This window comes from Dendrobates tinctorius, unplaced genomic scaffold (assembly GCF_039654945.1).
Source record: "Dendrobates tinctorius isolate UK_male_01 unplaced genomic scaffold, ASM3965494v1 ptg000020l, whole genome shotgun sequence".
In the NCBI taxonomy this organism is placed as follows: Eukaryota; Metazoa; Chordata; class Amphibia; order Anura; family Dendrobatidae; genus Dendrobates; species Dendrobates tinctorius.
Genome location: NW_027361688.1, coordinates 10,723,056 through 11,011,413, shown reverse-complemented (window position 1 = coordinate 11,011,413; position 288,358 = coordinate 10,723,056). Strand labels below are relative to the sequence as shown.

Sequence of the window (288,358 nt, the reverse complement as noted above, 5' to 3'; positions counted from 1 at the left end):
GCCTGGTCTCCAGCACCTCTGCTCTCCGCTTCCCTCCACCAGCAGAGGTACAGACATACACACCGCCACAGTCCAATGCCCCGTCCTTGTTCTCCTGCAGCTGCCCGTCATCTGCGCACTACTCGCAGATCCCTGGGCACAGTACTTTGGGCATGCGCGGTCCCGGCTTTTTTAAGGGACAGTGCACGCCATCCTAAAGTGTCCCCAGTCAGTAGTTCGGGAGCACTTATTATTTAAGGCACCTCCATCAGGTGGGAGGTGCCTGTGCAATGTTGTAAGTGTGTGCTTAACATCCTTATTAGTTCTCAGGTCCCAGCGCTTCGCTCATATTCTTGAATACCAGTCTTCCAGCCGTGCCTGCCAGCCTGTCTAACAGTCGTGCCAGCCAACCTATCTACCAGCCGTGCCCGCCAGCCTGCCTATCCACCGACCCAGTCTGCACCTGCCAGTGCGTTGGCTGTTGGCATCAGAACGAATGCCCCCCAGATGCTATATTAGTTAGATATACTACAGGAGGCTCCTTTGTGTCCAGCATTATTTACTGGTTAAGATGGACATATGCTCCATTTAATCTTAACAATCTCTTCGATTCATGGTGAGTTTCCTACTGTCTCCTTTGCCAAAAATGTGCAGCTGCTTCTGTATTTGCCCTCTTTAGTGACACTGAACTCCGTCCTTTGAAGCGTCCTTTCCATTTTGTGCTAATAACCAGTAGTGCATACAGTAAAAGAAACTTCACAGAATATAAGAATATAGAAAGTTGAACCTTTTTTTGATGATAAATACATTTAATCATTTTTTTCACAAATTCCTGTGTGATGTCATATGTATGGTGGCATCCAAATTTTTTCTCTGCGAAACTGTCTCTATTACCCATTGCAACCAGTTAAAACTATGCTCATTGAGCCTGTTAAGAGGGCATCCTCTACCTCTAGAGGAAATATGTAATAATCATGATGGACAGATTTTCTGTAAGAGCGGTAAGAGTATGAATTCTTTACTGTACAAGCAGTGAAACTATGGATTTTTTTACTGTTAGAGCAGTGAGACTGGATTCTTTACTGTACAAGCAGTGAGACTATGGATTCTTTACTGTACAAGCAGTGAGACTGTTGTGAATTCTCTTACTTCTGGGTCAGGGTTCCCTCTGGTGGTTACTGGGGGTAGTGGAGCTGGCCGGATTGACAGAGGTCTGCCACCTGATGATGAGTGGAGATCTGGGGTTACTGATTGGAGTGTTTAAGTCAGCAGGCTTCCTTCAATCCCTGCTGGTGATTTTTGCTTTCCTGTGCACCCTGAATTGTGATGTCTCCTGCCCTGATCCTGCATTGTTCAGCTAAGTTGTTCATTTGCTAATCCTTTGCATCTGATCTGGTTTTGTCTCTCGGCTTGTTGTGAGGGTTCAGTTTGCTCCCTGCTGGGAGCTGTGCTGGACCCCGCTCCATATGTTACAGCTTGTGTCAGTTTGTTCAGTCCCCTGTTATATTAGTCTCTTTTGCTTTGCTGCCAGTTCATACCAGAATGCTGATATAGTGGGGGCGAGGTCGTGTGACCTCAGTGTTTTTGTACATCAGACGTGTTAGATTTTTTTTGTCTTTCCTTTCCTGTCGTCTCTAGTCAGTTTGGGCCCCATCATTTGCTCAGTCTATTTTTTGCCTGAGTTTGTGTTTCATCTTGTCTCGCCGTCAATATATGTTTGGGGGCTATCTATTCCTTTGGGGTCTACTCCGGGGCAGTTTAGATTTCACATTTCTTGCTTAAGGCTTAGTTAGCTCTCCGGCTATGCCAAGGCGTCTAGGGCATCGTAGGTATGCACCACGGCTACTGTTAGTTGTTTTCTTAGGATTAGGGGTCTGCAATCCGCTAAGTGACCAACCTTTCTGGTTTCCTGGTGGCCTAGCCTATTCCTGCCATCCTCCTCGGTGACCTGTTCATAACATGAGACTATGGATTCTTTACTGTATGAGCAGTGAGACTATGGATTCTTTACTGTACGAGCAGTGAGATTATGGATTCTTTACTGTACGAGCAGTGAGACTATGGATTCTTTACTGTACGAGCAGTGAGACTATGGATTCTTTACTGTACGAGCAGTGAGACTGGATTTTTTTACTGTACAAGCAGTGAGACTATGGGTTCTTTACTGTACGAGCAGTGAGACTATGGATTCTTTACTGTACGAGCAGTGAGACTATGGATTATTTACATAAAAAGCAGTGAGTCCTCCATTTTTTGTTGTCCTGTACCCTCATACATATGTTACCAGGAAGTAGTGAACAGGGGAGAGTTGGCTGTGACTTCTGAGTAATTGCTTATAAACATGGTAACACATCAATCTTCTTCTGAGCTGTATACAAGAAATAGATATTGTTAGCAAAGACTAAGTTGCTTCTTTTGCAAATATTGTTAAAAAAACAAGCTGTTTTGGAGCCACTAAAAATATTAAGGCTATGTGCCCACGTAGCGATTTAATCCGGACAATGAAAACCGGACTCCTTCCCAGAAATCGCGCTGTTTTTTCCGCGCGATTTCACCGCGATTATGTTCGCAATATTCACGTGCGATATTCAAGCGATTTGAAGCATCGCTTGGAAAGTGATTGACAGGTTGGTCACACTCGTCAAACATAGTGTTTGACAAGTGTGACCAGCTTTTTACTATTGAGGCTGCCTATGCGGCATCATTAGTAAAATATAGAATGTTAAAAATGATAAAAAAAATAAAAAATCGGGGTATATTTACCTTCCGACGTCCCGCGCAGTCTCAGCGACGCTCCCGTTCCCAGTAATGCCTTGCGAGACCTGTGATGACGTTGGTCTCGCGTTGCTATAGTGATCTCACGAGACCGCTAGAGTAACACGAGACTACGTCATCACAGGACCTTGCCGCAAGGCATTACTGGGAACGCTGAGGCCCGGGAATGCAGCGCGGGACGTCAGAAGGTAAATATACCCCAATTTTTTATTTTTTATTCTTTTTTTTTTTTACAGGGGTATGGTACCCAGGGCCTGGAGGACAGTCTCCTCTCCTCCACACCGTGGGTACCAACCGCACATGAGACGCTTATCTTCGCGCATGGTGGGCATAGCCACATTCGGGAAGTAAGCGGTTCTCATGCATTCCTATGGGTGCGGAATCGCGGCAATTCTTTGCGATTCCGCACAAAAGAATGAGCATGCTGCGATTTTTTCCGCGATGCGGTTCCGCCGCGGAAAAAAGCGCAGCATTAGCACAGCATGTGCGGAATGCCATAGGAATGCATGGGGGGCATTCTGTACACGATTTTTAAACGTTTTCGCACCGAAAATCGCATCGTGGGCACACAGCCTCATAGTAATTATGAGAAATTAAAAAACACAAACCGGTTGCAAAAATATACATATCCAGCTCCAAATCTATTTTTTTTCTTCGATTTTTCTATAACAAGCTGGACTCGTTTTTTGAGTCGGTTGTATACACGAGAAATGCAGTGCCATCTTGTTCCCCGAGCATAACTTAGTGGTGCCCATTTTTACCCGGATTTATGGCTTTGCACCAGGCTGTTGCGGTTACTTACTGGCACTGTGCAACATACAGCAGCATTTCCATGGATATCAGAATGCTTGCGCTTATACCGAGACCATAGCCTATGTATATCCTCTCTGCTCAGAGTAAGTTACACTCATGTACACTGTTGACCCCTGTGGTGTGAGATAAAGACCATTTTTTTGGTACAAGTTCATTATGAGAAAAGGTCTAAGAATCCCCCGGGATCACATACCCCAAGAGTTTATAATTGCAGGGATTTTCGCATTAAATGTTGCATTACAGGCAAGAGGTTTGAGGATTGGATTTCTCTCTGACCACTGAGGACTTCAATTCTGGGGGGGTTTTAGTGTGCTCCCCGGTGTCTAGTGATAATTACAGAAGCAAGTCTTGGCTTCCTCTCGAATTCTGATCACAATCTTCTGAAGGAGCTGTGGCTTTCTCTAATGACATGTCTGCTCTGTTGTGTTTTATAAGCTACTATCTATTGCAGGATGGGATTGACTGACCTAAATCAAACACACATGGCAGGTTTTAACTTCTCTCCCTGTATTTTATCAGATTTTACTATTCTTAAGAAAGCAGATGTAAAATATACCTATACAATAGACTTAGTAGGAGGCAAAATTGTCCATCTTAAATGAAGCACCCCTACAGGTTAGTTCTGCTACTCCACCCATGAACTTTGAAGGATCAAAATGAGCAAACCTTTAGATCCATGAAGTCCTGCCCCAGGGAACCCCAAAACCAGACCAGTAGTGGCCAGTTTTCGATTGGGTTGTTCGGCCACTCCACCTATGAACTTTGAAGGATCAAAATGACCAAACCTTTAGATCCATGAAGTCCTGCCCCAGGGAACCCCAAAACCAGACCAGTAGTGCCCAGTTTTCGATTGGGTTGTTCTGCCACTCCACCTATGAACTTTGAATAATCAAAAAGAGCAAACCTTTAGATCCATGAAGTCCTGCCCCAGGGAACCCCAAAACCAGACCAGTAGTGCCCAGTTTTCGATTGGGTTGTTCTGCCACTCCACCTATGAACTTTGAAGGATCAAAATGAACAAACCTTTAGATCCAAGAAGTCCTGTCCCAGGAAACCCCAAAACCACACCAGTAATGCCTAGTTTTTTATTAAGTTTACAAAAACGCCACATCTAAAATTGTCAAGATGGCTTCCAAAAATTCAGGACAGTCCAAGCAAAATTTAGTACTGTAGGAACTCTGTAGATTCAAGAGTTCTAGACATTTGGTAGACATCTATAAAGTATAGACTTTCCTCCTGGATTAGTGAACAAGTAAGGATAAGGTGGTTCCGTGATGGCATTGGAGACAGTCTTCTATGTGTATGTATGTATGTGTGTATATATATGTGTGTGTGTGTGTGTGTGTGTGTATATATGTATGTATATATATATAAATGTTGGTGCTATATAAACATTATTATTATTATTATTATTATTATACATCACTATTAAGGTAGATCAAAACAATATTATTAGGGCAAAGATGAAAAACGTACTGTCAGAACAATGTAGCTTCTAGAACTCTCAAATGTAGACGTTTCTCCTGGATTACTGAACCATTAAGAATAAGATGGTTAATTGATGGCATTGGAGACTGTCTGTCTTCTATATATACATCACGATTAAGGTAGGGAAAAACAATATTATTATGACAAAGATGAAAAATGTACTGTTGGAACTATGTAGTTTATAGATGTTTGCCAAACTTCTAGAACTCTCGAAAGTATAGACTTCTTTTCTCCTGGATCACTGAACCATTGATGAACCCTGAACCCTGCTGCCATCACTGAACCACCAGGTGCTTGACCGTCTTATCTTTAAAGCTGGTTATTACTGGGAACACAGCATTAATTTAAAGAAATTTTTCAGATCTAAGGGCAAATGTAAAATATTGGATCTTTGGAGAAAAAAAAAGGGGTCCAGGACCTCTCACCCCATTTGGTATTGGGTCTCGCCCCATTCGGTATTGGGTGGCACAAACTTGGACTCCACTTAACAAGGGAACTGTATTGTGTGTAAACAGGAGGGCAGGATACATTTAGATCATGGGGTATGTTAAGGGACATGAAGGAGGAAACAAACTGAGTGCCTAAACCTGGCACCAAAAGACAGACTATATTTTGAACTACAATGGACACTTTCTTCTATACGTTATATATATGACTTGTCAAGATGAATCCAAATAATATCACTATGACAAAGCTGAACAATACCATAAGAAGAGTTTCCATATGGTCCAGGAGAAGAGTTGCCTTAGGTCTGTAACTTTTCTTATGTGGTGGTACCTCGGGGGCGGTTCTAAATATCACATGACTTCTTTTTAACAGCTATGGACTCAGTGTTGCAGGATGATGTAATGTAGAACAGAGGCGCTGTACTTGTTCTTTATACAATAATATATCTGCCCTTGTCACATCTAAGAGTTTATTTTCACTCTTTTATCTCCAGGTATTAAGGATTTCCTTCTTGTGGGTTCTTAAGAGCAGATCTTAGAAGGAAAACACTTCAATCGGTTTACTTTTAAAAGTATTTCATCTTCTTTATTATGAGACATAAAGAAAAAGTTTCCTGAAAGACAGAGTGTGCAACGTGTCTAAGATGTTGGTTACTCGGGAAACTTTTTTAAATATTTGTAAAGATTTACCCGTCTTACTTCTGTCAACCGCAAGGTCGGAGATTAAATTAATGGAGCCCAGTGCAATCATTAATATCCGCCATATCTCCGGGCGTTCCTGAAGCCTGCAAAACATAAGTAGCAAGAAACTAAAAGGTAAGATAAAGCTCTATACGAGTATGACATATCATAAGAAGAAATTTCTAGTAATATAAATCTCTCTCTAAATCTACAGCGGCATGTAAAAGTTTGGGCACCCGTGGTCAAAATTACTGTTTTTGTGAACAGTTAAACAAGTTGAAGATGACACATTTCCTTTGTATTTTAGGCAAAAGCAATGTTCATCTTTTACATTTTAAAAATTGCAAAAAGGAAAATGGGCAGATGCAAAAGTTTGGGCACCCTGCATGGCTAGTACCTAGTAGCCACCCCCTTTTGAAAGTATCACAGTTTGTAAATACTTTTTGAACCCAGACAAGAGTCTTTCAGTTCTTGTTTTGAGGGTTTTTTTATCCATTCTTCCTGGTGAATTCATCCAGTTCTGTGAGATTCCTGGGTCGTGTTGCATCCTCTGCTATCTTGAGGTCTAGTCACAGATTTTCAATGATGATCAGATCAGGGGACTGTGAGGACCATTGTAAAACCTTCAGCTTGCGCCTTTTGAGGTAGTCTATTGTGGATTTTGACATGTGTTCAGGATCATTATCCATTTGTAGAAGCCATCCTCTTTTCACCTTCAGCTTTTTTACAGATGGTTTTATGTTCGCATCAAAAATTTATTGAAGTTTCATTGAATCCATTCTCTACCCGTGAAATGTTCCCCATGCCATTGGCTGGAACACAACCCCAAATCTTGATTGATCCGCCACCATGCTTAATGGTTGGCGAGATGTTATTTTCCTGAAATTCTGTGCTTTTTTTTTTTCTCCACACATCTTTGATCACTTTGGCCAAAGAGTTTTATTTTAACCTCATCAGTCCTCAGGACTTGTTTCCAAAATGCATCAAGCTTGTTTAGATGTTCTTTTGCATACTTCTGATGCTATATTTTATGATGAGGACACAGGAGAGGTTGTCTTCTGATGACTTTTCCATGCAGACCATATTTGTGCGGGTGTCTCTGGAGTTGTGGTACATTGTTTTATTGTTCAGAGTCTGCAAAGTCTTTCTGAAAGTGTTTTGCAGTCAAGCGGGGGTTCTTATTTGCCTCACTAGCAATAATCCCACAAGGAGCTTTCACTGAAATATTTTGGTCTTCCATACCTTATCTTGACCTCCACTGTTCCTGGTAACTGCCATTTCTTAATTACATTTCAAACTGAGGAAAGGGCAACTTGAAAACACTTTGCTATCTTCTTCTAGCCTTCTGCTTTGTGGTACTCCACCATTTTCATTTTCAGAGTGCTAGGCAGCTGCTTAGAAGCTGGGAAATTTACATCACCTGGTTGAACAAGCCATAATCCTAACAGGCTAATTAAGGTCTGATATCTAGATCAAAGTTATACGATTATCCAAGGGTTTGCAAACGTTTGCATTGACCCATTTTCCTTTTTGTAATTTTTAAAATGTAAAAGATGAAAATACATATTTTTTATTTTTGTCTTAAATACGGGAAATGTGCCCTCTTTAACTTTTAGTCCTTTTAGAGATCATTTCACCTTCAACTTATTAACAGTTCACAATAACAGTAATTGTGACCAGAAATGCCCATACTTTTACATGCCGCTGTATTACTAAGGTCACCAATGACCTCTTAACCGCCAAGAGCAAGCGACACAACTCTGTCCTCCTCCTCCTGGACCTGTCGGCTGCCTTTGACACAGTGGACAATTCCCTATTATTACAGACTCTCTCATCCCTCGGCATCACAGACTTGGCCCTATCCTGGATCTCATCATACCTAACAGACCGGACATTCAGCGTCTCCCACTCACACACCACCTCCTCACCTCGCCCCCTATCTGTCGGAGTCCCACAAGGTTCAGTCCTAGGACCCCTGCTCTTCTCCATTTACACCTTTGGCCTGGGACAGCTCATAGAATCTCATGGATTTCAGTATCATCTCTATGCTGATGACACACCGATCTACATCTCTGGACCAGATATCACCTCTCTACTAACCAGAATCCCTCAATGTCTGTCCACTATTTCATCCTTCTTCTCTGCTAGATTACTGAAACTTAACATGGACAAAACAGAATTCATCATCTTTCGCCCATCTCATGTGACCCCCCCCCCCAACAAACCTATCCATTACAGTAAATGGCTGTCCTCTCTCCCCAGTCCCACAAGCTCGCTGCCTCGGGGTAATCATTGACGCTGATCTCTCCTTCAAACCACATATCTAAGCCCTTTCCACTTCCTGCCGACTTCAACTCAAAAATATTTCATGAATCCGTTCATTCCTCAAACAAAAATCTGCAAAAACCCTAGTCCATGCCCTCATAATCTCTCGCCTTGACTACTGCAACCTCCTGCTCTGTGGCCTCCCCTCTAACACTCTCGCACCCCTCCAATCTATTCTAAACTCTGCTGCCCGACTAATCCACCTGTCCCCCCGCTATTCCCCAGCTTCTCCCCTCTGTCAATCCCTTCACTGGCTCCCCATTGCCCAGAGACTCCAGTACAAAACCCTAACCATGACATACAAAGCCATCCACAACCTGTCTCCTCCATACATCTGTGACCTCGTCTCCCGGTACTTTCCTGCACGCAACCTCCGATCCTCACAAGAGGGGAGTAGAGAAGGAGATCTTATCTCCTCTTCCCACAATCGCATACAAGATTTCTCTCGCGCATCACCCCTACTCTGGAACTCTCTACCACAACATATCAGATTCTCATCTACCATCGAAACCTTCAAAAAGAACCTGAAGACCCACCTCTTCCGACAAGCCTATAACTTGCAGTAACCACCGATCGACCAAACCGCTGCATGACCAGCTCTACCCTCGCCTACTGTATTTTCACCCATCCCTTATAGATTGTGAGCCTTCGCGGGAAGGGTCCTCTCTCCTTCTGTACCAGTTATGACTTGTATTGTTTAACATTATTGTACTTTTTTATGTATACCCCTCCCTACATGTAAAGCGCCATGGAATAAATGGCGCTATAACAATAAATAATATCGCTATATCTATTCATCTATTATCTCTATATCTATCTCTAACATGTAGATCGATCTAGTACTCTACAGAAAGCTTTTCATTTAATATACCGTAATATGATTTGCAGAAACCTCCAGTGTAAATATAAAAGTATATCATATATATTTATCCTCTATCTCATATCTGTTTTATCACACCTCCATTTGTTCTGCCAATTGTCTCCCTTTTGTTTTGCTGACTGTGTTCTGTTATTTTCTGTCAATGTTCTCCCTGATCTTCTCTCGGTCCCTTCTGCCGATGGTCTCTCGGTCCCTTCTGCCGATGGTGTCTCTCGGTCCCTTCTGCCGATGGTCTCTCGGTCCCGTCTGCCAATCGTTTTTATTTCACTTCTACCCATCGTCTCTCCATTCCTTTTTCCAATCGCCCCTTCATCTCTTCTGCCTATCTTCTTCCCAACTCTTCTGCCTATTTTCTTCCCAACGCTTCTGTCAATCATTTCTCCGTGCCATCTGCCGGTTTCCCTCTCCTTTTCTCGATTATTTCTAAGGACTTTACCACTTACTACATCACCAACAATGCCCTTGAAAGCAAGGTCACAAGCCCTGACCATAGGTGGTGTAAATTCTTAAAGCACATGCACTTAAAATAAAAAGAAAAAAACTATAAAAAAAAAACTATAACAAAACTATTAACAATGGGTTTGTTGCCCAGATTACTGATCCTAGTTATCCCTTAATACATCTGTGCCATTCAAGTTTCTGGGGAAAATGGATTATAACCCTGTTGCGAGCCAAAGTGGTGGTCATATTTACATTTTAACAAAGGGCATTGGCTTACAAAGTACAAAGGATAAAAAGGGGTCCACTAGGAGTACCTGGCAACCTTGGGTGTTCACCTCTTGGCCACCTTTTTAAACCTCCTTTCCAATTGTACGCTATGGCACTTTCTTATGATGGAGCATCCTAGTGTTTTTGGGAATGCTGCTTTCTGGAAAGTTTTGGAAGGTTTTTGTGTCCCCGCTCTGAATTGACACTTTTTCCAAGAACCTGGGATAACTCCCCTTTCCCTTTTAAATTTTCTGGTTGGCTTACATGCCGATTAATGCCTAGGACATAAGAATCAGATACTTGTTTGGCCTTGCCTCATTTTCTTGATCTTTGTATGGCCTCTAGATAGGGCAATCTAAAATATGGGATGTTTTCAACCTACTTTGGGCCCCAAAGCATCCACATGTTGGGGCTTTGATACATGTTTTAGGTACATGCAGAACCCGACATTCCTTATTTCACAACTTTATAAACTTCTATTTTCATTGAAACCTGCTTAACACTCGTCCCTACAGATTTACAATCCTCCTTTTACCGGAGTCTCATTTAGGGGCCACATGCAGGAGTCCTGATTTAACGTAATTAAACATCTGCAACCCAGATTAAGAAAAAAAAGGGGTCTGTAAGTGCAAAAGGTCAAGACTATTGTGAGTCAACAATCCTGGGGTGTAAATAAGTAATAAAAGACAAAGGAATGACCCCGCCAAGACATGTCCTGCATGAAGACCAGAGGAGCTCCGCAGGGAGCCCGAGACAATGCCAGTAGCTTTAGCAGCCATTGATGTGTATTCCCAGTGATATTTATTAGAGGACCTCGTTCTCGGCTCATGACATCCTTTGTGGCCCGGCCACCTGACATTCTCTCTCTTTTCAGAGCAGTTAACCTGGAATTAAAAAGCTTAACCATCAGGGTCAACTTTTTTTTTTTATCCATTGCTCAAAAAGACACTCCCTCCTCCCTCTCCAACCATGATATATTGTCCTCATTCATTCTACTAATTAGTTTAATCACCGTGGAAGTATCTCCGTACAAAGCCACCAACAACTCCGACGTATATCCACAGATCATAACTCGAGAACATCATGTGAAACCCACCAAAGTGCTGTCAAGATCCGTAGATTTTTCAACAAACGAGATCCATCCACTGGTGGCCATGTCATTACGGAGGGTCCCATGGATTTACAGAAATAAAAAAAAAAAGGACGAGAGGAATGTTATCCAACCGGGTAATTTGGCAATCTTCGTTGGGTATTTTTTTTTTTCACATGCTCCATTCACACAGCTGTGACCGTCTCGTGTCCCACTGGTGTTTGAACTTCTATAACTGATCTTTTCAAAAAAAATATTCCAACATATTTTTACTGTTTCCATTTTCAAGATATCTGCTTGAAGTCAATGAATGGAATAATTCTACTTGGTATCCAGAGGCCTAAAACTTGCCCAACAGGGAAGAAATCCTCTTTGAAGGACCCAGTGGCCACCAGACCAAAGCCCTACGAACCTCTTCTAATTAGTCTGTGCGGTACAACGCGGCCACTGGGCCATGGCCTTGCAAAACTTTTTTTGATCAACTCTAGAACTTTATGATTCAGATCTCCTCAAAACTAGGCACCTGGGGATTCACCATCCAAGGTCCTCTTGATTTTTGCAGCTTAAGTCGCCATTAGCCATTGGTCTGGATTGGCCGCTTCAATGGCAATGCAATATTATTTGATAGATATGGAAAACTGGTGCGTAAGAACCTACATTACACTGAATCCCCCTTTATTTAGCCAGAACAGCTCCCCCCTCTTGCCATGTAATACCACACATCACCAGTAGTGGAAATGCATAGCTGGAAGAAACGTTCTGTTGATCGCTGTCAATCCCGGGTTTCTTTCAGCTAATACTCAGGCTGACGTGAGGTTATATACATTTTTAGAAGTTGCTATTTAAGCGATTGTCTTCTAGAGTATTTGAAAAATGTGCCGAGCCTACAGATTTGCCAATCCTCGCAGCCAAATATCTATGACAGCTGTTTTCATAATGTTATTTTAAAGGTATTTTTACCCCCCTTGGATGACAAAAAGTGCCAACTCTTTCCTCCCCCTCCTCTCTTTGTGGACACCTTTTCTGGCCCGGACCCTGGAACCTCTCACATTGTACGGAGGCATATCTAAGCAGTTTGTCAACATGGGTGTTACTGACTTGGCACAAACGTTTCTTTACCGAAGGGATAAACACCAAACAGATAAGAAGGTGCGGTGCAAAGATGGCATGTCCCTGCAGAGACGTAACCCCGGTATACATAGCTGGGCCGTGGTGCACTGAACTGCAGCATAAACAGACACACAAAGCCTGGAGAAAAAAAAAAAGGATGATGAACTTGTAATGGTATATGGCACTGTTGTAACTCTCGGTCAAGGAGCCAGGGATTAGAAACCTTTTGTGATGCAGTGAAATTCCTCTGCGGGTAAACAGTACAGATCATCGCGTGGCTATCCGCATAGCAAAAGAAAAAAAAACTACACCATCATGCCCATTGTCACCGGACAATAGAATCTGAGTATTTCCCTTGGGTAACGATAATGAGTCATAGAGAAATGTACCGACGGTACAATACATGGCATGCCTTGTATGATCGGAATGAGTGGCATTACACTTGGGACTGCCAACCTAATGCCACCTTTCAAATGAAGATTAACAACCTGGCTTCATATCCCGAGTTTCACATAGGTGGCATCAGCTTTATGTGCTATGATCCAACATTCGCATGGGCACGCAGGGAATTTGCCCCCAAGGCCTCCATCAAACTTCATCTTCATGTTCTATACTTATATCCTGTGACAAAAATGGTGGAACCACTGTGCCGTGGTCCGAGGAGAACCTGGAGGTGCGTAACTAGGAGAGCACCTGACTTTTCACTAGAGCCCCTGATGGTGGGGTTAGGCTTGGCTTTTAATTAACACCAGGTGCTACTCGAGTGTAGACCACGGACACAATGAAGCTGACCCTCAAGGGACTGGTAGCAGGAATGGCCCAGAGGGAGGGATCGCAGATGTGGTCAGGCACTGAAGGAACACGAGGACCACAGGTACAGATAGGCACAGGGAGGTGCAGGCTGGTATACAGAAGCACTGGAATGGCTGAGAACTGGCGGGTACGGGCTGGACTGGCTGATGTACAAATGAGCACTGGCTGGGTTGCACTGGACCAGCTGATATACAGATGAGCACTGGCAGGTATGGGCTGGACTGGCTGATGTACAGATGAGCATCGGCAGGTGCGTACTGGACCAGCTGAAACTGAGCTAGACAAGCAAGTATGGGCAGACATTGTACAAGACAGGTAGACTGACTAACGGGTACTAGGGACCTGACAACCAGCAAGTGTGCTAAGGGCTATCTAACCACGTTTCTGAAGCACCTCCATGCCGGAGGAGGTGCCTTAATTAGTAGGTGTGCCCCAGCTATTGGTTAGGGACACTTTAGGAAAGCACGCTCCTTAAGCACAGTGCCCAGGGATCTGTGCTCATCCCGGGCATAACACATGGAGTAAGTGTGGGACAGGTGCCACGGTGGTGAATAAGCCGGCGTCTCTACCGGGGAACAGGGGCAGTATGCAAAGACGCCAGCACTAAACTTCCCCAGCAACATGCCTGTTGTCTTGGAGTCATACTTGATTCAGATCTTTCATTCACTCCCTACATCCCATCATTGGCTCGTTCATGTCATCTACACCTCAAAAAACATTTCTAGAATTCAACCTTTTCTTACTTTCTACTACAAAAACTGTGACTATTGCTCTTACTCATTATCATCTGGACTATTGCAACTCTCTACTAATCGGTCTCCCTCTTACTAAGCTCTCCCCTCTCCAATAATAATAATAATCTTTATATAGCGCCAACATATTCCGCAGCGCTTTACAGTTAAACAGTTTCAAACAAAACAGTCATAAGTAACAACGTTAACAATACAATAATTAAAGCGAAATAAGATGACCCTGCTCGTGGGAGCTTACAATCTACAATGAGGTGGGGGAGATACAAAGCACAGGTTTGTATTTACAATGATGTATTTACAATGATGGTCCAGTCATCTTCAGGGGGTGGGGGTTAGATGGAGATAGTGAATGGGCTACACACACACACACAAACATAACATGACTTTGATTACTGAATGTGATAGGCCGCTCTGAACAAATGTGTTTTGAGCGAGCGCCTAAAACTATGCAAATTGTGGATGGTCCTAATATCTTGGGGTAGAGCATTCCAGAGAATTGGCGCAGCACGGGAGAAGTCTTGGAGTCGGGAGTGGGAGGTACAGATTAGGGCAGAGGTTAGTCGAAAGTCATTTGCAGAGCGCAGCGGTCGGTTAGGCCGATAGACAGAAATGAGGGAGGAGATGTAAGGGGGTGTCGCACTGTGGAGAGCTTTGTGAGTGAGAACAAGTACTTTGAATTGTACCCTGTAATGAATTGGCAGCCAGTGTAATGACTGGAGAAGAGTGGACGCGTCTGAGTAACGATTAGCCAGATGGACCACCCTGGCAGCTGCATTAAGGATAGACTGGAGAGGGGAGAGTCGAGCGAGAGGGAGGCCAATTAATAGAGCATTACAGTAGTCCAGGCGGGAGTGGATCAGGGCGACAGTGAGAGTTTTTGTTGTTTCCATGGTGAGAAAAGGGCGGATTCTAGAGATGTTCTTTAGGTGTAAGCGGCACGAGCGGGCAAGAGATTGTATATGGGAGGTGAAGGAGAGATCGGAGTCAAACATAACACCCAGACAGCGCGCCTGCTGTCGGGATGTTATTATGGTGCCACCCACAGAGAGGGAAATGTCAGATTTAGGGAGGTTGGTAGATGGTGGGAGCAAAAGAAGTTCAGTTTTGGAGAGGTTGAGTTTCAGATAGAGAGCAGACATGATGTTGGAGACTGCAGACAGACAGTCAGTGGCGTTCTGTAGTGCAGCGGAGGTAAGGTCAGGGGATGATGTGTACAGTTGTGTGTCATCAGCATAAAGATGGTACTGAAAGCCAAATCTGCTGATGGTCTGTCCAATTGGGGCCGTGTAGAGAGAGAAGAGAAGGGGGCCAAGGACTGAGCCCTGAGGTACCCCAACAGCGAGAGGAAGAGGAGATGAAGTGGAGCCAGAAAACAGAACACTGAAGGAGCGGTCGGAAAGATAGGAGGAGAACCAGGAAAGAGCAGTGTCCTTAATGCCTAGTGACTGGAGCCTAGAGAGTAGGAGAGGATGGTCAACAGTGTCGAAAGCTGCAGAAAGGTCGTGAAGAATGAGCAGAGAGTGGTCACCATTACGTTTTGCTGTCAGAAGGTCATTGGTTACTTTGATGAGTGCAGTTTCTGTCGAATGTAGGGGGCGGAAACCGGACTGTGAAGGGTCTAGGAGGGAGCGAGTGGAGAGGTAACGGGTAAAGCGGGAGTATATCAGGCGCTCCAAGAGTTTAGAGATGAAGGGGAGATTGGAGACTGGTCTGTAGTTGTTTGTGCAGGATGGGTCGAGGGTGGGTTTCTTTAGTAATGGAGTAATGATAGAGTGTTTGAAGGAGGAGGGGAAGATGCCAGAGGAGAGGGAGAGATTAAAGATTGTAGTTAGGTGAGTTGTGACGACTGGAGAGAGAGACTGGAGGAGATGTGAGGGAATGGGGTCGGTTGTGCATGTAGTCGGACGAGAAGAGGAGAGGAGGCTGGAGACTTCTTCTGTGATGGGATCGAATGTGGAGAGTGAGCCAGGGGAAATGCAGGGAGGGATGGGAGTCACTGAATTTGGTGATTGGGAGCGGATTTCCTGACGGATATTGTCTATTTTCTCTATAAAGTGGGAGGCAAGGTCATCAGCGCAAATGTCTGTGATAGAGGCTTGTGCTTTTGGCCTGAGGAGGGAGTGAAAGGTGTCAAAAAGTTTCTTGGGGTTGTTGGATAGTGAGGAGATCAGGGTGGTGAAGTAGGTCTGTTTGGCGAGGTGAAGGGCAGAGTTATATGTCCTTAACATAAATTTGAAGTGTATGAAGTCTTCTGGTGTGCGTGTTTTCCTCCATAAGCGTTCAGCACACCTAGAGCATCGCTGGAGAAATCGGGTTTGCGATGTGAGCCAGGGCTGTTTCACTCTGTGTTTGGAGGTTCTGAGGGTGAGGGGAGCTACTTGGTCAAGGGTGCTTCTAAGAGTGTCATTGAAGTGATGTACAGCCAGATCAGGACAGGACAAAGAAGAGATTGGGGACAATGATGAGTGTAGGGAGTCTGAAAGTGTATGAGGGTTAATGGCTTGTAGATTTCTGACTGAATGGTAGGTAGGAGGGTGCTGGGGTGAGCGAGGATTTGTGAGTGTAAAGGAGAGAATGTTGTGGTCAGAGAGGGGAAGCGGTGAGTTATCTAGGTAGGAGATTGAGCAGAGCCGGGCGAAAACCAGGTCCAGGGTGTTACCGTCTTTGTGTGTTTCAGAGGTTGAGAGCTGAGAGAGGCCTAGAGAAGTGGTTAGTGATAGAAGCTGGGATCCAAATGTGGAAGTGGGGCTGTTAATGGGGATGTTGAAGTCTCCCAGGATAAGGGTTGGTAGTTCTGAGGACATGAAGTGCGGCAGCCAGGCAGAGAAATGGTCCAGGAAGTGGGTGGGTGAGCCTGGGGGCCGGTATATGACCGCTACTCTGAGGGAGAGGGGATGAAAGAGCCTGATGGTGTGGACTTCAAAAGAAGGGAATGAGAGTGATGGAACTGGGGGGATGACCTGGAAAGTGCATTGTGGGGACAGGAGTATGCCGACTCCACCACCAGGTCTGTTTGTCGGTCTCGGGGAATGGGAGAATTGTAAGCCACCATGGGAAATGGCAGCAGGAGAGAGTGTCAGAATCCTGAATCCAGGTTTCCGTGAGGGCCAACAGATTCAGAGAGTTTTTCAGAAAGTAATTGTGTAGGAAAGGAAGCTTGTTGCATACAGACCGTGGATTCCAAAGGGCACAATTGAAAGAAGGAGATGAAGGAGTGCAAATAATATTAGTAAGATTATTAAGGTTTCGATGTGAGGTAGGGTAGGGGTTGAGGTTGGGGGATGGTGGACCGGGGTTGGGGGAGATGTCCCCTGAAATCAGTAGGAGCAGGAAGATAAAGAGCAAGTAGTTTTTGTCCATCCAGAATGCTGCAGCCCGGATCATCACCAACCATTACACCGATGCCTCTTCCCTGTGCCGGTCGTTGCACTGGTTACCCATCCACTCCAGAGTTCAGTATAAACTTATCACTCGCCCACAAAACACTCCACGGTTCATCACCACCTTACATCTCCTGCCTTGTCTGTCTACCACCCTTCCCGTGCCCTCTGTTCTGCTAATGACCTAAAGTTAATAACCCCAATAATCCAAACCTCCCACTCCTGTTTCCAAGACTTCTCACATGCTGCGCCAATTCTTTGGAATGCACTAACTGAGACACTTAGATTAATCCCCAATACCCACAGTTTTAAGCGTGCCCTAAAATCGCATTTCTCCAAACTGGCCTACTGCCTCTACATACTTATCCCTGTGTTGCCCATACAAAATGTTCTTCAAAATCAGGACCCTCGTGTCATGTTCTCACACGCTTTGTGCATTTAATAGCCCACTGTGTCTGTACTTTTACACATACTGGTTGGTTACCAGTTTATGCCTCGTTACATGATCACCCGATTTATTACATTGATGATTTCGTGTCTCCTCTATTTCCTCATAGATTGTAAGCTTGCGAGCAGGGCCCTCATTCCTCTTAGTATCTGTTGTTTTATGATTGTTATTCTGTAATGTCTTTTATTGTCTGTACAAGTACCCTCTAAAATGTTAAGCGCTGCGGAATATGTCGGCGCTATAGAAATAAAATTACATCACTGCATCGGTTTTGGTTTTATTTAGGATTTATATAGCATTATTTGAGCACTTTGACATTGGCACTGTACGGCAGCTTTATGTTTTTGTTATTCTGTATGGTTTGGTTATTCGGTGAGCTTATGTTCCCACCTTCTGAAAAAATGTTACAGCTTGACCTTCAGAGCTTGTAGTCCCAAAATGTTTGCCAAAGGGCTTCAGCAGACTTTTAAGTCAACCCTATTTTCATCAGTCACATCCAGAGCTTCATTCATGATTTTGCTGACAGTAGAATCAGTCAGTTGTGACTATATCCTGTTCAAGTAGTAAGGTACCAGCTGCAACTTTCCAGAATTACAGTGGGGAAAAAAAATGATCAAGTCAGCCACCAATTGTGCAAGTTCTCGAAAAGATGAGAGGCCTGTAATTGACATAATAGACCACAACTATGAGAGTCAAAATGAGAAAACAAATCCAGAAAATCACTTTGTCTGATTTGGTCCAATCTATTTAGCAAATTATGGTGGAAAATAAGTATTTGGTCACCTAAAACATGCAAGATTTCTGGCTCTCACAGACCTGTAACTTCTTCTTTAAGAGGCTCCTCTGTCCTCCACTCATTACCTGTAGTAATGGCACCTGTTTGTACTTGTTATCACTATAAACGACACCTGTCCACAACCTCAAACAGTCACACTCCAAACTCCACTATGGTGAAGACCAAAGAGCTGTCGAAGGACACCAGAAACAAAATTGTGGCCCTTCACCAGGCTGGGAAGATGGAATCTGCAATAAGCAAGCAGCTTAGTGTGATGAAATCAACTGTGGGAGCAATAATAAGAAAATGGAAGACATACAAGACCACTGATAATCTCCCTCGATCTGGGGCTCCACACAAGATCTCACCCTGTGGGGTCAAAACGATCACAAGAGCGGTGAGCAAAAATCCCTAAACTACACGGTGGGGACCTACTGAATGACCTGCATAGAGCTGGGACCACAATAACAAAGGCTACCATCAGTAATGCACTACACCACCAGGGACTCAGATCCTGCAGTGCCAGATGTGTCCCCCCCGCTTAAACCTGTCTGGGCCTGTCTGAAGTTTGCTAGAGAGTATTTGGATAATCCAGAAGAGTTTTGGGAGAATGTCATATGGTCTGATGAAACCAAAGTAGAACTGTTTGGTAGAAACAAAAATTTGTTGTGTTTGGAGACAGAATGCTGAGTTGCATCCAAAGAACACCATACCTACTGTGAAGCATGGGGGCGGCAACATCATGCTTTGGGGCTGTTTCTCTGCAAAGGGACCATGATGACTGATCTGTGTACATGAAAGAATGGGGCCATGTATCATGAGATTTTGAGGGCAAACCTCCTTCCATCAGCAAGGGCACTGAACATGAAATGTGGATGGGTCTTTCAGCATTATAATGATCCCAAGCACACTGCCAGGGCAACGAAGGAGTGGATTCGTAAGAAACATATGAAGGTCCTGGAGTGGCCTAGCCAGTCTCCAGATCTCAACCCCATAGAAAACCTTTGGAGAGATTTGAAAGTCCGTGTTGCCCAGCGACAGGCCCAAAACATCACTGCTCTAGAGGAGATCTGCATGGAGGAATGGGCCAACATACCAACAGTGTGTGCCAACCCTGTGAAGACTTACAGAAAACCTCTTGTCATTGTCAGCAAAGGATATATTGCAAAATATTAAGATGAACTTTTGTTAATGACCAAATACTTGTTTTCAACCATAATTTGAAAAATAAATCTTACCAAATCAGACAAGGTGATTTTCTGGATTTGTTTTCTCATTTGTTTCTCATAATAATAATAATAGTAGTAATGATCTTTATTTTTATATAGATGTGGTTTAGTGACCAATGTGTCCGCTTGGGGGCGCTGTGTGGGTGTCCCAGGACAGGCGTATAAGCATTTTCAGTTTCCTGATAGGTGTAGGATGCTGAATGATCGTAATGTATCTCAAGGAGGGTGGCCTTGAGATGAAGACTTGTGTATGTGTTGATCAGCAGTGATACTGCTGAGGTTTCGTGACAAGGTGTTAGGGAGAGTTACCTACAAATCCACCCAGGGGTGTGTCTGAAACCGCCTGTAATAAAAGACTGAGTGTGTGAAGGACCTGTGATGAGGTCATAGCCATGTGACCCGGTGGGCGTGGCTACAGACCATATAAGGTGGCCAGGGTAGGTCACATGGGTGAATGCTGGGACCTGGTTGGTCCGTTGTGGAAGGTCCGGTCAGAGATGGGGCTGTCTTCCTGACAGCAAGTGAATGCTGTGTTATTGGCTGCACTTGCCTGATAGTTCTATGGAGGGAAAGGATGTCTGCAGAATGGAGAAGCAGGCATGAGAGAACCCTGACTGGTGAGATAACTGTGAGGCTGAAGAGCCTGCATACCCTGTGTGACCACAGGCTGGACAGAGTAAAAGCTCTGTCATGGACGCTAAGCTGTTTAGATGAACTTTATGTTGCTGCTGTGGTTTATGATGCCTGAATAAACTGCATGGACTGTTTTAGTTTTATGGAAAACCTGTGCCGGATGTGATTTATTGGCTGCCAAGCGAGTGTCCCCAACCTGAATGACAGCGCTACCTTACATAGTGCTAACATATTCCGCAGCGCTTTACAGTTTGCACACATTATCATCACTGTCCCCGATGGGGCTCACAATCTAAATTCCCTATCAGTATGTCTTTGTAATGTGGGAGGAAACCGGAGTGCCCGGAGGAAACCCACGCAAACATGGGGAGAACATACAAACTCCTTGCAGATGTTGTCCTTGGTGGGATTCGAACCCAGGACTCCAGCGCTGCAAGGCTGCAGTTCCACTGAGCCACCGTGCTGCTCATAGTTGTGGTTTACCTATGATGTCAATTTCCAGGCCTCTCTCATCTTTTTAAGTGGGAGAACTTGCACTATTGGTGACTGACTAAATACTTTTTTTTTTCCCCCCACTGTGCAGGTAACCTTTAGAGCTGTTCATCCTAGTCACATGTTTGCCCAAGGGTCTCAACAGATTCTATATTGACCTTATTTTTATTCAGTCACATCCAGATCCATATTCATGATTCTGCTGGTAGTAAAATAGAATCTATTGAGATCAGGTCCTGGGCAAGTTGGAAGTTACCAGTTGTAGTTTGACTGTTAGAAGTTCACCTACTGGTGACAGGAAGTCACAATTATTGTCAGCATGTTGCTCAAGTTTCTTGGGCCAAACGGTCACTGAGCACACAGAAGGGAAAAGTAATAAAATTCTTGCAGACCAGTAACCACATTCATTTCTTCATGTCACTGGCAGAAAGTGACAGCTGGAGCAGTTCTACAGGGGAAAGATCTCTACAAACCTAAACCTGATATTTTAGCTTTCTGGACCCATCAGAATGTGACCTAGAATGTGCGCAATCCCACCAACCTTTTTAAGCTTTCAAAGTGGTTGTCAAAACTTGGGGGGAAAAAAATGGTTTCTTTGAAAAGCAGAACCTGTAGAAGGAGGTCTGTAGAAGACTCCATATTGGGTTGGTTGTAGTCTATAACTATAAAGACACATAGGCCTGCATAGGAGCTGTGTACAGAAAAGAGTCATGAAAGTGTGCTTTATGACCATTTTTAACGTGTTTGTCCCTAAACGGTATTTTCTCCAGCGTTTTTGTCTTATTTTAGAAGCTGTTTAGAATTTTCCATCCTTCCAAAGAATGTCTGTAATGTGGCTTGTTTTCATCTAATGTATTAAGTCATCGTAAAAAATGGAAAAAGTTATGGCGGATGCCACCGAGCTCCTCTCGCGCTGCTCCAAATGGTGCCGTTTAGCTCCTATGTTATTACACGCACCACATCAAAATGCTGCTTTTGTGTGTTATTCACATTAGAGTCCCCAAAAACATTATGGTTACCGCGCCGCCTCGTTGCCAACTTAAAAAATATCACTAATAGAATCTTAACATATGCTGTAAGCTAAACAATCACATAAGTGAAGGCCGACGCGGAGACCACAGAAATTTGTACCAAACACACAGAATTCTTGAGCTCCAGTCAAGAATTGCATTCAGCAAATGACACAAACTGATGTAAACTATAAAATGTTTATTTGGGGGAACTGATGACACCATTCTTGGCTTCGAGGGGATATTTAAAGTAGATTTTGCTGAGGCTAACATTTTAGAGGTTTAGAAAATTTTCATCAAAAATTCAAAATTAATTTCTCTTCCCAGTTGGTCCAGGTCTCTATTCTAACCCCATTCAGGGTAAAAAAAAAAAGGCCCCTACTTGTTCTTCTTCCTACTCCACCGGTTTAATGGCATGACCCTTGGGCCAGTCTACTTTTCCTTATAGGCTTTGGTTCCTTTGCCAATAGGAAAGCTGGGGCCCATCTCCTTATGAACTCCTCTTTGTGGGTGTCGAATCCAAACCAAGTCTTGTTCTTCCATTACTTACAGATTATCATAGGGGAAAATTTGAGATTGATCGTCAGGAAGGGAGTTCAGTAAACTCCCAAGACCTACCCTGTGCCCAATCATTACACTGGTATTGTCGTATGAGTGATAGGGGGCTATAGACTCCCTTGGGCATGAGTGCCCCTTTGTAACTGCTGCCTTTGAACCATACTTGACAACTGTCTCAGAACATATGTGAGCCTCAAATATGTTCTGGGACAATTGTCAAGTATCCCTGGTTAGACCTCCAGGACTGTTAGAAAAATTGGAAAATTTAGGCAAAGCTAAACCCTGCCAAAGACTCCTTTGAACACCAAGTCCCTTGTACAACTGGAGCCTTTGAATTGTACTTGCCAACTCTCCTTGAACAGAGATCTCCAGAATAAGGGGAAACCTCCTGACCGCTTGGGGAAAAAAATAGCAAATTTCCTCGTCCCAACCAAAGACTCCCTTGGATACCACGGCCTCTCTGCAACTTCTTCCTTTGAACCAGATTTGCCAACTTTCTTGGAATAGAGTGAGGCTCCCAGAATAAGGGGAATACTCTCAGGCTTTTGGAAAATTCCTTAAATCTACTGGGCCAGCTGAACCATCCCATAGACTCCCTTAGGCACCAGGGCCCATCTGCAATTGCTGCCTTTGAACCTATTGCCAACTCTCCCAGAACAGAAGGAGGCTGAAAAAATATATTGAGTTTTCCCGTACTCTCAGAAAAGTCAGCCAGTCTCCCGAGCCCACTTAAACACTCCCAAAGACTCCCATGAACACCAGGGCCCATCTGAAACTTCTAATTTTGGTCCATACTTGCCTTTTCTCCATGATCAGAGACTCCCATAATAAGGGAATACCTCCCAGAAAAAAAAATCAACAAATATCCTGGGCCCATATAAACCATGTATAAAAAAAAAAAAAAAACTTCCTTGCTGCTTTTGCGCCATACTTTCTAACTCTCCCAAAACAGCGAGTGAGACTTCGTGAACTCTCATAAAAGTCTGAAGTCCTGGGCACAGGTAATCATACCAAAGATTCAATTGTGCATCAGGGCCTGTATGCAACTTTGACCCATACTTGCCAACTCTCCAAGAACAGAAGGAGGCTCCTAGAAGAGGGAGAGACAATCTGGATTCTCAGAAAATACAGAAAATCTATGTCCAGCCTAACACTCCGTAGGACACAAGGGATCTTCTCTAACTGCTACCTTTAAAGTCATACTTGTCAACTCTTCCAAAATGTGTAGAGGCTTCCATCATAAGGAGAGAAGTCCGGACTTTCAAAAAAAAAAAAAAATCTGCAAGTCTCCTGAGCCCCGCGTAACTTTCCGGAAACAGCCTTGGACACCAGGGTCCATCTGCATCTTCTGCCTTTTGAACCTTACATACCAACTCTCGCAAAACACCGGGAAGTTTCCAGATTAAGTAGAGACCGCCCAGTCTCTTAAAAAAAAAAAAAAAAAAATCAGCCAAACCCTCCTAAAGATGCTCTTGGACATCAAGGTCTGTGCAACTTCTGACTTGGAACCATACTTGCCAACTGTTGTGGAACAGAGTGAGGCATTTAAAAGCAGGTGAGATTTCCCAGACTCTCATAAGTCAGAAAATCTCCTTGACCTTGCTGAACCCTCCCAAAAAAGAGAGGGAAGAGAGGGAATGGGGTGTGCATAATGGTCGTGGCTTCTTTTAAAAGGGTGATGCTACGATCAAAAACTATCATAGTGCAGATGAATCCACCACCAAAATATTTTTCAAAAGTTGGCGCTTATGCTTTGAACCCTCTATAATCATGACCACACATTTGATTTGATGGCACCAGGTATTATTTTAAAGTGCCGATGACTCCCACCGAGGATCAGGGCTATCATCGCATCCATATTCAAGCTGTCATCATTGTAATCAGTGGGAACAAAGCAGCATCCACCAGCACACAATTGGTACTGGTCTCATCTTTTATTACAACATTTTCCTTAAATGGATAACCCTTTACATGCATTTGCGCTGTATGTATACGGTTTGGCTAATTCAACCCCATTGCCGCCAGTGATGACAGCCGTAGCTGTGGGCACATTCATCTAGCCATGACAGCGAGCCCACAGCTCATCGTGCCCTGGGCCTATGGCAAATATAATCTCTCCGGCACCTCTGACATCCCATCTGTCACTGTTATCTCCCCATCTGATTAAAGGTATTTTCTTCCCCACAATATTTTGAAAGGACACAAAATTCCACGAATCTCGTCTGTGATTGTTATGACTACAAAAGCGGTGACAAGAAAGCTACTTAAAGAGCTCGTCCAATAAAAATGTCAGCTATTTATTTGTTGAGGTGATGGGGGGTGGTTAACTGCTTCACTACCAGGACTCTCGGCTGGACATAAAGCGGGGGGGGGGGGGGGGGGCTGGAGTAAATTCTTTACAATGATTGAGTCCTTGGTCCTCATGCCTATAAGGGAAAGTTAACGTGCAAGAATTGGAGAATGTTTTCAACCAGTTTACCCATATGGAAGGAAATCTTGATGTCACATGACGATCTCTGCAACCCATGTTGCAAAAGTTGTCCCGGTGTCTTAACCTACATCAACCTCCGAGGCAAACCTACCGCTGCTTGTTGTAACATTGGAGACTGCACAGTTTGGACCAGCAGCTCAGCGATGATGCTGGTCCAAAATATCAATCATCAGGAGCCTATTACCCGCCTGCCAACAGGAAGCTTGGAGGCTCGAGATCGGCGTGCTCCTGAAGATGAGAAGAACCTTTTTAAATGAGGCTGAGCAATACCACCCTCAACCTGAGGACTGATATGTCGCTGTCTTTAGAAGAAAATGGCCATGTTTTACTAATTCTGCATAGTCCCTTTAATTTTCATTTAATAACCATAGATGGAAACAGGTTAGACTGGAAGTCTATGCCCCATCAAGCTCCCAAGGCCTGATTGTGGCTCTAGCTTAGGACTTAGTTCTACATTAGGTTTAGGAACCGTAAGTACGTGTGATGGCGCTCATGATGTATCGAGCAAAATTATGGAGTATCTTTTGATGACTTATAGGATATTTCCATCTTTTTTATGCCCTTTTAGATGCTGCTGCTTCTCAGGTGCGTGAAATAACATTGCATCTTCTCAAGCATCGGAGGTGTTATTGTACCAGTTTTAGAGATGTATGAAAGAAGAGATTTTATGAGCTTGAAAAGTGCCAACCACAATCCTGGGCTGCAATAAATCACTTCCTTTCTACCACTATCAGGATCCTGACAGCGCCGGCGTACAGCCTCCGTTGAGCTGGGACTCACCCGCACTGTAGGGACCCCTGGGGACTAGGACAGCCAGAAAGTATAGGTGCACAGGACCTGAGTGATGAAGTTTAGCAAGCCGGCACGGGACCTACGGTCTTGTGACTGCAAGGGGGCGGGGCTTAGCGTCCTGCTTTCAGAGAAGACAGAAAACTCAGTCAGGCAAAACGGAGGTCATTCACAGTACGGACAGCGAGGTACAGGAGGGATAAACAGATGGGAGGTCAGACAAAGTCAAAGGTCATACACAAGAGGGCGATGCGGCACCAAGGGGACGAGCAGAGAGAAGTCGGGTCACAACCAGAGAGTCGTACACGAGAGGTAGCGCAGTACAAGAGGGACAGGCAGAACTCGTAACAGGGGCAGAACCGGATCAAAACCAAACAAGAAAGCAAGATATCAGGCACAAGGCACACGTACGCACAAGGTCAACTAACTCAGCCGAGGGCAGGAGTATAACTGACACCGGACCTAGGTCCAGTGAGCATTAAATAGCCGCCCTCTGCCAGGGAGAGGCGGAACAATTATCCCCCAGTCAGACCAGGAGGGGCCAAAGCGAAACCCCGTCCTGGATCATGACAACCACCTAACTTGGCATTCTTTAATGTGGATTACTGCGCAAGGGCGATGGAGAGCTCCACACAGTCGGGTTAAAAGGCATAAAAAAGTGTGTTTTGCCATCCTTTAGGAAACTCTAAGGCAGGGGTGAGGAATCTTTTTTTTTTTTTTTCTGCCAATGGCCATTTGGATATTTATAACACTCTTCGGGGGCTGTACAAATTGCCTGCTAACTCCGCCCACAAAGTACGTGCTGGCACTGGTGTTGGGATGCATTGTTTCATTGCTAGCACCTCAGCATTCAGTAGTGAACAGTGCGTGCACGTGCTCACAGAGCTAAAAGAAATTAATGTGCCGACGGCTGACAAAATACAGCTCCTATCTCAAGCGCTGAGGTCCCCAGGAATCTTTCTAGGGGCTGGATAAAAGGATATCTAGAACACAAAACAGCCCATGGGCCTGAGGTTCGCCACCCTTGATCTTAGTTATAGAATCTAAAGCCCCCCTCATACACGACAGATAACTATAGGTCAACAGTTATCTCCTCCGACTCCTCCATGCTCAAGAGCACTCTTTTCATCTGAACACTCTTATGTTGTCTATAAAAGAGCCCACTACCAGACTTAAGGGGGTTTTACACATAGCGATATCGCTAGCAATATTGCTAAACCATCACCGATTTGGTGACGCAGCAGCGATATCGCTATGTGTGATACTTACCTCCGACGGCTCTCCCGCTGTCTGTCGCTGATCGCGCGGCTCCATTTCTCATCAGGCGCTTCCTGCTGGTGCCGACGAGCGACCCGTGGGTGCGGACGGGAGGACGTCAGGATCGCCTCGTCTGAAAGGTAAGTATCGTCCGCTGTATCGCTGCTACATCGCTGTGAGATCTGCCTGTCTGGCAGCTCACTAGCGACCATTTAGCGATGCACCAGCGATCCTGACCGGGTTGTATCGTTGCCGGGATTGCTGGTGTATCGCTAAATGTAAAGGGGCCTTTACTTCTCGAAAGAAAAAGATTCGTAGTCCAAAATTGGAAGGGTAGTAGAAACTAAAAGAAAAAGAGCGCAATAGGGTCTTACCCGAGAAACTGAGAATGTAAATTAATTCGTTATACTCACCTTATGTCGGAGAGTATCAGACATAAAGGAACAAAGGTCAGCTTGCTGCACATCCAAATGACCACGCCGTGGTCATAAATCATCAGATTCAAAGAAAAGAACTTTTATGGATTAAGCGTGCGCTGCCAGACCATCACTCCTCACAAGTGGTGTGCTTTATACATTTATTCCCAACGCGTTTCAAAGTTAACAACTTCTTCCTCAGGGTATGACATGTATACATGTCTATACATGTCATCCCCTGAGGAAGAAGTTGTTAACTTTGAAACGCGTTGGGAATAAATGTATAAAGCACACCACTTGTGAGGAGTGATGGTCTGGCAGCGCACGCTTAATCCATAAAAGTTCTTTTCTTTGAATCTGAAAATTGGAAGGGTGACATCAGTAAGGTTACCGCAGTTCATTGACTGTGAACTGCAAAAACCTTACTGACGTCAGCGCTGTTTGCTGCAGCTAGATTCAAACGTTACTGTCATTGTGTTCTGGCTTCTGTGCTGAGCGGTCACATTACTGATGTCACCGCTCAGCACTGTATCTGAATGTCGCAGAGTTGGGGATCGTCGTGGGATGGATTTACGGCTGACCCCTTTGGATTATTTTATTTTTGAAAGGTAATAAATGGGTAAAAGAGGGTAATTGTTGGTGAGTTCTTTTTACAATTAAAGGACTTTTTTTGTGTGTGTGTGTTTATTGCTTTTGACTACGGGATTATTACCGGGGTGTCTGATAGACAACTCTTCTTTACTAACATGGACTTGATGACATTACACCGCTGTGATCAACCCTGAAACCATTACTCTGCTTACCAACGCACCAGTGCAAATGGGAAGAGCTGCGGCTAAGCGTCAAAATTGGCGCATCTAAGGAATGGATTTCATGGGCGGCTGGGGGCTGGTGTTATTAGTCTGAGGGGGATAATATCCATAGCCCCTTCCCAGCCTATTAATATCAACCCCCAGCTGTCCGTTTATCCTTAGCTGGTTATTAAGAATAAGAGGGACCCCAGGTAATTTTTTTGGTGGTTTCTGCCCTTTTTAATAAACAGTAAAAGCTACACAGACAGCTGTGAGCTTATATTAATAGCCTAGGAAGCTTCATATTTATTTCCCCTTACCAGAATAATAACACCATAACTCCAGTCCCCCAGCTGTCTGTTTTCCCTGAGCTGGGTATTAAAAATAAAGGGGTACTCCGCAACATTTTTTTTCTTTTATTTCTTTCTTATTAAATACATGTTCAGTAAGTTATACATGCACTGCACTAGTTATATATGTAACTGACATATTTCTTACTACACACAGGCGCCGGCTGAATACTCATCAGGCGCACGTGATGAGAGTAGTAGTCATCAGTTGATGCCTGACCAGCTGTAACCTTTTCACTGCTGGTCACAGATGCTGGCACATATGCTGCCCTCTGTGTAACAATGTGGGAATCCACAACAGTCCACGATACCCAGCGGCTGTGACTGGCGTTAACTTCAGCAAGGTTACCGTCGGTTAGAGGCGGTGCTACCCACACTGTCATACAGATGACAGCGTAGGAACCTTTAGATGTTTGGGCCCCCCATTCACTTGAATGGGGATTAAGTTCGGGTACCATTCTGGTACCCGAACCAGACATTTTTATAAAGTTCGGTCGAACCCAATGGACTTGAACATCCACGGGTCCGCCCATCCCGAACTATCATACTTAGGGGAGAGACATAAACTGGGCCTAATTGGACACAAATGGGATTGAGGTATCATGAAAGAGAAACTGGGGAAGAGTCAGGACCCTACATAGAACTCTGGGAACCCAAATTGGGCTCCCCATAGGCTTTTTCACTGTCGTAAGACAATCTATTTGGCAGTGGCCCAATGAGGGTCACAAAATGCTCCCTCATCTAACCACTTAAGGACCCCAAACACAGACTAATATCAGCTGAACACACTGATATCTATGGCTTCAGCCATCACTCTAAAGTGTATGGGGGTACCAGCCAACATATTGTCAGATGTTGATCAGGCACGTCCAATTTCGGACTGCTGATTGTCTTGTTCTTGAGATGTCTGTGGCTTTCTCATAGAAATCACTTAGAACTCACAGGAGAGCTCAGCCAAACGATAGGTCGAAGCATTGTTTAGCCAATAGTCATCTGGTTTTGGCTGGCTTTAGATGACATGGTCACTGTTTGACATAAGATCTAAGGGGTTAAACTGCTGCAATCAGACCTAGCTCTTATCTCAGCAGCAAGGAAGGGCGCAGTCTCAGCGCCTAAGCCTGCTCAATCAATACAAATCGTCCCAACTTTGTTGGAAGCCAGGTTGGTGCATTAGGCACCAGGTTTCCTCAGCTCACGGGCTCCATGGCAGGTGCATTAGCCTCCTTTAGCAGTAAACAAGAGAACAGTAGTCATAAATAGCTGAGAGCAGCCATTCAAAGGCAAAAAAAAAACAATAAGTAAGACTAAAATTAGGATGTAAGAACATGCCAACCTCAGCTCAAGTAGTAGGCCAATGGTGACATCAGAGCAGGCTTCATGAAGACCCTTGGGTATTAAGACCCAGTGAGCATCATAATCAATCTCACTTTGGTATATTTATCCTGTTTGCTGTTGTCCCTAAGCCAAGGAGTTTCTGACATGATGCCACTGTCCTTTTCTAGTTGAGAGGTCCTAACGATGGCTCAAGCTAGGAGTAGTGGTTGACTGGTTCGGAATCTCTTGGATCCATATGCAAAATCTGTAATTGGCCCTTTTATTGCTGGTCACAAATCCAAGGACCCTAGTATAACTGCTACCCATACACCCCCTTGTAGTTACACCCGTGGACCGTGTCTGCTCATGTCTTTATGGCATTTGGAAAAGGGTAGACACCCCCAAACTGTTAAGTTGACCAGTAATGTTGGGTGCGAATAGAGTTGCCCTTTAAGGACATGACCCCTTCTAAAAAGGAAAATCTCCCAGTTTCATCACGAATTCCAGAATGAACATGAAAAAACCTGAAAGATTTCCTACTTCTAACCTGAGACACAACAGTCGTATATGTCTGGGGTGATCACCTAGATGGTTGGATATTCCATGCCAGCAACTTCCTGAAATACATCTTATCCGCCCGTATCGCTATATATCTGTGAGATAAAGTCGTAAGTGCAGACATAATATCTGCTCGATGTGCAGGCAGCAATGTTACCGTTTCTTGGTTTATTGTAGACATTCCGAAAAAGCATTTCAAGCATAAACCAAGAAGTTCAATGATTAATGGACATGTGTCTTCATTATATGATGGCGCATGGTTAAAAAGATGACATTTTTGTAGTTTTTCTGACTTGTTCAGTTCCGGCCAAGTTCTCCCAATAGTTGTGATGACTATGAGCAATCAAAGACCAAGACATAGGTTGGCTTAAGCAGGGGTTCCTATCTCCGTAAAGGGTTGTCCACTCCTGATTCCAGCCCAAAATTCTGAAAAAAAAGTATACTCACTTCGGCTCTTCCAGTGCTGACTGGATCTTCTGCCAGTCTGTTACCTCTTCTGGTACAACAGTTAAATGACTACTGCAGCCAATCACTAACTGCAGCGGCAACACAAAAAGAAACCAAATGGACCACCCCTATAATGATATCTAGGAGGACCTGAATCAGTCCTGAGAATGAAAAGTCTACAGTGCTACTTTGATGTTTCGATGAAAGGGATACGAAAAAATGAGCGCATATGCCTCAATAGAGTGGAAAAAATGGTAACCTAAATCATGTAAAAAATATTTATTTTATTCGAATCATTTAAAAATTAGGTTTACTTTGTACACAAATTTAAATATTAGTAGGCGTTCAGACTGGTGAAGACACAAAATATATGACAGCACAATAAGCAATTAGTAGATGTTAGTATGAGGGCAACTCAATATATACCGTACATATATGTACAGCTTGTTAGTCATAACATTAGTAATGATGAATAATTATGAACAACCCAGTGAAGGAAAGATAGAAAAAAGAATTGTACAGAGTAATGCAATGGTGCCATATGTGAGCCAGATGGCGCTCCAGCATCCTGTACGCAAACACACTGTAATGATAATGGAAGGTCCCATATAATAAATTACGCGTGCATTGCAGGGACGTCATGTGAGTCACATGGCATAAAGAAATAATGCTGTGGAACAGGTTGTAACATGAAGACCAAAAAAATGAATGCTCCCCCATAAAGTGTAATGTGCCTGTGGGCGTCAAAAAGCCCCGACGCGCGTTTTGCGCAGGCTTCCTCGGTAGGCCTGTGTTTTTGTGTGTGTGTGAGGTAGATTATATATACACATAGCACCTGTCTCCACAAGTGTGAGATAAGCAAAGCATTAGATGGGCGCATGTGGGCAGAGCCTCCGCCGCCAGCCACGTCACATCCAGCAGACCTCGGCAGCGGTACGTGTCAGAAAAAAAACATCCTGTGACATCAAGTGACACGTATTGCTCCGTACAGATGCCTTCAGTGATGGGGACAGGTAGGGGCATCAGCACGCATGCTCACCTATCATATTTGTAGTAAGAGAAAGGAGGTTAAATAAAAAGGTACACAGTATGCGTTACATGGTGGCCATATTAGAAGAGGGCACAAGTGTAGTAAAATAATTCTTGCAGAGAGAATGACCATGGTATAATCATTGTAAAATATGTAAGAAAAAAAAAAATATATATATATACCCTATCCATATGTAATGTGTATAAACATGCAAAGGATCGCCAAGCAGATCAATAATGATACCCATAGTTAAACAAAAGAAAAACTACATTACAAAAAACATGTTTATACACAAAAACAATAATAATGATTAATGACATGTGGAATATGTAGAGGCCACCGAACATGAGGCATGAATCCCAGAGATTTGATTAGTTGGGGACGGTCAGTATAGTCCATTTGACACCTTCAGATAATAAACTGCTAAATTAGATAAAAAGCAAAAAAACGCACCTTTTAAAAACACCATAAACAATGAATATAAAAGAGGAGAAATCTGATTACATAATCATGGAGATGGTGAAATGATAAGTTTTTGATTAAGACCTGATGGGGATCATGGTTCCTAGCTTTGATGGTCATCATAGCCTCTCTGACAATGTTGGAGCCGGAATCACCTGGTTGCACGGGCATCAATCATTTGTGAGAATTATGGCGCATGATAGAATTTTAGGTTTAGGGAAACCATGAAGAATATACTCTTTACGTGTACCTTCTAAGCAGTGAACAAGCAAAAGTCTTCAACGTTCCAAGTGTCCAAGATTTGGTGTTTACCCTATTGCCCATTGGTACCTGCTCCTGACAACCTCTTGGAAGGTTTCTCAAGGGTTGCAGGTGGCTCCACGTGCATAGGTTGGGGTATGTGTAATGAAAATAAGATCTGAAATCAGTGAAGCTTGGAAAGGGTTTGAAGCCACAAATGTCTCCCTCTTGGAAATCGATGAACGTCCAAGCTCCAGAACCTCCACCAAAGTCCTCTTGAATAGGTCAAAAAAATGGTTCTCTAGAAGAGTGAGTCGACATCAGCATCACTTTAAGCTTCTTTGTAAAGACATTAAATTTACGCACACACAAAAAAAAAACGTCCAGACCTCGACTGAGGACTAAATTTGAGCACACACAAAAAAAAAACGTCCAGACCTCGACTGAGGACTTTAGCAAATGGAAAAGCTTCAGTAGAAGCTGAAATTTTCGTTTTCAGACGCTACAAGTAAAAGACATCCACTGACTTTTCTTCTGGATTTACTGTGGAAGGGTGAGGACTATTTTTCACTTGAAGATGGCGATCAATCCATTCCATATTTGAAAAATAAGTAAGAAATTCCCAACGCAATTCGCGAATAATGAAAGATGAACCTAAACTTTGGGGAAAAGAAATTTAACCTCTACGTAAATTTTTTTTTGAACAATTGCTTTGTCTAGAGTCATTTGTACTAATATCTACCAGCTGGGTTACTTAAAAGAAAGCCTTTAAAAGAACCCTCATATCTAACGTTATCTACCCTGGGATCTTTGTAGGAGATGTTCACCACATTAAAGTCATGATTAGATCTTTAGATGTTCCAGTTCTATTGAAGAATCCATTCCGAGGAGCATCAAAGGGTAGAAAAAAAAACTTCTGAACAGGAAAAACGTGCGAGCACCAGTCACAAGGCGCGGAATACATAGGGGCGGGCTGTGAGAATTCCAAAACATGACCATTGTTGAGCGTCTTAGAGACTTTTCTCAAGGAAGGTGCTCAGGATAGAATATTGAATTGTACCTTGATCTCCCAGTGGAATAGGGAAGGATGTAAAACCAACGAGGTGGTATCCTAGTATCTGAGATCCTTCAGAATCTTTAAAAAGGGTGGTGCTGAGTTGGAAAAACATGTTATCCCATTCACTTAACAAGGCTAAGCTGTAGTCAAATTTATTTATTTTTATTATTTACATATTTTTTAAAAAATATATATATTTAGTGATGCACACTTTTCACCCATAGGGGGCATATTTTCTAGGACACTTTTACAGATAGCTAAGCATCCCTGGAAATTACCATTATTATTTGGCAACTAGGTCTAAAGTGAGATAAATAGTAGAGCCGGTGGTTGTAAAACGCTGAAATTCTAGCTGGAAGTCGGCTCTGCACTCGTGGAAGAAAGCAAGTCCTGACCTGAAGACCGAAGAAATGTTTTGACAGATTTGCAGGCCAGAAATATTTGTATAATGGAAATGGCAGACAATATTTCACTTTTCCCTCTGCATTTGGGATCCATGATGTGATGCAAAATTTATAAAAATAGAGTGTAAGAACAAAGAAAAACAAAAACATAGAAAACATAGTGGAAAAAAATATATATTTTATTTATTTTTTGTATAATTTATTATTATTTATTTATATAGCACCATTGGTTCCATGGTGCTGTACATGAGAAGGGGTTACATACAAATTACAGATATCACTTACAGTAAACAAACTTAACAATCACAGACTGATACAGAGGGGAGAGGACCCTGCCCTTTCGGGCTTACATGTTACAGGATGGTGGGGAAGGAGACAGTAGGTTGGTGAGTTGCAGCAGTTCCGGTGTTGGTTGAGGTGATATCACCGGTAGTGGTGAGAGAGAAAGAGGTAGCGGGGTCATTGCAGGCTGTAGGCTTTCCTGAAGAGATGGGTTTTCAGGTTCCGTCTGAAGGATCCAAATGTGGTTGATAGTCGGACTTGTTGGGGCACAGAATTCCAGAGAATAGGGGCTATTCGGGAGAAGTCTTGGAGGCAGTTGGATGAGGAGCGAATAAGTGTGGAGGAGAGAAGGAGGTCTTGGGAGGACCGGAGATTACGTGAGGGAAGGTATCGGGAGATTAGTTCAGAGACATGTGGAGGAGACAGGTTATAGATGGCCTTGTAGGTCAGTATTAGTAAATTGAACTGGATACGCTGAGGGAATGGGAGCCAGTGAAGAGATTTGTAGAGGGGAGAAGCGTAGGAGTAGCGAGGAGAGAGATGAATTAGTCGGGCGGCAGAGTTAAGGATGGACTGCAGAGGTGCGAGGGTGTTAGCAGGAAGACCACAGAAAAGGATGTTGCAGTAGTCGAGGCGGGAGATGATGAGGGCATGCACAAGCATTTTAGTAGATTGAGGGTTGAGGAAAGGACGTATTCTGGAAATATTTTTGAGCTGGAGGCGACAGGAGGTAGAAAAAGCTTGGATGTGCAGTTTGAAGGACAGGGCAGAGTCAAAGGTTACTCCAAGGCAGCGGACTTCTGATACGGGGGAGAGTGTGATATTAATTGTTATAGCTAGGTCGGGTAAGGAAGATCTGTGAGATGGAGGAAAGATGATGAGTTCAGATTTGTCTACATTGAGTTTGAGGAAGCGAGAGGAGAAGGAGGAGGATATGGCTGATAGACACTCTGGGATTCTGGACAGCAGAGAGGTGACGTCTTGGCCAGAGAGGTAGATCTGAGTGTCATCAGCATAAAGGTGGTAGTGGAATCTGTGGGACTTTATGAGTTGCCCCAGACCAAGTGTATAGCTTGAGAAGAGTAGGGGTCCTAAAACAGAGCCTTGGGGGACTCCAACAGAGAGAGGGTGGGATGAGGAGGTGGTGTGGGAGTGGGAGATGCTGAATGTGCGGTTGGAAAGGTATGAGGAGATCCAGGATAGGGCAAGGCCTTTGATGCCGAAGGAGGAGAGGATCTGTAGTAGGAGGCAGTGGTCAACTGTGTCAAATGCAGAGGACAGGTCTAGAAGCCGGAGTATAGAGTATTGTCCATTTGATTTGGCTGTAAGTAGGTCGTTAGTAATTTTGGTCAGGGCTGTCTCAATGGAGTGATGGGGGCGGAAACCAGATTGTAGATTGTCAAAGAGCAAGTTAGATGATAGGTGGGAGGAAAGTTCTTCCATGGAGGCCATATTTGTCCAGGTGTCTCTGAACAATAGAACAATGTACCACAACTCCAGAGTCTGCTAAATCTTTCTGAAGGTGTTTTGCAGTCAAGATGGTCTGATTTGCCTCTCTAGCAATCTTACAAACAGCTCTCTCTGAAATTTAGCTTGGTCTTCCGGACCTGATCTTGACCTCCACTGTTCCTGGTAACTGCTATTTCTTAACTACATTTTGAACTGAGGAAAGGGCAACTTGAAAACGCTTTGCTTTCTATTAAAAGCCTACTCTTGCTTTGTGAGCCTCCACTATTTTCATTTTCAGAACGCTAGGCAGCTGCTTAGAAGAACCCATGGCTGCTGTGTTTTGGTACAAGGTTAGAGGAAACTGGGCTTTCATAAAGCTGGGAAATTTGCATCACCTGGCCTTTCCTAACAATGATAGGATGATAGTGATCAAGCCATAACCCTAACAGGCTAATTAAGGTCTGAAACATTGGTCAAAGTTATCTGAGCACACAAATCTCAAAGGGTGCCAACATTTTTGCATCTGCCCATTTTCCTTTTTGTAATTTTTAAAGTGTAAAAAATGACCTTTTCTTGCCTAAAATATAGAGGAAATGTGTCATTTCTAACATTAGGACTTTTAGAGATCATTTCATCTTCAACTTGCATAACTGTTCACAATAACAGTAATTCTGACCAGGGGTGCCCAAACTTTTACATGCCACTGTATATGTGGAAATTTTTACCTACCATTAATTCCTCTGGACATACAGGGGCTGGGATCCAATTATATGAACTTCTGAAGGTGCTGGAGATTTTATTGCCGATAGAATATTGTAGCCTTCAAGGAAAACTCTACTTTTAAACAATTAATATGACATCATGTTACATTTCCATTAAAAAAAAAAAAAAAAAAAAAATTGTACATAATGTTGGGTTTCTTTTTTTTTTATGTACTGATTTTTTCCTTCTCCTTTCAAATGTAAAGCATAATTCCGAATCCCTGCAGGTTCCAAATACTAGAGAGCAGTGCATTGTGGGAACTAGGGGGAACATAAAATAGAACTTTTAGGCCACGTGTCTGATATTGGGGTGGCGCCACACTGCTGACTGTTTCCTGGAACATGCAACAGAACCTCAGAAAGTCACAATCAATGTAAACATGAAAAATGGAGCAAAACAAAAAAAAGGAAAAAAAAAGTCAGACAAAGTTTACAAAGTTACCCAACACTTTATGTAGACTTTATAGAGTTTTCCCGTTGGGTTAATAAGACTCTGAGATATATGGATGATTACACAAACAAATAGAGATTATTTTAGGTGATTGACGAGGATTAGAAGAGGTGGATTCCTCTTTCGAGAAAGGCCTCCTTTAACACGCACACTTAGTAAAGTCTCACACTCTCTGGCAGGAGACGTGAAGTGTCCCCATATACCAGGTTTTTATGTACAAGATGCTCGCTTATCAAAAATTTAAGCCATGCTCCTATAATTTTATACTGTGGCAAAAATTGACCAAAATTGATAAAATTAGTTCAACTAGAGTAAAAAGGTTCTTGAAGACTTGAAGGTTGAAAATGTTGAAACTGCCTACAATGTGGCTGCCTCCAATTGCAACAACATCTACTTCCCACATTAAAATTAGGGACGTATGTGAAAAAAGAACAGTTGCGGCCGTATTGGTTGACACCGTAAACCGATATCGATCGTTAACAAACTTCTAAAATAATTTTTAAAACCTTAAAGTCAAAGATTTACATCACCATAGAAGATTCAAGCTCTGAATATTTATTGGTGAGTTTTTCCTCAAAAATTTGACCAAAAAGGACCATCGGGACCAAATATTTTCTTAAAGTAAAGGTTCGCATTTATCTCCTCTAATATGACCCCTCTTTAGGTCACATGGTCTGTCTCATATTTGATCCCATCTCCCTCCAATTCCTCACGCGCGGGATGACGGACCCACCTGCACTGCGTCTTTCACCGCCTCTACCTGGCCAGCTATTTCTTAGTTACACACAACAGAGTAGCGAGGCCGGCTTTTAGCCCCCCATGTATGTGTGTGTCTCACAAAGCCTAAAGCCATACAGGAGGGGGGGGACGGGCGGGAGAAAGAGGAACCGTTCAAGAAAAATCTGCTCCTTAAATTAGGTCTTTGTAGCCCGGAGCTTTGAAAACTCTAGAACTTTTGCCAGGGTTTGTCTTTCTTGACTCAAAGCCAAATGAAGACTGATAGATTTATGATGGTTGCAATAATGTTGAGGCATGTTTTTTTTTGTTCAGTAGAGACTACATCCAATTCATGATTTTCGCATATCGAGTAATTCTACCTATTACAAACATTTTTTTACTTTATCCTTTAAAGTGTGTTTTTATCGTAAGACTGAAGGCGAACCCTTCTGAACGTCCATACCGAAGGTGAGCCCTTCTGAACATCCATACGGAAGGTGAGCCCTTCTGAACCTTCGTACCGAAGGCGATCCCTTCTGAACGTCCGTACCGAAGGCGATCCCTTCTGAACGTCCGTACCGAAGGCGAGCCCTTCTGAACGTCCGTACCGAAGGCGAGCCCTTCTGAACGTCCGTACCGAAGGCGAGCCCTTCTGAACGTCCGTACCGAAGGCGAGCCCTTCTGAACGTCCGTACCGAAGGCGAGCCCTTCTGAACGTCCGTACCGAAGGCGAGCCCTTCTGAACGTCCGTACCGAAGGCGAGCCCTTCTGAACGTCCGTACCGAAGGCGAGCCCTTCTGAACCTTCGTACCGAAGGCGAGCCCTTCTGAACCTTCATACCGAAGGCGAGCCCTTCTGAACGTCCATACCGAAGGCGAGTCCTTCAGAACGTCCATACCGAAGGCGAGCCCTTCTGCACGTCCATACCGAAGGCGAGCTCTTCTAAACGTCCATACCAAAGTGAGCCCTTCTGAACCTTCATACCGAAGGTGAGCCCTTCTGAACGTCCACACTTGTGAGTTGTCAATTTAGGACGTATATTTTGGACAGAACATTATTGGTCTTTATGGTATACGCTACGGCAGTATCAAATAGACAATTTATGAAATTATTGAAAAGGCATTGTGTAGTAGTATTATTTGGAATGTTATGGGTGTCATGGCAGTATTTTTTTGCATACACTATTCCAGCAATTGGGCTCTGTCCTCAATTTTCATAGGTGGTGGTAAAACTCCAGGCCCATTTTTAGAACATATCCATAGGGCTCCATGGCCATATTATATGCCAAAAGGATGTACTATTGGTGTGTGAGTGACAGGCCGGTAGTCTGCTACGCTTTACAATACATAAGGATACTACCGTAAAACAATCTGCAGAGGATTTAGTTTGGTATGCCTAAACATTGGCATCCATTGCAGAACCTTCGATGGAATTTTAACTTTATGTATACCTCCAGAGATAACTAAGGCCTACTTAAGGATTCAGTTGACGTCTGTGAACAGTAGGACGGTATTATTTTTGTTAAACTGGACTTCACATAAAGCACTCGCATGTGTTTCATGTGACCCACCAATTTTGGTGGAAAAGTACCTATTTCCGAGTTCACAAGACCCGGAATTGTTATCCAGTTTTCAATACTGCTGATGTGGATGCCACGTTTGGACTATCTTTGAGACTTCTGCGGCTACCACATTGCTATGGATGTTCCTTTTCTGTGGGAACTTTGTAACTAATCTAAAAAATAAAAAAAAGTCTCCTCACAAAAAGTTTTTATACTAGTGTTGAAGTAGAGGAAACGATGTGTCAAAAACTTAAACGGGGGCAAGAAAACAAAACCACTAGGACGAAGCAAAGCCCAAAGCTTCAACCAACAACATCAACTTAGGAGTATGATGGCTAAATTAATTTTTGGCTGAGGGATCATCTTTTAGTTTTTTTAACTACTTTTTGGACCTTTCACAAAAATGTTGAAGCTGAGAAAAATTAAGGTGCTTTCGAAAATATTGGGGAAATATATTCTCTTTGCTAAGAGCTTTCCAAAAAATGTTGGATTGTTACGTAATGTCTATGATGGAATTCTTGTCTGAACCGTTCTTCGGCTGCAGTTGATCAGCGATAGCGATGTCTGACTTAAGTGCCCCGGCATTAAAAGGTTTAATTTGAAAGTGGTGAACATTCCTAAGGCATCTAGAAACCACGTGCCCGCATTAGCACATACTCTCTGTGCTTCCTCCTGCCAACTTGGACGCACTACAACCAGGAACAGATGCTCTGAATTCTAGGTTTCCGATTACAAAGCTGTCTTATCTGTGTTTTGTGTTTCAACACCATTTGTTCAATTACCTGCAGTTAATATTTTACGTCAAATAAGTCTGTGAACACGTGAGGTCCGATCAGCCCTGGTAGTGCACCAGCAATTAGAGTAAGTGCACATGAGAGAGCGCTATGCAAAATGTCAATGCTGCAATGTGGACCACACCCAACCAATGAATCCGCTACTTGTGCTTGGGTCCTGGTGTAAGAAACCGCTAAAATATAATGGGGGTGTAACTAAAGGAGATGTATTTATTTAAGAACACTTAAAAAGGAACCTGGTCACAGAACAATCAACTTCATACCAAAGACATGAAACCAAACAACTTAGGTCAGCCTAAGATGACTGTCGGTCGAACAAAGTTTTAGATGATCATTCAGCCAGCAGCCATCACAACCGACAGTCTCATACACAGTAGTGCTCATTTGGCCGAATGCTTCTGTGTTCTCTATATGAAAGCCACCGGCTGACATGTTGGCCAATCCTTCATGGCTTTTCAACATTCCCCCCTTTTGTCTCAAAGCAGAGGGCTGAGCACCTTCTTCTGACTCCCAGTGCCTACAGAGCTCAAATTGACATGAGTGGGAAGGTCCTGCGTGACCAATTGCAGAAAATGAATATTGGCTCCTGGGGAACATTTAACACATTTACACTTCCCAGTTTTCCAGAGTACCTTTTACCCTAGCCGACTCCTGGCAGTGTGCTAGAGCTTTAACCCATAAGTTCCAGAATAATGGAAAATCTCGACCAATAACAATAGCATGCAACAAGTCCTAGACCACTCCCACTTGGTGGGACACAGAACCACAGTATGTCAACCTGTGCCATGGGATAGGTCTTGGCATCTTCATGGATACACCTTACTTCCACTTCTCTTCCCAGGAACTAGCAGGACTAAGGTCACCAAAGTCCCTGAGTAATGAAGTCCCATCACTTGGACACTTGATCACAGTCACCTGGTATGCCCGAGGCCTCTCGACAGGATGAGGAACAGCACATCAGTCAGAGTATGTGAAGTGGGAGTTGTGCTGGCCAATGCTGAAGTCCATTCAGGGTCATACTAGCCCACCGGAGAACCGGAGGATTCTCCGGTGGGTCCAGGCACTGACACCTGCTGGCATATTGGCCAGCAGCTGCCTAGGGCCCCTACTGCTCCAGGGGCCCCCCAGCTAGTGGCGTGACGCTAATAGCGGCACACCCAGCTGCTATGGGGCCCCTGAGTCAAGGGGGGCACTCCCGATGCCAGAGAGCAGCAGCTGGAGACAGGAGCCTGTTGTCACTACTAAAGAGAAATGAATATTCACGCTTCCCCACGCCCTCATGGGTGTGGAGAGGAGTGAATACCATTTCACTTTAATAACGGGCAGTGTTAGCCGCAGTATGCGGCTAAAGCTGCCCGCCGGTGCTGCTGAATCTGGGCCGCAGAGGTGGGCCCTTAAAGGGCGGTGAACCCTGATTGCGATCCCTGCAGCTTGGGACCAAAGCAGAGCTGCAGGGATAAAATGCCGTCCTCCTTCCCGCCCGCCTGCCCGTCACTTACTGTCTGACTCAGCGCGGCTGGATGACATCATCATTCAGCACGGCTGTTTTAGAGAGGAAGCTGCCGGGAGGAACGTACAGAGAGGTGAGTGGATGCTGTGTGTGTCTACCTGCCTCCGTGTGTGCGACTGTGTGTATGTGGTGCGGTGGTTTGTATGTGTGAGAGAATAGTGTTGTGCTGTCTGTGTGTGGTGCAGTATGTGTGATAGTGGTGTGTGTGTATTGGAGATTGGCAATGATGTGGGTTATGGAGAGACCAGTGATGACGGTGGTGGAGGAGAAGGCAATGGTGGTGGAAAGGACGATGGGGTGGTGGGGAGGAAGCAATGATGGAGGTGGTGGAGGGAGGCAATGATGATGGTGGTGGGGGGAGGCAATGATGATGGTGGTGGAATGGGCAATGATGGGGGTGGTGGGGGAGAAGCAATGATGGAGGTGGTGATAAGGACCATGATGGGTGTGGAGGGGGAGAACTATGATGGAGTTGGAGGGATGCTGCATTATACCCTTTTAGGGGGGCTACATTATACCCTATGATGGGGCTACATTATATTGTGTGGGGGCTGCATTATTCCCTCAGGGGGCTACATCATACTATACTGTATGAGGGGAGCTGCATTATGCCCTATGAGGGGGCTACAGTATATTCTATGGGGGGCTGCCTTATGAGGGGGTTGAATTATACTCTGAGGGGGCTACATTATATTCTGTGGAGGGGCTGCATTATACTATATGTGGGGGGCTGCATTATGCCATATGAGGGAGCTACATTATATTCTATGGGGGGGTGCATTATACCTTATGAGGGGGTTGCATTATATTTTGCGGGGTGCTGTATTATATTCTATGAGGGGGCTGCATTATGAGGGGGTTGAATTATACTCTGAGGGGGCTACATTATATTTTGTGGAGGGGCTGCATTATGCTATATGAGGGTGCTACATTATATTCTATGGGGGGGTTGCATTATACCTTATGAGGGGGTTGCATTATATTTTGTGGGGTGCTGTATTATATTCTATGAGGGGGCTGCATTATATTCTATGAGGGGGGCTGCATTATATTCCATTTGGGAGGCTACAATATATTCTATGAGGGGGGCTACCCCAACCCCTGCTACATAATTAAGACGTGTACTACCTTATATTATACCCTGATATTAGCGCGTTTTACCAAACAATTGGTGGTTTTGAACTTATTTCTATGTAGCTACATAGTGGGCCCCAAGAATGATTTTCTCTGGTGGGCCCAAGGTGCTCCAGTCTGACGGTGAGTCCATTGGTCATGGGACTTTTTCAGTTACACCATATATGTACCAAGGTGCTATGTGAACCTTAGGATTTCGAAACCCAATTCCCCGCTGCACAACTCCACTGAAGAGATGGCTTTCGGCGCTCCAACAACGGTATAACATCTCAGCAATGTCAACTTCTGGCAAGGCAGCTCCTCCATACTTTTAGACTGTTTGCAATGTTGTAGCTGCCTTTACCGAGGATAATCAATCTTTACACTTCCATCACCTGTGCTGTTTGAGACTTCGGCCCACATTCTTCACCAATTGTAGTGATCAGGTAGGCATTAGGTAGTGTTCACAAGGGCCATGCGGTTTGGTCCAAACGTGCAGTTTTATTGCTTTCATCAACCTACCAAGAGATTCATAACCAAAACAGCCACTTCTTGGCACAAAGGTATAAGAGCAAATAAACAGTTCATTCTTCAGGCACGTATGTCAGTACGGGCTCACCTGAACAGATTACAGTTCTTTCTACACACTGAAGAGGAATGGTCCTGCCAGTCTCGGTATCACCTTCAGTCTGCGCTTCCATCGCCAAACAAAAGTGTTCAATTCCATGCACAGGTCACACTGAAGAGGCTGCATTTTCCACATTTTCCTAGCTGACCCATGCAGTTTTCATTCAGAGAGAGACTCTGGCTTGTCTCTCTCCCAGCTATAGCTCACATTTTGGCTGGCCACTCACCAGCTTCAACACACTCCACTCCAGAACATGATTGGAAAAGAAACCCAGAAATTGGAAAATTAAGCTATGAAGCGTCAAGTACTAAAGAGTAAAGCCAATAGTCAACCGGAACCTGGTAATGAAAACAGTAGACACTAGGGACTGAGGAATTAATCACAGGACACCATAGACTAAACACACAAGATATTTATGGATTGGGAGATAAATAAAAGCAAGAGATGTCAAAAACTGGGGAATGAAGCCCACTCGTCACCAGGGACAAGCTAATGAAACACTAGACACCAAGGGCTAAAAAATAAATCCAAGAAACACAGGTAAGAAATGAAGCTATATCATACTAGGAATTAGAGAATAAAGTCAAAAGACGTTAAGAACTTGGGAGCGAATCCACTAAACGCTAAGGATTGGAAAATGAGCCAACAAGAAAATGAAGCCAGGAAACCTCAAGAATTGCAGACAAAATACACTAGACCCTGGTAATTGGCCTTTGATAAAAAAGAGGATGTAGTTGACTAAAGAACAATTCCAAAATACACCAAAGGAATGAAGCCATTAGACACCAGGGATTTAGCACTGAAGACAAAGAATTTAGCAATTATATAAAGAACTAGGGATTAAAGCCAATTGATGTTAGAGACTGGCATCTCCAAAAAGAATATCAGTAGACTCGGGACTGGAGAACTAATTCAAAAGCCATGAAGGATTGGGTAATGAAGCTACAAGACCACTTGGAATGGAGCATGAAGCCAAGAGACAGAAAGAAGTAGGGCATGAAGCCACTAGACACCAGGGACTAGACAATGAAGAATTGAGAATCATCAAGTGGGGAGTAAAGATGCTAGAGACCGGTTTATGAAGCCACTAGACACCAGGGACTAGACAATGAAGAATTGAGAATCATCAAGTGGGGAATAAAGATGCTAGAGACCAGTTTATGAAGCCACTAGACACCAGGGACTAGACAATGAAGTCATGGGAATCAAGAAGTGGAGAGTAAAGACATTAGAGACTGGTTTATGAAGCCACTAGGCACCGGGGACTAGAGAATGAAGTCATGGGAATCAAGAAGTGGAGAGTAAAGACAATAGAGACCGGTTTATGAAGCCACTAGGCACCAGGGACTAGAGAATGAAGTCATGGAAATCAAGAAATGGAGAGTAAAGCCAATTCGAACTGGTTTATGAAAATTATAGACACCAAGAACTAAATCCAAAAGACACCGGGAATGTTCAGTCAATGTCCAAATCCGTAAGTCTAATACTACAGATCTATTATACAAACTTACTCCCTGGGTCTGTCTGCGCCTCCGCTCTTTCCGTCTCTTATGTAACCTCTCTGGTGGAACATCTGCCAACTTTTGATGCAACCACTAGTGACAGAGAAGTGAAAGGTATTAGAAAATTATTATAGGATTAAGACGGAGACTATTAATTTGATCTCAGGAAACATGTCGGTTCGTTGTCCTGGGCGGATAGATAGAATGCTGAGATTTGTGCTGTAAATGTTACAGACTGACTCCGACCCTCGGATGCTTTATTGTCACTAATGAGGAGATTATCCCGTGATGATCATTATAAGCTGGAGAATCGGGACGATTGTCAAAAAATCCCAATAGCAGTGCGATAACGAGACCTGAGCACGTGTCACAGAAGGCACAGAGCATGGTGCCATGTTGTATCGGTACTAGTATATGTATTACTGCATGGTGTGTGGCCATATTATTAGAGCAGTGTATGACAGTATGACAGTTACTGTATATATGGGCTATATGGCAATATATTAGCGCAGTGTATTATAATATTATATAGCAACTTTACAACAGTATTTGAGGAATGTATGACACCATTATCTGGGGACTCTATGGTAGTATTATTAGAGCTGTGTATGATAATATCTGGGGACTCTATGGCAGTATTAGAGCTGTGTATGATATCATTTGGAGACTCTATGGCAGTATTATTAGAGATCTATATGACACCATTACCTGGGGACTCTGGCAGTGTTATTAGACCTGTGTATGACACTATTATATGGAGACTTTGGTAGTAGTAGTATTATTATTGCATTATATGGCAGTATTATTATATATATGTATGATATTGTTTTCTGGATATTCTACAGCAGTATTAGAGCTGTGTATGCCAATATTATCTGGGGACTGCATGTCAGTATTATTCGATTTGTGTATGGCAATATTATTAGGGGGCTCTATGGCAATTATTACATTTGTTTGACATGATTATTAGGAGGCTCTATGGCAGTATTATTAGAGCTGCGTATGACAATATTATCTGGGGACTCTATGGCAGTGTAATTAAATTTGTGTATAGCACCATTAGCAGGGGGCTCTATGGCAGTATTATTAGAGCTGTGTATGACACCATTATTAGGGGGCTCTATAGCAGTATTATTAGAGCTGTGAATGACACCATTATTAGGGGGCTCTATAGCAGTATTAGTAGTGCTGTGCATGACACCATTATTAGGGGGCTCTATAGCAGTATTATTAGAGCTGTGTATGACACCATTATTAGGTGGCTCTATAGCAGTATTAGTAGTGCTGTGCATGACACCATTATTAGGGGGCTCTATAGCAGTATTATGACACTATTATTTTGATACTGTATGCAAATAATATTTGAACCATGTATGACACTATTATTTGGGAACCCTCTAGCAGTATTATCAGAGCTGTGTATGACACTATTGTTTGGAGTGTAAAGTATAGCGTGGCACTACTACAAGGTGCACAAGTAGGTTACCCAGACCCAAGTGAATAATAAAGTAACTTAAAAAAAACAAATGGAAAGCGCACATAGGGTGTATTGTCTTGAAGAACCACAATAGCAAGCAAGCCCAATCAGTTAGACTCACCTGCTGAAGTTGTGTGAGTCACAACAAACTGGGAATCACTCATAAAGGTCCGGTTGTCGCTGGTATCCCGCTGGTAGTAAATGAAACAAATCCAAAGTGGAAAAAAGAGCCGGGCTGAACAAACCGCGCTGACCAGAAAAAAACGCACCTTCGGCAGTCCACTGATGAAGTGGCTGGTTTTGCCACGAAATGCGTAGGCTTATTAAAGAAGTTTTTTTTTATATAATATGGACTGCCGAAGGTGCGTTTTTTTCTGGTCAGCGCAGTTTATTCAGCCCGGCTCTTTTTTCCACTTTGGATTTGTTTAATAAAGTAACTTGGCACTCAACTGAATGATCCTTTTTGAAAATAAGTTTTTATTGTGGCAGTCACAAAGGACGTTTCGGCCTACAATTGGCCTTCGTGAGTCTGCCGACTGCTGCAGATGATGAAGTTAAAAGTGGAGAATTATACAAGATCCTATTACAAGGCAGTGATTTTGGAGGTTACTGCAATGACCAACTGTCTATAACACGTGTAGTGCTCTGGTGAATCCGGAAGAAATTGGAACAGGCAATGGAGCTTAAGTCTCTAGGGGCTTTATGCCTGTAAGAGTTTGTCTGGTGGGTATGGGTTAATATCTTTTGATACTTGAACCAATTAATGTTAGAGAAAAATAAATTTCTTATAATCCTAAGAGGTGAATGCCTGAGACGTCTCAGGCATTAACCTCTTAGGATTATAAGAAATTTATTTTGGCCGGTATCAGTGGGATGTGTCACAGCAGCGGTGACCCGGACCGTGGCCCTGGGCGCCCAAGTAATAGGAAGATGTTGAATGGTGGAATGTAAATGAATAGTTCGTGACGCCACCTGTGGTATTTGGCAAGGGAGGTGTTAAGCCGACGCTGCAGACAGATCCTCCGGGACAGATGGTGTGGTGCAGCAATGATGTTATAGCCCTCCACAGGCAGGGCTGTTGTCCCAGGGCAGTGTAGATGTGGAGACACTTAGATGGTGTAGTGTTTGGCGCAAGGGATGTAGCAGTGCCAGGCGGACGGACGCAGGAAGGAATGGAGGACACCAGGGCATGTAGTTCCAAAGCTTTACTCGCTTCTGTGCCTTGTCCTCCGGGTCAGGGACTCAGTCAGCCTCCAGGCAAGATAGAATGCTCCCTTCCACACTCCGCCAACTTATGCGCCTTTCCTGAACGTCTCCTCTTATAGCGCCTTTAAGTGTGAAGATCTCCAGTACCGTGGTGCTCTGGAGTTCCTCCTGACAGATGTTCCCAAGAACTCTACTTGCACAGCAGACAGCTGTAGCCTGCTTCGGGGACTCTCTACTCCTGAGTCCCGGCTCTCTATCCGTGTTGCTGTTGTGCCCTCAAGTCTTAGATGGGAGTAGTGCATTTACAGCCCACTACTCCACCGGTGTCTGCTGCAGAACCATTAGTGCCCATACAACCTCGGGGACCGGGCCCCAGCCTTGCGCTTAGAACTTCTAGGCAGGGTTCTCTCCTAACCTACGTGATCTGTGTTCCCTTTTACGCCTACGTTCCGTACTTGTCTTTTCCCTTCTATGGAAGCTCAGGCTTCAGTTCAATGTCCTTCTTCTTTCCTTTCCTTTCCCGTGCCAGCTGGCTCAGGTCACTGAGGCAGCTGCAGCACTCCTTCCTCCATCCCTCTTCCAGGGATCGCCACTCCTCCCGAGTGGCTTCCTCTCTCCTACTCAACCTCTGAACTCAACTGAACCTCAATCCTGGAACCGTCCGGCTCTTTTATATGTTCTCAACTCCACCCACCTCCCAGCACGTTTAGTGTTCCAAGCAGGGAACCACCAAAGGTGCTCTGCCTCTCTCTAAGCAAGGAGCCGCAATGTGGTTTTGCTGAACTAATCTATTGTGTGGGGTGCGAGTGTTGGAGTGTGGTCAGGAGCCTCCAACTCACCTGGATACTGGGGAACCGCATCTTAGGAGAAGGTGCAGTACCTCTGTGGCGACTGAGCCTCAGGGACGCCACACTAATCTTTCCTATAGGCCCCTTACCTCTATGTACACAGGAAAACTTTACATTGAGAGTTCTTGAGAAGTTTATTATTCAATAATGTTTAACAGGTGATTTTTTTTTTCTCATTCCTCTGATGACCCAGGAAGTGGGAATCACACAAAGAGTTTTATTCATGACATCAAAATGATCTCCCTGGAAACTGGATGTGATGGCAAAATACAGCAAAGTAAGGTCATAAGAGCGCAGACAGGTGGGGTTGGAAATATGACAGACACCAAGTATTGACATCAATAACTATCATCCAAAATGATTAATGTCCTCCAGATTAAAGGGTTATCACACTCCTAGACTTCCTTTAGTTTCCTATAATAGGTAGTAACCTTCAAGAAATGCAGCTTTGAAAATAACTCAAATATAACTTCTATAACACTTCCCTATGTACAAGAATATAACTACTATAATACTGCCCCTATGTACAAGAATATAACTACAATAATACTGCTCCCTATGTACAAGAATATAACTACTATAATACTGCCCCTATGTACAGAATATAACTACTATAATACTGCCCCTATGTACAAGAATATAACTACTATAATACTGCCCCCTATGTACAAGAATATAACTACTATAATACAGCCCCTATGTACAAGAATATAACTACTATAGTACTGCTCCCTATGTACAAGAATATAACTACTATAATACTGCCCCCTATGTACAAGAATATAACTACTATAATACTGCTCCCTATGTACAAGAATATAACTACTATAATACTGCTCCTATGTACAAGAATATAACTACTATAATACTGCCCCTATGTACAGAATATAACTACTACAATACTGCCCCTATGTACAGAATATAACTACTATAATACTGCCCCTATGTACAAGAATATAACTACTATAATACAGCCCCTATGTACAAGAATATAACTACTATAGTACTGCCCCCTATGTACAAGAATATAACTACTATAGTACTGCCCCCTATGTACAAGAATATAACTACTATAATACTGCCCCTATGTACAGAATATAACTACTATAATACTGTCCCTATGTACAAGAATATAACAACTATAATACTGCCCCTATGTACAAGAATATAACTACTATAATACTGCCCCTATGTACAGAATATAACTACTATAATACTGCTCCCTATGTAAAAGAATATAACTACTATAATACTGCCTCTATGTTCAAGAATATAACTACTATAATACTTCCCCCTATGTACAAGAATGTAACTACTATAATACTGCCCCCTATGTACAAGAATATAATTACTATAATACTGCCCCTATGTACAAGAACATAACTACTATAATACTGCCTTTATGTACAAGAATATAACTACTATAATACTTCCCCCTATGTACAAGAATATAACTATTATAATACTGCCCCCTATGTACAGGAATATAACTACTATAATACTGCCCCTCTATTCAGGAATATAACTACTATAATACTGCCCCTATGTACAGGAATATAACTACTATAATACTGCTCCCTATGTACAAGAATATAACTACTATAAAACTGCCCCCTATGTACAAGAATATAACTATTATAATACTGCCCCCTATGTACAAGAATATAACTACTATAGTACTGCCCCTATATACAAAAATATAACTACTATAATACTGCTCCTATGTACAAGAACATAACTACTATAATACTGCCTCTATGTACAAGAATATAACTACTATAATACTGCCCCCTATGTACAAGAATATAACTACTATAATACTGCCCCCTATGTACAAGAATATAACTATTATAATACTGCCCGCTATGTACAGGAATATAACTACTATAATACTGCCCCCTATGTACAAGAATATAACTACTATAATACTGCCCCTATGTACAGAATATAACTACTATAATACTGCTCCCTATGTACAAGAATATAACTACTATAATACTGCCCCTATGTACAAGAATATAACTACTATAATACTGCCCCCCTATGTACAAGACTATAACTACTTTAGTACTGCCCCTATATACAAAAATATAACTACTATAATACTGCTCCTATGTACAAGAACATAACTACTATAATACTGCCCCTATGTACAAGAATATAACTATTATAATACTGCCCCCTTTGTACAGGAATATAACTACTATAATACTCCCCTATGTACAAGAATATAACTACTATAAAACTGCCCCCTATGTACAAGAATATAACTATTATAATACTGTCCCCTATGTACAAGAATATAACTACTATAGTACTGCCCCTATGTACAAAAATATACTATAATATTGCTCCTATGTACAAGAATATAACTACTATAATACTGCCCCTATGTATAAGAATATAATTACTATAATACTGCCCCCTATGTACAAGAATATAACTACTATAATACTGCCCCCTATGTACAAGAATATAACTACTATAATACTGCTCCTATGTACAAGAATATAACTACTATAATACTGCCCCTATGTACAAGAATATAACTACAATAATACTGCCCCCTATGTACAAGAATATAACTACTATAATACTGCCCCTATGTACAAGAATATAACTACTATAATACTGCCCCCTATGTACAAGAATATAACTACTATAATACTGCTCCTATGTACAAGAATATAACTACTATAATACTGCTCCTATGTACAAGAATATAACTACTATAATACTGCCCCCTATATACAAGAATATAACTACTATAATACTGCCCCCTATGTACAAGAATATAACTACTATAATACTGCCCCCTATGTACAAGAATATAACTACTATAATACTGCCCCCTATGTACAAGACTATAACTACTATAATACTGCTCCCTATGTACAAGAATATAACTACTATAATACTGCCCTCTATGTACAAGAATATAACTACTTTAATACTGCTCCCTATGTACAAGAATATAACTACTATAATACTGCCCCTATGTACAGGAATATAACTACTATAAAACTGCCCCCTATGTACAAGAATATAGCTATTGTAATACTGCCCCCTATATACAAGAATATAACTACTATAGTACTGCCCCTATATACAAAAATATAACTACTATAATACTGCCCCCCTATAAAACCAGGGGAAGAGTCTTGAGGAGATCATTTGCATATTCCCAGTGCCTTCTGGGATAAGTGAAGAGTCTCCGCGAGCTCAACGATCACTGGGTTTTGGCCGTTGCAGCTGAAAAGAGGAAATCTGAAAACCAGGGGAAGAGTCTTGAGGAGATCATTTGCATATTCCCAGTGCCTTCTGGGATAAGTGAAGATTCTCCGCGAGCTCAACGATCACTGGGTTTTGGCCGTTGCAGCTGAAAAGAGGAAATCGGAAAACCAGGGGAAGAGTCTTGAGGAGATCAGTTGCATATTCCCAGTGCCTTCTGGGATAAGTGAAGAGTCTCCGCGAGCTCAACGATCACTGGGTTTGGGCCGTTGCAGCTGAAAAGAGGAAATCGGAAAAACCGCGCGCCGAATTTTGGTTCATCTTTCATCGTTTTTAAGAAATCTCAAGATGGAAGAGGCCAGGAGCCATTTGGTGAGCTGCATTTCTTGCTACATGTTCACAGACTTACCAGTGGAAAAGCCAAACTTCACATGCCACAAATGCAAGCTTGTGTCCCTGTTGGAAGAAAAGTTGCAAAATCTCGAAGAGAGGTTAGCTACGTTGAAGACCATTAAGGAAGGTGAAGAGTTCTTGGACAGAGCAGAATTATCTCTTCATGTTACAGAAAGAGAAGAAATTCGAAGTGCACCTGAAGAAACAGAGGAATGGAGACATGTGACCCAGAGAAGCAGGAGGATCAGGAGGCAGTCAGCACCCATACTGCTCAGGAACCAGTACCAGGCTCTCACGCAGGAAAACGATGAAGACATACATCAGGATAAGACTTTGCCCACAAACAGCAACCTTGTACACCTTCAGAGTCCTCCTGGACGGAGAAAGAAAACTGTTGTGAAGAAGAAACGGAGAGTGGTGGTCATGGGGGATTCCCTGTTGAGAGGAACAGAGGCCGCTATCTGCAGACCGGATATAACTTCAAGAGAAATGTGCTGTCTTCCAGGTGCAAAAATTAAAGATGTGTCTGACAGGATATCAGGACTCTTCAGACCTACAGATGACCACCCATTCCTGCTACTACATGTGGGGACAAATGACACCGCAAGAAACGACCTGGAAACCATCTGCAGAGACTTTGAAGACTTAGGCAAGAAAGTGAAAGAACTGGGAGCGCAGGTGGTCTTCTCTTCCATCCTCCCAGTGGATGGCCATGGAACAAGGAGGTGGAATAAGATTCTGCAGGTGAATAACTGGCTACGTCGATGGTGCCGTCAGCAACGATTTGGATTTCTGGATCACGGAGTGAACTACTTATATGATGGACTACTTGCTAGAGATGGGGTGCACCTTACGAAGACTGGAAAACATGTATTTGGAAGTCGCCTTGCTACACTTGTAAGGAGAGCTTTAAACTAGAACAACATGGGAAGGGAAGCAAAAGACCAGAAAAAGTCACACACCTGACAAATGCTATTGAGAACTCTGCTATTAGAAGTGGAAAGGAAGAACAAAGACGAAAGAATCTAATTAATACAAATATTGGAGAAAGAGAAACCAATCACAAACTAAAATGTTTCTATACTAATGCACAAAGCATGGGCAACAAACAAGGAGAATTGGAACTACTAACACAGGAAAAGAAATATGATGTCATTGGAATCACTGAAACTTGGTGGGACAATACACATGATTGGAATACAAGACTAGAAGGATACAACTTATTTGCAAGAAACAGACTTAATAAACGAGGAGGAGGTGTCGCATTGTATGTTAGAAACACGTATATCTGCACAGAGATTGAAGCTTCAGAGACTGGGAGTTCTGTGGAAACTGTTTGGGTAAGAATACAAGGACAGAACAATGGAAAGGACACCATTGTAGGCATTTACTACAGGCCGCCTGTGCAAGCTGAAGATATGGATGAACTCTTTATGCATCAAATGGCCAAGTTCTCCAAAAAATATGACATAGTTGTCATGGGAGATTTCAACTATCCAGACATTTGTTGGGAATCTCTCTCAGGCAAAACTAACAGGTCAAGGAAATTCTTATCCTCTCTTGCTGACAACTTTATCTTCCAAAAGGTAAGGGAGAAAACAAGGGGAACTGCTACCTTGGATCTAATCCTTATAAACAGGGAGGAAATGGTTGAGGAGGTAAAAGTGGCTGGGACCCTAGGAGGTAGCGACCATGCTATTTTAGAATTTTGGATAACTAGAGGCGGAAGACCTGTGAAGACTTAGACATCAAGGTTAGATTTCAGAAAGGCAGATTTTAAGGGATTCAGAAAGAGAATTGGAGGGATCCAATGGCTGGATATCCTAAAAGACAAAAATGTCCAGGAGGGATGGGAAATCTTGAAAAATGAAATTCTCAAAGCACAGTTGTTAACAATTCCGAAAAGAGGGAAGAATAGGAAGCATTTAAGGAAACCAGGATGGATGAGCACAGAACTTAAGCACATGCTAAAAAGGAAGAAAAAAATGTTTATACAATGGAAAGAGGGAGGCATATCTAAAGAAGAATATAATGCTGTCTGCAGAACCTGCAGGGCACAAATCAGATTACTAAAGCTGAAAATGAATTGAGGCTTGCAAGAGATGTCAAAAGCAATAATAAAGGATTTTGGGGATATGTCAAAAGTAAAAGAAAAGTCAAAGATGCTATAGGATTTTTACAGGATGAAAATGATGAAATGGTAAGACAGGATGTTGAGAAGGCGGAACTTTTAAATTCCTATTCTGCATCTGTTTTCTCTCAGAAAGGAAATGTAACATCAACTGTTATTCACTGTCCTATTAAGGGAATAGAAGAATTCAGGATATCTATAAACAGAAAGATAGTGAGGAAACACTTAGCTAACCTAAATGAATTCAAGTCTCCAGGTCCAGATGAATTACACCCCAGAGTACTGAAGGAGATAGCAGAAGAAATTTTTGAACCCCTCTCCATAATCTTTGAAAATTCTTGGAGAACAGGAGAAGTGCCAGAAGACTGGAGAAGAGCAAATGTTGTTCCTATCTTCAAAAAGGGGAAGAAGGTGGACCCAGGCAACTATAGGCCGGTGAGTCTTACTTCTATACCAGGAAAGATCTTTGAACAAATTATTAAACAACATGTATGTCAATACCTGGATAAGAATGAAGTGATTAAACAGAGTCAGCATGGGTTTGTAACTAATAAGTCATGTCAGACTAACTTAATTTCCTTCTATGACGGTATCACTGATGGATGGTGGATGGGTGGATCAAGGAAATGCTGTAGATATAGTATATTTTGACTTCAGCAAAGCATTTGACAAAGTCTCTCATACAATCCTTATTGAAAAAATGACTAAGTATGGAATAGACAAGGCAACTGTTAGGTGGATTCATAACTGGCTTAGTGATCGGACCCAAAGAGTGGTCATAAATGGCTGCACATCCAGTTGGAAGAATGTCTCAAGTGGGGTACCACAGGGCTCTGTCCTGGGCCCTGTATTGTTCAACATCTTTATCAACGATTTAGATGAAGGAATTGAGGGTAAACTGATTAAATTTGCTGATGACACAAAGCTAGGAGGGATAGCTAATACTAGAGAAGAGAGAGAGAGGATTCAAAAAGATTTAAATAAACTGGAGAAGTGGGCAGCAACTAGCAGAATGGTTTTTAACAGGGAGAAATGCAAAGTACTACATCTGGGCAATAAAAATGAAAAAAGCATTTATAGAATGGGAGGAATAGGGCTAAGTGACAGCACATGTGAAAAAGACTTGGGTATACTAATAGATCACAGACTGAATATGAGTCAACAGTGTGATGCAGCAGCAAAAAAGGCAAATGCAATTCTAGGATGTATTAACAGAAGCATACAGTCTAGATCACGTGAAGTCATTATTTCCCTCTACTCCTCTTTGGTCAGACCTCATCTGGAATATTGTGTCCAGTTTTGGGCACCACATTTTAAAAAAGACATCAACAAACTGGAGCAAGTTCAGAAAAGAGCGACCAGAATGGTAACCGGTCTGCAAACCCTGTCTTATGAGGAAAGGTTGCAGGATTTGGGAATGTTTAGTTTGCAAAAGAGAAGACTGAGAGGAGACTTAATAGCTGTCTACAAATATCTAAAGGGCTGTCACATTGTAGAAGGATCAACTTTATTCTCATTTGCACAAGGAAAGACTAGAAGCAATGGGATGAAACTGAATGGGAGGAGACACAGATTAGATATTAGAAAAAGCTTTTTGACAGAGTGATCAATGAGTGGAACAGGCTGCCATGAGAAGTGGTGAGTTCTCCTTCAATGGAAGTCTTCAAACAGAGGCTGGACAGACATCTGACTGGGATGATTTAGTGAATCCTGCTTTGAGCAGGGGGTTGGACCAGATGGCCCAGGAGGTCCCTTCCAACTCTACGATTCTATGATTCTATGTACAAGACTATAACTACTATAGTACTTCCCCTATATACAAAAATATAACTACTATAATACTGCTCCTATGTACAAGAACATAACTACTATAATACTGCCTTTATGTACAAGAATATAACTACTATAATACTGCCCCTATGTACAAGAATATAACTACTATAATACTTCCCCCTATGTACAAGAATATAACTATTATAATACTGCCCCCTATGTACAGGAATAAAACTACTATAATAATGTCCCCTATGTACAAGAATATAACTACTATAATACTGCCCCCTATATACAAGAATATAACTACTATAATACTGCCCCCTATGTACAAGAATATAACTACTATAATACTGCTCCCTATGTGCAAGAATATAACTACTATAATACTACCCCTATGTATAAGAATATAACTACTATAATAATGTCCCCTATGTACAAGAATATAACTACTATAATACTGCTCCTATGTACAAGAATATAACTACTATAATACTGTCCCCTATGTACAAGAATATAACTACTATAATACTGCTCCTATGTATAAGAATATAACTACTATAATACTGCTCCTATGTACAAGAATATAACTACTATAATACTGCCCCCCTATGTACAAGACTATAACTACTATAATACTGCTCCCTATGTGCAAGAATATAACTACTATAATACTACCCCTATGTACAAGAATATAACTACTATAATAATGTCCCCTATGTACAAGAATATAACTACTATAATACTGCTCCTATGTACAAGAATATAACTACTATAATACTGCCCCTATGTACAAGAATATAACTACTATAATAATGTCCCCTATGAACAAGAATATAACTACTATAATACTGCTCCCTATGTACAAGAATATAACTACTATAATACTGCTCCTATGTGCAAGAATATAACTACTATAATACTGCTCCTATGTACAAGAATATAACTACTATAATACTGCCCCTATGTACAAGAATATAACTACTATAATAATGTCCCCTATGTACAAGAATATAACTACTATAATACTACCCCTATGTACAAGAATATAACTACTATAATACTGCTCCTATGTACAAGAATATAACTACTATAATACTGCTCCCTATGTACAAGAATATAACTACTATAATACTGCTCCCTATGTACAAGAATATAACTACTATAATACTGCCCCTATGTACAAGAATATAACTACTATAATAATGTCCCCGATGAACAAGAATATAACTACTATAATACTGCTCCCTATGTACAAGAATATAACTACTATAATACTGCTCCTATGTGCAAGAATATAACTACTATAATACTGCTCCTATGTACAAGAATATAACTACTATAATACTGCCCCTATGTACAAGAATATAACTACTATAATACTACCCCTATGTACAAGAATATAGCTACTATAATACTGCCCCCTATGTACAAGAATATAACTACTATAATACTGCTCCCTATGTACAAGAATATAACTACTATAATACTGCTCCCTATGTACAAGAATATAACTACTATAATACTGCTCCTATGTACAAGAATATAACTACAATACCGCCCTCTACAGGCAGGACTTATTTCTATATGAGCCCCTTAGTTTCCTTATCTGTGTGCAGGATATCAGGTAACTAGTGAAGCATAAGTAAGATGGGTTTTGTCATCTGTCTGAGGTCCTGGGTTCCGGAACTTCATAAGCTGCCATATTATACTCTGGATTGACTAGAATAAGTCCATTTTGTTTCATCTAGTAAAATGTAAGAGATAGAAATAACAGAGTTGGCTGTGTACAAAGCTTGTATTGTGGAAGTGTCAAAATCATTAGCTCATTGGTAAATATTCTGCAAGCTCATGCTCCTGTCTAATTCGTTCCGGGACAGCCTGTCTGCATTACAAATAGGAACCAGACTGGAGATGGCGGAAAGATCTATGGGACTGCGCTGCTAGGAACGCACGGGGCCGATATCTCCCTCCTGTCCATCATTAGTTATACACAGCCTTGATGTCCGAAATGTGACTTTCCCCATCCCGGGGTGCTTGAATCTTACTCAGGCTGCTCGTAATTATCTATGTAAAGTATTGTGATCTACCATTAGATTAGAGAAATGTTATATTTTTTTAATAAGCTTATTATTAAAAGGACGTTCATATCAGGTCACATCCGACAGGTCTTTGTAGGGCCAAATTTTTTGTGGGTTTCTTTTTAAGCGTTTTTTTTTCTAGAAGTGTAATTTTCCAGTACATAACAAGAACATTCCGAAGTTCTAGGAAGCTGAGATATGAAGAGCGATTCGTCCCAACATTGGTCACTCGTGGTTTCTTTACTGCCACTGCTGCCATTAACGTATTATGCCCAAAGAGTGTCAAAAGGCTGAGCGTGATGGCATACCACATGAATATATAAAGAATATGGGGTCTGGCTGCTGTGACCCTACAAAGATGCAATGACGTTAGTAAAGCGCCTTGCCAAACACATGCAGTATGTGGCAAACCATGGAGTTGATATTGGTCCCAATCCTCATTTGGTTCGGTTCCTCCTTAACATTAGGTGGCACGAAAGTGTGTGGGACGCCCCACCCTGGAGGAACAGTTAGGTTCTGCTCACATGTCTGTTTGAACATTTTGTCTGTTCCATTGTTGGAACTTGTCCTTTTTGAACATTCCATTGCATCAGTTGTGGAGACGGAAGCATAGAGGTTCTTTAAGGGGGTAAAATTGGGGTCTGATTTTTAGAAGAGATAAAAAAGCTAAAAAGTGTCTAAAAAATAAAAGCCAGATGGACCCCTATAATGGAGCCCGTCTTCTTCCATAAGCATGATTGATGCAACAGATCACATCTTCCGTAGGTCTGTTCCTCAAACAGACATGTTGAACAGAGCCTTTGCAAACAGACTAAAGATAACTTGACTTTGGACACATCATTTGAAGAGCGCAATCACTGGAGAAGGACATCATAGAAGGAACAAGGGGAAGAGTAAGACCAGCAACCCAATGGCTTGTTACTATCAAGTTAATGGTGGAGAAGACCCTGGTGGACCTATCTAGGCTTGCACAAGATCGATCTTCCTACAGAGTGTTCATCCATTAAGTTGTCATGGCTCGAGATCGAGCCAAAGACCGTTAATATTAATATTAAGTAATATAATATTTAAGTTAATATTAATATTAAGTATGACTAGAGATGAGCAAATCAATTTAAGGCAAATCGGATGGGTTTCAAAGTTCACAGGCTACCATTTTGCATTTTCTTGCTTTCTTTTTTACAACCGGAAAGGGGGTTCAAAAAAAAAAAGAAACTTCAGGTTACGTCACATTATGACATCGCGTGAGGCCTTGTGAGCGTTGGTGAGACTGAAAACTGAAGACGAGAGGGAAGACTGGAGCTGGTGGGAGAAAGTGAACCAGCCGAGGACCTGAGCAGGAAGCTTAATTATGGTCTGGGGAATGGAGAGACCTGTGAGCTTAATAAACGGCTTGTACCAATTTGCCTCAAATAAAGTAGACACAAATCAAATTTCCTGGACAAAATTCGGCCAATTTTGCCTGCCAAAGTTTGTCAGATTGGCTCATCTTTACAATTTGACCCTTAATATTCTGGGTGGCAGAGGTTGGCAACAGAATGGTTTCCAGCTTGAACTGTCACCAGTGGAGCGTAAGAAGTACAGTCCCTTGACAGATGGGTGGTACTGCAAGAGAAGAAACCTAACTGCAGCCAGGCGGCAAAATGTGCTATGGGGCAGGGACCTCTTGGTCACCTGAAATAACTCAGAAGAAGGAACCAAGTTTGTTGATGCTCTTCACAAAAAAAACAAAACTTGATCCTTAAAAGGGTTAACAGTAAAAATAATAAGCTGGGCAAGTTTGGCATTTTTTTGTGAACATACAGTTTGTGATCCACAGAAGATGGAGCTGTAGAAGATGGACTGATTAGCCCTCGATAGGGATCACTAGGCCCACCTTAGAGGCAAACTTATGTTGTGTGCAGTAAATACCCTCTAAAGGTGGAGACTAGCTATTTGTAACCAGAGGGGAAGGAGAATAAATATTTCAGTACATAGAATAAATCAATCAGGCAGGACAGCGCCACTCAATGTCCAAAATATTGTAAAAAAAAAAAAAAAAGACTGTCTCAACCTCAAACCCATTTTGAAATTTGATATCACTTTTGATCACTAGTACAAAACCAGGCACTCTCCAACTTCTGACCACCTCATCTAGAACTTACTGGTGGCTCTCTACTCTAGTTTTTTTTTTTGTACACTGGATCCAACAGGCATGAAAATACCCCAAATTTAGTTGCAATATTTGAAGGTTGAAAATTCCATTGCTCCTTCCGCATCCTAAGTGAGTTGTCACAGTCCTGAGCACGTAGCATTAGAAGGTAAAGGCTATCAGCTCTCAGCACCTTTCACTAAAGATGTCAATTGTCATCAGTCAACTTACACAGAGAATATGAAATATGTGACCCCCCTCCCCCACCGTACACAAATACCTCAGCGCTGAATCCGTGTCTGCTCAAATAACTCGGTCTGCAAAAAAATGTCAATATTTCTGGGAAATTTTCTCTTAATGATTTTATCTAAAATATCTATTGTCTGATATGAACTTTGGCCCCAAGGCCGGTTTCTTGTACCCCGGTTGCTTTATGTTTTTTTGGCTGCTTTATTTTTTATTGCATCGCCAATGTTGGACCTGAGATGGTTTGGTGAATCCTGCATTGAGCAGGGGGTTGGACACGATGACCCTGAAGGTCCCTCACAACTCTAACATTCTGGGATTCTATGACCTGCCAGCTTGGTATTTTTGGTGTTTTTATCGTTTAACCTTTTATAAAAGGTTCCAAAAGCTAAATATTTTTTTTAGTTCTGCTATGCTATTTCTCCATGCACTCCTTTGTTAGCCCTTGAGTCGATAAAGAACAAAAATTGTCAATTAAGCCGATGGTTCTGCATTACCACACACTACTTATGGGCAACAGTGGTGGTTTTAGAATAAAAAACACAACGCGTTTTCTGTAAGCTCAGACAACCTCTTTATGACTTAGCTGAATTTCCACATTGTATATAAATACCCTAAAATAAGAAGTGATTTTTCACTGGCAAAATGGCTGGTAAGTTGACCATCAAGATGTTTGCTTTATTCCTCCTTTATTTTCAGTTCTTCTACATTTTCTTGAATGGCATTTCAATATTTCACCTCTTTAGATGTTCTCTAGTTCCAGATTGAAATAGTTTAATTTGTAAAAAGGCCTACTTAGTCTTAGCACTAAACATTTGAAGCCACACCCATGAGGAACCAAGATCAACCAAAATTATGGTAAAAGAAGTCCCAAAAGACCATACTCATGAGGAACCCAGATCATTGATGGAGAGTGGACAAGATGTAAAGAGGCTACGTCTAGGAAAAGGTTGGCAGGTAAGCCATGGTTGGACCTGCCACTGGACAAATAACCTATAGAAGTTAAAAGTATTATTCAGAAAGAACATAGTATACACTAAGAAGTAAACTAAGAAGGCTCCTGGTCTGACGGATCATCAAAACTTGGTTTCACTGTATAGCCAGCTGCAGTTTTTTGGGTTTTGAAGCTGATCCAGGCATCTTTGGCCAATCACCAGCTTGGATTTGCATTAAAATGAGTATGTCTTCTACAACCCCTTTAAGAATGGCTTCCCTCGACAAGGTGTAGAACGACTTTGGCTCCTCTAGACTGAATCAGTAAAATACGGAGCTCTGTTTGTGCTTTCAGAGGACAACTCTATCCTGACATTGACAAGTTTAGATATGGACCTTGAAAAGGAGGTCAAACCTTTTCGGGAGATTCCTTTATACCAATGCAACCGACGCAAGCTATTATTTCATTCCTCCATTACAGACGGCCAAAGTTCCTCCACATTCCTAAAACGCTATCATAACAGGAGAAGATAATGGTCAAAAAGTTGAGAATGCAGTCATCCGAGCTGCTGTGAAATCTCTGACCCTGCCCCCTGAGTGCGAATCAACTACAGCATTATTCTCTGAGCCAATCTGTCTGCTTCTCTCCTAACATCAGTGGCATCAATCTGAGGACTGGATAGGAAGAAGGAACTTTCTATCAAAATCCTGAATGCTATTTTTATCTCTAATATTGTTTAAGCTTCTAAAATGAAAAAATATTGAAGTAACTGCAAAAAAGTCATTACAATTTTCCCATTATGAGTCTACACCTCCTATACAGTAAGCCATGTGGTCCCCTATTTTTTTTTAACATGTGCTAAATCTATTAAATACATCTAAAACCTAAGTCCATTGTCTTCTGACTGATTCCAAATTTCAGACCTTGAAATGATCTGGGTTAAAAGGTTACTCTAGGAAAACCCAAGAATATTTTTTTATATATGCTGAATAGTACAAAAATGTAGATTGCTAGAGGGGTAACTAATTTTTATATACTTTATATTTAGTGTGGTCAGGCACTGCACAATAGTCTCATATGAAAAAGAGTTTACACTTATTATGAGATCTCAATTAAAGGAAAATTCCATGCAAAATTAACCTAATGCAGTTCCTCATAGGTGGGGCATGGTACAGGAATTCAAACAACCTCTGTGCCACGATCCTTTTCCTTAAACCCAAACTATAACTCAGTTTTGTTTAGCACGTTCCCGTCCTTTATTTTCTTGAATGTCATTTCAATATTTCACCTCTCTATATGCTCTCTGGGCCCAGATTGAAATAGTTTAATTTGTAAAAAGGCCTACTTAGACAATACTAGCCACACCCATGAGGAACCAAGGTTAACCAAAACTATGGCAAAAAAAAGTCCCAAAGGACCATAAAAACAGTACTGGCAGATGTATATAATGGTATTAGCATGAAGAGGGTTTGATTAACGTCTTTAAAGTCTTTTTATATAAAACTGAGACAGAGAGAGGATTTATTTTCCTTATATCTAGGTTTTTAGCATGGAGGTTGTTCTACAGATTTTTTTTCTTTTTTAATTTGTAACCAAAAAAATACTTTGACTAATTTTATTTTTTTTTGTTCCTATAAAAACTTTTGCCAAACCCCCCCCCCCAAAAAGTCAAGATTCACCCTTTAAATCCAAACATCTAGAAAATAAACATTTATTGAACAAATACCGAACATCGTACAGTACGTAGGTAGTTGGTTTAATATACCATTCATGGTGTGCTTAAAGTTCTGCAACAGCTTGAGGTCTCATGTGGACAGACGAATGAGTAATGGCGAGGGACAAAGGACGTCATCATTAATCTACAAGGATCGATCTACCAATTTGCCGCAACGTTTGTAGCTCCTGCGCTGGTACAACGCGGTACTCTATTTTGTTCTGTAACACAATTATTAAAAGAAAAAATAATAATTAAAAAAACTTTAAAAAATAATAAATTTAGGACCCCTCAGTAGCACATATTAGAAAAAAAAATAACATATACAAGATTCATTGTAAGTCAGACAACTATAAGCTTAACATTTAGTAGGGAATTAAGACACAAGCTACCCGTTAGTGCTCAGAATTTGTTCATACTATTAAAAACATAAATTAATAATTATAAAATTTTTTGTTCATTAGAATAATTCCAGTGTGACTGGCAGGTGATACACATTGAACGTGTTTAGCTAATAGTTGAGATTTGTATTATAGTTTATTCCGTTTGGTCCCTTCTCAGTCCCGTAATATAACGTCGTGACCTCTCTCTTTCATTTTTCCTTTAAACTTCTTTTTTTTTTGTAAAATGTATAATTTAGGGAAAAAAAAACTATCTACAACAACCACCCCCTCCAGCTTGAAAGGTGCAATGCTCCTGGTAGACTAGGAAATTGGCAATGAACGAAGCATTCTTTCCCTGCCTGTATCAAAAGGGTCTAATTTTCTTCAAAAAAGAAAATTAAGTGTGCAAAATGGCGCCGTAGTGGTCCTGTAACGTAAGGGTCGATGGGCACCGTCGTGCTCTACTTGCAGGTAAACACTTCTGTCCTTTCGCTGCACGTGTTGCATTTGACGAAACAGCACCAGTGAAATTTACAGTTGCACTGCCATACTTTGGTGTACTGGTGGGTGTTGTATCCACGACCGCAGCACATGAGGTCGCAACCATCTACATGCGGGGAGGTACGATTGCAGAGCCGGCCCTGAGTCCCCACGCTCCCCGTTTTGCTGTCTTCCTCACAGTAGTTTGGAGAACGGTCAATGAACACCAGATCCGTTTCCATGGGCTTCTGGTAATTTTTGACTTTTTTGACGGTGAGAAAAGTGGGTTGTCGTAACCGATGGGCCCTCACCACTTCCACATGTACGGCATCATTGTACTTCTCTTTTAAATAAAATCCAATATCCCGAAATTTTGGCAAAGTGTTCCAACAGGTTTTGGTGGTGCAGGATCCCGAGACCCCATGACATTTACATTCCAGCTTCATCTGTTCTTCTAAAACCTGTTTGGTGAAAAAAAAAAACAACTATATTATAGATTGTAACCATATTATGCTGATCGATTTCACACTCAGTGGTGACCCTATTCATTATCTTAATGCCCCCCAATCCTGCTCAAGGTGAACATCACAGTGTTATAACGGGTTCTTTGACCATAATGCTAATGGTCACGTATGTGCATCTACCGCGGGTGCTCGTGTGGTGGTGGTGTAGAATTGCAGGGACGTGGGATGCAGTGACGAGCAAGAGGAAGAGTTAAATAGTTCCAGAACCGACACGAAAGAGGTAAGAGGTATTACCAGCCTGGTCCATTCTTCCTACAGTGGTTAAAGGGGTTGTCAGGTTAAACCAAGTTATCACTTATCCATAGGGTAGGGGTAGGTGATAATTTTATGGATGTGAATCCTGGACAATAAAGAAACAAGACAGAAGAAGAATCGTTGCCTTCAAAATGTGGTGCTGGAGAAGGATGTTATCAATATTATGGATGGCAAGAAAAACAAACAAATCAATTTTCGTACAAATCAAACAAGACATGTCACTTGAAGCAAGCATCACCAAGCTACGAATTTCCTACTTTGGAAACAAAGATAGCAATCACTGGAGAAGGACATCATGGTCAGAAGAATAGAAGGAAGAAGGCAAAGAGGAAGACCATCAATCCGATGGCTTGATACTATAAAAATAACGGCAGAGAAGACCCTGGTGGACCTAAATAGAATTGCTCAAGATCGATCTTCCCACAGTGTTCATCCATCAAGTCGTCATAGCTCGAGTTCGAGGACATTAAATCACAAATACTAATAGATGATTTATTGATTGGTAGGGATCATCTAGCTGGGACCCCCACCAATCGGCAGATTAGGGAACTTATAACCTCGACAAGGAATTTTTAGCCCTGTTTCAAAATGGAGCTGCAGGTCAGACACCCGAATTCCACTCCATTCATTTCCTATGATTCTGCTCGGAAAAGCCCCATAATGGATGGATGGAGTGGCAGTCAAGTATGCACACTGCCACTCCATTTTAACGAGCATAAAAGTTCCACACTCTGCCCATCAGTTAGAGCCCTCCGATCAATAAGTTACCACCAATCCTGTAAATAGGTGATAGCTTGTTTAGCCCCCCCCCTTTTTCCTTATCCTGAGATTGGGACATTTGCAACAAGTAATGTGGAGTATATTTGAACATACTTTTGAACTCTCCTGAATGGCTCATAGAATAAGGAGAGACTCCCAAAACAGCAAACCTGCCTGAAAAATTCCCCAGGATCACTGGTATCTCTTTATTCAGGTAGGCATGAAACTGGATGTGAAGATTAAGCTAATATGTGTAGAGGAAGTGGCTTCATAAAAATGGAATGGCTAAAATCTTCAGAAGTAGGCAAGTATGCATTTGAGGAAGTATGGTGGGAATCTGTTGATGTAACTTTAGGGCTCCAGGGGGCATCTGTAAAGCAATTTACTCTCTTGGGTGAAGGATAACTTAGCTACAACTCTAGTTAGGGAGTCTGAACCTTTTTAGGTAAGAGTTAGGAGGGGATCCACTTAAGATATTTTTTTAACTGGGCCCACTAATGTGTTAAAACGGTTGTGTAGTGCCAAAGTGATACAATTATATAGTGCCTATTGTAGGACCTAGGTTTTTGGTTTCCAGGCCATCGGGTCCAGTTATGATAGGGATCACACATCCCTAAGGCCCAACTTTGTGAGGCCAAAATGCGGCAACACAAATTAGAAAAATTAATGTAGAAGAACTGCTGTACCATACATGGACCATGCACAGGAGTGGCATGGGAAGAGCTGGCCGAACCACTACATATTCCATTATACATTGTTTTCAGAACCAATAAAAGTTGGAAATATTGAAGCAGGGTCATCATTTGTCACATCACCAGTCGAGGTGGCAATTGGCCATCACATGATTATATGGTCTTCTCTACGTGGAAAGAGAAGACCACCGGGAGATTTGGACAGAATTGGTGGCTGACGTCCAGCAATTAGCATAACTAGTTGATCCTCTAATAAGTGAGGAGCCTAATCCTAGCAAACCCCTGTTCCTCTATTGTGTATGCCCTAATTCTTCTGCTCAACATCATACACTTGCAACTTCATCCCGGAAGGAACCACAAAGCTGGTACAGAATGATTTTTCTAAGCCGTAATCTAATACTTCTAAGGGTTTGGCACCCTCATAATTTGGATTCCACAGAAAATGATGCCGGGTGAGGAATATCAATACCATGTTTGGCTCAGGAGGCAGAATTCCCACCTCTGGCCTAAAGCCAAGGTGTATATAGCGTTAGCGCACCAGGTTCAGTGGTGGTTGCCAGGGGTCTCCTGATTACATATGAAAAACCCATTAGCTACGGTGACCTCTTTTATGCTACAGATGTATTAATCAAGTATCAAGCCCTCACATGCAGAAATACATATGATGCTCCAATGCACAAGGCACATTTACACTCCAACCGCTCTGCCTAAGGCTAATGTACTGCATTCCGGGTGCCCAAATACAGCACTGAAACGCAAAGCAGGTGTGAAGACCTAGACGTGAGCAAGACACAAGGAGGGAGTGGCCTTGTTCTGGAATTCGTAGTGGGGCCCTAGATTATTGAGTTGTGCCACTTATATGCACCTAAACCTACTATTCCTAGAGAAGCTAGGTTAGGACAGGTCTTCAACCTTTCAAATGAAGAGTTAATGTTTCAGTTCACTGTAAACAAGCAGAGATATCGAACGGTTTTCAAATATTTTTATATTCTTGTTCAAGACTGTCCAAATCTTCAGCTTTCTACTTGCACAGAATTCTATTATTGTACATAGAGGGGGGAGTATTATAGACGTTATAAGACCGTAAGTTAAAGAAATTCTAAAATAAGAGCCAATTGAATTTGGATAGTGACAATTATTTTTCGGAACCAAAACAATGATAAGAGAGGCTGTTACTTCCCTTCATCCACTCCTCTGAGCAGCTTAGACTGTGTGGAATCCTATTAGGTGGCAACAATGAGGTCTGTAGAAAGCTCCTCCCATGTCCCTCCCACGAGGAACAGTCAGAATGAATAAATACACACACTGTATATGTGCATAAACATGTATATGTGTTTGTATACATATACACTATATACATTTACTGTGAATATCTGTATTTATATTGATACATATATATACAGCTATATCTACATAAAGTTGATATATTTACTCTGACAGTACCTGTGTGTATGTGTGTGTATATACAGTGTGTATATATATATATATATATATATATACAGTACAGACCAAAAGTTCAAAGAGTTTTCTTTATTTTCATGACTCTGAAAATTGTAGATTCACTCTGAAGGCATCAAAACTATGAATTAACACATGTGGAATTATATAATTAGCCAAAAAGTGTGAAACAACTGAAAATATGTCTTATATTCTAGGTTCTTCAAAGTAGCCACCTTTTGCTTTGATTACTGCTTTGCCCACTCTTGGCATTCTCTTGATGAGCTTCAAGAGGTAGTCACCGGAAATGGTTTTCACGTCACAGGTGTGCTCTGTCAGGTTTAATAAGTGGGATTTCTTGCCTTATAAATGGGGTGGGGACCATCAGTTGTGTTCTGCAGAAGTCTGGTGGATACACAGCTGATAGTCCTACTGAATAGACTGTTAGAATTTGTATTATGGCAAGAAAAAAGCAGCTAAGTAAAGAAAAACGAGTGGCCATCATTACTTTAAGAAATGAAGGTCTGTCAGTCCGAAAAATTGGGAAAACTTTGAAAGTGTCCCAAAGTGCAGTGGCAAAAACCATCAAGCGCTACAAAGAAACTGGCTCACATGAGGGACCGCCCCAGGAAAGGAAGACCATGAGTCACCTCTGCTGCGGAGGATAAGTTCATCCGAGTCACCAGCCTCAGAAATCGCAGGTTAACAGCAGCTCAGATTAGAGACCAGGTCAATGCCACACAGAGTTCTAGCAGCAGACACATCTCTACAACAACTGTTAAGAGGAGACTTTGTGCAGCAGGCCTTCATGGTAAAATAGCTGCTAGGAAACCACTGCTAAGAACAGGCAACAAGCAGAAGAGACTTGTTTGGGCTAAGGAATACAAGGAATGGACATTAGACCAGTGGAAATCTGTGCTTTGGTCTGATGAGTCCAAATTTGAGATCTTTGGTTCCAACCACCGTGTGTTTGTGCGACGCAGAAAAGGTGGACGGATGGACTCTCCATGCCTGGTTCCCACCGTGAAGCATGGAGGAGGAGGTGTGATGGTGTGGGGGTGCTTTGCTGGTGACACTGTTGGGGATTTATTTAAAATTGAAGGCATACTGAACCAGCATGGCTACCACAGCATCTTGCAGCGACATGCTATTCCATCCGGTTTGCGTTTAGTTGGAGCATCATTTATTTTTCAACAGGACAATGGCCTCAAACACACCTCCAGGCTGTGTAAGGGCTATTTGACCAAGAAGGAGAGTGATGGGGTGCTACGCCAGATGACCGGGCCTCCACAGTCACCAGACCTGAACCCAATCGAGATGGTTTGGGGTGAGCTGGACCGCAGAGTGAAGGCAAAAGGGTCAACAAGTGCTAAGCATCTCTGGGATCTCCTTCAAGACTGTTGGAAGACCATTTCCGGTGACTACCTCTTGAAGCTCATCAAGAGAATGCCAAGAGTGTGCAAAGCAGTAATCAAAGCAAAAGGTGGCTACTTTGAAAAACCTAGAATATAAGACATATTTTCAGCTGTTTCACACTTTTTTGTTAATTATATAATTCCACATGTGTTAATTCACAGTCTTGATGCCTTCAGAGTGAATCTACAATTTTCATAGTCATGAAAATAAAGAAAACTCTTTGAATGAGAAGGTGTGTCCAAACTTTTTGTCTGTACAGTATATAATGTGTGTGTGTATGTATATATATATATCTACAACAGATCATATAAAGATATATCTATAGATAACGATTTCGGAAAATGTATAAAGTCCATATGAATAATTTTTATTTGATTTGGATGCTAAGTGTACCACCGATATTTGTACCATCGATATTTAGTAATCTGGGCACCCTGTGTTAACAAAGGGATCCCTTATAAGCACCTCAATCAAATAATAAGAATGGGAATCAGCTACAAAGTTCATGTCTTTCTCCAGAAGACTCATTATTTTCATATACTACTTTAAAAGCCAAACATGTAATACTTCATTTCCCCTGCGGAGGTGCTGCAGGAAAATCAAACACCTGCTGATAGCTTTTTTTCACAGTTTTTTTTTTTTTTTTTTTACATTTTCCAAAGCAAAGCTAAGATTTTATACCTGTCTCTCGCTTTGCCTGGCAACATCTTACTGTACCTGCTTATCTGTTTTTTTGGCCGCCCTGATCATTTGGGGAGGAGGGAGGGAGCGCATTCCTGTAACAGATGTTGACTGCAGCAGAATTTACACGGCTTTTTGTATGTGCCTAGCAGACATAAAATAACAGCCTTCTGCTACATGTCAATCACCATTATTATGAGCTCAGCCCTCGACTAATAAAAAATGACATGTATGCGAGGAATTCTATGCAGAATTCAGCCGGGCGAGCTGCTCCGGATAATTATACATTTTACAAATATCCAGACACCTTCTATTGTAATCATACAGGCATTATTAACGGCCTGCGGTCTATTCAGGCAGGTACTTGTCAGCGGGGGCTGCAGTTTGGGGTAAGGACTTGTCAAGGGTTCTATAAATTTGGATGACGGCAGGTAAACCGGCAGGTAGCGCCAGGGCAGGTGGAAACGCCTTAGGCCTATGTTGAGAGAAATGCCACCTAAGAAATATAAGCAATAAAAAATTTCATGAGACGTTTTATAGGATCACAGTTTACAGATTCCACCGTCTGAATTATAGCTAGGCTGATTTATGGCGGAAAGACACCAAGTAGACAGGGTCGGACTAGTCCAACGGCGCACCAAAGAGTTCTCCAAAGGCGTAACTCAAAGAACTTGGAACTTAATCTGTAATGGGGCCATCACACCTACCATGTGTCATGTATAATACTTGGGTGGGAGTGGGGCCATATACATAAAAACAGAAAAAAATATATAAAACACAAATCTCCCCCCAAAATTTATAAGTTTCAAAAATAAACAGTTGTATGTGTCACAGAAAAGAAAAATTGGAAAAACTTGGCTGTTAGATCACCGCTTTAACAATTGACAGGTTATTTAGGAACAAAACACTCTGCCCGTTAGGGGGTAAAAGGGTCAGATATTAACTTACAGATTTTAATTTACATAATTTTTCCCTGAAGGCATTGCTCTTTCCGACTAGATCTCCACCAGGAGAGTGAGTACCTATGTCTTGACATTTCCACCATCATGATTGTCACAAGTTCATCAACTCCATTTCACTAAGCTATGGGGTCAGGGCGGGCACATTCTGCACACAGGAGCAAAACAAGGCCAAGGTGTAAATTCCCCTGTCCAAACCCATCACACTAGATCTCTGCTGCCTCGCTATGTAACGAGAGCCATTGTTTCGGTGACAGGTCAACGCCGTCACAACAGTAATTTTTGCAGCTCTTTCAGAAGATGAGGCTACTCGCTCTAGGCAAATGATTGGCATTCTGCCGTCACTATTTACCGCTGTACTTCACCTTTCACACCCTCAGAGCCCTGTTAGACATTTTTAGAGGGATACTTAAGTCATTAACCCCTTTCCTGACCATGTAGTTAGGTCTTGTAGTTGGAGGTTAGAGGTCGAAAAGGTCAGATCTGTGTGGTCCTTTTGGTTTCAGACAAAATCATTTCATGTGCACAGATCAACTGGGTTCTTAAAGTTGTTGTCCAGTACAGAAAATCCATTTTCATATACCTAATTTTTTGTTATTTCCTGTTCAGGTTTCTTATCTCTTTACGAAATTGGGGAGAAGATCCGACAGTCATCTCTAAGTTTGGAGGGCTAAAACTCCTATTGATTTGCATAGGCCTGGTGTAATACCTAACTTTCCCTGTGGGGGCAGTGCAGGGAAATTAAACACTTACTGTCTGGTTTCCTCACTGATTTCAGATGATCACTCACGTTCTTGTAATCAGGACATTATCAAAAGATCATTCTTACAAGTAGGGATTGGAAAAAAGTGGAGAACCACTTTACATCATCATTATTACACATTTATTTAGCTTTTTGTTTTTACGCTATCTTTACTTATAGATATTAGAATGGCAACCAATATGGCTGCCAGGATCTGGTACCTAAAATCTGCCAATATTAAGGCAGGGATGTATGTCTTCATATTAAGAAGCCTCCAAAAATTTGCCCCAAGTGGAGAAGATAAATGGTTGGACTTGGGTTCTGTGAGAGAGGATTCTGAGGGGTCTTCATCATCTATATGCATGGCTCTAATAAGATCTAATAGGTTAAAGAAATTGATGGCAAGTGATTGGCACAAAGTCATCTTCAAATGAGGTTGACTTTTAGTGGACCATTGGGATGTTGTTTTATTAGGATCATATTATTTTTAGGTCCACCTGAAGATTGTCCAACACTCCGGGGTGCCAGTCCAACCCTGGTGGTGGGTTCCAATGAGACGTGTTTGAGATACAAATCAACAAACTTGGAATAGAACTATTTACGACGTGAAAAAAATAAGATTTTTTATCTCCTGAGAATGTTTGACTTGGGACCCAGTACATATTTTTACATTGGGGCCTAGAATATTCAAGTTACGGCTCTAGTTGAACTTGATGGACTTGAGCCCTTTCTTCAGTCGAACTCTGTAATTGCCTAAGCCAAGCGGAGTCGTCGAAGTCAAATCTAACTTCTATCAGACCATGGTGTAATGGCCCCATAGTTTATTGTTAATAATGCTACAAATATTAACCAGGAAACAAAATGTGTAAACCAAATAAATAAATTATGGGCCGTAACCCCTCCAATTTTTATTAATATTAAATTATATTGCTTTTCTCTGTGATAGAGAGGGCTTGCCGCCAGTAACTGTACGAAGGTTGCCAACTATTGTATGGGAGAGTCCTATAGCTAAAGAGGCTGTAGACAAGATGGTAGGGCATTGGGCATCTTAGTAATATGTATGTATACATTACTTGCCAACTTTTTAGCATGGTCATCCAGGAGACAAGTGATTGTACAGCTTTGCAAGTTGCCAAAATTTGTCCATACAGTCACTCCCTCTTTTCAGACAGCCAATTGCACCCCATGAACATGTATTGGGGCCCGCCAGATCTTCAGAAATCTGCTTTCTTACTAGGTTAACGAGTTTGACTGAAGTTTGGGAGGTCTCCCCTTTTTCAATTAATCTCCCAATTGTTCCAGGATGGTTGGAAATTTTGTCTGTACCCAATCCCTTTGGCACGCTGTGGGACAACTCTTGCATGTTCTTCTAGAACATGAGGTACAAAGATGAATACCTCCGAGTCCTAAGTGAGAAGGAGGTCTTACCAGGTTACTCAAGAGGTGTACCAAAGCATAGGTCAAAGGAGGTTTATGTAAGGTATAATGTTTTTGAGGCACTGTATCTGAGTAGATGGCAAAAAGTTCCCCCGTATCATCGGCCAATAAATGTGACTTGTTTACCCTGATCTAGAATACCTTTCTTCCAGCCTCATTATTGTGAAGGTTCATGAGCCGCCGGGCACTCTTTCTTATTTCTCTGGCATCCACAAACTTCCTGGAGAATTCAATGCCATATTTGATGTCGGCAGAACATCCTCCCCATTTCCAGCCTTCTTCCTGATTGTAGTAGCCTTGTTTCTCTCGGTCACAGCCACAGTTACTGAAATTTCCTTGGCTGCAGGCGGAGGTCACAGCATGTGCTACACCAGCGGCAGTGATGGCATAGGTGAAGGCGGCCTCCCTGCTACCTACAGTGACAAAACACAAAAGCTTCATGAACATAAGAAAAAATAACTATGAAAAATAATACAAGATAAGTACTGTCAACCATTCTTCTCAAATTCTGCAAGTTAAATTCAGTTGTCATTGCCTAGGACTGTACACTGTGCATAGTATGTCCATCCTGAATCTAGTAAATATTATCTCACCATCTTTGCACTTGCTGGTGTCACCACATTACCATCAGCTAGTGTACACATACAATGTCTATTTCTGAAGCTAGTAGACATCACCCCACCATATTTACACTCGATGGGGCCATCACGTTATTATCGTCTAGGAGTGTACACATAGGCTGTCCATTTCGGGAGCTAGAAGACACCACCCCCACCGTCTTTGCACTTGCTGCAGCCATTGTCTAGGAGCGTACGCATAGGGTGTAGACCCCATGTCACACTTGCTGGGATCACCACCTTATCATTATCGAGTAGTTTACACATAGGTTGTTAATTTCTGGAGCTTTTAAACACCAGCCCATCTTTACAATTTCACATGTTGGGGCTGCCACCTTATTTTTTAGGAGTTTACTGTCAGTAAAAGGATGGAAACTCTTCATAGTGCTTCCACGGACAGGCTTTTTGCAACTACTCTAACAGGTCCCAGGGGAAACGTGACGTTCATCCTTCAATCCCTATACAGGGGTCTGGACTTGCACAGGGGCACCTGATTTGAGTCAATGGAGTGGCTGCTGGCCAGTGGAGCTGGCTGGCAGAAAATAGTCATAAAGTTGGGTTACAACCAGAAGGTCAAGGTCAGGAACAAAACTGAGAGGCAGCCAGGTGGTTAAAACACAAGCTGTGTTCAAGGGCACGAATAAACAAGCTGCGCAAATTAGAGTTGGGAAGCTGGAAATGAACCTGCATAGGTTAAACCTATAACTGGCAATGAGAAATAGACTGCTGGAAGTTTTAATAGCCTTGCCCAAGGCTCAGAGCATGAAGCTAATAAAATAACAATACAAGTCCCATAACTGCTCCACTGTTAACCTGCATTATCCATTATAAAGGCGTGGCACTGCCTAGCAATAGAAGGAATGAATTTAGTTATGAATGTAAAAGTATCTAATCTTGCAGCTGTTAGAAGCCACTCCACCATCTTTTCAATTGTTGAGGCCATCACCTTATCGTCTTATTGTGTCCATTCTTGGAGCTGATAGGCATCACTCTGCCATCTTTGTACTTACTAGGGCCACCGCATAATCATCTTTTACAAGTGTACATATAAGGTGTCCATTCCTGTAGTTGGTAGGCACCACTCCACCATCCTGGCATTTGCTTGGGCCACCATCATATTGGCTTGAAATCATACATGGTGGCCATTCCTAGAGCTGATAGACACCACCCCACCATCTTTGTTCTAGTTGGGGCCACCAGTTTATCATCATCTACAAGTGTGACAGTACCAGGGTCGGACTGGGGTGCCTAGGGCCCACCAGGGGAATTGACTCTAGGGGCCCACCCCATGGCTACCATAAATGGTTTTATTATGTGTTCATTTTTGGGCCTCTCCCACCAAAACGTGTGCCTTTTAGCAAGCTGTACAGTGTGCAAAAGAGAACGCTCTCAGCCTCCTATATATCATACACACTGTACTCTTGGCATCCTATATCACATACAGACCGCACTCTCGGTCTCCTATAACAGATTCATTCTATAAGAGGCTGAGAGTGTGGTATGTACAGTATATAGGATGCCGATATTGCGGTATGTACGGCATATTGGCCTCGTATATGACATGCAGACTGTCGGCCTCCTATTACGCCCCCTATAAGACATACAGACTGTCAGCCTCCTATTAAGCCTCCTATGAGACATGCAGACTGTTAGTCTCCTATTAGGCCCCATATAAGACATACAGACTATCGGCCTCCTATTAGGCCCCCTATAAGACATACTGAGTGTTGGCCTCCTATTAGGCCCCCTATAAGACATACAGACTATCGGCCTACTATTAGGCCCCCTATAAAACATACTGAGTGTCAGCCTCCTGTTAGGCCCCCTATAAGACATACTGAGTGTTGGCCTCCTATTAGGCCCCCTATAAGACTTACAGACTGTTGGCCTCCTATTAGGCCCCCTACTGTATAAGACATACTGAGTGTCGGCCTCCTATTAGGCCCCCTATAAGACTTACAGACTATTGGCCTCCTATTAGGCCCCCTATAAGACATGCTGAGTGTCGGCCTCCTATTAGGCCCCCTATAAGACATACAGAGTGTTGCCTCTGTACAGACCGCACTCTCTGCCTATGTACGGCATACAGGAGGATGATAGTGCAGTCTGTACGGTCGGTATACTGGCCTCATATGACATATTAGGCCATATAAGAGTGTGGTGTGTTGTGAGTTCATTTTCCCCTTCGTCACTGAGGTCTGGTGAACTCCCTATTCTGGTGAAGGAAGGTAATGAGCCTGATTATCAGGCACCTGAACCTGATGAGGATGACTGGCTGAGTGGAGTCACGGACTGGATATAAGGCTGCCGACGCCCTTCTGCCCTGCGGGTGATTTCTCTGTGGACTTCTAGGACTCCAGTCTGATTCCTGCTCCTCTAAGCTAAGTTTTTCTGCTTTGCCTGTTTGCATTAGTGTTTTGTTTTTGTTTTCCTTGCTTTTCTGGATTCTGCCATTCCCTGCTGGGGTGAGCTGAATCTCCTTTTGCCTGTAGCTCTGTCTTCAGAATATTCCTGAGTACTGACATAGCTTTTTGAAGCCTAGCGTCTTCAGGGCCTTTTTCACTGTCAGTCTGTTGGCTCTTATTTTCATAGGGTTTTTCACGGATTGCAGACAGCAGCCTTCCTGTCCTTTCCTATCTAGCTAGATTGGGCCCCGTCTTTGCTCAGTCTATCTTTCTGCCTGTGTTAGTGTTTTCATCTTGCTTCACTGTCATTATATGTTGGGGGCTGCCTATTGCTTTGGGGTCTGCTCTGGGGCAGTTTAGTTTTCCCCTTTCTTTCTTTAGGCCTAGCTATTTCTCCGGCTGTGATCGAGGGGTCTAGGGCATCGTAGGAACCCCCCACGGCTACTGCTAGTTGTGTTGATAGGTTCAGGGGTCTGCAATCCGATAGCTGCCAACTTCTCTGGTTTTCTGGACTTAGCTAGCATTTCTGTTTTTGCCTCCTACGGTGACTCAATAACAGTGGTGCGTGTGTATCTTATCTAGGAGGCACTGGCAGAGATTGTGAGCTGTGATGCTGCATCATGTCATGTGTATGACCAGGGCCAGATTTGGGATTTGGATGTTTCGCCCCCAGCAGTTTGCCCCCAGCAGTTCGCCCCCGGATGTTTGCCCCCAGCAGTTCGCCCCCGGATATTTCGCCCCCAGCAGTTGGCCCCCGGATGTTTCGCCCCCAGCAGTTCGCCCCTGGATTTTTTGCTCCCAGCAGTTCACCCCCCGGATATTTCGCCCCCAGATTTTAAAATTGGCCTAGGGCCCCACTTTGCTTAAATCTGGCGGTTTTAGGAAGTTTCGTCCCCAGCAGTTCGCCCCCAGCAATTTGCCCCCAGCAATTTGCCCCCAGCAATTTGCCCCCAGCAGTTCGCCCCAGGTACATTTCGCCCCCGCACATTTCGCCCCCAGCAGTTCACCCCCGGATTTTTCGCCCCAGCAGTTCACCCCCGGATGTGTGTACCCTGTTTTGCCATGTTTTGCCTATATTGCGAAATATCCGGGGGCGAACTGCTGGGGCGAAAAATCCAGGGGCGAAACATCCGGGGCGAACTGCTGGGGGGTGAAACACCCAGGGGCAAACTGCTGGGGGCGAAAAATCCGGGGGCGAACTGCTGGGGGCGAAACTTCCTAAAACCGCCAGATTTAGGCAAAGTGGGGCCCTAGGCCAATTTTAAAATGGGGCCTCAAATGCTAACATATTGCACATCACACAGAAGCATTTCGGTTGTAGTTACATGTGCTGAGTTCAGGACGCTGAATCAGTGTGATCGACAATATTGAAGTCGTTCAACACTTGTTTCTCAGCCTCTTTCCAACGTCTGAGAAAGAATGATGGGGACAGAACAATCACTAATGGATTAATCTGTCCCCATACAGTATCATGTTATCAGCAGCACATCTACAGTTTCCATATAATATAATGTCCCCCATATAATATATTCTGCCCCATAGTCCTCCATATAGTATAATACACTCCTCAGTCCTTCATATAGTTTAATACACTTCTCATAGTGCTCCATATAGTATAATAGACCGCCAGTCATCCATGTAGCACAATGCACTTCCCATAGTATAATGCACCCCATTGTTCTTCATATAGTATAATGTATTCCCCATAATCCTCGATACAGTATAATGCAACCCACATATAACATAATGCAGCCTCCCCATAGAGCATAATGCAGCCACCCCACAGAGTATAATGCAGCCCTGCCATACAATATAATGTATCCCCCATAGAATATAATGCAGCCCCCCTCTTATAGTATGATGCAGCCACCCCTTAGAGCATAATGTAGCCACCCCACAGAATACAATGTAACCCCGCATAGAATATAATGCAGCCCCCCTCATATAGTATAATGCAGCCCCTCCATAGAATATATGGCAGCCCCTTATATAGTGTAATGTAGCCCCTTCATAGAATACAATGTAGCCCTCCTCATATAGTATAATGCAGCCCCAATAGAATATAATGTAGCCTCCTCATGAAGTATAATAAAGCCCCCCTACAATATAATCTAGCCCCCATAAAATATAATGCAGCCCCCCGTAGAATACAATGTAGCCTCCTCATATAGTATAATGTAGCCCCTTCATAGAATGATGCGATCACCACCATAGAATATAGTAAAGATAATACAGCCCCCCCATAGAATATAATGTAGCCCCGAATAGAATATAATACAGCCCACCTCCCCATAGAATATAATGTAGCCCCCATATTATATAACACAGCCTCCCCCATAGAATATAATGTATAATGTACCCCCCATGGTATATAACACAGCCTCATAGTATATAACACAGCTCCACATGGTATATAGCACAGCACCATGGCATACAGCACAGCCCCCCATTGGTATACAGCACAGCCCCTCATTGGTATACAGCACAGCGCCATAGTATACAGCACGGCCCACATGGTACACAGCACAGCCCCCCATTGGTATACAGCACGCCCCCCATTGGTATACAGCACAGCCCCCCATTGGTATACAGCACAGCCCCACATGGTATAAAGCACAGCATCACATGGTATGCAGCACATGGTATACAGCACCATGGTATACAGCACAGCCCCACATGATATACAGCACAGGCCTCTTCCTCCTCTGGACCCCTCTTCCCTTCTCTTCCTCCTCCGGACCTCTCTGGCTTCCTCTTACTTCTCCAGACCCCTCTTCCCGCCTCTGGACCCCTCTGGCCTCCTCCGGACCCCTCTTCCCTCCTCCTGACCCCTCTGGCCTCCTCTTCCTCCTCCGGACCCCTCTTCCCTCCTCTTCCTGCTCCAGACCCCTCTGGCCTCCTCTTCCTTCTCTGTACCCCTCTGGCCTCCTCTTCCTCTTTCCTCCTCTTCCTCCTCCAGACCCCTCTGGCCTCCTCTTCCTCCTCTGGACCCCTCTGGCCTCCTCTTCCTCCTCTGGACCCCTCTGGCCTCCTCTTCGTCCTCCGGACCCCTCTGGCCTCCTCCGGACCCCTCTTCCCTCCTCCAGACCCCTCTGGCCTCCTCTTCCTCTTCTGGACCCCTCTGGCCTCCTCTTCCTCCTCCGGACCCCTCTTCCCTCCTCTTCCTCCTCCGGACCCCTCTGGCCTCCTCCAGACCCCTCTGGCCTCCTCCGGACCCCTCTGGCCTCCTCCGGACCCCTCTTCCCTCCTCTGGACCCCTCTGGCCTCCTCCTTCCTCTTCCTCCTCCGGACCCCTCTTCCCTCCTCCTGACCCCTCTGGCCTCCTCTTCCTCCTCCGGACCCCTCTTCCCTCCTCTTCCTGCTCCAGACACCTCTGGCCTCCTCTTCCTCCTCCAGACCCCTCTGGCCTCCTCTGGACCCCTCTGGCCTCCTCTTCCTCTTCCCTCCTCTTCCTCCTCTGGACCCCTCTGGCCTCCTCTTCCTCCTCCGGACCCCTCTGGCCTCCTCTTCCTCCTCCGGACCCATCTGGCCTCCTCCTGACCGCTCTGGCCTCCTCCGGACCCCTCTTCCCTCCTCTGGACCCCTCTGGCCTCCTCCTTCCTCTTCCACCTCCGGACCCCTCTTCCCTCCTCCTGACCCCTCTGGCCTCCTCTTCCTCCTCCGGACCCCTCTTCCCTCCTCTTCCTGCTCCAGACACCTCTGGCCTCCTCTTCCTCCTCCAGACCCCTCTGGCCTCCTCTGGACCCCTCTGGCCTCCTCTTCCTCTTCCCTCCTCTTCCTCCTCTGGACCCCTCTGGCCTCCTCTTCCTCCTCTGGACCCCTCTGGCCTCCTCCGGACCCCTCTTCCCTCCTCTTCCTGCTCCAGACACCTCTGGCCTCCTCTTCCTCCTCCAGACCCCTCTGGCCTCCTCTGGACCCCTCTGGCCTCCTCTTCCACTTCCCTCCTTTTCCTCCTCTGGACCCCTCTGGCCTCCTGCCTCCTCTTCCTCCTCCGGACCCCTCTGGCCTCCTCTTCCTCCTCTGGACCCCTCTGGCCTCCTCTTCCTCCTCTGGACCCCTCTGGCCTCCTCTTCCTCCTCTGGACCCCTCTGGCCTCCTCTTCCTCTTCCATCCTCTTCCTCCTCTGGACCCCTCTGGCCTCCTCTTCCTCCTCTGGACCCCTCTGGCCTCCTCTTCCTCCTCCGGACCCCTCTGGCCTCCTCTTCCTCCTCTGGACCCCTCTGGCCTCCTCTTCCTCCTCTGGACCCCTCTGGCCTCCTCTTCCTCCTCCGACCCCTCTGGCCTCCTCCGGACCCCTCTTCCCTCCTCCTGACCCCTCTGGCCTCCTCTTCCTCCTCCGGACCCCTCTTCCCTCCTCTTCCTGCTCCAGACCCCTCTGGCCTCCTCTTCCTCCTCTGGACCCCTCTGGCCTCCTCTGGCCGCTCCAGACCCCTCTGGCCTCCTCTTCCTCCTCTGGACCCCTCTGGCCTCCTCTTCCTCTTCCCTCCTCTTCCGGACCCCTCTGGCCTCCTCTTCCTCCTCTGGACCCCTCTGGCCTCTTCCTCTTCCCTCCTCTTCCTCCTCCAGACCCCTCTGGCCTCCTCTTCCTCCTCTGGACCCCTCTGGCCTCCTCTGGACCCCTCTTCCTCCTCCGGACCCCTCTGGCCTCCTCTTCCTCCTCCGGACCCCTCTGGCCTCCTCTTTCTCCTCCAGACCCCTCTTTCCTCCTCCGGACCCCTCTGGCCTCTACCCTGGAGACTTTGTTTCCCCTCCTCTCCAGGGACACAGACCACCCGTCACCCACTCACTCTAGACTCTACTCACCGGACCAGAGCAGAGTAGGAGCGGGAGCAGCAGCAGGGAGAGCGGAGCTCGGCGGCGTCCTCTTTTCTCACACGCTGGCTGCTATGCTATTAGTCAGCCAGCTACAGAGCCGGAAAGCAGAGCGCGGGGCGTTTCACCGCCCATCAAGAACAGCGCTGACGTCACGTGGCAAGGTCCTGGGGCTGGGTGAGTCATCAGAGAGACCCAGAGCCAGCAAGGGGGTCGCCCGACGCCGCGTCAGCGCCTCAGACGGGGGTATGCTGGGCCCGCCGCCTCGCACTATTGTATGTGCACGCGCGCGTCCCTTCAAATCATGGGACACGCTTTTAAAGGGCCCACGCACTTAAAGGGGCAGCATTTTTAAAGGGCTCCCAGCGACCCTCGGGGCCCACCGTGCATTTACTCGGTACCTCGCCAGGCCAGACCGAGCCTGGACAGTACATAGGATGACCATTCCTGGACTTAGTGGTCACTATCATATTCCACTATATTGGCACTTGTTATTGCTACCACCTTAGCACCATTTTCAGAAGACACTCACGTTATAACAACTCTATCCAAACAATTCATTTTCATGGTAGTGATTGAAGAGAATCAAGACCAATATGAGGTTCAACCTCAACCAAAGCTATAGCAACTGAAAGGTGTATCTCCACAATATGTTATGGGTTCAAGTCCCACTTTGCTGGGACCGACTTTTACAATCTGACAGGATGAGAAGCAAAACATCTAGGTTCAGATTCCTAAGCGAGAGTATTTACGTACGATGAATATCTGAAATCCTTCTCATTCCTCTATGACTTGAAAGGTACGTAATGTCACTGTCATGCAAGAACATCTGAAAGAGATGAGTCTGTCACTGTCATTTAGTGCACATTCTTCATCTACTCAGACCAACATAAACAGCGCTGTATGTAATGTGTCATACGGGGCCACTAATACATTGTCGTAGAATGCACGGCGGATAAAATGGCACTTGTAGTGTGCACACTGAAAATATTTAAGAAATGTAAGAGAAGTCTTACATAAAAAAAATAAAGCAGACATGGACTAGAATTGACTTTTTTGTAAACGTAAAGAGTTAGTTTCGACCTCCCGTGACATCGAGTTTGAGACAGAATTTGACCTTTAGGTTACTCCTTAGGTTTTGGATTGTCCTAATGTAAAAAGTTATCTAAAGCTCGTGGACCCAAATATAAATTCTTGAAGGGTTTCTTCCACCTGCCCTGGGTTGGTGTGACTCTGTGGTCTTAGAGTAGTCTTTAGTCTCCCAATCCTTGTCCCACCTAACGAGGTGGCAACCATAAACGAAGAAAAAATAGTTGGCTTCTGTCCACGGAACCAATCATTAGAAAGAGTTGGCTTCGCTCCACTGAACCAATCCATTCTATTCTTCAGGGAATACAGAAGCTGCCAAGGCAGGACAGAGTCTTTCTCGACATGGGTGCTTGTCTAACAGGTGGGAACGGCATCTATTAGACATTTTGGAAAGCTCAGTTGATATGACATATCCACAATACTTTACAATTGGGGAAGTAGAAAACAGACCTTTCCGATGTGTCCCCCGATGTCCTAGCATGCCATAGCAATACTCCCCCTATAATACCAAATTACCATGCCATTCCGTTTCCACAAAATATTGCTTATTTAGTAGTACCATACAGTGCTAATTAACAGTATCAATTAATACCACAACCAACAACTACGAGACTAGGAAGGAGATTTTACGACCAGAGAGTCAACACATGTCCCTAAATAAGGCAAAGGTCTATTTTGCCCATATTATAATTATGAAAACTTAATGACTATTAGTCATGAGCGATGTAACAAATCCTTTTGCGTTTAATTTAAAATATTATTTTTGCTCTTGTTTTTAGCATATCCATACTATTGAAAATATACAGTGATTCCTTTTCGTCAGTAGCAATTTTCAGTACCATCCTGCGCCTACCGAATTACCCATGTCAAATCCAAGGAGTGGAAGAAAACCTTTAAACATTTATACATAGAGGCTCAGTTTTCTAATTCATTCGATGGTACGAGCCAAGGTCTGACAGTCGGCTGCTCGTGCCAGGAATTCTGGGTAAAGTCGATGACTGACTGCATGCATTTTTTTCATAGCTTATTATACATTAGTTTCCACGATTCCTCCTCACCACTCCTCATCAAATGTTAAATATAAAAAGATGACTTTGGTATTACAGAAATGTTAAACATGCCCTGGCAGTCTTCAGCCGTTCTCTCGAAAACCCCATTCAGGATTCAAAAGTGGCAAAATCCTGGCTGCAGATGCGAGTACGAATAAAATTCAGAGAAGTCTGTAACCAAAACACACACATATTTGCAACATGACTACACTCAAAAATGTCTACTTATCAAGCATGCCCATATTACAAAAAAAAAAACAGCAACACATTTTCCCTTCGAAAAGTTGGAAACCAAACTAGATAAATGGGGAAAGATATAAAAAAAAATGTGTCCGTAGTTCTACGCGGTATGGAAAGTGGTGGAAAGTCACACTCAGCACAACCCTGAAGCCCCTTTTTTGCCAAAACATTCAGTGTGTCCTCACATGGAGACTTTCTGTTCAACCCAAAAAGATATATACATTGGAAAACTTTGCCCCCATGTGCAAGACTTTTGTCACCAAAAATGTGGAGTATTCAGTACTGTTCCAAAATGATACTAATTATTTATGGATTGGGTATGTAAAAAACTGGTACACTAAATTTTTCAAAAAAGTGCACCAAATGTGGAGTAAAATATTAGTGTACATGTACACCAGGCATGTGTTGGTGTAAGAAGGAAAGAAAACTAATATGCCAAAAATGTTTGCCATTTTTACATACTTGGCACAGTTTTTCGTGGTCCTTCAACCTATACAATCCAAAATTGTGTCGACATGTGAAAGCCACTCCCCTCTTTAATGGTGTAATGGTCCGAGCTGTCCAGTATGTTCCCCAAATTTACATACGCATCTTCTCTTCCTTGGTCCACTTTGTGAACAATCCTAGGAAAAACAGTATTGTAGGCAATAGAGTAAACTGATCAAAAACTAAAATCAAGTCATGGTAACGGGAAGAGGAAGCCTCTTGTATGGCCTATCGAAAGTCATAAAAATCTACAAAAATTCAATCACAGACTCCAAATTCAAATTTTCTTCTCCTAGAAATGGGAATCTTTTTTTTTTTCCCAGAATTCGTCTTCTTAAAATATGATGGAGGAAATGATGACGTTCTAAAAAAAAAAATCCTTAAAGCCATAAAATACTAAATTTTGAATATTTGGTGTATAAGGATTTTGGGCTTTGTGGACCTATGCTTTCTCCAGCTCTCTCAAGAAGGTATCACGATGCCAGGAAGGGTATGACTCCCATTATTTTAGGAGTGTGGACCGGCCTTCCTTTCAACCACATGAGATATTTCAACTGCTTGTAAAAGCTAAAAAACAGCACTAATACATCATGTGCGCCACACACAGCTCAAAAACATTAAGGACCATCAACCACTAAGACCTTTCTTGCATGCTCTAGAGAGCATATCCGAGGGAAGGAGCTTGAAGGTAGAGACCAGGATTGGCTGTTATGATGTCATGTATTGGAAAAGGCTATGGAGCTAATTAGGATCACAGGCACCACTGCTTCTAAGAAGATTTCTTTGAAAGCCACAGATGAGGTGTTGATGTGAGACAACATCCATCACATCAGGATTGAATCTGAAGTCCTGAACTATCCAAGTGCCGTAAACTCTGTCATGCAGAAACATCCATTAACTCTTGAAGACTTTTCTTCCCTGAAGAGATTGCATAATATTGGCACATTAAACTGAGCTATAAAAATGGACATTTTCCTACACTTCTCTTCCGCAAGGGGTGATGTTTAACCCCATTACCATCCCCTTGAATTTTACTCCTGAATTCCTATATGCCAATTTCACTACATCTAAAATACACAAACATGAATGAAACTGTACTGATCTGTATAATTGTTTTAAATAAATCAGTAGTATATGTGAATAAATCTAATTCTGTAATTTAATGTAATGGGAAAGTGGAATTTTTATCACTTTCTAACAGCCTATCATTCGCATTTATGTGTAAATAAAGGGGACAATCTCAGTTATGAAAAGAATACATCTAGATTAAAGCTATAAAAAGAACACTTAAGGAGGGAAAGGAGGGAGGTAGCTGCAATTTCTCCCTTCTGAAATAGCATGAGTAGGAGGGGAGTAGTAGAAAAATTGAGGATATATCTGATTGGCTTGTAGAAAATAACAAAACTGTTTTTTTTCAAACCTATGAACATAAGATACAAAATACCTTAGACCCATCTACATCTTCCTACGATTTCATCATGGAGCAAAATGGCCCATATCTGTGATACAGTTTACAAATTTGTGGGGGCATGAACATTTTTTGGGTTGCAGTAATCAGATGGTCAGAGAACACTGGCCATGAGGGAATGGGAGAGTTGTAGGTTAGGTAATGAATTTTTTGTTCTTATTTTGATTCCTAATAACTACCGGTAAGTGCATTTTTAAGGGGTTGCCTCATTAGGACAACACATGTCTATATGCAGAACATTTTGAACACTTTTATCCCTCTCTGTCCAGAAACGTGTCACAAGAATTAGAATAATGGCTTTGTTAGTTTTCATCCAGATTTGTCAGAAATATAAATAAGAAATATCGAAATTAAATTTTTAAAATTTTGACCGAAGAGTATGGCTCAGTATTACATTTTTTAATTTACTGGCAATTAATTTACTGGCCATAGCGTTTGAACATAGCAGTAGAGACCATGCTCAATTGATATGCTGTACACAGGACCACCCTTTCTTGTGAAAAATGAAGAATTTAGAGAGAGAGAGAGAGAGAATTTTTTGTTTTGTCCGGCACCCAGAAAGAATTTCGGGTTAAATGAGTGTCTGGAGGATCCGCCAGAGAAAAAAACGTTGCAAGCTCCGTTTTCAAATCTTTGAGGATGGTGACGGACAGCAACTTTTGGAGGATCCTCAAAAAAAAAGGATGCAACGGACGGCAATCCGTCACAATCCGCCATTAATGGAAGTCGATGGGGAAAAAAACGCATCCTCAAAAGAAAATTGAGGATCCGTTTTTTTTCAAAACCTGGCGGATTGTGACTGATTGCAAAAAACTGAAGTGTGAAAGAGGCCTTAGTGGTGGTCTCAGTTAGGGAGCATACAGACATCAGAAACTTATTACCTATCCTTTGGAAAGCCGATAAATTTTTATTGTGGGGCAACCTTTTTAAAGGGGTATTCTTATGTTGGAAATGTATAGAATAAGGGTCCGATGCATGAGGGTTCAATAGTTGTAGGTCCCACCTTGGCAAGTGGCTCCGTCTCATCCAACTATGAGTTGACAGATAGGCAAACATGGGCAGCTTTCTTTACTCACTTCCACAGCAAGTCCAAAAATATCCTTATCAGTCAGGACTACAATGAGAGATAACACCTCCATACAACACTGATAACACAGGATCCACCAATCACTACAAGTGATGTCATAGCTGACTCTTCACAGTGATCTTTGCTCGCGCTCATTAGATAATTCAATGCAAAATATAGGATCAGAGTCTGTTCATTTTAGCTATGTACACGTGTTGTTTCCTGAAAGGAAGTTAAGAGTCTAAAAAAAAAACAGTTGTCAGTGTGGGAATTTTAAGATTTCTATGTTTATATTTTTAACACAGATAGAAAAAATGCAAAAAACATAAAAAATAGCATTTAACACAAAAACCTGTTTAGATCACTTTTTGATGTATACCTTTAATTTAAGGTTCTGGGTCCCAAAGCAAAATCAGGGTGTGTAATAAGGGCCATTTATTATACTGGAACCTTATCATATTGGATAAGGACCTATGAACCATCTCAGGATCTGGGTTTAACTGTTTCCACTGCTCCCCCATATATATATATATATATATATATATATATATATATGTACAGTATTCAGACAACTTTAAATTTTTCACTCTTTGTTTCATTGCAGCCATTTGGTGAATTAAAAAAAAAGTTCTTTTTTTTCTCATTACTCTGCACTCCATCTTGACTGAAAAAAAAACAGAAATGTAGAAATTTTTGCAAATTTATTAAAAAAGAAAACCTGAAATATCACATCATCATAAGTATTCACACCCTTTGCTGAGACACTCATATTTAAGTCACACGCTGTCCATTTCTTTGTGAGCCTCCTTGAGATGGTTCTACTCCTTCATTTGACTCCAGTTGTGTTTAATTAAACTGATAGGATTTGATTTGTACAGGCACACACCTGTCTATATAGAGCTCACAGCTCACAGTGCATGTCAGACCAAATGGGAATCATGAGGTCAAAGGAACTGGCCAAGGAGCTCATAGACAGTTGTGGCAAGGCACAGATCTGGCCAAGGTTACAAAAGAATTTCTGCAGTACTCAAGGGTCTTAAGAGCACAGTTGCCTCCATATTCCTTAAATGGAAGAAGTTTGGGAACACCAGAAGTCTTCCTACACCTGGCCGTCCAGCCAGACTGAGCAATCGTAGAAGAAGAGCCTTGGTGAGAAAGGTAAAGAAGAACCCCAAGATCACTGTGGCTGAGCTCCACAGATGCAGTAGGGAGATGGGAGAAAGTTCCACAAAGTCAACTATCACTGCAGCCCTCCACCAATCTGGTCTTTATGTCAGAGTGGCCCGACGGAAGCCTCTCCTCAGTGCAAGACACATGAAAGCCAGCATAGAGTTTGCTAAAAAAAACACATGATGGACTCCCAGCCTATAAAAAATATGATTCTCTGATTTGATGAGACGAAGCTAGAACTTTTTGGTGATAATTCTAAACAGTAAGTGTGGAGAAAGCTAGGCATTGCTCATCACCTGCCCAATACAATCCCAACAGTGAAACATGGTGGTAGCAGCATCATGCTATGGGGGTGTTTTTCAGCTGCAGGGACAGTACGACTGGTGGCATTTGAAGGAAACATGAATGCGGCCAAGTACAGAGATATCCTGGATGAAAACCTCTTCCAGAGTGCTCTGGATCTCAGAAACAAAAGGGAAAGGAAAGGAAAAGGAGAAAAGAAGAAAGGGAAAAAAATAATTACAATTTTTATTTTTTTTGTAAGGAACTACACAATTTTCCTTCATGTGTTGTTTAATTTTCTAATGGCATGAATTTCAGGAGCGATCTTTCAATGACATCTGAGCGCCTATAAGCTATTCTTTACTGGCAGTAACTTCAGATTGATCTTTATTACATTTATTCACTGCCTGCATTTATTTATATTATTGCAAGGAACCATCCGTTTGTGCGCTTATAAGCCATTTTTCAGTGGTAGTAATTTCAGAGCAAGTCAATTATACTTATTTACTGGTTATATTCATTTACATTATCGCAAGGAATTTTCCTTTATGTGTAGCCAAATCCCCTAATTGCATTAAATTTAAGAATGATATGTTTAATATTTATTAATGACATTTGTGTGTCTATAATCTATTTCTTTTTTTTTTCTTGGGAACTGCAATTCTGGAGCGGTTTTCATTGTTGCAAGGAACCACACATTCTTTCCTTCATGTGTTGCCACGTTCTGTAATTAATTGCAAGTCTTCTGATTGGTTTGTAACCTGTATATATTTTTCTATGTATTCTGTTTTTACTTACCTATGACCAGAAGCGCGTCAGGTGTTTTTTACATTTTAGTATGGCATATTAGCCTAATAAAGTTTTTTCATTTATGCCGTTGTGCCGAAAGAATTTTCTTCTATCTGCTGTGCTCACCAGCGAATTCGTGCACCCACCTGTGGATCAATGAACTCAGCCCAAAGTGGTTTTCATTTTGGATGCGATGCAAGCTCCCAGTCCTCCCTCTCCTTCCAACAAGACAATGACCCTAAGCACACAGCTAAAATAACAAAGGAGTGGCTTCAGAACATCTCTGTGACCATTCTTGACTGGCCCAGCCAGAGCCCTGACCTAAACCCAATTGAGCATCTCTGGAGAGACCTGAAAACGGCTGTCCACCAACGTTCACCATCCAACCTGATGGAACCGGAGAGGATCTGCAAGGAAGAATGGCAGAGGATCCCAAATCCAGGGGTGAAAAACTTGTTGCATCATTCCCAAGAAGACTCATGGCTGTACTAGCTCAAAAGATGCTTCTACTCAATACTGAGCAAAGGGTCTGAATACTTATGACCATGTGATATTTCAGTTTATATTTTTTATGGAATTTGCAAAAAAAAATGTTCTACATTTCTGCTTTTTTTCAGTCAAGAAGGGGTGCAGAGTGTAGATTAATGAGAAAAAATTAACTTTTTTGAATTTGCCAAATGGCTGCAATGAAGCAAAGAGTGAAAAATGTAAAGAGGTCTGAATACTTTCTGCACCCACTGTATATACACCCTAGTCTTCTCAGCACTGGGGAGTGGACATGACACGATCGAGTTGTGGAAAATCCCATCTTCATGCGTTAATAATAAAGTTTAGCTGAGTAGTGATCACACACACAAAGCTATTATACCTTTAAGAAAACTTCGGGGTTTTTTTGCTAATAGCTATCTTAGTTGTGTTTCTACTGATCTGTCAAGAATCAGCAACTATACAAAAAATCATCAAGGTGAAAAAAAAAATGGAGCAGATCGAGGTTTACTTGATAATAATAGTGATCTTTATTTATATAGCGCCAACATATTCCGCAGCGCTTTACAGTTTAACAGTTTCAAAACACAAGTCATAAGTAGCAACGTTAACAATACAATAATTAAAGCAAAATAAGCCGCCCCTGCTCGTGAGAGCTTACAATCTACAATGAGGTGAGGGAGATACAAAGTACAGGGGTGTACTTACAATTGTGTATTTACAATGAAGGTCCAGCCATCTTTAGGGAGTGAGGGATGGTTGGAGATAGTGAATGGGCTACACACGCACACTTACACATAGAATGACTTTGATTAGTGAACGTGATAGGCCGCTCTGAACAAATGTGTTTTGAGGGAGCGCCTAAAACTATGCAAATTGTGGTTAGTCCTAATTTCTTGGGGTAGAGCATTCCAGAGGATAGGAGCAGCACGGGAGAAGTCTTGGAGTCGGGGGTACGGATTAGTGCAGAGGTTAGTCGAAAGTCGTTTGCAGAGCGCAGCGATCGGCTAGGCAGATAGACAGAAAGGAGGGAGGAGATGTAGGGGGTGCCGCACTGTGGAGAGCTTTGTGGGTGTCAGGATTCGTACCGGGGTCTAGTCTGTGTTCCACAGCAAGTCTCGCTGCCTTACTGGTTGTGCCACACAACCAGTCTTAATATACAGTTTCTGATCAACTAGTTCTTTTTCGTTCTTCCTCCGTTCTGGTGATTGGCTGCTTCACTGTTTCCTGTGCTTATGTCCCGCCCTTTTCCTATTTAGCACTCCACAGGGCTTTCACTCCTTGCCGGTGATTCTTCTGTGGTACGGATTCCTGTCTCCCTACAGCGCTGTCCGGTACAACCTCTGACAGCTTCCCGGTCTCTCTTTCGTTGAGTACCTCTGGGACTCCAGCTTTCCGCTTTTGTCGTTGCTGAAAGCTTAGTATTTTTGTGTTAGTTTTGGGGTTTCGTGGTTTTCCCCTTCAGGTTCATTCACTCTTTAGTTTCACACTAGTAGTCCTCCTTGCTGCTGCTTGTCTCTCTTAGGTTGTCCTGCACTCATTCCACCCTCGGTTTACCCTCACTGTAGCTCCCTGCACTTACGCCGAGGTAGGGACCGCCGCCCAGTTGTCGCCCACCGGCTAGGGTGGGACCGGCAAGTAGGTAGGGACAGTGGGGGGTGGAGCTCAGTGGCACCTTCTTCCCCCGCCGTGTGGTGGAATCATAACAGAATCACCGGCCGTCCCTATGGACGCTATGACCTCTTTAGTCAAACAAATGCAGGGTCTTACTCAGCTGGTGCAAGATCTTGCTGCACAGGTCCAGCGTCAGGAGCAAATTCAAGCAGCTGCCGTTGCTGGGACAACTAATTCTGAGCCTAGAGTTAACTTACCCGAGCCATTTTTCGGAGATAGAAGCCAATTTGCTTCTTTTAGAGAAAATTGTAAATTATATTTTCAATTACGACCTATTTCTTCGGGCCCCCCAGCTCAAAGAGTCCGTATCATAATCTCTCGCTTACGGGAGGGACCCCAAGAGTGGGCCTTCTCTCTGCCGCCAGATTCAAATCTCCGTGATTCAGTAGACAACTTCTTTCAAGCCTTGGGGAATATTTATGATGAGCCTGACCAAGTCGCTCTGGCCGAGGCAAACCTTACCTCCCTGACCCAGGGTGATCAGGAGGTAGAGGTTTATTGCACCCAGTTTCGTAGATGGAGCTTAGCTACCCTTTGGAATGATCCCGCCCTTCGGAATCAATTTCAGCGGGGCCTTTCACCAGCCCTAAAGGATGAATTGGTACACTACACCCTGCCCCAGTCTCTGGAGGAGCTGATGGCTTTAATGGTCAGAATAGATCGCAGGTTAAGGGCGAGGAGATTGGAGCAGGCAGCAGCGCAAGTTTCCGTTTTCTCTAGGGTCACTCCGGCTGTTCCGAATCTGCCAGCTGCCGAACCTATGGAATTGGGAGCCATGCAAGCTACCACAGATCCTAGTCCTCGCCGTCCACGCCACGCACTTGGAACCTGTTTTTACTGCGGAGATCCTCGGCACTGGATAAAGGATTGCCCGCGGCGCCCTGGCACTCCACAGGAATCTTCTCGGAATACACCACCTAGGCCTGTGGGTGGACAGGTAATTCCTTTAAGTTCTAAGAGACTCTTAGTGCCAATTTCTATTGCTTTCACCTCCTCTAAGGGAGAAGGAGTTGCCATGATTGATTCAGGGGCTACTGCTAATTTTATGTGTTATGAGTTTGCTGTCTCATTGGGTATTTCTTTAATTCCACTTGCTCACCCCACTAAATTAGTTGGTATTGATAACACCCCACTAGCAAAGGGGGAGATTAGTCTCTGTACTCCATTGCTATCATTTCAGGTTGGTGTACTGCATGTGGAACAGCTGTCATTTTTGGTTATGCATGACCTCCCAACTAGTGTCATATTGGGGCTTCCATGGCTCCAGCTCCATAACCCCAACATTAACTGGGTTTCTGGTGAATTGGAGAAGTGGGGTGCAGATTGTTCACAGAAATGCTTGTTAACACACGTTTGTGGTATCATCTCCGTACAAGCTTCTCTTCAGAATCTTTTGGGCCAATTCGCAGATGTCTTTTCTATGAAGGAGTCTGAGCAGTTGCCACCTCATCGCTCCTATGACTGTACTATCAATTTGGTTCCCAATTGTAAATTCCCTAAGGGACGCCTATATAATTTATCACCTCCTGAAAGAGAAGCTTTACGTGAATATGTACAAGAGGCTCTAAGAAAGGGGCATATCCGTCCGTCCACCTCACCCCTGGCCGCAGGTTTCTTTTTTGTCAGTAAAAAGGATGGAGGACTTAGGCCGTGTGTAGACTACCGAGGTCTTAATGAAATAACTGTCCGTAACCAATATCCACTACCGTTGATTCCGGACCTGTTTAACCAGGTTCAGGGGGCTCGATGGTTCTCGAAGTTGGACCTGAGGGGGGCGTATAATCTCATTCGTGTAAAGGCTGGCGACGAGTGGAAGACCGCCTTCAATACCCCCGAGGGCCACTTCGAGTGTCTAGTTATGCCCTTTGGGCTGTGCAATGCTCCGGCGATTTTTCAAAATTTCACTAATGATATTTTCCAACATGCTATTGGCCGCTATGTAATTGTCTATCTGGATGATATTTTAGTGTTCTCTCCTGACTGGGACTCACATTTAAATCATGTAAGGGATGTTCTCCAGGTACTCCGCAATAACCAACTTTTCGCCAAGCAAGAAAAGTGTATTTTCGGGGTCCAAAGTCTATCTTTTTTGGGTCATATTTTGACACCCCAGGCCATCACTATGGAGCCGGAGAAGGTAGAAGCGGTTCTTAATTGGGCTCGTCCTGCATCTTTGAAAGCTCTTCAAAGATTTCTGGGGTTTGCCAATTTTTACCGCAAGTTTATAAAAAACTTCTCCATTGTGGTGAAACCTCTCACAGATCTTACTGTGAAAGGTTCCGACTTGGTAAACTGGAGTAAAGATGCAGTGGACGCCTTCACGTTTCTTAAGGAGAGCTTTGCCACTGCTCCTGTTCTTACCCAGCCCGATCAGGAGAGACCCTTTGTTGTTGAGGTTGACGCCTCGGAGGCAGGGGTGGGGGCAGTACTTTCACAGGGGACTTCGTCTTTGACTCATTTGAAACCCTGTGCGTTCTTCTCAAAGAAGTTTTCCCCAGCTAAAAAAATTATGATATTGGGAATAGGGAACTGCTCGCTATAAAATTGGCCTTTGAGGAATGGCGACATTTCCTGGAGGGGGCCAAACATCCTGTTACTGTCCTCACCGACCATAAAAATCTTGAATATCTCAAAACGGCCAAACGGCTTAATCCAAGACAGGCAAGGTGGGCGTTGTTCTTTTCACGTTTTAATTTTGTGATTTCTTTCAGACCCGGCTGCAAAAACGCCAGAGCAGACGCGCTTTCTAGAAGCTTCTTGCCTGAACAACCGTCAAACATCCCACCTGTTCCCATTTTACCTGATAAAGTATTTTTGGCTGCTAATTCCTCTGATTTGTTTGCTGAAGTTAAGCAATTTCAACATTTGTCTCCGTCTGGCTCTCCTGATAATAAATGGTTCGTTCCCTGTCATTTGCGTTTGAGACTGCTGAATGAACACCACAACTCTCCTCTTTCAGGTCACCCTGGTATCTCTGGTACTATGGAGTCAATCTCAAGAAATTTTTGGTGGCCGACCTTACGCCGGGATGCCACTGCCTATGTCAAGGCGTGTGACATTTGTGCCCGGTCTAAGGTTAACCGCTCACGGCCTTTGGGTGAACTATGTCCTCTACCTGTTCCCTCGAAGCCATGGACCCATCTTTCCATGGACTTTGTTACTGATTTACCTTCCTCCCTGGGAATGACTACCTTGTGGGTTGTGGTGGATCGCTTTAGTAAGATGGCGCACTTTATTCCTTTACCCAAATTGCCATCCGCCAAGCAATTGGTCCCCTTGTTTCTAAATCATGTGGTGCGGCTGCATGGAATTCCTTCTAATATTGTGTCGGATAGGGGTACCCAATTTGTCTCCAAATTCTGGAGAGCTTTCTGTAGTAAAATTGGCGTTTCCCTTGCTTTCTCATCGGCCTTTCACCCGGAGACCAATGGGCAGACAGAACGGGCCAATCAAGCCCTTGAACAATTCTTACGTTGCTATGTGGCTGATAAGCAAGAGACCTGGGCATCTTTTATTGCCCTGGCAGAGTTTGCCATAAATAATAAGGTGAACTCTTCCACAGGGATATCTCCCTTCTTCTGCAACATGGGATTTCACCCTAAATCCAGCTCTTTCTCTGAGGACCCCTCGGACAATCCTGAGGTAGAGATTGTTTCCTCTGATCTGCGGTCAGTTTGGGAGCAAGTCCAAAGCAGCATCAAAAAGGCTCATGAGTCACAATGCCACTTCGCTAATATGAAAAGGAGGAGAAGTCCTTCCTTTGAAGTTGGGCAGAAAGTGTGACTTTCTACTAAAAATCTGAAACTAAGAGTCCCCTCTGGTAAACTGGCTCCCCGGTACATTGGTCCTTTTAAAATATCTCAGATAATCAACTCTGTTTCTGTCAAATTGGATCTCCCCCAGGCTATGAGAGTGCATAAGGTTTTCCATGTCTCTCTCCTAAAACCTTATGTACCTCCAGTTTGTCCGGCTGACACACCTCCTGCTCCTGTTGTTGTACTTGGTCACCCCGAGTTTGAGGTAAGAAAGATCTTGGATTCCAGGAAAGTTCGTGGGGTCCTGCAGTACCTGGTGGACTGGAAGGGGTATGGCCCTGAGGAGAGGTCGTGGGTGTCTCATTCTGAGGTTCATGCTCCCAGGTTATGTAAGAGGTTCCATATCAATTTTCCTGAGAAGCCTTCCCTGTGTGAGGGTCCAGGGGCCCCTCATAAAGGAGGGGGTAATGTCAGGATTCGTACCGGGGTCTAGTCTGTGTTCCACAGCAAGTCTCGCTGCCTTACTGGTTGTGCCACACAACCAGTCTTAATATACAGTTTCTGATCAACTAGTTCTTTTTCGTTCTTCCTCCGTTCTGGTGATTGGCTGCTTCACTGTTTCCTGTGCTTATGTCCCGCCCTTTTCCTATTTAGCACTCCACAGGGCTTTCACTCCTTGCCGGTGATTCTTCTGTGGTACGGATTCCTGTCTCCCTACAGTGCTGTCCGGTACAACCTCTGACAGCTTCCCGGTCTCTTTCGTTGAGTACCTCTGGGACTCCAGCTTTCCGCTTTTGTCGTTGCTGAAAGCTTAGTATTTTTGTGTTAGTTTTGGGGTTTCGTGGTTTTCCCCTTCAGGTTCATTCACTCTTTAGTTTCACACTAGTAGTCCTCCTTGCTGCTGCTTGTCTCTCTTAGGTTGTCCTGCACTCATTCCACCCTCGGTTTACCCTCACTGTAGCTCCCTGCACTTACGCCGAGGTAGGGACCGCCGCCCAGTTGTCGCCCACCGGCTAGGGTGGGACCGGCAAGTAGGTAGGGACAGTGGGGGGTGGAGCTCAGTGGCACCTTCTTCCCCCGCCGTGTGGTGGAATCATAACAGTGGGTGAGAACAAGTACTTTGAATTGGATCCTATAATGAATGGGCAGCCAGTGTAATGACTGAGGAAGAGCGGACACGTCCGTGTACCGATTAGCCAGATGGACGACCTTGGCTGCTGCATTAAGTATGGACTGGAAAGGGGATAGTCGAGGGACGGGGAGGCCAATTAATAGAGCGTTGCAGTAATCCAGGCGGGAGTGGATCAATGCTACAGTGAGGGTTTTTGTGGTTTCCATGGTGAGAAAAGGGCGGATTCTAGAGATGTTCTTTAGGTGTAAGCGGCAAGAATGGGCAAGAGATTGTATATGGGATGTGAAGGAGAGATTGGTGTCAAACATAACACCCAGACAGAGCGCCTGCTGCCGGGGTGTTATTGTGGTACCACCCACGGAGAGGGAAATGTCAGATTTAGGGAGGTTAGTAGACAGAGGGAGCAGAAAAAGTACAGTTTTGGAGAGGTTGAGTTTCAGATAGAGAGTGGACATGATATTAGAGACTGCAGCCAGACAGTCACTGACGTTCTGTAGTACAGCGGGGGTAAGGTTGGGGGAAGACGTATATAGTTGTGTGTCATCAGCATAAAGATGGTACCGAAAGCCAAATCTGCTGATGGTCTGTCCAACTGGGGCTGTGTAGAGGGAGAAGAGAATGGGGCCAAAGACTGAGCCCTGAGGTACCCCGGCAGCAAGAGGAAGAGGAGATGACGTGGAGCCAGAGAACAAAACACTGAAGGAGCGGTCAGAGAGATAGGAAGAGAACCAGGAGAGAGCAGTGTCCTTAATGCCTTGTGACTGGAGCCTAGAGAGTAGGAGATGGTCGTCAACAGTATCGAAAGCTGCAGATAGGTCAAGAAGAATTAGCAGAGAGTGGTCACCATTACGTTTTGCTGTCAGAAGGTCATTGGCCACTTTGATGAGTGCAGTTTCGGTCGAATGTAGGGGGCGGAAGCCGGACTGTGAAGGGTCTAGGAGGGAGTGAGTGGAGAGGTAACGGGTAGGGCGGGAGTAAACTAGGCGCTCCAGAAGTTTAGAGATGAAGGAGAGACTGGAGACTGGTATGTAGTTGTTTGTGCAGGATGGGTCGAGAGCGGGTTTCTTTACTAATGGAGTAACGATGGCGTGTTTGAAGGAGGATGGGAAAATGCCCGAGGAGAGGGAGAGATTAAAGATTGTAGTTAGGTGGGTTGTGACGACTGGAGAGAGAGAGACTGGAGGAGATGTGAGGGAATGAGGTTGGTAGTGCATGTAGTCGGACGAGAGGAAGAGAGGAGTCTGGAGACTTCTTCTGTGATGGGATCAAATGCAGAAAGTTAACCAGGGGAGATGCAGGAAGGGATGGGAGTCACAGCACTTCTTGGTTGGGAGCAGATTTCCTGACAGATATTATCTATTTTTTCTGTAAAGTGGGAGGCCAGGTCATCAGCACAAATGTCTGTGATAGGGGCTTGTGCTTTTGGCCTGAGGAGGGAGTGAAAAGTGTCAAAAAGTTTCTTAGGGTTGTTGGCTAGTGAGGAGATCAGGGTGGTGAAGTAGGTCTGTTTGGCGAGGTGAAGGGCAGCGTTATAGGCTCTTAACATAAATTTGAAGTGGATGAAGTCTTCTGGTGTGCGGGTTTTTCTCCATAGGCGTTCAGCCCTCCTAGAGCATCGCTGGAGAAGTTGAGTTTGCAATGTGAGCCAGGGCTGTTTTACTCTGTGCTTGGAGGTTCTGAGGGTGAGGGGAGCTACTTGGTCAAGGGTGCTTCTAAGAGTGTCATTGTAGTGATGAACAGCCAGATTAGGACAGGAAAAAGAGGAGATTGGGGACAGTGATGAGTGTAGGGAATCTGAAAGTGTCTGAGGGTTAATGGCTTCTAGATTTCTGACTGTGTGGTAGGTAGAAGTGAGCTGGGGTGGGCGAGGATTTGTGAGCGTGAAGGAGAGAATGTTGTGGTTAGAGAGTGGAAGCGGTGAGTTATTTAGGTGGGAGATTGAACAGAGCCGGCCGAAGACCAGATCAAGGGTGTTACCGTCCTTGTGTGTCTCAGAGGTTGAAAGCTGCGAGAGGCCTAGAGAGGTGGTTAGTGATAGAAGCTGGGATGCAGATGTGGAAGTAGGGCTGTTAATGGGGATGTTGAAGTCTCCCAGGATAAGGGTTGGAATTTCTGAGGACATGAAGTGCAGCAGCCAGGCTAAAAAGTGGTCAAGGAAGTGGGTGGGTGAGCCTGGGGGCCGGTATATGACCGCTACTCTGAGGGAGAGGGGACGGAAGAGCCTGATGGTGTGGACCTCAAAAGAAGGGAATAAGAGTGATGGAACTGGGGGGATGACCTGGAAAGTGCATTGTGGGGACAGGAGTATGGCGACTCCACCACCATGTCTGTTTGTGGGTCTCGGGAAGAGTTTTGAGCAATATTTTTTCATGCAACTTCATCCTTTTTAAGGCTTAAAGGGGTTGTCCGCATTTAGAAAATTTTCAATTGTTTAAAAAAAAACAAAACAAACCACGCTTTATTCACCGACCTCATGTCCACCAGTCTTTTCAGCTATTCCTGGCATCCGGTATTGGGCGCGCCACTGACAGCACATCGACAGACAAACCGTGAGCTCTGTGGCTCTGCTCGTGTAGATGGAACGTCCCACTCAGACCCATTGAGCTTACTGACTGGCTGCAGCGCTGTCAACGTGACATCAGTGCTGCAGCCAATACTAGACACCAAGAGCAGCAGTGAAGACTGAACGGCATTTTTCTATAACATACTTCACCCGCGAACCAAAATTTTGTGAAATAGGACAACTATTTTAGTCATGCTTGCCAACTTTTTGGGAAGGTCCCTCTGGGAGGACAGTAGGTAGAGTGCGCGAAGAGTGATGTCAGACTTTTTTACCCAATAGCCTCTCCCTCTTTAGAAGGGCATGCCCCCTCTGTTGCATTTCCAGCCCCTACCCTGGCTGATTCAAAATTCCTGCCGCATCAAAATATCTTCCTAAAGGGCTTCTTTCTCAGAATTTTCTAGAAATTTGCAAACTCTTCCGGGAGTTCTCAACTTTTTATTGTGAGCCTGAGAACATTTCAGGAGAGTTTGAAAATGTAGTTTTATTATGTCCTTGGTTATCTTTGATGCCTGCACTAATGACTTTATCAGCTAGAGTTTGATGCTTCGGTTGGTATTAGAGGACGGGTCAAACAATGTCAACGACTAGTGGTGAAGACCAACGGCGCCAGTCATTCTGATTACGGTAACTTCCATATGTATTGAGGGGCCTAAGAAATGTGATAATGTATTATTTTTGTTCTTCCATTAACAGTGCAAACATGTCCATTCGTTGTGTGGGGTATTGCAGCCAAGTTAGGACTTCTCCGTTGGAAGTTTGGAGCTTTTGTCGCAAATTTTGACAAAAATGCCAAGCAAAATAGCACAGCATGCAGAAATCCTAAAGACTGAATTTCAGTCAATCATGTCTGCTTGGCTCTGTCGGTGTTCCTAATGGGAGGGTTGTTCCATCATTTTGTTCTTCTACTCCTATGACGGAGCGGAATAAATTATATTTTAACCAAGATGTGAGCAAAAACTAAATATAGCTGAGCTGCAATACTAAAAGCCTAAGGCCAAAAGTTGCGTTGTTAGTGATCGAGAAAACCAGCCATGTTTTTTCTGCTCTCATGCAACCCCTATTTAGCGACTCATAACCATGTCAAATATGCAAAATAGAAGCCGCGGAGACACCATCACATGTTTCTCAACGCAATACCCCGAAACAGCTGTCTGTGGATGGATACCATGTTTTGGCATAGGTGGTCTCCTTCTTTCGAGACTGCCCTTCCCGTGGTTGTTCCTTCCCGGGGAAAGACCTGGCTGGTCATTGCTTGCGTTGAGAAACGTGATGGTGTCTCCGTGGCTTGTGTTTTGCATATTTTACATATTTCCCATAAGGGATTGGGGCTTTGCTCTAGAATCACTGCATTGAGAAACATGTGATGGTGTCTCCGCAGTGTTGGATGTTGATCTCCATGAGTTCATTCATCCTCCTCTTCATAGTCTTTTACTAGGCATTGCTCCTACCAGCCAGTTTCCTACTCCACACTGATGAGGGGCAATACCCCGAAACAGCTGTCTGTGGATGGATACCATGTTTTGGCATAGGTGGTCTCCTTCATTGGAGACTGCCCTTCCCGTGGTTGTTCCTTCCCAGGGAAAGACCTGGCTAGTCATTGCTTGCGTTGAGAAACATGTGATGGTGTCTCCACGGCTTCTGTTTTGCATATTTTACATATTTCCCATAAGGGATGGGGGCTTTGCTCTAGAATCACTGCGTTGAGAAACATGTGATGGTGTCTCTGCATTGTTGGATGTTGATCTCCATGAGTTCATTCATTCTCATTTTTCACAGTCTTCTACTAGGCATTGCTCCTACTGGCCAGTTTCCTACTCCACACTGATGAGGGGCAATACCCCGAAACAGCTGTCTGTGGATGGATACCATGTTTTGGCATTGGTGGTCTCTTTCATTGGAGACTGCCCTTCCCGTGGTTGTTCCTTCCCAGGGAAAGACCTGGCTAGTCATTGCTTGCGTTGAGAAACATGTGATGGTGTCTCCACAGCTTCTGTTTTGCATATTTTACATATTTCCCATAAGGGATGGGGGCTTTGCTCTAGAATCACTGCGTTGAGAAACATGTGATGGTGTCTCCGCAGTGTTGGCTGTTGATCTCCATGAGTTCATTCATCCTCATTTTTCATAACCATGTCAGGCATGAATTGAGTGAAATATCCCCACATTACTTTTTTTTTTCTTTCCCCGGCTTCAAACAACTCTTTTTCCATCTATCAGAATCCCAGTTCTTGGAACACTGTTGAAAAATAAAGTCAAAAGGATCTAGTAGAACGACCATGTTGTTCAACAGACGAGAAGGCAGAAACAAAAGGGAACAAACACGGTTCAAGTATTTGTGGTCTTCTGAAGTCGGAAGAAAAAGACAAGCCGTTCACGGCTCGATGGTCTCCGAGAAAGCCATTGTGCAGAAGGAGGGAGCAGACAAAACGCAGCTTGAGGTGTTTTTGGAAAGTTCTCTGCTAAGAATGACTCAACACTTACTTGCTTGGTTTTTGTCTGCCTTGCACTTTCCATTTTGCCCATGAGCTTAAAAACGTAATAGACATAAACTTCACTTCCCAAAACCATTGAGACCAGATAAATTAGAAGACTCAGAGGTGGGATGGATCCAAAAAACGTGTGACATCCCACTGGCAACTCATTCTGCAGACAGTACAAAGTTTTTAGGCTGTGAGTAGGGTTCTCGCTGTTAGAAATGCTTTTACCAGACCGTTTTGACTAATTGCTGTGCCTACAAGAATTTTCTTCACATAAAAAAAAGCAGAAAAAAAATGTCTGCTTTACCACAAAAACAGCGCCACACCTGTCTGTGGGTTGTGTGAGGTATTGCAGCTGAGCACTGTTTTTCAGTTTAACACAGCGTAGGTACAAACAAGACAATCGTAGTGCTTGACATAAAAAGAATTAAAAAAATATAAAAAACTATAAGACAAAAGTAGCAAAAGAAAAACAAGAAAAATGAAACAAGAAAAAAAGGAAAAAAGCAAAAATAAATTAAAAGTAAAATAAAAAAATAATAAAACACGAGGTAATGAAAAAGGAAAAACAAGAAAATAATGAAGCAAAAGAAAAAAAAAGAAACACAAAAAAGAAAAGGTAAAAGGAAATTAAAAAAAATGAAATCAAGAAAACAAGAAACAAAAAAGAAAAAGCAAATGAAAAAAGAATAAAAAATTTTTAAAAAATAAATAAGGTGTAATGCCTTGTCTGGAAGAAAGGAGCCAAGGTGTTTATAAATGGACAACCCCTTTAAATTTTGTGGTGTCTTGAATACGGTTTTTTTTTTTAAAGGTTGTCTAGTGTAGGAGACAAACACCCTATTAGAGAATTGTGAGCTAACAGATTGGGACCTCCTGTTTAGTGTCCTTAGGAAGTGACCATAAAATATTAATTTCAACGGGTACATGTAATTCCTCATTTCTCCTATGGCGATGCTGCAGGAAAATTTAATAGTTTTGATTTTTTTTAATAGAAAAAAAGACAAATCCCCTAATAACATGATTTGAAAAGTTTCATAACTTTCCAACAAAATTATTATTATGTTTTTTTTAAGTTTAGTGTTCTCTTCGTTGTACAATCCATACAAGTTAGAGAGATCCATTGACAATAAATTGATTACAAATGATCGCTTTCCTGAGAGTTGCAGCGATCAGCTGTTGGGAAACCTAGCAGTAAGTGTTCACTTTTCCTGCGGCGCCACCACTAGGTGAAATGGAGCATTACACAATGTCCATTGAAATCAATAGATTGTCTGTGCCATGTGGGACGCGATGAGTCCTTCAGAGCAAGAGACGCTAAGTACGCACCGGCCAAATGATTGGGAATATGTTCCGTGCCCCCGGTAAACAAAGGTAGAGCATTGTCTACCCTGTGCTTGCTTTTCGGCCCCATGATTACTAGTCATTATCGAATAGATAAGGTCTGCTCAGCCATCACTGAGGCTTAGTTTGGGAATCTCCGCTCCATGCCAACAAATGACTCTTGTATAAATACGCTGTTTACATAGGTCTTGGCAGGAATACAACACCCATCATCTCCACACAATAGCGTTGGGCAGCTCAATAATAAATTACTGGAGGCTGTAAAGTAAAATGAGGTTGTCTTCACGGCTGCTCGCAGGCTTCATTCCCAGATCATTATGTAATTATGTGTACAAGTCGCTGCCATATTACTTTATGGAGCGTCTCCCACAAGTGAACCAGATCCACCCTTACGGTGCCAGATGCCATCATCAATGAAAGGGTTAAAAAAATTTGAGATGGAGACTCCACTTCACCAGATTTGGATGGATTAGATCGAAACCGGCAGCTTGTTATCCACATACCGTAACCTGAGTTTTCTGGGACAAAATGGTAGATGTCCGCCCATCAACGGAATACCATGGCGTTATAAGTGATGATGTGGCGCCCCTGGGGCTCAGTCACCACAGAGGTACTGCACCTTCTCCTAAGGTGTGGTGCCCCACCATCCTGGTAAGTTGGAGGCTCCTGACCACGCTCCAACACTCGCACCCCACACAATAGAGTAGTTCAGCAAAACCACATTGCGGCTCCTTGCTTAGAGAGAAGCAGAGCACCTTTGGTGGTTCCCTGCTTGGAACACTAGACGTGCTGGGAGGTGGGTGTTCAGAATATATATATATAAGCGGGATGATTTAGGATGACAGGTCAGTGAGGAAGGAAGCCACTCGGAGAGGAGTGGGGATCCCTGGAAGAGGGATGGAGGAAGGAGTGCTGCAGCTGCCTCAGTGATCTGAGACAGCTGGCACGGGAAAGGAAAGAAGGAGAAGGACATTGAACTGAAGCCTGAGCTTCCATAGGAGAGAAAGACAAGTACGGAACGTAGGAGAAAAAGGCAACACAGAGGACGTGGGTTAGAGGAAGAACCCTGCCTAGAAGTTCTAAGTGCAAAGTCGGGGCCCGGTCCCCGAGGTTGTATGGAAACTAATGGTTCTGCAGCAGACACCGGTGGAGTAGTGGGCTGTAAATGCACTACTCCCATCTAAGACTTGAGGGCACAACAGCAATACGGATAGAGAGCCGGGACTAGGAGTAGAGAGTCCCCGAAGCAGGCTACAGCTGTCTGCCGTGCAAGTAGAGTTCTTGGGAACATCTGTCAGGAGGAACACCAGTGTAACTCAGTACTAGGAGATCTTCACACTTAAAGGCGCTCTAGAGGAGACGTTCAGGAAAAGGCACATAAATTGGCGGAGTGTGGAAGGGAGCATTCCATCTTGCCTGGAGGTTGGCTGGGCCCCTGACCCGGAGGACACAGCACAGAAGCGGGCACTACAGACTGTGAGTAAAGCTTTGGAACTACATGTCCTGGTGTCCTCCTTTCCTTCCTGCGTCCGTCCGCCTGGCACTGCTACATCCCCTGCACCAAACACTACACCATCTAAGTGTCTCCACATCCATACTGCCCTGGGACAACAGCCCTGCCTGTGAAGGGCTATACCATCCTTGCTGTACCACACCATCTGTCCCAGAGGATCTGTCTGCAGCGTCGGCTCAACACCTCCCTTGCTGAGCACCACAGGTGGTGTCACAAACTATTCATTTAACTACATTCCACCATTCATATCTTCCCCTATTACTTGGGCGCCCAAGGCCACGGTCCGGGTCACCGCTGCTGTGACACATCCCACTGATACCGGCCCGGTACCAAGTACCCCGCCGCCCTGGGAGGGCGACCCAATGACACATGTGATGGGGAAACATATGGGGTGGGAAAGATTTCTACAAGATTTTGGAGACATCTGTGGGGATTTTTGCCCCTTCATCCAAAAGAGCTATTATGATGTCAGATACTGATGTTGGGGAGAGGCCGGGGTCACAGTCTCCGGCCTAATTGTTGGATGGTGTTGAGGTCTAAGCTCTGTGATGTCATGATCTTCCACACCAAACTTCCCCCAACCATGTCTGTGCACTGGGCCTAGTCAAAGGGAACAGGAAAGGGCCTTCTCCTAACTGTTCCCGCAAAACTGGAGGCTACAATTGTCCACAATGTCTTGCACTGAAGTTTTAAGATTTTCCTTCACTGGAAGTAAGGGCCCAATGCTGACCCCTGATAAAAAAACACATAGCATTATCCTCCTCCATCAAATTGTACAGTTGGCACAATGTAGTCAGGTGGGTAACGCTCTCCTGGCATTCACAAAACCCAGACTCATCCATCAGACACCAGTTAGAAAAGTGTGATCTGTCACTGCACAGAACACGTCTCTTCCAGAGTAAAGCGGTGGTGGCTGCTTTACATCACTCCATCCGACGCTCAACATTGTGCTTGGTGATGTAAGGCTTCATGTAGCAGCTCGGCCATGAAACTCCCAGCCTCCCAGTGGTGGTGCAGTGTTTGTGCAGATGTTAATACTAGAGGAAGTCTGGACTCTGCAGTTATGGAGTCAACAGAGCGTTGGTGAATTTTCTGCCCTCTGCTCCTCCACCAACGGCAGCACGGTGACTCAATGGGTTGTACTTTTACAGCGCTGGGGTCTTGGGTTCCAACACGTAGATTTTGTTTTTGCATTTTCTACCCGTGATTTTTCTAAATTATACTCTCTAATTTCCATCTTATCGATGTGTTCTTCTTTCCCATTACAAACCTGAATTCTCTTCCCCTTCTTAGCTGCAGTCGGTGAATAATCCGCTATAAGATAATTGCTTCATTGAAAAGATAATGGCACAATAAATAAATAATAGTTAAATTCTATGTGTTACCTGATACCGTTATCACTCTGGACCCTTGAGCGTTTCCCCATTTCTGGCACCAGCAAATGGACCTTAAGTTATCATTTTTGGCACCAATAACAAAAGAGGCCACTATACGAAGACTGGATAAGCCCAGCATACCTGACGTGCTTCATGTTATTACTGATTTTTAAAGCTTTTTTTTTTGTAAATGTCTACGGAGCCTTGAAAATAGCCCTGAAAATAATTAGGATGGGAAAAATAGTAATATGTTTATTGTATTAATACTGCATAAAGGACAATAGAGCTGTGAGGGTCGACAGCCTGGCTACCTGATTTCCGTCTCCCATCTGTGGCAAGGATGGGCTGAGAGTGGTCCCTTGTTTCTGAATGTTTATACCCGGATATGGCATAAACCAGTGACTTATTGCTGCTAAATAGTGCCAAAATAATGCCGTATAAATATGTAGCTTAAAGGGGATTTCTGGTTTTACTCCCTTGAAAACGCTGCCCCTGGTGTCTGTTGTTGTTTGCAGTTCTGAAATCACGTTGACATTGCTTAAAGCAGAGCCACTGACTGGCTGCAGCGCTGTCGACAGGATGTCAGCACTGCAGACCACAACAGACACCGAGAGCAATGTTGGACCCTGTTAGCTAGGGACTGACAAATCAGTTTAAATCCAACTGTTGGCACAGAAGACGAGACTTGTATTCGCCTTGTTACCCTTGTCCCCCCTCCCCAACCGAAAGTTTGCAGGTCAGGAGGAGTTGGAGCATCTGGTTGGACATTCAACTTGTTCCTTCATTCAAACTCTTTGGCACTTGAAGGTAGCCAACCTCAGAGCTCCTCAACTATCTTCATTCCTCCAGTGCCAGAGACTTAAGGCCCTCCACACATCAGCAGGCCTCTTCATTCTTCCTCTCAATGTCGGAAGAAATAGGGATCTAACATGTTCGATTTTGGTCTCCCGATCCTTTTGTTCTCCTCCAGAGGAGTCTGGCAGCTACTCTTTTGTAGAGAACACAAGAATATAGAGAGAACGTTGCTGTGTATGGAGGATTCGGGAGATATAGCTAAGGCTCGGTAGAGAGAGTTAAAGCTTGGGAAAGATAGCTAAGGCTCGGGAGAGATAGCTAAAGACCAAATGATGGTTTGGCTGAAAGCTACCTATTGTATATTGGCCCCCTTAGTATTGACTGCGAAGGATGTATATGTCACCAATAACTCTTTTCACCTCCTCCCGGTCGGAGTGTTTTGGTCATGAAAGTACCAGGGAAGGACAGAGAAATAAGTAACCACCACTGATCATCTGTTGGGGTCCAAGCAGTGGGATCCACAAACATCTATCTCCACCATAAACTGGCAGGCTTGGCTCCACCTTTGGCAAAACAGTGGATATCTCCATACACATTGGATATCCATCAATCCCACCAAAGTGGAAGGGTTTTGCTGGCATTTAACTAAAAAGTATGGCCACCTTTGGATTGCTAGGGCCTTTAGTTACAAAACAGACGATCTTCCATCATCTTTTCTTCACCTATCTAGCACATTGAAGTGTAGCTGAAGAACCTCTAGGTGTGGCCTGTGTTGCATAACACAAGCTGCCGTCTATAAATCTATACTATATGGGGGTGTCTCGAAATATCAAAGAAGCCACCTTTCATTGCTGAATCCCATAGCATCACCACCAGCTTTACTGTCATCCATTCACAACCGATGCGTTATTACCTGGACACACCTAACAACATCATACACCATTTACAAAACTCGTCTACAACACAAGAGGAATGAGGACATATCCATTCATGCCTTCAAAAGCCATAAGCTAATAAGGAATTCTTTCATGGTGATTGCATAAAGGAAACTATGACCATAACATACCATCGTGGTCATCACCGTAAAATCTCATCAAGAGCTGAAGAACGCAAAATCAAAATAGTCTTCATCTCACCGCGCTTCACTCCATCTATTCCAGGAAGCACTCATATATTTTGCTTCAAGACCCAGAAGATTAAAGCATTTTCTGCTTGACACCCCTATAAAACATGTCTTGTGCCGTCCTATCGCTAAACCCATCTCACCATTTTAATTAAATTCCATATTAACCCTTAAAGGGATTTTCTGGCAAATGAAAATACTTTTAAAAGGGCCCAATCCGGTAAAAAATAAATAAAAAAAAAAGTATAAATGCTTACCCTAAATTATTCCCCACATTTCCTGTTCCTGGTGGTCTCTACTTCCTGGTCCACTTTCATCACCAAAAATGGCTAGAGAGGACCGCTCAGCCAATCACTGGCTGCAGCGGTGACCCGCCCTAGTTAGTGATTGGCTGAGCAGACATATCTGCCTATATTTGGTGTGTTGAGCATGGACCAGGAAGTAGAGACCAGAAGGGACAAGTTAAGAACCTAACTAGGAGCTGTTGGAGATCTGCGAGGGTAAGTATTACTTCTAGTAGTATTTGAGAATTCCTCGTGTTCATCTTATACCTTTAACTCCTAAATCTGACCAATACAGTAGAAATTTTACAGAGCCAAAAAGGCCTTATTAAGAATCTGAAGTTTTAAGTGAGGTTGTGAGGGAACGCAGCAGGCCAATCACCTCTCATTTTCTGAGTGATGAGCGTTAAGCGGGGGCGGAACCCCTAATGAATATTAATGAGTAGGCTATTTAACACATTTTGAGGTCTACAATGTCAGTTATATGAATAAAGTAACCCTCATATAGCGCAGAGTACAATGATTATAGCATGCTAAATTAATCTGTGTGAAAAGATAGAAGCCTCCTCTAAAAGAGACCAGATGCAACAAGTGAGGTCCTGGTTATTCTGTTCCTCCTTTGTAAACAAGGCTGTTATGGGGCTAAATAGAAGATGAAAGAGTTTTGGCTTTGGGTCACAGGATTGTAAGTGGGTCAGAAACGCTCTCCAGCTTAGGCCTCTTTCACACATCAGTTTTTCGTCGTCAGGCGCGATCCGGCTATTTTTACGAAAAACGGATCCGGCGAAATGCAATGTCGGATCCGGTTTTTCCCCATTGACTTGCATTAGTGCCGGATCGCGCCGGATGGTCATGCGTTTCATCCGGTTTTGCCGGATCCGGCAATGTGTCACAATCCGGCGTCTGGAAAAAACGGCAACTGTAACATTTTTTGTCTCCGGCGAAAAAGCCGAACCCCCCGGATCCGGCGCTTCCGGCTTTTTCACACAATGAAAGTCTATGAGCGCCGCAATGTGCCAGATCCGGCAAAAGCCGGATCAGGTTTTTGAGGTCTGAGCATGCTCAGTAGCCCTGCCCACAGCAAACATAGAATCAGAATCATAGAATCATAGAATCGTAGAGTTGGAAGGGACCTCCTGGGCCATCTGGTCCAAGTCCAACCCCCTGCTCAAAGCAGGATTCGCTAAATCATCCCAGTCAGATGTCTGTCCAGCCTCTGTTTGAAGACTTCCATTGAAGGAGAACTCACCACTTCTCGTGGCAGCCTGTTCCACTCATTGATCACTCTAACTGTCAAAAAGTTTTTTCTAACATCTAATCTGTGTCTCCTATATAAAACCATGACAGTGGGACCCTCAACCACAACCAATATGCCAGCCAAGAGAGGAGCCAGCCGCAGGAGAAGCCAGGAGAGTACCGCACCACCAGCATCACCCCAAATGGAGTCAAGGGACCTTGATGAACAGGCAGAGGGGAATCCAGCAGCAGACGACAGACTGTAATTATCAAATCCCCCATTCCTCAAAACTAGGGCCATGGAATATCAATATATTCAGTGGCCCTTTGTTTCTCTTTATTCACCAGCAGAAGACGCCCTATAGATGCAGCAGCACCGGCAGCACCAGCAGCAACAGCAGCACCAGCAGGAGTGGAGACTGGCCAGCAGGAGGACACCACATCATCTTCTGGGAGCCCTCCCTCGCATCGTCAGCGTTTGACAGTACGTTTTTATTTCCAAAATCCATCATCTCTGTAATATATGTCTATTCATTGGCTTTTATTTCAAAACAGGAATCACAAGATGAAGAGGAGCTCCCAGAAGAAGAAGGAAGGGGTGGACAGACACCTGGAGTGGGCTCACAATTGGTAAGTTTCCTGCATCAAACGCAGAAACACAACATCACACTACACACAACACATAGAAAACAATGTAGCACAGATATCACACAGCAAACACATATGCCTATATCCAACCACATAATTTTTTTGCTTTTCTTCTCTAGTCTTCCCAATCTGGTGCTCAGCCAAGAGGTCCTCGCAGTGCCTCCCAGGGTCGTCGGCGACAGCGACGCGGCGGTCACCAGCGTGTAAGTATAATAATTTTGATTTGATTTTTTTGCACTTTTTATTTCATTTCCTTAACTGCGGAGGCTAATTACATTACTTTTCTCTTTTTCTTTAACAGCCTTCACAGCGTGCTCCCGTCTCTGACCGTGAGGATGGAGGGATTGATGTCGACCACCTCATCGATCTTGTTAGAGAAAGGGAGCCGCTTTGGAATATGGCTGACCGCCGGTATGCTGATCTAATTGTGACCCGACGGCTCTGGGAGGAAATCTGTTCGCTCCTTGTGGACCGCTGGGAGGACCTTGAAGACTTTGCCTAAAACACAACCAGGTACACAACTGTGGCCAAAAGGTAAAAATAGTTAAACCACAACAAGATAGACGACAAGATAGCCAACTTTGTTTGGAAAAGCTATATACTGTTGGTACAGAAGGTACACAACTTTGGTTAAAGGCAGAAATTTATCAAATTCTGTCATCCTGCCAGTGTATTCTGCCTTGAGGTGACAAAGTATTGTGCAAAATTGTCCCTCATTCGTGACACCGTCACAGAACTTCTATTGGTAAGGTTCTGGTAATCTTGCAAGGTGGTTTCTTCAGAGGTGTCCTCAATGGAAATGGGTTCCTTGCACATAACAAAATTGTGGAGGACCACGCAAGCTTTGATCACCTCGTCCACAGTTTCTGTCTTGAGGTTGATCGCAGTCAATAGGACCCGCCATTTGGCTGTCAGAATACCAAAGGTACATTCCACCATTCTTCTTGCTCTTGTTAGCCGGTAATTAAAAATGTGTTTTGTTCTTGACAATTCTCTGCTAGAGTACGGTTTTAAAAGGTGTTCTGACAGCTGGAAGGCTTCATCCCCTACACAGACAAATGGCATAGGTGGACCAGATGTTTGCAGCAGCGGTCTAGGGGATGGGAACTGGAAGGTGTTTCCATACAATTTACGCCCCATGGCAGACAGTTTGAAAACTTGAGAGTCATTGGAGCGGCCATAGGCCCCAATATCAGCAGCAATAAATTTGTATTCCACGTCAGCAATGGCCATGAGGACAATGGAAAAATATTTCTTGTAATTGAAATATTCCGATCCCGATCCTGCTGACTTTACAATGCGGATATGTTTCCCGTCCACAGCGCCCAAGCAGTTCGGGAACTGACATATCTGTAGAAACTTTTCAGAAATTTCAATCCACCTCTCTGTTGTGGGCTCTGGTAAAAACTCTTCAGCTAAGGAGTCCCACAGTGCACGGCATGTGTACTTCATTATTCCAGAGATGGTGGAAATCCCGAGTCTGTACTGGAAATGCAGTGACGAAAGGGATTCTCCAGTTGCAAGAAATCTGTGGGGAATTAAAAAACAATAAATTAGTTTAAAATCACAGCATTACATACCAAAACTCAGCTATAACACTTGGAGATACAAAGTACCACCAACAAGATTGCAGTGAAAGTGTGCTCTGATGCGATCATATCCAATAAATGTGGCTTACCTTAAAGTCACCATCAGACGCTCTGCGGGTGAAACGGAGAAGCGGCAATAGGTGTCTGATTTTCTTATGAGGTGTGCAATGCGCTCCACCAAGTAATCAAAATTCTCCATTTTCATCCGAACATATGCAAAAATTTTCTCCGGGTTTCGTCTAAGGTCCATGCAGAGTGTAGAATAGACCCCACGCGTCATTCTCTTGGCTGTGATGGGGTGGATCCACAAACAGCGTCGCTGATGCCTGATGCGCTGCTGTCTCGCTCTCTCCTTCTCCAGAACAATCACCCTCAAACGATTCGCCTCCGCTGTAAAATCCGCCAAATTCTTCAATAGATTTGCAATCACAACATCCATCTTCGCCAGTAACTTGCTCTTCTCTCCAACCTGCACTTTCTCCTCTACAACCTGTCAAAGAAGGGCTGTAGGAACACGCTATATATAGATTTCAGCAGCCAATCCCGTTTCGAAGCCCCCAAGGGGCGTTTTTAAAAACCGGATCCGGCGGAAAATGGATGGAAAAACGGATGAACCGGATGAGACGGATCCGGTTTTTGGTCTGATGACCAAAACGGATCCGGCAGAAAACCGGATCTGTCACATCCAGTTTTCCATAACATTTGCCGGATACGGCGCTCCGGCGCGATGCCGGATCGCACCTGACGGCAATAGACTGATGTGTGAAAGTAGCCTTAGCGCTGAGTGAGAGGGACAGATGCAATGTCACCTGATGGGAAAGTGAGATAATTGTGGTAAACACATCAAAGACTGGGGTAAGATGATATACAAGTATGGACGGGAGAGAAGATGAGATATGAGGAGGTGACTCTTCCTCCTGTCAGGGATTCCTGAAGTCCATGGTTTCTAATTTTTTTTTTTTTGACTGACCATTTCTGGAAAACCCCTTTAAAGAGAACCTGTAACTTGCCGTAAATGCATTATTCTTTACCTGGTGTAATTTCCGCTGTTCTTCTGAATCCGGCGACTTTTTTCTTTTGTTCCTGCGCCTCTCCGTTTCAGAGATATGGCCCTCTCTTCTCAGTATATAAATCTAATCTTTTATGCCAAGTGGGAGTGGTCCTCAATTCGCTTCTGTGGGCGTGTTCATGAGGAATGTGCCCAGTTGGCTAACAAGACTAGATTTATATACTGGGAAGAAGGGGCCATATCTCAGGAATGGAGAGGCGCAGGAACAAAAGAAAGCTAACGCCGGATTCAGGAAAAGAGCAGCGTTCACATCAGATAAAAAAAATTACATATTTATGGCAAGTGACCGGTTCTCTTTAAAAAGATAATACTTTGAGTCCACATAGAGGAAGAAATGTGGTGACCATAATGGTTGTTACTAATGTTTTGCTGTACCCATGACTGTTGTGAAAGTGAAAAATTGGGAATGATTTTGAGGGCACTTTAGCCTCCACTCCATGATAGGGGCACTGTTGCTGATAGTGTCATGCTCGTCGGCCTTGTTATGTGGGCACTCTTGTGCGGACTAGGAAGTATGGTGGTATAGTCTTAGCCTTTGAAGTTGTTTTTAAGGTAGGAGATGACGACTAGGACTGACCAAAGGGTCATGAACCGAACCTAATCCAACATCGCTACTTGACATTTCTGTGGAAAACTTTACGTAAACATCCAAATAGATACATTCCTTAGCCATAGGCATCATCACTGCTTGTATGGATAAGTAACCTCTCCTTCTATATCCTAAGGCCTGAACTGTCAGCGGGACACATTCCCCGGCACCATAAAAGTAGAACATTTCCTGGAGCGTTCCCTCTTTGCCTTTGATGGGCTTTGGAGCCCAAATGGAGGTCTAAAGGCTATTTTTTTTAAGCTTCACCTTAAATACATATGCACTGACATTGTTTTCTCTGTTTCTCTTCCTGAAGCTTATTTAAAGCCGGGCATAGAGGGCCAGAAAATCACCTTATGAGACCTATATCCAAATTTGAAAAAACAACAAAAATTAGGTTCACCAGTTTTCCATTCAGTGGTGTCGGCAATTTAGCAAAAATGACAACTGGCAGTGCAGCCATATTCATGAAACCATCAACTAAAGGTTAAAATCCACATTTAGTCGAGTCTTAAGTGATTGCTCTATATATTCGAAAGTTCGCCAGGAGTTCAGCACATAGAAAGAAATGTATATGGTAGCTGTCAGAGAACGTAATCTACAGGCAAAGATCCAACTGGGTTTCCCATTTTGCTGTTGGGTTTTGGTACACTGGCCGGAAGAGTTTGGGAGTTTATTCACCTTGTGCCAAAATCTTTGGGCCAATGCACCTCTGTAGATGGTTGTTCCATGGGTATTCTCCACCCAGCAGCAAAAGGGATAGGAACTTATCAGCTTGCAACAAATCGAATTTTGTGAAAAAGTTAGAATCATCAAAATCCCAAGTTTTGGGGATGCGATTCCCGAAGACAGGTCACTATTTTGCTTTTTTTTTTTTTTTGGGGGGGGAGGTAGGGCTGGAGGTTAAAAATAAAACAAAACTATACCTCCCTGCCCTAAGCTTGCCCCTCACCTGCTTCTCTTTGGGCCCTCCGGTCTTAGTTTTGGATATTCTAGCCTGAGGTATTTGAGTCTTTCGGAAGACCAGAGGACTAGGCATCAAGCTACTCCAGGCTAGGACAAGTGACTATGATGTTTATAGCATTTTAGCACATTTCTTTCACCAAATTTATGATGCTTTGAGGTCCTGGAGAGCGTATAGCGTACCCCACTCGATATGGAGCAGTGAGGAGGAATAGCCACCAACTTGGATGATGCAAGAAGGGGCACCATGATAGTTTCCGAACAGTTCAACCATGCGTCACTAAGGATGGCTCATTCACCCTAATATTCCAGTCTCTCTACCTCATCTGCAGTCACAACGACCGGGTAATGGCAGCTCTTTCCCTACCCCAAACTCTCTGTCCATCACTACCGCCCCAATCGCCAATTTGGCAGCTCCAAACCTGCCCGGTTATCCTACAATGTTAGCATGCAGCACCTTGAACGGCTCATTCACTCTAAAGCCAGTCGAAAATGTTCCAGTCTCTCTACCTCTTCTGCTGTCACAATGACCGGGTAACAGCAGCTTTTGCCCTGCCCCAAACTCACTTTGGCAGCCCCAAACCTGCCCGGTCATCCTACAGTTTTTGTCCAGCTCTGTCTCCAACAGTCCTTACAGACTTTTTCTTATTGCTTCAAACTTAAAGGGTTGTTCCCACCATTAAAAGTTATCCAAAGGAAAAATGATAACATTGTGATCTGCTGAGGTCTAACTGAACACATCATCCTCGAAAATGCTTTGCCGAAATCAAGTGGTAACTGTTCATGGGTGCCCCTGATCTATACATTGAGTTTAGGACTGATGACAAAAGCCCATCTGTGTACTTGAGTATCTCCAGCAGTCCCATCAAAAAGAGGATAGCTGTAGCGCCTTGTGCGGCCACCAGTGGAGTATTTCAAAATCCACGTGGGGGGTTCTAAGGCTATCTTCACATATAGTTTTTTTTTTGAGGGGTTCAAAATTGATGAGCTTTTAAAACAGAATCCCCTTTTTGGGAGGAATTTTTGAGTTTTTCATTTGAAGATTTTTGTAAGAGTGTTTTTTCGCCTGAAGCTATTTTTTTTGCAGCCTTTTCATTTGACAGTGTCTAGCTTGGGTCCCCATTGACTTCTATAGGGTTAAAATTCGAGTTTGGGTAAAGTTCTGGTGCCCTAACCGAACTTTGGACTAACGTTTGCTCGAACATCCACTGGTTTACTCATCCCTAACCATGACCATAAGAAAAATACTCCAAAATTCCTTCTATGAAAATAAAATTGGATTTCCCAAAGAAAAAAACAGACGTTTTCCAAACATTTTCTAAGTACCATTTTGAAGGTTATGTTGAGGTGGAGCTTTTGGATAATCTGCAAAATCCTACTCGAAAACTGCTTCAAAAACAGCTCGAAATACACTCTCTAACTGATATGGAGCTTTTTTACAATTTTTTAAATTATTTTTTACATTTTTTTTTACCTCTTCAGATTTTAGAAGACAGCTAGTGGGAAGAAAGAAAAAAAAGAAGTTGCACATGCACAGTGCTAAAGGTTCACACGATGACCAACTGGCCAGGTGGTGACCAGTTTGAATCCCGTTTGCCTAAATCTATGTATAGTCATTGTAGGCATCCATAAAATGTTTTATTAATTAGCAGAGGTGCATAAAACAAAAGCTCCAAGTCGAGCGGTACTATAGTATACCGGGAGAGAAAGTAGTCATCCATGAAACTTCTCATGGTTAGATCGAACATTCTCATGGTCAACTCGAAAAGTTGGCAAGTGTGGTTGACGTTACTGTACTGGTCATAAAATAATTTTTCATATATGCCACACATTAATTTTCTCAAATCGTAAAATATACTTGTCAATTTTGGTAGCTGCCACCCCACCCCGCCCATAAGGATAGAAATTGCTTACCTACTCGTAGCTCTTGTCCGAAGACCGTTCTCTCTCCAAGTGCCGAGCAATTCCATCTGGAGAATCGGAACTGATACTGACATTCATTGATCCCCATCTGTGCCCCTTCTCCAATAACTATAATGGCATCCGGGCGGCTCTCGCAGATGGCTCTTTGCCGAGGCGCCAACCCTGGTATCTTGTTGCAGATTATATTTGCTCCCAAGGCCACCACAGATGACAAAGCTCTAGAAAGAAATAAAAGGAGCTATCAGAGGTGAAACGGAAGCGTAAACTATGACAACCTTTAAAAGATTGGTAATGTCAGATTGAAACCTTAAAATCAACCTTTTAACAAATCCAGATTGCATAGATCTATAATGTGGCATCAAGGGACATGGAGATCTCTAGAGATGGACTTGTAACCTTGAGATTGCTAATATTCTTGAACAATTTTGGTTCTCAAGTCCTCAGACAGTTCTCTTCTCCTCTTTCTGCTCTCCATGCTTAGTGTGGCACACAGACACACAATGCAAAGATTAAGTCAATTTCTCCCCTTTTTATCTGGTTTCAGGTGTGATTTTCATATTGCCCACACCTGTTACTTGCCACAGGTGAGTTTGAACGAGCATCACATGCTTGAAATAAACAATTTTGGAAAGGTGCCAACAATTTTGTCCAGCCCATTTTTGGAGTTATGTGTGAAATTATGTCCAATTTGCCTTTTTTCTCTGTTTTTTGTGTTGTTCCAATACACACAAAGGAAATAAACATGTGTATAACAAAACATGAGTAATTGCATTAATTTCAAGTGACAAATACTTCATTTTTTTTAACAATTTCAAGGGTGCAAATAGTTTTGTCCATAGCTGCATGCGGGCCCATACCTGTATGTCTTGTTTCTCATTGTATTACATATAATGAAGGCATTCTCTAGACACATTGATAGTGGTACTATAAGGCACACATGCCTATACATCCTGTACACTTGGCATTGATGCTTAAAGGGATTTTTTTTCCATCTTCACATTAGAATATTTTTGAATAGAGCTTGTCAAAGCAAGCACTTTTGCAATTTACTGTTTGTTAAAGTTTGTAGTCGTTCTTGAGATATCAATACTTTTATTTTGCTTACAGTTAGTTGCCTAGGAAACCGACCAACGCGGACCGCGATCAAACGCGATCGCGGTGTACCGGGGGTTAAAGGGAAGCATCGGCAGGGAGGGGGCTCCCTCCGTGCTTCCCTGAGCCCCCCACGGCAGCGCAATGTGCAGCGCTGCTGCAGGGGGCTCCTTTCCTCCAGGCCCCCGAATCCAAGATGGCGACGGGGGCCTTCGGGGGCCTGAGGAAGCTGGCTGATCTGTCACAGTGATCTGTGATGTGACAGATCAGCGATCTGTCACAGGACAGTGATGTCCCACCTGGGACAAGGTAATAAAGTAAAAAAAAAAAAAAAAGTGTTAAAAATAATTTAAAAAAAATCGCTAAATAAATTAGTAAAAAAAAAAAAAATATTCCCCAATAAATCCATTATTTCAAAATAAAAAAAAACAAAAACAATAAAAGTACACATATTTGGTATCGCCACGTCCGTAATGACCTGCCCTATAAAACTGTCCCATTAGTTAACCCCTTTAGCGAACCCCTTAAAAAATAAAAATAAAAAACGAAGCAAAAAATAATGATTTATTATCATACCACCGAACAAAAAGTGCAATAACGCGCGATCAAAAAAACGCATATAAATATGCATGGTACCGCTGAAAACGTCATCTTGTCCCGCAAAAAACGAGCTGCCATACAGCATCATCCGCAAAAAAATAAAAAAGTTATAGCTTGCAGAATAAAGCGATACAAAAATAATTATTTTTTATATAAAATTGTTTTCATTGCAAAAAACCGACAAAACATAAAAAAACAACCTAAATGAGGTATCGCTTTAACCGTACTGACCCGAAGAATAAAAACGCGTTATCAATTTTACCGCACGCGGAACGGTGTAAACGCACCCCCCCAAAAGAAATTCATGAAACGCTGGTTTTTGTTCATTCTGCGCCCCAAAAATCGGAATAAAAAGCGATCAAAAAATGTCACGTGCCCGAAAATGCTACCAAAAAAACGTCAACTCGTCCCGCAAAAAATAAGACCTCACATGACTCGGTGGGTCAAAATACGGAAAAATTATAGCTCACAATATGTGGTGATGCAAAAACTAATTTTACAATAAAAAGCGTCTTTTAGCGTGCGACAGCCGCCAAACATAAAAACCGCCATAAATCGTAAATCAAACCCCCCGATATCACCCCCTTAGTTAGGGAAAAATAATAAAACTAAAAGAAAATGTATTTATTTCCATTTTCCCGCTAGGGTTAGGGTTAGGGTTAGGGCTAGGGTTAGGGCTAGGGTTAGGGCTAGGGTTAGGGCTAGGGCTCAGATTAGGGTTAGGGGTGTGTTGAGGTTAGGGTTGGAGTTATAATTGGGGGTTTCCACTGTTTGGGCACATCAGGTGCTCTCCAAAGGCAACATGGCGTCTGATCTCAATTCCAGCCAATTCTGCATTGAAAAAGTCAAATGTTGCTCCTTCCCTTCCAAGCTCTGCCATGTGCCCAAACAGTGTTTTACCCCCACATGTAGGGTATCAGCCTACTCAGGACAAATTACAAAACAACTTTTGGGGTCCAATTTCTCCTGTTACCCTTAGGAAAATAAAAAATTGGGGGCAAAAATATAATTTTGCGGAAAAAAATGTTTTTTTATTTTCACGCCCAGGCGTTATAAACTTCTGTGAAGCACTTGGGGGTTCAAAGTGCTCTCCACACATCTAGATAAGCTCCGTGGGGGGTCTAGTTTCCAAAATGGGGTCACTTGTGGGGAGTTTCAATAGTTTAGGTACATTAGGGGCTCTCCAAACGCACATGACACCCGCATACCAATCCATCAAAGTCTGCATTCCAAAACGTCACTACTTCCCTTCTGAGCCCCGACGTGTGCCCATACAGTAGTTTTCTCCCACATATGGAGTATCAGCGTACTCAGGACAAATTGGACAACAACTTTTGGGGTCCAATTTCTCCTGTTACCCTTGGGAAAATAAAAAAATGGGGACTAAAAGATCATGTTTGTGGAAAAAATACGATTTTTTTATTTTCACGCCCGGACATTATAAACTTCAGTGAAGCACTGGGGGGTTCAAAGTGCTCACCACACATCTAGATAAGTTCCTTGGGGGGGTCTAGTTTCCAAAATGGGGTCACTTGTGGGGGGTTTCTACTGTTTTGGTACATCAGGGGCTTTCCTAACGCGACATGGTGTCCGATCTCAATTCCAGCCAAAAACGTCAAATGGCGCTGCTTCCCTTCCGAGCTCTGCCATGCGCCCAAATAGTGGTTTACACCCACATGTGGGGTATCAGCATACTCAGGACAAATTGCACAATAACTTTTAGGGTCCTGTTACCCTTGGAAAAATAAGAATTGAGGGTGAGAAGATCATTTCTGTGGAAAAAATATGATTTTTTAATTGTACTGCTGTACGTTATAAACTTCTGTGAAGCCCTTGGGGGTTCAAAGTTCTCACCACACATCTAGATAAGTTCCTTGGGGGGTCTAGATTCCAAAATGGTGTCATTTGTGGGGGGTTTCCACTGTTTTGGTACATCAGGGGTTTCCAATCGCGACATGGTGTCCGATCTCAATTCTAGCCAAAAACGTCAAATGGCGCTGCTTCCCTTCCGAGCTCTGCTATGCGCCCAAATAGTCATTTACACCCACATATGGGGTATCAGCGTACTCAGGACAAATTGCACAATAACTTTTAGGGTCCTGTTACCCTTGGAAAAATAAAAATTGGGGGTGAAAAGATCATTTTTGTGGAAAAAATATGATTTTTTAATTGTACCGCTGTACGTTATAAACTTCTGTGAAGCCCTTGTGGGTTCAAAGTTCTCACCACATATCTAGATAAGTTCCTTGGGGGGTCTAGTTTCCAAAATGGGGTCACTTGGGGGGTTTCCACTGTTTAGGTACATCAGGGGCTCTCCAAACGCGACATGGCGTCCGATCTGAATTCCAGCCAATTTTGCATTGAAAAAGTCAAACAGCGCTCCTTCCCTACTGAGGTCTGCCATGCGCCGAAACAGTGGTTCCCCCCCACATATCAGGTATCAGCGTACTCAGGACAAATTGCACAATAACTTTTGCAGTCCAATTTCTCCTGTTACCCTTGGTAAAATAAAGAAAATTGAACCTGAAGTATTTTTTTTGTGAAAAAAAGTTAAATGTTCATTTTTTTTTTAATATTCAAAAAATTCGTGTGACGCACCTAAAGGGTTAATAAACTTCTTGAATGTGGTTTTAAGCACCTTAAGGGGTGCAGTTTTTAGAATGGTGTCACTTTTGGGTATTTTCTATCATATAGACCCCTCAAAGTGGCTTCAAATGTGAAGTGGTCCCTAAAAATAAAATGGTGTTGCAAAAATGAGAAATCGCTGGTCAATTTTTAACCCTTATAACTTCCTAACAAAAAAAAATTTTGGTTCCAAAATTGTGCTGATGTAAAGTAAACATGTGGGAAATGTTATGTATTAAGTTTTTTGTGTGCCGTATTGCTGTGATTTAAGGGCATAAAAATTCAAAGTTGGAAAATTGCGAAATTTTCAAAATTTTCGCCAAATTTCCGTTTTTTTCACAAATAAACGCAAGTTATTTGAATGCAATTTTACCACTACCATGAAGTACAATATGTCACGAGAAAACAAAGTCAGAATCACCGGGATCCATGAAAGCGTTCCAGAGTTATGACCTCATAAAGGTACAGTGGTCAGAATTGTAAAAATTGGCCTGGGAGTTAACGTGCAAACCACCCTTGGTAGTGAAGGGGTTAAATTTACTAAATGTAACCAAGCCCTTATAGGAACCGTGGCCTAACCGCTATATACTAAAAAAATCAACAAAACGTTTTATTATATGATGATTAAGCCTATTTTTAGAAGTCACAACATCGTTTAAAAAAGACTGCTTTTATTCCTTAAACAGCGCCACTCCTGTCTACAGGTTGTGTATGGTATTGCAGCTCAATGGAACTGAGCCTCAATAACAGAGTCAAGCTCACAATGCACTTGAATGGTAGCCGCCATTTTTCAGCAGACCTGATTCCGGTTACTTTGTTATCTTTCATTCTAACCCATCATCTGTTTGTGACCTGGAAACGACTGTTTCTTTATCGGACATTTTTTACGATTTTTAGTGCATTTTGTTTCTTTATTCTGCGGATAAGGATTACAGTCCTGTCTTGGTGACATTTTTGTAAAAGGAGGGATTGGGGAGGGGGGGCAGCCATTTTGTTCCCCGCATTAAGTGCTCTGTCTGGTGCTGAAGAAACAAGAGATATTTACAGTGTAAGGGCCTCGCCGAGCATGTTGTGACAACACAAAATCTCAGAAGGAGCTTAATCCTCATGTCCTTAAAAGCCACTTACAGTGGAGATGGTGGGGGACGACTCCAACATGGGAATGCGGCAGCTAAGACCGCCAATCTATCCAAAAACATCAGGGAAAGTGCAAAATCTGTGGTAAGGGGGCACTGCTGAAAAAAAAACACCTACCCACAATAATACTATCATACGGTGCCTAAATAATAACAATGTCACAAAGCAGTACCGAACACTACCCGCACAACACGGCCTTACAGTGACTATACATAAATAACAGTGCCATGCACAACACGGCCTTACAGTGACTATACATAAATAACAGTGCCATGCACAACATGGCCTTAAAGTGACTATACATAAATAACAGTGCCATGCACAACACGGCCTTACAGTGACTATACATAAATAACAGTGCCATGCACAACACGGCCTTACAGTGACTATACATAAATAACAGTGCCATGCACAACATGGCCTTAAAGTGACTATACATAAATAACAGTGCCATGCACAACACGGCCTTACAGTGACTATACATAAATAACAGTGCCATGCACAACACGGCCTTACAGTGACTATACATAAATAACAGTGCCATGCACAACACGGCCTTAAAGTGACTATACATAAATAACAGTGCCATGCACAACACGGCCTTACAGTGACTATACATAAATAACAGTGCCATGCACAACACGGCCTTACAGTGACTATACATAAATAACGGTGCCATGCACAACACGGCCTTACAGTGACTATACATAAATAACAGTGCCATGCACAACACGGCCTTAAAGTGACTATACATAAATAACAGTGCCATGCACAACACGGCCTTACAGTGACTATACATAAATAGCAGTGCCATGCACAACATGGCCTTAAAGTGACTATACATAAATAACAGTACCATGCACAACACGGCCTTACAGTGACTATACATAAATAACAGTGCCATGCACAACACGGCCTTACAGTGACTATACATAAATAACAGTGCCATGCACAACACGGCCTTACAGTGACTATACATAAATAACAGTGCCATGCACAACACGGCCTTAAAGTGACTATACATAAATAACAGTGCCATGCACAACACGGCCTTACAGTGACTATACATAAATAACAGTGCCATGCACAACATGGCCTTAAAGTGACTATACATAAATAACAGTGCCATGCACAACACGGCCTTACAGTGACTATACATAAATAACAGTGCCATGCACAACACGGCCTTAAAGTGACTATACATAAATAACAGTGCCATGCACAACACGGCCTTAAAGTGACTATACATAAATAACAGTGCCATGCACAACACGGCCTTAAAGTGACTATACATAAATAACAGAGCCATGCACAACACGGCCTTAAAGTGACTATACATAAATAACAGTGACATGCACAACACGGCCTTACAGTGACTATACATAAATAACAGTGCCATGCACAACATGGCCTTAAAGTGACTATACATAAATAACAGTGCCATGCACAACACGGCCTTACAGTGACTATACATAAATAACAGTGCCATGCACAACACGGCCTTAAAGTGACTATACATAAATAACAGTGCCATGCACAACACGGCCTTACAGTGACTATACATAAATAACAGTGCCATGCACAACACGGCCTTACAGTGACTATACATAAATAACAGTGCCATGCACAACACGGCCTTACAGTGACTATACATAAATAACAGTGCCATGCACAACACGGCCTTAAAGTGACTATACATAAATAACAGTGCCATGCACAACACGGCCTTACAGTGACTATACATAAATAACAGTGCCATGCACAACACGGCCTTACAGTGACTATACATAAATAACAGTGCCATGCACAACACGGCCTTACAGTGACTATACATAAATAACAGTGCCATGCACAACACGGCCTTACAGTGACTATACATAAATAACAGTGCCATGCACAACACGGCCTTACAGTGACTATACATAAATAACAGTGCCATGCACAACACGGCCTTACAGTGACTATACATAAATAACAGTGCCATGCACAACACGGCCTTACAGTGACTATACATAAATAACAGTGCCATGCACAACACGGCCTTAAAGTGACTATACATAAATAACAGTGCCATGCACAACACGGCCTTACAGTGACTATACATAAATAACAGTGCCATGCACAACACGGCCTTAAAGTGACTATACATAAATAACAGTACCATGCACAACACGGCCTTACAGTGACTATACATAAATAACAGTGCCATGCACAACACGGCCTTACAGTGACTATACATAAATAACAGTGCCATGCACAACACGGCCTTACAGTGACTATATATAAATAACAGTGCCATGCACAACACGGCCTTAAAGTGACTATACATAAATAACAGTGCCATGCACAACACGGCCTTACAGTGGCTATACATAAATAACAGTGCCATGCACAACATGGCCTTAAAGTGACTATACATAAATAACAGTGCCATGCACAACACGGCCTTACAGTGACTATACATAAATAACAGTGCCATGCACAACACGGCCTTAAAGTGACTATACATAAATAACAGTGCCATGCACAACACGGCCTTAAAGTGACTATACATAAATAACAGAGCCATGCACAACACGGCCTTAAAGTGACTATACATAAATAACTGCCATGCACAACACGGCTTTACAGTGACTATACATAAATAACAGTGCCATGCACAACATGGCCTTAAAGTGACTATACATAAATAACAGTGCCATGCACAACACGGCCTTACAGTGACTATACATAAATAACAGTGCCATGCACAACATGGCCTTAAAGTGACTATACATAAATAACAGTGCCATGCACAACACGGCCTTACAGTGACTATACATAAATAACAGTGCCATGCACAACATGGCCTTAAAGTGACTATACATAAATAACAGCGCCATGCACAACACGGCCTTACAGTGACTATACATAAATAACAGTGCCATGCACAACACGGCCTTAAAGTGACTATACATAAATAACAGTGCCATGCACAACACGGCCTTAAAGTGACTATACATAAATAACAGAGCCATGCACAACACGGCCTTAAAGTGACTATACATAAATAACAGTGCCATGCACAACACGGCCTTACAGTGACTATACATAAATAACAGTGCCATGCACAACACGGCCTTACAGTGACTATACATAAATAACAGTGCCATGCACAACACGGCCTTAAAGTGACTATACATAAATAACAGTGCCATGCACAACACGGCCTTAAAGTGACTATGCATAAATAACAGAGCCATGCACAACACGGCCTTAAAGTGACTATACATAAATAACAGTGCCATGCACAACACGGCCTTACAGTGACTATACATAAATAACAGTGCCATGCACAACACGGCCTTACAGTGACAATACATAAATAACAGTGCCATGCACAACACGGCCTTACAGTGACTATACATAAATAACAGTGCCATGCACAACACGGCCTTACAGTGACTATACATAAATAACAGTGCCATGCACAACACGGCCTTACAGTGACTATACATAAATAACAGTGCCATGCACAACACGGCCTTACAGTGACTATACATAAATAACAGTGCCATGCACAACACGGCCTTACAGTGACTATACATAAATAACAGTGCCATGCACAACACGGCCTTACAGTGACTATACATAAATAACAGTGCCATGCACAACACGGCCTTACAGTGACTATACATAAATAACAGTGCCATGCACAACACGGCCTTACAGTGACTATACATAAATAACAGTGCCATGCAATGCCTATGCAGTTACTAGCACATGGCAACCAAATAACTGCGCCTATATAATTAGTATCACAGACTATTCAATATAGGCAGTACTGCACAGAGACCACACAACAGGGCCCCACGGCGCCTGAAAAGTACACTATAGTGAGACATAGCCATTGTACTTGAGTATCACACAGTAACCAAATAATACTGTCATAGAGGACCTATATAGTTAGTGCCATACAGTGACCATCACATAACGCCATACAGTGCTTATATAATTATTATCATTGTGACTATATAACAGTGCCATACAGTGCTTATCTAATATATAAAGCTCAAGTGTGCGTATGTATGTATGTATGTGTGTATGTATGTATGTCCGGGATTGGCATCTGCACCGTCACAGCTACAGCCACAAAATTTGGCACAGTCACACGTCTGGACCCCGAGAGCGTCCTAGGCTATGTTGTGAGGCGAAATTTTAACCCCGCGTGTTCCAATTCACCAAACAATTTTGCCCCTATCTACATACTGGGGGAAAAAGTGTGTGCGCATCAAGCCCCGCCCCTCATTGTGATGTCACAATGCCCCTATTTGCATACTGGGGAAGCAGTGTGTGCGTATCAAGCCCCACCCCTCATTATGATGTCACAATGGTTGCCATGGCGACGCTGATGTCATCAAAGGTTGCAAGCCCCGCCGCCGCTCATTATGATGTCATAATGGTTGACTATGGGATGGAGGATGTGTGATGAGTATATGGGCACTGGACTATGGGATGGAGGATATGTATGATGGGTATATGGGCACGGGACTATGGGATGGCGGATATGTATATGGGCACGGGACTATGGGAAGGAGGATGTGTGATGGGTATATGGGCACTGGACTATGGGATGGAGGATATGTATGACGGGTATATGGGCACTCGACTATGGGATGGAGGATGTGTATGATGGGTATATGAGCACTGGACTATGGGATGGAGGATGTGTGATGGGTAGATGGGCACTGAACTATGGGATGGAGGATATGTATGATGGGTATATGGGCACGGGACTATGGGATGGAGGATGTGTGATGGGTATATGGGCACTGAACTATGGGATGGAGGATATGTATGATGGGTATATGGGCCCGGGACTATGGGAAGGAGGATGTGTGATGGGTAGATGGGCACGGGACTATGGGAAGGAGGATGTGTGATGGGTATATGGGCACTGGACTATGGGATGGAGGATATGTATGATGGGTATATGGGCACGGGACTATGAGATGAAGGATGTGTGATGGGTATATGGGTACTTGACTATGGGACGGAGAATATGTATGATGGGTATATGGGCACGGGACTATGGGATGGAGAATATGTATGATGGGTATATGGGCACGGGACTATGGGATGGAGAATATGTATGATGGGTATATGGGCACGGGACTATGGGATGGAGGATATGTATGATGGGTATATGGGCACGGGACTATGGGATGGAGAATATGTATGATGGGTATATGGGCACTGGACTATGGGATGGAGGATGTGTGATGGGTATATGGGCACTGGACTATGGGATGGAGGATATGTATGATGGGTATATGGGCACGGGACTATGAGATGAAGGATGTGTGATGGGTATATGGGTACTTGACTATGGGACGGAGAATATGTATGATGGGTATATGGGCACGGGACTATGGGATGGAGAATATGTATGATGGGTATATGGGCACGGAACTATGGGATGGAGGATATGTATGATGGGTATATGGGCACGGGACTATGAGATGAAGGATGTGTGATGGGTATATGGGCACTGGACTATGGGATGGAGGATGTGTGATGGGTATATGGGCACTGGACTATGGGATGGAGGATATGTATGATGGGTATATGGGCACGGGACTATGAGATGAAGGATGTGTGATGGGTATATGGGTACTTGACTATGGGACGGAGAATATGTATGATGGGTATATGGGCACGGGACTATGGGATGGAGAATATGTATGATGGGTATATGGGCACGGGACTATGGGATGGAGAATATGTATGATGGGTATATGGGCACGGGACTATGGGATGGAGAATATGTATGATGGGTATATGGGCACGGAACTATGGGATGGAGGATATGTATGATGGGTATATGGGCACGGGACTATGGGATGGAGGATAATTATAATTTGCTATAACTAACCACAGTTAGTTACTATGCCCGGGCAGCGCCGGGCTCTTCAGCTAGTCTAATATATAAAGCTCAAGTGTGTGTATGTGTGTGTATGTATGTATGTCCGGGATTGGCATCCGCACCATCGCAGCTACAGCCACAAAATTTGCCACAGTCACACGTCTGGACCCCAAGAGCGTCCTAGGCTATGTTGTGAGGCGAAATTTTAACCCCACGTGTTCCAATTCACCAAACAATTTTACCCCTATCTACATAATGGGGAAAAAGTGTGTATCAAGCCCCGCCCCTCATTATGATGTCATAATGGTTGCCATGGCGACGCTGATGTCATCATAGGTTGCAAGCTTCGCCGCTCATTATGATGTCATAATGGTTGACTATGGGATGGAGGATATGTATGATGGGTATATGGGCACGGGACTATGGGATGGAGGATGTGTGATGGGTATATGGGCACAGGACTATGAGATGAAGGATATGTATGATGGGTATATGGGCACGGGACTATGGGATGGAGGATGTGTGATGGGTATATGGGCACAGGACTATGAGATGGAGGATGTGTGATGGGTATATGGGCACTGGACTATGGGATGGAGGATATGTATGATGGGTATATGGGCACGGGACTATGGGATGGAGGATGCGTGATGAGTATATGGGCACGGGACTATGAGATGAAGGATATGTATGACGGGTATATGGGCACGGGACTATGGGATGGAGGATATGTATGACGGGTATATGGGCACTGGACTATGGGATGGAGGATATGTATGACGGGTATATGGGCACGGGACTATGAGATGAAGGATATGTATGACGGGTATATGGGCACGGGACTATGGGATGGAGGATGTGTGATGGGTATATGGGCACTGGACTATGGGATGGAGGATATGTATGATGGGTATATGGGCACGGGACTATGGGATGGTGGATGTGTATGACGGGTATATGGGCACGGGACTATGGGATGGAGGATATGTATGATGGGTATATGGGCACGGGACTATGGGATGGAGGATGCGTGATGAGTATATGGGCACGGGACTATGAGATGAAGGATATGTATGACGGGTATATGGGCACGGGACTATGGGATGGAGGATATGTATGACGGGTATATGGGCACGGGACTATGAGATGAAGGATATGTATGACGGGTATATGGGCACGGGACTATGGGATGGAGGATGTGTGATGGGTATATGGGCACTGGACTATGGGATGGTGGATATGTATGATGGGTATATGGGCACGGGACTATGGGATGGTGGATGTGTATGACGGGTATATGGGCACGGGACTATGGGATGGCGGATATGTATATGGGCACGGGACTATGGGATGGAGGATATGTATGATGGGTATATGGGCACGGGACTATGGGATGGAGGATGTATGATGGGTATATGGGCACTCGACTATGGGATCGTGGATATGTATGATGGGTATATGGGCACGGGACTATGGGATGGAGGATAATTATAATTTGTTATAACTATCCACAGTTAGTTACTATGCCCGGGCAGCGCCGGGCTCTTCAGCTAGTATATTATATAGTTATTAGCATATAGTGACCATATAACAGTGCCATAGAGTACCTATATAATTAGCAGTATACAATAACCAGATAACAGTGCCAATACTATATAATTAGTACCATACAGTGACCACATAACAGTGCCATACAGCGATTATTAATAACATACAGCGTGACCACATAACAGTGCCATACTGTGCTTATGTAATACCATGCCGTGACCACATAGCAGAGCCTATATAATTAGTTCTATACAGTGATGACACAGCTGGTACCGCACAGTGACCACATGACAATGCGGTACAGAGATAATAATTAGTACCCCTGAGTAACCACATCACAGGACCTATTTATTTAGTACAGCAAAGTAACCACACCACGGTGTCTTACAGAACCAGAAAAGTACTATACACTGAAATATAACAATGCCATAAAAGCCTATATAATTAGTTCCAGTGAACATATAACAGCGCCATACAGTGATTATATAATTACTACAGCACAGAAACCACATAACAATGCCTATATTATAAGTATTATAGTCATAACATAACACAACCATACAGTGCTTACATAATTAATACCATACTGTAACCACATAAGTGTCATATTGTGGCCATGTAATTAGCACCTTACAATCATTAATAACCAGTGTCTAATTAATTAGTATAAAATAGAGAACACGTAACAGTGCCATACAGTGTCTATATGATAGTGACAATGATGGCAGAACATTGCCACACAGTGCTTACACAGTTAAGACCACACAGTGACCATGTACCAGAGCAGATATAATTAGTACCACACCGTAACAATAGTGCCATACAGTGCCAATATAATTAGCACCATGCAGTGATGACATAGTAGATATAATACATAATAATCACTATATTATAACATAGCAAAACCATACAGTGCATACATAAATAGTACCATAGAGTAACCAAATAACAGTGCCATATTATACCTATAAATTAGAACCATACAGTGAGCAAAAAAAAAACAGTTTATTAAATTATTAGCAACAAGTGACTACAACAGAAGCATACAGTAACCTCATAATAGTGCCACAGAGTGACCAAATAATAGTGTCAGTGACCACATAATAGTACCATACAGTAACCAAATAATAGTGTCATACGTGACCAAATAATGGTACCATACAGTGATCACATGATTACATAATCATGCCATACAGTGACCACATAACAGCACCATACAATGACCTCGTACTAGTGCCATACAGTGGCAACATAACAGTGTCATAGAGTGACTACATAATAGTGCTATACAGTTATCACATAACAGTGCCATACAATGACCACATAACAGTAACATACAATGCCCACATAAGTGTCATAGTGACAACATAACAGTGCCAACATCACAGTGCTATACAGTGACCACATAACAGCACCAAGTGACTACAGAGCAATTTCATACAGTAACCGCATGATACTCTCATATAGAGACCACATAACAGTGTCATGCAATGATCACATAACAGTGCGATACAGTGACCACATAATAATTCCATACAGTGACCACATAATAATTCCATACAGTGACCACATAATAATTCCATACAGTGACCACATAACAGCGCCATATAGTGACCACATAACAATGCCATACAGTGACTACATAACAGTACCATACAGTGATCACATAATTGTGTCACAGTGATCACGTAACAGTATCATGCACAAAACAGCACCATAAAGTTACCACATAATAATTCCATACAGTGACCTCATAACAGCGCCATACAGTGACCACATAACAGTATCATACACATAACAGCACCATACAGTGACCACATCACAGTTTCTTACAGTGCCACATAATAAGCACCACCATACAGTGACCACATAACAGCACATGATAGTGTCATACAGTGGCCACATAATAGTGCCATACAGTGACCACATAAGTGTCATATAGTCCCACGTAACAGTGCCATACAGTGTCAACATAACAGTATCATACACGTAACAGCACCATACAGTGACTACATAACAGCACATGATAGTGTCATTGTCATACAGTGACCACATAAGAGTACCATACAGTCACCAAATAACAGTACATTATAGTGTCATACAGTGACCACATAATAATGCCTTTATAATAACTACTATACGATAATGATGTAACAATGACACACAGTGCTTATATGTTTAGTGTCACACAATGACCTCATAATAGTGTGATACAGTGACCACATATAACATACAGTGACCGCATAACAGTTTCATACAGTGACCACAAACAGTGCCATACAGTGACCACATAACAGTACGATGATAGTGCCATACAGTGACCACATAACAGTACGATGATAGTGCCATACAGTGACCACATAACAGTACGATGATAGTGCCATACAGTGACCACATAATAGTGCCTTTACAATAACTACTATACAATAATGATGTAACAATGCCACTCAGTGCTTATATGGTTAGTGTCACACAATGACCACATCCCAGTGTATAAATTAGTAGCACAATGCTCATACTGTAGCGCCATATAGTACCTGCATAGTACTGTGCAGTGACCTCATAACAATACGCTGCCCATATAATTATCGGCACCATACACAGACATTGGGGAGTTGGGATTTCAGTCATTCATGTACATGAAGGCCCAGTAAAGGACGGTGGCAGGCCTCAAAACACAAATCTGTAATACGGCCATGTGGTTGACCCCAAACTGTGTAATGTTGCCAACTGTGTTTCCGAAGCGGAGCCTTTCCTTAAATTTCAACGCCTGTCAGGAAAATGACTGACAGTCAGCAAATCCATGTTCCAATAAGGAATGAGTCCTGAGCATAGAAAGCCATTCAGTGAATCATCGCAGTTTGCACGTCTACCTGAGAGCTTGGGAATTTCCACCAACAAAAAAGTTCAGACATTAAAAACACAAGGTTAAAGGGGGGATCTCGTGATTGACTGGAGGAATTACACTGTAAAAATAACAATACCGTTGAAATAACTTCCATATGACAACCAAGTTTAGCGTCTCAACCACCAAGATACACAATGAGGCCGCAGACAATGTAGCATCAGATTAGCGCCGAGCACTTCTCTCCACTCCTGAATGTCGGGGGTCGAGATTCCATGATAAAATCTAATAGCTGAATGAAGTTAAGCTGCCCGGCATAGTCATAACAACCCCGACCACATAGGAGAGCGCCCCGGCCTGTGCATCAATGTTCTCGTCATCGAGGCCAGACATCACTTACAGCCAGTTTATTGCACCTATCAGTAATATAAATCTGTGAAACACATAGTGATAGAGTGATTCATCCCTGATAAAGTCTAGGTATTTCGGCATGAACACATTTCCGGAGTGTCTATCAGCCATAAGCAAGGACTTCCTAACCTCAACATGGACAAAGCCCATCATTTTTCCGAAGCCCCATTCAATCTTCATTACCAGAATTATCAACATCAAGAACATCTGTTGGTGAATCACAAAGTGGAGAGAGTGATTCATCTCTGATAAAACCTTGATACTTCAGTATGAACACAATTCCTGAGTGTCTATCAGCCATTTCCACCTTCTTCTCCACCGGCTTACTAAAACTTAACATGGACAAAACCCAATTCACCATTTTCCTCCAGTCCCATTCAAGCTCCACTTCCAGAAATATCAACATCAGTAATATTTGTCATTGACTTACGGAATGAATGAAAGTGTGATTCATTCCAGATAAAGTCTTCATATTTCAGTATCAACATATTTCTATCAGTTATCTCCATCATCCTCTCCACCGATTTCCTAAAAGTCAACACGGACAAAACCCAATTCACAATTTTCCCGGAATCCCAATAATATTTGTTGTTTAATCACGGGGTGATAGTGATTCAGTCCAAATAAAGCCTTGATATTTCAGCATGAACATCTTTCCCGACTGTCTATCAGCCATCTCCATCTTTCTCTCCATTGAATTTACTAAAACTCAACATGGACAAAGCCCAATTTGCCATTTTTACATTTTTTTTGAAGTCCCAATCAACATTTAGTACCAAAACTATCGACTTCAGTGATATATAGTCATGGCCGAAAGTTTTGGTACCCTTGAAATTGTTCCAGAGAATGAAGTATTTTTCCCAGAAAATTAGTACAATCACAATAATTGTGTATATTGGCACAACACAAAAATAGGCAAATTGGATATAATTTCACGCAAAACCCCCCAAATGGTCCTAACAAAATTGTTGGCACCTTCAGCTTAATATTTGGTTGCCCACCCTATGGAATAAATAACTGAAATCAGTCGCTTCCTATAACCATCAACAAGCTTCTTACACCTCTTAACTGGTATTTTGGACCACTCTACTTTTGGAGTGTCTATCAGCCATTTACATCTTCCTCTCCACCGGCTTTCAAAAGCTCAACATGTACAAAGGAATCAATAATATCTATGAATCATTAAGTGAGGGAGTGTGACAACAGCGGCCGTAGCCGCCGCCGTCCCACGGGCACCGGCTCCCCCCGCGGCTCTCACTTACCCGGCGGCGTGCGCGCTCCCTCCTCCCTCCTGCTCACGCGCGTCTTCTCTTCCTGGCCTCCGGGCAGCTCCCCGCTTGCACATGCACACTAGGGCGCGCGCCCGTCGTGATGTTTAACCCTGCGGTGGGTGGCGGCCGATTAGCGGTTAGCCAATCGCCTGCCAGCAGGGGATATATCAGGCGTCTCCCATAAGGGGAGGACGCCTGGTTTTTGTTTGAAGTCCTTGCACTAATTTGGCCGTCTATAGGGTCCCTATAGGTTGTCCCTCTGTCCTATACTTGTCCCAGCCTTTCCGTCTCTGCCTCTGCCTGTTCTCCCTGTCTGCCCTCCGTCCTGCCTGGTCCGTGTTTCCTAGTCTTCGGTTCTGATCCGCTCCTTGTGTCTGGCACTTTCCCTGTCCAGTTCCCTTGCCTGCCATCTATCTGTCTTCATTTCCTCTGGTACTGGTTGCTTTGTATATCACCTCGTCCCGTACTTTGGTCCCGGTGCGGCCTCTCAGCCCTGCCTGTGGTCTCTCCGGTCCTTCGAGCCGCCCCTCTTGGTTCAAGCTGCAAGCTGTCGCGGTGTCTGATCTCCTGCGGGCCTGCCCCAAACGGTCCCTGTATAGGGGTCGGTTCCACATGGTGCGCTCGCCCCGGGGGCCTGAGTTCCGCGACCCAGAGGGTCCACTCTCGGACGCTGCCGAAACCCCTGAAGCGTCACAGGGAGTGATTCATTCCTGATAAGGTCTTGATATTTCAGTATGAACAAATTTCCCAAGTGCCTATGAGTCATCTCCATCTTCTCCTCCATTGACTTCCTAAAACCCAATTTGAAAAATTTTCCGGAGTCCTATTCAACTTCCAGTACCAACTACTATGCACACTGAGTAAGGTGGAAGTTGAAACTGACAAGGTATCATATACTTATAATAGATATGGCGACACGCAAAAAGTAGATAAAATACCCTTTATTAAAAAATGGGTGTACACATTAAACATAAAAAGGCATCACCAAAATTTATACATAACACGATAGCATAGTAGGCTATAACATGAAATTGTATAAATAGCCATATAATGCAGGCTCAATAATAAAAGAAATACAAAAAATGTATATACTGAATAGGGTCCCCAAGAAAGTTATATATAATATGTGGTGCTATTAAGAAATGCAATAACAGGGGACGAAGGAGTTCTTTTCTCCAAAACGCGCGTCGGGGCGCGTTCTCAGGCATCCATCCTTGGCTCATGAGGTATTAACCCTTTAACATTCTTTTTGCTCCCCATTGTACAAAGCGATTTTTGCTCCTTGCATGATGAATCTTTATTGCACACTGGAACATATGGTTCTTTGATCTATGCATATTTATATTGTTATTGCATTTCTTAATAGCACCACATATTATATATAACTTTCTTGGGGACCCTATTCAGTATATACATTTTTTGTATTTCTTTTATTATTGAGCCTGCATTATATGGCTATTTATACAATTTCATGTATAGCCTACTATGCTATCGTGTTATGTATAAATTTTGGTGATGCCTTTTTATGTTTAATGTGTACACCCATTTTTTAATAAAGGGTATTTTATCTACTTTTTGCGTGTTGCCATATCTATTATAAGTATATGATACCTTGTCAGTTTCAACTTCCACCTTACTCAGTGTGCATAGTAGTTTTTTACCGGATGGTTTGCCATCCATTCTTTCAGAGGGGTTGTTTGTATATTTAGTTTATATTATTATATTGGATTTATTATTAAATTAATATTGAACATCATCCCCACTGCTTTAATATTAACTTCCAGTACCAGAATTATCAACATTATCGACATCAGTAATATTTAGGGAATGAGTCAAAGTGTGATTCATTCCAGATAAAGTATTGATATATCAACATCAACATATTTCCCGAGTGTCTATCAGTCATCTCCATCTTCCTTTCCCACAATTTCCTAAATCTCAACATGGACAAAATCCAATTCACCATTTTTATGGAATCCCATTCAACCTCCAGTACCAGAACTATCGATATCAATAACATAAGTCAGTGAGTCACAGAATGAGAGAGTGATTCATAAATTTGGTATCTCGGTATGAACACATTTTCAGAATGTCTATCAGTCATTTCCACCTTCTTCACCAACTTGCCAAAACTCAACATAGAAAAAAAACATTTTGCCTTTTTCATCCAGTCCCATTCAAGCCCGAACCAGAAATATCAACATCTGTAATATCTGTTCGTGAATCCTGGAGTGAGAGAGTGATGCATTCCTAATAAATCTTGATATTCTATTGCTATCAGCCATAAGCACCAATTTCCTAAAACTCAACGTGGACAAAACCCAATCCACCATTTTTCCGAAGATCCATTCAAGCTCCAATAGAGGAACTAAACTATCCATATGAGTATTATTTCTCAGTGAATCACGGCATGAGAGAGTGATTCATTCCGTCCTGATAAGATTTTTATATTTCAGTATGAACACATTTCTGGAGTGTCTATCAGCTATCTCCATCTTCCGCTCCACCAACTTCCTAAAACTCAACATGATCAAAACCAAATTTGCCATTTTTCCAGATTCCCATTCAACCTCCATTACAAGAACTACGTATAAACCTCAGTAATATATGTCCGTGAGTCATTATGGATAAAATCTTGGTATCTTAGTATGAATACATTTCCGGAGTGTCTATCAGCCATCTACACTTTCTTCTCCACTGACTGCCCAAATCTCAACCTGGACATAAATCAATTCATCACTTTTGCTCAGTCCCATTCAACGTTCAGCACCAGAACTATCAACATCTAAATATTAGTGACTGATGATGTTAGAGAGTGATTCATTCCAGATAAGGTCTTGGAATTTTTGTATGAACACATTTCCAGAGTGTCTCTATCTTCTTCTCCTCTAGCCTCTTAAAACTCAACATGGAGAAAACCCAATTCATCAATAATCATCAGTCCCATTCTGTTAGGAACGGCGGAACACACTAAATAAAAATAATAATAAAGTGCATTCGCCGCTCGGGGTCCACCGTGCAGTAGGTGATATAACCGCTGCTAAGTGGTGGCAGGAGCAATATGGCGGAAATGCGCACAGGGTTAAACTTCACCCAGGTGCGCAAAGCAATCTCAGTTAATTCACAGAGATGCAAAATAAGTACAAACACAAAAGACTGAGCCTGTTGAGGTCACAGAACTCAGTAAAAATGCACACACGGTATCAGGTCACAGGAGTAGCCCTAGACGGCGGCACTACGTCCGTCTAGACCTACCGTGTGCGGAGCGTCGCAACTGCGGATGCAAAGGGGCTGCTACTGCAGCGCGGCATGGACACTGTCGCTAAACGACAAGGCAAAGGCGCAAGCGCAATGTCGGACGCTAGCAGCTGTGGATGTTGCAGCAGAGGAGCGCTGGCGCTGATTCTAACTCAGTCTCTAACCACATATACGTAATATCAGAGGGAAGGGGTTTTATAATTCAGTCATTCACCAGAATCATGCATCCGTCCTAATACACACAGCAGCAAGTAAGTCTATACTAGCGCATGGTGGAACAGCCATGCGCGCCTTTTATAGCAGCCGGGACCTTCCGCAAGCCTCCAGATCTCTGAGATGGACTAATGAGATCTGGAGCGGGACCTGAGCACATGACTCCCGATCTCCAATGGGAGATCGTCCCATGAGCATGCTCAATAGGAGGACAGAAGGACTTAGCCTCAGGAGAGATTTGCTGCAAGGCAATCTCCTCTGCAATCTCCTCTGCAGTAGATAAACAGCAGGAGACTGCAGAATGTGAGAGTCTGGATCCCTGCGGCGTAAACGCAGAAATCCGACGCCTAACACATTCAAGTTCCACTAACAGAACTATTGACATCAGAAATATTTGTCATTGAATCACATGCTGAGGGAGTGATTCATTCCAGATAAGGTCTTGGTATCTAAAGGTACTGTCACACTTAAGGCCCCTTTACACCAGCGATCCCGACCAGCGATATGACCCAGTCAGGATCGCTGGTACATCGCTAAATGATCGCTAGTGAGCTGCCACACAGGCAGATCTCACAGCGATGCAGCAGCGATACAGAGGACGATAGCTACCTTTCAGATGAGGCGATCCTGACGTCCTCCGTCCTCGTCCACGCGTCGCTCGTCGGCGCCAGCAGGAAGCCCAGCAGGAAGCGCCCGACGAGAAATGGAGCTGCGTGATCTCGCGCGATCAGCGATGGACAGCGGGGGAGACGGTCGGAGGTATCACACATAGCGATATCGCTGCTGCGTCACCAAATCGGTGATGCTTTAGCGATATTGTTAGCGATATCGCTATGTGTAAAACCCCCTTTAGCGATGCACCAGCGATCCCGACCAGCGATATGACGCAGTCAGGATCGCTGGTACATTGCTAAGTGGTCGCTAGTGAGCTGCCACTCAGGCAGATCTCACCAGCGACATACCAGCGGTCGGGGGTCGCTACTTACCTGTCAGACGAGGCGATCCTGACGTCCTCCCGCCCGCGTCCACGCGTCGCTCGTCGGCGTCACAGGAAGCCCAGCAGGAAGCTGACGACGAGAAATGGCCCAGGATGTTCTCGCGCGATCAGCGATAGCCAGCTGGGGAGCTGGTCGGAGGTATCAGACATAGCGATATCGCTAGCAATATCGCTACAACGTCACAAAACCAGTAACGTTATAGCGATATTGCTAGCGATATCGCTTAGTGTGACAGGCCCTTTAGTATGAACACATTTCCGAAGAATCTATCAGTTGTCTCCATCTTCTTTTCCACCGACTTCTTAAAACTCAACATGAATAAAACCCAATTCATCATTTTTCTGAAGTCCCATTCAATGTCCAGTACCAGGAGCTTCAACATCAGAAATATTTTTCCCCACATTTTTGGAATTTCTATCAGCCATTTCCACCTTCTTCTTCATGGACTTCCTAAAACTCAATATGGACCAAACCTAATTCAAAATTCCCCCCCTTTCCATTAAATCTTCAGCACAAGAACTATCAAAATCAAGAATATCTATCATTAGATCATGAAGTTAGAGAGTCTTTAATTCTCGATAATTCTTATGTATGAACGTATTTCTAGAGTGTCTACCTCTCCATCTTTATCTCTACTGGCTTCCTCAAACTCCAAAGTGACAAAACCCAATATATAATTTATCCTTAGTGCCGTTCAACCTTCACTGCCAAAACCACTGACAGCTATTGTTTTATAAAACTTTGGAGGTGTCATAGTGAAGACTCAGAAATTTCATTTGGCGGGGATCAAGATGGTATGACTGTTTGCTAAAATAGGGGGAATAAGTGTTCGACTGAGTGCTGTGCCCCATTGGTATTGATCAGCTTTCCTACAAGAACTGAGTGTATCAAGAACTTTCTACCAAACGCTTTACTCTCCCAAGAAGGACCAATCAAAACCTAAGTGGCATGGTTTAGCATTTCTGCCTTTCGTTTTTGTGGGGTCTCTTCCCCGATCAAAACTGACGACATGCCAAAAGTTCTTTGCCAACAGCAGGGACATAAGTCCTTGATCAACTATGAAACTTTACTTTAAATAGGTGTTGCCATCTCAGGTGTCTCCATCTCGAGGTTTTTGATCTGATCTTGGACCATAATGTATGGACTAACTGTGGGTCTTCTGACTTGAGCATGACATCCTCATAGATATATATGAAGCTGTCATGCTTAGGTCAGAAGAGCTGTGGCCAGTTCGTGCTCGGACCGATTGGCACCATCATCTGTATGAACCCCATCTTGTGCCACCAGATCGTAGCACATGTTTGGCTTTCCACGAACTTTGACAAGATTTCGTAAATGAACTGAGCCTGGAAAATTAGCTATTTTTCGAAACACCCTTGGAGATGCTTGACAATTTTTAGGAAAAGAGCAAGCAAATCTCTATTCCTGGTGACACAAGATGGGCCCCAGGTCTCAAGATAAGAGTCCCAGAGGTGGGACCTTCATCTAGGAGACATTTACGGCGTACTTTGTGGATGTACATAAATCTTAAATATGGGAATACCCCTTAAGGTCGCGTCCTGTGTGCAGGAACAGTAGAACCTTCCCCCCTTGATCAATCTTGGCATGACTGATACAATTCACATTACGGACGAAGGGTTATGTCTCAAGATTCTGCATTCCTTCGCCATGTAATAAGCAAAACAACATTGCAGCATTTCATCCTGAGAGAAGATTGTGTAGTAGTTTTTACGCAATATTTACTCAGCTTGAACACATGGCAAATAATGCAAAAATACAGACTGAGAATTCCAGACGGCCATTCCTTCGCCGTGACTAATCACCACCACTTCTGTATCAATAGACGAGCGCAGAGCCTTTCAGGAGATAATGCCTAATGCGCGAGCAATACAATATCCGCCCCATGGTAGAAGCTTCGTCTTAGATATCCTATAGCCACCCAAGCTCCTAAAACATCTACAGGTGCTTTGGCCCAGGCTGGGCTCAATTGTTTTTATCGGCGGTGTCCTTTTGCAAAATTTTTCAAGAGAAAGCCTTTTCGAAAGCAGAGTACGATGAAGCCTACTAGAATGAAAATGAAAAGTTTTGGAAACTTTTATTCCGCACCCAAACTTTTCTAAAAAAAATAAAAAATTGAAAAGGCAGAAATTTTATTTTGCTCCCAAATTTTCTTAACAAAAGATTGAAATCTAAAAGCTCATACACCATATTGTGCACTGTATGGCAGCACACTTATTTCTATGTACGTTTCTATGTCCTGGACTAAAAATGGGAGAGAACGTGATCTGATATATGACATGAAAAAAAAAAGTCCCGTAGTTTTTTGGGGTGGTACACATTGTCCTTTTTAGATACACCGACACCAAATTCGCCATGAAGAATAACTTTAAATGTTCAAAATACAGTGTCTATTGATTTCATATATATTTATAGGGGTGGGTGCTCAACTGTTTTGATACAGAGATATATTGATAAATAATTAAAGGGGTTGTCCACTTCTTGGAGACATTTATTTTTGAAAAAGAAAAATTTTGTAATTGAGTTTCATTATCGATTTTGATGTGGTCTGTGGTCATAAAGATGAGAAGAGGTCGGAAAAAGACAGATAAAAGATTGTGAAACCCTTCTATTGGATTGGCAGAACAAGCTCACTGATAGATACTCAGTTATCTCGCTCGCAGCACGTTAAAAATGTCGTCTGATCTATAGGCAGCATGCTATAGAGCAGGAGGAGGCGAGCAGATTAGTATAGAGTTAGTATAGAGTTGCCATAAAAATGAATTGGAAGAGTTTCACAAGAGTTTTTGAAGCAGTTTTTAAGAGGATTTTGGAAAGATTTCAACTCCAAAACCCCTGAAAAAGCCTATTGTGAACATAGCTAAAAAAAGGTGTATTCATACTGAATCTTTTTTGCTGAGTTTTTGAAACAATTGAAAGAAGTCCCAAGTTTTTGAGAAGATTTGAAATGTTGAGAATTTGGAGAGTTTCCGTTCAGTTTCTGCTCTAAAAGTCTCCTTGAAAAACTCTGTGTGCACATGGCCTAAGGCTATGTGCACTCGGAGTCTTTTTGTTGAATTTTTGGATCAGAAACTGTGAAGAGACTTCAATTTTTTGAAAAAAATTGAGATTTTCAGGAAGATTTGAAGAGTTTCTGCTCAGTTTCTATTCCAAAAATTCCTTGAAAAGCTCTTTTTGTTGATGTTTTAGAGTAGAAACTGAGCAGAGATTCCACGTTTTTTAGGAAATTTGAGATTTTCAGGAGGCCTTGAAGAGTTTCCGCTCAGTTTCTGCCCCAAAATCTCCTCAAAAAATGTGGTGGTGTGTACATAGCCTAAGGCCTAAGTCTACATAGCCTAACGCTATATTTAGCCATAGTCTAAGGCTATGTGTTCACACAGTCTTTTTGTTGAGTTTTTGGCATAGAAACTGAGCAGAGACTCCAAGTTTTTGAGGAAATTTGACATTTTGAGAAGGACTTGAAGAGTTTTTGCTCCAAAAACTCTACAAAAAAATCTTTGTGTGCACTTAGCCTTAGTGTTACAGGGTTATCAAGTAGCTGCTGAGGAGGCATTCACCTACTGAGTATAATGCAAGCACCATTAACAGCTATGGCTTTGTTGTCATGGTGGCCTAGACCTACCATCATGGGATAAGCATGTGATGGCTCCAATTGTCCAGACTTATCAGGTTTTCACACAATCTGGAGCAATGTCATGCGAATGAGCAGGAAATGAGTAAAAACAAGAGTCTAATGACGGCAACTTGTCAACTTACAGGAGCAGAAGGATAAAAGACCCCACTTGTAATACGGTTGCTAGGACCACTGTGCCTGGGAAGGTCACAGGCATTCACCAGATCTGTTCACCCATTTGTAATGGACATTTTACAATCACGTAGACCCTACACATGCCTTGGGATTATGAGGTCAAGGGTTCATCCCTAAATAAAGGCCAAGTTAGGACTAAGTCACAAATCTCAGTAGTAGACGGAAGAGTCCATGGGTAATGACCTATCCCATCCTCCACCCTTGGAATCCCTAAAGAAATATGGGAATTCCCAAATTGTGGAGTAGCAGGAGACCATGTCCGACTGATTGCTGACCACCCCCGGCAATTAGCCTTCTTTTCAAAGCCAAGCTTTTAGTGCAATTTGCATCTGCTGAATGAGACATCCATTGGGTGAGCGTTAAATTTATGACCCTTCGAAAGAAAAAACTGGGTGTGATGTATATCTGTAGTGCAACCATGGTGGCACCAACATAGCCACGTTTTAATAGGAAATGGTTGTCCATGATAATGGTTAAAACGCTGTCTGAAATCTCTAAAAATATCCAAAAACTTCATGTAAACACTTGCTATCGGAAAAAAAAATTAAAGAAACCTTCAACTTTTGGGGCAAAACTTTTGGACCAAGGTTAGGTACTGCTTACAGCTCTTTATCAGCTGTAAAGGAAACTTGCACGTAAGAGAAGACTTATCTAAAGCAGAAGTTCTTTGAATGGAAGGTCCTAATTCTCCTTGTGTACTGTAGATCCAGCTCTGGGAAGTCAATGGAATGGAAGGTTCTACTTCTCCTTGCGGAGATCTAGCTGTTGGATAGTCAATGGAATGGAAGATCCTAATTTTCCTTGCAGAGATCTAGCTGTTGGGTAGTCAATGGAATGGAAGGTCCTAATTCTCCATGTGTAGATCCAGCTCTGGGAAGTCAATTGAATGGAAGGTTCTAGTTCTTCTTGCAGAACTCCAGCTGTTGGGTAGTCAATGGAATGGAGGGTCCTACTTCTCCTTGCGGAGATCTAGCAGTTGGATAGTCAATGGAATGGAAGATCCTAATTCTCTTTGCAGAGATCTAGCTGTTGGGTAGTCAATTAAATGGAAGGTCCTAATTCTCCTTTCAGAGATCCAGCTGTTGAGTAGTCAATGAAATGGAAGGTCCTAATTCTCCTTGAGGAGATCCAGCTGTTGGGTAGTCAATGCAATGGAAAGTCCTAACTCTCCTTGCCGAGATCCAGCTGTTGGGTAGTCAATGGAATGGAAGGTCCTACTTCTCCTTGCGGAGATCCAGCTGTTGGGTAGTCAATGGAATGGAAGGGCCTAATTCTCCTTGCGGAGATCCAGCTGTTGGGCCGTCAATGAAGCAAACATTCCTTTTTAGATGGCCATGTTGAAGAGGACTTTTCTTCTCCTGGTGTGAAAAATTAGCTGGTATAGTTCTGGTCATGGCAGTATGACTTTTTGGGCTACCATTTCTTGACCCAACACTAGGGGTATATCTTTCTCTGGTCAACCCAGTGATTGCCATGAGTTGCTGCTGGCTTGTAGAGCTCCATGTAAAAGCCTATGGTGCCTAGCACAATCTTTCCTTATTAGTAAGGCTTCTAGGGGAACACAGATCATGCGATGAGACATTCCACAATTTTTTTTGCAAATCCTCTTGGTGCCTTCTTGTTGGGTACATGGTTTAGAAAAAAAACATGACAGATTTCTTTAAAAAAAAAAAGAGCTACATTTGTTCATGGATCGTGTCTGGTTTTGAAGTGAGTGGCGCCAAGCTGTGATACCACGCACAACCTGTGAAGAAGAGTGGCGCTGTTTATGGAAGGAAGCAGATATGTATTTTTCTAATCTTGCGCATTTGAGTATATTGTGAAAATAATAAAATAAGTTTCAGTCTTCTGTTTTTTTAAGTGGAACTGCCCTTTAAAATCTGTAATAATAGCATAGACATATTCCATGCCACCGTACGGACGTCTGACACAGCAGGACTCAAAGTCCTTTCTAAATATTTGAGAAAGTGTGTCATATTCCTAAAGATCACAGAGACCATCTGTTCCAATCGAGGTGATAAGATGTAAAATTCCTCACAATGAATACTTTGAATTCACTTCATACCAGCTTAGCATCTCTGTTACAATATTTGGCAAAGGACAAACAAAGCTGATTCTTCAGTCAAATGAGCTTCACTTTGTGATTGTCTACCATGATAATAATTTGCAATACAGCGAGAAAAACAGTCCAATTAAACCCAATACACTGTTTTATGCCTAGTGCAGATTCCTAGGGGGCGGGGCATGACTTACAGATTAAAAGCAAACCAATGAGAGAATTCTTCCATGAAGTCCCACCCTCACGGATCTTGCTCCAGTCAGAACACATGTAGCAGCCTTGCTGAGTGTCCCTTGAATAATGTGTTCTGATTACAACACTTATTCACCAGTGCCAGGAAGTAAAGAAGAGTGTAGAAACGTGGAGAGGTAAGTAAACTCTACATCCCCAAATCTTGTATTCTCCTCCATGAAATCTTTAATTCTTGGGAGTCTTTCAAATAGATTTCCCTTTCTTAAAGATTTTTACTTGGTGTGTTGATCATCAAGATTCTGTGATTACAGGATAGGCACTTCTTAGAGCTGTGTAACATGGCAGTTTTTTTTGGTCACTGCATGAAGCGCTATCACTTGGGTAATCCACATATGGACTTTAGCTACTGCCTGAGCACTATAGGGGCATACTTACCAAAATTTCTATTGGGAGACTAGGCATGTTTAAATTCTGCCCACTAACCACGCCTGGGAATGCTCCCGACCATCTCGGTAACGCCCCCGCTTAACTATGAAAGCTCTTCTGGGGCGGAATTTTTTCCGTAATCTTTCCCCTTTCTGATACTTTAAATTTGATAGGGATTGTGTCTGAAAATTATAAATCAGTACCGGCAAATTCACAAGAGTTGGCAGGTATTTATGAGCACTATTTATGAACATGATATGGCACTTTTTTTTAAACTCATATTTCTGACTTCTTCCAGAGGATTTTTTTATTCGGAAGGTTTCCAATAAGGAAAAATCATATCACATCCAAAAAACATCCACTATGTAATATTTTACAAGGCGAAACCGTATACTTTTTTTTGGACTGTGGGAAAATGAGGAGACCACAGGAACGTATATATATATATATATATATATATATATATACACTCACTGGCCACTTTATTAGGTACACCTGTCCAACTGTGTGTTAAGACTTAATTTCTAATCAGCCAATCACATGGCGGCAACTCAGTGCATTTAGGCATGTAGACATGGTCAAGACAATCTCCTGCAGTTCAAACCGAGCATCAGTATGGGGAAGAAAGGTGATTTGAGTGCCTTTGAACGTGGCATGATTGTTGGTGCCAGAAGGGCTGGTCTGAGTATTTCAGAAACTGCTGATCTACTGGGATTTTCACGCACAACCATCTCTAGGGTTTACAGAGAATGGTCCGAAAAAGAAAAAAAATCCAGTGAGCGGCAGTTCTGTGGCCGGAAATGCCATGTTGATGCCAGAGGTCAGAGGAGAATGGGCAGACTGGTTCGAGCTGATAGAAAGGCAACAGTGACTCAAATTGCCACCCGTTACAACCAAGGTAGGCAGAAGAGCATCTCTGAACGCACAGTGCGTCGAACTTTGAGGCAGATGGGCTACAGCAGCAGAAGACCACACTGGGTACCACTCCTTTCAGCTAAGAACAGGAAACTGAGGCTACAATTTGCACAAGCTCATCGAAATTGGACAGTAGAAGATTGGAAAAACGTTGCCTGGTCTGATGAGTCTCGATTTCTGCTGCGACATTCGGATGGTAGGGTCAGAATTTGGCGTAAACAACATGAAAGCATGGATCCATCCTGCCTTGTATCAACGGTTCAGGCTGGTGGTGGTGGTGTCATGGTGTGGGGAATTTTTTCTGGGCACTCTTTGGGCCCCTTGGTACCAATTGAGCATCGTTGCAACGCCACAGCCTACCTGAGTATTGTTGCTGACCATGTCCATCCCTTTATGACCACAATGTACCCAACATCTGATGGCTACTTTCAGCAGGATAATGCGCCATGTCATAAAGCTCGAATCATCTCAGATTGGTTTCTTGAACATGACAATGAGTTTACTGTACTCAAATGGCCTCCTCAGTCACCAGATCTCAATCCAATAGAGCATCTTTGGGATGTGGTGGAACGGGAGATTCGCATCAGGGATGTGCAGCCGACAAATCTGCGCCAACTGTGTGATGCCATCATGTCAATATGGTCCAAAATCTCTGAGGAATGCTTCCAGCACCTTGTTGAATCTCTGCCACGAAGAATTGAGGCAGTTCTGAAGGCAAAAGGGGGTCCAACCCCTTACTAGCATGGTGTACCTAATAAAGTGGCCAGTGAGTGTATATATATATATATATATATCATACGCATAAATTCAGACAAGTGGTGCCCTGGTCTGAACCAACGCCCCCCCTGGCCGGGCCCCAGTGATCCCATACTATAAAAGACTACTTAAAAGTGCTGATGACAGGTATAGTATATTAATTGCAGTCCAGCTATCTAGATCAAGAGTTTTAATTTAGATTTGAAGACAGATGTAGGGAGATATTAAAGCAGGATAATCTGCGGAGGTTGGGATAAGTTATTTGGAAAGGTTAAATACAGATCAGGAGGAGTGAGCCGCACTGCGGTATATCAGGGGACATAGGCTGGTGTACAGATCCATTATAGACTTCTACTCTCCCTTTTTGGAAAATGATGATGATGCGGGACACTACCGATCCTGATCACAATGCCTGGCAATCATCAGCAGAGTACAGACTGCTGTTTATAGCCTGTACTCCGCGTGTGAAAAATATCAAAACATCCTGGTCTCGATTTATCATTTTCAGTTATTTTTAAGTCCCTTTTCTTGTATTCTCAAATTATTTTTTGCGCCAAAGTTCTCCAAAATGGTGTATTTTTTTTTTATTTATTTTTGTCTCTAACCCTTTTTAGTGCAAATAGTCAAATGTTCTGTTAAAATTTAACAAAAAAAAAATGCTCAAAAAATTTGGGGTGTACATAAAATCCCTCCGAGGGCAGCACATGTTAAAAAAAAAATTGTGACTCTTTAAAAAGTTGCAATTGATGAATCAGACGAAAAATGAATTGATTTTTTTTCAATATCAGGATCTTTATTAAGAAAAAAAAAAAATTAAGTAATTGTGTAATTTTCACACTGGCCACTGTGACTTATTCAGACTTCCTTTCATTTCAGGAAGAGATTTCAGCAGGCTCCTTATCATCAGAGGCAGGATTACAATGACAGGTAACACCTCTATACACAGCTGATAACACAAGTTTCACCAATCAGAATAGCTGATATCACATCTCCCCCTCCCTTGACAATGAACTTTGTGCACGCTCATTAGACTCTCCAGTAGGAGGAGTCTGTTTATTGCTGTTAATGTTCATGTGTTATTTGATGAACCAAAAGAATGTTAGAGCCTAATAAAGCCCCAGTGCAGTGGTTAGTGTAAAAAATGGCAAGATTTCTATTTTTTATTGTTAATACAGATTTTGATATGGATATAAAAAAAAATTGTCAATATAAAAAAAATACATTTAACGCAAAAAGCTGATCATTTTCTGATGATATATTTCCTTTAAAAGGGGTTGTCTTCATAAGAAGTCTTCAAAGAGATTGTCTCATGATAGAGAATCCTTCTCATATGGGAGATATGGTGGCGATCGGTTGATCAATCTTGGTCCAGCTACGACTAACAAGGCATGTTCCCTACAGTGACCTCTGCAGTGGAAATGCAGTACTACATGGTGGCCAGATTTTGCCACGGTGGCTGACTCTACTAGGGAGTGGTAGTCAATTTTGGTGGACCTCATAGGGAGAATTGATAGGGTGGAATTACAAGGGGAACTTTGTGCTGCATCCCATACGGTTTGAGCCACCCTGATTCTCCTCCTGCTTGGCGAGGCGAGACGAGCACATAATTATTTTCAATGGTATCCCCCGTAACTACCACTTCCTCTTTGATGTTATTAAGCTCTTTGTAGAAATCATATATGCTAGACACACAATAAACACAATGGAGCTACCCACATGAAAGGCCTTGTAAAAAAAACACAGACACCGCGCGCAAATTACTGGCAAACGGCACTTAACTTATTACTCTTGCAAAGAAAGGATTAAGCAAGCTTTTCATAAAAAAAACATACACACACAAATTACAGCAATAAATTTTTCTTTTTTTTTTTGCAAGGTGGCAGCTCTCGTAACGATTTTCGTTTGACAATTACGTCATCATTTTACCTCTGAGACATGTACATCTTGAAGGTGCTGCATTCCAGAGAAGTAACATAGGGCAGGGAAAGGAAGGTCCTCGGAGCTATCCACGTAAAGGTCCATGCCATGGACCTCAAACGAGATATAAGCAAGGGTGTGGCTATGGGGATGGGAGCAGAGGTGGCCGTTGCACCTGGATCTTGGCTCTTGACTTGGCACAAAGGATCATCTTCCATTCTTGATAGCTCAGTCCTCAACAGATTCTGCATTAGGTGCCAAGAGCTTTGAGCCGCATGTCTAAACCTAAGTGCAGTGACGTAGAGGGGGAGAGGGGCACAGGTGAACAAAATTTCAAAAGACATAGCAATGGCTTCCCTAGTGCCGAAGATCTAGGCAGCACACATTCCCCGGAACTCCCACTGAGCGTCACTTTGATCAACATGGCCCAATACAGTTAGTAGAGCATCAAACCAAGGGCTCCCTGCTCCACTACTCTTCGTCCTACAAGCTGTAGGCCTAGTACCTTCAAGATATTGGCATCCCGAGTCCAAGACATCACTGCATTGTGCCGTTTTGGCAGTGGAGAAGAGGACCCGGTTGCTCAGATTATGTAAGGGTAGGTGGTCACACAAAAGTAGCATTGTTACTTTAGAACTGAGCATTCGGGGACATCATTACTTTTTTAGGGGGCAATCAGAAGACTTTATTTGTTTTAAGGGCGCATTATTACAGAGTTGGGTGGTGCAAAATTTTAAGTGCCAAAGACAGACAGTGTTGGGCTTCAAAATGAGGGCCAGACAGAAGGCCAGAGAGTGGTATGCGAAAGTAAGTCATGGAGAACCAACTTAGACGTGACAGGTGGGCGAGGGAATAGCTTGGAAGTTAAAATGAAATATTGAATGACTGTAAAAAAAAAAAAAAAAGCTTTATTGAGCTATTCCTATAGTTTGGTATTTTGTCGGGGAGCCCATGTGAGCTGCGTACCCACTACAAAGGGTCCAATAACTTCCAAGCCTGCACATCTTACTGGTCTTTCTATTCCAAAAGTCAGCAAACACTAGTAGAAATTAAGTTATCTGCAAGTTCTGTATTAACATGAGATTAAATGAGGAAAATATCCCAAAAGTGTACTATAAAAATGTGATTATTATTTTTTCACATTGAGCTACGTTGCTAACATACAATCGATCGAAGGCTCAAAATCTACTGCCAAAATCTGTTGACAAAATCCCGCCCATCAGATGGGGTGTTGTTATCATGATATATGCCAATGTCCCAGATATACACACATACTCATTGATACTTTTCAAGGATAGTTAAAAACAATCTTGAATTTTCCCAATGTTTCCCGAATATTCGTAAACAATACTGGCAAATTTTGCCATTGTCCCTGTTCAAAAACCACAACAAAATTTGGATGTTCCAGCATGGATTCAAGTGTCCCAATGGCAGTCTTGGAGCCAGGACTTAAAGAGGACTTTTCAATGTTTTTTTTATTTGAACTGAAACCCCCTTTCAATTTGTGTTATTTCACTGATTCCAGAACAGTTTTTCTTTTTTTTTTCTGTGCCCCTACGTCCTAAAGTTATGCCACCTGGAAATAATGATGCAACTTTTCCCTTCAACAAAGTGGGCGAATACCACCAAACTCTGTGGGCATGGTCATGTTTTGATTGGCCATCATCAGAGGAGAAAAGGGAACACCCACAGAGAAGTTCTATGCTATACACACGGTAGGTCGAAAGGAAAATTTGCACGATTATTTCAGGTGGGCATAATTTTGGAATTGAGGGTCACAGAAGAAAAAGAAAAACTGTTCCAGAATCAGTGGAGCAGAGGCAATTGTAGAAGGTACTAAGTTTAAATTAAAAAATCACATGAACCTTCCCCTTTAAACATTTCTAATTTACCAAATATAGGTGCTAGAAAGTATGGCCAAGCAGATCTCTCCCTGTAGAGCAGCGTCAGGCCTCAGGACTTGTGACATCCAGTAGTCGAATCTCAACATAGAAAATAGTTGTTCACATTCTTATATGTACATAAAGAGACATTTTATCCAGGTTGCCTCTAAAGGCTGTATCAATACAATATGGTAGCAGTTCTGGCCTCTTAGGGCATAAACGGAAGGTCTATCGAATTAAGAATGCTCCCTATTTGTAGCCATAGTCATGTAGAATTTGAGTAGGACACAGATCAGATAAATGATCATACACGATACAAGACCAGTTTAGCTGGATGGCATCTGAATGGTTTTGCAGAAGTGACAACACTTTTCGGAGCCAGAAATAGACCTAAAGCAGTTGTCAGTTCTCCTACCCCGGTTCTTATTAGCAGTTGCATCAGTCGGGGAGTGACATTGTCCACTAAGGGTCAAGAAGGCTAGAAGAAATCAGACATAAAAGCCGTATTTGTTTTAGACAGATATATAAGAACTGCCCCAATTCCCTTCCCAATAACCCTCCTGGCCCTCACTCACAAAAAACACAGGAACAGCTAGCGATGACATCTTGATGTGTGGTGTCCTGACAGCTCGTAGACAGCTCGTAGACTGTGAATGAGATGTTTGTGGACCTCCTAACTGGGATTTATGACCTGGATATGAGTCTCGACACCAGACGGACACCGTGAGAACTCAGATTCATGTGACATTTTGTGATGAAGACCCTAAAACCTACAGAAAAAAAGCCTTAAACCACTACTTCCCTGTAATAAATTATGGCTGCATGTTTAAAAAGGATTTGTCAGTGGGTCAAAACTGGACATCTTATTTTATTCCCGCTGCTCCCATGAGTGTTCCGCTTTTTGTTTCTCTAAAGTCCGTCATACAGATCCAGAGTTATGGCCTTTTAATTTAGTGCTAACTTTTATTGTCTTTACCAAGCAGGTGGTGCTCACAGGGTTATTATGCAAAGCAGCCTAACGACATGCCCTAGAGAGTCCAGTGAGCCACGCCTACCTGGCAAAGTCCTAAAAATTAGCACTAAATAAATAGGGCCGTATCTCTGGAACCGTGTAGTGGAATTTAAAAAGACAAAAATCAGAATACTCAAGAGGAGTAGTGGGAATAAAATGAGAGCCGCTTTAGAACTGGTGACAGGTCCTCTTTAAGAGCTCAGTTTACATATTTCACTCCACCAGTGCTGTAGGGCATCCTATCACCCGGTTAATAATACGCCATCACTGACTTCGGCACAACAAATACTTTTACTGTCATTCACTGCGGCTTCAAAGCATTTTTCACCCTCTGTACCATGTCAGCACAATCACAACCACAGTTATCTGAAGTGACAGATGCACCGGACATGTCTTGCTTGTTCTAGAAGGCATGACCTGGCAATTCATGGAGGCAAGCATGAGAAAGGTCTACTTTTTTTCTCAATTATGGCACATTAGATACTGTAGATGCTCCAATTTTACGAGTCGATCAGGGTTTAAAAAGTTCACCAAATTGGGATTCAATTTTGGGAAATTGGGAGCCAATATTGTGAACATAATAACCAGATCTCCTTCTATCCGTAGGTGATAACTTACTCATCATTGACCATTGGCACCCTCAACAATCTTGAGAAGCTTCAGTTTTTACATCGTCCATGGGACTAACGGAGAAAGACGACTACATCGCTTGATCATTTCTGATAGTCCAATAGACAATGAACAGAGCGGAGGTTATTATTGCTTGGTGTCCCAGTAACTTGACCTCCCATAATCAGTAAGTTATTACCGATAGACGATAGGAGATATAATTAATGCACCTGCAAAACTTCTCCAACTTCCAAAAAGTTCTTGGTAGCAAAAGTCTCATTCTTGGGATCGCTAGAGTTCCCAACAGTTGGATCCCCAGTGATCAGTAAGATATCCCCATCATTAAGATAAAGAATAATTTTCAATTCTGGCAATAACACTTTAAGGATTGTCTCACAATTACCTCCGTGGATCCAATCTTCTCAAAGTACGGCTAAATATATGGACAACAGTCTGTTAGTTCATGAAAGAGGTTTCTAGGCAGAAGACCACGCTTTGCAACAGGGCTCCTCAACCTTTCTTACCGTGAGAGCCGAATTCACCTCTGAAAGATGGTCGCGTGCCACATTTTATGCAAATAAATTGTAGAAGCCCATTGTGTGCCCCTCTGAGGGTCATAATGCCCCTTATACAACAATAATGCCAAAAATGCCCCCTTATAAATTAAATTGCCCCAAGTATAAAGTAATAATGGCCCTACACCTGAGATAAAAAGAAATAATACCCCCTGGGTGTCCTACTCAACAAGTAATATTGCCCTTGGACACCATTCAGTCACCAAAGCAGACAACCATGTCAACTATGCCAGGTGCTCACGAGCATCACTTGCCTCATGAGCCACCAGTTCGGGACCCTTACTGTACAATATACTTGCCAACCTTCATTACTATCTGTGAGATATCCCATGTGAGGCACCCTATACATCCCATTTCCAGCCCTTTAATGTACATTTAGACACAGGGTCTCTGACCGCTGACGAAGAATCTCATTGTCACAAACAAGAAACCTTCAAGAACCTACCAGTTTTTAGCAGCTCCTGGGTGATTTGCCAACTATTATGGAACAAAAGGACATGAACTGTCGTTGTGAGACAACCCCGGCAAAAAATATCTAATTTCTATTCAGTGATGACTATAATATAGGCAAGGCTATGACAACCTACATTCACTTAAGTCAAAACAACTTTATATATAATTTTTTTTATGACCTTCTGCTCGATCTCAAGCCACGGCGACTTGATGGATGCTCGATCTGTAGGAAGATTGATTTTATACAAGCCTAGATAGGTCCACCAGGGTCTTCTCCACCGTTGTCTTGATAGTATCAATCCATCGAGCTACGGTTCTTCCTCTTCACCTTATTCCTTCCAGTCTTCCTACCATGATGTCCTTCTCCAGTGATTGCTCTCTTCGTATGATGTGTCCACAGTTGGCAAGTCATAACTTGGTGATCCTTTTCTTCGAGTGATATGTCTGGCTTGATTTGTTGGAAAATTGATTTGTTTATTCTTCTTGCCATCCATGGTATTGATAACTTCCTTCTCTACCATCACATTTCGAAGGCATTGATTCGTCTCCTCTCTTGTATCTTTATCGTCTAGGTTTTGCATCTCTATGTTACCACAGAAGAAAAAAACAAACTCTATATGAACCGTGTCTTAGTCGAAATGTTCCTCGATTTGAAGACCTCGTCCAGTGACTTCATTGCTGATTTGCCCATAGCTATTCTCCTATTGACTTCTGGTGTAGTCGCTGCATCTTCAGTTATCATTGATCCGAGTAGTTTGAGGTCCTTTACAACTTTCAATTTGTCGACGTCCATCTCAAATGTGTCCCAGTCGTACCTGGCAGTAGTCAATATATTTGTATATAAAGGAAAGATTTCAAATAGGATTTTGTATCGTGATATTTACCAGCATGATTATATTGATCTGTGATATATACCATATAATAAACCTATGTTTCCAAATGACTAGGAATGATAAAGATATTGAAACAAAATGGCCGCCTCTTCAGCTGATAATGGCAGAAGCATCCAGAAGCTTCCGTCATCCGAGGACCACACAGCAATAACTAAAGTTGATTTATGACTTTATTCCTGTTTAGCAGGGGGCTGGAGCACAACATTATGCCTTGTGTTATTAAGCCTCAGAGTCCATGACCCCCACTAAACGCTTTCCTTTGCTTTCCTGTTACTGGGCAACAACAACATGCGGTAATGACAGATCCATAGCTCATATATAGGGAGACACTGGGGGGAAGGGGGTACAAACTTAATACAGAAATATACCAAAATATGTGCTTGACCACACAATAACAGATACTTAAAGGAGCCCATTCTTACGTTCACATCCCTCTATTTATCAGTAATTTTCTTTTACTTCTCCTTTAAATTCAGAAACTAGTTGTTTTTGTTTTTTTTTAGTCATACCTTCTCTTGGGCCCCTTCTTACTTGTGCCCCAAAGTATATGTTAAAATATGTAGGCCCCCGATTCATCACTTTTAACAAGAATTCAGGTGTTGGAGTGTTCGATATGTCACAAAATGATGCAAAAATGTGGACTTTTGGCATTTTTATGCCAATTTTGCCCACATTTTGAAAAGCGGGAAAAGCTTAGTCGGGCGTCCCTGACAAATTCTTCATAAATTATGCCACAAAATGGCATATACTACTACATAAATGTAAATGGAAGAGCAAGATAAGTCCTGGTAGACAGAGATCTGTAGCCTCAACGCCATTAGTACCGCTCACCTCCTGATATGAAAGTGAGCTGCACCGAATAGGGCTGCGTTTAGTATTGCAGCTCCGGCAATGAAGTGACAGCTCTGAAGCACAAATTCTGCTTCTATGTAATTTGTGAGTAAAGTATTAAACATGAAGGAAGGAATATAACTTCATTCTGACCTGTAACAATGACAAAAGCCAAAGATTAGAAACTGAGTTCTATTCTGTGTAGGCTATGTCCCGCATTCCCAAGTGACATGCTCACGCCTACATCAGATTGTTGGTAACCCTTTAAGTGCCCCCTGAGTGAGCATTTAAAGAGTAATCCCCAAGACACATCCCTTAATGGTGACATTGCTCCATCAACAGCCAAATGTAGTATTGTGCGGAGCCCATTGACATCGGGCCGATATGGTAAAATAAAGCATTAGTTTGCCTTTCCAATGGCTCCCCATTGGGGCTTATTGGGGATCCCAGGCAGGACCTCCAGCTTAATGGTGTACATTTTCTTCAATGTGCCACAAAGATGTTGTACAATCTTTTATGAATCCAATAATGGGCACATATGATACAGAACATGCCAGTTTTTGGGCACTCAGGAACTGTAAAATGCAGGGGAGTAGTTACAAGGGGCGGAGAGTAAGCGGTCACACCCATGCCCTGTGCCTAGAGGGGACAAAAAGTCCCTCAGCCACATAAGAAGACCTCAGCATTATAAATGCCACATGATGACAGATTTTGGATTAAAGCTTTTAGAAGGCAACAAGTTTATACTATATCACGCACTGGACTCGCAAAGTCCTCTCTCTTAAAAGAGGTCCATTTACTGGATTTTTAAAAATTAAGTTGAGTACCTTCTTCAATTGCCTCGGCTCCACTGATTCTGGAACAGTTTTTCTTTTTCTTCTGTGTCCCTCTGTTCCAAAGTTATATTGGTGCAAATTTTCCCCTTCAACCAACTGGGTATGCACCATCTCTGTGGGCATTTACCCTTTTTCTCCAGGTAGGCTGGCCAATCAAAACATGGCCATGCCCACAAAGAACTTTTGTGGTACACACCCAGTTAGTGGAAGGGAAAATTTCTACCATTATTTCCGTGGGGTATAACTTTGGAATGCAGGGGTATAGAAGAAAAAGAAAAACTGTTCCAGAATCAGTGACGTAGCACTAAAAAGAATAGATAGAGTTTAAATAAAAAAAATAATTGAAAGATCCTCTTGATAGGGGTCTGTCCAGCTCAATATTACCACGGAAGGTGTTGCTCTGTAGGAGGTGTTTCCCAAAGTTTCTTCATTCTTGGCTTTGTGTCAGGTTACACAAGGACCTAAACATAGCTAAAGACCTGGAGTAGACCAAAGTAGGCATGGGAGATTCCTAAACAAGGACTTTCGGCACCAATCTTGACTAATTGTAAATTAAAAATAGTGTGGAGGCACAACCCCGACAATTTGCTAGAGCAACATTGGATAAAACTCTTAGTTCAGGATTTTTGTGCCAAAATTGTGGAGATATCGGGGATACTTGTTGACTTTCAAAGTATTTATGGTATTTATGTATTTCAGCCTATAGCTTGGAAGTACCATAATCCCCTCAATTTTGTAACAAACATAATCAGACACGATAAACAATGGCCACCAACAGGGTCTTATTGAGCTGTCAGTGTGGTCATTGGACTCCATAAGTAGGCTACCGATGATCTGAGTGTTGGATCCAAGGGCCGAAAGGCCAAAGATCATATAGTTTGGATACACGATTGCATTGTCATATTATCTTGTGTGACATCAATAGCGCAAAAGTTGGATTTTCAGACTTGATGTATGCATCAAATTTCAATAAAGGGTCAAAGGGTTCCAGAAAAGGGAAGACCTCCCAAGCTCCAAGAATTGCCAAATTTCACGAGTTATATTGAATTCTCCTAAATGTATGAAATACACTAGTTTTATAAATATCATAGGTGGTGATAAAGATTTTACAGTTAACCTTGTAGCTAGAGTTGGTGCAAATCAATTAGCAGGACTCCGACCAGCAGCCACATCAGTAATCAGTGGCCAGATGGTAACCCGGTAAACCACTTCTTACTTGATGACATCCTCGGCTCCTCTTTTGAGCAGCTGTCCTGGAACGTTGTTACTTGTGCGTCACGACGATTCAATGACATCTCACCTGGCTGGCTAATCAAAGGAGGAGCCGGGGCAGTTCTCAGGGCTTCCATCCAACGACCACAGATTACTCACCTCATTTCTGAACCGGGTCCTGTAAATCAAATTCCGCCAACTCTACTTGTAACAAGGGTTGCCTAATTTAGTTATGGTGGTCCTCCAGAAATGAGCTGTATTGGCAATTGAAAGTGGCAATTGAAATCAATGAGCCACAAAAATGGGCCCCTCAGTCCATTATCTGTGGAGGAATCTAGTAGTAAGTGTTCAATTTCCCTACAGCGACCCCAGAGGTGAAAGTATGCATTACACAATGCCCATTCAAATCCATAGGTTGTCCTGTTAAAAAGGAAAGGACGGATCCTCCAATTCATGAGACGTTCTTGGTAACAGCTTTCCGATCTGGCTAGTGGAGGCTGATCAGACTACCTCGAAAGTATAAAAGGAACCTTGAAATAGGAAGAAATTAGTAAATGTTCTTGGATAGATCCAAAGAAATTTCGAAAGAAAACTCCTTCTTCTCCTTCTTCTCTTAAGTCTTTGGTTAGAAAAAGTAAACACTGCAAAATAATCAACACTGACGCTAGCAAAAAAAACACAACCGGGCTTGAAATGTGGATTTTTACACCAATTTGCATCAGTCAGCCTCGGATGATTAACCTCAGTGGATCATCAAAAGGAGAGGAGATTTGTTTTAGCAATGCAAAGAACAATTGTATCCCCGTCCTAAGAATGCATGGGAATCCTAGGGCGAGATGTCTATAATTACACTGCATGAGCAGAGCCGCACTTGAAGTATCAATGAGATTCAAAACCACAAGAGTCTCTTCTTCAGCTGCCCAAAAAGAAAAGAGGACTGGTGTGGTTTCTGAATCCTACACAAAGTAAGCAGAATAACCAACATTTTCTTCAAACCGTATCTTGTTCCTTCATTTCTGGCTTAACTATTTCAGCTGTGGTTATTTAGGCACTTCTGTTTCTTTTTAACTTAGAAGCAAAAAAAAAAAATCTATAAAATATTAAAGGGGCTGTCTGGTATGCAAAGTGTCCATTGGTCGAACATTACATTGATAGCTCATTGATTTTAAATTGAATTGTGTAATGCTTAATTTCCCCTGTGGTGGCACTGCATGGAAATGAAACACTATTGGGTTGCCCATCAGATTACACCTAATCGCTAGGTGTACTGTAATCTACTAGGAAAAGGAGCTCTACCAAGTGGACAACCCCTTTTAGGAGTACTTAGTAAGAAAATCTGATAAAAAGGAACTGTACAAAAGTAGACAACCCCTTTAAAGGTACTTTCAGTAACAAACAGTAACAGACAACAGTGAAGATACCTCGATTCATGTTGCCAAAATCACGGGCAACAAGAATCAGAAGTATGTTCTTCTCTGAAGCGTCAGAGTTGAGGACCATAGCCAGCCGGAAACCATAGCTGGAGACCAGACTAGTCTATTGCCGCCCCCAGCCTGCTTTTCCCCATACTACTCCAGCTGATTGAAAGGTCTCTCCCATGTGTGTATAAAGGAAGAGACCTGTGGATCAACTGGAGCAAAGCAGGGACAAGCTGGCTGAATTTTGAATCGAACTTGTCTCCTCTCTGCCTATTGTCCCTGGACCCTTAAAACTAGGTGGCACAAGAGAGTTTTCTTCCTTCTGGAGGAGAGCTAATTTACATATATTTGCATACTTTTCCAATTGATTGTAACACAAACATGCATCAGCTGGATCTCCTCAATGAGATCCAGTACTCCTTCATGACGTATCCTGAACTTTTGCCTAGTCTAATGATGTCAGAAATGCACCATCTCTAGGTTTAATATATGGTGATCAGATGGACTAAAGGTGACAATAGACTATTTTCAGTGGGGACCTCCTGACTTCCCAATGACAGATAATGGTGGAATGATGGCTCGAACATGATCAACTTCAACGTGTGAACCTTTTATTTGAGGTCAATCATCACCAGAGTTGTCTGTCGGTGGCTGCTCTGAGCTCCCCATTGACCGTAGACATGCACACATAACCAAGTTCAGCGTACATGTGTGTCTGGAGGAATATCCACTGGTCAACAGCTATTGACAGTGTACAGCCAGCTTAACAGTCCTGTGACCCGTTAACATAACCCACCACATACTTCGTTCATTGATGATGACAATTATGTCTCAAGCAGTGGGATATTTGTGGCTGAAGCCAGTGAGTACAAAAATAGCTTTGTCTATATTCACGTAAACAAAAAATCATTCATGACCACCCCTCCTGTAGACATTGAATGGAGCTGTGGTCCCATTCTCCTCCAATTCTGTGGGGGACACGAGACAGGATAGACTTGGGTGCCAGCAGTTAAACTCCCAACGATTTTACACTTATCTCCCATCCTGTGGATAGGTGATATATTTTTTGGTGAGATAACCCCTTTAAACCCTTGGACAACCACCAACAAGATAGATGGAGACCATCACATTGGTAAAGCCTGAAGATTCAAATAGAAAAGATTTTTTGAAAAAATTATTCACTATGGGTACTAGTAAAAAATGACTTGATAATATAGAAACACAAGACACCAATAAAGAAAAAATTAATTTCATTGATACTCCAGCAAGTAACTAGTGATCCTTCCAATTTTTCAAAAATCTAAGCTGTCCCTACAGGGTAAATGGAAGCACAACTGCAGGAGGCCCATAGGTTATCAAAAAAGAAATTATTGAATTGGATTGAGACAGCCATAAACAGGCCATTCTTCACGCCTTAATGACTTGCAACGTGCAGGGTGAATGGAGCAAGGACAGCCGGCATTTACCTGTAATGGCAGCGGCTGGAACTAAACTTCAATTGCTGCTGTTAACCATTTATATGCTCCTGTTGATCACTGATTGCAGCAGTTAAATGGCTGATGTGTGCACACACCAGCTCACATCGGCCACCTCGCATTGTGATAGAGAGGAGCCGTTGGGTCACACGGCAGCCGAGAGACTGCTCAAAGTTCCTCCAGTGGAGTTCAACTTGATGTTGGCCTTTATAGAATAACAACAATTAAAGCGATCAAACAGTCACGGGTTCAAATCTCCTAGTGGGACTAAAAAACAAAGTAGAAAAGGGGAAAAAAATATTTTAAAAAAATAAGAAAATATAAAAAAGTTTAAATCACTCCCTTTTCCCTATTCAAAAATTAAAAATAAAGAAGGAAAAAAATTTGTGTCCAAAAAAAGTCTGGTCTATCAAAGTCTAAAATTATTTAAACCATAAAATAAAAATGCCAAAAAGAATATATTAAAATGCCAAATTTGCTATGTTTTAGTCACCACACTTCCCTAAAAAAATACAGTTTTGTGGACTCGAGTATATTTGCGCTTAGTTGAAAAACATGGACGTATTATAATGGTACAGGAGTGGCATTTGCCTAATGGTGCGGTCCAAGTTATCTCCAAGGCGGTGTCCCTGCTCTCCATGCCAGTTGTCAAACTGACAGACGTTTCAAAGAACCAGTCAAACACTGGAGCCCTGCTCTCAACTGCACTTGCATTTTTCAAGCCTGAGTAAAATCGAAGCTCTGACCACCTGCACTTCCAGACCAGAACCACGTTAGCAGCATCATCAGGTCAGCTGATCACACTGCTGACATGAATCCTGACCCCACAGAAGAGGTGGACGGCAGTAAGATAAGTGCTTCAGTAGAGCTGAAAAAACAGGATTGCTATTGGGAGAAGGTGAGAACATTCTGAAAGTTGTAGATGCGTGCAATACAACTGTACATGGGGCTGATCTGACATTACAATCATTTGCTATACTAAGCTTGGTGATGTTTTCCAGTACTGATGGAGGTTTTGATGCTGTATTTCTGTAATGTACTGATGGTGGTTCTTGTTATGTATCCATGTACTGATGGTGGTTCTGGTGCTGTATTCGTGTACTGATGTGGTTCTGGTGATAAATTCATGTACTTATGGTGATTCTAGGGATGTATTAATGTACTTATGGTAGTTTTTGCGCTGTATTTCTGTACTGATGGTGGTGCTGGTGATGTATTCATGCACTTATGGTGGTTCTTGCACTGTATTATGTACTGATGAGGGTTTTGTTAATGTATTCATGTACTGTTATTGGTTCTGATCCTGTACACATGTAACAATCTACAACTTGTCACCTTGTAACTTGAATTACTACATCTGTGTTTATGTTAGGAGCATTAATTATAAAATTAAGAAATGTAGCATGCCAAATCCTGACAGCATGTAAAATACTCACTGTCAGGATTCAGCTGTTTCCTGTTTCAAGTGGTCATCATATAATCCCTCACATGCAATTTTCATACTTACAGTCACATGCTGACAAGCTTCTCTTCCTGCTTCTCTCATTGAATCAGGGGCTGTAGTTTTTCACTGAATATTATGAGAATCAGGAAGAAAACCAGTCGGCACTAGTGTGCAAAATGCATATGAGGGGTCACACGACGACTACTCAAACCACTTTAGCTGTGTATATGTTGGGGCGCCAAGATAATTTTTTTCCTCCGGATGCAGCAGAACCTAAATTCGCTTCTGTGAAGAATAAGATTGAATGAAGATTGAATTAAATTATACACAGTCCATTTGTGTTGATTTCTTCTTGCTGCTGCAGAACCTCTTCAATAGAGAATTTCTGAATGGCCAGTGAAAGAGACGGCAGCCCCAGCCGGAAAAGGGGAGCCTCTTATTATCCGTACTTCTCTAATTCTCTACAAGACGTCTGAACACCCCCTGCCAGTAACTTTTGTTTTTGGCCAAGTCACTTCTCAATGTGCCATTGGCACGCAAATGAAACCATTTTTTTTTTACAGTGGGAATTCAACATGCATATTAATGATATTGAGGACAGATCACCGCTGTGATGGCGCACAATGGCGCTTTTTATGGAACGCGCATTCCGGTTCTGGTTAGGACAAGTTTTTTTTTTTTTCATTTTCAAGTTGTCACGGGACGGAATTAGTTGTCGAGAAAAAATACAAAAAACTTTCAAAGTGTGACGACCTCCCAAAAATCTGAATACAGACTTACTAATTAGCCTTGGGCGTAAATAGGTTGTCAACGTTCAGCTCGTAATTTGGGTTAATGGAGAAAATCAAGATAGAATTTCAGCAATTTTGGACCCTTTCCATTCATCTGGCATAAATTTCAGATGCACTTCGAATGGGTGTGAAGAACTGGTTATTTTCTTTGGAGTAAATTTGGTAGTAGAAGACCATCACTCTTGGGTCCCAGCTACGATGGCTAATTTTTCAATCCAGGACACATGGACCCGTTTTTTTTCACCCTTGTTAAGAACTTTGAGCGAATTCCTCAATCTCTTTGGCTAAATGCAGAGGAAGAGGACTTTAAAAATGATATACCACCTAAAGGGAGTAAGAAGAATCAAGGCAAGGACCTCTCTCCCAAAAAGGACCCCACTACAGTAGCAAGGTCTATCTCCATGCTATGGATGCCCTTGATGTTGAGAACAATTTCTAGTCCTTGGCCATCTCCAGCAGGTTCTGATATCCACACCTTGAGGACTTGGTCACATTTTCACTTTCTCCTCTATATCATTGTCCCATGGATTACGAAACCAGATGACTGTGGCCATGAGGTGACCTTCTGAATATACTAATAACTTTCTATTGAAGGAATAGGTCCAGTTTTCCTGGAGGAGGCCATATACTGGATAACTGGCCAACATGTCATCGTTATCTCACAGTACATGGTCATGTTTCAGGAGAACACATGCATTCTGTATATCTACAAGACAGATATCCAGACTTCCTTACAGACCTCCTTTTTTAAGTTAAGATGAAGCTCAAAGACAAATAATCCAAGACGTAGATTTAGCATCCATCTGCTACGTGACTTAGAGGGACTGTGTATGGCTGACAGCTCCGTCTATTTCCCCCGACAGATCATGGATTAGCCATGCAGTAATAACCTCTGTTCATCTAGAAGCCATACACAAGCCCCATGCTGTAAAAATAACCCTGTAAAAAAACAGACAACATACTTGACCAAGCGTGGGAGCGGAAATTATGAACAAGATCAGGGCCAGTCACACGGATGCATCAAACTAGACTGGTGACACCAGTGAACATCACTAAAGAGGTCCCAGCACCACCAGTTGAAGATCCAATGTGTTCTCCTTCTTGCAGATCAGTTACGGTACTTTAATCAAAACAAGTCCAAGTTCACATCTCGTGATTGTATATATTTGTCATAAATGAACCTTACGACTCCAATGTAGCTTAAGTTCAGGAGTTCTAGTGTTATAAGGAGGCTTCACTAGAGGAGAACTCATGAGCTCCACCAGAAGATAAACTCAAGTTGCGGCCATCACTTTTCTCATGAACACAACGTACTCCCACGTAACACTAACAACAATCTTACATCATATCCTCTTTGAAAAATATCATAAATAAGTCCCCATTACAAGAAATTAAGTTGTAAAAGGAGGAGGAAACCATCAATGAGAAGAATGGTAACAGTCAGATACATTAAGAAGACAAAGACTAAAAAAGAAGACAAAACTAGCTACTCTTCTTCTTCCATCTTTTATAACCAAGCATAAATTTAACCAATTAACATATAATATGCTCTTATAAATAAAAAAAATAGTCACAAGATAGTAAAGTAAGGAAGAAGGTGTAATGAGGCGTAGGTCAACACCCAAAATGAAACAGTCATAATGTTAGTACACTGCGCGCATGGGGGAACTTAGCTGAAGATGTCAAAAGTCTGAATGGAGACAACAATATCTCTCTCTCCCATAACCAGGCTTTGAATAGCGGACACAAACTCCAAACCTTTGGCAATAATTGGATATCCCCTTCCCCAAATATAATAGTGTGTTACTGTTAGAGCGAGTCCAGGGATCAGTGTTGTTAAACTATAGAAACCAAAATATTACAGTGAGTCCAAGGATCAGTGTTGTTACTCTATAGAAACCATACTGTAAAGTCCCCGTCACACACAGTGAGATCGCTAGTGAGATCGCTGCTGAGTCACAAGTTTTGTGACGCAACAGCGATCTCACCAGCGAGATCGCTGTGTGTGAGAGGTATCAGCGACCGGCCCCCCTGCCGGGTATCGCTGATCGTGCTCTAATGTCCAGGACATTTTTTTGATCGTTGCTCTCCCGCTGGCCAGTGCGCATCGCTGCGTGTGGCAGTGGCAGAGCAACGATCAGCGAGCTGGGCGCTGGTATCCAATGTAAACAGCGGGTTTCTAAGCACCGCACGGCGGGTTTCTAAGCACCAGCGTGTTGGCGCTGGGAGCTGGTATCCAATGTAAACAGCGGGTTTCTAAGCACCGCACGGCGCTTAGAAACCCGCTGTTTACATTGGATACCAGCTCCCAGCGCCAACACGCTGGTAACCAAGGTACACAGCGGGTTTCTAAGCGACGCGCACGCTTGTTACCCGCGTCGTCACTGGTCCTGATGGCTGGTGAAGCTGCCTGTTTGGCAGCTCACCACCGATCATGTAGCGAGGCACCAGCGATCCTAACCAAGTCATATCGTTGTCGGGATCGCTGGTGCATCGCTATGTGTGACGGGGGCTTTACAGTGAGTCCAGAGATCAGTGTTGTTCACTATAGAAACCATCCTGTTACAGTGAGTCCAGGGTTCAGTGTACATGCACTATAGACACCACTGTGTTACAGTTGTGGCGCCCCTGAGGCTCAGTTGCCACAGAGGTACTGCACCTTCTCCTAAGGTGTGGTGCCCCACCATCCAGGTAAGTTGGGGGCTCCTGACCACGCTCCAAAACTCGCACCCCACACAATACAGTAGTTCAGCATAACCACATTGCGGCTCCTTGCTTAGAGAGAAGCAGAGCACCTTTGGTGGTTCCCTGCTTGGAACACTAGACATGCTGGGAGGTGGGTGGAGTTGAGAACATATAAAAGAGCGGGACAGTTCCAGGATTAAGGTTCAGGTGAGTCCAGAGGTGGAGTAGGAGAGAGGAAGCCACTCGGGAGGAGTGGGGATCCCTGGAAGAGGGATGGAGGAAGGAGTGCTGCAGCTGCATCAGTGATCTGAGCCAGCTGGCACGGGAAAGGAAAGAAGGAAAAGGACATTGAACTGAAGCCTGAGCTTCCAAAGAAGGGAAAAGGCAAGTACGGAACGTAGGAGTAATAGGGAACACAGAGGACGTGGGTTAGAGGAAGAACCCTGCCAAGAAGTTCTAAGCGCAAGCCCGGGGCCCGGTCCCCGAGGTTGTATGGACACTAGTGGTTCTGCAGCAGACACCGGTGGAGTAGTGGGCTGTAAATGCACTACTCCCATCTAAGACTTGAGGGCACAACAGCAACACGGATAGAGAGCCGGGACTTAGGAGTAGAGAGTCCCCAAAGCAGGCTACAGCTGTCTGCCGTACAAGTAGAGTTCTTGGGAACATCTGTCAGGAGGAACTCCAGTGTAACATGGTACTAGGAGATCTTCACACTAAAGGCGCTATAGAGTAGACGTTAAGAAAAGTCGCATAAGTTGGCGGAGTGTGGAAAGGAGCATTCCATCTTGCCTGGAGGTTGACTGAGTCCCTGACCCGGAGGACATGGCACAGAAGCGGGCACTACAGACTGTGAGTAAAGCTTTGGAACTACATGCCCGGGTGTACTCCATTCCTTCCTGCGTCCGTCCGCCTGGCACTGCTACATCCCCTGCGCCGGACACTACACCATCTAAGTGTCTCCACATCTGCACTGCCCTGGGACAACAGCCCTGCCTGTGGAGGGCTATACCATCCTTGCTGCACCACACCATCTGTCCCAGAGGATCTGTCTGCAGCGTCGGCTTAACACCTCCCTGGCCGAACACCACAGGTGGCGTCACAAACTATTCATTTAACTACATTCCACCATTCATCTTCCTATTACTTGGGCGCCCAGGGCCACGGTCCAGGTCACCGCAACTGTGACACATCCCACGGATACCGGCCCAGTACCGAGTACCCCACAGCCCTAGGAGGGCGACCCACAGTCAGTCTGGGAGTCATATTGTAACAGTGAGTTCAGGGATCAGTGTTGTTGCACTATAGACACCATTGTGTTACAGTGAGTCCAGGGTTCACTGTTGTTACACTATAGAAACCATCCTGTTACAGTGAGTCCAGGGTTCAGTGTACATCCACTATAGAAACCATCCTGTTACAGTGAGTCCAGGGTTCAGTGTACATACACTATAGAAACCATCCTGTTACAGTGAGTCCAGGGTTCAGTGTACATGCACTATAGAAACCATCCTGTCACAGTGAGTCCAGGGTTCAGTGTACATGCACTATAGAAACCATCCTGTTACAGTGAGACCAGGGTGCAGTGTACATGCACTATAGAAACCATCCTGTTACAGTGAGTCCAGGGTACAGTGTACATCTACTATAAAATCCATCCTGTCACAGTGAGTCCAGGGTTCAGTTTACATCCACTATAGAATCCATACTGTTACAGTGAGTCCAGGGTTCAGTGTACATGCACTACAGAAACCATCCTGTTACAGTGAGTCCAGGGTTCAGTTTACATGCACTATAGAAACCATTGCGTCACAGTGAGTCCAGGGTTCAGTTTACATGTACTATAGAAACCATTGTGTTACAGTGAGTCCAGGGTTCAGTGTACATGCACTACAGAAACCATCCTGTTACAGTTAGTCCAGGGTTCAGTGTACATGCACGATAGAAACCATCCTGTTACAGTGAGTCCAGGGTTCAGTATACATGCACGATAGAAACCATCCTGTTACAGTGAGTTCAGGCTTCAGTGTACATCCACTAAAGAAACCATCCTGTTACAGTGAGTCCAGGGTTCAGTATACATGCACTATAGAAACCATCCTGTTACAGTGAGTCCAGGGATCAGTGTACATGCACTATAGAAACCATCCTGTTACAGTGAGTCCAGGGTTCAGTGTACATGCACTATAGAAACCATCCTGTTACAGTGAGTTCTGGGTGCAGTGTACATGCACTATAGAGACCATTGTGTTCAGTGAGTCCAGGGTGCAGTGTACATGCACTATAGAGACCATTGTGTTCAGTGAGTCCAGGGTTCAGTGTACATGCACTATAGAAACCACTGTGTTACAGTAAGTCCAGGGTTCAGTGTACATGCACTATTGAAACCATCCTGTTAAAGTGAGTCCAGGGTTCAGTGTACTTGTACTATAGAAACCATTGTGCTACAGTGAGTCCAGGGTTCAGTGTACTTGTACTATAGAAACCATTCTGTAACAGTGAGTCCAGGGTGCAGTGTACTTGTACTATAGAAATCATCCTGTTACAGGGAGTCCAGGGTTCAGTGTACATGCACTATAGAAACCATCCTGTTACAGTGAGTCCAGGGTTCAGTGTACATGCACTATAGAAACCATCCTGTCACAGTGAGTCCAGGGTTCAGTATACATGCACTATAGAAACCATCCTGTCACAGTGAGTCCAGAGTTCAGTGTACATGAACTATAGAAACCATCCTGTTACAGTGAGTCCAGGGTGCAGTGTACATGCACTATAGAAACCATACTGTTACAGTGAGTCCAGGGTTCAGTGTACATGCACTATAGAAAACATTGAGTTACAGTGAGTCCAGGGTTCAGTGTACATCCACTATAGAAACCACAATGTTACAGTGAGTCCAGGGTTCAGTGTACATGCACTATAGAAACCACTGTGTTACAGTGAGTCCAAGGTTCAGTGTACTTGCACTATAGAAACCACTGTGTTACAGTAAGTCCAGGGTTCAGTGTACATGCACTATTGAAACCACTGTGTTACAGTGAGTCCAGGGTTCAGTGAACATCCACTATAGAAACCATTGTGTTACAGTGAGTCCAGGGTGCAGTGTACATGCACTATAGAAACCATCCTGTCACAGTGAGTCCATGGTTCAGTGTACATGCACTATAGAAACCATCCTGTTACAGTGAGTCCAGGGTGCAGTGTACATGCACTATAGAAACCATCCTGTTACAGTGAGTCCAGGATTCAGTGTACATCTACTATAAAATCCATCCTGTTACAGTGAGTCCAGGGTTCAGTTTACATCCACTATAGAATCCATACTGTTACAGTGAGTCCAGGGTTCAGTGTACATGCACTACAGAAACCATCCTGTTACAGTGAGTCCAGGGTTCAGTTTACATGCACTATAGAAACCATTGCGTTACAGTGAGTCCAGGTTACAGTGAGTCCAGGGTTCAGTGTACATCCACTATAGAAACCATTATGTTACAGTGAGTCCAGGGTTCAGTGTACATGCACTATAGAAACCACTGTGTTACAGTGAGTCCAAGGTTCAGTGTACATGCACTATAGAAACCACTGTGTTACAGTAAGTCCAGGGTTCAGTGTACATGCACTATTGAAACCACTGTGTTACAGTGAGTCCAGGGTTCAGTGTACATCCACTATAGAAACCATTGTGTTACAGTGAGTCCAGGGTGCAGTGTACATGTACTATAGAAACCATGCTGTTACAGCAAGTCCAGGGTGCAGTGTTGTTGCAGTATAGAGACCATTGTGTTACAGTAAGTTCAGGGTTCAGTGTACATGCGCTATAGAAACCACTGTGTTACAGTAAGTCCAGGGTTCAGTGTACATCCACTATAGAAACCATTGTGTTACAGTGAGTCCAGGGTGCAGTGTACATGCACTATAGAAACCATCCTGTTACAGTGAGTCCAGGGTGCAGTGTTGTTGCACTATAGAGACCATTGTGTTACAGTAAGTCCAGGGTTCAGTGTACATGCACTATAGAAACCACTGTGTTACAGTAAGTCCAGGGTTCAGTGTACATATACTATTGAAACCACTGTGCTACAGTGAGTCCAGGGTTCAGTGTACTTGTACTATAGAAACCATTGTACTAGAGTGAGTCCAAGGTTCAGTGTACTTGTACTATAGAAACCATTGTGCTACAGTGAGTCCAGGGTGCAGTGTACTTGTACTATAGAAACCATCCTGTTACAGGGAGTCCAGGGTTCAGTGTACATGCACTATAGAAACCATCCTGTCACAGTGAGACCAGGGTTCAGTGCACATGCACTATAGAAACCATCCTGTTACAGTGAGTCCAGGGTGCTGTGTACATGCACTATAGAAACCATTGTGTTATAGTGAGTCCAGGGTGCAGTGTACTTGTACTATAGAAACCATCCTGTCACAGTGAGTCCAGGGTTCAGTGTACTTGTACTATAGAAACCATTGTGTTACAGTGAGTCCAGGGTTCAGTGTACTTGTACTATAGAAACCATTGTGTTACAGTGAGTCCAGGGTGCAGTGTTCTTGTACTATAGAAACCATTGTGTTACAGTGAGTCCAGGGTTCAGTGTACTTGTACTATAGAAACCATTGTGTTACAGTGAGTCCAGGGTTCAGTGTACTTGTACTATAGAAACCATTGTGTTACAGTGAGTCCAGGGTGCAGTGTACTTGTACTATAGAAACCATCCTGTTACAGTGAGTCCAGGGTTCAGTGTACATGCACTATAGAAACCATCCTGTCACAGTGAGTCCAGGGTTCAGTGTACATGCACTATAGAAACCATCCTGTTACAGTGAGTCCAGCGTGCAGTGTACATGCACTATAGAAACCATTGTGTTACAGCGAGTCCAAGGTTCAGTGTACATCCACTATAGAAACCATTGTGTTACAGTGAGTCCAGGGTTCAGTGTACATGCACTATAGAAACCATTGTTTTACAGTGAGTCCAGGGTTCACTGTACATGCACTATGGAAACCACTGTGTTACAGTGAGTCCAGGGTTCAGTGTACATGAACTATAGAAACCATTGTGCTACAGTGAGTCCAGGGCTCAGTGTACTTGCACTATAGAAACCACTGTGTTACAGTAAGTCCAGGGTTCAGAGTACATGCACTATTGAAACCACTGTGTTACAGTGAGTACAGGGTTCAGTGTACTTGTACTATAGAAACTATTGTGCTACAGTGAGTCCAGGGTTCAGTGTACTTGTACTATAGAAACCATTGTGTTACAGTGAGTCCAGGGTGCAGTGTTCTTGTACTATAGAAACCATCCTGTTACAGGGAGTCCTGGGTGCAGTGTACTTGTACTATAGAAACCATCCTGTTACAGGGAGTCCAGGGTTCAGTGTACATGCACTATAGAAACCATCCTGTTACATTGAGTCCAGGGTTCAGTGTACATGCACTATAGAAACCATCCTATTACAGTGAGTCCAGGGTTCAGTGTACTTGTACTATAGAAACCATTGTGTTACAGTGAGTCCAGGGTTCAGTGTACTTGTACTATAGAAACGATTGTGTTACAGTGAGTCCAGGGTGCAGTGTACTTGTACTATAGAAACCATCCTGTTACAGGGAGTCCAGGGTTCAGTGTACATGCACTATAGAAACCATCCTGTTACAGTGAGTCCAGGGTTCAGTGTACATGCACTATAGAAACCATCCTGTTACAGTGAGTCCAGGGTGCAGTGTACATGCACTATAGAAACCATTGTGTTACAGTGAGTCCAGGGTTCAGTGTACATGCACTATAGAAACCATCCTGTTACAGTGAGTCCAGGGTGCAGTTTACATCCACTATAGAAACCATTGTGTTACAGTGAGTCTAGGGTTCAGTGTACTTGCACTATAGAAACCATTGTGTTACAGTGAGTCCAGGGTTCAGTGTACATGCACTATTGAAAACACTGTGTTACAGTGAGTCCAGGGTTCAGTGTACATGAACTATAGAAATCATTGTGCTACAGTGAGTCCAGGGCTCAGTGTACTTGCACTATAGAAACCATTGTGTTTCAGTGAGTCCAGGGTGCAGTGTACATGCACTATAGAATCCATCCTGTTGCAGGGAGTCCAGGGTTCAGTGTACATGCACTATAGAAACCATCCTCTTACAGTGAGTCCAGGGTTCAGTGTACATGCACTATAGAAACCATCCTGTTACAGTGAGTCCAGGGTTCAGTGTACATGCACTATAGAAACCATTGTGTTACAGTGAGTCCAGGGTTCAGTGTACTTGCACTATAGAAACCATTGTGTTACAGTGAGTCCAGGCTTCAGTGTACATGCACTATTGAAACCACTGTGTTACAGTGAGTCCAGGGTTCAGTGTACATGAACTATAGAAACCATTGTGCTACAGTGAGTCTAGGGCTCAGTGTACTTGCACTATAGAAACCATTGTGTTACAGTGAGTCCAGGGTGCAGTGTACATGCACTATAGAAACCATTGTGTTACAGTGAGTCCAGGGATCAGTGTACTTGCACTATAGAAACCATCCTGTTACAGGGAGTCCAGGGTTCAGTGTACATGTACTGTAGAAACCATATTGTTACAGGGAGTCCAGGGTTCAGTGTACTTGCACTATAGAAGCCATCCTGTTACAGTGAGTCCAGGGTTCAGTGTACATGTACTATAGAAACCATCCTGTTACAGTGAGTCGAGGGTTCAGTGTACATGCACTTTAGAAACCATCCTGTTACAGTGAGTCCAGGCTGCAGTGTACATGCACTATAGAAACCATCCTGTTGCAGGGAGTCCAGGGTTCAGTGTACATGCACTATAGAAACCATCCTGTTACAGTGAGTCCAGGGTGCAGTGTACATGCACTATAGAAACCATTGTGTTACAGTGAGTCCAGGGTTCAGTGTACTTGCACTATAGAAACCATTGTGTTACAGGGAGTCCAGGGTTCAGTGTACTTGCACTATAGAAACCATCCTGTTACAGTGAGCCCAGGGTGCAGTGTACATGCACTATAGAAACCATCCTGTTACAGTGAGTCCAGAGTTCAGTGTACATGCACTATAGAAACCATCCTGTTACAGTGAGTCCAGGGTTCAGTGTACATGTACTATAGAAACCATCCTGTTACAGTGAGTCGAGGGTTCAGTGTACATGCACTTTAGAAACCATCCTGTTACAGTGAGTCCAGGCTGCAGTGTACATGCACTATAGAAACCATCCTGTTGCAGGGAGTCCAGGGTTCAGTGTACATGCACTATAGAAACCATCCTGTTACAGTGAGTCCAGGCTTCAGTGTACATGCACTATTGAAACCACTGTGTTACAGTGAGTCCAGGGTTCAGTGTATATGAACTATAGAAACCATTGTGCTACAGTGAGTCTAGGGCTCAGTGTACTTGCACTATAGAAACCATTGTGTTACAGTGAGTCCAGGGTGCAGTGTACATGCACTATAGAAACCATTGTGTTACAGTGAGTCCAGGGTTCAGTGTACTTGCACTATAGAAACCATCCTGTTACAGGGAGTCCAGGGTTCAGTGTACATGTACTGTAGAAACCATATTGTTACAGGGAGTCCAGGGTTCAGTGTACTTGCACTATAGAAGCCATCCTGTTACAGTGAGTCCAGGGTTCAGTGTACATGTACTATAGAAACCATCCTGTTACAGTGAGTCCAGGGTTCAGTGTACATGCACTTTAGAAACCATCCTGTTACAGTGAGTCCAGGCTGCAGTGTACATGCACTATAGAAACCATCCTGTTGCAGGGAGTCCAGGGTTCAGTGTACATGCACTATAGAAACCATCCTGTTACACTGAGTCCAGGGTGCAGTGTACATGCACTATAGAAACCATTGTGTTACAGTGAGTCCAGGGTTCAGTGTACTTGCACTATAGAAACCATCCTGTTACAGGGAGTCCAGGGTTCAGTGTACATGTACTGTAGAAACCATATTGTTACAGGGAGTCCAGGGTTCAGTGTACTTGCACTATAGAAACCATTGTGTTACAGTGAGTCCAGGGTTCAGTGTACATGCACTATTGAAATCACTGTGTTACAGTGAGTCCAGGGTTCAGTGTACATGAACTATAGAAACCATTGTGCTACAGTGAGTCTAGGGCTCAGTGTACTTGCACTATAGAAACCATTGTGTTACAGTGAGTCCAGGGTGCAGTGTACATGCACTATAGAAACCATTGTGTTACAGTGAGTCCAGGGTTCAGTGTACTTGTACTATAGAAACCATCCTGTTACAGGGAGTCCAGGGTTCAGTGTACATGTATTGTAGAAACCATATTGTTACAGGGAGTCCAGGGTTCAGTGTACTTGCACTATAGAAACCATCCTGTTACAGTGAGCCCAGGGTGCAGTATACATGCACTATAGAATCCATCCTGTTACAGTGAGTCCAGGGTTCAGTGTACATGCACTATAGAAACCATCCTGTTACAGTGAATCCAGGTTTCAGTGTACTTGCACTATAGAAACCATCCTGTTACAGTGAGTCCAGGGTTCAGTGTACATGTACTATAGAAACCATCCTGTTACAGTGAGTCCAGGGTGCAGAGTACATGCACTATAGAAACCATCCTGTTACAGTGAATCCAGGGTTCAGTGTACATGCACTATAGAAACCATCCTGTTACAGTGAGTCCAGGGTTCAGTGTACTTGCACTATAGAAACCATCCTGTTACAGTGAGTCCAGGGTTCAGTGTACATGTACTATAGAAACCATCCTGTTACAGTGAGTCCAGGGTGCAGAGTACATGCACTATAGAAACCATCCTGTTACAGTGAGTCCAGGGTTCAGTGTACATGCACTATAGAAACCATCCTGTTACAGTGAGTCCAGGGTTCAGTGTACATGCACTATAGAAACCATTGTGTTACAGTGAGTCCAGGGTTCAGTGTACTTGCACTATAGAAACCATTGTGTTACAGTGAGTCCAGGCTTCAGTGTACATGCACTATTGAAACCACTGTGTTACAGTGAGTCCAGGGTTCAGTGTACATGAACTATAGAAACCATTGTGCTACAGTGAGTCTAGGGCTCAGTGTACTTGCACTATAGAAACCATTGTGTTACAGTGAGTCCAGGGTGCAGTGTACATGCACTATAGAAACCATTGTGTTACAGTGAGTCCAGGGATCAGTGTACTTGCACTATAGAAACCATCCTGTTACAGGGAGTCCAGGGTTCAGTGTACATGTACTGTAGAAACCATATTGTTACAGGGAGTCCAGGGTTCAGTGTACTTGCACTATAGAAGCCATCCTGTTACAGTGAGTCCAGGGTTCAGTGTACATGTACTATAGAAACCATCCTGTTACAGTGAGTCGAGGGTTCAGTGTACATGCACTTTAGAAACCATCCTGTTACAGTGAGTCCAGGCTGCAGTGTACATGCACTATAGAAACCATCCTGTTGCAGGGAGTCCAGGGTTCAGTGTACATGCACTATAGAAACCATCCTGTTACAGTGAGTCCAGGGTGCAGTGTACATGCACTATAGAAACCATTGTGTTACAGTGAGTCCAGGGTTCAGTGTACTTGCACTATAGAAACCATTGTGTTACAGGGAGTCCAGGGTTCAGTGTACTTGCACTATAGAAACCATCCTGTTACAGTGAGCCCAGGGTGCAGTGTACATGCACTATAGAAACCATCCTGTTACAGTGAGTCCAGAGTTCAGTGTACATGCACTATAGAAACCATCCTGTTACAGTGAGTCCAGGGTTCAGTGTACATGTACTATAGAAACCATCCTGTTACAGTGAGTCGAGGGTTCAGTGTACATGCACTTTAGAAACCATCCTGTTACAGTGAGTCCAGGCTGCAGTGTACATGCACTATAGAAACCATCCTGTTGCAGGGAGTCCAGGGTTCAGTGTACATGCACTATAGAAACCATCCTGTTACAGTGAGTCCAGGCTTCAGTGTACATGCACTATTGAAACCACTGTGTTACAGTGAGTCCAGGGTTCAGTGTATATGAACTATAGAAACCATTGTGCTACAGTGAGTCTAGGGCTCAGTGTACTTGCACTATAGAAACCATTGTGTTACAGTGAGTCCAGGGTGCAGTGTACATGCACTATAGAAACCATTGTGTTACAGTGAGTCCAGGGTTCAGTGTACTTGCACTATAGAAACCATCCTGTTACAGGGAGTCCAGGGTTCAGTGTACATGTACTGTAGAAACCATATTGTTACAGGGAGTCCAGGGTTCAGTGTACTTGCACTATAGAAGCCATCCTGTTACAGTGAGTCCAGGGTTCAGTGTACATGTACTATAGAAACCATCCTGTTACAGTGAGTCCAGGGTTCAGTGTACATGCACTTTAGAAACCATCCTGTTACAGTGAGTCCAGGCTGCAGTGTACATGCACTATAGAAACCATCCTGTTGCAGGGAGTCCAGGGTTCAGTGTACATGCACTATAGAAACCATCCTGTTACAGTGAGTCCAGGGTGCAGTGTACATGCACTATAGAAACCATTGTGTTACAGTGAGTCCAGGGTTCAGTGTACTTGCACTATAGAAACCATTGTGTTACAGGGAGTCCAGGGTTCAGTGTACTTGCACTATAGAAACCATCCTGTTACAGTGAGCCCAGGGTGCAGTGTACATGCACTATAGAAACCATCCTGTTACAGTGAGTCCAGAGTTCAGTGTACATGCACTATAGAAACCATCCTGTTACAGTGAGTCCAGGGTTCAGTGTACTTGCACTATAGAAACCATCCTGTTACAGTGAGTCCAGGCTGCAGTGTACATGCACTATAGAAACCATCCTTTTGCAGGGAGTCCAGGGTTCAGTGTACATGCACTATAGAAACCATCCTGTTACAGTGAGTCCAGGGTGCAGTGTACATGCACTATAGAAACCATTGTGTTACAGTGAGTCCAGGGTTCAGTGTACTTGCACTATAGAAACCATTGTGTTACAGGGAGTCCAGGGTTCAGTGTACTTGCACTATAGAAACCATCCTGTTACAGTGAGCCCAGGGTGCAGTGTACATGCACTATAGAAACCATCCTGTTACAGTGAGTCCAGAGTTCAGTGTACATGCACTATAGAAACCATCCTGTTACAGTGAGTCCAGGGTTCAGTGTACTTGCACTATAGAAACCATCCTGTTACAGTGAGTCCAGGGTTCAGTGTACATGTACTATAGAAACCATCCTGTTACAGTGAGTCCAGGGTGCAGTGTACACGCACTATAGAAACCATCCTGTTACAGTGAGTCCAGGGTTCAGTGTACATGCACTATAGAAACCATCCTGTTACAGTGAGTCCAGGGTTCTGTGTACTTGCACTATAGAAAACATCCTGTTACAGTGAGTCCAGGGTTCAGTGTACATGCACTATAGAAACCATTGTGTTACAGTGAGTCCAGGGTTCAGTGTACTTGCACTATGGAAACCATTGTGTTACAGTGAGTCCAGGGTTCAGTGTACATGCACTATAGAAACCATTGTGTTACAGTGAGTCCAGGGTTCAGTGTACTTGCACTATAGAAACCATTGTGTTACAGTGAGTCCAGGCTTCAGTGTACATGCACTATTGAAACCACTCTGTTACAGTGAGTCCAGGGTTCAGTGTACATGAACTATAGAAACCATTGTGCTACAGTGAGTCTAGGGCTCAGTGTACTTGCACTATAGAAACCATTGTGTTACAGTGAGTCCAGGGTGCAGTGTACATGCACTATAGAAACCATTGTGTTACAGTGAGTCCAGGGTTCAGTGTACTTGCACTATAGAAACCATCCTGTTACAGGGAGTCCAGGGTTCAGTGTACATGTACTGTAGAAACCATATTGTTACAGGGAGTCCAGGGTTCAGTGTACTTGCACTATAGAAGCCATCCTGTTACAGTGAGTCCAGGGTTCAGTGTACATGTACTATAGAAACCATCCTGTTACAGTGAGTCGAGGGTTCAGTGTACATGCACTTTAGAAACCATCCTGTTACAGTGAGTCCAGGCTGCAGTGTACATGCACTATAGAAACCATCCTGTTGCAGGGAGTCCAGGGTTCAGTGTACATGCACTATAGAAACCATCCTGTTACAGTGAGTCCAGGGTGCAGTGTACATGCACTATAGAAACCATTGTGTTACAGTGAGTCCAGGGTTCAGTGTACTTGCACTATAGAAACCATTGTGTTACAGGGAGTCCAGGGTTCAGTGTACTTGCACTATAGAAACCATCCTGTTACAGTGAGCCCAGGGTGCAGTGTACATGCACTATAGAAACCATCCTGTTACAGTGAGTCCAGAGTTCAGTGTACATGCACTATAGAAACCATCCTGTTACAGTGAGTCCAGGGTTCAGTGTACATGCACTATAGAAACCATCCTGTTACAGTGAGTCCAGGGTGCAGTGTACATGCACTATAGAAACCATTGTGTTACAGTGAGTCCAGGGTTCAGTGTACTTGCAGTATAGAAACCATTGTGTTACAGGGAGTCCAGGGTTCAGTGTACTTGCACTATAGAAACCATCCTGTTACAGGGAGTCCAGGGTTCAGTGTACATGTACTGTAGAAACCATATTGTTACAGGGAGTCCAGGGTTCAGTGTACTTGCACTATAGAAGCCATCCTGTTACAGTGAGTCCAGGGTTCAGTGTACATGTACTATAGAAACCATCCTGTTACAGTGAGTCGAGGGTTCAGTGTACATGCACTTTAGAAACCATCCTGTTACAGTGAGTCCAGGCTGCAGTGTACATGCACTATAGAAACCATCCTGTTGCAGGGAGTCCAGGGTTCAGTGTACATGCACTATAGAAACCATCCTGTTGCAGTGAGTCCAGGCTTCAGTGTACATGCACTATTGAAACCACTGTGTTACAGTGAGTCCAGGGTTCAGTGTACATGAACTATAGAAACCATTGTGCTACAGTGAGTCTAGGGCTCAGTGTACTTGCACTATAGAAACCATTGTGTTACAGTGAGTCCAGGGTGCAGTGTACATGCACTATAGAAACCATTGTGTTACAGTGAGTCCAGGGTTCAGTGTACTTGCACTATAGAAACCATCCTGTTACAGGGAGTCCAGGGTTCAGTGTACATGTACTGTAGAGACCATATTGTTACAGGGAGTCCAGGGTTCAGTGTACTTGCACTATAGAAGCCATCCTGTTACAGTGAGTCCAGGGTTCAGTGTACATGTACTATAGAAACCATCCTGTTACAGTGAGTCGAGGGTTCAGTGTACATGCACTTTAGAAACCATCCTGTTACAGTGAGTCCAGGCTGCAGTGTACATGCACTATAGAAACCATCCTGTTGCAGGGAGTCCAGGGTTCAGTGTACATGCACTATAGAAACCATCCTGTTACAGTGAGTCCAGGGTGCAGTGTACATGCACTATAGAAACCATTGTGTTACAGTGAGTCCAGGGTTCAGTGTACTTGCACTATAGAAACCATTGTGTTACAGGGAGTCCAGGGTTCAGTGTACTTGCACTATAGAAACCATCCTGTTACAGTGAGCCCAGGGTGCAGTGTACATGCACTATAGAAACCATCCTGTTACAGTGAGTCCAGAGTTCAGTGTACATGCACTATAGAAACCATCCTGTTACAGTGAGTCCAGGGTTCAGTGTACTTGCACTATAGAAACCATCCTGTTACAGTGAGTCCAGGCTGCAGTGTACATGCACTATAGAAACCATCCTTTTGCAGGGAGTCCAGGGTTCAGTGTACATGCACTATAGAAACCATCCTGTTACAGTGAGTCCAGGGTGCAGTGTACATGCACTATAGAAACCATTGTGTTACAGTGAGTCCAGGGTTCAGTGTACTTGCACTATAGAAACCATTGTGTTACAGGGAGTCCAGGGTTCAGTGTACTTGCACTATAGAAACCATCCTGTTACAGTGAGCCCAGGGTGCAGTGTACATGCACTATAGAAACCATCCTGTTACAGTGAGTCCAGAGTTCAGTGTACATGCACTATAGAAACCATCCTGTTACAGTGAGTCCAGGGTTCAGTGTACATGCACTATAGAAACCATCCTGTTACAGTGAGTCCAGGGTGCAGTGTACATGCACTATAGAAACCATTGTGTTACAGTGAGTCCAGGGTTCAGTGTACTTGCAGTATAGAAACCATTGTGTTACAGGGAGTCCAGGGTTCAGTGTACTTGCACTATAGAAACCATCCTGTTACAGGGAGTCCAGGGTTCAGTGTACATGTACTGTAGAAACCATATTGTTACAGGGAGTCCAGGGTTCAGTGTACTTGCACTATAGAAGCCATCCTGTTACAGTGAGTCCAGGGTTCAGTGTACATGTACTATAGAAACCATCCTGTTACAGTGAGTCGAGGGTTCAGTGTACATGCACTTTAGAAACCATCCTGTTACAGTGAGTCCAGGCTGCAGTGTACATGCACTATAGAAACCATCCTGTTGCAGGGAGTCCAGGGTTCAGTGTACATGCACTATAGAAACCATCCTGTTGCAGTGAGTCCAGGCTTCAGTGTACATGCACTATTGAAACCACTGTGTTACAGTGAGTCCAGGGTTCAGTGTACATGAACTATAGAAACCATTGTGCTACAGTGAGTCTAGGGCTCAGTGTACTTGCACTATAGAAACCATTGTGTTACAGTGAGTCCAGGGTGCAGTGTACATGCACTATAGAAACCATTGTGTTACAGTGAGTCCAGGGTTCAGTGTACTTGCACTATAGAAACCATCCTGTTACAGGGAGTCCAGGGTTCAGTGTACATGTACTGTAGAGACCATATTGTTACAGGGAGTCCAGGGTTCAGTGTACTTGCACTATAGAAGCCATCCTGTTACAGTGAGTCCAGGGTTCAGTGTACATGTACTATAGAAACCATCCTGTTACAGTGAGTCGAGGGTTCAGTGTACATGCACTTTAGAAACCATCCTGTTACAGTGAGTCCAGGCTGCAGTGTACATGCACTATAGAAACCATCCTGTTGCAGGGAGTCCAGGGTTCAGTGTACATGCACTATAGAAACCATCCTGTTACAGTGAGTCCAGGGTGCAGTGTACATGCACTATAGAAACCATTGTGTTACAGTGAGTCCAGGGTTCAGTGTACTTGCACTATAGAAACCATTGTGTTACAGGGAGTCCAGGGTTCAGTGTACTTGCACTATAGAAACCATCCTGTTACAGTGAGCCCAGGGTGCAGTGTACATGCACTATAGAAACCATCCTGTTACAGTGAGTCCAGAGTTCAGTGTACATGCACTATAGAAACCATCCTGTTACAGTGAGTCCAGGGTTCAGTGTACTTGCACTATAGAAACCATCCTGTTACAGTGAGTCCAGGCTGCAGTGTACATGCACTATAGAAACCATCCTTTTGCAGGGAGTCCAGGGTTCAGTGTACATGCACTATAGAAACCATCCTGTTACAGTGAGTCCAGGGTGCAGTGTACATGCACTATAGAAACCATTGTGTTACAGTGAGTCCAGGGTTCAGTGTACTTGCACTATAGAAACCATTGTGTTACAGGGAGTCCAGGGTTCAGTGTACTTGCATTATAGAAACCATCCTGTTACAGTGAGCCCAGGGTGCAGTGTACATGCACTATAGAAACCATCCTGTTACAGTGAGTCCAGAGTTCAGTGTACATGCACTATAGAAACCATCCTGTTACAGTGAGTCCAGGGTTCAGTGTACTTGCACTATAGAAACCATCCTGTTACAGTGAGTCCAGGGTTCAGTGTACATGTACTATAGAAACCATCCTGTTACAGTGAGTCCAGGGTGCAGTGTACATGCACTATAGAAACCATCCTGTTACAGTGAGTCCAGGGTTCAGTGTACATGCACTATTGAAACCATCCTGTTACAGTGAGTCCAGGGTTCAGTGTACTTGCACTATAGAAAACATCCTGTTACAGTGAGTCCAGGGTTCAGTGTACATGCACTATAGAAACCATTGTGTTACAGTGAGTCCAGGGTTCAGTGTACTTGCACTATGGAAACCATTGTGTTACAGTGAGTCCAGGGTTCAGTGTACATGCACTATAGAAACCATTGTGTTACAGTGAGTCCAGGGTTCAGTGTACATGAACTATAGAAACCATTGTGCTACAGTGAGTCTAGGGCTCAGTGTACTTGCACTATAGAAACCATCGTGTTACAGTGAGTCCAGGGTGCAGTGTACTTGTACTATAAAAACCATCCTGTTACAGGGAGTCCAGGGTTCAGTGTACTTGCACTATAGAAACCATCCTGTTACAGTGAGCCCAGGGTGCAGTGTACATGCACTATAGAAACCATCCTGTTACAGTGAGTCCAGGGTTCAGTGTACATGTACTACAGAAACTATCCTGTTACAGTGAGTCCAGGGTGCAGTGTACATGCAGTATAGAAACCATCCTTTTGCAGAGAGTCCAGGGTTCAGTGTACATGCACTATAGAAGCCATCCTGTTACAGTGAGTCCAGGGTTCAGTGTACATGTACTATAGAAACCATCCTGTTACAGTGAGTCCAGGGTTCAGTGTACATGCACTTTAGAAACCATCCTGTTACAGTGAATCCAGGCTGCAGTGTACATGCACTATAGAAACCATCCTGTTGCAGGGAGTCCAGGGTTCAGTGTACATGCACTATAGAAACCATCCTGTTACAGTGAGTCCAGGGTGCAGTGTACATGCACTATAGAAACCATTGTGTTACAGTGAGTCCAGGGTTCAGTGTACTTGCACTATAGAAACCATTGTGTTACAGTGAGTCCAGGGTTCAGTGTACATGCACTATAGAAACCATCCTGTTACAGTGAGTCAAGGGTGCAGTGTACATGCACTATAGAAACCATTGTGTTACAGTAGTCCAGGGTTCAGTGTACTTGCACTATAGAAACCATTGTGTTACAGTGAGTCCAGGGTTCATTGTACATGAACTATAGAAACCATTGTGCTACAGTGAGTCCAGGGCTCAGTGTACTTGCACTATAGAAACCATTGTGTTACAGTGAGTCCAGGGTGCAGTGTACATGCACTATAGAAACCATCCTGTTGCAGGGAGTCCAGAGTTCAGTGTACATGCACTATAGAAACCATCCTGTTACAGTGAGTCCAGGGTTCAGTGTACATGCACTATAGAAACCATCCTGTTACAGTGAGTCCAGGGTTCAGTGTACATGCACTATAGAAACCATCCTGTTACAGTGAGTCCAGGGTTCAGTGTACATGTACTATAGAAACTATCCTGTTACAGTGAGTCCAGGGTGCAGTGTACATGCAGTATAGAAACCATCCTGTTACAGTGTGTCCAGGGTTCAGTGTACATGTACTATAGAAACCATCCTGTTACAGTGACTCCAGGGTTCAGTGTACATGTACTATAGAAACCATCCTGTTACAGTGAGTCCAGAGTTCAGTGTACATGCACTATAGAAACCATCCTGTTACAGTGAGTCCAGGGTTCAGTGTACATGTACCATAGAAACCATCCTGTTGCAGGGAGTCCAGGGTTCAGTGTAGATGCACTACAGAAACCATCCTGTTACAGTGAGTCCAGGGTTCAGTGTACATGTACTATAGAAACCATCCTGTTACAGTGAGTCCAGGGTTCAGTGTACATGTACTATAGAAACCATCCTGTCACAGTGAGTCCAGGGTGCAGTGTACATGCACTATAGAAACCATCCTGTCACAGTGAGTCCAGGGTTCAGTGTACATGTACTATAGAAACCATCCTGTTACAGTGAGTTCAGGGTGCAGTGTACATGCACTATAGAAACCATCCTGTTACAGTGAGTCCAGGGTTCAGTGTACTTGCACTATAGAAACCATCCTGTTACAGTGAGTCCAGGGTTCAGTGTACATGTACTATGGAAACCATCCTGTTACAGTGAGTCCAGGGTGCAGTGTACATGCACTATAGAAACCATCCTGTTACAGTGAGTCCAGGGTTCAGTGTACATGCACTATAGAAACCATCCTGTTACAGTGAGTCCAGGCTTCAGTGTACTTGCACTATAGAAACCATCCTGTTACAGTGAGTCCAGGGTTCAGTGTACATGCACTATAGAAACCATTGTGTTACAGTGAATCCAGGGTTCAGTGTACTTGCACTATAGAAACCATTGTGTTACAGTGAGTCCAGGGTTCCGTGTACATGCACTATTGAAACCACTGTGTTACAGTGAGTCCGGGGTTCAGTGTACATGAACCATAGAAACCATTGTGCTACAGTGAGTCTAGGGCTCAGTGTACTTGCACTATAGAAACCATTGTGTTACAGTGAGTCCAGGGTGCAGTGTACATGCACTATAGAAACCATCCTGTTGCAGGGAGTCCAGAGTTCAGTGTACATGCACTATAGAAACCATCCTGTTACAGTGAGTCCAGGGTTCAGTGTACATGCACTATAGAAACCATCCTGTTACGGTGAGTACAGGGTTCAGTGTACATGCACTATAGAAACCATCCTGTTACAGTGAGTCCAGGGTTCAGTGTACATGTACTATAGAAACTATCCTGTTACAGTGAGTCCAGGGTGCAGTGTACATGCAGTATAGAAACCATCCTGTTACAGTGAGTCCAGGGTTCAGTGTACATGTACTATAGAAACCATCCTGTTACAGTGACTCCAGGGTTCAGTGTACATGAACTATAGAAACCATCCTGTTACAGTGAGTCCAGAGTTCAGTGTACATGCACTATAGAAACCATCCTGTTATAGTGAGTCCAGGGTTCAGTGTACATGTACCATAGAAACCTTCCTGTTGCAGGGAGTCCAGGGTTCAGTGTAGATGCACTACAGAAACCATCCTGTTACAGTGAGTCCAGGGTTCAGTGTACATGTACTATAGAAACCATCCTGTTACAGTGAGTCCAGGGTTCAGTGTACATGTACTATAGAAACCATCCTGTCACAGTGAGTCCAGGGTGCAGTGTACATGCACTATAGAAACCATCCTGTCACATTGAGTCCAGGGTTCAGTGTACATGTACTATAGAAACCATCCTGTTACAGTGAGTTCAGGGTGCAGTGTACATGCACTATAGAAACCATCCTGTTACAGTGAGTCCAGGGTTCAGTGTACTTGCACTATAGAAACCATCCTGTTACAGTGAGTCCAGGGTTCAGTGTACATGTACTATAGAAACCATCCTGTTACAGTGAGTCCAGGGTGCAGTGTACATGCACTATAGAAACCATCCTGTTACAGTGAGTCCAGGGTTCAGTGTACATGCACTATAGAAACCATCCTGTTACAGTGAGTTCAGGCTTCAGTGTACTTGCACTATAGAAACCATCCTGTTACAGTGAGTCCAGGGTTCAGTGTACATGCACTATAGAAACCATTGTGTTACAGTGAATCCAGGGTTCAGTGTACTTGCACTATAGAAACCATTGTGTTACAGTGAGTCCAGGGTTCAGTGTACATGCACTATTGAAACCACTGTGTTACAGTGAGTCCAGGGTTCAGTGTACATGAACCATAGAAACCATTGTGCTACAGTGAGTCTAGGGCTCAGTGTACTTGCACTATAGAAACCATTGTGTTACAGTGAGTCCAGGGTTCAGTGTACTTGTACTATAGAAACCATCGTGTTACAGGGAATCCAGGGTTCAGTGTACATGTATTGTAGAAACCATATTGTTACAGGGAGTTCAGGGTTCAGTGTACTTGCACTATAGAAACCATCCTGTTACAGTGAGCCCAGGGTGCAGTGTACATGCACTATAGAAACCATCCTGTTACAGTGAGTCCACGGTTCAGTGTACATGCACTATAGAAACCATCCTATTACAGTGAGTCCAGGGTTCAGTGTACTTGCACTATAGAAACCATCCTGTTACAGTGAGTCCAGGGTTCAGTGTACATGTACTATAGAAACCATCCTGTTACAGTGAGTCCAGGGTGCAGTGTTCATGCACTATGGAAACCATCCTGTTACAGTGAGTCCAGGGTTCAGTGTACATGCCCTATAGAAACCATCCTGTTACAGTGAGTCCAGGGTTCAGTGTACTTGCACTATAGAAACCATCCTGTTACAGTGAGTCCAGGGTTCAGTGTACATGCACTATAGAAACCATTGTGTTACAGTGAGTCCAGGGTTCAGTGTACTTGCACTATAGAAACCATCCTGTTACAGGGAGTCCAGGGTTCAGTGTACATGTATTGTAGAAACCATATTGTTACAGGGAGTCCAGGGTTCAGTGTACTTGCACTATAGAAACCATCCTGTTACAGTGAGCCCAGGGTGCAGTGTACATGCACTATAGAAACCATCCTGTTACAGTGAGTACAGGGTTCAGTGTACATACACTATAGAAACCATCCTATTACAGTGAGTCCAGGGTTCAATGTACTTGCACTATAGAAACCATCCTGTTACAGTGAGTCCAGGGTTCAGTGTACATGTACTATAGAAACCATCCTGTTACAGTGAGTCCAGGGTGCAGTGTACGTGCACTATGGAAACCATCCTGTTACAGTGAGTCCAGGGTTCAGTGTACATGCACTATAGAAACCATCCTGTTACAGTGAGTCCAGGGTTCAGTGTACTTGCACTATAGAAACCATCCTGTTACAGTGAGTCCAGGGTTCAGTGTACATGCACTATAGAAACCATTGTGTTACAGTGAGTCCAGGGTTCAGTGTACTTGCACTATAGAAACCATTGTGTTACAGTGAGTCCAGGGTTTAGTGTTCATGCACTATTGAAACCACTGTGTTACAGTGAGTCCAGGGTTCAGTGTACATGAACTATAGAATCCATTGTGCTACAGTGAGTCTAGGGCTCAGTGTACTTGCGCTATAGAAACCATTGTGTTACAGTGAGTCCAGGGTGCAGTGTACATGCACTATAGAAACCATTGTGTTACAGTGAGTCCAGGGTTCAGTGTACTTGTACTATAGAAACCATCCTTTTACAGGGAGTCCAGGGTTCAGTGTACATGTACTGTAGAAACCATATTGTTACAGAGAGTCCAGGGTTCAGTGTACTTACACTATAGAAACCATCCTTTTACAGTGAGCCCAGGGTTCAGTGTACATGCACTTTAGAAACCATCCTGTTACAGTGAGTCCAGGCTGCAGTGTACATGCAGTATAGAAACCATCCTGTTGCAGGGAGTCCAGGGTTCAGTGTACATGCACTATAGAAGCCATCCTGTTACAGTGAGTCCAGGGTTCAGTGTACATGCACTTTAGAAACCATCCTGTTACAGTGAGTCCAGGCTGCAGTGTACATGCAGTATAGAAACCATCCTGTTGCAGGGAGTCCAGGGTTCAGTGTACATGCACTATAGAAGCCATCCTGTTACAGTGAGTCCAGGGTTCAGTGTACATGTACTATAGAAACCATCCTGTTACAGTGAGTCCAGGGTTCAGTGTACATGCACTTTAGAAACCATCCTGTTACAGTGAGTCCAGGCTGCAGTGTACATGCACTATAGAAACCATCCTGTTGCAGGGAGTCCAGGGTTCAGTGTACATGTACTATAGAAACCATCCTGTTACAGTGAGTCCAGGGTTCAGTGTACATGTACTATAGAAACCATCCTGTTACAGTGAGTTCAGGGTTCAGTGTACATGCACTATAGAAACCATCCTGTTACAGTGAGTCCAGGGTTCAGTGTACATGAACTTTAGAAACCTTTCTGTTACAGTGAGTCCAGGGTGCAGTGTACATGCACTATAGAAACCATCCTGTTGCAGGGAGTCCAGGGTTCAGTGTACATGCACTATAGAAACCATCCTGTTGCAGGGAGTACAGGGTTCAATGTAGATGCACTATAGAAACCATCCTGTTACAGTGAGTACAGGGTTCAGTGTACATGTACTATAGAAACCATCCTGTCACAGTGAGTCCAGGGTGCAGTGTACATGCACTATAGAAACCATCCTGTTTCAGTGAGTCCAGGGTTCAGTGTACATGTACTATAGAAACCATCCTGTCACAGTGAGTCCAGGGTGCAGTGTACATGCACTATAGAAACCATCCTGTTACAGTGAGTCCAGGGTTCAGTGTACATGTACTATAGAAACCTTCCTATTACAGTGAGTCCAGGGTTCAGTGTACATGCACTATAGAAACCATCCTGTTACAGTGAGTCCAGGGTTCAGTGTACATGTACTATAGAAACCATCCTGTTACAGTGAGTCCAGAGTGCAGTGTACATGCACTATAGAAACCATCCTGTTACAGTGAGTCCAGAGTGCAGTGTACATGTACTATAGAAACCATCCTGTTACAGTGAGTCCAGGGTTCAGTGTACATGTACTATAGAAACCATCCTGTTACAGTGAGTCCAGGGTTCAGTGTACTTGCACTATAGAAACCATTGTGTTACAGTGAGTCCAGGGTTCAGTGTACATGTACTATAGAAACCATCCTGTTACAGTGAGTCCAGGGTGCAGTGTACATGCACTATAGAAACCATCCTGTTACAGTGAGTCCAGGTTTCAGTGTACATGCACTATAGAAACCATCCTGTTACAGTGAGTCCAGGGTGCAGTGTACATGCACGATAGAAACCATTGTGTTACAGTGAGTCCAGGGTTCAGTGTACATGTACTATAGAAACCATCCTGTTACAGTGAGTCCAGGGTTCAGTGTACATGTACTATAGAAACCATCCTGTTACAGTGAGTCCAGGGTTGAGTGTACTTGCACTATAGAAACCATTGTGTTACAGTGAGTCCAGGGTTCAGTGTACATGTACTATAGAAACCATCCTGTTACAGTGAGTCCAGGGTTCAGTGTACTTGCACTATAGAAACCATTGTGTTACAGTGAGTCCAGAGTTCAGTGTACATGCACGATAGAAACCATTGTGTTACAGTGAGTCCAGGGTTCAGTGTACTTGCACTATAGAAGCCATCCTGTTACAGTGAGTCCAGGAGCCAGCAAGCCTTTGCATTGAAGCAGCATTAAGTAATGCCAATTTTTCCATTTGAATAAACTTTTAAGAAAGAATGTCCTTGAGTTAAAAAAAAATCGTAATTCATCCATCGGTTTCTGCAATCATTCACTTGTAATTCCTTTTGCAACTGTGTTCTGGTATCGCAGTGTTTCCAGCTCCAGCAATGAAACGTTATAATTATGTCACACAGTCCGGGTAACCACGAGCATCTCAGCATCTGGTATGTGGTCAAAAACTTTTGTTTCAAGATCAGAACTATTTATAGGGAGCAAAATTTTTTTTCAGGATAGTAATTTCCTATACGGTTTTATGAAACTATGGCTGCATTTATGTAAAAAAAAAAAAATATTTCAAATATTTCACGTTGTTCTTCTAGAGCCCAGCCAAGGCATCCTTAGAACAGACTGTGACCTAAAAATCTCTCGTGCAAATTTACTACATTATTTTTTTAAAAAGATATCCAATAATAATCAATTAAATGTAACCCATAAATGACTGGCTATATAGGCTGCATCAGGGAAGCAAGTGTCCCCTTCAAGTCCTGGAACCTAAGATTTGGGACAAAGGAGGTCAAAATCCCGAAAAGTGTGCCGCCATATGGTGCCACTCAATGCGCCACAAACATAACCACGCAATAACAATATTATTATCCTTGTACATATCTATATCTCAGGTCTCTAGGTCTCATGAGCAGTGCACGGGGGATGCCCACCCAAATCTCAACTCTCCCAAAGTATAAATTCTACAAACTTCCATAAATTAAATGAACCATCCAGCTGATGGTTTCTTGTGCCTAATAAATGGCCAAACGTAAGCCAAAACTCAGTACGTAAAGATTAAACATTTAATATAGATAGATAGATAGATAGATAGATAGATAGATAGATGGTAGATAGATAATAGATAGATAGATAGATGGTAGATAGATAATAGATAGATAGATAGATAGATAGATAGATAGATAGATAGATAGATAGATAGATAGATAGATGGTAGATAGATAATAGATAGATAGTAGATAGATAATAGATAGATAGATAGATAATATATAGATAGCAGATAGATAATAGATAGATAGATGGTAGATAGATAATAGATAGATAGTAGATAGATAATAGATAGATTGATAATAGATAGATAGATAGTAGATAGATAATAGATAGATTGATAATAGATAGATAACAGATAGATAATAGATAGATAAGAGATAATAGATGATATAGATAAATAATAGATGATAGATAGATAATAGATGATTGATAGATAGATAGATAATAGATAGATAGATACTGTACATAGATAGATAAATAATAGATGATAGATAATAGATAATAGATAGAAAATAGATAGATGATAGATAATAGATAGATAAGAGATAATAGATGATAGATAGATAATAGATGATAGATAGATAGATAATAAATAGATAGATAATGATAATAGATAGATAATATATAGATAGATAATAGATAGATTATAGATAGATAATATATAGATAGATAATAGATAGATAATAGATAGATAGATAGATAATAGATAGAAGGATAGACAGATGTAAATGTGGGCACATGTTTGCATTTTGTAGTAATCCTGCACATAGTTTCATCACACACAGATTTAAATGCCAATAAAATGAAAAAAAGTGATAAAGGAAATAATTAAATATTCATCTCTAAATCTCATTTCCACCATCGCCCTCACACATCACAGACTCTACTCAGTAGTCAAGTCACATAATGCAATGAATGACATTGAATAAAAAGCAAATAAATAAATAAATCATTATCATTACAGCTGTAAATTATAAGCAAAAGTGGGAAGAAACTACAGTGTGAAAAGTTGTTGGAGCATCCGGCCCGGCGACCTGCCATGTCTGCATTCACCCCAGTAGCCGCAGATATCAACCGCTTCATGCCAAATCATGCCAAGCAGATTATTCCACAGCTAAGTAAATGGCAAAAAAACGCATATAACTAAGCAACGCATAAAAAAATAAAAAACATGAACTTATTTTAAATAAAAAAATTACAAAAACAAATAAATAATAAATAATAACGAATAAACAATTAATAAATAATAAATAAATACCTAAAATAAGAAATATATTCCATAAAGAAATAAAAATAAAGAAAAATGGCAGTAAAAAAAATAAAGCAATATATGGGATAAAAGCACATGTAAATAAAAAAAAGTTAAAAAAGCAAGCAAAATATTAACTGCTTTAAAATAAAAAAATCCATAAATACATCAATAATTAATAAATATATTGTAAAAATGCATACATAAATGATTAATAAATAAAACATTAAAAATCAATCAATAAATAATTTAAAAATAATCAAATAAATGCAAAATTAATAAATAAATCCAATAAAAATCAATTTATAAATTATAAATAATAAAAAAATACATAAAAAATAAATCCAAAAATAAAAAATTCCATAAATAAAAGTAAAAAAAAATGGCAGTAAAAAAAAGCTATATTAACAAAAAAAAATACAAAAAAGATAAATGCTTCAGGATAATAATTATATAAAAAGGTAATAAATAAGATATTAATAAATCTAGTAAAAAAAAATCAAATCTATTAAGTAATAAAGCTATGTCGCTCGTTAAACACTGTTAAGCCGTTGTAATTAATTAGATTACCACAAAATCTTATTATGAGTATATAATAATAATTTTCGTTTTAATAAAAACAAATTATTTATATGCATAGATTACATAAATTATAGTAAAGGATGATTAACTTGTGTTTTAATAAAAATAAAATAAAGAATTCACAATTACGCATCTAAAAAAAAAAAATGAAAAAAAAATACAAAAACATAAACAAGAATAAAAATTAAGTAAAAGTGCACATTATTGGGGAACTTTTTTTTTCTACTTTTTAAAACTGTTTTTTTTGCCACGAAGGACGGCGCCCCCTTCTGTTAGATTTTATACTCTGAATGCACCTGCCACTTTAAGAAATAAAAAAAAAGAATAAAAGACAAAAAAAAACACTTAAAATAAAGACTTACAGGTAACTGCCACTTGTAAGGATGAGGAATATCTGGGGGTAATGAAGCGAGAGTAATACACTGCGAGATGTGAGCAGAATCATGACTGTTGTCCTCTCATAGGGGAAGGGGGAAAAAAAAAAGATCCTTGATAATTCCTGGTAAGGACCCCCCAAATCCTAGACCCCTCCCCAGACGTGTTAATAAGGAGGTCCGGTCCTGTCTGCGCAGCTAGCAGCAGCCTACGGGGTTTGGGTTAAGCTGCTGGGACTTTGTCATGTCTCAGTGGTTGCAAAGTTTTACAGACTGGGATCTGTGTGATGATGGGTTAGAGGCTGCGGATGGCAGAGAGCGAGGACCTCTCTTGTCTCCCTCTGGCTTTCATCAGCCTGTGCGCTGCCATTGGGCATGGAGGGGCTGCAGTCCGCCTACTTGGTTTTTAGAAAAAGGGAGAAAAAAAAAAAAGGAAGGAAGGAGGGTGCGCAGGGGGTAAGGGGGGTAATAACAATAGGGAGACAGGGATCCAACTACTATAATCGCCGGCTGGGATGCCACCACAGGAGGAAAGGAGGTGTCAGGGGGTCTTCCATCGACTTTCCCATTTTTTTTTCCCCATCCCAGCTGTCCTGGACGCTGTGCTTGGACCATGGACAAGTGGAGCACAGTGAAGCCAGGAAACCTTGCCAGGCTTGTATGTTGCCGAATTAAAGGCTTCCAGCTGTCTGCATTTTTTTTTTAGATAAAGGGTTAAAATCGCCAATTTTTGGGCTACTAATTTCCTTTTTTTTGCCTAGGGGGCGGAATTAAACTACTTTTTTATTATTATTTTTTTTTATTTTTTATATATAGATGGTGCTTAGCTGGGAGTCACACAGGACTCAAAAATTGATGAAACAAAGGGTTAAAATTGTTCATTGTGGCCTAACTAGGTTGAAATTATTCTTCTTCTTATTATTATTATTATTATTATTATTATTATTATTATTTTTATATTAATTTTTACTACTATATGTTTTAGTTAATAATTTTTGGGATTTTTAAAAAATTAAATAAATTTAATCTACTTTACAATCGTCTAATTCTGTCTGTCTGTCCGTTTGTAACGGAAATCCCGCGTCGCTGATTGGTCGCGCCCGTCCGGCCGCGACCAATCAGCGACAGGCGCAGTCCGGACGTGAATTGGCACGGAATTCGAACGACGCACGCCACCGCTACCAACGGGAGATGACCGGCGCAGCGCTCAATGTGCGGATGGTACCCAGGGTCCAGAGGAGAGGAGACTCTCCTCCAGGCCCTGGGTACCATAAACCTGTAAAAAATAGAATTAAAATAATAGTGATATACTCACCTTCCGACGGCCCCCGGACTCTTTCCCGCCTCTCACCACGCGCCCGGCATCTTCCGGTCCCAGTAATGCTTTGCGCGAAAGACCGCTGATGACTTCATGCTTTCGCGAGAGTGACGTTATCTCCGGTCCTTCGCGCTAAGCATTACTGGGACCGAAAGATGCCGGGAGCGTGGAGAGAAGATTGGGGGCCGTCGGAAGGTGAGAATAACCTTTTTTCACATTTTTTTAAATTATTTTTTACATTCTATCTTTTACTATTGAGGCTGCATAGGTGGCATCATTAGTAAAAAGTTGATGACAATTGTCAAACACTATGCTTGTGTGACCAACCTGTCAATCACATTCCAAGTGATGCTTCAAATCGCTTGGAATACGCTTGAATTCCGCACGTGAAAATCGTGTGAAAAATGCATGTTTTCCGCAAGAAAACGCATGCGTTTTTCCCGTGGCAGGAGTTGCGTAAATGCTGCGGAAATTTCCGCAGCATTTCTGCAACGTGGGTACTTAGCCTCAGTGTGACAGGCAGCAGCGACCAGGCCCCCGCTGTGAGATCGCCGATCGTGGTGGATCGTCCTGAACCATCTTTTGAACGTTGGTCTCCCGCTGTCCATATTCTAGAATACCCGATGCGTTAGAATCGGGCCTCCATCTAGTTTATAAATAATAATTTATAAAATAAAGGGTTAAAATTGTTCATTATGGGCTAACTAGGCTGAAATGATTTTTATTTTGCATAGGTGGAGCAATTAATTTACTTTTTATTATTAATTTTTGTTACTATAAGTTTTAGTTATTATTATTATTATTATTATTATTATTATTATTATTATTATTATTATTATTATTATTATTATTTTATATTTAAAATACCTGGCTGGGAATAATAATTTATAAACTAAAGGGTTAAAATTGTCCATTATGGGCTAATTAGGCTGAAATGAAGTTCATTTATTTTCTTGAATAGGTGGAGCAATTGATCTATTTTTTTTTTTGTATTTTTTAAATTATTCATTTTTTTGTATCTTTCTTATGTAGGTGGCGCTATACACCCTCTGTACAGGAAACAAGCAACAAATTGCCCATCAGGAATAATAATAATATATTTATTATACATATTTATTATTTTAAACTTATTATAATTTAAATGTTATATTTTTATTTTTTTAATTTATTTTTTATATAGGTGGCGCTATAAATCACCTCTTTGGGAAACAAGCAGAAGTCGCAATTTAAAAAAAAAAAGGATTAAAATTTCCCATCATGCATAGGTGGTCTACTGTTTTTCTACTATTAATTTTTATTGCTATATTTTTTTAATGATTACATTTTCAGATTTTTTTTAATATAGATGGTGCTATAAAACACCTGGCTGGGAATCACATATGAAATAAAGGGTTAAAATTGACCATTTATGGGCTAATTGGTCTGAAATGATTTTTTTTTTTTTGCATAGATGGGACACGTGATCTACTTTTTTATTATATTTATTGTATTTTTTTAGTTATTATTTTTTGACATCTTTTTTTTATATAGATGGCGCTATAAACCAGCTATCCGAGAAACAAGCAGCAGACACGATTTATAAAATAAAGGGTGAAATTAATGTAAATTAATTTTTTTCCTGTTTTTGCACTGAATTGATTAACTTTTTTATTATTATATTTTTTATTTTTTTTTTCTATAGATGATGCTATAAACCAGCCGGCTGGGAATCAAGCAGCTGTAGCAGTTACGATTTAAAAAACAAAGCGTTAAAACTGAATATCATGTGCTAAGCCACAGGGGGAAATTTTTTATTTGTTTTTGCATAGGTGGCGCAATTGATCTACTTTTTTTTATTATTAATTTTTCTTATTACACTTCTTAATTAGTCTTTTTTTTTTTTTTTTATACTATAGATGGCGCTATAAATCGCCTGGCTGGGAATCACAATTTTTTTTTTTTTTTTTTTTTTAAAGGGATAAAATTAACCTTCATGGGCTATCAAGCAATTTATCTACTTTTTTATTATAATTTTTTAAAATCTTTTCTTATATAAATGGAGCTATATGGCAGCTGTCCGAGAAACAAGTCACAAACACAATTTTTAATAATTATTTTCAATTTTTTTTTCTATAGATGGCGCTATAAATCAGCTGAGTGGGAACAAGTGGAAGTCATAAAAAAATAAATAAAAGGTTAAAATTGACCATCATGGGCTAACTCGGGTGAACTTTTTTTTTTTAATTTGCCTAGGTGGCGCAAGTGAGCTTCTTTTTTACTATTATTTTTTATTTTTTAGTTATTAATTAGGATGTGGCACTTTTCATAATTCAAGTATATGAAGAAGTTGATTTTCTATTTTAAATACAAAACTAAACTGATTTAAATTCATCAAATCTAAGTGTGAGCAAAGTTTAAAACTCTGGGTTGGGTTCCCTAAATTAAAGGGACTATCCACTTTGGACAATTCCTTAATGTTAGTGGGGTCCATTAGTATTAAGCTAATCATCGATTGTCCTGATGCTGGGACTCCCAATGATCACTTAGAATTCTGTCTGTAAGTGTTCAATGCCGCAGCAGTGCCCCCACAGGAGAAATGAAGAATTACACTGAGTCCTCCAAAGATATAGTCTCGCATTTTAGTGTTCTCATCAATAAAAAAGTCCACATAGAAGAAAAAAATTGGCACTGCTGTGTCTCCCTTAATGAAACTCCATGGCTCGGAAGCAAATTCACACACCTGGACTGTGTGCCATTCTGCCTATAGAACGGGTACTCGATCCAGCAAAAGCACATAGACTGTATCATATAAAAAAGAAAGAAAGGATGGCACTCACCGTTCTGTCGTGATGATTTTTATTGGATAAGAAGCATAGGCTCGGGAGGAATGTACAAAGGATGGACAACGGCAGTTTCACGCACTTGCACTTCAACGGGTCCTCAGTGGGCCCGTTGAAGCGCAAGTGCGTGAAACGGCCGTTGTCCACCCTTTGTACATTCCTCCCGAGCCTTTGCTCTTATCCAATAAAAATCATCACGACAGAACGGTGAGTGCCATCCGTTCTTTCATCAATAGAAAAGACTGCACTGACACACTGAAAGGAGTAGGGGGTCTACAGCGGTGTCTCAGGATGGGGGGGAGACCTGCCATCACCCCACTGCATGAATGGCGGCCGGCGCGGTACACACAGGACAGGTATACAGAAACAGATGTGTATTAGCCGAGAACAATCTGAAAGGTTAATCCACTTGTGCAAGAGAACAAACAATGCAAAGAATGACAAATATTAAAGCACTCGAAACACCTCAGGAGGGATGGGAGAACCTGTGACTTCATCCCTCCTCTTCTGACATTAAGTGATATCACTTCACATGTTCTATTTAACCCCATGAGACACCGAGAGCGGAATATTCAACAGGCAGGGGAGGAAAGGGTAGATAGATAGATAATAGATAGATAGATAACAGATATGAGCGGTGCAGGGCTCATCCTCATACGATCTCTCAGCCTCCTCCTTATTCCGGACACTTTCTCACATCTGGCGGTTTCTACATCTACATTCTACAATAGAATCTCCCACTGATGGAAGAAGCCGCCATGCTGCCCCCAGTCACCCGCACACGGGGCGCTGCTGTCACTGGGATACCTCCAGATATATCCGCACATTACATGAGCGCACAGCACAGGGCAGCAGTGTAAGCATCGGCGCCATCTATAGGCCACAATGAGTACTGCGCGCACAATGTGACGTTTCAATGATCAGATTGTATATACGGAGTGGAGGAGTTGTCCTTGGCAACCAAGCAGATTCCCACTGTAATATTATATGATGTGGGATATAGAAGATATGACCTGGAGGTCATACCACCATATAGCGAGGATACTGCAATTAGCAAGCTGGCCAATCAATGACTACAGTGCATGGGTAGATGCCAGAAGATAATGCTAACAGTAGACTAGCCACATATAGTGGTGCCATATAATGCCCATATACTGATTATACACTGACTAGTATCTAACATTATTATACACAGCAGCCTCCAATATCTAATATATAAAGCTCAAGTGTGTGTATTGTATGTATGTGTGTGTGTCCGGGATTGGCATCCGCACCGCCACAGCTACAGCCATAAAATTTGGCACAGTCACACGTCTCGACCCCGAGAGTGTCCTAGGCTATGTTGTGAGGCAAAATTGTAACCCCACACATTCCAATTCACCAAACAATTTTGCCCCTATCTACATAATGGGGAAAAAGTGTGTGATGTCATAATGGTTGCCATGGCGACGCTGATGTCATCATAGGTTGCAAGCCGCGCCGCTCATTATGATGTCATAATGGTTGACTATGGGATGGAGGATGTGTGATGGGTATATGGGCACTGGACTATGGGATGGAGGATATGTATGACGGGTATATGGGCACTGGACTATGGGATGGAGGATGTGTGATGGGTATATGGGCACTGGACTATGGGATGGAGGATGTGTGATGGGTATATGGGCACTGGACTATGGGATGGAGGATGTGTGATGGGTATATGGGCACTGGACTATGGGATGGAGGATGTGTGATGGGTATATGGGCACTGGACTATGGGATGGAGTATGTGTGATGGGTATATGGGCACGGGACTATAGGATGGAGGATATGTATGATGAGTATATGGGCACGGGACTATGGGATGGAGGATGTGTGATGGGTATATGGGCACTGGACTATGGGATGGAGGATATGTATGATGGGTATATGGGCACTGGACTATGGGATGGAGGATGTGTGATGGGTATATGGGCACTGGACTATGGGATGGAGGATGTATGATGAGTATATGGGCACGGGACTATGGGATGGAGGATATGTATGATGGGTATATGGGCACTGGACTATGGGATGGAGGATGTATGATGAGTATATGGGCACTGGACTATGGGATGGAGGATATGTATGATGGGTATATGGGCACTGGACTATGGGATGGAGGATGTGTGATGGGTATATGGGCACTGGACTATGGGATGGAGGATGTGTGATGGGTATATGGGCACTGGACTATGGGATGGAGGATATGTATGATGGGTATATGGGCACTGGACTATGGGATGGAGGATGTGTGATGGGTATATGGGCACTGGACTATGGGATGGAGGATGTATGATGAGTATATGGGCACGGGACTATGGGATGGAGGATATGTATGATGGGTATATGGGCACTGGACTATGGGATGGAGGATGTGTGATGGGTATATGGGCACTCGACTATGGGATGGAGGATATGTGTGATGGGTATATGGGCACTCGACTATGGGATGGAGGATATGTGTGATGGGTATATGGGCACTCGACTATGGGATGGAGGATGTGTGATGGGTATATGGGCACTGGACTATGGGATGAAGGATGTGTGATGGGTATATGGGCACGGGACTATGGGAAGGAGGATATGTATGATGGGTATATGGGCACTGGACTATGGGATGGAGGATGTGTGATGGGGATATGGGCACTGGACTATGGGATGGAGGATATGTGTGATGGGTATATGGGCACTGGACTATGGCATGGAGGATGTGTGATGGGTATATGGGCACTGGACTATGGGATGGAGGATGTGTGATGGGTATATGGGCACTGGACTATGGGATGGAGGATGTGTGATGGGTATATGGGCACTGGACTATGGGATGGAGTATGTGTGATGGGTATATGGGCACGGGACTATAGGATGGAGGATATGTATGATGGGTATATGGGCACGGGACTATGGGATGGAGGATGTGTGTGATGGGTATATGGGCACTGGACTATGGGATGGAGGATATGTATGATGGGTATATGGGCACTGGACTATGGGATGGAGGATGTGTGATGGGTATATGGGCACGGGACTATGGGATGGAGGATATGTATGATGGGTATATGGGCACTGGACTATGGGATGGAGGATGTGTGATGGGTATATGGGCACTCGACTATGGGATGGAGGATATGTGTGATGGGTATATGGGCACTCGACTATGGGATGGAGGATATGTGTGATGGGTATATGGGCACTCGACTATGGGATGGAGGATGTGTGATGGGTATATGGGCACTGGACTATGGGATGAAGGATGTGTGATGGGTATATGGGCACGGGACTATGGGAAGGAGGATATGTATGATGGGTATATGGGGACTGGACTATGGGATGGAGGATGTGTGATGGGGATATGGGCACTGGACTATGGGATGGAGGATATGTGTGATGGGTATATGGGCACTGGACTATGGCATGGAGGATGTGTGATGGGTATATGGGCACTGGACTATGGGATGGAGGATGTGTGATGGGTATATGGGCACTGGACTATGGGATGGAGGATGTGTGATGGGTATATGGGCACGGGACTATGGGATGGAGGATATGTATAATGGGTATATGGGCACTGGACTATGGGATGTAGGATGTGTGATGGGTATATGGGCACTGGACTATGGCATGGAGGATGTGTGATGGGTATATGGGCACTGGACTATGGGATGGAGGATGTGTGATGGGTATATGGGCACTGGACTATGGGATGAAGGATGTGTGATGGGTATATGGGCACGGGACTATGGGATGGAGGATATGTATGACGGGTATATGGGCACTGGACTATGGGATGGAGGATATGTGTGATGGGTATATGGGCACTGGACTATGGCATGGAGGATGTGTGATGGGTATATGGGCACTCGACTATGGGATGGAGGATGTGTGATGGGTATATGGGCACTGGACTATGGCATGGAGGATGTGTGATGGGTATATGGGCACTCGACTATGGGATGGAGGATATGTATGACGGGTATATGGGCACGGGACTATAGGATGGAGGATGTGTGATGGGTATATGGGCACAGGACTATAGGATGGAGGATATGTGTGATGGGTATATGGGCATGGGACTATGGGATGGAGGATGTGTGATGGGTATATGGGCACTGGACTATGGGATGGAGGATATGTATGACGGGTATATGGGCACGGGACTATAGGATGGAGGATGTGTGATGGGTATATGGGCACAGGACTATAGGATGGAGGATATGTATGATGGGTATTTGGGCTCGGGACTATGGGATGGAGAATATGTGTGATGGGTATATGGGCATGGGACTATGGGATGAAGGATGTGTGATGGGTATATGGGCATGGGACTATGGAATGGAGGATATGTATGATGGGTATATGGGCACTCTACTATGGGATGGAGGATATGTATGATGGGTATATGGGCACTCGACTATGGGATGGAGGATAATTATAATTTGCTATAACTAACCACAGTTAGTTACTATGCCTGGGCAGCACCGGGCTCTTCAGCTAGTGTTATTATATAGAGCAACCTCTGACACATTATTATATACAACAGCCTCTAATAATACATATTTGCATACGCAGTCACGGCCAAAAGTTTTGAGACTGACACAAATTTTGTTTTTCACGTGGCCATGCCCCAGTCCCTACCTGACTTCTCCCAAAATCCACCCATTTTGGTGGAGTTTATCCAAACTGGCACAAAAACACCAAAAGTCGCAACATTTTTGCACAACGTTCTTTCCATAGTGCCATAGTGCAATAATGTTGCGACTTTTCAAAGTGACTTTTGTGAATTTTTCAAAGTTTTCTGGCATATAACTTATGATGAATCAGCCTCAGCGTCTTTCTTTTGTTAATCGCGGATACCACCGAGAAAACACGTGCAGTCATCATTACTTTTTATCAAAAGGGCTTTACAGGCAAGGACATTGCTGCTTGTAAGATTACCCCTAAATCAACTATTTCTCCGATCATTGCGAATTGCTAATAAGACACATGTTCAATTGCTATGATGAAGGTTTTGGGATGCCCAAGAAAGTCCAGGACCGTTTCCAAAAGAGGATTCAGCAGTGGGATCTGATTTAACACCAGTGCAGAGCTTGCTCAAGAATGGCAGCAGGCAGGTGTACGTGCTCCTGGTCACAATGGGAGGCGAAGGCTTTTTTAGGTTGACCTGGTGTCAAGAAGGGCAGCAAAAAAGCCACTTCTCTCTTAAGGTCAGATTGGCATTCTGCAGGAACTATGGGGATTGGACAAGAGAGGACGGGGGGGGGTGAAGTTACTTTCTCTGATGAAGAGCCCTTCAGACTGGGACATCTGGAGTAAATGATTGTCTGGAGAAGATGCGATCAACGCTGTCATGAGTCCTGTGTCTTCCAACGGTAAAGCCTTCTGAGACCACTCATGTGTGTGGGGCTTCTCATCCATGGCGGGGGCTCACTCACAATTTTGCCTAAGAACTTTACCATTAATAAAAATGGGATCTAAACCTCCTCCAAGAGCAACTTCTCCCAACGCTCCAGGAGCAGTGTGGTGATGGACAATGCTTTTTTCAGCTGATGAAGTCCACATCACAAGGCAAAAGTGATAACTAAGGGACTCAGCTAAGAATCCTTTCAATATTATATACAACAGCCTCCAATATATTATTATATACAGCAACCTCCAATATATTATTATATACAGTAGCCTCCAATATATTATTATATACAGCAACCTCCAATATATTATTATATACAGCAACCTCCAATATATTATTATATACATCAGCCTTCAATATATTATATACAGCGGCCTCCAATAAATTATATACAGCGGCCTCCAATATATCATATACAGCAGCCTCCAAATATTATATACAGCAGCCTCCAATATATTATATACAGCGGCCTCCAATATATTATATACAGCGGCCTCCAATATATTATATACAGCAGCCTTCAATATATTATTATATACAGCGACTGCCAATATATTATTATATACAGCGACTGCCAATATATTATTATATACAGCAGCCTCCAAACATTATTATATACATCAACCTCCAATATATTATTATATACAGCGACCGCCAATATATTATATACAGCAGCCTCCAAATATTATATACAGCAGCCTCCAATATATTATATACAGCAGCTTCCAATATATTATTATATACAGCAGCCTCCAATATATTATATACAGCGGCCTCCAATATATTATATACAGCAGCCTCCAATATATTATTATATACAGCGGCCTCCAATATATTATTATATACAGCGGCCTCCAATATATTATATACAGCAGCCTCCAATATATTATTATATACAGCGGCCTCCAATATATTATTATATACAGCAGCCTCCAAATATTATATACAGCAGCCTCCAATATATTATATACAGCAGCCTCCAATATATTATATACAGCGGCCTCCAATATATTATATACAGCGGCCTCCAATATATTATATACAGCAGCCTTCAATATATTATTATATACAGCGACTGCCAATATATTATTATATACAGCGACTGCCAATATATTATTATATACAGCAGCCTCCAAACATTATTATATACATCAACCTCCAATATATTATTATATACAGCGACCGCCAATATATTATATACAGCAGCCTCCAAATATTATATACAGCAGCCTCCAATATATTATATACAGCAGCTTCCAATATATTATTATATACAGCAGCCTCCAATATATTATATACAGCGGCCTCCAATATATTATATACAGCAGCCTCCAATATATTATTATATACAGCGGCCTCCAATATATTATTATATACAGCGGCCTCCAATATATTATATACAGCAGCCTCCAATATATTATTATATACAGCGGCCTCCAATATATTATTATATACAGCGGCCTCCAATATATTATATACAGCAGCCTCCAAATATTATATACAGCAGCCTCCAAATATTATATACAGCAGCCTCCAATATATTATATACAGCGGCCTCCAATATATTATATACAGCAGCCTCCAATATATTATATACAGCGGCCTCCAATATATTATATAAAGCGGCCTCTAATATATTATATACAGCAGCCTCCAATATATTATATACAGCAGCCTCCAATATATTATATACAGCGGCCTCCAATATATTATATACAGCAGCCTCCAATATATTATATACAGCGGCCTCCAATATATTATATACAGCAGCCTCCAATATATTATTATATACAGCAGCCTCCAAATATTATATACAGCGGCCTCCAATATATTATTATATACAGCAGCCTCCAAATATTATTATATACAGCAGCCTCCAATATATTATTATATACAGCAGCCTCCAATATATTATTATATACAGCAGCCTCCAATATATTATTATATACAGCAGCCTCCAAAGTTTATACACAGCAGCCTCCAATATATTATATACAGCAGCCTCCAATATATTATTATATACAATAGGATGTAATACATGACTATATACAGCATCCTTATTATATACACACCAGCCTATTCACTGCTCCATTATAATAAATCTCAGCCTGTGATATATTATTCTATACACAGAAGCTCTTACTATATCATTATTTCCAGCAGCCTATAATACAACGCTTTATATACGCCGGCCTCTTGGACATTTTTATATAAAGCAGCCTACAATACGATATTACATGCAGCGGCCTCTAAAGCTCTAATACGTTACACACAGCGCAGCCTCTAGTAGACAATCAATCATTATATCAGGGCAGCAGAGCTGTGTTTGTCAAGTGATTAGCAATAACCATTGTATTATCCCAACAGGTTTTGTCTGTGTATTTACACAGGACTGCAGATCATGATACAGTCTCAGTCGGGATGTCCAAAATGACAACATCAAGAGATAAATGCCATATACAGCTCTGCTACATTGGCAGATGACGTCATATGTGATATCATCAGTCTCATCAGATAACAGTTCATCTGTTCAGATAAATCCTCCATTACAGATGCAGCAGAGCGGAGTATGCAATCTGGAAACATGGAGATAGCGGCACAGAGTGTGACTGGTGACATTACATGGGACTGCAGATAGAAGATAGATAATAGATAGATAGTAGATAGATAGATAATAGATAGATAATAGATAAATAGATAGATAATAGATAGATAGATAATAGATAAATAGATAGATAATAGATAGATAATAGATAGATAGATAATAGATAGATAATAGATAAATAGATAGATAATAGATAGATAATAGATGGATAGATAATAGATAGATAATAGATAAATAGATAGATAATAGATAGATAATAGATAGACAGATAGATAATAGATAAATAAAACATCAAAAAGTTATTTTATTTCATTTCTTCGATACAAAAAGTGACGCACGTATATTCTATAGAGTCATTACACACAGAGTGATCTATTTCATGTGTTTATTTCTGTTAATGTTGATGATTACGGCTTACAGCCAATGAAAACCCAAAAGTCATTATCTCAGTAAATTAGAATACTTTACAACACCAGCTTGAAAAATGATTTTAAAATCTGCAATGTTGGCCTACTGAAATGTATGATCAGTAAATGCACTCAGTACTTGGTCGGGGCTCCTTTGGCATCAATTACTGCATCACTGCGGCGTGGCATGGAGGCGATCAGCCTGTGGCACTGCTGAGGGGTTATGGAAGCCCAGGTCGCTTTGATAGCAGCCTTCAGTTTGTCTGCATTGTTGTGTCTGGTGTCTCTCATCTTCCTCTTGACAATACTCCATAGATTCTCTATCAAAATAAAGGATGGAGCTGACCTCCCTTCATTTTCCCTATCCTTCTATAATTATAGATTCTCTATGGGGTTAAGGGCAGGCGAGTTTGCTGGATAATCAAGCACAGTGATACTGTTGTGTGTAAACCAGGTGTTGGTACTTTTGGCCGTGTGGACAGGGGCCAAGTCCTGCTGGAGAATGACATTTCCATCTCCATAATGCTTGTCAGCAGAGAGAAGCATGAAGTGCTATAAAATTTCCTGGTAGACGGCTGCGCTCACTTTGGTCTTGATAAAACGCAGTGGACCTACACCAGCAGATGACATGGCTCCCCAAACCATCACTGATTGTGGAAACTTCACACTAGACCTCCAGCAGCTTGGATTGTGGCCTCCACTCGTCCTCCAGACTCTGGGACCTGGATTTCCAAATGAAATGCAAAATTTTCTTTCATCTAAAGACAACACCTTGGACCACTGAGCAACAGTCCAGTTCTTTTTCTCCTCGGCCCAGGTAAGACGCTTCTGGCGTTGTCTATTGGTCATGAGTGGGTAATGACTCCAGCAGCATTCCATCCTTGTGAATCTCCCCCAAATTTTTGAATGGCCTTTTCTTAACAATCCTTTCCAGGCTTCGGTTATCCCGGTTGCTTGTGCACCTTTATCTACTACACTTTTTCCTTCCACTCAACTTTCCATTAATATTCTTGGATACAGCACTCTCTGAACAGCCGGCTTCTTTAGCTATGACCTTTTGTGGCTTCGCCTCCTTGTGGAGGGTGTCAGTGACTGCCTTCTGGACATCTGTCAAGTCAGCAGTCTTCCCCATGATTGTGGAGCTACTGAAACAGACTAAGGCTGTGTGCACACGCTGCGGATTTTGCTGCGGTGTACAGTACCATGATTCCCTATGGGAATCAAAAACCGCAGTGCAGACGGTGCGGAATTTTCCGCGCGGATTATCTGCGGTTTTCAATCCGCAGAAAGAATTGACATGTCAATTCTTTCTGCGGATTCTCCTGCGGTTTGCCATCTCCTCCATTTGAGGAGATGAAAAACCGCAGGGCAAAACCGCTGAGCAATCCGCATGTAAAACCGCAGGTCTTCTGACCTGTGGTTTCACCTGCGGATTTTACAAAATCCGCGCGGATGAATCCGCACCTAATCCGCAGCGTGTGCACACAGCCTTAGGGACCTTTATAAATGCTTAGGAGCCTTTGCAGGTGTATATTGTTAATTATTCTAATTTACTGAGATAATGACTTTTGGGTTTTCATTTGCTGTAAGCCATATTCATCATTAACGTAAATAAACACATGAAATAGATCACTCTGTGTGTAATGACTCTATAGAATATAGGAGAGTCACTTTTTGTATTGAAGAACTGAAACCTTTTGATGAAATTCTAATTTTGTGAGAAACACCTGTAGATAGATACTAGATAGATAATAGAGGAGCTAGAGGCCGACACAGACATTTTAGTGAGGAGCTAATGGCTGACAGACATTCGAGGGAGGAGCTAGAGGCAGATACAGACATTAAAGGGGGGAGCTAGAAGCCGACAGACATTCTAGGGAGGAGCTAGAGGCCGACACAGACATTCTAAGGAGGAGCTAGAAGACAACGCAGACATTCTAGGGAGGAGCTAGAGGCAGACACAGACATTCTAGGGAGGAGCTAGAAGACAAAGCAGACATTCTAGGGAGGAGCTAGAGGCAGACACAGACATTCTAGGGAGGAGCTAGAGGCAGACACATTCTAGAGAGGAGTTAGAGGCAGATATAGACATTCTAGGGAGGCGTTAGAGACAGACATAAATATTGTGCTGCAGTCTCTTTTGAAATTACAGTTACAGTTCTCCATAGAACTTTATAAGCACCAACTGTCATCTCCTATCTCTGTAATGGGAAAGTCTGTCTTTACTGTAGACACGTTAACGGTGAAATGAGAATTTTGAGAGTGAAAGATCAGTACAGGAGGTGAGTTCTCTGATACTACAAAGCCGCTTATTGTTATGTGTACTATTGATTTATGAAAAAAAATGAAAACGACAGTCACACTTAATGCTCCTACAGATTCAACTATAAGGCTGCATCCACTCATCCATTGTACATGACCATATACGGATTCTAATTAATAGGGATATAAAAAGGAAATGTATGAATGCCACCTAAGCATCAGTCCTATGTGCCTGTCCTCCAATAGGTGGCGCTAGAGAGCATCCAGGTGACAGGCCCTGTATGCTGCCATTATCTGTTACTTACATCTCCAATGTCCACCTGACACAGACTCAGTGCGACAGCTCAGCCTCAATTTTAATCATAAAAATAGCCACGAGGCAGATCTCTTTCATTCTTTAGGTTTTTTTTTTCCTTGTAGTGTTTGCAACAAAACAGGTAAAGACTCAGCTACAACTCAGGAATGTGGAAAATCAACTCAGCCTTCTACACACGGCATATTAATAAAGGCACCAAGGAAGGAAACTTGGCAAAAAAAATAGAGGGACTAAGAAATACATACTGTGGACCGCACAGTCATTGTGATCAGGTATCAGGGTGGCCCAGCATGGAGTATACCTGCAGCACAGGTGGCTATCTCCAAAGAAACTTAAACAGAATTTCCTTATTTATCCTTCTTCGTCTGAAACAGAGCTCCAAATCTTCTGCGTAGACATAGTGCTAAATAGTAAAACTATGGCTTACCACTAGAGGGAGCGTAGGAGCTGACTGCATACTGGTTATACATAGAACTCAATGGTAATACAGTATGAAGTGAGCTCCTGAGCTCCCTCTAGTGGTGAGACAGTTTTAATATTTAACTCTATGCAGCAGTTTTGGATCTCTGTATCTGTAAAAAACCTAAACCTGTTAGATCTATTATAAGCATTTTAAAAGGTAGAAATTTGCTTTTACATATTAGTCAATCATACGACTAACAATTTGCTTTTACGTGTAGGTAGGTAATACCATTCTTTCAGCCTGAAACCACCACTAGAGGGAGCTTTTGCGCTGACTGCATACTGGATTTACATAGAACCTGATGATAGCACATTGTGCAGTCACTTTCTAAGCTCCCTCTAGTGGTGAGCCAGAAATTTATTATTCATTTCTACGACTGTGCAGATTTGTAGCTTTGCACTAATCAAAAATAAGCTCTGTTGGACCCATTTTTTCAAATTCTGGCTCACCACTAGAGGGAGCGTACTGCATACCATATTATCTTTAAGTTCCATGTACCATCAGTATGCAGTCAATCTATGAGTTCCCTCTAGTGGCGAGCCACAATTTTATTATTTAACTATAACATCTGCGTAAGAGATGTGGAGCTTTGCGTCAAATCAAAAAATAAGCTTTGTCGGACCCATTTTAAGGATATTAAAAAGTCAGCATTAAAGATGGAGAAGCTGATAATATTAGTCACTTACATGACTAACATTTTTTATTTACGTACAGGTAGTTAATAAAATTCTGCATACACCACCAGAGGGAGCTCAATTTTTATTTACATACAAGTAGTTAATAAAATTCTGCATACACCACTAGAGGGAGCTCATGAGCTGACTGTATACTGGACACACATAGATATCAATGAAAACGCAGTATGCAGTAAGCTCCCTCTAGTGGTGAGCCAGAATTTTTTATTTTTTTTTTGCTCTATGCCTGAACAGGATATTTTGAGCTCTGCATCAGGACAGAAATAAACTCTGTTGAACCAATTTAAAGGGTAGGTATTGAAGCTGCAGAAGGGGATCATAGTAGTCACATGCACGACTGACAGCTTGCACTTACATACAAGAAGTTAATAAAAAAAATTTCCTGCAGCCACCACTAGAGGGAGCTTACGAGCTAAGTGCAGACTGGTTATACACAGAGCTCAATGATAAAAAAGTATGCGGTGAGCTCTTGTGCTCCCCTAGTGGTGTCCGCAGGTAGCAATAATATTATTACCTACCTGTAAGCTTATGTAAGGGCTGTGGAGCTCTGTATCACAAAAAATGTAGGCATCACTTTTAAATTGAAGATGCAGAAGCAGATCATAGGAGTCAATCGCACGACTAACAATTGCCCGATAGGACCACAATCCACATCACGACCACTGGGTGGCCACATGTAGAGTAAACCTCTCCCAGCAGAGTATCGCAGAATCATGTTTTGTTTGATCAAAGATGATCGTCTCCCCCAAGAACAAAATAGTCAGGGAAGACACAACTTCTGCGCAGTATGATCAATACCCCAATTCTGAGAACATCATTATTTTATGGAATTGCTATTTATGCAGGCAGACGGACCCGATTGCCAGGTGTGAACAATCAGCAACTCAGGCCGGTGCGGAAAGCATGAAAGCAATTGACGGCAATGTGCAATGTCACCTAGTGAGGCCACATATTTACAGGGGGTCGAGACTTATGCAAAAGCTTCCAGATCAGTCTGGAGGAAAACAAAAGTGATGAGCTGAGTAGGTCTGATGTAGCAGAGCTGAGTTGGTTAGATGTAAAAGGGTAAGGTTGGTCAGATGTAGCAGAGCTGATTTTGACAAATGTGACATAATTGACTTTTGTGACAGCGACGAGAGTAAGGTGAAGCAGATCTGAGTTTGTCAGATGTCGCAGCACAATGTTTGTTGGATGCAGCAGAGCTGACTTTGTCTGAGGTTAAAGGGATCATTTGGTCAGATGTAGCAGATCTGTGTCTATCAGATGTAACAGATCTGTGTTTGTCAGATGTAGCAGAGCTAAGAGTGCCGGATGTAGCTGCTAGTCACATATCACAGAGATGCGTCTGATGTAGCAGGAATGAATTTGTCCCATGTCACAGAACTGAGTTTGTCACATACAGAACAGAGCTGCACACATTGTATAACAGAGAGGAGTTTGTGAACTGTCGCAGATATCAGGCTGCCAGATGTAGCAGAAGTGAGAATGTCAAATGTAACAGGGTTGAATTTGTCACATTTAGCAGAGAAGAGTATCATATGTTACATGATTTTTTAGGTGTAGCAGCACAGACAGAGTTAAGATTGTCACATATAGCAGAACTGAGGTTGTAATATATATAACAGAGATGAGTGTTGGATATAGCAGAGTTGAGTTTGTCACGCATAACATAGATCAGTGTCAGATGTAGGAGAGCTGAGATTGTAATATATATAACAGGGATGAATATTGGATGTAGCAGGCCTGAGTTTGTCATACATAACTCAGATGAGTATCAGATATAGCAGAGCTGTGATTATCATATATAACAGGAATGAGTGTGTCAAGTATATAGTAGAGCTAAGTTTGCAATATATATAACAGGGATGAATATCAGATGTAGCAGGGCTGAGTTTGTCATATATATATAACAGTTGAGTATCAGATATAGCAGAGCTGAGTTTGTCATATATATATATAACAGTTGAGTATCAGATATAGCAGAGCTGAGTTTGTCATATATAACGGAAATGAGTGTCACATATAGCAGAGCTGAGTTTGCAATATATATAACAGGGATGAATATTGGATGTAGCAGTGCTGAGTTTGCAGTATATATAACAGGGATGAATATCGGATGTAGCAGAGCTGAGTTTGTCATATATAACGGAAATGAGTGTCACATATAGCAAAGCTGAGTTTGCAATATATATAACAGGGATGAATATTGGATGTAGCAGTGCTGAGTTTGCAGTATATATAACAGGGATGAATATCAGATGTAGCTGAGCTGAGTTTGTCATATATAACATAGATGAGTATCAGATATAGCAGAGCTGAGTTTATCAGAGATGAGTTCCTGACACTTGGTCTCTTTCGTCAGATGTAGCAGAGCTGGGATAGTCACATGTATGAACAATGTAATACGTCAGTGACCCGGTATATACCGGGAAATGAAAATGAGACGGCGAGCTTCGTCGGCGAGGACAGGTGTGACGGGTTAAGAGAACAGCCACGACTTGTAATGTAGCAGAGCCGAGTCGTTCCTAAGAGATTCCTAAGGGTATGTGCACACGCTGCGGATTGGGGTGCGGATTTTGTAAAATCCGCAGGTAAACTGCGGTTTTGCCCTGCGGTTTTTCATCTCCACAATGGAGGAGATGGCAAACCGCAGCGGAATCCGCAGAAAGAACTGACATATCAATTCTTTCTGCGGTTTCGAAACCGTGCGGAAAAATCCGCACCGTCTGCACAGCGTTTTTTTTATCCCCATAGGGAATAATGGTACTGTACACCGCAGCGGCCGGAGCCGCAGCAGAATCCGCAGCGTGTGCACACACCCTGAGTGCGACCCCACATTCAGATCTGCTACATCACAGCACCTGTGTACATCGCTGCGGAATATACGTTGAAGATGATTTCCTGCGCGGCAGGCACTCACCCTAATTTCATGTAGATGATCCCGAAACAGAGAAACACATAGAAAATCCACCTCCGGGAGTGTCTGTGCATGGTCTAGACACGAGCACGATCCATATAAAGTTCTGAAAAAATGAGCGAGCGCCGCTCTCAGAGTATATGAGATCCCAGCAATTGCATGTTTCCCTCTAACCAGAGAGCAGCGGGTTCGCTTGTAAAAACAGCGCGGGGTGGAAGCCGCGCGGATCCATGGAGGAGAAGGGGCGAGATGTAGGGAGAGTGGAATGGAGAGGGATTATCTCCTAACCCCAAAGGAGTGAGAGGCAGAGAGACTCTGTGTAATCATCCCATCCAGTGTGGAGGCCAATGTGTCCCTACTTGTTCTGACTACTCCAGGTAACAGAGCAGGTAGGAGGGAGGATCTCAGGGTGAGACATCGCCTGTCACTCTCCCCTCTCGCCTCTGTCTCTGCCTGTCTCTTGCTTTTTCTCTCTCTCTCCTATATTTGTCTCTTTCACCTCCTCGTCGTCTCCGCCATTGTACACACTGTACAAAACACACCTTACATTGTGTGCACTTTTTTTATATATTTTATCCCCCCCCCCCCACCTTACCGTCACCTTTTTTTTTTTTACATTGCAGAAAATGCGGCGGATTTTAGCAGCAGATTTAGGAAGCGGATTATAATAGACACCAAGCGGATGATATTTTACAAACTTGCAGAGATTGACATATTAAATTACACAGGATGACATTGGCGTTGTGGATTTCACCCGTTCTGGCTCATTATAATGAATCGAATACGCCGCGGATTTTAGCAACAGATTTACGAAGCGGATTATAGCAGCCGGCAAGCCGATGAGATTTTACAAACATGCAGATATTGACATATTAAATTGCACAGGATGACATTGGCATTGTGGATTTCACCCGTTCGGGCTCATTGTAATGAATCGAATACGCCGTGGATTTTAGCAACAGATTTACGAAGCGGATTATAACAGCCGGAAAGCCGATGAGATTTTGCAAACATGCAGATATTGACATATTAAATTGCACAGGATGACACTGGCGTCGTGGATTTCACCCGTTCCCCCCAGTGTAATGAATCGCATATGCCACGGATTTTAGCAACAGATTTACGAAGCGGATTAATAGTAGCCAGCAAGCCGATGAGATTTTACAAACTTGCAGAAATTGACATATTAAAATCTATAGGATGACACTGGCACCGTGGATTTCACCCGTTCGCGCTTGTGGTAATGAATCGAATATGCCGCGGATTTTAGCAGCAGATTTACAAAGTGGATTATAGTAGTCACCAAGCAGATGAGATTTTACAAACTTCCAGAAATGACATATTAAATTGCACAGGATGACATTGGCGTCATGGATTTCACCCGTTTGGGCTCATTGTAATGAAACGAATAAGCCGCGGATTTTAGCAGCAGATTTACGAAGGGGACTATAGTAGCCGGCAATCCGATGAGATTTTACAGACATGTGGAAATTGACATATTAAAATGCACAGGATGACACTGGCACCGTGGATTTCACCCGTTCGCGGTAATGAATTAAATATTCTGCGGCTTTTAGCAACAGATTTACAAAGCGGATTATAGTAGCTGGCAAGCGGATAAGATTTTTCAAACATGTGGAAATTGATATATTAAAATCCTTAAGATGACATTCGGGCTGTGAATTTCACCCATTTAGGCTTGTAGCAATAGGTCGAATATGCTGCGGATTTTAGCAGCAGATTTACGAAGCGGATTATAGTAGATGGCAAGCGGATGAGATTTTACAAACTTGCAGCAATTTACATATTTAATATTCACAGGATGATATTTGCACAGTGGATTTCACCCTTTCAGGCTTGTACTAATGGATCAAATATGCTGTGGATTTTAGCAGCAGATTTGCAGAGGTAAAATCCAAAGTGAAAAATTAGTATCAGTTAATCTGTAATTGACATACTGTGCCAATATTTTAAATTCCACAGGATGACATTTTCTGATCTGGATTAAGTCGTGGATTCGGGCTTGATTGAATAAGTCATATATGTGGTGGATTTTAGCTGCAAATTTGCAGAGCGCATTATAGTAGCCGGTAAGAAGATGAAATTTTACAAACATGCGGAAATTAAAATGATAAAAAAAAACACAGGAGGGCATTTTCCCAGTGTATTTCACCTATCTGGGCTTGTACTAATGGGTTGAATATGCTCTGGATTTTAGCAACAGATTTGCAGAGTTAAAATCCAAAGCTGAAAATTAGCAGCAGGTAATCAGAAATCGATGTGTGGTACTGATCTTAAACCCACAGGTTTTCATTTTCTGATCTGGATTGCATTGTGTATTTCCTCACTTAGAGCTCGTTCCAATGGGTTCAGTATGCTGCGGATTTTAGCAGCAGATTTACAGAGGTAAAATCCAAAGCGGATGTTTAGTAGCAGGTAAGAGAAAACTGAAATACAGTGCCAATTTTACAGTCCCCAAGATGTAATTTTATGATTTGGATTGAGTCATGGATTTAGGCTTATTCTAATAAGTCGAACATGTTGAGGATTTTAGCAGCAGATTTGCAGAGGTAAAATCCAAAGCTGAAATTTAGTAGCAGGTACGTGGAAATTGACAATTTTAAAATGCTCTGTATATAATTTTCGGATTGTGTTATAGATTTTACACTTTTGGGATTGTTCTAATAGGTCTAATAAACTGCGGATTTTAGCAGCAAATTTGCGGAGGTAAATTGCAGAGCAGATTATAATGGCAGGCAAGCAGATTAAATTTTACAAATATGCAATGTACAGAAATTCACATATTAAAATCCTCAGGATTACATTTACTGATACGGACTGTGCCCGTGATCTCACCTCTTAGAACTTCTTTTAATTAGTTGATTATCCTGTGGCTTTTAGCAGCACATTTGCTGAGATAAAATCCAGAGAGCAAATTTTGTAGCTGGAATGTGGAAAGTGACATGCGGTGTCAATTTTAATATCTGCCGGATCTCATTTGATTTCCAGATACAGGTTATGCCCTTGGGGCTTGTTCTCATGGGTTGAGTATGTTCTGGATTCTCCATGAGTAAAATCTGGAGCATAGCAGAACATTTTTTAACAGATTCCAAAGCAGCAAATCTGCACAATTTAGTGCAAAATTTGCCACTCCGGGTTTTTTACGGAAAATCCACTGGGGAAATTCTACATCTGATACCTCCCGTCACCTAAGATGGTTTTCATGCATCGACTTTTATTGGTCAAGTACGGACTGCCATTTCTGAACCGGCTGCTGTTCAAGCAGTGTGTGCGTCCTGTTGGCACAAGTTACTTGAGAGCGTGGGTGTGGATCCCCAATTCCAGACCCTTATCAGTTCCCAATTTTAGTCAATTAGTGCGACAGCCCATAGATTTCACTGGGAATGATGTAATGATTCAATTCTCCTGCAGGGGTGCTATAAGGAAATTAACGCAACTGATTCCTGGCCTGATAATGTGATAGCTTTTTTGCCATGGTGTTGTTGAATTACTAGGCTGATATGCCACTCGAAATGCTGGGTGACAACCCCAGTAAGAGCCATGATGTGGACATATTGGTTGTCACCTAGCTTGACCAGAGTCCATAAAAATAAGAAAACTCCTAAATGTCTGTAACTGTTGGGATTGTTCTGTACGTAGAAGAACCTTCTTAGTCCTCCTGGAATACAGTACACCATGCATCCATACAGCACTTCCATCCAGCCCATCGCTAAACGTGTAGTGTTGTTTCCACCCGCAGGATGGCTTGTGTTATGACACTGACTGTCTGAGCAATCATAGAAAGTAAATCCCAAAAAAATGATATAAAATAGAATTAAACTAGAAAAATAAATAAAAGGATCATCAATGGTTTGATGATCTAAATTTATAGTCGTCTTTATATCCATATAATACTTACTTACTTATCTGTCCACCGGTGATACTTTTCGCAAACTAGCAACCTTTCAGAAATCATAGGGCTATGTTCAAAAGCAATGAAACTCAAAATATTACAGAGCAAAGTAAACACATATCTAAAAAAATACAAATACAGACCCACTAAACAGATACAGACCCAACACTAAATCCACTAAACAGCTATAGACCCAACATCAAATCCACTAAACAGATACAGACCCAACACCAAATCTACTAACAGCTACAGACCCAACACCAAATCCGCTAAACAAATACAGACTCAAGACCAGACACCCTAAACAGATACAGACTCAAGACCAGACACCCTAAACAGATACAGACTCAAGACCAGACACCCTAAACAGATACAGACTCAAGACCACTAAACAGATACAGACCCAACACCAAATCCACTAAACAGATACAGACCCAACACCAAATCCACTAAACAGCTACAGACCCAACACCAAATCCACTAACAGCTACAGACCCAACACCAAATCCACTAAACAGATACAGACTCAAGACCAGACACCCTAAACAGATACAGACTCAAGACCAGACACCCTAAACAGATACAGACCCAACACCAAATCCACTAAACAGCTACAGACCCAACACCAAATCCACTAAACAGATACAGACCCAACACCAAATCCACTAAACAGATACAGACTCAAGACCAGACACCCTAAACAGATACAGACTCAAGACCAGACCCTCTAAACAGATACAGACTCAAGACCAGACCGTCTAAACTAATGCAGACCCCCAGGCAAGACCGCCTAAAATAATAAAGACAAGATCCTTAAACTAGTACAGAACTAGTCCCCTTAAAATGGTTGTGCAGTTTGAGCCCAAACTATGTTACTGCAGACTTGTGAATCCTCACAGTAAGCACAGGACGAACTGTCAGGACTTTCCAGTGTCGGGCAGCCATGTGACTGCAAGTATGGAATTTTCATACTTTCAGCCTCATTCCGACTAGATGTGTCCAACCTTGCATCATTCACTTGTATTGCGAGGCCGTGCACATCTAGTCGGCGCATGACCGCATTCAAATACACACCTCAGACCAGACTCTAAACCATTACACTCCCCAGACCAGGCCCTAAACTAATACAGACCTCAGACCAGACACTAAACCGACTCAGACCTCAGACCAGACCCTAAACTAATATATATGTTTTGGGTGAGTAGTCCAAGCCAGGTCCCCAGCAGTTTCTCAGAAGGCGGGGAAGCTTCCAGGGACCTGTCTCGGACTGGTCATCCGAAACACAATTGGCTTTTAAATGTATGTTCTCTATGAAGTGCCGCAGAGTAAAACATACAATCACGAATATTGCCCAAAAACCATATCATTAATCCCTTAACGGGTAATACACCACAGAACCCTATCACTACTTTTGTGGTAACAAAATAATACAGTAGAAAATTGATACCTCACAATGATGTATACTTTATAAAAATATACTTTATTGAAACATAAAAACACAGTACACAAGAAAAATGCTGGAAAGTAAAAATGAGGGACTACATGTCCATATAATCTCACATCACAGCACTACAAATCACCAGTAGAAATGTAATAATGTACAAAACCATTACACATACTTATCTCAATGAGTCACCTAACAAGGGAAATCACATAGCAACAAGTAAGAAACGCTACAGCAATATTACCTAGTAAAACGTACCCACAACGGGTGTACCTATATCTAAATGCCCCGCGTATGTAAATAGCCAGAAAATTGCCCTATTAGTAGGTGCTAACTAATGTAAATAGACCTTAAATAGGCCATCAAAAATGGAGGTAAGTATAGTAAACGCTGGACGAATCCATACTTGTGTGTGCTGGTGGAGCTGCGTGGACGGCCCTCTGCCCTGACGCGCGTTTCGCACAGCTTCTTCTGGAGGCGTGTCAGGGCAGGAGGAGATCCAGTTTAAATACTAGTACCGCTTGTGTGGCTAATTAAAAATTACCTAAACCCGCGTTCACTATGTCCACTGTATAAAGCAGCTAATGGCGCCTGCGTAGCGTGAAACTATAGCTACTGTATAAAACAACTAATGGCGCATGCGTAGCGTGAAAGTGAAGGTCCTGTTCCAAGTCCTAATACTGAGGCGTTCATGACGCATGCGTGGTATCACGTGAGACATAGCAGCCAATAGGAGCGATATTTCGCGGTCACATGGTCTGGTAATGCCAGGTCCTCAAAGGAATTGTGCGCACCCGAGTCATAAAAGACTGCTTAACATCCTCCTGCATCTCCGTATATCCCGCATGCGTACTGCCACAGAAGAATGGACATAAAGGGTGTAATTCAAATAAAATAAATATATTTAGTAATAGTGCATAACCACTCAGAAAATCAAACATAAAAAAGCCAATTAATGTGAATATATCTCGAGCACTAATATTTGATTCATATATAAAACACAAATTAATAGTGTACCATTATAAGTGTCACATGAATATAAAGATATATAATATAATATTATATCCTGAATAGACAAGTTAAATAATCAAAAGGCATATGCATGAGTATATACAGATACAAGTATAAAGTGACAGTGCAAATAAAGTGCAGAAATGAATATACAAAATAGACATATAAATACAGTATTTATGTAACATGGCATTATGAAATACCAACATCACACTTCTAATCATGTGTATATAAAATGACAGTGCAATACCACCCAATCAAAATATAAACCACACTACAGATTAAGGGTTATAATATCCGTCACTTAATTAACGTGTGGCAAAACGTCCATCAAAACCATGATGATCCTCTTCATGAAATCATCCAATATGGAGAGATACATCTATGCATCCATATAAGACAGGAGCAGGAATACTAAAAATAAGAAGAAGAAAAAAACAATAAGAAACAAGCAAAAACACAGATAAAAACAAGACATTAAAACCCCCTACCCAAAAACTCCTAAAGTTGTCAGAGATATGCGCTGAAACCAAAGCTTTCATTCAAACCTTGGGGGGTAAGTGTCCCCAATCTATAAATCCACTGACAATCTTTTTTAGCTAATATTTTGGACACATCCCCCCCTCTAGGACCAGGAACCACAATGTCAATCCCCTTAACCACCAGTAGCCTAGAGTTGCGTTGATGGTACTTCCTGAATGTCTAGGAAGGGTCTTCAAAAGACTAACGTCAGTAACCGTTTTGGCTTTCTCTATATATAGGCAATGTTCGCGGACCCGTACTCTCAGCTCACGACTGGTCATGCCTATATAAATTTTCCCACAGGGACATTCAGTGTAATACACGACCCCCTTGGATGAGCAGGTTAGTCTGATGTTTTGGTTATTATCATTAAGTTGATTCATAAATGACTCAAGGTCCACAACTGGACCCTCCCAGATGAACAAAATGTCATCAATATATCGGATCCAGTTGTGGACCCGGTCCACATTAGGGATTTCCTCACCTTGAAAAATAGACCACTCCCATGCCTCCATGAAAAGATTTGCATAAGAGGTGGCACACGAGGCCCCCATTGCTGTACCTCTTTGTTGCAAAAATATTTTCCCATCAAATGTAAAGGCATTATGGGTTAAAATGAATCTCAGTAGTTTCAAAATAAAGGAGGACATTTCTCCACTCAAATTGCTGTGACATAAATATTTTTCCACCACATTTAATCCATCAGTGTGACCAATTGAGGAATACAATTTACAGCATACAGGAATACAAAAAGATGCCCGATTACAATCCATTTTTCCAGACCCCCCACTGCTGTGTTTTAGGCAGCCTCCAAATTTAAGAAGCATCATTGTCAGAAGCTCCCTGTCCTCTCCAACAGCTGGAGGAACCTTTCCTTGCAACCAGAAAAAATGTAAAACCTGTCCATTTATAATTACCACAGACAAGATAAAGATCCCCAACTCACATCAGGACTACAAGATCCCAGGTACTTTCAGCTGCATCACATCTAATGTGGTGTACTTAATTATTTGTACTAAATGTCCAACTGGGGGTCTGTATGTGGGTGAGACCGGGCAAAAGCTTAGAACAAGGATGAATGCTCATCGTCACACAATAAGAGAAAAAAGAATGGATCTGCCTGTGGCAAAACATTTTTGTATGCCTGATCACAGCAACATGGATATGAAATTACTGGTATTGAAAGGTAACTTCAAGTCTCTGTGAGAGAGATGAGTTTGGGAGTTTAAATTTATGACGATCTTTGACACTTTCAATGCTGGAATGAATGTGTCGCATGGATTTATGTCTTTTTACATAAATTAAGGAATTTGCTCCTAAGACCTTGTGGGGGCATCAGAACATATTAGGAGACCGCAATCAGAGGACAATAAAACATCCGAACTACTTATCTATGAACTGGTCCAATATTTATGTTTCTCCCTCTCCCATATTGATAGTTCTGCTTCACGTCACTTGTCTCATCTATTGCATTTTTTCTATGCTGTATTGTGCATAAATATGTGACTCTTCAGATTTTGTATTAGTCTATGCCTGATGAAGAGACCTGAGTAGTCTCGAAAGCTTGCAATGTGTTACCATCTTTTCAGTTAGCCATTAAAAGGTATCAACCACTGAGGACTCTCAGTTCTGAATATTCTTCTATCTACTGGCTAACACGGTACAAAGATATACATCTTTCCTGCATCAATAGGGACATGTAGTCCCTCATTTTTACTTTCCGGCTATGTGCACACGTAGCGTTTTAAAATGCTCACTAAAAACCGGACTCCTTCCCAGAAATCGCGCGGTTTTTTCAGCGCGATTTCACCGCTTGGAAAGTGATTGACAGGTTGGTCACACTCGTCAAACATAGTGTTTGACAAGTGTGACCAGGTTTTTACTATTGAGGCTGCCTATGCTGCATCAATAGTAAAAGATAGAATGTTAAAATGCTAAAAATAATAAAAAAATCGGGGTATATTTACCTTCCGGCGTCCCGCGCTGCCATCCCGGGCCTCAGCGTTCCCAGTAATGCCTTGCGAGACCTGTGATGACGTAGTCTCGCGTTGCTATAGCGATCTCGTGAGACCGCTAGAGTCACGCGAGACTACGTCATCACAGGACCTTGCCGCAAGGCATTACAGGGAACGCTTAGGCCGGGAATGCAGCGCGGGACTCCGGAAGGTAAATATATCCCGATTTTTTTATTTTTATTCTTTTTTTTCAGGGGTATGGTGCCCAGGGCCTGGAGGACAGTCTCCTCTCCCCCACACCGTGGGTACCAACCGCTCATGAGACGCTTAACTTCCCGCATGGTGGGCATAGCCACATGCGGGAAGTAAGCGATTCTCATGCATTCCTATGGGTGCGGAATCGCGGCAATTCTTTGCGATTCCGCACAAAAGAATGAGCATGCTGCGATTTTTTCCGCGATGCGATTCCGCCACGGATAAAAAAAGCGCAGCATTAGCACAGCATGTGCGGAATGCCATAGGAATGCATGGGGGGCGTTCTGTACACGATTTTTAAACGTTTTCACAGCGTTTTCGCGCCGAAAATCGCGGCAAAAACGCTTAAAAATCGCATCGTGGGCACACAGCCTCCAGCATTTTTCTTGTGCTTTTGTGTTTCAATAATGTATATTTTTATAAAGTATACATCATTGTATGGTATCAGTTTTCTACTGTATTATTTTGTTACCACAAAAGCAGTGAGAGTAAAACATACGTGGCTGCAATAACAGGACCAGACTCTACTCTAGGACGCCGTTAGTCCTCTGTCAGTCCTCCTAGTGCCATATATGGCAAAGAAGCAATTCATCTCTAATGTTTTGTTTTTTTGTTTCAAAAATTCAACCTCAAAATTCTGAAAATTCTTAGCAAATTCTGAAATGTCAATGATCCACGTTTCATATATTAATATGTTGCAATTTTTTGTAGTTTATTTTTGAAAAATACATTTTTCTATAGCTTCTTACAGGAAGGTTGATGGACCAGGTCATGTCAAACAAAACGCCAAAGGGGTCTTCACATAATCTCTTCCTGCCTACGTGAGAACGATCCAGCGAGAAATGTGATAACCACCAGGGTTCCAGGGGAGATCTTTGATCACTTTGGCATGTCTACCAGAAGAAAGTAATTTAAGTCTGAGTTCTTCTATGTGTGAAAGGGCCGCTTACTTGGATGTTTCTATCACTATTATCCATAGTCCAGGCAAGCAACCGTCAGCCCTCCAGATGGTACAGAAGGACATGCCGTAGGCAACAAGGATGACATGTTAGAGAGCCTACTTCGATGAAAGCTGGTGAACCTCCATTATCCTCCCCTACCACAGAAAAAGGTCACTATTTTTTAACAGTAGGTGCTGTACAGGAGTGTATATAGAAGTGGCACCGTGACAAAAAAATAAAAACCTCTTGATACCTCCATGGAACCCCTTGAAACCTAATTGGTCCCTTACATTCTTTAGAGGAGAGAAGGATGTTATAAAACTTGAACAGGTTGTCCTCTACTGTGGTTCCATGAACAGGTGAATGGGCCAAATTTGACCACATCTTTCCGTGGTCCCAGAGTTGAGGTTACATGTGACCAAACTACATACCAAACTATGATTTTGAGTCCTTACCATATCGTAGGATTGAGATTAATGATGAGCTCGGATATTAACCGAGTGGCTCGAAAAATAAGTTTGAGGCCTTAATGTGAGGGATTGCCTAACAAACGGGTCGCCGAAGTCACTCAGTTAGCACCTGAGCATGCTTGGATAATACCTTATCCGAGCTCGTTTGCTTGTCACTAATTTAGATCCATCTTCAGTAAAAAAACTGAAATTTTTGGATATTAGCTTGTTCCAACTAGTAATTGAGTGGATGTCTAACCACCCCCATTGATCAATGAGACATTTGCCAATTGGTTTTCTTATTCAGCACTGTTGAGGTTCAAGATTGATGGAAGAGCTTAGAATCTGCCAAAAGTTGGGTCTGGTCTTGAAATTTGGCTACCCATGGCCATCATTATTCAGACCCATTGCCAATGGCCTGTGTTATACTATCAAGTGTCGGACTTAGGTTGCTTGGTTCCACCAGAGGAAATAAGATTAAGGTTCCTCCTCAGAGCCAGGCTTAAGAATGTGCCACTTGTCATTAGAAAGGGGACAAAGTCGGCCTGGATGGCCGATATGCACTCAAAGCTTGAACTTTGATCCCACGTCTGGTGCCCAACCTGTGGAAATCCAGCAGTTCCTTGTACATTGCTGAGAATGGTACATCAAAAATAGGGGGCTACAACAACCCCGGTGTGCACCATGATATCTAATAGAATTTGTTATTGGTCAAACAGCCCAATATAAAAATAGACTTTGATAACTTTTTGAAGGGGTCAGGTGGGAAATTTTAGGTTGTAAAACTCAATTTTTTAGCTCGATTTCCAACCTACTGATGCTTGGGCTAGGTCTGTTGGCAAAGCATCATTCGCACAGGAGAACTTCAAGGAGTTTTTTGACAGGACTCTTCTGGTAGTCAAGAAGGTCTCCCCTTTTTCTGATACCATGTAAGTCAGCTCCAAATGGCATTGTCTTCTGCTCGACGTTGGGGTTCCATCATTTTGTCAGATACTGGAAAACAGGAAGATCCTTCGGTGGTCAAGTCTGACCCATTGAGCAGGAATATTGGAGCTAAATAAAATTGATACTCCATGAAGCCACAGTTTTCTGGGATATGGTGGTTAAACATTAACAGACCACAAGTATGTCCAGCAGGAACAATGGTAATTGGAGAAACAGCAAGTTTTTGAAGGCAATTCATTCTAACTTATGTTTATTGGCTGTGGTTCCAGGTAAATTACACATTGTGTAAGGGAAAAGGCAAAAGTAATGTGCCGAGCAATCCGTCAATGAACGTACGACAGCTCATCAATAAAACCTTGGCGTAAACAGAAAACGGGAGGGGGCTGAAATATGGAATTTTGCTAACAGCCAATTTTGGCTCCAAAAATTTTTTTTTCTTCATGCCCCTTATGTCATTTTAGAGGTCTTTGCCATCTTAAAAAGATGCCATTTATGGAGTTATAGTTTTACTACAGGTAGAGAATCACAAGATAAAGAGGACATCTAAAGTGGCAAATTTTTGTTCTTATTTTATTCCCTTTGATCCCTTGTGTAGTCTGTTGCTTTTTTTGTAAATTCGTCATACGGTTCTCGATATATAGTCTTTAAAGTGATTATGAAAGTAGATTAAAGACACGCCCCTGAGGAACCCTTCTAATAGAATATATGAGAAAATGTTTTACCCCTCCCCCTCCCATTTTTCATTTTACCAAATTTTTTGAGGGGGTTTTGTTTTTATCTCTCCTACTTCAAAGAGCCATAACTCTTTTATACATCCATCGGCATAGCCAAACGAGAGCTTGTGGGGGTTTTTTCGTGACGAGTTGTAGATTCGAAAGACAAAATTCACTTTACAAACTGATGTACCGAAAAATGAAGAAATGGGAAAAAAAATTCTAAGTAGGGTAAAATAGTGAAAACATTTCCGCAATTGGTTTTGGAGGTTTTATTTATTCTGCGGTAAAAGTAAGTTTTATTTGATACCATTTTGGTGTATGTACAACGTTTTGATCTCTTTTTATTGCATTTTTGGCATAGGATCGGTGACTAAAAAACAGCAATTCTGGTGTTTCAATTTTTTCTTTATGGCGTTTTTATTGTATGGGATACATCATTCTATGTTTTTACTGATGGATCTTTTGTAGAAGTGGCCCTACCAAGGATTTTTATTTAAAAAATATATACAGTATATATATATATATTTCTTTATTTTTAGATGGGGAAAATTGGGAATAATTAACAAAAAAAGCAATTTAATATATATATTTTTCAAATTCACTTTTTTTAATCCTTGAACTATACTGCTCAAAAAAATAAAGGGAACACATTACAGGCTGATCCAACTTTTAGTGTTCCCTTTATTTTTTTGAGCAGTATATTTTTAAAAACCTAAAAGGAGCACCAAGATCCAAGTAACAGGAAACTTGCCAGTTGCAGGTATGTATTTGATAGAATTTTAGAAATCTCTAAATTTTTCCCCAGGTTTTTTTTTATTGTTAGATGCAAAATATTTTTATTATTATTCTGCATTTATATAGCGCCATTTATTCCATGGCGCTTTACATGTGAAAAGGGGAAATATAGACAAGTGTAATATATACAAGAGTAATATACAAGTGTAAGACAAGGGACAAGGGACACACAAGTACAAAAGGAGAGGGCACCCTGCCCGTGAGGGCTCACAGTCTACAGGGATGGGTGAGGATACAGTAGGAGAGGGTAGAGCAGGTCGTGCGGTGGTTCAGTAGACCGAGTATTTTTATACTGGAGACAATTCCAGTTTTCGGATACAGAATAGACATAAAACTGACTGTTACATTCCTGGCTGACTGCGGTCACCACTAGAGGGAGCTAAAGCGCTTACTGCATACTGGTTAGACGTAGAACTCTATAATAAGACAGTATGCAGAATGTTCTTTTGCTCCCCCTAGTGGTAGCCAATGGAAGCCACATTCTTATTATTATTCTATATTGCTAGAAAGCAACCTATAAATTTATTAGGGCATTATTTACAGATATCTGATTTTTGACACTATATAGCAGCACAGTTAGATGTTCACTATACTGCGGTAGTATGTAAGTCATATAAGAGCATTATAGGGATTCCATTGTTTGCATTTTTATGGACCAACAAATATCATCAGCGCTCACCATACGTCAGCATTAGGTGGGCGCCCTTTAAGTGAGTGTAAATGTATCACATCCTGCTATGTGTTTCCAACAACCTAGATGAATATTGTCACTTGTACCCGGCAGATGAAAGCTCTTTTTCTTGAGATGATGTGCTGTTTCCTAGAATGTGAACCTACTTTACAACTATAATGTGGGTGGCCAGGTGATATTTGCGGACAGAAAATGTTAACACTCCAGGGAGGGTAAGTGAAGGAGGTAATTGAGATGCTAAGTCGACTGTGTCAGTAGCAGAGATGGGAAAAGCAGATAGTTTTAGGGAAAAAAAATCTAATTCTCTAACTCTTTCAACTTGAAATTCCATAGAATATTTAAACTGTGTTCTGCCGCCACCTGCTGGACAAAAAAGGGAACAACATGATAAGCAGGAAGAGAAAGCTAAAGCGTGACTATATGTTCAGCAATAGCGCCAACTACTGGTAGGCATTACTATTATATTGCAATTATATAAAGTAGTTTTATGAAGATATCAATTAGTGTTATTTGCCACCTTTATATTATTTCTGTACAGTATGACTATTATGTTCTGTTCACACTGGAATTATAATTCTTAATCTGATAACATTTATGTAAAAAAAAAACTTAGTTAATGTTGCCTCCCCATGAATAATTACTATATTTATTGTATAAATAATAAAAATAAATCATATTTGTCATTTGCATGAACATCCTGTAAAGTGTTATGACATTTACTTACATAGTATGGCGCCACCTAGTGTTCAAAGTGTATGTGAATGTCCACCTAATGAGCGCTGGTGGACACACATGCTCAGTCGCTCATTCCGCTGCCAGGTCCCTGCACAGTGATCGTCTGTTTACTGGAGAGAAGCCACAAGAAATAACTCTCTGCTTGCTTGTCAGAGAAGGAGTAGAGCCTCATGGCAATCTAATGGAAGAGACTTAGGATGCAAGAATGGACTATATTATCAGCTGCCAGAGGGGGAAGAAGATTGATTATACCCAAACGCAGCCATTACAGCAGCAGCACTAAAGAGGAGGCTGGGGGGGATACATGGCCCTTGGTATACACGGGAGTTCATGGTCGACTCAATGACAGCAAAGAGCCTAGGTCATGTGACTGCAAAATAAGCCAAAATAATAAACCCTCGATCAGCGTGCTTGACAGGTGGTCACTGCCAGCTCCGCAATTACAAAAAGAACTACCAGCTACCACCACCAATTATTTACACAGGCCGACTGAACATCAATTACAGGTAGCGTATGGCTTCAAGGGTGTAGTTTACAGAACTAGAGGAAAGGCGCTACTGCATTTTATATATTTACTCCAGAAAGGTACACAGTGTTTATAAAAAAAAAAAATACAAAGATGAAACAAAATGGGAAAGCAAGAATATGGTATATTCAATTACATGGAATAAATAGGAATAACGAAGGAAAATTAGTAAATCGGTGTCACGAAAATGGCTCAGAGCTTAGCGGAGGGAAGCACTCCAATTGGAAAAATGGAACACTCGAATTGCAAACTAAGACTTCCAGAATTAACAAAGACCCAAACCCAAACTCTGCTTTTTATTAGCCTAAGGTTAGGCACAAATACCTCCCTTTGAAGAGCTCACATGGGGGCTGGTTGTGGGATATGCTTGGCACTTCAGAATTTTATGAGATTCCCAATTTACAGGATAGCTTCACCCCTGGAGGTCCCAGGAGGTAGATATTGTCGTCATGTGACTTATCACAATTTTATGTTTATATAGCGATCAACCATGACCTTAATAGCCACATGCATTGGACTGTTATGTCCATCCCTTTGCAACGATGCCGAAAATATATCTCACGTAAATATTGGATCGATGCAAAACCCCAATACTACTATCTGGACCACGGAGACAAAGTTTCTAACTGCAATTGTCCAATTTTCTTTGATGAGCGGAAGCTCTTCCTTGGAACAAAGGAAGGCCTTGCACTTCTCTGCCTATGCATTAAAAAATCTCGAAATTTTCTGTCTTTTTCTCAAACCGTTTTCCTGCTGTAATTACCTGGTCACTGCTGAAGGCCTCTGCTTCAAAGGGGTTGAAGAGTAATTTCTCTATTTCTCGTTTTAATTAGTTTCTCTCTCCCTAGCTATAATTAGTTTATTCTTCCAGGAGGAATAACAGAGGAACAGGACAGTAGTAATAAAAAACCTCTGAACTGTTATGTCACATTCATATTTTCAATGATCATTATCAGGACATTATGTCATTTTTTGTTTTGGGTTATCAGCATAGATGAACATTTGTATGTTCGGCAGAGACAAAACTTTCCATATATCTATAGCATCTTATTCAGAGGCCGTAGTAAAATGTTGGTTTGGTTGAGTCCCTCCATTAGGGTCTCCAAAATATGCTGTACTCAAGGAGACGACTTCAAAGTAAATGAGGTGTGTAACACACAGGACAGATAAGAGGATTGTTTGGGGTAGGAAGCATCAGTCACTGCCACGATATATCTAGTGTCATCACCTGAGAACAGGCATCATCATCTGTCACCAGGCCCAGCTCGGACCCCTCAGCATTTCCCATAAAGTCTCTGCTGATAACACGATGGCAGAAGTTAGTGCTATCAATGACGGATACCTTACACCACATATGTCAAACTCTGGCCTGCGGGCCACATAAGGCCCGCAGGGTGAGTATATTTGGACCGCGATACCAGATGGGACCCCCCCCCCGAGTATATTTGCCTCGAGATGAGCTTTGACCCTGCATCACACTTTCAACTACATTGGCATCCTAGATGCCGACACAGTTGAAAGCGATGATGGAGGAGAGAGCGTCAGCTGACACTCCCTGTCCCATCATTTCCCCTCTGTGTCTGATGTCTCAGTGCAGCGGGTGCTATGACGTCGTTACAACGTGCCAGCTGTACCGAGATGTGCATAGGATCTGAAGACACCATGAAGAGACTGGAATAGCAGGGGAACGGGCAGAGGTGAGTATTTTGTTTAATGTGGGGCCCATTATACTGTATGGAGCACTTTTTGGGGCGCATTACACTGTATGGAGCAATATGTGAGGCCTTTATACTGTATGGAGCACTATATGAGGCCATTATACTGTATGGAGCACTACGTGGGGCAATTATACTGAATGGAGCACTTTGTGGAGCCCGTTATATTGTATGGAGCACTAAGTGGGGCAATTATATTGTATAGTGCACTATATGGGGCCCATTATACTGTATGGAGCACTATGAGGGAGACGTATACTGTATTGTGCACTATGTGGGGCACTTTATACTGTATATAGCATAATGTGAGGCTATTATACTGTATGGATCACTATGTGGGGCCATTACACTGTATGGAGCACTATGTGGGGCCCATTATACTGTATGGAGCACTATGTGGGGCCTGTTATATTGTATGGAGCACTAAGTGGGGCAATTATATTGTATAGTGCACTATATGGGGCCCATTATACTGTATGGAGCACTATGAGGGAGACGTATACTGTATTGTGCACTATGTGGGGCACTTTATACTGTATATAGCACAATGTGAGGCTATTATACTGTATGGATCACTATGTGGGGCCATTACACTGTATGGAGCACTATGTGGGGCCCATTATACTGTATGGAGCACTATGTGGGGCCTGTTATATTGTATGGAGCACTAAGTGGGGCAATTATATTGTATAGTGCACTATATGGGGCCCATTATACTGTATGGAGCACTATGAGGGAGACGTATACTGTATTGTGCACTATGTGGGGCACTTTATACTGTATATAGCACAATGTGAGGCTATTATACTGTATGGATCACTATGTGGGGCCATTACACTGTATGGAGCACTATGTGGGGCCCATTATACTGTATGGAGCACTATGTGGGGCCTGTTATATTGTATGGAGCACTAAGTGCGGAAATTATATTGTATAGTGCACTACATGGGGCCCATTATACTGTATTGTGCACTATGTGGGGCACTTTATACTGTATATAGCACAATGTGAGGCTATTATACTGTATGAAGAACTATATGGGGCCCATAATACTGTATGGAGCACTATGTGAGGCCATTATACTGTATTGTGCACTATGTGGGGCACTTTATACTATATATAGCACAATGTGAGGCTATTATACTCTATGGATCACTATATGGGGCTCATAATACTGTATGGGGCACTATGTGAGGCCATTATACTGTATGGAGCACTATGTGGGAGACGTATACTGTATTGTGCACTATGTGGGGCACTTTATACTATATATAGCACAATGTGAGGCTATTATACTGTATGAATAACTATATGGGGCCCATAATACTGTATGGGGCACTATGTGAGGCCATTATACTGTATGGAGCACTATGTGAGGCCATTATACTGTATGGAGCAGTATATGGGGCTTACATAACATATCATATTGTTTCAAAATATTTTATTCTAAGATCTATTACTTAAAATGTACTATGTTTGTGGGACAACAACTTTAAAGTCTGTTTACATATGAAAAAGTTCATCGTTATATTTGATGATGAGTAAAAACTTCCTCAATTCTGTATATTTTTTAATAAATATCAAGGTTGGTCCGCGACTTTGTCCAAGCTTTTAATTTTGGACCGCGACTGTACTTGAGTTTGACATCCTTGCCTTAGATGGATGATACCTAAGACATCTGAGGCGTTGTACAACTGATACCCAAATACACAAAACAACACAAACAAGAGCATCACATCATGTCCCTTAAAATAGCCACTTACATATTCTCCACCAATGTACGTATTTTTACGCTTATTTTTAATCTGTAGAGTCATATTACCACATTTTTTTTGACGTGGCATTACAAGGTATTACTTAGTGTTACGGGCTTGCGGAACGCACCAAATAATATAAGATGGTATAGTGGTGCGTTCGAAGCCCGGGGTCCACCATGCAGAGATGTTCACTGCTGCTTGGTAATGACAGAGTATGAACTAGATGTCGGCGGGTTAACCGCTGACCCGGTGTGTACAGGACGCAAACTCAGTTACCTCACTGAGCCGCTGGAACGAGTGCGAGAGCCTGTTTATCCTCACAGGACTCGGCAGGAGAGCGCTAGAGCTAAGACACAGGACTCTTCCCCTAGGACACAGGGTTAGAGCCCCTCTACGCTCAGCACCGCACAGCGATGCGTGAACAGATACGAATAGAATGCTGTGCCCTGGTACAGTCACAGGGTGCAGCTGCACGTTGCTCACCGCACGATGTATGTACAGCGCAGCTCTGGTGGACGCCACTAACCAGCCTAACCTCAGGCCTGGAAAGCACGCAGGATGCTGCAGTACCTGCAGTAGCGTAGTGCCTAAGGTAGAGTGGCGCACTCTGGCGCTAGCATGTGTGAGGAGCTGGGAGCACTGCGGCGCTAGGCAGTGCCACAACTCGGCGCTGACTCAGGACTCTAAACCCTACCAACGTACGTATCAAAGGGAAGGGGTTTCATAATGAGTCATTCAGCGGTTTACAAGCATCCATCATCACACACATCTCTACCAATTACAGTGTATACTAGCACATGGCCGTGTGGCCATGCGACTCTTTTACAGCAGCGTCCTTCCGGGACCTTCCTAGTGGTCCAATGGGAGCAGCAATAGGACCTTAGCATGTGATCTCAGACTTCCAATGAGAGGACTTCCCACGGGCATGCTCAGTGGGCCGAAAGAAGGACTTAGTCCCAAGAGCCGCTCGCTGCTGACTATTGCAGGTTACAATAGCTGAACCCTGATTGGCAGCAGTAACCAAGCCAACTGTAGTAGACTGAGCAAGATGCCAGGAGTGACATCTTGGCTGAGCAGGCTCCTCTGCGGCCGGAGAGGAATGGGAGACAGCAGAAGGCAAGGGTCGGGATTCCTCCTGTGCAGAGGCAGGAACCTAATATAGTTATTATTGCATTATGAGAAGACGTAATATAGATAATAATAGAAAAATACATAGGAACATGTGGGCTGTTCAGTCAATGTACAGAATACACTTAAAGGGGACTTGTCATAAATATGAAATATGTTTACCTGGTCTAAATGTCTCTGTTCTCCTGAATCCGTTGTTGCTTTCCTTTTCTTCCTACTCCTCTCCATTCCTGAGATATGGCCCCTTCTTTCCTGCATATAAACCGAGTCTTGTTAGTGAAGTGGGCATGGTCAGGGGCATAACTACCAGGGTCGCAGGGGGGCCCGGGGGAGTCAGGGGCCCAGCAGGTCAGACCATGATATCTCCCAACCATGCCGATTCTCGCGGGGTAGTCCTGTTTTTGACCCCCCCCGCATCCCGCACTGAGCCGCCATCCCCCCCATGAACCCCATCCTCGCCCTCGCAGATAGACCCACTGCAGCCTGCAATGAAGTCCTTTTCTGTGCGCACAGGACCTCTGATGAGGTCATAGGAGGGGAGGAGTCAGGGGTCACGTGATCAGGAGCCTCCTTGTCTGCAGGACTCTGCTGTGCTGTTGTCATGATGCTGGATGAGGTAAAGTTTTTGTGTGGGGTCAGGAGGGGTTTACAGGGTGGATGTAGCAGAGCCGCGTGTGTACGAGGTGAACGGAGCGGAGCCGCGTGTGTACGAGGTGTACGGAGCAGAGTCGCGTATGTATGAGGTGTACGAGGTGTACGGAGCGGAGCCGTGTGTGTACGAGGTGTGTGGAGCAGAGCCGTGTATGTACGAGGTGTACGGAGCATAGCCGCGTGGATACGTGGTGTACGGAGCGTAGCCGCGCGTGTACGAGGTGTACGGAGCGTAGCCGCGCGTGTACGAGGTGTACGGAGCGGAGCCGCGCGTGTACGAGGTGTACGGAGCGGAGCCGCGCGTGTACGTGGTGTACGGAGCAGAGCCGCGCGTGTACGTGGTGTACGGAGCGGAGCCGCGCGTGTACGAGGTGTACGGAGCGGAGCTGCGCGTGTACGAGGTGTACGGAGGGGAGCCGCGTGTGTACAAGGTGTACGGAGCGGAGCCGCGTGTGTACGAGGTGTACGGAGCGGAGCCGCGTGTGTACGAGGTATACGGAGCGGAGCCGCGTGTGTACGAGGTGTACAGAGCGGAGCCACTTGTGTACGAGGTGTACGGAGCGGAGCTGCCTGTGTACGAGGAGTACAGAGCGGAGATGTAAGTGTATTTTGGCATGGGGGGCCCCATTTGAAAGTTTGCACCGGGGCCCATAACTTTGTAGTTACGCCACTGGGATTGGTCCTTAACTCTTCTTTATGGGCGTATTCTTGAAGATCACACCCTGTTGGCTAACAAGACTAGATTTATATACAGGAAAGAGAGGGCCGTATCTCAGGAACGGAGAGGCGCAGGAAAAAATGGAAAACAACGTCGGATTCAGGAGAACAGCGGCATTTACATAGTAAAAAAATATATATCTAAGTGACAGGTTCCTTTTAAAGGAAAGTCGGGCAGGGTGTCAGGGTCCCAGCACTGGCACCTGGTCCCCCAAACTAACAGGCCCTATAGCAGCTGCATGATCTACCACTATTAGTGGTACGCCACTGGTGTCTACAATGTAGTCAAGTGCAATATCCATTTGCTGGTTTTGTTCTATAGACTGGGTCAGAATGAGCAGAGCCATCTCATTTGTAGAAGGGTTAAAGGTTTTCCAGTTAAATTTCTCCAGTCACGCTATGTGACTGCAGCTTATCGAATCGTGACAGTGTGCATTATGCACTGCATCACCCGTTTACCCATGCCCATAATTAGGCAAGACTTAAAAATGAGAACTATGGTGCAAGTCATGTAAGACAGGTTTTTTTTTTGGGATACTGGTGCATTTAGCTTGATAAATATACTGCGATATTTCTCTAATTACAGCTAATGACATAATAAAAATGTATAAACAAGAACCTTTAAGGACGGGGAAAATAGAAGTTTATGGATTTAGCAGTTCCTTGTAATAACTGAAAATGTCCTCCAGATGGCAGCAGCGTCTTACAGGAAACTGTATCATAGAAATGCCTTACGTTGCTAATCGAGTGTAGGCCTCAGGAGAATATCTAGTTTAGTAGGCCGCAATCTATGTCTACGAATCATGAGGTATTTTTAACATTTTACTATTGGTCGGACAATAATTCATAAACACTAAAATGGCGCTTGACACTTCACAGAGACCAACTGGGGTTTTTTTTTTTGGGGGGGAGAGGGGCAATAGACACAGCATGCGTGGTATCAATGGAGATGTCACTTAACTGACGAATATCTTACAAAAGACATTCAGGAAATCCATCTAGAACGTACCTCAGACTATTCTGAATAACTATTAAATGGGGGCTTCTCTATTTTACATACTTTTGATGGCTACCTATTTATCTTTAGAGCACCATTCCATGGTTCTGTACATGAGAAGGGGTTACACACAAGATACAGATACAAATGACAATGGACAAAATAACAATGACGGACAGGTACATAGGGAAGAGGACCATTACAATCTACAGCCTAATGGGGAGAGAAACAGTAGCTCGGGAGTCTGCGGCAGCTGCGGTGGTGGTGAGGTGCCAACACCGGTAGTGGTGAGGTGGCAGCTCCAGTAGTGGTGAAGTGGTAGCTCCGGTGGTGGTGAGGTGGCAGCTCCAGTAGTGGTGAAGTGGTAGCTCCGGTGGTGGTGAGGTGGCAGCGTCGGTGGTGGTAAGGTGGCAGTGTAAGAAGAAGGACCGGATTGGGCACACCTTTTCCATGACGGATCCGGAACTGTCGGGCTGTCACCTATGTTGCACGGGGGAAAGCTTAAGGCCCCGGACCGACCTCTGCAGAGTTAGGGGGCGCGTCTAAGCTAAAAAAGCCGCGGTGTGCGGGAGACGAGGGACACTTGACGGGAACGGGCAGCGCGCAGGAGGATATTGTCAGGGCTCCGAACTTTGTGCAACGGGACAGAGCAGGCCCAAGCCTTCGGGGCTTCAGACCCTCACTCAGACTGCCGAAAGAGACCAGCGAAGTGTGTGCTGACACCAGAGACCGTGATTGACAAAGTTCACAAGCAGGACATAGACGCACGCGTGAAGAAACCGGAAAGCCGGATGACCCGCTGTGAACTGTGTCCTGATACACTCGCTTGCATCTGCCGAGTAACATCATATCCTGGCAGTGATAGAAACTGTGACTGTACTTCTGCTTTGTCTCCCCACGTGGAGTATTCTCTGTTAAATTAAACCCCACGTTAACTCTTGGTCTGCCTCCGGTCCGTTACTGCATCCCACGTACCTGCGATTTTTACACTTGGCGTAGTCGGCAGGATGCAGTCTACCCGCACGGAGCGGGCAGACCAAGCATCTGGGGTGGGCCTTAGGTCCAGCATCTCCCTGGGGGCAATGTTAAGCAACCTCTCGAAATTCAGTGGGAATAATACAATGTTATGGAACTGGACTGAGTGTATTCGAGGGATGATGAGAATGCACCCTATGGTCCCCGTCCTGCAGGCGGAGGTCGCCATGATGGATTTGGCGGGAGAAGCAAAAGATTCAGTTATGCTGAGACACCCCCGAGAGCGGGATACACTTGACAAAGTATTGTGCATACTGGAGGAGACACATTGGCATCCCACAGATGTAAGGAAATTGCGCATGCGGTTATTTAGCCGGGTTCAAAGAGAGGGGGAGAGGGTGACGCAGTACATGAATGTATTCCTGGAGATTCACACTGCCATATTCAAAAAGATGGCGTGGGAATAGGGTCAACTGATATAGTGCTACGAGACCAGTTAGTGACCGGGAAGAGAGATGCACTGCTGAAACAGGCCCTGCGAGAGCACTTGTGAGTGAACCCACGTATGACCTTTGCAGAAGTGGGATGCGAGGAGTGCGCGTGAACAAGAGCAGGGGGTGACAATCCTGTCAGAGAATGTCCGTAGCGGAGAGGTGTCTGTGAATTTGATTGCTGAAGCAGGATAGGTGGAAGATTTGCGGAAGGAGATCCAAGTTATGCAGGAAGACCTGTCCAAAACTAAAAAGAAGGTGACCTAGCTAGAATCATAGAATCGTAGAGTTGGAATGCACCTCCTGGGCCATCTGGTCCAACCCCCTGCTCAAAGCAGGATTCGCTAAATCATCCCAGACAGATATCTGTCCAGCCTCTGTTTGAAGACTTCTATTGAAGTAGAACTCACCACCTCTCGTGGCAGCCTGTTCCACTCATTGATCACTCTAACTGTCATAAAGTTTTTTCCAATATCTAATCTATGTCTCCTCCCATTCAGTTTCATCCCATTGCTTCTAGTCTTTCCTTGTGCAAATGAGAATAAAGATGATCCTTCTGCAATGTGACAGCCTTGAGATATTTGTAGACAGTTATTAAGTCTCCTCTCAGTCTTCTCTTTTGCAGGCTAAACATTCCCAAATCCTGCAACCTTTCCTCATAAGACAGGGTTTGCAGACCGGTCAACATTCTGGTCGCTCTTTTCTGAACTTGCTCCAGTTTGTTAATGTCTTTTTTAAAATGTGGCGCCCAAAACTGGACATAGTATTCCAGATGAGGTCTGACCAAAGAGGAGTAGAGGGAAATAATGACTTCACGTGATCTAGACTGTATGCTTCTGTTAATACATCCTAGAATTGCATTTGCCTTTTTTGCTGCTGCTTCATACTGTTGACTCATATTCAGTCTGTGATCTATTAGTATACCCAAGTCTTTTTCACATGTGCTGTTGCTTAGCCCTATTCCTCCCATTCTGTATATGCTTTCTTCATTTTTATTGCCCAGATGTAGTACTTTGCATTTTTCCCTGTTAAAAACCATTCTGTTAGGGCGGCACGATGGCTCAGTGGTTAGCGTTGCAGCGCTGGCGTCCTGGGTTACCAAGGACAACATCTACAAGGAGTTTGTATGTTCTCCCTGTGTTTGCGTGGGTTTTCTCTGGGTACTCCGGTTTCCTCCCACATTCTAAAGACATACTGATAGGGAATTTAGATTGTGAGCCCCATCGGGGACAGTGATGATAATGTGTGCAAACTGTAAAGCGCTGCGGAATATGTTAGCGCTATATAAAAATAAAGATTATTATTTGTTAGTTGCTGCCCACTGCTCTGGTTTATTTATATCTTTTTGAATCTTCTCTCTCTCTTCTCTAGTATTAGATACCCTCCTAGCTTTGTGTCATCAGCAAATTTTAATCAGTTTACCCTCAATTCCTTCATCTAAATCGTTGATAAAGATGTTGAACAATACAGGGCCCAGGACAGAGCCCTGTGGTACCCCACTTGAGACATTCTTCCAGCTGGATGTGCAGCCATTTACGACCACTCTTTGGGTCCGATCACTAAGCCAGTTATGAATCCACCTAACAGTTGCCTTGTCCATTCCATACTTAGTCATTTTTTCAATAAGGATTGTGTGAGATACTTTGTCAAATGCTTTGCTGAAGTCAAGATATACTATATCTACAGCATTTCCTTGATCCACCCAATCAGTGATTCTGTCATAGAAGGAAATTAAGTTAGTCTGACATGACTTATTAGTTACAAACCCATGCTGACTCTGTTTAATCACTTCATTCTTAACCAGGTACTGACATACATGTTGTTTAATAATTTGTTCAAAGATCTTTCCTGGTATAGAAGTCAGACTCACCGGCCTATAGTTGCCTGGGTCCACCTTCTTCCCCTTTTTGAAGATAGGAACAACATTTGCTCTTCTCCAGTCTTCTGGGACTTCACCTGTTCTCCATGAATTTTCAAAGATTATGGAGAGTGGTTCAAAAATTTCTTCTGCTATCTCCTTCAGTACCCTGAGGTGTAATTCATCTGGACCTGGAGACTTGAACTCATTTAGGTTATCTAAGTGTTTCCTCACTATATTTCTGTTTATAGATATCCTGGATTCTTCTATTCCCTTAATAGGACAGTGAAGAATAGTTGATGTTACATTTCCTTTCTGAGAGAAAACAGATGCAAAATAGGAATTTAAAAGTTCGGCCTTCTCAACATCCTGTCTTACCATTTCATCATTTTCATCCTGTAAAAATCCTATAGCATCTTTGACTTTTCTTTTACTTTTGACATATCCCCCAAATCCTTTATTATTGCTTTTGACATCTCTTGCAAGCCTCAATTCATTGTCAGCTTTAGTAATCTGATTTGTGCCCTGCAGGTTCTGCAGACAGCATTATAGTCTTCTTTAGATATGCCTCCCTCTTTCCATTTTATAAACATTTCTTTCTACCTTTTTAGCATGTGCTTAAGTTCTGTGTTCATCCATCTTGGTTTCCTTAAATGCTTCCTATTCTTCCCTCTTTTCGGAATTGTTAACGATTGTGCTTTGAGAATTTCATTTTTCAAGATTTCCCATCCTTCCTGGACATTTTTGTCCTTAAGGATATCCAGCCATTGGATCCCTCCAATTCTCTTTCTGAATCCCTTAAAATCTGCCTTTCTGAAATCTAACCTTGACGTCTGAGTCTTCACAGGTCTTCCTCCTCAAGTTATCCAAAATTCTAAAATAGCATGGTCGCTACCTCCTAGGGCCCAGCCACTTTTACCTCCTCAACCATTTCCTCCCTGTTTATAAGGATTAGATCCAAGGTATCAGTTCCCCTTGTTTTCTCCCCTACCTTTTGAAAGATAAAGTTGTCAGCAAGAGTATAAGAATTTCCTTGACCTGTTAGTTTTGCCTGAGAGATTCCCAACAAATGTCTGGATAGTTGAAATCTCCCATGACAACTATGTCATATTTTTTGGAGAACTTGGCCATTTGATGCATAAAGAGTTCATCCATATCTTCAGCTTGCACAGGCGGCCTGTAGTAAATGCCTACAATGGTGTCCTTTCCATTATTCTGTCCTTGTATTCTTACTCAAACAGTTTCCACAGAACTCCCAGTCTCTGAAGCTTGGATCTCTGTGGAGATATACGCGTTTCTAACATACAATGCGACACCTCCTCCTCGTTTATCAAGTCTGTTTCTTGCAAATAAGTTGTATCCTTCTAGCCTTGTATTCCAATCATGTGTATTGTCCCACCAAGTTTCTGTGATTCCAATGACATCATATTTCTTTTCCTGCATTAGTAGTTCCAATTCTCCTTGTTTGTTGCCCATGCTAGGTTCATCCGGGTGCAGAACTTTCTCAGAACCGCAACGGGGTGGAAGAGTGTCTTGGCGGGAAGAATTCCCTACATTCTATTTCTGCTTAGAGTTGGGACACTTGGCCCGGGTTTGCCCACAACGAGGACGGCCTCTTCAATGCAGCCCGTTAAACTAGGAGGCTCTGAGGCTGGGGGACGCCGCTCGGAGCCAGAACAGCCAGAAAGGAGAACCAGAAGTCCCACCAATTTAGTTTCAGTGTGTCCTTTAGTCTGGGCCAAGATGGATGGTCGAGCTGTCCTCTGCCTGGTAAATACTGGCTCACAAGTAACTATGATGCCTGAGACACATTTCAGAAGACATTTCCCTGAAGCGATGAGGCCTGAATGGGGGCCAATGATAAAGTTGACGGCTGCCAATCAACTACCCATCCCGGTCGCAGGGCAGGCATGAATGCAAACTGAGGTTTGCGGCAAAGACATAGGTCGCAAGGGTGTGGTGTTAACCGCGGGAGACACAAACCGTGGACATACTGTCACACTGGGAATGAATGTGCTAAAGGAGTTCAGAAGTCTTCTAATCAACGAGTCTCCAGATGTGATTCTGAATCAGTGGAGCTCATGGAAGCCCCAAAGAAAAGTATTTCAACAATTGATCAGAACGGCTCAAGCACAGCAGGTCTCCTGTGATGGAAAGGTGCTGTGAAAAGTGATTATTCCGGCTGAAAATAATCTTGTCATATCCCAGGGGCAAATTGTGCTCACTCTACCTGTCCAGGCTTGCACTCCACTGGAGGGGGTTGAGGTACAACTAGAACCGGCTGCCATGGAGAACTTACCATCAGGACTCCTAGTCGCCCGGACGCTGGCTATGGTACGTGATGGAATGGTACCCGTATGTTGCGTGAATTTAAGGGAGGACACCCTGACACTTCCCCCCCAGGAGTGAAATAGCGCTAATTGTAGGCATGCCAGAGGAGCTGATACCACCACAGGCCGTTCAATTGATGGTGAAAAAGGAAGACCCATGGAGCATAGCTGTGGAGACAGCTCGGCGTTAGAACCCCAACAATAACAAAAGGGGCGTCGTATTTTGGAACAGATGTGGGCTGAATTGAAGGAGCTCACACCACAACAGGTACAGCAGGTGGAAGCCTTACTGGGACACTATCAAGACGTGTTCATTTGGCACGAAGATGATTTTGGCTGCATGACTGCCATCACACACGAGATCCCAACAGGTAATGCTGCGCCCGTGAGAGAACGTTATCGCCAAATCCCTCCACAAATGTATCAGGAGGTGAAAGGGATGCTCATGCAGATGTTGCAGAATGGTGTCGTCCGGGAAAGTCAAAGCCCGTGGACTGCTCCCATCCTCCTGGTGAGAAAAAAATATGGTGCTCTGCAGTTCTGTGTGGACTATCGCAAACTAAATGCCTGCACTGTGTGCTATTCATATCCGCTACCCCGTATTGAAGAGTCCTTGTTTGCACTGGGAAAGGCAAGGTACTTCTCCACATTAGACCTGTTAGGCGTCAGGTTTCTGCGTCTGCTCTGCATGAATCCAGAGCCTCACATTCTGCGGTCTCCTGCTGTCTATCTACTGCAGAGAAGATTACTTTGCAGCAGACTGCTCCAGAGGCTAAGTTCCTCTGTGCTCATACTAGGCATGCTCATGAGACGATCTCCCATTGGAGATCGGGAGTCATGTGCCCAGGTCCTGCTCCAGATCTCATTGGTCCATCTCGGAGATCTGAAAGGTCCCGCACGGCTATAAAAAGCGTGCATGACCGTTCGGCCATGCACTAGTATAGACTATACTTGCTATGTGACGGATGTATGATTCTGGTGACTGACTTATTAAGAAACCCCTTCCCTCCGATATTACGCATGTGTATAATGAATTAGTTATCCAGTCACCGCCCGTCAGTGGCAAGCCTTAGGCCACTGTGCACACCGCACCTTTGTGCTAGCGTCCGACATTGCGCCTGTTTTGTAGCTGTGTCGTCCTGTGGCAGTGTCCTACGCCGCGCTGCAGTTGCAGCCCTTCTTGGCGCTCGCAGTAGCGACACCGCACACGCGGTAGGTCTAGACGGATGCAGCTCCTCTGTCTTAGGTCCTGCTCCTGTGACCTGATACCATGTGTGCATTTACCTGAGGCCTGTGATACTAACAGGCTCCGTGTTTTTGTATGTTTATGTTTCGGCGCCTCTGTGTGTGAACAGAGCCCGCTTTGCCCACTTCGGGTGAAGTCTAACCCGTGCGCATTATACCGCCATATTGCTTGTCTGTCATTACCTAGCAGCGGTGTAACATCTACTGCACGGTGGACCCCGAGTGGTGAACACACTTTATTATTTATTTTTATTTAGTGCGTTCCGCCGTTCCTAACAAGACCTGGCCAGTCGTTATTGGTAAGTGCCGATGTCAGAGCACAATCGAGCGAAAACGGCCTTTATATTATCCATGGGCTTGTATGAGTTCAACCGGATGCCATACGGTCTGGCTAATGCTCATGGTACTTTTCAGCGACTCATGAAGAGGTGTTTGGGTGATCTGAACTTTGAAGCCACTCTCATCTACCTCAATGATATAATTGTGTATGCCGCCACGTTCGAGGAACATCTACAACTTCTAGAACAAGTACTAAGCTGGCTCCAGAAACATGGGCTGAAAGTAAAACCTCCCAAGTGTCATCTGTTTTGCACTCAGATCGAGTACCTTGGACATGTGGCCTCTGCAGAAGGCGTAAGGCCGTCCCGTGAGAAGATTGCGGCAATACGGGACAGGTCTGAATACTTATGACCATGTGATAGTTCAGTTTTTCTTTTTTAATAAGTTTGCAAAAATTTCTACATTTCTGTTTTTTTCAGTCAAGATGGGGTGCAGAGTGTACATTAATCAGAAAAAATGAACTTTTTTGAATTTACCAAATGGATGCAATGAAACAAAGAGTGAAAAATTTAAAGGGGTCTGAATATTTTCCACATCCACTGTACATCCAATATCCAAATCATCCAAGACATCCAGAAAACCTGAGACTCTTGACAAAACCACAGCCAGGAACACTCTATAGGATAGATGCAAGATCATGGCTCCATCACGAGGGACTCAGATTTGACATTCTACTGGATGTCAGCTTAGGGGACCACGACCCCGGCTGAAAGAATACAGATCTTCTCCATTGACCATTACGTAATCATAGATACATTTGGCGTTGTCAGGACTTGGACCCACCAGTCACCTGAGCTTCGTGGATACGTTTGGGAAAACCAGAAATTGGACTCACCGGTCACCTGACTCCATGGAGATTTTCGGAGAAGCCAGGATGTGGCCCTACGGTCACCTGGCCTTGTACATCAATGGACTGTCAGCTTTCTAAGCTTGTTGTTAACTCCTCTTTGTGCATGCCACAGATGGGGGTAGCTGACCCTGGAAACTCTGAAGCTGAAGTCACAGCTTCTCTTATCCCGGCGAGTTAGCGGAAAGGGTATTTTGTTGGGACTGTTCTATGTGTTATTTGCATGTTTGTGGTTCAATAAAGTATTGCCATACTGTCTTATCCTCACCCTGTGTTGTCTGAGTAGTATTATGCCCACATTAAAAGGAAAGCAGGCGTTCGGTGGTATGATCCCTAGTCTATACAGTATAATGCATCACATAGCCCATACAGTATGATGCATCCCATAGTCCATACAATATAATGCATCCCATAGTCCATATAGTATAATACACCCCAGAATCTATACAAGCAGGGCTGGGGAGTTGGTAAGCAAAGCCTCCGACTCCACAGCACTGCCTCACTACTGAGCATGTGCATAAAGTGCAGCACAGATTCATCTCTAGATCAGGAACAGAACAGACATTTATTAGACATTTCAAAACTTTCACAAATTCGTCGGTTTGTCTATTTTATACCGACTCTGACTCCAAATCCATCAAAATGGACACGGACTCCCGCTCCACAGCCCTACTATACAGTATAATGCACCCCACTGCCTATACAGTGTAATGCACCCCATAGCCTATACGGTATAATGCACCCCAAAGTCCGTACATCATAATGCACCCATTAGTCCATACAGTATAATGCACCTCACAGCCCGTACAGGATAATGCACCACATAGTCTATACAGTATAATGCATCCCATAGTTCACACAGTATAGTGCACCCCATAGTTATCCATACAGCATAATGCACCCCATAGTCTATACAGTATAATGAACCCCATAGCCCATACAGTATAATACACCCCATAGTTATCCATACAGCATAATGCACCCCATAGTCTATACAGTATAATGAACCCCAAAGCCCATACAGTATAATACACCCCATAGTTATCCATACAGTACAATGCACACCATAGCCTATACAGTATTTTGCACCCCACAGCCCGTACAGCATAATGCACCCCATAGTCTATAGAGTATAATGCATGCCATAGTCCACACAGTATAGTGCACCCGTTATCCATACAGCATAATGCACCCCATAGTCTATACAGTATAATGAACCCCATAGTTATCCATACAGTATAATGCACCTCATAGCCTATACAGTATATTGCACCCCACAGCCGGTACAGCATAATGCACCCCATAGTCTATACAGTATAGTGCATGCCATAGTCCACACAGTATAGTGCACCCCATAGTTAGTCATACAGCATAATGCACCCCATAGTCTATACAGTATAATGCGCGCCATAGTCCATACAGTATAATGCACCCTATAGCCCATACAGTATAACGCACCCCATAGTCCATAATGTATAATGCACACAATAGTTATTCATACAGTAGAATGCACCCCATAGTCTATACAGTATAATGCATCCCATAGTCCATACAGTATAATACACCCCATTGTCATAGTGGTCATAAATAGCTGCACATCCAGTTGGAAGAATGTCTCAAGTGGGGTACCACAGGGCTCTGTCCTGGGCCCTGTATTGTTCAACATCTTTATCAAAGATTTAGATGAAGGAATTGAGGGTAAACTGATTAAATTTGCTGATGACACAAAGCTAGGAGGGATAGCTAATACTAGAGAAGAGAGAGAGAGGATTCAAAAAGATATAAATAAACTGGAGAAGTGGGCAGCAACTAACAGAATGGTTTTTAACAGGGAAAAATGCAAAGTACTACATCTGGGCAATAAAAATGAAAAAAGCAGATACAGAATGGGAGGAATAGGCCTAAGCAACAGCACATGTGAAAAAGACTTGGGTATACTAATAGATCACAGACTGAATATGAGTCAACAGTGTGATGCAGCAGCAAAAAAGGCAAATGCAATTCTAGGATGTATTAACAGAAGCATACAGTCTAGATCACGTGAAGTCATTATTTCCCTCTACTCCTCTTTGGTCAGACCTCATCTGGAATACTGTGTCCAGTTTTGGGCACCACATTTTAAAAAAGACATCAACAAACTGGAGCAAGTTCAGAAAAGAGCAACCAGAATGGTGACCAGTCTACAAACCCTGTCTTAGGAGGAAAGGTTGCAGGATTTGGGATTGTTTAGTTTGCAAAAGAGAAGACTGAGAGGAGACTTAATAGCTCTCTACAAATATCTAAAGGGCTGTCACATTGTAGAAGGATCAACTTTATTCTCATTTGCACAAGGAAAGACTAGAAGCAATGGGATGAAACTGAAAGGTAGGAGACACAGATTAGATATTAGAAAAAACGTTTTGACAGTTAGAGTGACCAATGAGTGGAACAAGCTACCTCGAGAAGTGGTGAGTTCTCCTTCAATGGAAGTCTTCAAACAGAGGCTGGACAGACATCTGACTGGGATGATTTAGCGAATCCTGCTTTGAGCAGGGGGTTGGACCAGATGGCCCAGGAGGTCCCTTCCAACTCTACGATTCTATGATTCTATTCTATGATTCTATACAGTGCAATGCACCCCATGAGGTATAATTTACCCCATACAGTATAATGCCCCCCATAGTCCATACAGTTTAATGCACCCCATACAGCATACTTCACCAAATAGCCCATACAGTATAATGCACCCCAGTCGATGCAGTATAATACACCCCATAGTTATCCATACAGTATAATGCACCACATAGCCCGTACAGCATAATGCACCCCTTAGTTCTATACAGTATAAAGCATCCCATAGTCCACACAATACAGTGCACCCATAGTTATCCATACAGCATAATGCAACCCATAGTCTATACAGTTTAATGAACCCCATAGCGCATACAGTATAATGCACCCCTTAGTTATCCATACAGTATAATGCACCCCATAGCCTATACAGCTTAGGAATAGAGGATGCGCTGGGAGCTTAGGAACAGAGGGAGCACCAGCAGCTTAGGAACAGAGGGCGGGCAGGCAGCTTAGGAGCAGAGAGTGCGCCAGGAGCTTAGGAGAAGAGGGTGAACCAGCAGATTAGGAACAAAGTATATGCTGGCAGCTTAGGAGCAGAGGGTGCGCCGGCAGCTTTGTAACAGAGGGTGGGTCGGCAGTGTCTGACATCTCTGATGTCATACACTGATGGCTCCCTCTGCCAAGCCATTTATACATTGGCTCGGCTGTACTGCCTCAGCGCAGTGTCTCACCCAGCCCGTCCCCCCCCCCCTTTGCTTCTGCTCACCGGGCCCCATACACCAGTAATGGCAGTAATTCCCTGAGGGAGTATGGGAATGGGATTGTTGCTGCAGGGAAACTGAATGTTTACTGACAGAATTTTTCATTTACAGCTTCTTGATAGGAAAACACACAGTTCAGCCAGCAGAAGGGAATCTGGTAGAGATGGAGATGAGCGAAATGATCCGCAGGACCCTGGTCAGTAGTCTGTGGCCGCCGAACAGGAGTCCTGCAAACCGCTTCCCATCTGCCGGAACCCCAGGCACTTCTTCTGATTACTTACTGATTATGTGTACATAACACCGCAGAGATGACATTGTGCTAGGCCTATTAATCAGAAGAGGCAGCAGGTAGGAGGCGGTTCGGAGGGCTCATATCCAGATGCACCTATATACAAGTTTTTGTGTGCATGTATGAATATTTTTTTTGTTTGTTTTAAGTGTGTGCATGTTTGTGCCATTTTTTTTTTTGCTTCTATTATTTTTTTATGTAGATACAGCCAGATTACTCATTCGAGCTTCATTTTTTTTTTAAAGTCACTTTTACTTTTTATTCTTGTCATTTTTGCGCCAATTTTTTCAAAATGGCATATGCGGTTCATTAATTTTGCTCAAAATAAACAAAAAAAGTTCTCTTTATGTTTGCCGTTAACCCATTTTTGCGTCTTTCTAGCTCAAAATTTAGCATGTTCTGTAAAAAAATGCCAATTTGTGCAAATTTTTTTACATAAAATCACTGTGGGGTGAAGCTGGAGTAAATTTGAACCCCAAATTCTGTGATTTTTTAAAAAGTCGCAATTGATGAGGAATATGATGGAAATATTTGGACACCTGAACAACGTCGACGAAGGTGAAAAGAAAAGAAAACAAAACAGACGAACATATATAAAATTGACTTTAAAAAAAAGTATAAGTGAAAAACAAGTGAAAAAAAACACCAAAACCTAGACTACAAAAAAGGACCAAAATGAACAATAAGCCAAAAAAACCCCACAAAAAAAAGAGGCCACGGACCCATACTGCTTTTCTTTCTCCTTCATGGGCCACTGCAGAGTTTTACCAGGATGTCAAACATTTTTTCCAGCAGGGGGCACTGCCACACTACAGTTCTACATTCTTACACACCCTTATCCCTTTGGCCAAGTTTTTTTTTTTCTAAAGTTGAAAAAAAGACAAACTAGGACTTCCACCATAATACCTGAGACCATATATAAAGAATATCTCCTATGGGAAATATCTGCAATGTACACAGGGCAACAGGGTCGCAATTGGGTCCACTTGGAGAATAATCCATTCCAGACTTTCCACAGATTAGTATAAATTTGGCCTAAATTAAGTTAACCCTTTACCGACACAGCCAGTTTTTGACTTTATGTCGTGGCATTATTTTTTGTTTTCTTTTTTCTTACATTTGGAAAGGCAAAACGTTTTTACGTTTCCGTGGATGTAACCGTCTGTGGGGCTCATCCATATGCATTTTTTTTCTATTGCAACATATCTATATATAACATTTTAACTATTTTATTTGTTTAAAACAAACAGAAATTCTGCAATTGATTTTTGGGTCAAAAAATAAAGAATTATATAATTCATTTATAGTGAGATATAAATTAAATGACAAGTTCACTTTCAACTGTGGTCTATACCATTCTACAGGCTAATTAATGCCATTATGGAGTTAATTGAATTTTTTTTTCTGTGGTTTGGTGATTTATTTCTCAACTGTTTATATATATGTTTATATATACAGTGCAAGGTAATATACATACACACACACACACAGCGGGGAAAAAAGTATTGATCACGTCACCAATTTTCTAAATACCGTAACTGTTTTTCTAAAGGTGCTCTTGACATGAAATTCTCACCCGATGTTGGAAACCAACGTGTTGGTAATAGTAAAAAATGCCACAGTATTGAGCAGGCTGACTGAAGTTGAATTCTCCTGTATGGAGAAACTAGTCGCAGGAATTGCTCAATTGTGAGGTTGGCCCCTTCTTCCACACAAACACTCTTCACATCCTGAAGCTTCCATGGGCTCCTTCTATGAACTATGCGCCGCTTTAGTTCCTGCCATACATTTTCTGTTGAATTCATGTCCGGTGATTGGTTGGGCCATTCTAGTCAGCTTTATTTTCTTTCTCTGAAACCAATTGAGAGTTTCCTTGGCTGTGTGCTTGGGATCATTGTCTTGCTGAAATGTCCACCCTCGTTTCATCTTCATCATTCTGGTAGATGGCAGCAGATTTTTATCAAGAATGTCTCAGAACATTTTATCCATTCATACTTCCTGCAATCACATGAAATTTGCCAGTGACATATGCTGAAAAACAGCCCAACACCAAAATGTTGCCACCTCCGAACTGCATTGTTGGTATGGTAGTGTTGGAGTGATATGCAGTGCCTTTTGGCCTCCAAACATCATTCATCAAACATGGGGAAGTATTATGGCCTCCAAAGACTTTAATTTTGGTCTCATCTGACCAGATTATATTCTCCCAGGATTTCACACGCTTCTCTAAATGTTGTTGAGCAAACTTTAAACGTGCTTGAGCATGCTTTTTGTTCAGCAGTGGAGTCTTTCGTCATGAGTGTATATACAGGCCATGGAGGTTGAGTGTATTACTTATAGATTTCTTTGAAACAATTATACCTGGTGATTCCAGGTTTCTCTGCTGCTCTCCACAGATGGTCCTTGGCTCTTGGACAACTCTTCTGATAATTCTTTTCCCTCCTCTGTCTGAAATCTTGGGGGAGCACTTTTTCCATGTGTCATTTCTCATCATTACACATAATTTATGGACATCTATGGTTTATTTCTTGGCAGTGTGGATTGGATGGGCAGCCATGGCCACAAGAACATGACACTGGGGAACGGCAAATTTGGGATAAGCAGCAAGACGTTGAGGCACAGTTGCCACTAAGTTTTGTTCTTAAGTCACAAAGTCACCAACACTCCTGAATTTCTCCGTCAAAGAGTTAGGTGTTCCCCAGTATGGGACTTTTTTTAGGCTATGTGCACACGTAGCGTTTTAAAACGCTCACTAAAAACAGAACTCCTTCCCAGAAATCGCGCGTTTTTTTCCGCGCGATTTCACCGCGATTATGATTGCGATTTTGCCGTGATTTTCGCGTGCGTTATTCAAGCACTTTCCAAGCGATTTGAAGCATTGCTTGGAAAGTGATTGACAGGTTGGTCACACTCGTCAAACATAGTGTTTGACAAGTGTGACCAGGTTTTTACTATTGAGGCCGCCTATGCGGGAAGTAAGCGATTCTCATGCATTCCTATGGGTGCGGAATCGCGGCAATTCTTTGCGATTCCGCACAAAAGAATGAGCATGCTGCGATTTTTTCCGCGATGCGATTCCGCACAAAAGAATGAGCATGCTGCGATTTTTTCCGCGATGCGATTCCGCCGTGGAAAAAAGCGCAGCATTAGCACAGCATGTGCGGAATACCATAGGAATGCATGGGGGGCGTTCTGTACACGATTTTTAAGCGTTTTCGCGCCGAAAATCGCGGCAAAAACGCTCAAAAATCGCTACGTGTGCACACAGCCTTAAAGAGAGTTCTAAGGCTAAGTGCACACGTACTGGAACTCTCACGGAAATTACCGGTGAGAGTCGCGCGAATGACCGCGAGACTTCGCGATCCCGCAAGTACGGACGCCATCGCGGGCATTTTCGCAAAGGATTACTGGGAACGAGAGCGTGGAGAGAAGCGGGAAGGCTGCGCGGGAGGCCGGAAGGTAAGAATAACAATATTTTTTATTTTAAATTCTATTTTTTACAGGGATATGGTACCCAAAGCCTGGAGGACAGTCTCCTCTCCTCCGGACCGTGGGTACCATCCGCAAATGTTCTGCTTACTTTCCGCATGGTGGGCACAGCCACATGCGGGAAGTAAGCGGAACAATGCATTCCTATGGGTGCGGGATCGACGCGATTCCTCAAAATGAATGAGCATACTGCGGTTTTTACCGCAGCATTAGCACAGCATTGCGGAATCCCATAGGAATGCATGGGATGCTTATTTTTCGCGTTTTCACAGCAAAATCGCGCGGTTAAAACCGCCGCGGAAATGCGAAAAAAACGCCACGTGTGAACTCAGCCTAAGACAAATAAAATGACCATTTGCAACCTGTGCCAAGCCAAGATCTACAGGGGCCTAACCACTAAGAACCTAACTCAAAACAGCATGAGCTGCACATGTCATCTAAGCACCCGACTCAATAGACCGAACGACTCGGTCCACAATTGGTGCCATCAGGTGACACCACTGCCTCTTCCCCTTTGTTAGGTGCTTCTCAATCCCATCCAAAACACTGCCGCAGATGCCTCCTGCCCTGCACCTATCCTTGCATGGCTGCTTGACGTGGAAATGTTGCCCTTTAGTCTGGCAGACACTGAGGATTTCTGCAAATTCATGGCTGCAGGCATCCCTCGGTACTCGGTCCCCAGCCACCACTTTTTCTCCTGGTGTGGTGTCCCCGGCTTGTAACAGCACGTTTACAGGAGCATCACCTGTTCCCACATGCACTTACTGGCATTGTCCACTCAACGATCAACACGTGGACAAGTGATTGTGGACAGGAACGCTACATTTCCCTGACGGCACACTGGGTGAACAATGTGGAGGCTGGGACCGAGTTACAACATGGCACATGTGCTCCCGACCCCAAGCATTGCTGGCCCTACTTCTATCAGGGTTTCCTTCACCTACTACAGCAGTTCCTGCACCCCTTCCTCCATCTTCAATGTGCTATGTAAGAGCATGTCGTCCACATCAGCCAGAAGCTCTGCCTCAGCGAAGTGGCAACAGGCACTGCTGAAGATAATTTATCTAGGAGACAAACTGCACACCGTGGCAGAGTTACTTAAAGGAATAACAGACCAGACAGATCTGTATTTTTTGCCGCTGAACCTCCAACCAGGCATGGCCGTGAATAATGGACATAACTTGGTGGTAGCTGTGAAGCTTGGCAGGCTCACACACGTACCATGCTTGGCACATGTGATCAACTTCGTAGTTCAGCAGTTTCTGAAAATATACCCAGATTTGCCAGTCCTTCTGGTCAAGGTACAGAGCGTCATCGCCCATTTTCACAAGTCGGCTACAGCTGCCACCGCTCTGGCAGTGCTGCAGCAGCGCATGCATGTGTCAGCTCACTGACTGGTGTGCAACTTCACACTGCACATGCTAGCAAGGCTTTGTGAGTAGAAGAGGCCAGTGGTTGAGCACCAGCTCCAACACACCCATCGTCATTCTGGAAAGCATCCGTACATAACAACTAAAGAGTGGGAATGGATGTTTGACATTTGGGACGGTTCTCCAAGACTTTGAGGACTCCACAAAGATGGTGAGCGGCGGCGGCGGTGATGCCATAGTTAGCATAACTATCCCACTTCAGTTCCTACTTTAACAGTTGCTGCTCACAATTAAACATGACGCTTTGCATGCAAATAACTGGCAATTGAGGAAAACATAACACAGAGACATTGTGGCCAGTCCAGCTTTATCTCATCTGCTCAACATGGATTGGGTATGAGGAGGTTGATGCTGAGGAAGAGGAAGAGGAGGAACAGGAGTTGGTGGCTATTGTAACACAGGCTATTAGCCACACAATTTTCAGCCCATCTCTCCAATGTGGATGGGCTGAGGATGGAAATGAGGAGGAAGAGAGGGAGGAGGAGATGGAGAGTTGTCAACATGTTTGAGACAGGAAAGTGTTGGCTGTATGGAGCTTGGCACAAATGGCCGACTTTACGTACTGCTGCCTTTTCCGTGACCCTCGCGTTACATTCATCTTGTCCAAAAAAAGAGTACAGGTTGCTTACTTTTCTAGGCCCATGCTACAAGGAGAACATTGCATTTCTTCTTCATATGGAGAGGTCTTCTAAAATGGTGCTATACTAGAAGGCCATTGTGGAAAATAGGTTGAAAAAATTCCCACCAGACTACACTAGCGGCAGGGGGCAACCTTCTTTGCCCAACTTAGGAGGAGGCCAGGAAGACCCACAACAGAGGCAGGGGTACACTGTCAAAGGCCTGGGCCAATTTCATGATAGCAAGCCCAGCACCCAGGGCCTGATGACCGGGTATTTTTGAGAAGGGGAGAAACGTTTTTAAAGTTGGTCAAGCAATTCCTGGCCGACCAAGCAAGTGTATTCCCTAAATCCTCTGCAACTTTTATCTTTTAGGTCTCAAAGCTGAACACTTGGCATAAGCTGTCCCTAGCATCTTATCTGAGTGGGTTTTTAGTGCTGCAGAGGGGGGGGTCATAACAGACATGCGCCTTCGCTTGTCAACAGAGAATGCAGACAGGTTGAGTCTCATAAAAATAAACAAAGCCTGGATTAGCCCACACTTTTGTACACCATCAGATTACAGCAGCACATAAACTGTAACATTCAATGTTTTAGAAGCCCATCCGTAGTTGCCTTTCAGGGGTCTATGGATAAATCTAATCATAATTTTTGTGTGACTTTGCACTTTCTGCAAAGCCATTTTGATAGTATAAGTACATCAACTAAATTTTCAAAATATTTTCATTCAAAAATTTTTTTATGGATTCAATGACTCATCCATACCGTTTAACACGGTTATTGTTGCATTACAGTGGCATGTAAAACTAAATGTACAAAAAGCGTAGAAAAATATTACAGCATTAGATTACTAATCCATAGTATTATGTGCTTTCTGTCACTTTGGTGGTATATAACAGTAGAAAAAAGCGTTTGCTTACTTGTTTGCATTTCTTACTGATTCACTATTACGCGTTCTGGGGTACATTTTTGTGATATATAACACTCAAAAAAGTTTGCTGGGTTACATTTCTCAGCCACACAGTATTATGGTATATAACCCTCAAAAAACTTGTTCAAAATTGTATTATTATATTGATCACTCATAGAGTATTACGTGTTCTTGGGTACATTTAATTGATAAATAACCTTCCAAAACTTGTTCAAATTTTATCAGTATTATAGTGCTCACCCTCAGAGTATTACATCTTCTTGGGTACATTTTGTTTATATATAATACTCAAAAAACGTTTTAAAAAATTTAGCCTGTGTGCATGTGTTGTAGATTTGATGCATTTTTATTGCTTTTTTTTCTGCTCGCATTTGTGACAAAACCTGATGACAGCAAAGTGAATGATGTTCCCATCCAATTGAACATTTTAACTGCCCCCCCAGAGCTCTTTGTAGCGTCTGCAGGAAAAAACTTGGCTTTCCCATTGACTCCTATTATACTTGTTACTAGAAATGAACATGCGAATATTAGTAATTGCTCGGTCGGTGTAGAAAATCGGCTACGTGCCATTTTATTCCTTCCAAGGACATTATAAAGGACCAGGGGATATTCATTATGTGTGGAAGAAAGGCCATTTTGGCATTGAAATAGGAAAGGGTTCTTTAAAGTCAGACTGTGGAATGCCGACCGCAAACGGTAGTAATGGCAGACACTATATACTGTAGATCCTTTTCCCACAACAAATGGCACTATAGGTTATAGATACTGTAGCAGTAGAGAATGTATAACTGGTGGAGAAAAGTTGAACCACTTGGACCTGTGTCGTTTTATTAACCAATGTATCTATGAGAAGGTAACCCTGGCTTAAGTGTTATTTCAGGTAGGTGTATGGTCCCTTTAAATAGCTTCACAAGGTCCCTTTACAGCACTTTAGTGCACCTAAAATGTATGCCTTTCCCCTCCTTTGTTGGTGAAAACTTGCTTCAGACTCTAGACGAGGCGTCTGGTAGTAATTAGTCTAATTGTCTAGCATAATTGATACCCAAGTCACTAACCGTCTTGAAATATGTGAAAAAAAAAAACATAAAAGGCAGAAAAGCCACAGATGTGACAGGAATCCGGCATCATCAAGAGGGGCACCCTCTCCATCTCCTGTCGTCAAATCCTCTCAGGCTGCTCTATTAGAACACTCGTTGACTCCGCATTACTCGTAAAGTCACCAAAAGCGAAGAGGTCTTTATGGGGTCTGAAGATAAAAATGTTGATTTTCATTTTTAGAATATTTTGACTGCATCAACAATAACATAATAATTCCAATAAAAATTGTGTAAAACTATAAATTAAAAACTAAAAGAAATCTATCAGGATCCTGTCAGCGCTGGCGGACAGTCGCTGCTGAGCAGGGTCACTCACCCAAACTACAGGAGGGCCCGGGGTCCCAAACTGCAGGGAAAGTACTGAGAACAGGACCTGCGACACTAAAGGTAGTAAAGAGTACAAGGACCTACGATCATGTGACCACAGGGGGCGTGACTTAGCGTCCTGCTGCAGTAGATGACTGTAGGATTCTATTACAGGAATCCTGGAGTAAAGATTAGGGGAACTCAGGTCAGACAACTGCTTGGGGGGTCAAACACAGAGAGGGCAGCGTGGTACCAGAGGAGCAAGCAGAGAATAGTCAGAACGTAAGCAATGAGTCATACACAGAGATAGCAACGTAGTACAAAAGGAACAGGCAGAACTCGTAACAGGGACAGAACCGGGTCAAAACCAAACAAGCATAAGGTATCACAGTCACAAAGCACACCAGGGTCACAAACACTTGGCCAAGGATCTGAGTATAAGCGATGAGGAATGAGTCCACAATGAGGCTATAAAAAGCCTCCCAGAATCTCAGAGTAAGGCCCTCCAGATTAACCTCTGAACTACCTAATCCCATGAACTAAGCAGATCATGACAAAATCACCAAAAATTTATTTTTCACGGTCCTCAAAATGTTATGGTTCTTTGAACTTTTATGGGAAATTCCGAGGCTCAGATGTAAAAGCAGATGTCAACTAGGGGGTCAAGTGTGATACTATGTGCACGTACCTCTATCATCTACCTGCTACCTAAAATACACCTAAAAGATTTGGGAGCAGAGAATTTTTAATGTGCCAGATGATTGATAACCTCAACAACACATGCACACTCCAGTTGTCACGACTCTGTTGTCGGGTGTCCGGGGACCAGGGGTTCCTTCCCTCTCAGTAACGTTAGGGGTGCCTTATCTCACCCTGCTTCCCGAATTACTTCTGATGGTGAAGACGCCGGGGCCACGCACCTTGTTTTAGCTCCTAAATCTGCCCTCAGTCTGTACCATTCCCCCACCTAGGGAAGGGGGGGTAGCAGTGTACCATAATAAACCAACCAGACTAACAAGATAATATAAACAGGGTAACGAAAGATACTAAACATAGAAATATACTCACACATATGACAGAGGAATGCACCGGGGAGTGGAGGATGGGGTAAAACCAAAGTAGGACAAGGAAAGGAATTATCACACACTCAAAACCTACCAACAGTCACAGATAAATCTACCAACCACCTTCTCCAATAACCACCTACAACAACCTCTAGCCATGCAGTATAAGCTACTCTGACAATGAGTGCTAGTCAGGACCCAGATCATATAGGGGATAGGAGTGGCTAACAGTGCACAGCTGAGAGCCATAACACTCCAGGACTTCTCAACTGAGCAGATTAACCCCTGCACTGCCCAAAAAAATTTACACCGTATAATATGAAGGTGAACTGCTTCTTGTAATGGTTACGTGTGACTGGACACACCGCCTCCAGCAGGGCGAATTTATATGACACATACGACCCTGGATACACCGCCTCCAGTAAGGCGAATTTAAATAAGAAGACGTGCAGCCGGACACACCGCCTCCAGCAGACAAATTTCAGAAATACACGTAAAACCGGATACACCGCCTCCAGCAGGGTGAATTTAAATAATAAGGAGAAACACCAGGAAAACAATTACAATGGTGGGCCCTGCGATAGGGAACGGGGACGTGGAGACCTCCTGCACTCCCCTGAGTCGGTGTCACTGCACTCCTACCGATCCCTAGGCCAGTTCCGCACCGGGCGCCGCTCAGGATACCTTTAAACCCTAGCTCTCCCTGCACCTACCCCTTTCTAGTGAAATGGCCGGTGGGCCACTGCACTGAAACACACATAAAGGAAAGGCACAAACAGGGAAACACCACTTAGCTTTACTTTGTTGCACTTGCTCCTGGCAACAGAGTCCACCACCAGAATGCAGCTCTCCTGCTGAAACGCTGCCAACAAGCTCTGTCAGAGCTGCAAGGAAATCCTCTTTGACTCCTTCCATAGCTCTCTCCAGCTCCTTACTCCACCAAGGATGGTTGGAAATGAATACTATCACCAACGCTGATTGCAACACCTGTGACTCTTTTATAGGAAAGCCAGTAATCACACCTGCATTATAAACATGTGCACTAAACTAAAGAAACAAGACGGCAATGACGCTCACCACCACCGGGGGCAAACTTAGAACAAAGGACACCACAGTGCAATAATCCCAATGGCCACCGGGGCAAAAACCACACCTAAGCACACAGCTTAAGGAAAAAAAAAGGTTACATGCGCTTTTAACTGTCATCATCCAACCTGGATCATGACACTTCTAATCAGTGCAGGAGTAGTAGAAATCAGACCCTGCGATCTACTGGCTCCTCTCTGTCGCGGTAAACCCGTGACACCAGCTTTATCTTAAGTTTATGAGGCTAACAGAAGATTCGACTATCTCCCAAACTTTCGGTCCATTTTGGCCACTTACTTTAGCATACTCCTCCAAACATTGCTTCCCTCATCTCTGTCTCTGTTCTACATTCTGACAGGGGCCTATGGTTTATTTACACTATAATCTGAACTTTATGATTCCAAATCTTTCTCATGCTGCATAAGTTCACTGGAATGCGCTACCCTGGAAAATTAGATCATTTCCCGATACACGATGGTGGCCATCTTAAAATCAGAAGGAGCAGAACATTGATCTATGTGGAGAAGGAAGCAGAAGGCAAACAGAGGGGATCAGGTATGGTGAATATTCTTGAGAAATGTGTAGTCTCTTTTCATTCCCAGGATGGGTGGTCACTGTAAAGGATGCCTGTCACGTGATTCATGAGGCCCAAACTGTTAGACTCACTGGGTGAAGTAGATCTTTAAAGCCCAATGTCCAGGTGGGCACACCGGCCACGGTGCAGCATGTAGGTGATGCATACGGGAGACAGGTACTAGAAACCGCAAACAGAAAGTAGAGGTCATGGAAGCTGCAAGTGGACAGGAGATGTCCTGGAAGCCGAGGGTGGACAGGTAGCAGAGATCCTGGAAGCAGACATGAGACATTCTAGAAGCTGTAGCCAGATACATAACCAAGGTACTGAAAGCTGCAGGCAGCCAGGAGATGTCCTGGAGACCATACACAGAAGCAGTGCACAGAGAAACTAAAATTTGTAATACCAAGACACAGGCATGTCTCTTGGTAGGCCTTACATAGATCTAGGTAGATAAACACATGGGAGAATGCCGGGCTATTTGCAAAGCATGACGTGGATCATAACATTTAGCGGACCGAGGCAAAGGGAGCAGTGCCCAGACAGAAGACAGGTGTGTACCACTAGCAGCACTGGGAAGAGCCGGCCAAGAGCGGTTCAGACTAGTCTGGTCTTTGGCTATGGTCCCCAGCCAGATCTTTAAAGTATATTCTCTCTGATGGGTGACAATATTACAGGAATGGGCCTAGGATGGGGAAGATTATTACTGGAAGGGTCCCAGGATGGGGGATAATATTAGACGATGAGGGACAATTAGTAAAGGATGGTGGTCATAAGTAAAGGCTAGGACAAAGATGGGAGGCATTATTAGAGGATGGAGGACAATATTGCAAGTTGGGGAACATTTTTACAGGATGGGGTATACTATTAAAGGATGGGAGGCATTGTTATAGCACAGATGACATTAATAGGGGATATTATTACAGGATGGAGAACGTTGTTACAGATTGGGGCACATTACAACATGGGCCAATGGATCTGACCACATAGATCTGGTCAACATGCTGGTGGGGGCCCAAAGAACTATACTAACGCTAATACTAAGAACATACATACAGTAATTACAAGCTGATACAATGGGTCTTATGCGTATTTTAAACTATATAAATATGATGTTTTTTACTTATTACATTTACATTAAAAACAAAAATCATTGCAGTGTCTGTTTTGATCCCTGCTAATTCGTTCTTTTCATGCGTTCCTCTTGTCACGTAGCAGAGCCAACACCTCCGGCTCCTGTGATACATCAGATATTCTGGCTGCAGCTGGCCTCTTTTTTCCTCCGTTTCGCTCATGGCTTTGGACACATTCCCAGCACAGTCTGTGTCTTTGGTGATCGTGTTGCTGCACTAGCTTCTAAAAATCTCTTTTGTAACACCTCAGTCTAGTTTGTATTCTGCCCCTTGGCGAAACTCAGTCCAGACCTCACAAAAAAGAGGAAAAAACGCTTTTATAAAGTCCCATCTTTGGGGGAACAAATGTTCATCTGTACAACTGTGACACGTTACCTCTTTATTTTCACACCTGAACCAGGACAGGGAGCTCTGATTTATGAAAAAAAATGTCTACAAAAGGCTCCTGGGAAAGACACAGAAACTAAAGTCAAAAAGTTCTGTAACCCTTAAAGATCTTTTGGTTTCAATGTAAGAAACATTGAATGGAGATTGTTTCACCTTGATATTTTAATTTTTTACGGGGTAGTCTGAGGTCACAATGGTTAACCAGTGGGCCTAGGTCCAGAATTAGAGTGTGACTTCTCAGTAGTGTAGGTTTTATCATTATTAATTTCCAACTTATTGTTGACAGCGAACTCATCAGAATCATGCACTTTGGTGGGAGTCACAATGGTTCAACATGACGTTGGGGTTAGCCTGTTTTACCGCCACTGTATTGGTGCTTCGTTGATGGTTTCTACCTTGTGGCTCTTCAGTTGTTGCCGAGTTCTTTTAAAGGGAATCGGTCAGCAGGTTTGTATTATGTTATCAGATAGTAGCATGATGTAGGGGCAGAGACCAACGATGTACTTAATTGACTGAGGTTTTCTGTTTCAATAAAATCAGTGTTTTATCAGCAGGAGATTACCACTACAGGACTAGGTGTCTTGTGCCTCCTGGTCCAGTCCCGCCCCCACCACTGACTTGCAGCTTTCTCGCAATATACAATGTGCACAGAAAGCTGTCAACAATCCGAGGGCTCAACATTCCGAGGGCTCATCATTCCGAGGGCTCAATATTCCGAGGCATCAACATTCCGAGACCTCAACATTCTGAGCCCTCAAATTTCCAAGTTCAACATTCCGAGGGCTCAACATTCCGAAGTCTGCTAGATCTGCAGAAAAGAAAACTGTGATTGGATCACAACTGCTGCACTCACTAAACTAAGTGATACATCCCTGGAATCAGAGTCTCGTCACCTACATCATGCTGGTCAACGTACATAGGAAAAATCTGCTGACGGTTGGATGCTACTGGCTTACATTTACTTCATTACTTTCTTCATGCTCATAAGCATTTAATACGCTATTTATTTTTTTTTACAAATACATCAAGTTTATACAAAGACTCAATATTTACTGTGTTGACCCTTATTTTTTTAAGACTTCTGTAATTTGCCCTGTCAGCTGGATCTCAGCTTCTGGGCCAAATCCTAATGTGAAGTATTCAAAGAGTCTTTGGTAACTGTCTGTCTGACCTTAGTATTAGTCATGTTGTTGGTACATCAGGTGTCCTATGATTGCTTCCAGCTTTTGCCACTCTTGCTTGATATTTTTTTCACAGACGTTCTCCTCCTCACAAAGAAAACCAACATCTGTGTCAGTCTCAAAACTTTTAGTTATGGCTACAGATACTGGCGAAATCTTTCTAAACATATCCATCAATGATACCAATAACAAAAAATATTACATAAAAAGTGTTAACTTCTCTCACGAATGATCAGTAAAGTGTCTGTGAGGTATATTCGGAACAGTAAAGTGTCAGTTTTTGGGTCTCATCCTCTCTGGTTTTTCTTGATGGCACCCAGACACAATAAGTTAGACTGGCGCAAGCAACTTGATCAATACATCAACTGCACATCGCTTCTGCACATGGGAAGAGTCTTGAGGAGATCATTTGCATATTCCCAGTGCCTTCTGGGATAAGTGAAGAGTCTCCGCGAGCTCAACGATCACTGGGTTTTGGCCGTTGCAGCTGAAAAGAGGAAATCGGAAAAACCGCGCGCCTATCGGCGCGCGAATTTGGGCTCATCTTTCATCGTTTTTAAGAAATCTCAAGATGGAAGAGGCCAGGAGCCATTTGGTGAGCTGCATTTCTTGCTACATGTTCACAGACTTACCAGTGGAAAAGCCAAACTTCACATGCCACAAATGCAAGCTTGTGTCCCTGTTGGAGGAAAAGTTGCAAAATCTCGAAGAGAGGTTAGCTACGTTGAAGATCATTAGGGAAGGTGAAGAGTTCTTGGACAGAGCAGAATTATCTCTTCATGTTACAGAAAGAGAAGAAATTCGAAGTGCACCTGAAGAAACAGAGGAATGGAGACATGTGACCCAGAGAAGCAGGAGGATCAGGAGGCAGTCAGCACCCATACTGCTCAGAAACCAGTACCAGGCTCTCACGCAGGAAAACAATGAAGAAATACATCAGGATAAGACTTTGCCAACAAGCAGCAACCTTGTACGCCTTCAGAGTCCTCCTGGATGGAGAAAGAAAAATGTTGTGAAGAAGAAACGGAGAGTGGTGGTCATGGGGGATTCCCTGTTGAGAGGAACTGAGGCCGCTATCTGCAGACCGGATATAACTTCAAGAGAAATGTGTTGTCTTCCAGGTGCAAAAATTAAAGATGTGTCTGACAGGATATCAGGACTCTTCAGACCTACAGATGACTACCCATTCCTGCTACTACATGTGGGGACAAATGACACTGCAAGAAACGACCTGGAAACCATCTGCAGAGACTTTGAAGACTTAGGCAAGAAAGTGAAAGAACTGGGAGCGCAGGTGGTCTTCTCTTCCATCCTCCCAGTGGATGGCCATGGAACAAGGAGGTGGAATAAGATTCTGCAGGTGAACAACTGGCTACGTCGATGGTGCCATCAGCAACGATTTGGATTTCTGGATCACGGAGTGAACTACTTATACGATGGACTACTTGCTAGAGATGGGGTGCACCTTACGAAGACTGGTAAGCATGTATTTGGAAGTCGCCTTGCTACACTTGTAAGGAGAGCTTTAAACTAGAACAACATGGGAAGGGAAGCAAAAGACCAGAAAAAGCCATACACCTGACAAATGCTATTGAGAACTCTGCTATTAGAAGTGGAAAGGAAGAACAAAGACGAAAGAATCTAATTAATAAAAATATTGGAGAAAGAGAAACCAATCACAAACTAAAATGTTTCTATACTAATGCACAAAGCATGGGCAACAAACAAGGAGAATTGGAACTACTAACACAGGAAAAGAAATATGATGTCATTGGAATCACTGAAACTTGGTGGGACAATACACATGATTGGAATACAAGACTAGAAGGATACAACTTATTTGCAAGAAACAGACTTGATAAACGAGGAGGGGGTGTCGCATTGTATGTTAGAAACGCCTATATCTGCACAGAGATTGAAGCTTCAGAGACTGGGAGTTCTGTGGAAACTGTTTGGATAAGAATACAAGGACAGAACAATGGAAAGGACACCATTGTAGGCATTTACTACAGGCCGCCTGTGCAAGCTGAAGCTATGGATGAACTCTTTATGCATCAAATGGCCAAGTTCTCCAAAAAATATGACATAGTTGTCATGGGAGATTTCAACTATCCAGACATATGTTGGGAATCTCTCTCAGGCAAAACTAACAGGTCAAGGAAATTCTTATCCTCTCTTGCTGACAACTTTATCTTCCAAAAGGTAAGGGAGAAAACAAGGGGAACTGCTACCTTGGATCTAATCCTTATAAACAGGGAGGAAATGGTTGAGGAGGTAAAAGTGGCTGGGACCCTAGGAGGTAGCGACCATGCTATTTTAGAATTTTGGATAACTAGAGGCGGAAGACCTGTGAAGACTCAGACGTCAAGGTTAGATTTCAGAAAGGCAGATTTTAAGGGATTCAGAAAGAGAATTGGAGGGATCCAATGGCTGGATATCCTTAAAGACAAAAATGTCCAGGAAGGATGGGAAATCTTGAAAAATGAAATTCTCAAAGCACAGTTGTTAACAATTCCGAAAAGAGGGAAGAATAGGAAGCAGTTAAGGAAACCAGGATGGATGAACACAGAACTTAAGCACATGCTAAAAAGGAAGAAAAAAATGTTTATAAAATGGAAAGAGGGAGGCATATCTAAAGAAGAATATAATGCTGTCTGCAGAACCTGCAGGGCACAAATCAGATTATCTAAAGCTGAAAATGAATTGAGGCTTGCAAGAGATGTCAAAAGCAATAATAAAGGATTTTGGGGATATGTCAAAAGTAAAAGAAAAGTCAAAGATGCTATAGGATTTTTACAGGATGAAAATGATGAAATGGTAAGACAGGATGTTGAGAAGGCTGAACTTTTAAATTCCTATTTAGCATCTGTTTTCTCTCAGAAAGGAAATGTAACATCAACTGTTATTCACTGTCCTATTAAGGGAATAGAAGAATCCAGGATATCTATAAACAGAAAGATAGTGAGGAAACACTTAGCTAGCCTAAATGAATTCAAGTCTCCAGGTCCAGATGAATTACACCCCAGAGTACTGAAGGAGATAGCAGAAGAAATTTTTGAACCCCTCTCTATAATCTTTGAAAATTCTTGGAGAACAGGAGAAGTGCCAGAAGACTGGAGAAGAGCAAATGTTGTTCCTATCTTCAAAAAGGGGAAGAAGGTGGACCCAGGTAACTATAGGCCGGTGAGTCTGACTTCTATACCAGGAAAGATCTTTGAACAAATTATTAAACAACATGTATGTCAATACCTGGATAAGAATGAAGTGATTAAACAGAGTCAGCATGGGTTTGTAACTAATAAGTCATGTCAGACTAACTTAATTTCCTTCTATGACGGTATCACTGATTGGGTGGATCATGGAAATGCTGTAGATATAGTATATCTTGACTTCAGCAAAGCATTTGACAAAGTCTCTCATACAATCCTTATTGAAAAAATGATTAAGTATGGAATGGACAAGGCAACTGTTAGGTGGATTCATAACTGGCTTAGTGATCGGACCCAAAGAGTGGTCGTAAATGGCTGCACATCCAGTTGGAAGAATGTCTCAAGTGGGGTACCACAGGGCTCTGTCCTGGGCCCTGTATTGTTCAACATCTTTATCAACGATTTAGATGAAGGAATTGAGGGTAAACTGATTAAATTTGCTGATGACACAAAGCTAGGAGGGATAGCTAATACTAGAGAAGAGAGAGAGAGGATTCAAAAAGATTTAAATAAACTGGAGAAGTGGGCAGCAACTAACAGAATGGTTTTTAACAGGGAGAAATGCAAAGTACTACATCTGGGCAATAAAAATGGAAAAAGCATATATAGAATGGGAGGAATAGGGCTAAGTGACAGCACATGTGAAAAAGACTTGGGTATACTAATAGATCACAGACTGAATATGAGTCAACAGTGTGATGCAGCAGCAAAAAAGGCAAATGCAATTCTAGGATGTATTAACAGAAGCATACAGTCTAGATCACGTGAAGTCATTATTTCCCTCTACTCCTCTTTGGTCAGACCTCATCTGGAATATTGTGTCCAGTTTTGGGCACCACATTTTAAAAAAGACATCAACAAACTGGAGCAAGTTCAGAAAAGAGCGACCAGAATGGTGACCGGTCTGCAAACCCTGTCTTATGAGGAAAGGTTGCAGGATTTGGGAATGTTTAGTTTGCAAAAGAGAAGACTGAGAGGAGACTTAATAGCTGTCTACAAATATCTAAAGGGCTGTCGCATTGTAGAAGGATCAACTTTATTCTCATTTGCACAAGGAAAGACTAGAAGCAATGGGATGAAACTGAATGGGAGGAGACACAGATTAGATATTAGAAAAAACTTTTTGACAGTTAGAGTGATCAATGAGTGGAACAGGCTGCCACGAGAAGTGGTGAGTTCTCCTTCAATGGAAGTCTTCAAACAGAGGCTGGACAGACATCTGACTGGGATGATTTAGCGAATCCTGCTTTGAGCAGGGGGTTGGACCAGATGGCCCAGGAGGTCCCTTCCAACTCTACGATTCTATGATTCTATGATTCTATGATTCTATGTGCTGGTCTCTTACAGCAAGATCTGAACCAGATGCACCGATCCGACTGCTTCCACTTTGTATGTCCCGGTATGCTAGGTTCAACAAAGGAATCAAGGAGGGATTAGATCCACTTCACTGTTAAAGAGATGCCAAGCAGATTCTTCACTGTTGAGAAGATTGAACTATTGGTGTCACACCTATATTGTGGTTAAACAGGGAGATAGATAGAAACATCTCTCCAGACCCTGAATTGTGATTACAGCTTTATCCATCAGACCCCCATTCACATTAGCAAGCTGTTGGATGAATAATCTCCCCTGACTTCCCCACACACAAGAACACTTGTTTTGGGTGAATGCTCCTGCGTGCTCTATAAGAAAGCCAATGCCAAACTCACCTGGCAGCTACTTTCCCCTGAAGAACTAAAGTCCATCAATCGCTTGACATCATCTGTTGGAGGAGAGTTGGGAGGCCTTCATACACATTACGCTGTTGGCTAAGCCTACAAAATTCGGTGCGATCAGCTGACTTTAGTCTAACATGTTGTGACGACAGAGTTTATTCTTAATTATGCCAGATGTATTGTTCAGTAGGTTGTTGGACATGAGCCAATGTTCATGTGAGCCTGTACGTTGATTTGTGAAATGCCTGCTGTTTACTAGTCTATAGACCTTGGAGGAAAAATATTCAGGTTAATTGAACAATGTTTGTTAATTTGTTGAATGCCTGCTGATTACATACTGTATCAGCCCCTGCCGTTTACTAGAGGACAAATATGCAAGTTAATTGAACAATAGAACAAAGAGGAAGCACCTCCCTCCAATCCTGTGGAAGAATTCCCTGAATAAGAGCTGTGAAATATAAAAGGGAGATCCCTCTCTTTCCAGAAACTCTACAGGACATCAGCCAAGGAACCATGGCACCAACTGGTGGAATACAGATCTGCTCCACTGCCCATCAATGAACCAATGAAGACATTTGGAAAACCCAGGTTGGGACAATCAGATCACCTGACTACATACATCACTGTACTCGATTAGCTCCCTAAGCTTGCTGCTACCTCCTCTCTGTTGGTGTCCGCCAAAAGTAGGGTGCAACTGGTTGGGGTAGTTAGCCCTGGATGCCCTGAAGTTTCAGATGTTCTAAACCACAGTGAGCAAACGGAAAGGTGAGACTCTGTCATTTGCACCATCTTGTGTATTTCCTGGGACTGTACTATATGTTGTTGACTGTTGGTGATCCAATAAAGTATTACCGTAGTGTGTTACCCTCACCCAGTGTTGTCTGGGTAGTACTCTGCCCACAGGGGAGAAGTACGGGTGATCAGTGGGATGAGCTCTGACTAATGTGGTCTTTCTAAAGACATCCAGGCCAGCGGATCCACTGACCCTCGTGTCTCCAAACATGTATGGAGGCCTTTATACATCTTTACATCCGATTCCAAAAGATTCTAGAGAAACAGTGTTATTTTACAAACTTTTCAAAAACTGTTCATAAACTCCCTGAAACCTATGACTTCTAAATAGGTTGATAGTGAATAATTTGCTGCAACCAAAAACACGTAATAAATGTACAGATATCTTTGCACTGTCTTGTTTTTTTGGTATGGAGTTGATGAAATGGCATCACCATTTTTGTACTCACTTTTCACTAGCCTCGAACTACGAGACTCGTATGTGGGTTCAGGAAGGAAAGAAATTGGTTCCAAATGGAAGGTTACACATATGGGAGATATGTGGAACTCCAAAATGTTTTCCGAGCTCAAAAACATTCTCATATGATTTTACAGAAATTTTATTAACTTTATAATAAGATTTACACATGAAAGGAGCTTTGTAAGCAAACCAAGACACAGTATTCAGAAGAATCTTTAGAAACACCTGAGCTAAAACGGTGGAGGAACATATGAGGAACCTAAGCAATAGTAAGATCTGTACTTTCATTGTAAAAACGTAATGACTGCGCTGCTACTACACCCTTAGCTAGACGTCAGAGGAGATTGGAAAAGGCAGCACTTCGCATACACACTGTGAGATGTAGAGTCCTTCGCTTCATCAGTAGAATCTCAGTCTCAATTTGGATAGAAATGAGCAACATTTGCACTACCCCGTTCAAAATTCAACTCCATACTTGAGCGATGGAAACATCCTCATCCAACACGCAAATCTTGACATCCTGGGCATCTCTTCTTATTACTAAGCCCATGCAGTGTCATGACGTAAGACATATTGACTAGAACTCGTGCAACGGTGGGCCTAATAATTTCATGATGCCGGTATTCGAATCCTAGTTGAGTAAGTTCTCACTTCTTTAGTCCATGGAATACTGAAGAGGACACCGAACCAAGGTAGGGAGTATCTTTTTGCTCATTTCTAATCTAGGGTAGTGTCATAGAGATGTTTAAAACACTAAACCCCAACATAATGAAGTACAAATAGTTCAATGTCCCGAAAGCTGTAAAAAGATGGTTCTCAAGGTACTGGACTTGGACTTTGATTGACCAGTTAGACCTACGACTGTTCCCTAAGTGTTACCATAAAATCTCATGGAATGTACTTTCTACTGCTCAATACTCAAAAAAACTTTGGCAATTCAAGTAATCAACGTTCCTGATTTTCGCTGGACTGAAAGTGTTATCGGAACAATAATGAAAGGACTAGCAATTTCTGCATCACATCTAGCCAATATTTTGGGAATATACTCACCTTGCCGTCATTTGTATTACATGTGATTGGAGACATCTAATCTGCGTGATTAACAAAATATACCTAATAGGGCTGAGGCAAAACAGCGCTGTAGAAAATCTGGGTTATGTGCATCTAAGGGAACAATGAAGAAATTAATTAATGGTTAAGCAGAACAGAGATTATTGGAAATCTACATAACATACCGATATCCGTTCATACAAGTTGAAGCGCAGGTATCAACAGTGGACAACATTCCAATCAAGACTGACAAAGACTTCACTTGCCCGATTTTCATAAACCGGCCACGGATCTCCTGACCCCAAGCTCAGCTGACTCACATATGTCTATGAGACTGTTGACTTTGGGTCAGGAGACCCAAGGCTGGTCCAAAACTTGTGATCTATACACGGACCGTGAAAGTCAGATGAGGTTCTTTACAGATACAGGCGGCAATACTTCTAGGATGAAAAAAAAAACACCTTCGATATTAGATCACAAGGCAAATTTTTTTTTTAATATAGAGTACAACAGAAAAACCCTCAGTGTGACTCTAAATATGGTGGAAGGGTACGTGAAGGTCAAGTATGGCCCCATAGTGTAATGGTTCCCTTGTGTGGAGCAAAACATTTTTTTTAAGGGTGTTTCAATATCTTTGCACCCTCCCTGTTGCAAATATCTACTGTATATTCTGGATCTTCTACAAAATATATTAGGTGTGCACGGTGCTGTCACAGTTATATATACATTTTATGCATTCCTCATGTATCAAAGAAAAAAATATTGTACATAGACAACAGGTGTTACCGACCCCGTATCCCTACACACTCTAAAGGATCCCATTAACATTATATGTCGGCTGAACGAATGACAGCCATCTCCTCCGACTCCCCCAAAAGTACTAATGGCTTATCTTCGAGTCATCCCGTGGAAATCTGACATGGCAGATCCTTCTCGGCCCTGACATAATCTGTGTATGGAGGCCATAAGCCACAATTATCATCACAGGTAGGGTCATAATAAAAGGTAACACAATCAAAAAGCCGAAGGCAGAAAACACAGGATTCACCGTTGACAATAGGTAATAAGTCATCTCGGCTTATCCTCCCACCTCCCTCTCTCAGCAAAGCATGTTCTCATTGCTATCTCCTGTAGAAATCACTGCATCATTATGTCATGTCTAGGTCGAGAAGTTAATCAAACTCTGCAACTGGTATTGCTGCGCTTAAAGGGGGGTGGTCGAGACTTTAACATTGATGGCCTAGGCTTAGGATTGGTCATCAATGTCTGATCGGTGGGCGTGCAACACATGGCTGTTGGTGTCGGCGGGAACTGCTCAGTTACAGAATAGTGGCCGCGGTCAGGTACTGCACATCCATCTTCTATTGATTTGAATAGGGTGTGGATGTGCAGTACCCGGCCGCGGCCATTATACAGTGCTGTGCAGCTCCAGAATTGAGCAGTTCCGGCCACTACTGACACCAGGAACAGCTGTCACCTGCACCGATCAGACACTATTGAGCTATTCCAAGGATAGGCCATCAATGTTGAAGTACTGGACAACCCCTTTAAGAACAGCTGAGCTGCGACAGTAGCAGTTGATTTACATCAATGTTAATGTCCTGGACAACCCCTTTAATAAAAGGTCCGGTGTGGGAGGAACGGCCCCCGTCGAGTGCCCGGGCCGGAACCATGGGAGCCGTCATCTAGGTTCCGGGGGAAACTGTCCCCGGGGGACAGGATTCGGGAACGGACCACTGTGACAGACAGATGGGCTGGGGGAGGGACCAATATAAAGAAGGCAGGGAATTCCCAGGGCGATGAGTCAGCAGACCGACACAGAGAGAGCAGGAGACAGTGGGAGCGGCTGCAAGGGAGAGCGACTCACCAGTGCCAGGGAGGACGCTCACCGGGGACTCCAGAAGGACGGTACCGAGGCGACTATCCGGGACTTGTTGCCCCGCTCCAGCCCACGGCCACTGCGGCCCCAGTTCAACCCGCGGCCGCTGCCGCTTCCCCTCAGCCCTCGGCTGCGGCCTGCTCGCGGTCACCCGCGGCCGCTGCTGTCCCGCCCGAGACCACGGCTGCGGCCTGTTCCTCGCCGCCAGCAGCCGCCCTGCAATCACGAGTGGCCGCGGCAAGTACAGCACCGCCGGCGGCCATCACTGTCCCGCTCCGGTCCGCAGCAGAGGCCGGGCCTCCACTGACCGCGGACCCCCCATCGCAGCCATTAGCTGCGCAGGTGGCCTGCCCTTCGCCACCACACATCGCTGCCGCTTGCCCCAGGCCAGGGACTGTGGCCAAACCGTCCAAGGACCCCGCCGGAGCCTGTGGGGCTCCAGTGTCATCAGCGCGCCGGAGTGCGCGAAGACTTCATCATCGTCTCAGCAACTGGGCCCAGCAACTACTACGCCGAAAGACCACCAACCCGAACGGCGAGGGACATCTGGACGGCTAAGTTGACGTTGTAATTAAGGACCCATAGTCGGCCATACAGCGGGCCATATAGTGACCGGCTTTTGCCGGAAGTAGTCGTGTTCTACCGTTTTGTGTGTGCCTGTATAGAGCCCCTGCGAGGGCAACCCTTGTTACCCCTGTTTTTGGTGATCAGGCCGGGACTGAGGAAAGTTCCCTCTGGCCCTATAAACGTTAATACAGAAAGCACCTACTTGTCTCGCGACTCGTCACTGCTTCCTGCGCACCTGCGAGTACCACATTGGGACCCCCACAAGCAGCAAAACGAAAGGATTATATACAACTTAAATAGCAGTCGTCTGAACGCTCTCTCCTGACTGCTTCATCTACGTGAATGCTTGGCCAAGTGTGTGCGTGTTTTCAGTGATGGGAGGAAGCTACTGCCCGACACTCTCCTGGGAAAATAAAAAGATCGGGCAGTGTAATTCAACATATCCAATCCTTTTCTGCTGAATTTAAATGTGGAAAGTCAGGACTCAGGAGACCTTCAAATATGTGGCCAGTGTTGCTAAAATTGGCAGTCGTGACCTTCTTTCATCTAATGCGTACAGGGGCCTTAGGGTGGACCTCGTTAAAAGTGAAACATTTTTGCTCTTATTTTATTTCTGCTGCTCCTGGGTATTTTTTTTTTTATTAATCAGTCACAAGATCCCAGAGAGATGTTTTTTATTTAGTGCCAATTTTTACGGTCTTTATAAAGGAGTTTTGGATCCCATGGTAATGATACAGATCAGCATAAGGACACGCCCCTGAGGATCCTGTGAGTCGCGTCTTCCTTGGAAAAGACCATAAAAATATCACTCTCTTTGAAATCGTATGGCGGACTTAGAAAAATAAAAAAAACAGAATACTCCGGGAATAAAATAAGAGCAAAAAAATGGCCACTATTCTTATAGTAAACAGGCCCTCTTTAATGGCTCCTTTTATGACACACCCTATTCAATATTTATCCAGATTTACTGTATATAACTCCTTGACACCTGACATACGTTATATTATTTGTCATTTCCAGAGCATTCCTATTATTCTTACAGATTTTCCTGTGTATGCACCGAGCACCGGGGAAGTGTTTTTACAGTTTTGCAAGGAAAAAAAATGCAGCCTTGGCAAGATAAATAGTAATTTTCTCTAAAAACAGATAAGTGCTTATTTGCGGGTTCTAAATGCAAGTCGGGACACTGGAATGAAATCTAAAATTGTTCAATTACAAGACGCCATCAAGTTCTCCATAAGCAGAGTGATATAAATTATGCATTATATGCAGAATATCACATGAACCTCTAAGGCCACTTGCAATTTTTTTTTTTTTTTAATATTTCTTCCAACCTTCTGAAAGGTTAAAATATACTGAACTAATTAAAATAGTCAAAAGTGGAAAAAAAAATATTAATTTTATAGGATATTATTATGTAATCTGATATGGTCATATGACATCGCAAGTAATAAAAATTCTCCATGGTGGAGGTAAAAAAAAACCCATAATGTCTATGTTAGAACATCTGCTAAGATTTTATAGAAATGAGTGTAATTCCATTTTTAATATTTGAGGGTTTTTCTTTCTTTTAAATGACCATCATATGGTCTCTTCAGCAGTCGTTGTGATGCCCCCCGTCTTTTCACAGTGGCACTTCAGCGGCTGCACAATCCTGATCCTGGACTGACAGTGTAAGGGTATGTTCACAGGGGAGGATTTTTTTACATGGATTTTGGAGCATATCCATTTAAGAAAACATGTTAAAAAAAGACACACAGATGGTAGAAAATAAGGTCCAATTTATAATTTCCGTTTGTTTGCATTTTTTAAGTCAGTTTTTTTTTTCTTTTTTTGATTTGTGGCTTTCTGAAGTTTATGCCATCAAATACATCAAAATTGTGCAAAGACCCCAAAATTGTGCTTCTTTATTATTATTATTATTTTTGCAGTAAAAGTTTCTCAAAATGTCACAAAAAACACAAATACAAGAAAACAAAACAAATATAAAACACTATAAAAAGTGGGACTGTTTTATACTTTTTGAATGAAGATCAAATGTTGATATAGGGGTGTTCTTACTTTTTCACATGACTATATAGTAATGTACTTTATTAGGTGCAAAGAGGCCAGGTAACCTTTGATGTAAAGTACCTAGGATTCATATGTATTTGCATAAGAAAAAATCAGGGTCTCGGTGAGCTCTGCCAGTGAAGAGGAGATCTGGGATCGCTTGGATAAAAGCAAGTGTTTATTCAAACAACGCGTTTCGGAGTGAATCTGGTTCCTTCATCAGCTAGATAGGTTTCATATGGGAATGAAGAAGACTGTGAATCTCTCAATCTGTACAGCGGTCATACATTCGATCACTGCCGTGGGAAATTTTTATCACCAGGTATCATTGTAATCAGTATAACGGTGCCAACCTGACACTGTCTGTAGGTTACTCTGCACAATCCTGCTGACAGCTTCCCTTTAATGAGTTTTCATTTACAGAACCCACAGTCAGATTACATACACGGATATTCGGTCCATGTGAAAAAAAGGGTCATCTGAACAGCGATACTAAATAATATTGCTCAGAGTGATGTCAGTTTTTTTCATGGACAGAACTTGAATGAAAAACACATTATACAGAGTGACAGACATCCATGAAACACGTATGCGCTTTGTCTGTGATTTTCACAGACACAACACTTACCCACTGGTGCTATTAACATTAGTGCTTTTTATTGGTGCAAAAAAAATCAGAGACACATCCAATTTTGATCAAAAATTGATCAAAATTAAGCACACAAGTCTATGGCTCTGTGAAAATCACTGACAGCACAAATTATCATGTGATGGCCATTGTTAACATTGTAATGGGTAGGAGAACCTTTACAGGGTTTTTTTTATATGTGAAAAAATACTGATGATCAACAGCATTTCTTGCTCTCAAAATGGTAGGTAAAGGGTGAAGCATGTAACCAGACCTCTCCATCACATTTGTACAATTACAAATGTAGAAGTGAATATAAAAAAATTACCTAACAGTTATGTTGTTCACCTGTCCTGGCTCCGGTGCCGGGCTTTGCATCCACTATGCCCAGCTCCCTCTGTAATAGTGTGCATTGGGTTTCAATAGTAACTTTGCAGGCATCTCTGATGTCATCATAAACAGCCTTTTAAGGAAAGAACAGACGACTGCGTGCTGCCTGAGTATTCAGGTAGTAGTGCATGCTGCTGCTTCCATATGCTTTGCAGGTGTCAAGCCACACTTCCCACTGTACGCTGCTAGTGACAGATGTCTGATTGTCTACTTAGCTGCTCCTGATTGTTATCAAACATCCAGCTATACTACAAACTCAGCTCTGCTATTCCAAGGTGCTGTTCACTCCCTCAACAATACTGCATCAAAGTACCTACAAACCTACTGGTCTCTGCTATTCCAAGATGCTGTCCACCTGTTCAACTATGGTGCATGAAGGTGACTGCCAGCCTACTCATCTTTGCTATTTCAAGGTGCTGTCCGAGTCCACCATTCTATCAAGGTATCTACCAGTTTACGCTTTTTGGCTATTCCAAGGTCCTGTCCACACCCTCAGTATCAAGGTAGCCAACTCGTCTATGCTATTTCAAGGTACTGTCCACATCCTCAACCATACAGCGTCAAAGTGACTGCCAGTCTACTTGTGTCTGTTGATTCAAGATGCTGAATCAGCGTACCTGTCTGTATACTTGTCTCTGTTGTTTCAAGGTACTGTCCACATCTTCAACCATACAGCGTCAAAGTGACTGCCGGCCTACTTGTGTCTGTTGATTCAAGATGCTGAATCAGCGTACCTGTCTGTATACTTGTCTCTGTTGTTTCAAGGTGCTGTCGACATACTCAACTCTTTTGCCTCGATAGCTATTTCCAAGTGCCGTCCACATACTCAATTCTGCTGCATCTTGCACTACCCAGCTCTGTCTATCCACAAGCCTTTCCAAATATCCAGCTCTACTGGTCCTTGCTGTTTCACATGCTACACGCCGAATCAACGTCTCCGGTCAAGGTTGCTCACCCTGACCAATAACAGTTCACCTTTCTCTTGTAGACTTACCAATACAAAAATGCTCCTGGTAGAAGAGATCCAGCTGTATTCACATCTGAAAAATATATATATAAATTATAACAGTATTGACTTTTTTTTTTTTAATAATTGCTTTTATAGCTAGCTGGCAAAATGTTGGCAAAATTAGGAAGGTAATTATTTTTTTCAGCCAACAGATACACTGAATTACCCAATAAATGTCCTACCACACTGAATTACCCAATAAATGTCCTACCACAATAACAATTTGTCACTGGTCACGGTAGGATTCTAAGAAATTACCGTAGTGTAACACCAGTTAGCAATGGTTGAATATGTAAACCACAAAGTGGTCTCCTTTAGTTTGTTAGTCACCAGTCCATGTTTATTCCATGTGTTCTCATTTACTATGAATCTTCATCTATCTCTCACTTATATGCATTATTTCAATGTGGTTTTTAAAAAAAAATTAAGGTCAGATCTTCACACATCTTCACTCGGGCCAGCTCTTTGTCGAGATTTAGGTATCGAGAACATCGCACTTCGCAATGTGGATTGAATGTTGACACATAAGATTTAGTGAATCCTACTTTGAGCAGGGGGCTGGACCAGATGACCCAGTAGGTTCCTTCCAACTCTACCATTCTATGATTGTGGCCAATTTAACTCAGAAAAGATGGCTGATATTGGCTTTTGAGTGTACGGAGATGTTGGCTTCTTTGAATCTGGGGGCAACACTACTGCAACTGGGAAAAAATACACTTTCTAGTTTCGAAAAACTGTGCAGTTTTCTTCGGAAACCTTAACTATAAAGATAGATGCGAATTGATGCTAGATCAATCATCAGAGTTGGATTTTGCACTAGACACAGGAGGTCCATAACCAGGGTTGCACCAGGGTGAAGGTGTCCACTCTTCATGGTCAGGTGTAGCAGTGGTAGTTGTTTTAGTCTTCATACAATAATTGTATCACATAATTTAGATAGATGGAGTAAATTTTATGTACCTGTCCCGAGTATCCCAGCTTCCTTTCTCTGTTGTGCTCCTAATCGGGATTTTCAAGTTGCCCAGCGTGGCTCAATGACCTCATCTCCATAGGCCTATTTAAACCCCACAAAGACACTCACCTATGTCTTAGGATTGAGACTTGAGTCTTCAGCTCCTTAGTCTAGTTGGACCTTTGCGGCCCTACTTGTATATCACCTCTGCCATCCACCTTGGTTGCAGTGGATAATTGTGCTGTTGGACTCTGTTCTCACTGGGCCTTCATTCCTGTGCTGCGCCTGTGGTTCGTCTGCCTCCCTTGATTGCTGTTTCTAACTTGCCTGGGACCTCTGTCTACCTTTACTTTTGTGGTTTCCAGCATGCAAAGTCCTCATTCTTCAAGTGCCTTCCTGCCTGCTCCATCAACGCCCTGGGTCTGTGTGCCCAGCCGAACCTGAAGCTTCTTGTTTTTGCCTCACAAGTTGAGCCTAACCGTGAACTCACATGACACTTTGATGTCAGATGAGTTACGCCGAAAGTTTGTGACTTTTCAAAGCTATTAAGCCAGAATTCTAGCGTGAAGGCTTTGATGAATTGGGCCCATAGTCTTTTTCAGCCACCTGAAAAAGCGCAGCAAAAAGTGAACATAATGCACAGCAATGTGAAAACAATACTGCTGTGCACACGTTGTTACCTCTTTAACCACATCAATGTTTGGAAATCATGAAACTTTTTTTTTAAAGTAGCATGTTCATTTTTTGGATGTGGAAGCGCTCGCTAGTAATAGTTTAAATAATAGAAGAAAAAAAAAAAAAAAAAGATGCTGGCTTTTTCCTGAAGCGGTTTCGCCTAGGAAAACCTCGACAGGTGTGCTGACGTCTTTCATTCAGATGGCTTATTTTTCAAGTATGCAAGAAAAATGTAAAATAACAGTATAAGTTTCATCACTATTTTGGATTTGATTTTCATCAGTGTTTGGTCTGTTTTTTATCAGCGATTTTCACAAGTACCGTAAATTGCAAAACACCTATCCACACAATGTTAATTAAGGACCACACACAGATAGTACACTGATATCATCAGTGTGCGGTCTGTGATTTTCACGGACCCACAAACATGTATGAGTAACTTTATTCCATGATTCCGATCAAAAACGGACAAAATTAAAAGAAGACACTGACCAGTCCCATAGATTATAATATGTATGCGTTCTATCAAGGGTTGCCAAGCTGACTTTATATTATTATTATTTTCAAAAAATCACGGACAGACGATATTTTGTTACGGATATATTGGAAAACCGTGATAAATCATTCTGATAAGTGATCCATGTCTTCAGCCGATGATTCTTATATGAAGACATCAGCTTCATTCACTGTAAAATGATGATCACTACAATCAAAATAATATGTACAAGTTTCCTCAGCTTCAAAAAATCAAGGATGCGTAACAACCTTCAGGCTATGTACCCACGTATGCAGAAAATTCCTGACTAAAAACTGGTCTCCTTGCCAGAAAACACGCGTTTTTTTCCGGAGTATCCTCCTGCTCATAGAATATAGTTAGAAATGCGATATTTTCCACGAAATCAATGAGCATGCTGCGTTTTTTTTGGCGGAAAAAAGCGCATCAATATGCACAAAAAGTGCGGAATTCATTAAAATGAATGGGATGCTTCTTCTAAGTGTTTTTGCCGGTAAAAACACTTAAAAAAACGCGAAAACGCTTACGTGTGCACATACCCTGAAAGGAAAATTTTATGGACAGGGCAAAAAAGTTATGTTCCGGAATTTCTGGATGGTTGGCAACCTTGGTTCTATCGGAGAAAACACAGATAGAAACGTAGGTGAAAAACTAATGTCTGAATGAGGCCTACAAGTCTGGCCTTCTTGAGACACTTTACTGGTATCACCGAATCTGTAATGACTTCACTATTCATCCCGTGTAGAGTTGAGCGAAACAGGTCGGTCAGATTCAAAAGTCGCTGACTTTCGCCAAAGTCGGGTTTCATGAAACGAAACCAGACCACAGTGTGAAGTTGGCCATGCGGTCAGCGACCAAGCGTCAAAGTCGGGTTTCATGAAACGAAACCCGACCAGTGTGAAATTGGCCATGCGGTCAGCGACCCAAGCGTCAAAGTCGGGTTTCGCCAAATGCTTGCACGTGACTTTTTTCAGCCAATGAGAGAAGCGAAGCATAGCTGGAGTGGGAGAAAGAGAGAGCGAGATTTCGCCGCCTCTAGGGGGTTAAAATTCATGCCAGGTGTGTTTCCTGTCCTCCACTCCCTGCCGACTTTTCTCCCCATTGCCTTGCATTGGGTTTCGTGTTTCACGACTTTTCCCTATAGTCGGCCGGTTTCGTTCGACTCGACTTTTGGGAAAGTCAAGTTTCATGAAATCCGACTCGACCCTAAAAAAGGCAAAGTCGCTCATCTCTAATCCCGTGCAATAAAAGATAAAAAATACTACAATTGCTCTATTTTATAATAATACTAATTACTTGTATGTACTCCAAAATTGTATCACTAAAAATGACAAGTTTTCCCACAAAAATAAGCTCTCACGCAGAGCGTTTGAAAAAAAAAAAAAAAGTTTGGAACACAAAAACTACTTAAAAAAAATAAATAAAAATAGTAAAATATAAAAATAAATTATTTGGTATTGGAGTAAAAAGAAAAAAAAAAGTATGGTATTTAAACCAACGTTGTAAAAAAAAAAAAAACAATGGTAGAATTGATAGTTTTTGATAAAAAAAAAACTACCCAAAAAAACTTCCACATGGCTTCTTCGACACAAGGATGTATGTCGTCGCTCACTTCCGCATCAGGAGTGTACTGTCAGCAGGTAATGCGCACCTGTCCCATTCATTAAGATGAGAAAGGCGCAGAATACCTATAATTCGTACACGCTTCCTGTCAGATATATGTATACACTTCAACATCGATGACGCTTGTCGGATAAACCTGCTAAGGGGTTAATCCAGTTCTCAGAAAAAAAATTTAGGAGCCTCCCTTTAAGGACACATCTGCCCCGCCGCGCAGCAGCTGACCAAATAAAAGGGTTATTGCTCAAAGATATTTATAAGCGGAAAGCAACCAATCACATTTCATCTAAAAATGAAAGCAGCAAACTGATAGGTTGCTACGGGCAACACCTTGCATGGTTAATGATCATAGTGCCGTAATTGGTTGAACAACTGGAGGTAGTGACCAGTAAGATCACAAGTTTCATCTTGACAAGGTTGTAAAATGCATTCTGATTGGTTGCCATGCACTGAAGCAGAAAAGAAATCACAGACTCGATATTCCGCCATTTTCCCGCCCATCATCGCTAGTCATAAGACTTTCCCTTCACATGTGCAGCCCTGCGCGTAACAATGTCTGTCACATGCCTCCTCCATTACACGAGCACCTCAGAAGTGTCCCCTACACAAGTCTGTGAGGAAAACTGAAGCAAACGCCGCGCAGAGGGTTAATAATGACCGTGCGAAACTCACTGAGGGTGGGGTGAGGGGAGAAGAGGCGGGAAAGATGGCGGGAGAGGGGAAAGACAAAAGTTCAAGTTCAAATACATCGCATTAGCCTGCACACTGGAGAGAAAGAACATGTTCCCACGGCTGGGGGGAGAGAGAAGAACACAAAGTACCTCAGCTTTTCTGTATGAGGGGCTGTCCGCCATTACATAACCTCAAAATACAGGGAATAATCCAAGAAGCATCGTTTCTCCTTGTGGAGACTGACATGCTAAGCATGTGGAGATGAGGAGACTAAAAACCGCAATGAAGAAGAACCAGGATCACACAAAGCGATCTCAGATCAACGCACAAAATCATGAGTAATGATAATAACAAAACACTAAATATAAAATGTCTGATTACTGCACAAAGTCACGTTCAATAATAATAACATACACTATATAATATAACATGAAGAGAAAAATACAAAAAATGTCAGATTAATGCCCAAAATCGTGTAGTAGTGATAATAATATATACACGATGTATAACATGAAGAGGAAAAATACATAACATGTCAGATTAATGCCCAAAATCACATATAATAATAACATATCATAAAGTCTGATTATTGCTCAAAATCCTGTATAATAATAATAATAACAACAACAAAATAATAACATATACACTATAAAATATAACCTGAAGAGAGAAATAAATATATAAAATGTCACATTGCGCAAAATGATATATAATACTAATATATACACTATATATACGGTAATATGAAGAGAAAAAATATATATATTAAATGCCTGATTAATGCACAAAATCATGTGTAAATATATATAAATAATAATTATATATGTATATTGGAAAATATAACATATATATATATACACAATAATAAACATTCCACAGTACTTTACATTTTAAATATATATATATATATATATATGTAATAACAATTATATAAAGTTTTTTCCCCTCACACTTTGACACCTGCATATGCTGATTATATATATAAGATATAATATGTATATATATATATATATATATATATATACAGGTATACACATTCCACGCCTCCTGAGGAAGTTACAATGTGAAACGTGCATTGGGGCGGCAGGACGGCCATCACCGACACCTGGTCAGCACATGTAAGTTTATATTTTGCATCCATTGACATGCCTTTAGCAATCCATGTAGATGTGAATACTTAGTAACTTATGCACTTTTTTAGGCTCTGTGAATCTAAATGTACTTGTATGTGTATATATATATATATATATATATATATATGTATATATTATATGCATAGGCTTGCCATGGGTTAAATTGGAAGGAATTCTTGCATTTTGAGCTTAGCAGCTTCTGGTATTGTACTTTACTATATATATTCAATCACGGTAAAAAAAGTATTTTATTTCACATATACTCTGACACTCCACATAATGTACGGTAATTGTTCTCTGGCTTTCTTAAGAGTTGTTCACACAATGTTTAATTCAATCGGTCAAAAACAGTGCGTTTTTCAAGTGAAAACGGCTTTATTTGTATTTTTTTTCCTTCACTCTGAATCGCTTTTTTAAGCATTTAGGGTGTGTGCACACGCTGCGGATTCTGATGCGGTTTTGGCCGCTGCGGGTCTGCAGCAGTTTTTGCTGCGGTGTACAGTACCATTATTCCATATGGGAATAAAAAACTGCAGTGCAGACGGTGCGGATTTTTCCGCGGTTTTGAAACCACAGAAAGAATTGACATGTCAATTCTTTCTGCGGATTCCGCTGCGGTTTGCCATCTCCTCCATTGAGGAGATGAAAAACCGCAGGGCAAAACCGCAGACCAATCCGCAGGTAAAACCGCAGGTCTTTTGACCTGCAGATTTACCTGCGGATTTTACAAAATCTGCACGGCCAAATCCCCACTACAATCCACAGCGTGTGCACATACCCTCAGGGTGTGTACACATATTTGTTTTTTTGCTGTTTTTTTTTTTCTTTTGAGCTCAGATTTGTCACAAAACCTGAAGGGTTTCCTGATGCCGGCAAAGTGAATGAGAATCCTGAAGTCTAAAGGGTATGTGCACACGCTGCGGATCCGCAGCGGATTTGGCCTCTGCGGATCCCCAGCAGTTCTGCAGACAGTGTACAGTACAATGTAAGTCTATGGAATACAATCCGTAGTGCACATGCTGCCAATTTTTCACTGCGGAAAAGCTGCTGTTTTAAATCCGCAGAAACAACTGACATGTCAATTCTTTCTGCAGATTCCGCTGCAGTTTGACACCTATTCCATTGTCCAGGTGTCAAACCGCAGGGGAAAACCGCAGGTCACTTTACCTGCAGGTTTACCTGCGGATCTGCACAGAAAAATTCCGCTGGTGAATCCGCAGCGTGTGCACATAGCCTTAGGGTATGTGTACACTATCAGGAACTGTCAAGACTTTGGACACAACACATGTCCGCTCCGTCCAAAGTGCTGCCGGCTATTGAACGCAGGTGATTCCGCATGTGTTCGTTGAACCGTGTGGATTCACCACATCCTATACATTGTATGGGTGAAATTTATCTTGCGGAAAATCGCATCTCCGCAAGATAAGTAGACATGCTGCGGTCTGGAAAGACGCGCTGCATGTCCGTCTCCGCGGGTGATCCACGGGAGTCTCTGGATGCATAGTGGGCATGGGATATCTTGAAATCCCATCCAGTATGCTGCAACATCTGGACACTGCGGCATGTCCATTCTTTATGATAAAGACTGTATGCACATGGTGCGTTTTTGATGCCTCTTTGCACCGTTTTTCCCTCATGGAATTGGCCCAAAAACACTAGGGAATCCTTATGCCAGCAAAGTCAATGAGAATCTTGAAGTGCTATGTAAACAATCAGTATTTTTCTTTTCAGGATTTGCTGTGCGTTTAAATCTGCAGCATGTCAAGTCTTTGTGCGTTTTTGACCCACTGAATGCACAGGTAAAAAACACATGCAAAAATGCGCGTTTTTGCTGCCAAGAAATGCAGAAACCTTTCAGCAATTTCCTGCCAAGAGATGCTGAAATGGTGTAGAAATTCTTCAAATACCCTAAGTTAATGTTTCCAGAAGCATTAGGCTATGTGCTCACACTGCGGATTGGTCTGCGGATTCTTATCTGCGGAACCGCAGGTAAAACCGCATGTAAGATGACCTGCGGTTTGCCACCTGGACAATGGAATAGGTGGCAAACCGCAGCAGAATCCGCAGAAACAATTGACATGTCAATTCTTTCTGCGGATTCAAAACCGCAGCTTTTCTGCAGTTAAAAATCCGCAGCATGTGCACAGCAGAATGTAAATCCCATAGGATAACATGCTACTGTACACTGTCTGCAGAACTGCTGCGGCCAAAACCGCATCAGAACCGCAGCAAAAACCGCAGCGTGTGCACATAGCCTTACTGTTTTCTTTGAAGATTTCGGTACCTGCTTTTGAGCTTTCTTTTCCCTTTTTAGTGTGGTGTGTGTGTGTGTGTGTGTGTGCGCATGCAATTTTCAGGCTTTTTATATACATCCATTAAGCAATGAATAAGACTCCAGCTTGTTTTTATGTAGAAAACACCAAGCGTCTTCTGGGTGTATTTTTTTAGCCTTCTCTTTGGCTTGTATTGTAAAATAAAGGGTGTCTTCCGTTCCTATCAGAAAACGGCAGAAGGATGGTCAGCTCATTTCTTTTAGCCGCTTGGCGCCTTTGGAAACCTGAAGCGGATAATAGACATGCAAAAATTGAGTTAATTACCTTATAAAAACAAATCTCACAGCTCTTTTGTTTCTGACACTCTTTTTTCCATTTTGCTCTGCGTTTCTCCACTGCAGAGATATTCACATTTGTTTCTGGAGCTCAGCATTAATAATCTCCGCTTGTAGTGCAACTGGGCGTTTTTTCAGTCTTGTCTTGGGGCAAATGCTTTCACCCTTCCCTCCTAAACATAGTCAATTACAGCTCAGCAGCCTCTAACTTCTAGATCAACTGCTGTGCTATGATTGGCTGTGTCTGGGAGGGAGGAGTGAAAGCACACGTTCCCAGAGGAGACTCTGAAGAAACACCCAGTTGCACTACAAGCAGAGATTTCACATGCTGTGCTCCAGAAGTAAATGTGCATATCTCTGCAATGGAGAGCAAAACGGAAAAGAGCAGCAGAATAAGAAGAGCTCAGTGATTTTTACAAGGTATTTTACAATTTTTTTTTGCCCTTTAGACGTATACTCTCCGACATGCTGTACATCACACGTATGTTATTCTACCCCATGCTGTAAATTGATGACACATATAATAATTTATGCTTAATGTGCGATTTAATGCAAACTGTAATTCGAACAAACCAGTTTTTGAATACACATGTATCCCCTTCCCCAAATCTGGCCTCAGGTCTCCCTACTGTACACATAATTTTTTAATAATTTGCCCGGCAGCAAGTGAATAGATTCTCTGCGCCAAACAATGGGATTGGTGACTCATGGTTATAGGATTGCTAGTGGTAAAAACATCTATCAGGCCATGTTCACATGCAGCAGGTTTTTTTATGTAGCCCAAACCTGCTTTCTTGGCAGTAAAAACACTAAGTAAAAAATCGCAGGTTTTTGCTACTTTTTTGTGGGTGCAGATTACCAGGGCCCATACTGCAAGCCACAGACTGTAGAGGGGAGGGCCTCATGACCAGGATATATGCCAGGCCCTAATAGGGTTTAAGCAGAAGTAAACTAAAATGGAGGGTTTTTTTGGGGGGAAAGGGGGGAGAGTTAGGACCCCAAGAATTAACCTTTCAATCAAATAACAGATACCTGCTGATTTCATATTCTAGGGTCTATTACAACAATTGCATTCACAATCATAATTATAATCATAATAACATAATATCATAGTGCTGTTTGCAACTAAACCAGGATATTTAGATATCAAATCCTATGAGTAAATTCTGTGGTTACATAGAGAATACAGCCAAATAGAATACCATAAAAAACCAGTGACTGACCTTGAGAAAGACACATTACTGTGTCGATACGCGTGGGTTTGGGGGACCCATGTAACTTAGCCATTGGCCTGCTTATCCTCAGAAATCAGGTGATATCATACCAGGAAAGGGGTCTTGTGGTTCATACTTTTTGAGTCTGGCTTATTGGTAACATGTTGCTAACATGGTTTTTTATGGTATTCTGTTTGGCTGTATTCTCTATGTAACCACAGAATTTACTCATAGGATTTGATATCTAAATAGCCTGGTTTAGTTGCAAACAGCACTATGATATTATGATTATAATTATGATTGTGAATGCAATTGTTGTAATAGACCCTAGAATATGAAATCAGCAGGTATCTGTTATTTGATTTAACGGTTAATTCTTGGGGCCCAAAGTATTTAACTATTCATTAATATGACCCATTGTCTTTGTTTTGCTATGTGTGTCTGTTTGCTCAGACCTTTTTAATTGTTTTTAAACACAGTGTTTGCTTGTTGTGTTACTACAATAAAACTGATATTTTTTGATCACATTATTGTGTGGTGATCCCTATTTGTGTGCATATACTTTTTTCTCCATGTGCTTCTATATAAACTTATGCATATGCACAAGGTGATCCTACTTAAATTGATTGTGTGGGTGGTGCCCGTTTATCTCTCTTTCTGTGGGTTACCTGTGGACCCGATGCCCCCAAATGGTCCTAGGAGGTCACGGCCTCCTGTGAGAGAGAGCCCTGAACTACCGTACAGGGCACGGAGGAAGGCAAGGAGCCCATCCAGGGACCATTCGAGTCAGGATGCAAGCAACCGGGAGATGCAGGAGGCCTTGAATCTGCGTCGGAAGTCTGCTACGATTGCGAGTATGCGCAGGAGCCGGGAGGTGACATTATCTTCCAGCGTGGAGGCGCCGGCGTCATGCAGAGAGACGACGAGGTCAAGGGGCGCCGGGAGGAGGAACAGGGAAGTGGCTGGAGTATCCGGGGAGCGAGGACCTGATCAGGCAGTCCAGCGCTCTGCCTCCTTGGGAGGACGGAGCGTGGGACTGGCCCTGGGAATGGAGGAAAGACCGATAGGGCACCTGCTGCACCACGCAGGGCCAACAAAAGAACAAGAAGCAGACAAGCTGTAGGTCCTAGGGACGACGAATCGCAAGGGGAGGATGAAGGCATTCGGAGGATTGCTTTCTGCAGGCGTGCAGCTGAAGTGCCAACCACTACTGGAGGGACTATGGACATTTGCAACACCGACTCAACAAGGGCCAAGGGGTCCTTGGTTGCTGGAGGAGGGCCGGGCGTCTACAGGAGAAGAATCGGAGGAGGACCAGCGGGGGGACATATGCAGCGGCCATTCTGAGGGGGACTCGAAATCGACCCGGTAAGCATTGTGGTCCCTGTAATGCAGCGAGTGGTTGTGATGTGGGTGGCATGCGGCAGGCTGTGTCTGAGGGGTCGACATGTAGCGAGGTGTCGCAGTTGTTGGGAGTGATGTGTGAATTGATGGGCGTGGCTAGATGTTCCCCAGCTGCTGTGTGGCAAGGGGATGGGGTGCACATGGCGCAAACGGCTGCCGTGATTTCAGCCTCGGTAGGGGTGGCAAGTGATACTCAGGGTGGGGCACCGCTTGAGGGGGCCCCCCTGAATCGGAGAGTGCGGGGAGTATTGACTCAGTGAGACTGGATGGTATGGCTCGTGGGGAAGTATATGTGTGTTTTGATGGGCCGTTGGGTGCGCATTTAAAACCGGAGGTGAAAGAGAAGATATGGAGGGATGAATATGTGGATATTTTTTCGCTTTTTCTGTTGGAGAAGTTTAATTTGGACAGGGCGAAGTTAACGGAGTGTAAAAAAAGAGGAAGAGGAAAGGCGTAGGTATCAATTGATTCCCCAAACTTTTGCTTTCTGGCTGCAGGCGTTCTCTATATTGGCTAGTGTGGTTTCGGAAAGGCCCCGGAAAAGTGTTCTTCTCTTTTTATATGGATAGCATCTGGGAGACATGTCGTACGTATGGTGGGACTGGTTGGCTGCAGTACGACAAATAGTTTAGGCAAAGGAAGGTGGTTTGTCCGAGTTTGCGGTGGGATAACAAGGACATACTGTAAGTTTGTGGATGTGTTTAATATTGGCACCGAGAGCATCATTGTCTTCCTTTCTTGGGGCTGCCAGGGTACCCACTAGTTCAGGGGCACCACCAGCAGGAGCAAAGAAGGCTTTGTGTTGGCGCTTTAATCAGAAGAAATGTACTTTTACGTCTTGTAGGTTTAAGCACGAATGTTCCAGTTGCGGGGGGCACCACAGCTTCACAAAGTGTTTTAAGAGAGGAAAGGGAAAGCCTGGGGAAGCTGCGGGTAAGAGGGACGACTCCGGTGAGGGTAGAGCGGATGGAGCAGTATTTAGATAATTACCCTTATAGGGAGACAGTATGTTTGTTGAAGGAGGGGTTTTGTTTTGGTTTCAAGATCCCTTCAGTTGTGAAGGAAGTATCGGTTTTGGTTAGGAATTAGAGGTCTGCTATGGAGCAACTGGAGTTAGTTAGCCAAAAATTGGGTAAAGAAGTGTAGTTGGGCAGGATGCCCGGTCCATTTCGGGAATTACCATTACTGTGTTTAAAGATTTTTCCATTGGGTTTGGTCCCAAAAAAGGAACCAAATAAGTATCGGTTGATACACCATTTATCGTACCCAGAGGGGGAGTCGGTCAGTGATGGCATTGATCCAGAGTTGGTCTCAGTGTCTCACGTGTCATTCGATAAGGCGGTGGAGTGGGTAAGGCGGTGTGGTTATGGTGCACTGTTGGCCAAGATGGACATCGAGGCGGCTTTTAGATTGTTGCCGGTTCATCCCGACAGTTTTCACATGTTGGGCTGTTTTTGGGAAGTACATTATTACGTTGATTGTTGCTTGCCCATGGGTTGTTCTATCTCGTGTGCGTATTTTGAGAAGTTTAGTTCCTTTTTGGAATGGGTGGTTCCCACGGAGGCAGGCGCAGATTCTATTATTCACTATCTTGATGATTTTTTTGTGTATAGGACCAGCTGGGTCTCCAGTGTGCGCAATATTATTGCGAACGATGGAACAAGTAGCTGAGAGGTTTGGGATTCCTTTTGCCACAGAAAAGACTGTGGGTCCAACCAACACTCTGTGTCTTCTAGGCATTGACATAGATACGGTGTTGATGGAATGTCGTTTGCCAGTCGACAAGCTGGAGGATTTGAAAATGGTCAAACACAAGGTGTTGAGAGCCCGCAACATTCGGTTTCACCACTTGCAATCTTTACTGGGTAAATTGAATTTTGCTTGCAGGATTTTACCCATGGGTAGAATATTTACCAGGAGGTTGGCTGTAGCAACGGCGGCACCCGCGGCATTTTATTTGGTTGAATGCAGGGCAGAAAGCGGATTTACCCATGCGGGAGCAGTTTCAGTTATAACGGATGATCGGTGTGAATGGACGAGGTGGTTGACAATGTTGACTTGGAGTTGGTTACGGATGCAGCAGGATCATTGGGATTTGGAGTCTATTTTTCAAGTTAAATGGTTGGCCGGGAAGTGGCCAGACGAGGGGAGAGTGTATGGGCCGACAAAGAATTTAGTGGTCTTAGCGTTATTCCCCATTGTGGTAGCCGTGGAAGTGTGGGGGGAGGCTTTGCGAAACAAGGTGAGGTTTTTGTGTGATAACATGAGCGTAGTGCAGAGTATTAATCACTTGTCAGCTCATTCTCCTCCTGTGGTGAATTTGATGCGTCATTTGATACTTTGTTGCTTGCATTTGAATGTATGGTTGAGGGCGAAGCATGTCCCTGGAGTCAAAAATTCCATTGCTGATGCAATTTCTTGCTTTCAGTGGGGTCTGTTTCGGAAGCTGGCGCCAGAGTCGGAGCAGCACGGAACACAATGGCCAGTGAGCTTATGGAATCTGGTATCGGATTAGCAATGAGGTTGATTGCGGCATCGGTGGCTCCTGGGACGTGGCATCGATATAATACGGTGTGGGACTATTGGTATAGGTTGGAGTTGAGGATAGGGAGTTGTCAGTCAGATGAACATAGAGTGCATCTGCTGTTATACATGATCGGCAGGTCATGTGAGGAAGGGGTGTCGGTGTTGAATGGTCGAATGGCAGCACTGGCATTTTTGTTCCATTCGTCTGGCGTGGAAGACGTTACCAAGGCTTTTGTGATACGACAAGCATTGATGGGGTACAGGAAAGGAAGGGCGGTTCGGGTTTGGGTGCATCCGATCTTATTTCTTATGCTGGGTAGACTGTTAGCAGCGTTGGAGAATGTGTCGATCTAAATATGAGACATTGTTGTTTCAGATGGCTTTTAGTTTAGCTTTTTTGACGCGTTTCGAATAAGCAAATTAGTAAGAATTGTTGTCATCAAGGGGGTTTGCAATTTCATGATGTGGTATGTGAACCCGGGGTTATCCGTTGTTTACTTCGGAGGTCGAAGTCAGATATCTATAGCAAGGGTTGTATAGTGGAACTGTGGGTGATGGAAGGATTAATGGAGTGCCCGGTATATAAAACTTCTCAATTTTTGTTGGTAAGGGCCGGCGCCGGGGGTTCTTTGTTGATTCATCAGGATGGTTCGGCTATGTCTAAATTCCAGTTTATAGCCATATTCAGGAGGTGCTTAGGTTCGATTGGCATGTATAATTCAATATTCGGGTCCCATTCATTTCGTATAGGGGCAGCGACAGAAGCGGCCAGGTGGGGCCTTTAGTGCAGCGGCGGTGCGCAAGATTGGGAGATTGGAGTCATTACGTTTTGCATCATATGTCTGTACAGTGTTGGAGTGGGAGAGTGGAGGTCGCAAATACTGCACCTAAAAGCACTACGAACATTACATGTGTGAAAATGTATTCTTTGTGTCATAACATAACATTTCTCCAGTATGTATTGTATATATCACACATGATAAACACAGGGGCCGACCAACTGTATATTGTACTGAGCTTCTTATGCAGTGACGTCATTTATACTGGAAGTGCTGATTATGCATTATAGTATGCATTCTAGGGATGGATGGATTATATAATGCTCATGCAGTGCAGCACTGTATTTACTAGGAGTAACCATGCAGTGCAGCCATGTATGTATATATGTGTGTGTATATATATATATATATATATATATATAATTAGCTGAAGAGCCCGGCGCTGCCCGGGCATAGTAACTAACTGTGGTTAGTTATAACAAATTATAATTATCCTCCATCCCATAGTCCTGTGCCCATATACCCATCATACATATCCAAACAAGAAGTATTCAGCTCACCCCTGTTCACTCCTGATCACACCTCCGACGCACGGAAACACCCTGACCCGGGTGTATAGTGCATGCACAACATAAAGAAGGATTTTTCCAGCGTCTCCAGGAGATAAAATAATAATTGCTTTATTGAGAATATAAAATCTTCATACCATCAGGTAAAAACGACATAAAGAGGCATATGGAGGGGAGTAATTTCCTACGCGTTTTACCCTGAAAGGGCTTAATCATGGAATCATATACTAGGAATGCTAGGAATGCTCATGCAGTGCAGCACTATATATACTAGGAATGACCATGCAGTGCAGCACTGTAAATACTAGGAATGGCCATGCAGTGCAACACTGTATTTATACTAGGAATGACCATGCGGCCAGTGGCGGATTATAATGAGGTCAATTTGGGCAGTTGCCCCGGGCCCAGTGGGGTTAAGGGGCCCACAGCCCAGGCCAGTAAATTGCACCATTATAATCCGCCACCGCGCAGGGCCGGATTAAAGGCAGGGCAGGCGGGGCTTCAGCCCCGGGGCCCCCACCACAAGAGCTTCTAAGGGGGCCCCCACCACATTCCTGCTGGCTGCTGCAATGGCACTCCATCTTCTCCCCACCTAAAAGTGAGTGACCGTGGGGGCGGCATTATGGGCTCTGCTACCAGCAGCATCTACAAGTAGCGTGAACGCTGATGCTGCTGGTAGCGTGCAAAGGCTTGTGATGAGATCACAGGAGGTAAGGTGTCAGGGCCCCCGATCATGTGACCCCTGTCTCCTCCCCTCCTGTGACCTCATCACAGGTCCTGTGCGCACAGCACAGAGCACTGAGAGCAGCCATGTATGTGGAGTGTGGCTCTGCGGGTGGAGGTCGGTGCTGGAGGCTCCATTATTCTCTATGTGGAGTGTGGCTCTGCGGGTGGAGGTCGGTGCTGGAGGCTCCATTATTCTCTATGTGGAGTGCGGCTCTGCGGGTGGAGGTCGGTGCTGGAGGCTCCATTATTCTCTATGTGGAGTGCGGCTCTGCGGGTGGAGGTCGGTGCTGGAGGCCCCATTATTTTCTATGTGGAGTGCGGCTCTGCGGGTGGAGGTCGGTGCTGGAGGCCCCATTATTCTCTATGTTGAGTGCGGCTCTGCGGGTGGAGGTCGGTGCTGGAGGCTCCATTATTCTCTATGTGGAGTGTGGCTCTGCGGGTGGAGGTCGGTGCTGGAGGCTCCATTATTCTCTATGTGGAGTGCGGCTCTGCGGGTGGAGGTCGGTGCTGGAGGCTCCATTATTCTCTATGTGGAGTGCGGCTCTGCGGGTGGAGGTCGGTGCTGGAGGCCCCATTATTTTCTATGTGGAGTGCGGCTCTGCGGGTGGAGGTCGGTGCTGGAGGCCCCATTATTCTCTATGTGGAGTGCGGCTCTGCGGGTGGAGGTCGGTGCTGGAGGCCCCATTATTCTCTATGTGGAGTGTGGCTCTGCGGGTGGAGGTCAGTGCTGGAGGCCCCATTATTCTCTATGTGGAGTGCGGCTCTGCGGGTGGAGGTCGGTGCTGGAGGCTCCATTATTCTCTATGTGGAGTGTGGCTCTGCGGGTGGAGGTAGGTGCTGGAGGCTCCATTATTCTCTATGTGGAGTGCGGCTCTGCGGGTGGAGGTCGGTGCTGGAGGCTCCATTATTCTCTATGTGGAGTGCGGCTCTGCGGGTGGAGGTCGGTGCTGGAGGCTCCATTATTCTCTATGTGGAGTGTGGCTCTGCGGGTGGAGGTCGGTGCTGGAGGCTCCATTATTCTCTATGTGGAGTGCGGCTCTGCGGGTGGAGGTAGGTGCTGGAGGCCCCATTATGCTCTATGTGGAGTGTGGCTCTGCGGGTGGAGGTCGGTGCTGGAGGCCCCATTATTCTCTATGTGGAGTGCGGCTCTGCGGGTGGAGGTCGGTGCTGGAGGCCCCATTATTCTCTATGTGGAGTGGAGCTCTGCGGGTGGAGGTCAGTGCCGGAGGCCCCATTATTCTCTATGTGGAGTGCGGCTCTGCGGGTGGAGGTCGGTGCCGGAGGCCCCATTATTCTCTATGTGGAGTGCGGCTCTGCGGGTGGAGGTCGGTGCTGGAGGCTCCATTATTCTCTATGTGGAGTGCGGCTCTGCGGGTGGAGGTCGGTGCTGGAGGCTCCATTATTCTCTATGTGGAGTGAGGCTCTGCGGGTGGAGGTCGGTGCTGGAGGCCCCATTATTCTCTATGTAGAGTGTGGCTCTACGATTCGTGACGAGGGGGGCCCACAGAGTCTGAACTGCCCCGGGCCCTGGCTACCCTTAATCCACCCCTGCATGCGGCCATATGTATATACTAGGAATGCTCATGCAGTGCAGCACTGTATATACTAGGAATGACAATACAGTGCAGCACTGTATATACTAGGACGGACCATGCAGTGCAACACTGTATATACTGGGAATGACTATGCAGTGCATCACTGTATATACTAGGAATGACTATGCAGTGCATCACTGTATATACTAGAAATGACAATGCAGTGTAGCACTATATATACTAGGAATGACCATGGAGTGCTGCTGTGTATATACTAGGAATGACCATGCAGTGCAACACTGTATATACTAGGAATACCCATGCAGTGCAACACTGTATATACTAGGAATGCTCATGCAGTGCAGCACTATATATACTAGGAATGACCATACAGTGCAGCACTGTATATACTAAGAATGGCCATGCAGTGCAACACTGTATTTATACTAGGAATGACCATGCAGTGCAGCACTGTATATACTAGGAATACCCATGCAATGCAACACTGTATATACTAGGAATGACCATGGGGTGCTGCTGTGTATATACTAGGAATGACCATGCAGTGCAGCACTGTATATACTAGGAATGGCCATGCAGTGCAATACTGTGTTTATACTAGGACTGTTCATGCCTTGCAGCACTGTATATACTAGGAATGACCATGCAGTGCAGCACTGTATATACTAGAAATTACCATGGAGTGCAGCCGTGTATATACTAGGAATGACCATGTAGTGCAGCACTGTATATACTAGGAATTACCATGCAGTGCAGCCGTATATATACTAGGAATGACCATGGGGTGCTGCTGTGTATATACTAGGAATGACCATGCAGTGCAGCACTGTATATACTAGGAATGGCCATGCAGTGCAATACTGTGTTTATACTAGGACTGTTCATGGAGTGGAGCACTGTATATACTAGGAATGACCATGCAGTGCAGCACTGTATATACTAGAAATTACCATGGAGTGCAGCCGTGTATATACTAGGAATGACCATGTAGTGCAGCACTGTATATACTAGGAATGACCATGCAGTGCAGCCGTATATATACTAGGAATGACCATGGAGTGCAGTGGTGTATATACTAGGAGTGACCATGGAGTGCAGGGGTGTATATACTAGGAATAACCTTGCAGTGCAGCCGTATATATACTACAAATGACCATGCAGTTCAGCACTATGTAAATACTAGGAATAATCATGAAGTGCAGCCGTATATATCCTAGGAATGACCATGCAGTTCATCAGTGTGTATATACTAGTAATTGCTATGCAGTGAAGCATGTATATACTAGGAATGACCATGCAGTGCAGCACTGTATATGCTGGAAATGACCATGCAGTGCAGAACTGTATATATTGGGTATGACCATGCAGTGTATACTATGAATAACCATGCAGTGCAGTAGTGTGTTTACTATGAATGACCATGTAGTGCAGCGGTGTATATACAAGGAATGACAATGCAGTGAAGCAGTGTATATACTTGGAATGACCATGCAGTGCAGCTCTGTATACACTAGGAATGACCATGCAGTGTATATACTAGGAATGGATATGCAGTGCAGCACTGCATATACTAGGAATGAACATGCAGTGCAGCACTGCATATACTAGGAATTACCATGCTGTGCAGCAGTGTATATACTAAGAATTACCTTGCCGTGCAGCACTGTATATAGTAGGAATGACCACGCAGTGCAGCACTGTATATACTAGTAATGACCACGCAGTGCAGCATGTATATACTAGGAATGACCATGCAGGGCAGCATGTATATACTAGGAATGACCATGCAGTGCAGCATGTATATACTAGGACTGACCATGCAGTTCAGCACTGTATATACTAGGAATGACCGTGCAGCACTGTATATACTTGGATTGACCTGTAGGATTGTGCGTATTAGGAATAACTAATCCTGGATATTGAGGCTGCAGTGTAAGGTTAAATATACTGGGAATGGCCATGAAGTGCAATGTTATGCAAAAAAAAAAAAAAAGACAAATTCCAGCTTTTGTTTGTTATAAAAAATATAATCAAGAATTATAGATTTTTTGAAAGCAATTAAAAATTCCATGTGTATGCAAACAAGGAGCAGAAAAATAACATGCCATGCGATACAGGGTGGTACAGTACATACTGGGAATCATCATGTAATTCAGGGTGGTATATACTGGGAATCATCATGTAGTGCAGTATGGTATATACTGGAATTGCACATGCAGTGCAGTATGGTATATACTGGGATTGCACATGTAGTGCAGTATGGTATATACTGGGATTGTACATATAGTGCAGTATGGTATATACTGGGATTGTACATGTAGTGCAGTATGGTATATACTGGGATTGTACATGTAGTGCAGTATGGTATATACTGGGATTGTACATGTAGTGCAGTATGGTATATACTGGGATTGTACATGTAGTGCAGTATGGTATATACTGGGATTGTACATGTAGTGCAGTATGGTACTGTATATACTGGGATTTTACATGCAGTGCACCATGGTATGTATATGCTGAGATTGTACATGCAGTGCACTATGGTATATACTGGGATTGTACATGCAGTGCACCATGGTATATGCTGAGATTGTACATGCAGTGCACCATGGTATATGCTGAGATTGTACATGTAGTGCACTTTGTGAGATTGTACATGCAGTGCACTGTGGTATATACTGGGATTGTACATGCAGTGCACTGTGGTATATACTGGGATTGTACATGCAGTGCACTATGTAAGATTGTACATGCAGTGCAGTATGGTATATACTTGAATTGTACATGCAGTGCACCATAATATATACTAGGATTGTACATGACCATGGAATATACTGGGAATGTACAAGCAGTGC

The 288,358-nt window shown here is 42.9% G+C and overlaps 1 protein-coding gene and 1 long non-coding RNA gene across 5 annotated transcripts; both read right to left on the bottom strand.

The window, feature by feature from the left end:
* Positions 1 to 62,905: 62,905 nt before the first annotated feature.
* On the bottom strand, positions 62,906 to 208,404 carry WNT7B (Wnt family member 7B). 2 transcript variants are annotated; one of them, XM_073567658.1, is made up of 4 exons: positions 207,962 to 208,404; positions 114,690 to 114,916; positions 72,831 to 73,102; positions 62,906 to 64,248 (listed from the first exon to the last, which is right to left on the bottom strand). In XM_073567658.1, exons 1-4 carry the CDS (start codon positions 208,030 to 208,032, stop codon positions 63,769 to 63,771), a joined length of 1,050 nt encoding a protein of 349 aa, XP_073423759.1. In that variant the 5' UTR covers positions 208,033 to 208,404; the 3' UTR covers positions 62,906 to 63,768. The 2 variants fall into 2 exon arrangements, with proteins under 2 accessions (XP_073423759.1, XP_073423758.1); XM_073567657.1 differs by lacking the exon at positions 207,962 to 208,404 and adding an exon at positions 188,714 to 189,793.
* A 4,928-nt stretch (positions 208,405 to 213,332) lies between these two features.
* LOC141083413 (uncharacterized) lies at positions 213,333 to 276,886 on the bottom strand. 3 transcript variants are annotated; one of them, XR_012230711.1, is made up of 4 exons: positions 276,719 to 276,886; positions 268,541 to 268,586; positions 262,031 to 262,144; positions 213,333 to 214,740 (listed from the first exon to the last, which is right to left on the bottom strand). It is a non-coding gene; the product is annotated as an uncharacterized lncRNA (long non-coding RNA). The 3 variants fall into 3 exon arrangements; XR_012230712.1 differs by lacking the exon at positions 268,541 to 268,586; XR_012230710.1 differs by lacking the exons at positions 268,541 to 268,586; positions 276,719 to 276,886 and having other exon boundaries at positions 262,031 to 267,273.
* Positions 276,887 to 288,358: the final 11,472 nt, after the last annotated feature.

Bases quoted from the DNA above. Each gene is read 5' to 3' on its own strand.
- WNT7B (XM_073567657.1), bottom strand. From the start codon at position 188,796: ATGATTCTGCTCACATCTCGCAGTGTATTACTCTCGCTTCATTACCCC. The intron at 73,103-114,689 runs GTAAGCAATTTC...TTGTCACTGTAG, and splicing joins CGGACAAGAGCTACGAGTAG to GTAGCAGGGAGGCCGCCTTC. The intron at 64,249-72,830 runs GTATTCTAGATC...TTCACCAAACAG, and splicing joins ATAATGAGGCTGGAAGAAAG to GTTTTAGAAGAACAGATGAA.